General features: G+C 29.0%; 3 protein-coding genes across 11 annotated transcripts; 2 read left to right on the top strand and 1 right to left on the bottom strand.

Annotated features, from left to right (window-relative positions):
- The first annotated feature begins 17,862 nt into the window (after window positions 1-17,862).
- Window positions 17,863-99,246, top strand: wdb (serine/threonine-protein phosphatase regulatory subunit widerborst). Of its 3 annotated transcripts, none has more exons than XM_043046659.3 (12): window positions 17,863-18,641; window positions 68,695-68,891; window positions 71,076-71,177; window positions 72,648-72,740; window positions 74,573-74,703; window positions 76,942-77,001; window positions 80,641-80,749; window positions 82,984-83,037; window positions 84,103-84,153; window positions 87,624-87,743; window positions 89,871-90,100; window positions 91,481-91,518. In XM_043046659.3, the coding sequence occupies exons 1-12, from the start codon at window positions 18,476-18,478 to the stop codon at window positions 91,482-91,484; spliced, it is 1,317 nt and encodes a 438-aa protein (XP_042902593.1). In that variant the 5' UTR covers window positions 17,863-18,475; the 3' UTR covers window positions 91,485-91,518. The 3 variants fall into 3 exon arrangements, with proteins under 3 accessions (XP_042902593.1, XP_015909483.1, XP_015909491.1); XM_016053997.4 differs by lacking the exon at window positions 91,481-91,518 and adding an exon at window positions 94,823-99,246 and having other exon boundaries at window positions 17,864-18,641; XM_016054005.4 differs by lacking the exons at window positions 17,863-18,641; window positions 91,481-91,518 and adding exons at window positions 50,332-50,470; window positions 94,823-99,246.
- On the bottom strand, window positions 96,756-165,269 carry LOC122268301 (uncharacterized). 6 transcript variants are annotated; one of them, XM_087166236.1, is made up of 5 exons: window positions 165,130-165,269; window positions 160,012-160,078; window positions 111,903-112,019; window positions 106,521-106,676; window positions 96,756-103,906 (listed from the first exon to the last, which is right to left on the bottom strand). In XM_087166236.1, the coding sequence occupies exons 2-5, from the start codon at window positions 160,072-160,074 to the stop codon at window positions 103,847-103,849; spliced, it is 396 nt and encodes a 131-aa protein (XP_087022362.1). In that variant the 5' UTR covers window positions 160,075-160,078; window positions 165,130-165,269; the 3' UTR covers window positions 96,756-103,846. The 6 variants fall into 6 exon arrangements, with proteins under 6 accessions (XP_087022362.1, XP_087022360.1, XP_087022361.1 ...); XM_087166234.1 differs by having other exon boundaries at window positions 165,110-165,245; XM_087166235.1 differs by lacking the exon at window positions 165,130-165,269 and adding an exon at window positions 164,525-164,814.
- Window positions 164,959-178,674, top strand: tsr (Cofilin/actin-depolymerizing factor homolog tsr). Of its 2 annotated transcripts, none has more exons than XM_021148392.4 (3): window positions 164,959-165,696; window positions 172,326-172,606; window positions 177,738-178,674. In XM_021148392.4, the coding sequence occupies exons 1-3, from the start codon at window positions 165,685-165,687 to the stop codon at window positions 177,895-177,897; spliced, it is 453 nt and encodes a 150-aa protein (XP_021004051.1). In that variant the 5' UTR covers window positions 164,959-165,684; the 3' UTR covers window positions 177,898-178,674. The 2 variants fall into 2 exon arrangements, with proteins under 2 accessions (XP_021004051.1, XP_042902594.1); XM_043046660.3 differs by having other exon boundaries at window positions 164,959-165,034.
- The last annotated feature ends 109,684 nt before the right edge of the window (window positions 178,675-288,358 follow it).

Below are 288,358 nucleotides of genomic sequence, written 5' to 3' on the forward strand. Positions count from 1 at the left end.
CAATATGGCCTATTTCTGAATATTGAAGGTGAAAGCACTTTTTTTTATTATTATTTGTCTTATGATTTATGAATTTATTTTTTAAAATTATATTTAGATTTGATTCCCCTTTATTTCCTGTGGAAAATATGAGTTGTGTGAGCCTATTTGTATTTAAGTTCAACTTATTGAATCTCACTACAGAGTTGTGTATTTGATTGTAGTAATCTTTCTTATTAAGTGAATATCTCTCGCATTTCATTTTTCATAACATGCCTGTAATGAGAAAATAGTGCTAAACTCAAAAAGCATTTTCCCCATTTTTGTATTAAAACTTTTTTTTACTAATAGATTACGTAAAACTATAGCTACCAACTCTACTGTACTTTCCAGTATACTACTAGATTTTGCCAGTTTCTCCTGATCTACTGGTTTAATTAAAATTGTACATTTTTAAAAATTCCCTAAATTTGGTTAAATTTTCCTAAAGAAATCCCTATTGAAATAGAATTTTTGCACAGATTATTACTTGCTTGAATATTTAAATATGTGATGCACAATGATACTAATACATAATGAAGCAAGCCTCATTTATAAAAATCAGTTTAAAACTTTTTTGTTCTGAAATTTTGAGTTTATTTTTATTCAGAACTCCCTTTTTTAATTAATTAAAAATCTGTTAACTATCTTTGATAAATTAAATGTGTATTACTATTCAAAATTAAGAGTAAACATAATGCATAACATTTCAAGTTCCTTTAATCATGACAAGAAAATATTGCATTTTTTCTATTTTGATGACTATAAAAATTCCCCATGTGTAAAATATTCAATACATTTTGCAGCAATTATCATGAAATTTATATTTCTTTGTAAAATCTACTGGATTTTTTCCTATCCCTGTTGGTAGCTATGCATAATGAAGCAAGCCTCATTTATAAAAATCAGTTTAAAACTTTTTTGTTCTAAAATATTGAGTTTATTTTTATTCAGAACTCCCTTTTTTAATTAATTAAAAATCTGTTTAACTATCTTTGATAAATTAAATGCATATCACTATTCAGAATTAAGAGTAAACATAATGTATAACATTTCAAGTTCATTTAATCATGAGAAGAAAATATTGCAGTTTTTCTATTTTGATGACTTTAAGAATCCCTAAAATTCCCAATGTGTAAAATAATTTGTACATTTTGCAACAATTATCATGAAATTTATATTACTTTGTAAAATGTACTGGATTTTTTCCATCAATGTTAGCAGCTATGCAAAAAAATATTATTTCTTATATTTCTCAGTTTACCTTACATTTTGATGAAGTGTTTTATCAGTTCAAAAATATATGATGCCAGATTATAGAAAGAGGTGAGTTTTATTATAGCAAGCTTAATAATTAACAAACTAAATTTTTTCGTCTAAGGAAAATACTTCTATGAAAAAATCGAAATGGCAATCATTTTAAGTAGAGCCTGATCTGTTCCTTAGCAGCTGAACTCAAGGCCCATTCTTTGCAAAGGCTCAATAATCTCTGCAATGTTTCAAATTTTAAAAAAATTTACTTTTTCAAAATAATAATTTTTGGTTAGCTTTTATATTTTATTGTATAAACATTTTATCGCAAATGTCAATAGGGTGTACTTTGTGCTTATTATGAAAACAAAGATAGTTAACATGAATAAAGCAATAAATAGCATAAGCATAAATAAAATTCTTGAACTGATTCTGGGAGAAAAAAGTAAACCAAATAAAATTGTTTAAGTTCAAATTCAAGAGTTTATTGGATGGTGTGATTAATTTTGTCTAGATAGAACCAACACTATTCAAAGGTTGTGTGCCAGGGACTTCAGCCAAGGTTTTTTTCTTGGTCTCTGTTGAAGATTTGAAAACTGACCTGGTCAGTGTTCTATTCCATCCAAAAAAAAATTTTGTTTATTTGGGAAATGTTTATTTTTGTGTTTAATATCTTTTCTTAAAATATCTTATGCGCTAATGAATTAGTATATTTGAAATTAACCTTTTAATTATGGTAGTCCATGAAAATTTATTACTCGGTAAAAAAAAATTATGTAATTTTGTTTTTGTACTGTGGGTCTAATTTTTTAGAGTAAAGTCTTTTAGAGTTATTCTTCTCTTAAATAAAATAAATTATATTTATATAGAGTGTAAACTATCTGTTATTCATTTGTATATTAAACATATTAAAAAGTGTACTATATTAAAATATATGACTGTGATTAGTTTATTGTGATCTGAATAAAAAAGATTGTTTTAAGGTAAAAGTCGAAAATTTTAGGAAAAGTTAGAAATTTTAGTTCCTAAAATTTATTTATAAAAACACTATTATATATTTTTATTATTAAGTATATATATATATATATATATATCCCCTAAATGTTTGATGTTTAAATGACAAAACAATGAATGAGGAAAACTTTGTTATGTCTATATCCTACTTATTATTGAATTGCTTATTAATCAAATTATGTATAATTTTTGAGGAGGTTTTTTTTATCTCCCAAACCCTCCGTCTTTGCTGATTATTAATACAAAATGTAAAAAAAAATGGGAGAAGTGACACTTTGTAATGCTGCCTTACAGACTATTGTGATGTTCACTGAAACTGCACTTTTTGCACATTTATCAATAATTTTATGAAGAAATAATTATGATGTAACTTTGCAGATTATTAATACAAAGTGTAAAAAGTATTGAAAGAAGTGACACTTTGTAATATTCAGTCAGACTACACTTTTTGCACCAATAGTTTTATGGCAAATTATTATGAGGAAATGATTATGATATAACAACGAAATTGTATCCTAGAAATTTAACAAAAATTTTAAATATGTTTAATTTATTTATTTTTTCCGCAAATGAGCAATGCCAAAAATCAAATAAATTACGTTGTTTGAAATCTTTCTTTCACTGATTATTGAACACTTTGCATTGTTTTCTTCATCATTCAAGGTTTTCTGAAATCACCACCTTTAATATATATTTTTGTATTATGAAATATATTATTGTATATATCTTACTGGCATTGTATGAAACTGTGGTTTTGTGCATAATGCTAGATATTTTTCATCAAAGTATGACATGTGAGAATTATTACATACTTGACTTGTATATAGGCATTCTATAGATATCTATAAAGAAATGCTATTTAGTAAAAATATGAATAATGTTCCTGATAAGGTTATTATATAAATGTGGTGCCATCCTCAAAAGTTTTTGAAATAATAATGAGAATGCCATTCAAAATGCATAAAGAAAAAAAATTTGTATTAAACAAAATGTATGCCTTTCTTATTAAGGAAAACAAAATTTTCATATTAAAAGAACGAAATTAAAATTAACCAGCATGTTGCAACATGATTGGCTCCTGAATGACATTTTTAATTACATTTGTTTAATAATCTGTTGAATTTCATAATTTGTCGACTTTGTTCTCATATGGAATTCCTAACATTGGCATTTGAAATGTGTTGGAAATGTGTAAAGAATGAATCGTTTCATATATTTCCAGCTAAATTTAGGCATTATATACGATGCCTAAGTCATTCCATAGAACAACGGTTCCCAAATGGTGTTCTGCATTCCCTTAGGTTTGGTGGAAGGGTCACAGGGGCTCCGAGAGTTCAGACTTTTTTTTGCCAGTTATGAATTTGAATTGTAATTAAACTTATGTCTGATTAATTACCCATTTTATTCATTTAATATTTTCGTTATTTTTATGAAATTATTTAATTAAAATACTTGTGAAAAAAAGCAAAATTGAAAAAAAATTTTATAACAATATATTGAATAAATAAGAAAAAGGGACAAAGTTTTAAAAAATTGTATTTATATTTCGTATGGAATAAAAATAACCAAAATATGGAATTGTTATTAAACTTATATCTGATTAATCACATATTATTTATTTAATATTTTCATTATTTTTATGAAATTATTTAATTAAAATGCTTGTGAAAAAGAAACCCAAATTCTAATAATAATATATTGAATGAATAGTGAAAAGGACACATTTCTGAAAAATTGTATTAGTATTTTGTATGGAATAAAAATAACCGAATTCAATGATGGAGAAATATGTCTCTCTCATAACCATTCTCAAAATTTTTTTCTGTCCTTTTTTATCTTAATACTTTTGCGTTTTTAAAGGTGCTTATTTTCGATTTTCGTTATTTAAAAGCCCCTCAAGATGTTTTTTTCATAGGGGGCTTTTAAAAGGTGCTTAATTTTCCCTTTTCCAAAATAAGATTTATTTTTGCCACGTATTATGCAAAGGCGTGCTTTTCACATTGTTCTACTCAACGTTTTCACAATTCATTTCGGCGTACAGTCAGTCCATAGCGTACGAAAACGTCAATGATTTTACATGTTTAATGAAATACTTGCGAGTCCGTATGTGCGTCGACTGAGCTGGGTTCGGTGATGTTATTGCTTTCTCATGTGCAACTCAGCTGCATTTTGCAAGATATTCTCAATTTCAGACTTCATTTTCCACCCTCTGATATCGAAGTGAAAATTCTCTCGATCATTTTATAACGGCTAATATAATCAAGAAAAGAGTTCTTTGTCAGAAATTCTTTATTTTCACATGATCATCTAAAGTCTTTAAAAATTATTTTGCATTTTGTTAATGTATGTAGTGCTGAAAAATATTTTTGAGTACTTAAAAAGTGCTTATTTTTTGTTTAAAGATTTGACTTCGCACCCTGATCTATACTCTATCAGCATTGCGGTGTAACTACCATTATGATTATTAAACATCAATTCACCAATATATAGTACATGATAACTTAATTTCATGTAGAGATACTTTTAGATTGATGAAATTTGGCATTGACGAAAACTTTGGCATTGACGAAACCTGTGGACGAAATATGAACTCGCCTACATTGAAAGTAAAGTCTTCTAAGATAGATGATCCACATTAAACTGTTGATTTGTAAATTGGGACTGCGTCATCGTCCTCCTCGCGCTGTTGCTCCTCAGTGTCATTTTCACACAACGGGATCCTGCACATACTCGATTGCTAATAGTAACTCAGGAGAAACCAGATACAACCGTGAACATAATGCAACTCTCAAGAAAAATGCTTAATCTGTTTTTAAAACCGTGTGTTTGGCGCAGTATGTCCATTTTTGGACCTTGTGCCACTAAACCCCACATTCAATCAATCAATCAAACTCAAGAAAAATGCTTAAAACGCGGTGAACATAATACAGCTCTCAACACAAGCGTTCAAAATTCGGTGTGAATTTAATACAGCTCCCACGGTCTTTCGCAAATATGGCAACTAGTGGTATCCGTTCATCGAATTCTATCTCTGATAAAATTCAGGTTGGAGAGTATTGTAGTGTAACTACCACTATGATTATTAAACATCAATTCACTGGTATATAAGACATGCGAACTTGAGTTACCGTTTGACAGGCGAAGGTTGGTATTGTCGTTAACGCAGTCTCTCCACGAGCATCATGGTCTTAATATCATTTCTCACGAGAGATAGGGGAACGACACTACCTTTGTCCCTCACCCACTGCCCTTCAGGTCAGGGGTCATCCAGATGCGTGGGAGTGAAATCAGAGTCCTTACACTATTGATGAAACGATATGATAATTTTTTATTCATTCATTAAATATTTTCATTTATTAAATGTCAGGGTTCCGCCAAAAGGGGATCGATCATGTGGGGTTCCATAGCCGGAAAAAAAAGAATTTGGAACCACTGCCGTGGAATAGAATGCCGAGTTTCAAACCGGTAACATATACAATTATAAGTACAGTATTTATTATTTTGGGTATTAAAAAGAAATAGGTGTAATCGTTTTTAATTTACAATTAGCATAATTTTTCTTTTTGTTGATTATGGAGCACATTGAGCAAAGAATATTCACTTTGCACTTTAAGCAATGATTCCTTAGTAAATAGCTAAAAAACAAAACTTTTCAATTTAATAACTCCAAAACTATGATTATAAGCTTAAAAAAGTGAGGTCTTTCTTATCTTCAGATATACGCGTACCTAGGTGCTAAAGGAAACTTATTGTAAATCGTCGTGAGAGATAGAGCTAGTAAAAATGAATGCTGCAATGGTTGTCTAGTGATAACTTCACACATTCAAGTAAAATACACTGCTCAAAATTATTAGCTCATGGCTCCCCTAATTTTTTTGAGCAGTGTATAATGCTACCAAAATACATTAAATATGCACTGCTCAAAAAAATTAGAGGAGCACATGGCTCCCCTAATTTTTTTGAGCAGTGTATATATGAATATCAGTCTGTCTGACCATTGTAGACTCCTAAGTATCCAACCGAAAGTGATGAAATTTGGCAGTCAGATAGTTTGAAGCACGCTGAAGTTCAGTGTTGGCATTACACGACGAACTGTTCGTTCGAGCGGGATGAGCGAAAAACGAAAAAGAATTTTCTGATTGGTTAAGCGATAGGCATTGTTTCAAATTTAACTTTAGACAATTCAATTTTCAAGTATTTTAAAATTATTATCAGTGATATTTGCTTGCTTAAAGCTCTATTTGATTTTAAAAAAATTATTGCACCTACTTTAATATTTAATTATTTTTCATTCGCTAAGTCAAATAAATTCACGGATCAACATTAATGTGGTAGCATTCGTGGATTACGTCAACAAATTAATATTTCCAAAGTTGCCGAATACCGCGTGTAATTAAAATAGAAAAAAATTAGTTATGCATTTAAAGGCAAAATTAATGGGAAAGTAGTACTGGTTCACTTGAGATAGGGACGCAAAAAAAAAAAAAAAAAAACGAAATATTATTGACACCAATGATTCTTAATTAATTTAGGTAATTCATGCGTAATGATGTAATAAGCTATGTACTAAATGGCAAAATTAAAGGAGTAAAGATACTTATTCATTTAGAAGAACAGTAAAAAATTGCCCTACTATTAATTGAAGAAATTCAAATGAAAAAAACTGTCTGAAAACAAAGATAACGGAGTTAAATTACTTATACGTTGTGGGAATATTATTATTCGCCATATTATTTTACAATATCAACATCAATCAATATTGGAAATGTGTATTAATTGAAATAAAATAATAAGCTACGTGATAAAAAGCTAAATTTTTTACTGTTAAAAGGTTAATGGAAACCGTAGAAAATCGTAATACGAAGATTACGTTTAATTTTGGTAATATGTACTATGGTAATTGGTTCAGTTTTAATTAGTATTCTACAGCGGATTTTCCGTAGTTTCAAAAATATTTATTCCAGTAGTAGCAAATATAGTGCGTTAATATTTTTGAATTAAAAGAACGTTTTCCATTACTACATATAAGTATTTAAACAGTAAATATAGGTAAGATGAATGGTCACGGCCAGAGGCGTATCTATGGGAAGAAGCGCCTATGGCAAATCTCTTACTAGCGCCCTTCCTAAAATATTAATATTCTTCTTTTTTTTTTTTTTTATCCAATACAAAATAAAAGCATTGTTTGAAGTATTTAACTCTTTTGACAATATCACAAAAAGATTGAATTGAATTTTAAAAAAAAATAGAAAATTAAAAAAAATTATAAATAAATAAATATTAAATATGACAATAAAATTATCTCTTTTTAATTGTTATGCATTCACATGTATTCAAAATCGTCATCGGTAAAAAATTAAAATACCTTTTTTATCATATTTATAGAAGATTCTATTGCGTTTTTTCAATTGTCAATAAAATTCTAAGAAGTTGTTTAATTAAGCACAATTATATTTTAAAGTTTTGCAATTATAATTTGGTAATGGTAACAAAATTACGTACACACAACAAATGTAGCTCTGAGTTAAAGAAGAACTATAACATAACCGGATGATTACCCAACATTTTCAAAATTAAAACTGAAGGAAATTGATTTTTTTTAAATAATCACGCTTTGCTAACATCAAAACAATGAAATCATCGCGATATAATAAATTCATTAAAGATTACAGTGTAAATAATTACGATTTGTTATGATAATTACGAATAAAATAGCTACAATCAAAAGATATATTTTGATTAGTTTATTTACTGTTCAATAAAATAAAAAAACCGATGCTCTTAATATAATTACGTTTTACAATCATTATATAATAACAGATAATAAGAAAAAATATACACAATTACATACAAAACAAGATTTAATAGCGACAATAATACATTCTTTATTGAGAAATAAATTAGGGGAAGTTGACGATCAGTTTTAAGAATATCTAGAAATAATTCTTTTGCTGACAGTAAAAAAAAGGCAAAAAGTAAAGAAATAGATCAGAATACATTCTAGCATATTTAATTAAAAAAAAAACAAATTATGAAAAATTCTCTTCGCATCACAATGGAACAAATTAAAAATAAAGAAAAATATTAAACAAATTTGAATTAAAAATTTTTAGACGTTCAGTGCGCAAAAAAAAATAAATAAACGGATCATCCTGATAACATTTGATCTAATGATCAGATCTTCACTTTCTTCTCATCTCAATGGTTCAAGGGGTGACTTAAAATATGATAATTAATACGTGCAGGTATGATATTTTAAGTTACGAAATCAGATACTAAAACGTACTTTCTCTGAAGTTTCTGTTTATACATGCCATTTTTTCGACGGATTTGGATTTCTGAATCCCAAAATTTAGGGGGTAATCGCAATCTGAGAAGTACCTCTAGAGAGATTTTCAAGCAAAATGAAAAAAAATTTCTGCGCAATTATGAAGGTCGTTCATAATTATGTAAATTAAGTTGTTTTTAAGGAAAAAGAAATATATAAATCATTGAAATATTCGAGAAGACGACTTTTTGCATCTTTATGAAAATACATTATAAGAATGCTTAACCTTCATAACTAAACAGACTCTAGTTTTTCAATACATTAGATGCTTATTGTTTTTTTTTTTAAATATATTCTTAAAATGAAGATAATTATTCAATGAAAAAATATTGTGATTATCACTTTATTGATAACTTTTTTTTTCAAGTTACTAAACTGTTGTAATGATTGGGTTATAAACTACACATTATAACATTAATATTATTTTGCTACCATTTTACTTTGATTATAAGAAATAAATATAATATGTAAATGGACGACACTTCATAAACACATTTAAAAATAGTATAACAATTTTTTTCAAGCAATGTGATATGGGGTGATATAAATGTAATGCAAGTGATATATATTGTAAAACACTTAAAAATTAAAAGAATAGTATTTATATAAAATTAAAAAAGTAGTATTTATTTAATCTTTTTTCTTTTTAAGAAAAAAAGGAAGAAAATGGCAATCTGAAAAAAAAAGAAAAAATATTGGTGAAAGATTTGCAAAATTTTGTGGCCGAGAAATAAGGAAGAAGTTGATTCAATTTCAAAGTGAAAGACAGTTAGATAAATATTAACTGAATATAATTTAAAAATTCAAAACAAACATGTCTTTAAAAATTAGAAGAAAAAATTTCAATTTGTAAGTAGAAGGATTATTGCAATTCACATGTAAAGCATTAAAATATAATTAAAATTGTGAGTGAATATACTTCTGTAACTTAAAGTACAAAAAAAAAAAAAAAAAAAATACCAACAACTGACGATATGCTTCCTAACCATTCAAAGGAAAAAAACACACGTTTTACACGTGGTTAAATTCAAAATTTATCATTCTAATAAATAAATAAAAAAGTATGTTACTTTATGAATGTTACTTAGTTAATAAACACAAAATTATTTACCTATCGCAATAAATTTTCAGGAAATTTAAAAAATTATGTCCCCTGTAACATTTGAAATTTTAACATTTATCTTTTTTTTTTATTACATATTAATTTCAATAATAAAGCATTAACGAATATTCAATTATACAATATATAATTATTAATACCAAAATAAATCCTTGGGCATGTTAAATGTTTTTTCACATAAAACAGCAATAATAAAATCTAAAAAATATTATAAATTCTAATTTATAAAATTAAAAGAGGGGAGAGCCAAATGTCCCTCTCGATCTATATATAGAGAGATGCCAACTTGCTCTGTTTAATGGGAAACTTTTTTCTAGTGGTAGCAAAATTTATGTTTTGTTTCTTATTTTATGGAAATATACAATTATTTAATTATTAAATTTGATATAAAATAATTTTTTTACGCCACTACGTATGTATAGTTCGAAATTTCGTGTTAAACACAATTTAGTTCCAGTTATCTAGTGGTAAGCATTTTAAATTTAACCAAAATTATCCAAACGTTTGCAAATTTTGGTCTTAAACTTTCCACCATGTAATAAAATATTTCTGAGAAATCTTAGCAGTTGCCATCCCTTCACATAGACATCATTTCTAAAAAATATAACGAACGCCTATAACGTTAATTAATAATTTATGCATAATACATTTATTTAAATATTTGGGAAATGATTACTTACAATCAAGGAAAAAAATCTTACCACTTAAATAGTTGAATGAATTAAAACCTATCTGAAAAAGCTGTAACCTATCAAATTAGATTATAAAATTCCAAAATAGACTATAAATATTTATTTTCTTGAATTAAATTTTGAAATAACAACTAGAACGAGCAGAATTTTTCATAGGAGCGTGATAACCTAACAACTTATAATTACGTGTCTTTATTTTTCAAAATAGAGGGGTGTATTCATTGTTAAATCCCTTCATTGGTTCAAATAAGTTGATGAGCCAGACAGATGCACCTCTCATTTTTAGTATTTCACACTTTTGTAGAGGTGATTCCCACCATGGATGACAAATATTTCCTGTTTTGGAAGGATTTACGCTATTTTACAGCAGGGGTTCTTTTAGAAATCTATTCAACAGGTTCCGAAAACGTTTTTCAAAGAGATTTTAACCCCTGATGAAACTGAAGATTTACAAGCATGAGACACCCCATGGATTTTACATTTCTCTGTCCTCTGGTCATCACCAAAGATCTATCTCTGCCTGAAGGGGTTCCCTGGTTAATTGCCTTTTTAGAAGGACTACAATCTTGTAATGTGATACGAAGAGGAGGAACAAATTCTTTTCTCTTTGCTTGTGGTTATGGAAAAATAAAGAGAATAAAAATTTATTCAGGGATCATGGATTCTCTGCATTCTGATCTTTCTTTTAATCTTTTCTTGTTTAAGAATGGGGGACTTCTTCAAAAGAAAGAGTAAAGTTACAGTGGGATGCACTATGGGAGGTCTCACTTTCCTTTAGATAAAAAAAGTTTCTTTACATTTCTCACCCACTTTTGAACATCCTAAAATTCGTTCGCTCGCCTTTCATTTTCTTTTAGTCTCTTTTATATTTTTACTTAATTTTTTCATATAGATAAATATTTTAAATTTAAGGATTCAGCTTCTTTATTATAGTTTAGTTTTAACGTATGGTATTTTCAAACATACATGAATAATATCAAATAATCTAAGTCGAAAAGCATTTTTTTTAAGTAAATTATTTTAAACTGAAACGAATATCAAAGTAAACTATTCTAAATAAAAATCAATAAATATTTTTAGGATTTCTTTTCTGTTCTTATTATTGAAAAGTACATGGTTTTAAATAAATGCGTTATGCATTGTCGAGGAAGAAGAAATTTGATATATCGATATATTTACTACTCAAAAGCTATAACATCATACATAGCACAGGCTATATAAACCTTTGAAATATGGCATAACTTACATTAATACATAATAATAACATACATTCTTAATGCTAGTACATATTCTGTACTTTTGTAATAGAAAATATTTTATTTAGTTAATTATTTTATTTTTATATATAACCATGATTTTTTGAGGCTATTTCAGTGTTCTTTTCCTTATGCAATATTACAGTTTGACTCTGAGTTAGATTTTTCTCGTTAAGCTGTTTCATAGACTATTTGCGAATTTACCGCAAAATTAGTGTTCAATACAATTCAATATGATAGCATATTGTAAGTTCTAGAATAATGACACTATCACTTATATACAAAACTCACTTTCTGTTGTTAATTTTCACAAACATGAAATTAAAGTGAAGCAGTATGTAACGGTTTAATTATAAATTAAGTTTATTATTAATTCAGAACTTTAAATTGTTTTACATTAAATGTATAGAATATTTTTGATTGATTATTATGAATAAAATAATAATGTAAAATAAAATAAACACTACGTTTTTCAAAGGAGTGGAAACAAACCGATTTTGACACAAAAAGCGAAATAGTTGGATTAATAATAATAATAAATGCGGTAGATAATAAGAAATCTTTTATTAATTCATGGAGAACTGTCTCAGGTTTCTCAACATTCTAGGAGATAGAAAAAAAGAGTTGTTTGTTATTTTTAATTACTAATTTCGTTTATATACTGAATTAACCTTTTGTATTCTCCATAAAAATTGGTTAAAGTTCGATATTTTATTTTTTTTAACGTGAATATTAGCTTGACACCCACAGTGAAAATATTTTTAGTAGAAATTTAAAAAGCATATTCGAAAACATTACATAACACACGGAAAGTTTGAAAATAAAATTAGGTTATATTTTATAGAATTGAAAAGAGAAAAATAGCTTGTGGGTCAGGAAATTTTAAAAATGAAATACCAGGAATGTCGAAATTATTTTAATTTTCCTCTAAAATCTAAGAATACGTGATTAGTCTTAAAAAACATTCGCAGAGTTAATTGAAAAATTTTGATTTCCACCAGATTCTCTGCAAAAAGTGTTAAATTTGGCAGTTATATATATTTATTTATTTTTGTAAACTTTACTTTAGTTTCCTTTAAGAAAAATATTTTTTTTATTTATATTGATCTTCTTAATTATATTTAAGGAGCATCCAAAAATATAAGTACTTAGGGCCTCTGAGATTCTTAATCCGGCTCTGGTGATTACTTAAATTCTTTCTATTACAGCTTTGACTTGTTGTGAAGCAATGATAAGTTACATTTTCAAAAATTTTAAATGCATTTGAAATTATATATGCGGTTAACAGACTTTTAGTAAAAGGATTTTGATGAAAATTAAATGGGAATTATTTAGGAAATTTTCTAAAATTAAAAATATTTTAATTGGAATGTATCAAAAAGTTAGCAAAGAGAGTAATAATTATTAAAAATTAAGCATTGATTTTATAATTAAAATTTTGTTTTTGCCGAAATCGTCGTAAATATAAGAGCAGAAAGGACAAAGATATTTTTTTCAGTTATTTATTTTAGTATTTATAGTGAATGTATTCATGAACATTAACAAATTACATTCAACCTGAATTGTTTGACACTAGTCACCTACTTTGTTTTACGATATGCGGTTCCCTTTCATACTTCATTCCCCCAGTGACAAAAAGAGTCCCTCAAAAGACGATGTCTTCTTTTCGAGCCCACATGAAATGGATAAATGTTGTATATTTTATTTTAATTTCCCCTCTAACTAACTCTCTCTCTCTCTCTAGATATATATATATATATATAAATTTTAAAAAAAACACTTAATAAAATTTTTAAGTAAAAAAATCGTTGATGCTGATCGATTTTGCGCCTTTTTGAAATAATGCGCCCATGGCATTCGCCATACTTGCCATACCCTAGATACGCCACTGGTCACGGCCCAAAGTCCTTATCAGGGTTTTCAAATAATTCTATTTGTTTTTAAAATTTTAGCTTTAGGTTGCTACCACTGCTAAATATATTTCGAACACAACTCAAATGTTGAAGGGTTATGCAATCAGCACCAAATAGACTAATATAATGTATTATATCGTTATATTTGGTGATTATTTAAAACTACACCAATAATAAGCAATTTTAATTCCAATAATTTTGAAACCAGTGTGTTAACGCGCTTGTGAAAAGGATATGAACCGGAGAAAATTACATCATGCGATAAATTTTGACTATCATAAGTTGGCAGGGCAATATTATCACACCAAGTGATGCTAAATGCAGTTAATCTCTATTCTGATGGGGTAAACAACAAAAGCCGTATTTTGTTTAATATAATAACGTAAACCCACCAAGAGGGACAAAAAATTATAAAAAATAAATGATGTAAATGAACTTATATTAGCAATATTAATTGAAGATTGTAATGGAAAAACCAGATAAGTGACATTTTCAGAGAAGCTATAATCAGGTAAGAGGAAAAGAAAGTGGTCGCCGAACTATTTTATTACCTATTTATTAAAAGGCGAAATAATTCTTCGTTTTATTTTATTATAAAATCTGGCACACATACTGAAAACTTATATGAATTAGTTACGTTAAGATTAAAGTGTAAGCAAAAACAACTTAGCTACATTAAATATACGTAATAGTTATGCAACCACTTTCTGTGATTTTCACTGATTCGTAAATACCCCTAATATGTCACTTACCTGGTTCTTCCACTAAACTCTTCAATTGTGTCAGTATATGAATTTCTGCTCTGTGTATGATTTCGCACACTTGGTCAGTACAGATTAATTCCATTCTTTTTTTATTCATCCTATACGAAGAACGGGTATTCAGCTAGTATATATAAATAATGAATCTCTATCTGTTTGTGTTCCTTATAGACTCCTAAACTATCCGACCAAAATCGATGAAATTTGTCAAACAGATAAATCGAATCACGAGGAAGGTCACTGTCGAAATTAAAACATTCTACGACAAACCGTTGGAACGGAATGAGCGAGAAACGAAATATTTTCTGATTGGTTAAGTAGCCATTATTTTAAATTTAACTATAAAGGATTCAACTTTAAACATATTTGAACGATAACATCAGTAGTGATTGCTAGCTTTAGCTCTATTTAGTCAAAAAATAGTTTGTGGGGAGTGTAGAATTCAAATATGCCAACCATCTTCTATCAAATATCTCAAGATTGAGTCAAGTTAGCATGTCTTATGTACTAGTGGATTGATTTTTAATAATCGTAGTGGTAGTTACGCCACAATATTCCCCACGAGAATTTTATCAGGGATAGAATTCGATGAACGGATACCACTAGTTGCTGTATTTGTGAAAGACCGGGAGAGCTGGATTAAGGTCACTGGATTTTACGCTTTTAGCCATGAGAGCTGTATTAAGTTCATGGTTGTGTGTGTGATCTCTATTAGTATTAGCAGTCTAGCGTGTGCAGGGTGCCGTTATCTATAAATGGGACTGAGAAGCAACAGCGCGAGGAGGACGATGAGGCAGTCACAGGTATTATTCGTCTTGAGGAACCAAAAGAAATCGTCATACTATTATTGACGACAATGATGCTAAACTAATGCTGGTAATTTTCTCTTTCTTTATAACAGTTGTTGAACAATCGACCCAATTTTGAGTTTAAGACTCAATGTTCAACTCCGTAGCCTTGTAACTTGGAGCCCAATCCAGAAGACGAGGAACTTTTGGGTCAAGTATTAGAAGAAATTTGCTTTCGTGAAGGACTTTTTGATGGAACTAATCCGCATTTGAGTTACTTGGCGAGGAAAACCTCCCATTGTTAGCCTGACGGGGAAGGGACTATAATACATGATCCGTTTGAATCTGAGGTTTTTTGACGTCGGGACTGTGGTCGATGTGAGCCGGGTGCATAATTCGTATCGACCAGCCCATAGCTAGTATTCAAACCCGGGTCACCTCATTGGGAGGCGAGAGCTCAATACCCTGAGCCACCATTGCTTAATATGTATTAATTGAAATAAAAAAAGTAATTTATGTACTTGAAAGCAAAGTTAATGGAGAAAAAATATTTATTCGTTTTTGGGAACGGTAAAAATTCGGCATATTATTATTGACACTAATGCTTAATTAATATTGATAATCTGTATTAATAGAATTAAAGAAAAAAGCTACCTGCTAAAAATCAAAGTTAATAGAGAAAAAGTGAATGGAAAATTCATTTAGGAAAATCGCCATTCACAGATCATGCTTAATTAATATGTACTACTGACTGTAATACGTACTAATGGTATTGTGGTAAATGGTGCAATTGGTATGGTCATTGGTTGCAGAATTCTACAACAAATTTTTAATAGCCACGGAAAATAATTTTTTCCAGTGATAGCAAGGATAGTGAATTAATATTTTAAGGAATTAGAAATAAAAAGGAACTTTTTTCACCACTTCTTTCTGTTGTACGCCACCTGTAACCCGTTTCGATTGCTAATACGGTTATCCACCCATATATATAATTTTAGAATTTGCGACTCAGTTCGATTTTGAAGTTATTAAATTTTAAAATTTTATTTCTTACCTGTTTTGCAGTTTTGTTCTATTTTATTTATTTTTAATTTATTTTTTTGTTCTCCGCAAGATAATGTGGCCATTAGCGATCGAAATGGGCTACAGGTGAAATAGAGCAGAACTCTCTACCTATGGCGACACCTCGCATGCTTTCACCTGTAGCGTGTGGAGAGTCATAAGAGAAGGGAGTACATCAGTTTCTGTCTTGATTTTCAAATAGACTAAAAACTTTTAAGTTAGGAAACTGTATGAAACTGAAAACTACGTTGAATATAATTCTATAAGAAAGCAGCGTGGAAATTAAAAAAAATGCTTCTGATAGTTAAACACGAAAAATATAAGAAAGGACAAAATTTCATAATACATTCCTATACTGAGTAGAGGAGGAGAGGGAAGTAGGACGGTTAAGACATGGAACTGGTTTCCTCCCTAGATGGCGCATTCAAGTGTCGCGATCATTTGAAAAAAAGATCTTTTGGATAATTTTTAATTAGAGTATTCAAGATCATTATTTATTTTAATTACTTTAGAAATACTTCCTCGTGTCCGACTGTGGACTGATCGTAAAGACACGGTTCCCAGTAGAACACCGAAGTTAAGCATCGCTGGCTGCGGTCAGTAAGCGGGTATGTGACCACTTTGATTAGCCTGCGTAGGGACCCAGGGTGCACGGTATCGACCCTCGTTAAATTGTTCTACCGTAAAATGCTCGACTTCGAGCACAGGTCATCGGGCTATCAAAGCTGGGGAGTCATTTCCTCTGCAGAGAATCCAAATTGCAATGGCATGTCTTCGAATTATCCTCAAGGATGTTGTCCAGACCGTCGCCAATAACCAATTGTGCAGCACTAGTGCGACGTAAATAAAGTACCCATCTACCTACCTGGAAATATTTTAAAATTTTTGAGCACCGAGCTATTAAATAAAACTTCTGGTAATAAAATAAACTTAATCAAAATAATAAAATTAATTTAGTTAGAATTTGCAAAATACTTCTTTATTAAAAATTGAACAATATTGGAAATAAAAATCGTAATGTGTAGTGGAGGGAAGGGGTTAACGGGAGTACTTGAGCTGTACCCCAGGGGTGTTTCCACCTATTTCTCATTTTCCCCTCAATTTCAGTTATTTTTTATCAATTATGAAATTTCTACATTTTTTAAAAAATATATCTTTAAAATTTAAATGCAATAAAAATAAATTTAAATGTCCGTTTTCTCAACTGAAAAATTCTCCTGTTACAAATGTGGGCTGTTTGCTTGTGTGTAAATTTTCTTATGATTCGCAACTTAGAATATCGCAACGTTATATTTGAATGCAAAGTGTGATACGAACCTCCACTTATCACAACTTGTTAAAAAAATAGAACAAATTTTAATTGGCTCCAAATTCCGATTAATTAATAGGCACCAATCAACTTTTAGGCATTCCATTATCTCAAAAATGATTGGTTAACTTCTAAATGACGTCACTATGACAGGTAAGGTCATTGATTTCGAAAGTTTTTATTTTCAGCTTTGCCGCAAAAAAATATCTTAGATTTTTTTACGCTTTCCAATATAGTTGTTTTATTTTTCATGTATCTTTTGAGCTTTTTATTTTTGTTTGTTATTTTTGCATTTTAGTTTTGAAATAAATTTATGTTCGCTTTAATGGAAACACTAAATCTAATCTTCTGATTGGTCCAATCCCTGGCAATATCGAGATGACGGTTTGTCGGGGTTGTGGTGTGTCCTGATGGTGATCGAGAAATAATAGACTAACTGAATTTACATTCAATAAAAATATTAAGTTCTTACAATTTAAATTTTATTGTTATGTGTATATGTCATCACTGAAGTGTTGTGTATATTCCTGTACATATGGATGTCATTTGATACCACAATATTAGGCCTAGCATTGAAATCGCAACTCAAGTATTATGAAAATTTCCACTCGCGTTTTATGAATATCGTCTTATTTACGTTTAACAGATATGGTGATCTAAAAAAAATAGTGTGCAAATGTGGATTCATGTTAAGTTCTTGTGTTCAACCCTCATTTGGAAACAACATAAAATTAAAACATAATCGATATTAGCGGTTAAAATGCTTATAAGTTGTTCGGCATTAGATCGTTATATTAACTCCGAAAGTAACCCTTTGATTACAAGATCGTTTTCGTAGGCATGTCTTCCATGGATTCATTATATCCATATTTGTGATGTTTAGGAAACTGTGTTGTCATATATTGCCGAAAATAGCGAGATAAAACAGTTGTAAATCGGAGTCTCATATTATTTCCCTTAGTCATGACTTCTGCTCACCCGGGAGCCAATTTGACTGCTACTCCTTTTGTAGACAAAATTGATCCTTTTAAAAAGGGATCATTAAAACGTAAACCAAAGAAATCTCAAGGATCCTCTAGGTATAGGTCTACAAATGATGTAGAGCTCCAAGCTTTGCCCCTGCTGAAGGGTAAGTGATTATGATACATCAAGATTTTACCTATATTACCAAATTTGTACCTATATCCATGATATACATAGTTGCCAATTCTTCTTGATTTCGCTAGTTTCTCCTGGTCAACTGATTTAATAAAAATTCTGGTTTTTGTACATTATTAAAAAATTCCCTAAAATAGTTTCTTTAAAAAAAATCCCTATTGAAATAGAATTTTTGCACAGATTATTGCTTGAATAGTTAAATAAGTATCATTTATAGAAATCAGTTAAAAACTTTTTTTGTTCCAAAATGTTCAGTTTATTTTTATTCGGAACACCCTTTATAAATAAATATAAAATCTTAAATATTTTTTATGAATTAAATGCCTATTAGGATTCAAAATTATGAGTAAACATAATACACAACATTTCAAACATATTTAATATCAATCATGAGTGGAAAATATTGCAGTTTTTCTTCTTTGATGACTATAAAAATCCTTAAAATTTCCTATGTGAGAAATATTTGGTAGCACATTATACAACATTTATCATGGAACTTATCTTTCGTAAAATTTACTGTATTTTTTCCTATCTATGTTGGCAGCTATGGATATATATTTAAACCATGGTTTACTAATACATATTATTACTAACCTTTTCAAAAAATAAATAAATGGGTAAGATATTATAAATATCATTTCAAATTATATATAATTTTTTTTCTTAAAAAGAAATTACATTCTTTTTTCTTCCTTATGAGTTTATGTTAACATTAGTATTTTCAAAAGTTAATACTTATGCATGTGATTTGTGACATTTCTTATTTACAGCTACGGTTTAATTTTAATTGCTGTACCCATATGACAAAATTTAATTATACATGTTCATAATATAAATTTAAAATGCTGTTTAATATTGCATAAGTAGTAGTCATCCATTACGGAATTAAATGTGTAAACAAGTTATTTCAATTTAATTTCCTTAATAACAAATGACATTTTTTCTTCTTCAATTTTATAAATAATATTATTAGTATCCTATATTTTTGAAAAGTTAATTCACATATCTATGATTTGTGATGTGACATATTTAAACCATGGTTTATTGACGAAATTAAATCAGTTGGTTAGTCAGTTATTTTGAAGTATAAATATTTAAAAGCATCTAATATTTTACAAAAGTTAATTCTTACATGCATAGTTTAATAATAAAATAAATCTGAATACTGTGGTTAAAGTATGCAATTTGTTTTCCTGCATTCTTATAAATGTTTATTAACATCCAGTTTTTCAAAAGTTAATTCACATATATGATATGATTATATTGGGGGATATTTCCGTATTGTGATCTGTCACGCCAGCTGCAATCGCCAAGGTGCCAAATATATTTTAAACTTGCAAATTTTTAAAAAAAGTTTTAGTTGTTTGCCCAGGGGTGGCTATTTATACTTTTCGACTTAGTCCCTTTCTGTAATGTTTATAATAGTTCCTCGCGGGCTGCTGCCTGAAAGTTCCCAAGACTTGGTGATTATTCAGCCTCACATCATGATATGGAAATTTCCCCAAACTATTCACCCCACACCCTTAGTCAAAGTGTTTTACCCTCATAACCATAGCACCCACCACCATTGGAGAAGTATGTATGTCTGGAGAAGTTCACCTGTAAGCTACTCAATACTTATTTTAATAACTATTTTAAAAGATAATTATCCTATTTCATTAAGAAAAGCTGATTAACCAATGGCTTCAAAGGTTATCAATATTCATAATTGTTATACTATTTTAATTGCTCACATAACATAACCAATGACAAAAATATCAATTTTTATTATAAAAATCAGCTTAATTGAATTGTCAATATAAAATATGGAATTACAAAATCACAAAAAAACAGACTTTATTTTCAAGAATTCACAAATTTATGTGAGACAGACCGTATTTTCATGACACCTTAAAATCAAGATCTTTCACGAAAAGTCTGAGATAACCAGGGTTGGCAAGTTTCTGACAGTTGACGGTATTATCCGTGTCAAAAAATCCTTTTTGACAAATGTCAAAAACCCTAAATTTTAGTGTAAGTATAATTTTTAGCTATAATAAATAGGAAGTATTTATTAATAAGCGTATATATAAAATTACAAGTGATCAATCTATTATATTCTTGAACAGGGGTCTGTCCAGGCCGAATTTACTACCGTTTAATGGTACCTTCACAAATTCAACTTTAGGAAAAACGGTAGTTTCACAAATTCAATTTTAGGAAAAATGGTAGTTACACAAAATACTTTTTCTTGAAATTTTATTTTTGTACCCCTTAAAAAACGATAAATCCATATTTTTACCATATTTTTGTGTTGATTTTTAAATATAATTTTTACTTTTTCACAAATTATGTCTAAATTTTCACAAAATAGATACCTCTCAGAAAAATCTAGACAGACCCCTGTTGAATTATTTTGATATTAAACTATCTTTTTTGTGTTTTGACAGTTACTGACGAAAATTCAAATTTTGGTGTAGATATAAATAAAAATAGGTAAAATTGAAATTTATCTAGTCCGTTGGTATGTTACATTATAGAAAATAAAAATACAAAAACAATCAGCTTAATAAAAAAAAACTCAGCAATCATCTTGTTCATTATTTATCAGATTAACGTTCCTTTACTCCTATTTTAAGTCCTCCTTTCCCTAATGCATGCAATTACAGAAAACAAAAAAGCAAAAGTTTTGAAGCCTCTGTACTCTTAGTTCGATTTTCTATGAATAAGATCAAAATTCGAAACCGTTTCTTCGATTGGTGCAGAGCTGCATTGTCTAGAAAGTAGACGTACTAAAACTATTATAAAGTAGCATGTAACTAGGAAATTTGTTCTAATAAACGTACTAAATATTTATAATAATTTAAATAAATCCTTGAATTGATTGATTGAAAAAAATTATGAACTCATTTACACAACTACAAATACTTTTTTTATAAATTATAATTAGTTCACTGATATTGGACATATTCATATACTTACAATCGAGAGTGGTGAAAAATTCTAATAGTCTAATATTCCTTTTGAACAAAACTTATTTATAACACAAAATTTTCCCAAAGATTTTTTAAAAAAATTCAGTACAATAACTTTTTAAAAATATATTTCTAAAATAAAGTTAATGTAAGAAAACAATTCATTTGATTTTATCCAATTCTTGAAAAAATGAGCATATGTGTTATAAAATAAGAGATCAAAATATATTGAAATACAGTCAAACCCTGCTATAGTGAACATGGTTTATAGTGAACTCCCGATATAGTGAACGAATTGTTCGGTCCAGTGCCTTGCTATACGTGGATAATGTTATTTTTTGTGGATGTAGTGAACCAAAAAAGTTAGGAAGTTGGATATAATGAACTTTTTTCTGCCTTTAACTGATTTTTTTTTGTAATAATTTTGAAATTTCTACTTAAAAAAAAATACATATACCGATTTTCAAAACCATCTATAGAGGGGAATGTAGCGATAAGCATTTTTTCTTGTTTGCTTCTTTTATCTCACTTTCCCATTCCTAAACAAACAAAGCAGATGTTCCAACCCAGGGAGATGATGCCCCTGTAAGGTGTCAGTCAGATCAATATGCATTTTATTTCAGAGGGAATGAGCAATTATTCATTATTGGTCAAAGGGTTGGACACTAATATGTGTTCATAAGGCCCTCATTTCAACTCCTTTTTGCTCTCAGTTCAGTTTAAAAAATCCTGCAAACAAGTGTCTCAAATTTAACTATGGCGAGCAGGAGCAGTAAACGTAAAACGTTCTCAATTGATGATAAAATGGGCATAATCAGAAAAATTGAAAATGGATGCAATCTAGCTGATATTTGCAGGGAATATAAACTATCCAAATCTGCAGTTTGTAACATATGGAAAAATAGGCAATTAATAATTTCTGCTCATGAAAAAAATTTAGATGGCAGAAAAAAAGTTGAGAAAAGCAGATCACAAGGATGTTCAAGAAGCATTACTGAAATGGTTCACCAATCTAAGTATCTAAACAAATGTCGATGAATTTGCTAAGAGATTTTATGAGACTACTTTTATGTGCTCAAATGACAGGTTACACAGGTTTAAAAGGCGGAATAACAGAAATTCAGGAAAAATTATCTGAGAGTCGGGAAGTTTTTCCATATCTGATGTTGAGGATTGCTCATCAGCTAAAGATTAAAAAATTTTTTTTGTTCACAAGACAAAGAGTAATGGAAAATAACACATTTTTTGCTACTACATAATATTTTTCAGTCATTTATTTGAATAATGTGTAATAAAAGGGAGGAGTTTGGGAACCATTAGTTAAATTGCCTGCGTAACGGATATAGTGAACTCCCGGTTACAGTGAACAGAAATTTCGGTCCCTTGAAGGTGCACTATAGCGTGGTTTGACTGTAGTAATAATTTATTAAATTAAATTTTAAGATCCCACTTATTAACTTAAGGAATTCAAACTAATAAATATACAAATTGACACATGTTTTTTTTAACAAGAAGTATTGCAAAGCGAGACTTTTTTAATAAAAAATTTTATAGTAAATTTTTTTAGACCAAAAATTTCCCCATTGCTGCTTCCCTTTTCCTCAAAGCTTTGTTCGTGCGGGCAGACATATTCTGTTCCCCTGAATTCAATATGGAATTTAATAATAAATATTGAGAAAAAAAAATATATCTTAAGATCAAACAATTATTGGCAAACACTTAATTTTACTTAATCTAAAAAAATCTTCCCAAATTGTAACATAAAAGAGTTAAAATCAGTAGTTAGATTGGTAATAATTAACAACTCATAGTTATTACCTGTAATATAATTCGAATAGTTACTATATGGGTCTCTCTCTATGTATATAAATCATAATTATAGAAGTATATAATGCAAGTATTGTGCATGATTTAGTATCTGATAAAAGGTCTCCAAACTCAAAAAAGAAATTTTCCCCAGGTTTTTGATGTGTCATGTCACTCAAAAAACAGTTTTTGACATCAAAAACCCATCCCTAAAAGTAACCCCCACTAATTAATGTCAAATTTGGATACTTTTTGGTTTTCACCAAATAATTTAGACTAGCACCAAACTAAAAGGAGTTCAACTAACATTATATATTTTTTTAGTATATTGATGAGTGTTTTGAGTGATGCCCATTTTGATTTAGTTACTTGTGGAATCAGCCCTAAAAATTTGCCAAAAAGCACTCAGCTAACCAGAAAGTTACAATTTTGTTTTAAAGGTACCCATTTCTAACTTCATGCGTAATTAAGCATACTCATGCATGACTTATTTGAGTTCTTGTAATATTAACATTATTTCAGTGTTTCTGTAAGTGGGTGTACCCTATAATATTACTGGTAATATTGTCAAGAGTCTACTTAAGTTTTAAATTTCTAAGAACTAGGTCCAATTTTAAGAGCCAGTGTGAAGCATTGTAACAGTTTTTTGCTTTTATCAAATAATATATTGAAAACTATTTTTAGTTTAAAACAAGATATAATCAACTAATTTTTTTAGAAAATAAATATACAGATACTTAGCCTTTTGTGGTTTCTAAAAATTTTTATTAATTTTAGTAGTTTCAAAAGTTCTTGTAAATATATTGCTGTGTTAATAAGTTTTAAAAGAAAGATTACCCTTGTTTCATAAGTGTAATTTATTACACATCAAGATTTCAGTACAAGATGATTTACACTTATGATAAATAACACAATTGCATTGATTAATTACTCTTACAAAATAAGATTCATTTATCTTATTTTTTATGTGAGGAAATAATCTTTAAAAATGTGAAAAGTGCTTTAATATGAAATTATTTAAATTTTTCATTGAGTTTTATTGTTTTAAAATTTTTTGCAAGTAGGAAAATACATTGTGTAATTGGCAGTATCCCTTCTGAAATGACATTTTGAAAAATAATTTTTTATATTTTTCAGAATGCAAAAAAGAACAAAGGAAAAAGTAATGCATTACTGGATATAGATTTCTAAATTTGAAAAAAAAAAAAAAAAAAAATCCAGGAAATTTTTTGATTTGTTTTTTTAGTGTACTTTTTGTTTTCAATAATGATGTTCATTCCACTTTAAATGATTTTTAATACAGCAATATATTTCGAAATGTATTATTTTTATTTGTTTTTCAGTAATATTTCAATTGCAATTAATATTTATGAAATTTTTACTCATAAGCTTTCGTAGTATTTTTTTATAAAAAATCCATTCAATATTCTCAATTAAAAAAAATCTTTTTTAAATCTATATTTTAAAAAAATCACAATCCCTGTTGAATTTATATTTTTAAAATCTTATATTATATATCATTTGGATTTTTTTATTACACAAATCAAAAAACTATTCAAAATTAAGAAAAAAGTATTATTTTTTTTCCCACAGTGAAAATTTAATTGAAAGTACTTAAAGATCTTTTTAGACAAAAAAGAAATTCTATTTCTTTCACGTTAACCTATAGAGAACCTAGTGAACGTAATTTGTTTATTAAGGACTAATTAAAATTTTTGAATATTTTTTGCTCCATTTATGTATAAAAATGAGTTTTGTTGAAGTAGTTAGTTACCAATTTTTAAACTTCATGCTTTTAGTAATCCCGGTAGCAGAATTTACAGATAGTAAATCTGCAGCACTACCTTCATAGATCCAATGTTGTCTGCAACCTCAGTGCAGTCAGACAGATATTATTTGTAAAAATTCAGCTTAATGTTACATGCATGTAGCGAAATTTTCAATGATGAGGTTCTTAAGAATTATATATAAAAAATCTTTGTTATTTAAATTTAAGTTTATTTTTATAGGATGATACTAAGAAAATAGAATAAATCTCTATACAGTTAAACCTATAGTCTAATAAGTAACTAAATTTTTTTTCACTTTTTGTTCTTTGTGGTGTTCTCACAATTCAGCTTTTTGTTTTTCATTTGAAACAATTTTAGAGTTGTTTTTAAAAGAACTTACTGCAATTTTCTTCCTATTTGTTTGCTGTGTGTTTGATTTTTAAAATTAAAAAGAAAACTTTGAGAAATCTGCAGATGATGTAATTATCTGCAGTGTCTACTGCCATACTGGATTCTTAAAAATAAGGCACCCCTCTAATTTTAACCAAAATTGATGAGATGCTGAATGGGTTGAATAAAGGCACCGAAAGTGAAGATTCTATCTTATTTTTACGTAACTTAAATATTATTGAATTTAATCATGTAAATAAAATAAGATTGTTCTTTTTTTTTTGTTCAATTTGTCCTGTTCATGTTCATTTTTATTAAAAAAAAGTTTATCTCAATTGTTGTACATGAAAAAATTTAAAAAAAAAAATTATAAAAAAAATCCTAATATTATTGTAACTTAACACGTTGCTTGTATCTACTGATAATACTTTACCTGTTAAGCAGGGAATTTACTTTTCTTCAAAAGATTTCTCATTGAAGATTTTTTTTCTATTTGTGGGCAAAAAATGTTCTTATGCTTATATTTGTAGTATTTCTTTGTTTATTACAAAAATTTTGTTAATTCTTGTTAATGAATTTTGTTAAATGATGAAATTTGTTGATGAATGAAAAGACAGATTTGCATGACATTTGAAGCTTATTCTGTAAATCACTTTCTTTATCAGTAAGCTCTGTTTTATTATCAAAATATTTCGAAAGTGAGAATTCCTTCAAATTATAACTAGGATTTCTTCCAAAACTTCTAATTGTCCTCGTATCATGACTTAATATTTATATTTCATCTCTACAATCAAACTTATTCACAAATCTTTTCTGGTTCAGACAGAGCCATTTTATATGTTAAGTCCAGGCTTAGCTTTGGATAGCATGCAATGTGTGTGCCTCAAATGGCAGAGTTGCACACTGTGGCATAAGAGCTCGTCAATAAATGTTTACTATTATTATTAGTATTTTAATTACCAAAACTAGGAAACACTTCATTACATTTATTTTATTTTCTGGTTTTGTATGGCTATTCTGTTATTTCCCCTAAGAAATTTATTTTCATCCACATTAAGCTTATGTTGTTTGAATTTTACTATACCAAGTAGCTCATTTCTAAAATTGCTCAAAAGTGCAGTCAGTTGTGTCAGTTTGAATTTCTTTCAGGATTGGCTAGTTTTTGATCCATGACAGTTTTTACTATGGTTTTTTACCGTTATATCAAAAACCCAGATCTTTTGTTGACAGTGTTTTCTTTTCATTTCACCTTAACAAAAATATATAAGAAAAATTTTAAAAGAAGATAAATGATATCTAATAAAAAGTTATTTTAGACTATTGATAAAAAAAATAGGATAATGTACTTTTCCCTTATATCAGATTCTTTATTATTTCCCTTATATCCTTATACCAGAATTTCATCTACCTTTAGTAAAATAAATATGATATTTATAAAAATTGTCTATATTTATATATTTTATTTCATTATGCATGTTTCATTATAAATTTTTAATATCAAAGTAATTAAATCAAAACACTCTAAAAATTCTGATTAGAGGACTTAAATTTATATTTAAGAGGAAAAACGGCTACAATTTAACGGCTTTAAAAAATCCTTATTGAAATATAATTTTTACACAATTTATTGCTTGCTTGAATATTTAAATAAATATTACTTATACATAATGAAGCTGGTCTCCTTTATAGTAATCAGTTAAAATCTTAATTATTTTTTTTCCTTCTAAATTTTAATCTAAAATTTTCAGTTTATTTTTATTCAGAGCTCCCTTTTTAAACCAATTGGAAAAAAATAATCTTTCTACTATCAATAATAAATTACTTGTGTGGTTAGTGTTCAAAATTATGAGTTAACATAGTAAAAAACTTCATTTATTGTCAATCATAAATGGAAAATATTGCAGACCATTTAAAAAATTTTGTGTTTTAAAATTTTTGAATTTTGATGACAGTAAAAATCCCTAAAATTTCCTTTATGTAAAATATTTAATATATTATGCTACAGTTATCATAAAATTTATAGTATTTCTTAATATGTACTGAATTTTTTTCCTATCCATGTTGGCAGTTACATCAATAACACATGAATTAGAAATTTATTTATGCTGTAAATTAATTTATGTAATACAACTTGTGTCATCAGTTACAAGAATCAGGTAAATTTAATAAAATTAGTCTCAAAAAATCAAACTGGGAAGTTGGATTATTTTTTTTCCCCTGAGTGTTTGTGGCTATTGAGTTAATTTGGACTAAAAATATCACATAATGTCTCACTCAAAGTCTAGTTTAGTCTATTTAATTTTCGTGTCACCACATTACATAGACTTTCACCCTTTCTGCCCAACCGTTTTTTTATCACATTGCTTGATGACTGTAATTTCCTCACTTAAAAACTTCCGAGCTCTCAATTCTACTCCATCTTTACTTCAGGTCATGGATGGTGTAGTTCCCTGGAAGCTCTCCATGTTCACTTTTAAACAGTCATTCAACTATTTTTTTTTTTCTTTTCTAGTTCCCCTTCTTCTTCACATATGCATAAAATTTTTTTGTGTCTTTTATTTTCTTAATCCACAGACGTCATTTCTCTCCAACACCTTCAAGCTGGCCGATGGCCAAGTATTTTTGGGTGGCAGGCGACCTGCAGCAAAGGTCCAAAAACCCTGCCAGGAGTTTAAAAGAGAGAGAGAATCCCGGAAATTTTTTGTGTCAGTTGTACAAATCGCAATGGAGGTGGAACGAATTTCGATTTCGAAGGACATTAGTAACCTGAAGGTATTTCTCAATTTTCATTTGAGACAGTTTGCGACGAATTGTGGAGGCGAGATTTATTCGTTACACCCTTCCGGTCTCACATCTAATTCCTCTTGTCACATGCCAGAGCTTGGATTTCGATCTGCTGTTGCAAAGGCGTTTATCTTTATCACCTATAATTGTTAGCCGTAATTCATTTCTGATAGCTGTTTTAAAGAAGTATAATATAAAAAAAATTATTTTGAGTTGCTAATACTTTCTACTTTCCATGCTAATTGATGCTGATCAGGAACATTTATTAAGGTGTTTACCTTTTAACCTGATTGAGGGTAATTTACGTCACAGTATTGTAATTTTGTACAACTCATGAAAGTGTTCAATTTATAATACCAGGTAATGAAATTAAGGAAATTTAGTGACTGGTACAAAGGATCAGTAACGTAACTCTGTGCATATTTTCACTGACCTGATTCACTGATTTTTCTAAGAGTAATAAAATAGAATTCAAATTAAAAATTATTATGCAAAAAATGTGTTATGTTATTAATTCCGGCGAAGCATTGCTGTGGTGTGGTAATTTATTATTGATTTTTTAAAAATTCGAAGAAGCCGTTGACATTTTGTTTTGTCTTCTTCTTTTTTCTTCCTGTTGAAAGCCTTGTTTTGTTAATTTTTGAACAAAAATCTACTCTCGTAATTTCTCGAATTTTTTTAAAAAAAATCGTTGACAGGATCCTGTTTTCCTGATTATGTAATAATTAGGTCCTGTGTTTTCAAGAAACACAACCTTGTCTTTTAATGAGTAAAATAATGAATTAAGGAGTAAATTATTAATGAGTGAAATAATTAATTGTTGTCGTAATCACCGCCCTTTTTAAAGGAATCTTGTACAGTGTCTCTTTTTAAAATGAAATATCCCGCACCGAAAAACATGTTTTCAAGAAGGGACCGCTGCATGTGATAACCTAACGCTGAAAGAATCGAATCAAAATGTTGTTTTTCCTACATTATATTAGGTACTTATTATTATAAATCCCATTTTTTTTTTTTTTTTTTTTTTTTTTTTTTTTTTTTTTTTTAAATTTATTATTATGCCTGAGAGTGAAAGTCTACTTTGGGAGGGGGGTGCTATGATTTTCAATTTTTTTTTTTAGTGTTATTATTTCGAAGAGGAAAAAAGATATTCTATTTAAGCAGTTCGTGGGTCATGTCTCGTTTGTTGTTGCCTGTCTCTTCATTGTCACATTTTTGCTTTCCTGCAAGGATTACATGTTTTTCGTCTCCATATCGTTGGGAGAACGATGGAGTTTGGGGGAGAAAATAACTATCGAATTTTGCATGGAATTGATGCTATATTATAAATTTTTCTCTCCAGTTTATGTATAATCTCTAATGTTTCAACACATAAAATATTTTTTTTTTGTAAATTTAAAATTTAGCTTAATTGTACATTAACTAAACATTTTAGTTTAGTTTAGAAATAAGATTGTCATTCCATTGCCTTTTATAAACGGAATAGTTTTTATTAGGTGATTTTTCCACACGTTTCCACCGATATCCGTGTCATAATTACTATGTTAAATTTTTTTTTAAAGAAAGTAATAAATTTTCTATCAGAAATTTCATACCATCGGCGCAGATGAAGCACAGGTGTCCCTTTTATATTTATATATATAACTTATAAGTTTATTTATATAACTTATATACATATATATATATATAGCTTATATTATATTTTTACAGTACTTATGATATATATATATATATATATATATATATACATACAGGGGTCTGTTTAGAAGAAATTAGGGTCCGTTAACGGACCCTTCACAAAATATTTTAACTTAAAAACGGACCCTTCACAAAATAATTTTTCTTTTAATCGGAGCCTTCACAAATTTGTTTATCTTCATTATTATTTTGTTAATCGAATAAACCCTTTCCAGGACCGAAAACAAGAAAGATGGATGTAAACGAATTAAGTTTTGTCTTCGGCAGACGATTCTTCCATTATTCGTCCGAAATGAATATTCTGCGTTCAGCGTATAGGCTAAATATCAAATGTTGCATCTCTAATTTAGAAGCAGCAATTGTTTTATATTTTTTAAATTTTAATTTTTTTAATTATAATTTTACAGTGTTGAGCATAATCTTGTATGTCTTCTCAATTTAAAAACTCCTTGAAAAAAATTTTTTTTTTGCAATAACGGACCCTATTTGCACAAATTCATAAAAGCGGACCCTGGTTGAAAGAATGTGAGTAATTTTTTCACAATTTCACGAAAAACGGACCCTTCACAAGATGTCTGGACAGACCCCTGATATATATATATATATATTTCTGACGTAAAAATGTGTTTTGGTATTTTTTAATTATAAAAACATGGTTACTAAAAAATCTGTTAGATTGGGCGATTTATATTTGTTCTAAAATATAAAATTCAGCAATAGTTGTTTGAATTTTTTAACATCTATAATTATTTATAAATAATTGATTTTGTAAATTAAAGAAATTTCAATGGTGGATTACTGTTTTTCTTAGAACTAAATAAGTGCAAATTTGTAAAATTATTGTTTGTAAAGGGGCCAGCGATGGAAAATTTTATCTTAACGTGGAAAAGGACACCTGTGTTTCATGCTTCATTTTGTAACCATGAATTATTAAAATGGTAAATGTGTAATATCTTTCACTTATTTTGACCTAAATTAATACGGAAAAAAATGAAAATTACGTTTCTTTATTTCTTTTATAGCCTTACTGTTTTTTCCATATTTAAATTCCTCTTACTCATTACATAATCGTCTTAGCATTTTCTACGTTTGATTTGTTTAATGTCTTCAATTATTATGCTGTTTTAATTTTGCTTAATTCGTATTTCACTTTTTTTTCTCTACCTCTATCGCTTTTGGTAAAAACGTTTAACCCTGAAACGAACTGGTTGAAAATTGCACGGGGGCGAAGAAGGTTAAATTAACGATGTAGGCAATTATCCTTGACCTATAGTGCAAAGCGCCGTGAATGAAAAAAAAACTTCTTGAAGAATCTGAAGAGAGGATTGTAAATATAAAATATTGAAAAACATCTATTGAAAGGGAAATAAACAGAATTTCATTTTTTTGCAGTACAACTTCGATTCGCGTCGCTAAATATTTGAGGCCCTCGGGGATAAAAACACTTTTCTCCAAATCACAGAAATGCCCTCTGGCATAGAAGATACACCAAGCAGATGCGAAATTTGTATAAAACAAACTCTTACTCGTTTTTGTTTTCGGGTGGATTTTTTTATATTGTTTTACTTTTAGATAGTTGAATAACGCGATTTTTGTTTTTCTTTTTAATGCAGGGAGGGAGATACTTATATCGTATATCGAAATTGAGTTTCTTATGTGCATACATCTGTTCGAACTTCGCTATTTGTGTCTTTGCCCGAAGTGAAATGGTTTTGATTCAAAATTGAGGTGGAGAGAAAATTTTATTTTATTCAAAAAAAATTTTTTTTTGTAAATATTTAAAATAATATTGAAAGGTGTGTGGCCGTTTGTTGTTTTAATGGAACGTGACTTTTCTTGAAAAAATAGTCAATTGTAAAAATGTTTTATTCCAGAATTTATTTATATTGTCTAAATTCTGCCTTATGATGCATATATCTAAATCTTAGATTTGTCGATTTGTTTTATTTCAGGATTGTTGTATTATTATTATTGGATATCATTAAAGATATACAGGGTTGCTACAGGCGACTAAAATGCAACTATTTGCAACTGTTTTTGGCATGAGGCGACTATGGCAACTTTTTTTTTGCCTGAAAAGGCTAAAAAAGCAACTATTTTCAAGAAAAGGAGACTATTGGGAGACTTTTCTGTACTCCTACAGATGTTTTTTTTTTCAAGCATAAATTGGTGAAAAATCTGCGCCAAGCTCGATAGTTCCTGAACACACTGAACTTTTTTTTCTTAAAAAATAAAAAATTTTAAAAATTTTGAATTGCAAATTTGAGTCTTCACTTTTTAATTCGTTCTATCTGCACTAATTCCATTGTAAGTCTATTTCATTTCTCGATCACCTTTTCAATGATTATTGCAAAAAAATTCTGCGTAATTTTTTTTATTTTTAAAAGAAAAAAAATTTTTTTTTTAACGGTATTACAATGCATGAATTTCGAATTTTAGTAATCACTTTTCATATATATATATATATATATATATATATATATATATATATATATATATATATATATATATATATATATATATATATATATATATATATAATTTATATGAAAATTATCATATTTGCCACCAACTTGACTGAATGGATGATGATATATGACAATTAAGTCATTAACAAAATTTTAGTCATATTTTTGTTCTTATTAGGCAACTATTTTCCTAGTTTTTGGCTACTATTTTCATGCTTTAGGCTACTAAAAGCAACTATTTTGTTCATTTTTTTCTGTGGCAACCCTGGATATATAACACCCTTAATTGTATACTGAGGAAAAATATAATTTAGTTGTTGGGGTCGTGGTCGATTATGAATTCAGTGTTTATGCCTATTCACGATAGTTTAAATATTCCTTTAGTTTAATAATAACTATATCAATCTTTCTTAAAAGACAAAGTTTAGCAAATGTTATATATATGATTACAAATGTGAATAATATTTTCGAACTAAAAATGTACGTAGTTTTCAGCATATTGAATTCTTTACGCGTTATAAAATGAAGAACTTTGCTTTATAATGCAATTATAATTAATAGTAAGTTGTTTTATTGTATGTAAACTTCTTACACGTATAATTTTTATGTAGTTCTTTGAACTATATTAATTTTGAACATGATTTGATTTATAAGAAAAAATCAAAAATGGCAAAAAATTTAAAATATTTTTACAGTTGAATCGGTAACCCTCCATTCTTGAATTATATTATACTTTCTTTTTTTTAATTTTTTAAATGCATTTAAAGGAGAACATTGTGTTAATTTATAAACACTTTTCGTGAAAGTTGGCTGTAGTTGGAACCATATCTGCGACGCAAGTTGTGCAGTCTTCATATACAATACATCATTTCTTTCATTTAAAATCTGTTCTATTATCAAATCTTGGTGATGTAGCTTAGATCATTTTAAAACTCTTGTGCTAAAACTCAAAGAAGCCATCTATTTTCAATTGGGTTGAATACTGATGGCTTCTTGGGGAGCTACTAATTTCCGAGACACGCAAAGAAACTGATTTTATTCCAGATAGTTTACCGATGAGATAGTCCAGATAATTTTTAATCGAACCAGTCATATTTTAAGGTTATGAAGAGAAAAAAAAAATTGGTATGATTCAAGCTTCTTCTAAATTTTCTTCCTTTTTTATATTTATTTTATTTAATTTTTTTATTATCATCGAATATTTTTATTATTATTATTTTTTTTTTTAATTTTCTGACTCTCTTATTCTTAGCAAAAACCGATAAATTAAAAAATAGGTTCATAATTGCGGAATTGAGATAGTGCTTCACTCATAAATGTTCATACAATTCCTACTTTTAATTTATTTTTATATTATTAATGTATGTTTATGTTCAGTTTAAAATTACTTAATATGTGTTAAATCTTTTTTTAATTATTTTAAAATTTTAAAACTATTTGGTACTTAGCGTTTATAAGTACCATGGAGCCAAGCTCGACAAAGCATAGGCACAAAGCCAGATTATAGTTTATGTCGATCTCCGGCTAATTTATCATAGGTATATCAAATTCCTATTAATAATTATTCATATTGAATACGGTAATTATCGTTATCGGTGACATGACATGTCAAAACAATAATATACCTCGAATTATAACGATCATTATTGAATACAATATTATTGTGCGTGTTTGTAAATTTTTTCTGGATTACTGAAATATCCACTAATATAAAAATTTGAATATGTTAAATTGGAAAAATCGTGAGTTTCTTTTTTTTTTTTTTTTTTTTTTTTAAATCAATGTTTTTCGACAGTATATCGCATTCTATGATCTTCACTGTTATATTCTTCGCTGTTATGTACAGGGGTCTGTCTAGGTTTTACTGAGAGGTACCTATTTTGTGAAAATTTAAACATAATATGTGAAAAATTAAAAATGATATTAAAAAATCAACACAAAAACATATTAAAAATATAGATTTATCGTTTCTTAAGATAGAAAAATAAAATTTTAAGAAGATGTACTTTGTGAAACTAATGTTTTTCCTAAAGTTGAATTTGTGAAACTACCGTTTTTCCTAAAATTGAATTTGTGAAGGTACCGCTAAACGGTAGTAAATTCAACGTGGACAGACCCCTGATGTAGGTCATAGGACTAATGTTCATGTTGGTGACAACTCGGTAAAGCGGTTGCCAATACATTCCTATCATCGATAAATACCAATTTATTGATATTTGATTTTATAATTTCTTTTTAATAAAAAAAATGTCAAATAAAAAGTTTTAAATTCACTTTTATTGTTACCCCAGAAGGACTACGTGCTTATGTACGTCTACCGTGTTAATAATATAAAACCTCTGATAAAATAATGCGTATTCGAATAATTCCTATATAATTATCAAAATTAATTAGGTTTCATTGGCGTTAAATATAATAAGGCGAATTTTTGCTTCGTTCCTAAACGAATTACCATTCCTCCATTAATTTTGCTTTTTACTACATAGTTTCTTTTTTTTTTTTTTTTTTTTTTTTTTATTAGTTCGTTCCTATTACGAAATTTAATTAAGCATCATATTTATAGGTATTAATAATTGAGTGGTTATTTATCATGCTTAATTCAAATGAATTTAGTATCATTTCTCCATTTATTTTTCTCATTAGTAGCTTGTACAAAAATTAATTGGCGTCAATAATAGTAGGGCGTTTTTTTACCTTTCATCTAAACGTTTTTTATAACCATTCATCTATTACTTCTCCTCAGCACACAACTTTTTTTTTCCATCTGAAATACTGTGGATTTTAAAATATTTAGTTTTATAGAAATACGTTTCTAAAGCATAAGGAAAAGAATATCACGTGGTTTCAGATTGCTCAAGGAATACTAATTTAATGACGTAGTCCGCTTATGCTACCACACTTACAATGATCGTTGAGTTTATCTGACCTAAAGAATAAAAAAATAATTAAATGTGTGCCAGCAATAAACTCCTTTTTTGATTAATAAGAGCCTTTTTTGATTAATAAGAGCCTTTTTTGATTAATAAGAGCTATAAGCAAGCAAACATCACTGACGCTATCGTCTGCACTTTCATTTATATGAATGGCGCTTGCTCTTCTAAACCAAAGATAAATTCCATCATTTAAATATCTTTCCTGGACGATCTGATTGAAATTTTTGAAACGGTTTTGGGATCGTGGGCTAAAATTGCTCTTCGGTCCAAATTTCAGGACGGAAGTTATTCTTTAATATAAAAGGGACACACACTCTCAGACAAACTCTTCATTTTATTATTATAGATTAAGGAAGGTGAAAGGCAGTAGGTAAAGATTCATTCCTGATTCAATGGGTTTAATATTTTCTAAAAAGTATAAGCAAAAACGAATTTTACGATCAACGTTTTTACTTGAAGATTTATTTGTTTGCAAAAAAAAGTTAAAGTGCTTTTTCTCCTATGTTTCAACGGACCGTAGAGTGTTTAAAGAAAGGAAAAAAAAGAAAAAAAATACACGTAAATGCTTGACTGCTTTTACTCATTGGCGGTAATTGAAGAATTTTTTTTAAAGCCATTTTCTCTTTTCTTGTGTACTACAACTTAATTCTCCTGTTCCCCCCCCCCTCCCTGCTATCTCTTGGATTTCAATACCTTAGTTGCGCCATTTTAAAAAATTGCTTCGTTGATAATTTACCGTAAGAAAGGTCTAAATTAAATAGAAAGATAAGCTGTCTGTTAACTTTCTTTTTTTTTATTCCTTTGCATTTCGGTTTTAATTGATCTGTTTTACTACTATTAAATTTAATAAATGCAGTGATATATGTCGTAGGTCAATTGGAAAATCACACCAGGCTTCTGTATTTTTTATTCAGCTTGACTTTTTTTAAAATTCATAACGTTCACTTATTGTTATGAAGCAATTAGTAAATGTCTGAAAAATTAATTAACCTCAGCCCTGACTTTACTTAGGTATATTGCAACTGAATTTTGTAAGCATATGGAAAACAGCTCATAAGCCTAAAAGTTGTCAGAATGATTGGAAAATGCGGGTGTCTTTTCCATTTCCATGTTGTATGATGTATATCAGAGATGATTGTGCTTCAGCAAAAATTCAGAAAAAATCCGGATTCCGGATTTTTCGCTGATCCGAGATCCGGAAGTTTCCGAAAATCGTAGGTCTGGAAGTTTCCAGAAATCCTGGGTCTTTAAGTTTCCAGAAATCCTGGGTCTGGAAGTTTCCGAAAATCCAAGGTCCAGAAGTTTCAAGAAATCATCGATCACATTCTTGTACATTTTATTTAGAAATATTAGAACTAGAATTTATACTTGGCATCTCTTTCATTGTAAATATTTTTTCTGGTAGAGTGATAAATGTGATAAGAAGTAAAAGTAAACTTATACATAATTTATTCATTTAAATTGTGTTACATATAATTTATTTAGAATTTCATGTTTTGAAAATATCAATGATTGAAATTTATAAAGACATTGATTTTTTGAAATGCGTCGTTAATGATTTTACTCAAAAGATTTTCTGGATTTTTGAGTCGGGCTCACAATCACCCCTGAATATATGAACTCTTCGTTTTCAATTTTAAGGTTTCATTACTTTTATAATTATTTTTAGTATATTGACTGAATTGTGACTTAAAAGAAATTTTTTTTAAAAAATAGTCGTTTTTCTGACTTCATCCATGCAATGAAGCAAACTTATATGGTATGGTGAATAACTGAGCAAGCTAATGAATAGAGGTGTGCCGATATATCGAGAAATATCGATATTTTAAAAAAAGCATTGTTCACATTTATTGTGAATGTCTTATGGCAAAAATCGAATATACAATAATTACCCACAGCAATAAATATAGTATCTTTAACACTAGATTGCCTAAGGAAGTCATTTTGACTGCTTTTAATTTCAATTAGAAAAACAATGATGTATATAATGACACAATTTCTTAGAATTTTGTACAACTTGTAATTTTTTTATTGTTAATATTTACTATTAACTTGTTATATAACTGTAAAAAATATTAAAAATTAATTTTAAACAAATTTCTTTACACATTATTTATACTTTTACAATCCAGTCATTTTGACTGCTTTTGAGCAATATAGGTATATACTAAGTTTCAGTCTTTCTAGTGTTAAATATCCTGTCTCATCGTTACGCTTTTCACTTTTTTTTTTCCATTCTAATTATTAGACCACCTGTTTTTCAAGTTTTGATATAAAGTTCATTGGGATCCAAAATTTTATTGTAAATCGCGCTCAACCTCCTGAAATGTGTGAAGGAGGGGCAACGTATAATGAACTGTCGCATAACCGAGGTTAAACAGAATCTGAAGAGTATTCGAGTTACAAAAAACAATAACCTGTACCTGTTTGTGTAAAAAATGTACTGCCTTATTCCAGTGATTTACTGTTCTTTTTCCCAAACTCCATTTCAAATTGGGTAAAACGACGTACAATTGTTATCATATGTACTCTGCCGCGGACTGGAATTTATGAATTTATTCTATTAGAAAAGCAGAATGATAATTTACCTCGAATATCTATCTATTCCCCTCCCCCCTTGAAATTGCAAAAGTCTGCCATTTCACTCAAAGCGAAAAAAAAAAAAAGTTGAGCGCGATAATTCCGCTTGATGAACGTTCCTTTCTTTTTATTAAAGTACAATCTTTACATTATCTTCTTCAGGACGAGATAAGTCTTTTTTTTCTTAATATTTTTTTTTCTCTCGGCATCTTCATCCCTGCAGTTTGGGATGCTTTTGTTCTAAGTCTCATATCTTATCTCGCGTTGAAATCTTGTCCTGGCTCTCGAAGTCAAGACAATGGATGAAAAATGTGTCTAGAATGTTGCAGTGCAGTTCCAAATATTTTTCTTCTGGATTCTGAATGCTAATTTCGATTAATAAGTGTAAAGGGAAAATGATTAATGGCCGTTTATCATTGTTGCAGGATTTTTCTTTTTACCTGTTATTTATTAGGAGAAATTGCGGAAGAGTACGCCTGTCTTATTAACAAGACAAAATTGTTTTTAGACTCGGTTGAGACGTAGCTGTAGAGTTCTTTAGCATTTTAACAATTATAGGTGCACCTCTGCCTTCTAACAAAAAATAAACTGGAGAAACGTACTTAACTAGTTCAGCTTAACTTATTTTTAAAATTTATTTTAATAAGCTTGAAGAAGAAGAAAAAAAAACGCTGGAATTTTAAGATTTCAAATCGAAATGTACAAATCGTTCGACATTTTGATTTTTTAAATTTTTTTTTTCTTTCTGAAACATGCTTAACAGTAGAAAGACTGAAACTCAGTATATACCTATATTGCCCAAAAGCAGTCAGAATGAAAGGATTGTTAAAGAATAACTAATGTGTAAAAAAATTTGTTTAAAATTAATTTTTAATATTTTTTTTTAATATTATTTACAGTTATATAACAAGTTATTAGTGAATATTAACAATAAAAAAAAATTTATGTTGTACAAAAAGTCACAAGATTCTAAGAAATTGTGTCATTATATACATCATTGTTTTTTTTCTAATTGAAATTAAATAACAGTCAAAATGACTTCCTTGGGCAATCTAGTGTAAATACCGTATCGTGATCTGTGACATAATATCGCCAAGTCTTGGCAGCTTCCGGGTAGCTGCCCACGAGAATCTTTAAAAAAAAAAAAAAAAATTAAAAACAGCACAGAAAGGGACCAACTCAAAAGGTTATAACTCGTAGCCATCCCCGGGCAAACATCTACATGTTTTTTTCTTCTTCCCTAAATTGCAAGTTTAAAATCTATTTGGCACCTTGGCGATTTTAGTTGGCGTAACAGATCACGATAAGGAAATATCCCGCTTAATACTAATGCTAATTATTGAATGAATGAATTTTTTAATTTATGTGCAGTAAAAAACTGCAATGAAAACTTTTCCTGAGAAAAATTGAAAACTTGTTATTTGATTTTTCATATAGATGACGGTATTATTTTTTGCTCGAATTTTCAAAAAGAATTTGTGCATTTAAAATTATTTAAGAAATCGTAAGGTATCATTATAAATATTGCTAAAAAAAAAATTTCCTTCATATTTTCCCTGGCATACTTAGTTTATGTAATGCTGTTTAATCAGCCTACATCTAAATTCCGCGGGAACTAAATATTGCTGATTCCAACAGCCATGTGACTCATCATTTGATTCAGTTGAATAAATTTGTCTTAAAAACATTTGTATATCTAGTTAACATTATGTTCGTAGCAATTTTTTTTAAAATTTTATTTCTTTTATTTTTACCGTTTTTGCTTCCTATTGTCAAAGAAATGTCATTGGGTAGCAGAAACAATATTAGCTGCAAACTGTAATATAAAACGTCTACAATATTTTCATGCGCGCATTTTAATGTGTTAATGTCTAGATTTTTTTACTTCTCTATCCTTTGATGCGCAATTTTTATAACACAAAGCAAGAGGGTTCAACATAACTATGATATAACGATCCTTTGTTACTTGTTTTGAAATTACTTCGTAACTGCTGCATGTTCGCAGGCTGTAAATAAAAATAGTACTTTATTTTTTGAAATATGCCTCTCTTTTTTTTCTTATTCAAATATTTAACGATGTCTCGGAGTCCCCAATTTAAATAAGCGTGTGTTTGTTGTTACAGTACCATAGAGAAAATCGTCTTGATAAAGTTCGTGACACTGTTTCACATTTTTTTAAAATAAAAGAAAGAAATGATGAAAAAGAAAGAAAAGTTTACGAAACAAAGAAATTAGGTATTTGGAGAAGTTTTGTTTTCCAGTAGGTTTGCTTTATCTAATTTTGAGAAAGAAAAAAAAAATTTTTTTTAGCACCTTTGAAATAAGGGAGTTTCTTTAAGAAATGTGCGTATTTCTCAAGGACCTGATTTCCCTAACCTGAAAAAACCGTCTAAAAAACCCAAATAGGTTTTTTTATAACTGCATTAATAGCTTCCATAAGTATTATTAATACATAATGAAACATTTATAGAAATCAACTCAAAACTTTTTTGTTCTAAGTTTGTTTAATGTCAACCACACTTGGAAAATATTGCAGTTTTTCTATTTTGATGACTAAAAAAATCTCTAAAATGCCCTATGTGTAAAATATTTACTACATTATGCAACAATTATGAAATTTATATAATCTGCTGAATTTTTTCCTATCCATGTTGGCAGCTATGTGCATTTTATTATTAGGAAATCAGCTCTCGATATTAAAATCCCAACAACACATATTGGAATATTTATATTTCCACTACTTCTGTATTCTGTGCTCTAAAATTTTTAACTAACCTTTTTAAAAACGCATATTATTAGAAATTACAAATATTGTGAAGGTATTCTCTCAAACATTTGTGATACTAATTCTCAATACAATTGAAACCAATGTTATAACAAGATACAATATATAATATTTTTAGAATCACAATTCAATGAAATAAAAAAATTATTTTTAAAAATACATTTAAATACTATTTTCCTGACCTGTAAGTGTTATTACATTTAGTGATATTTTTAAAACAATCACCTTGCATGTTTTAACCGCTAAAATACTTGCTCTCGAATTTAAGATCTTATGTATTCCTTGTTGAAATACTAGAGCTTATTCTAGAAGCTCTCCGTCTCTGTATTTAGCATAGGACACAATTAAACAATTGGAAAAGTAATGCAGAGTTTTATTGCATAAATACATTTTCCTGTTAAAAAAATTAATTCGAAAATGTCTTTCATTTGAATTAAAATAAATAATTTATTTATTTGATTTAAAATTTAGTAGTTCTTCTAGTTTTTCATAATTCTATAACAGAATGATAAATCCTACAAAGATAATTGGTGCCCCAACTGTCTGTAAAAACATTATAGCTAATTTATCAATGCAATTTACATTGATAATAAAATCGTAATAATTATGGTTATTAATGGTTTAATTATTAACAAGGTTCCCACGGTCCTTAAAAGTCCTTAAAAACTGCTCAATTTTTATTTTGGAAAATAAGGGCCTTAAAAGTACCTAAGTTTGGTACAAGGGTTTTAAAAGTCCTTAATTTTTCAGTATCGCTATACTTGATAGGAATGAGTTTTTCAGTCTTACAAAAATATTTTTTTAAAAAGTCATTCTTTTATCACCTAGAATGAGACCATGCATTGAAGTACAGCATTTTAGAGAGACAAAATTTATGGCCTTTTCTTTTTGGCATAACAATATTTAGCATGATTGACCCATAACTGAATATGTGATGCATCTCTAGCAGCGAAATATAAAAACTTGTTTTATTAATGTTTTCCCAAATTTCTTTATTTATTACTCTCTCTCTCTCTCTTTTTTTTTTTTTTCTTTTTTTTTTTTAATGTATGAAAAAATTTGCTAATCTTAATTTCTGCACTTAATTTTGCTATTGAATTTCAATGAAATCATTGAAAATGGAATACGGATTAGTTTCGTAAATGTTAACATTTAACAATCTGAAAATATTTTTCAGAAAAACACAACCCGGGTTAGCAAAAAGTGTCTGGTCCTACTTTGGCGAACCCTGTTAATTAATACAATTATTATCATTAGTTACATTATAATATATAAAAAGAATTATTATTTTTTTTAAGAAAGGTAAATAATTGGCACTGTCACTGCTGGTATATTCGATGATAAACAATTCCACTATTTCTAAGGTCTTCAATTTTTTGAAAAAGCCCTTCATTTTTGCTTTGTTTTAAGACTGGGAACCCTGATTAATCAAATTAATGGTATTTATTATAGCAATAAGACTTACTCTAGGACTATAAAGAATTACGAAAAAAAAGAAGGAAAAAAAATGAAAAACTCAATTTAGTTTGAAAAAAACCCACTTAAACCCTGAAAAACCCTTATGGGTTGGTTTTTCCTGGATAACCTGGATTTTTTACAACCCTGGTATTTCTTAATTTTATTTTATAGAATTTCTTAAATTATTCCCAGAGATCTGTTTAGAAGAAATTTGGGTCCGTTAACGGACCCTTCACAAAATAATTTATCTTTTAATCGGACCCTTCACAAATTTGTTTATCTTCATTATTGTTTTGTTAATCGAATAAACCCTTTCCGGGGGGGGGGAGACAGGTGTAAACGAACTAAGGTTTGTCTTTCGCAGACGCTTCTTCCTTTATTCGTCCGAAATGAATATTCTGCATTCAGCAATACAGGCTAAATACCAAATATTTGTATATTGTATCTCTAATTTAGTAGCAGCAATTGCTGTTTATTTTTGAAAATTTAGTGGTTTTTTTTTTTTAATTGTAGTTTTACAGTGTTGAGAATAATCTTGTATCTATTTACAATTTAAAAACTCTTTTGAAATACTAGCAGGACCCTATTTGCACAAATTCACAAAAGCAGGACCCTGGTTCAAAGAATGTGACTTAACGTTTATTTTATATTCACAAATTACGAGTAATTTTTTCACAATTTTAGGAAACAGGACCTTTCACAAAATGTCTGGACAGACCCCTGATTCCATATTTAGATATCCCAGACATATTACCCAGGCTGTTTCTCATCCTTGTCATTAAATTTATGTTATGGTGGGTAACGTAATATAGTTTTAAGTGCAGCGTTGTATGGCTGATTTCGACTCTCATGCCATTAGACTTACATTCTATTGAAGTTCAATTCTATGCATCCCATTTTCTTCATTATGCTGGTAATGCATATATTATAGTGCCGTTACAAATCCCTTCGTTTATAATATTAATGTTTTAGGCTCGTCACAATGTTAGATGTTATGTAAATATTATGAGTCACATTGCTCTGGGCAGAATATGAATGTAGCGAATAGCTTCAATGACCTATTACGCAAAATATGTTGAAAATCTAGTCTAAAAGTTAAATTTTAATCAGGAGCCATTCTGAACTAATGTTACCATATTTGGTATTTTAATTTTATGAAAATGTGCTGGATCGTCAGATTTCTACCTGAATATTTATTTCGAACTGCAGATTTTATCGCGCTAGTATCCAATATAATAAATGATACACCTGTCGTAATATTTATTTAAAAAAAAAAATGTAAGAATTGGTTTTTCTTGACAGATGGTCCGTTACTGTTTAAACATTCTCTTTTCTTTTATTTAAAGTGTGTCATCCTCAGCAGTTCAATTTTTTTCATATTAATATTTATGAATTTGATTAAATAAAATAGATTATTTTTTCTATAAAATTATAAGCTTCATTTTTTAAGTAGGCTTAAGGATACACACGAAAAAAATATTAATTTCTGTTTCTCTCTTCCATTAGCATATTTTAATCATAATCAGGGGTCTGTCCAGACATTTTGTGAAAGGTCCGTTTTTCGTGAAATTGTGAAAAAATTACTCACATTCTTTCAACCAGGGTCCGCTTTTATGAATTTGTGCAAATAGGGTCCGGTTATTGCAAAAAACTTTTTCAAGGACTTTTTAAATTGTAAATAGATACAAGATTATGCTCGGCACTGTAAAATTATAATAAAAAAATTAAATTTTCAAAATAAACAGCAATTGCTGCTTCTAAATTAGAGATGCAACATTTGATATTTAGCCTATACTGCTGAATGCAGAATATTCATTTCGGACGAATAATGGAAGAATCGTCTGCCGAAGGCAAAACTTAATTCGTTTACATCCATCTTTCTTGTTTTCTGCCCTGGGAAGGGTTTATTCGATTAACAAAACAATAATGAAGATAAACAAATTTGTGAAGGGTCCAATTAAAAGAAAAATCATTTTGTGAAGGGTCCGTTTTTATGAAAAGATATTTTGTGAAGGGTCCGTTAACGGACCCAAATTTCCTCTAAACAGACCCCTGATAATGGATTATCGAATTTCTATTATAATAAAAGATATGGTTTCCAAGGCTACTTTATTAAATGTGAAAAGGAAGAAAAAAAGCATTCCCGCAAAAGTTCATTGTAGGCCGAAGAGGGGGAGGGAGATTAATATTCCATAATTTCGTGACCAACAGACCATGATGGTGGTAATGTGGTAAGCATTGCGCACCGACTACCTTTACTCCCCTAACGAGCTGGTATCCATCGGTCTGCAGCTGAGTGCGCTTCAAGGCGTCACCCTGAATCGAACGCCAGTACTTCACAATGACAGCTCTGTGCCTTAATTACTGAGATGGTGAACCATATCGGCAAGCAAACTGATTTTAGTTATGCCTAAATTATTTTTATAAATTTACTGCTTTTTTTTTTTTATTTGTAACTGTTACTCTGACGGAGATAAGACACAGGTGTACATTTTATCATAGCTGGCAACTGTTCCAATTTTTTAGCCTTGTTCCTAAAATACGATTTTAGGTCAATGTGTTCTGATTTTTCGGTATTCTAACGCCTTTTCACTCCTTATGCTGATTTTTTTTCCAACCCAGAGCAGGTCTAAAAGCTAGAAGCAGGGCATGCCATTTTTCCGCTTACGTTCGCGAATCAAAAACTTATAATTCTAATAAATTTTAAAACTTTCGCTAAATCCCGTTAAAAAGACATTTGCTTATGATTCTTCTGCCCATTTGATTATTTTGGTTTGGCAGATTTTCGCTATGGAATCTGTTAATATCGCGTTTCTTATTTCCGCAATTTTATTATCGATCATCGATTTTTTTTATTTACCTGCTTTAGAAGTTACGCGTTGTGATTTCTATTCACACAATTTAAAAATCCAATATTGCGATTCGTATTCACACGATCTGAAAATGATGATTCGCTATTTAATAATTCAATATCGCATGTCCGCAAATGAGAATTTTCTTGAATGAGTTAATATAAAAGTGTGATATTCTTCATTAGTAAGTAATTTAGTTGAAGATGCTTGCTCAAAAAATTATGTTAAATATGAAACATATATGGCTTATAAATTGATACCTTGATATCGATTTTTTGCGCAAATAATTTTCCGGATTTTTCACTTTCACAATTATCCCTGATTGGCTTATCATGCTTTGCGTTCCTATTTTTCTTTTTATCAAGTTATTTTTTTTTTAAATATTAAATCCAAAAAAAATTATTATTATTTTCTTCATTCATATTCAGGAAATTTCAGGGATGAAAAATAATTGTTTCGAAGTGCGCCGCGTTTAGAAGTTTTTACCTGTAACTCAGATTTCATGCTGTATTTCGTAATCATAAATTATTAAAAAGTTAATTATAAATAATATTTTTTTAACTTGCTTGGACCAGAATGAAAGCAAAATAATGAAAAAAGTATAAAAAAATATATTTAATAAAAATATTATGTCAAAAGGTTTTAAAAAAAAAAAATTCTAAATAAGGAGAGTAACTGGAGTAAATGATTTTTCTACAAATAACTATGAGATAACGAAAGTTTTAAAAATGTTTCTATTTCTTCTTAGATAATGTAAAAATACTGTTTCCAAAAATAAAATTTTGTACTAGGTATTAAATTATTATTTTTCAGAAATTTATTTTCCTCTCACACAGTCCATTAAATTTTATTACACAATTTTATTTTAATAAGTACAGAAATCTTAAACCTGTTGCCATTTTCTAATTACTTATTTCCCTCTTCCTATCTTCTAAATTAAAAATGTTTTTTTTTATTTATCTTATGATTTAAAAAAACAATCACAATTGGAAAATGTAATTAATTTTCAGAATGTTTTTTGGGGCGGCGGGTAGTAAATCCAGCCATTGTATACCTTCCTGACTTGTTTCAATTCTCGGAAACATTAATATATATTTTTATTTGGACTTGCCAATTGAGAAACTAAGTAAACTGAAGACATACGGCCGAATCCTTGTACTCCACCTTCTCTTGGTTACCATGGAGACCGATGTGATGCGTCATATGTGACGTCATACTATGAAATGTCTCCTCCTTTCATCTGCCTTGCTTTTCCATTTCTTAGTCATCTTTAAGCAACATATTTTTTTAAAATATAATTGACATAAAAAAGAATAAATGAATAAAAACGTATATCTTTTCTTTATATTAGAAACTTTTCGATACTCTGTTCAAACATTTTTTAAATCCTATAAACTTTATCTTATTAATTTGTAACATATTAAAACTTTATTTTAATTTTAATTTTTCTGATGCTTATTTGCTGAAATTAATTTTAATTTTAAATTGTACTAATATTTCTTTATAATTAATAATTGGTGAACGATTTTTTTTCTTCCATTTTCTTAGTTTGAAGAAATTTGTCAACTTGGAAAAATATTAAATTTTTTACTATCTCTTAATTTGATTTAGTAATTAAATGTTAAACATGCTTTTCTGTTTGTTAATAAATGAAATTTAGTGAACAAAAAATATTTTCTCTTAACTTTTTGTTTAATTTTTTTTCTTTAAATATAAAAATTAAGATGAGACCTATAGAACTGTTTCCAAAGGATTATTATTATTATTTTAAAAGCTATCAAACTAATCCTACTGGATTATTTTTCAAAATGTTTTCTAAGTGTTCCTGAAAAGTTTTCAAAACTATCAAATAATCAAGTTATTTTTCTTAAATTTTTTTTCCTCAGTGAATCGGATTAAAATCGATGGAAATATCGAGTCTGAGAATAGCAATGACTGTTTCAACCAAAAGTCATTTAAAATTTGCATAAGAGTCGTATTCCATTCATTTGAGCGTCTGCATAAAGACCACTATATCTTTGATATATATAAGCTTTAAATATAATCGATAAACAAAACTAAAAATCATAATAACATTAAGTATTGGTAAAATAATATATATATTTATATATATATACACACGCACAACTATTGAATGAATATGTCAAAAACTTGTGATGTTTTAAAATATGTAATCTGTAGTGTGGGACAATATCGGAATTTTAATACTACTTCAGGAAAAATCGATATTTTCTGATAAATCCATTAATTTTTGCATTATTAATTTACTTTATTTTTACATTGGTCAATATTTTTGTTCATCAATAAAGTATATCAAAGCTCTCTACAACATCGCGTTCGATAATACTTGACATTGTTTTTTTCGATATTTATCGCTGTTAAAAATTAACGCCATGCAACATTTGTTGTAACAGCGTTAACGTATACTGGGAAAATGATTTTTGAAATATTGTTATCGCTTTATTAAAAACATATCTATATTTTTTTATTCTTTATATTTCTTGATACATGATCATCTGTTGTAACAGTGTTCAAGTATATTTGGAAAAATAAGTTTTAAAATATTATCGCTACATTAAAAAAAATCTCTATTTCCTGATTTTTAATATAGGTCTATCTTTTTTATTTATATTAAAAAATTTCTCATATTTCTTGATATATCGCGCACCTTTAATTCTATGCGTTTTGATTAGATGTACATTAGATTTGAATTATATATTTCTGATTTAAACACACCTTTCTGAATTGAAACCTGATTCGCATGTTTAATTCCTTTTTAATAATCAAAGTTTGTTTAGGATTTCGTAAATTTCTGTGAAAGAAAAATGGTTGAAGTGTTAAAACTTATCGATTAGCCTTTTTCCTCCTCTGCAAAGCCGTTCTAAATGCTGTTAGATGATATTATCGTTTGTTTTCTTGCAAGCTTAGACCATTAACAGTCCATATTAAGTCTGGCGTTACATTTGCAGCCGCAGTTTCCGCTCATCATTAAGCGGTTACTTGCTGGATCCATTGATTTATCAAACATTCATATGAATCGATAATTACCACGTTTCTCTTTCAAATATTTCAACATTCATGTGTCATTGGATCGGCTATTCATCAAAGGAGATCCCTTCCCTTGGCGGCTAAATTTAGAGTCCGTAATCTCTTTTATTGCATTTTGTAGTCGATAATTATGTTTTGAAATGCCAATGGTCCAATTCTTTCCGATTCTTTATCTTTACCGACTGTTATTTTTTTTAATAACTTTTAAATTTTTACTGATTAAAATGCAATTTAGCAATAAAGCCTGTAAACAGGAGATAACTGTAGTGACGTACCACTTAACTGCCGAATTTCGATTTTTTTTCCCCGCCTGATTTCTTTTATAAAACTTAATTAACAATTCTGTAATTGCATAAATTTGGTGTATTGGACTGGGAGACTCTCCACAAATTGTACAAAGTGATTGAAGCATTAAATGTGTTTTTGAAAGATTTGTTTTGGAATATCCAGGATTTACTGAATTTAATAATGAAATAAAGAGTTTCTGTCTTTATGTGTGTGCCATTCTTATAACTCTATAAATATTAGCACTAGCGTCGTGAAATTTCAACTGAGAGAAAGTGGTATTTTTAGCCCATAATCCGAAATTTCGGTTAAAAATTTCAATTAGATCGTTCGAGAGAGACTTCTGAAAAAGAATTTTTGATTGGTTTAGCATTAGCCAATGTAATGTTTTAATTTTAACTATAGGTGGTTTTATACATTTTTTTCAAATTGAAGGTAACATTATTGATGTTCACTTGTTTATAGTTCCTATTATTTAAAAAAAGGGGGAAAAAATCTTCAAAAATTTATTTCTCACTGTGTCAAATAAAATAAGTGATCAATGTGAACGTGGTAGCATGGCGCGAACTACGTCATCAAATTAGTATTTCTTAAGCAATATAAAACCTCGTGCTTATTTTGTTTATTGTTTTTAATTTTTTTTTATAAAGCTGAATGAATTAAAATCAACGATAATTGAAATAAAAAGAAATATATTATGCACTGAAAAGAAAAATTAATAGAGAAATGGTACTAATTTGTTTAAAACAGTGTTTCCCAAAGTGTGGTACGCGTACCCCCAGGGGTACGGGAACAGTTTAGTGGGGGTACGCGTTCTTATGCGAATTATCTTGCAACAAACGAAAATTTAAATTTTTTTTATTTAAAATCAAAAGCAACCATGAAAATTTGCAATAAGGTATTTTTCTTTTGGCTATTTTTGCAGAGTTATCAGTTAATAATTAGTGGTGTCAACAGCCAATTTTGATTTTTAACTTTTGTGCAATTTTTTTATAGTAAATGTTTGTAATAAATTCTACTTATTTAGATTATTCTTTAAAATATAGTTTTTATCACTCTAACACAGAATTTTTTACAATAATTTGAGAATTTTTTACCGAAAATTTTGTAACAAAAATGAAAAGTAAACATTTTTTTTAAAAATACATTAATTTTTCTAATAGTGGTACATAGAGTTACGAAAAATTTAGAAAGGGTACGCAAACGTCGTAAGTTTGGGAAACACTGGTTTAAAAGAACTTCTAAAATTTGCCATTCTATAATTGACGCCAATGATGCTTAATTAATTTTACTAATATACACTAAACGAAAATTATGTAGTAAAGAGCAAAACTGATAGAGAAATGGTAGTAGTTTGTTTAAGAAAAACATTAAAAAGCTGCATCGATTTTCGATATCTGGCCTAAAGAAAATAATGCTAGCAAAATAAATGGATTAAAAATTAATTCTGTTAATTAAACTAGATTTTTATAGCAATTATGAACGGTTTTAAATAATTGACTTTATACATTCTTTTTGTTAAAAGAGTTTCAATCTGTTTTTTCTCCACTGTTGAAGAAACTTGCCATCATTGATTGATTTAATACCAATAATCAATTTTACTATTAGATTCCTTGTATGAGAGAAAAACTCGAGTGTCCTTACTTATTGATTACACTTAACAGCTGCCTTCTTGAGAGAGAAGTCATCCACCAAATAATCTTAGTTAACTTTATAAATAGAAATTGTTGCATTCAATTTAAAGATCTCAAAATAGTTGGCTCTCCAAACATTGGTTTACTTTTGGCTCCTGACCCACAACTTCTTGTTCCTGACCTCATTGTAGAACAACAAGAGTATTTGCTTCACTTTTCATTATCAATTGTTTCTTTGCCTTTCAAGTTTGTTGGTGAGTGAGAAGATTGTCAGAATGCGAACTATCATTCTGTCGGTCCTCTGCCAGAGTTTGGAACGCACATTTCTGATAAAGGAATACCATGCATTTTTAGAAGTACGTGTTTTAACATGTTCTATGTTTTTGGCATGTTTGAAAACCTCCCATTTATTGGATTCCCATGTGAAAATTATTTAAAATTTCTTTTCAACTTCATTGATCTCACTCCTTTGTCGAATTGTAAATGTTTCCTGAATTGTGTGTCGTTTTAATTTAAAACTTTTAAGTTTCTGGAATAATTTTTCGAAAATTATGGAAAACGTCTCTATATCCGCATTGCATAAATTCATGTTTTTTCCCCCCTTAACGTTGTTAACTCTTTTAAATGGGAATTTAGAAATTTTTAAAGCGAAGCTGCTTTTTTTTTTTTTTTTTTTTTTTTTTTGTGTGTGTGTGCATTGTATGCTTCCGCGATGAATATAATTTTTGCACGTTTGTAAGGCCTGAATAAAAAATTGGAAAAATAAGTAAGACGTCCCTAAAAGACGTCCTCCTGGTAAAGGTTTTTTAACTATACAATTGTAGATTGATTGTTTTTTCAAGCTCAGCTGGGCGAAATAGTGGTAGTTTTACTTTACGTAAATTTAAAAATTTACTCAATTACATTTTTAAACGTATGTGACGATTTTATAAAAATTGAGGTTAAAAAAAGATGTAACTGCGAAATACATACTGCTGCCTATCAGGGAATACAAAATCCTATAGTTAAAACACAATAATAAGAATTTAGACTATCAAATGAAGAAAAAAAATTTTAAGGCTAGCAATGTCAGAACTATTTGACGACGTTGGATAAAATCGCAACAAAAACTATGAAAAAAATAACCCAAGTAAGAAAAACAGAAGAAACTTTTTAATAAAGAAATATCAAGCATTAAGTTAAAATATTAAACAGTTTATAACTAAAATCTTGTTTAAATAAAAGTATAAAAAAAATTTTTTTAAGGTTCATTCAAAGGTCTAAAGTAAAAGTTTTTTTGATAATTAAAGAGCTTTTAAAATATCATGTTGAAATATGCAGATGGAACGAAGCTTCAACCTGGCTGTATAACCAAATATTGAGCGAGCTGTGATTCGGCCTGTAACAATTTATGTTGTAAATATATCTTTTAAAATTATTATTTTGTAAAATATTGTCTTTTAAGTTATGACTTCTCAATCCGAGCTCCCTTATTGGATACATTATTTCTGCCTAATACTGTATACTTTTTTTTAAACTGAAATTTAAAATCAATAGGTAATAAAACTTTTCTCTGCACTAAATTTTAAATATATGTATTTGTTTTTTTGAAATTGAAAACAGTGAACGGATTTTTCTTGAGTACACAGTTCTAAATTTCAGTGTTCAGAAGCACAACAGCTATATGTTCTTTATTTTATCAAAAAGTTGTAAACTGTTTAAAAACTAAAAAGGGCTCAAATTGGACATAGTTAGGCATAAAAAAAAATTAAAATAGTATTTGGTATTAGAAATGAAACTTTACATTGAATTCAATGTTAACAATTCAAATTTCTCTGAGTCAATTATCAAATACTTAACATCTAAATTTTATGTTTCCGATGTACACATTTTTAAATTTAATCATTCAGACACACAACAGCTTCAAGTCCTCGAGTTTAGCTTAAAATTGTAAAAGAAAAAAAGAAAATAATAATAATAAATTCAGAAACAAAACAAAATTAAACTTGAAATATGGAATAATGAAGCAAGCCAACGCTTGAAAAGAAATTCCATCGATTTTATAATCACGTATAAGCGTTTTATTTAATGTAGATAGTTATAGGTATAATATTTATTATTATTATTTTTTTTAATGTCTGTCAGCAGCATGTAACCAATTTCATAGTCATTGATCAAGATTCTCATCATTATTAAAGAATTATCAAAAAATAAATGAAGTCGGAATTTTTATTATTTATTTTTTATAGACCAAGATATCAAGAGAGTATCCATTACTTGCGAATCCACACTAGATCTAAATATTTATTCTAGGTTAATAATTAACATACTATTAAATACTTTTTATGGTTATTACCATCTCAATGGTTAATTAGATATAATGGATTTCTTAAGTAACTTATGTAATAAGTAGTAAGTGCTTTAATTAATAAATTATAAGATACTTTTTAATTGCTTAAAATAAGTACTAAAAGGAATAGAGTACATTATAATTTTTATTATGCAAAGTGAACATTAATATAATGCTATGAAAATAAAGGGAAGGATATAAAGTTTTGATTACATTTGTTATTTTAAAGGTAAAGCCAAATTTTTGATTTATTTATTTAATAAAAATACTAAATAATGCCAACCCAGCAATTAAACTTATAGTTTTGAAAAATATTGGTAAAATTGTTATTATAAAATAGTATAATAAACCCTTGAATTGATTAGTAGAATATTTATGTACTTATTACAGTGTGGATTATCAAATATGACGATGTAATTTTAATTTTATAAAATAACGATTATAAAATGTATCGATGTTAGTTCAACAGTTTTAATAAGTGTTTAAAACAGTTCCTGAGTTTTTTGTGAAGATTTTAAGATTAAGTGAAACCTACTGAAGCAGTAAAATAAAGAAGAGTCGCATGGATCTAATTCAGTAGCCACTATCTGTAAAGCATTTCATCGCAATAATTTTTTCGCAAGTTAGCAATCATCCTTTCAAGATGATATATTATCTGATAATCTTTTTGTTTGTTTTCCTTTTCTTTTCCTTATTTTCACATTTAAAGCTGAGATTATATCTTATCTATCTCTTGCAAATTATAAATAAAAAAATTTTATACTCTGAAAATAGAACCAATTTTAAACATCTCAAAATAATAAGTGATTAAGAAAACCAACATAATCGTTTATTATCAAATCTGCAATTATGTTTATTGGTGTCTATCACTATATTAGTGACCAGTAGTTTTTCTTCTTTTTTTTCCCGCTACGTTTTTCTGATTTAATTGTGAGATTTAGTGCTTTCACGCAGTACTTTACATGATTGTTTTCCGCAGCGCTGTTACTGCAGGAAAATTTCGGTTCGCTACACATTATGCGTAGAACATATGCGTGGAAGTATCGTGTGACAATGCTAAATCTCACTGACTTAGAATATAATTCAGAACTATTTTTCAAATCTCAGATAGGAATATTATATTTATATGGTCGCAAACGTGATTCAGAAGACTATGAAACGAAGGCGCTAGTGTCCTTAGAAAAGCTGGCCAGGATCTTGAAGACAGCTGACCACAGCTTCGAAGTCTCAATTTATGGAACAAAAGAAGTTACGTTAACCTGTTTTTTTGTATCAAATTATTATTATTTGTGACTTGTCTCGCATTCTTTATTCTACCTTTGTGGCCATGTAGCGTGTCTGCATTGCGTTTGCGACCATATATTCCTGAATGATTCTTGTTTATTATGTTCCTGAACTGCAAATAGATTTTTGAACAATAGTTCTGAATCACTCTGTAAAAGCCATCATTTCACAATGGCTCCGGGCTTTCCAGTGAGGGGAACCAGGTTCGAATCACAGCCATGGCTGAGTGATACGAATTTTGGATTTGAATTTCCTTGCCGGCGAGCTAACCGGAGGAGGTTTTCGTGGTTTTTCTTCCCGTGTAACGCAAATTAGGTTTGCTTCCATCAAAATGTCCACGAATGCTAGTTTGACTCAATACTTTATCAAAAATTTCTCTTGTCCTCTTGGTTAGGTTCAAAATTCAAGGCTACATTGATAGTCGTTAACGCAGAGTTGGATCGGCCGTTATAAAATAAAATAGGTATAATAATCTCTTTCCTTGTTAAAAATCACTTAATATATGAAAGGCTAGTGTTAAATATTTGATCTAGAATTTCCGATAGCCATGTTTTTGATTGCTTTGTGAAGGTATATGGGTTTATCCTGTTCAGGTTGTTCAAAACACTGGTTCCGCGACCTTAATTATAATCTGTAGCAATTGCTTGGTTTTCTATTGATTACAATTTTAAGCTCTTTGTGAAATTCGAGCAGTAGTGAAGTAAAATGATTTTATTTATGGACCCCATTTAACTTAAAATCCAAAGTCACTTTTGTTGGAAAAATATTATATTTATTTATTCTAATTATTAGGCCTTATAATGATTAAATTTATTATAACAATTATTTCATCTCTGCAATAAAAGTAATAAATGCAAAACAGTTTATTTTTCTTTTATGCAAACCCACATAGTCGAATTCTTCTGGTACCATACAAAAGTGTTTATGTGTTAGGCTTTAAGTTAATTTTTAAAAATATTATTTATGTAGATGGTGTTTTATCTTCATCATTATTATTAGATTTTGTATAATTTGTCGTAAAGGCTGTTATTTTGTTCCCTTTCCAATTCATTTAGATCAAATTTACTGCATTTATTGAAGTTTGTTTTGTTGTATTATAGATGAAGTTCGATCCTAAAATATTAAATTGATAAATTTCTTCTTTTTTTTTCTCCCGAAGACTGCATTAGTTTTTAAAGAATTGCAAAGCATTTAAAATTTATATTTGTGTGCGTTAACTGTTTTCATGACAATCCTGAAACAACACAAAAGTGGAACTAATGTTGAATTTTATTTGCAATTATTATTTTTTTACTATTCTAAACTTCTTGTCGACCTATTGTTTTAGTAATGATATTCATGCTATTTAATTTCTTAGAAATGTTCAGTAAGTCAAGGCAATGTGTACAAAAGGCATATATACATATCAAATCGAGTTTTCTCCTGCTTACTTTGATTCTTTATTGTGATACTCTTTGTTTCTTTTTTTTTAACTACCATGCCCCTTGAAAAATGAGATAGGTTAATAAAAACGTTTCGATCAAAGGAACGTGACACCGACACGCGTTTTTCAAGAAATGAAGTTCTTTTTTCTGATAGATTTCTAATGAAAATCTATTAGAAAAAAGAACTCAGAATTCATCTCATCTTTTGCCGTGCTTTGTCCAAATCTACTCTTGTGTACCGCTACTGGGAGGCCAGGGGACTTAAAGATTCTTAGATTCCAAATCAGGGGTGGCCAAGCTCCTTGATAGTCGAGCCATTTTTCAAAATTTGAAATTTTTCACGAGCCGCAATTAAATACGTATTTAAAAGGTATGAAGAAAGGTATTAAAATTTTTTTTTTACATAAACTAAATTCATTGAGAACATATATAAGTAAAAGTACAAAATATGTGTATTGAATGTAAGTATTAAAAATTAAACACATTTATTTGACTTCTCTTGACAATTCTTTAAAATTTGGTGAATAATTGGTGTCAGCACTTCTCAGTAATTCTTTGACATGCTGGTTAGTTAATACTGATTGGTTTTTGGATTTCACGAATTTTAAAGTGGAATAAAATGATTCACATAAGTACGTTATTCCAAATATTGAAATAATTCTGCAATCAGCCTTTTTTAATTCAGGATACTTCGATTCTGGTACAAATTTCCGAAATTGGGTAATCGACGTCGACTTATATTTTAATTGTAGAGCTTGATCTTCTGGCATCTCTATTAATTCTAATTCTCCAGATTCTTTTGTGCCATAATTATATATTGGAAATGAAAAACTCACCTTGAATTGAACAACGTTGCACTTAGTCTTTCATATTTGTTCTCAGTAATTTAAAAGACATTTTGAAACACACACGGAACGATACTAATTTTTTTTTAAATATAATAGCACAAAAATTAAAAGGGAACTCGGGTACATTTATCGAGAGCCACAAATAATCCTTCAAAGAGCCGCATGTGGCTCGCTAGCCGCAGGTTGGCCACCTCTACTCTAGATGGTTGACCGTGTAAAGCTAAGTGCAAATGGCGCTAGGGATTAAAATTCATCTTTCGGGTTACTACTACTTCTGACTGATTTTTACGCCTAAGCTTGAAAAAACGCACCATTCAATATTTTTATACCCGTAGTGCTTACAATATAACGCTTTTTTTCAATCTAACTTTCAACGAAACAAACAATACATGAATTAGGAAGACTCCGCAGACTTGCTATGACGTTACTCAAAAAATAACGAATGGCGCTATTTTACACAAATATGGCCGAATAAGGGATAACACTCAAAACATGGTAAACCTTACACTTTATTTATGCTGTGATATTAATTTTCTTAAAAAAAATTTTAGGCTCTCGACCAGTTGGAATTTATAAATTGCTGATAACTCTTATGAATGGTGAAATTACGTCTAAATTGGATTTTAAAAAAATCACAATAATAAAAATACCTAGAATATTAGGCCTGTTCACACATCGCTTGTAAGCATAGCATAAGCGGAGGGATACACCGGAAGTTTTCTAAATTTCTTCCTGTTTTAGGAAGCTTGTTATTGTTTACATTAAGTCAACCATCCATCGATACAAGACTATTAATTATTTTAAAATATTTGATGAATGTATGAAATTTTTTCATCGTATCTTTCAATCAATACTAATCTTGGAATTGGGTATTTTGTCAGATCTTATCTTGAATTTATAGGTCTGGAGCGGCATCTATTCTAGTTCATAATTTGATTTTAATTTATGTCTAAACTGAAAATGAATGAGCTGAAATCTGATTTTCGTTCAAATTAAAATAAAAATTGGTGAAAATAATTCTTGAAAATGGTTATTAGCAAAACATACATCTTCATTGTTATTTTTATTTGATGCGGTACTGATGGTATTTCTCTAAATGCATTCATTATTCATTCAATATATTGTTGCTAGAAAATACGTTATTTTATTTTTCTTTCTACAAGAGTATTTTACTGAAAAAAATTTTTATAAAAATAATAGAAATATAAGTTAATAATGGCTAATTAATTATATTTAAATTTAGTGTCAAGTTACGAAAATCGTTACTGATTAAAAATATTCCTAATTCCCGTTACCCTTTTACGAAACCCTAAAATACAGCGGAAATACCATTTTGGGAACCGCAGCCCTATATAGTTCCTTATATTTATTGGTACAGTTGTCTTTTAATCTTAATATTTGTTTATAAAAGAAAATGTGAAGTAGGAAATTTTATTGTTTAAAAACCTTCGAATTATGGTTCTAGTTTTGTTTGTAACAAAGTTCGAGGAATAATTTTGCACAATAAATCGAAATAAAATAGAATAGGAATAAAAATATTACCTTAAAAATTAAATAAATTTTTTTTCTATAAATTGCTAATCTCTTAATGTCTAAATTTAAGAACAACTTTGAAATGCAGTTCGAGTGTGTATTGTTTTATAATAGTTATCATTCATTAAATGATGGATTTACCCTTACAATTTTTATTCGTTTTATCCTTATTATTTCGTTCAGTTATTGCAAAGATCATTATTGGGTTGAACTATAAGTGGCCAAGAAACATATTTCTAATTGGGAGTATGTATTTTTTTCTTATTATTATTAATGATATAGTAGGATTAAGCCGGTGTTATCAATTTTCTGTTTGAGAACTACATACAGTGAGTTACAAAATTATAAGACCAACCCAAATATCACTCATTTTTATGGTACACTGTTTAAAATCATTAATTTTAAAATATTGCAGCAATTGAAATTAATTTTATTTTAGGAAATAAGTAAAAAAGTGGAAAGAATTAATTTAGTTACACACAGCTGACGAAAAGTGGGTGTTGCATAAGACCACCTATTTCTTTTTTTAAAATTGTTTTTGAGTTTTCCAAATCGTTTTTATTTTCTCTTTGGAAATCGTATGTAAAGTGTAACTTTGCATTGCAAAAAGCGCGAACGATAATATTATAAGGAAAATTAGAATTATATTTATTTGTTTTTTTAAAAAAAATTCGAAAAATTTGGTTTTTTAGAGGCTCTGGAAAGTCGGAACGTGAAATAAGTAGGTTAATTAAACGTTCCGAAACTGTTGCTCGTAATGTTTAAACCAAAAGAGGTTTTTATGGAAAATATATAAGATCTGGTAGGAAGCAAAAATTATCAGCTCGGAAAAATAGATACATTTTCAAACTTGCAACGAAACTGAACTTACTCGCAAGATAACTCAGCAAACAAGTGGAACGATCCCATACAACTATCTGGCGCACTTACAGATCAAATTCGAATGCTGTTCTTCGAAAATCACAAAAGAAAGCTAAGACTGTTAAAGCATCATGAAAAAGAGAGGCTGAAGTGGGCAAAAGAGATCATGTCCTAGGATGCTATGTGAAAAAATGTTCTTTTTTTCCGATGATACGAATTTTATTTTGGATTATTCTTATGATAATAATTACTGCTGGCATGATTTGCGAACAGAGCGTGATTTCTTCAATGGGAGATGGATGGTGGCTTGGTATATGATCTGTGGAGCTTTTGCATATGATGGTAAATGCAAACTGCGGCAAATTTCTGAAGAAATGGTCTCTAGTTATCAACAACTACTTTGCTTTACCAACACCTTATACTTTTTGGTCCACATTTTAACTTTCTAGGAGGGTTAGACTGTAAATTTCAGGAAGACAATCGGCTTTGCCATGCGTTTCAATAAACTAAAAATTGGTTTTAGAAAGAAAAAAATATCGAGGTCCTTAGCTGGTCAACCGAAGTACTGATCCTAATCCTACAAAAAACTTGTGGGGCTACTTAACTGGACATGGGTATGCAAATAATCGCCAATATAATTCAGTATACGACTTGGAAGAAGCTATCGTGGATGAATGGTAGAAAATTTCTACAACTTAGCTTGAAAATTTGATACGAGTCGATGAAAAATCGAGTATTTGAAGTTATCCAGAAAAATGCGTTATCAATTAACCTGTGATCTTATAATTTTGTATCAGATATTTTTGATGGAAAATTTTGATATTGTTTGACAGAAATTCATATTTAAATATATCTCTTAAAAACTAGGTGCATGTATTTTGTTTTTTTTATTCATTTTCATTAATTTAATTTAATTTTGAAAAAATTTTATTACTTATATTAAAAGTCACAAAAACCGCAGTAGTCTTATAATTTTGTTACACACTGTATACTTGAGCTCTAACCGAATTTTATTGGAGGATCAATTATTTCAGGGGACTGCTTACTCACTCCAATTTATAGTTTTTTCTATTTATTAATGGATTGTAGTGATGCATCTTCCCCATTTATATTGATTTATTATCTAAGATATAAAAGACGTTTTTGTACCTAATGGATTCAAAATGTATTGTCTTTTTCTCCGTGTAACGCAATCTTGATTTTTTTTTAAATAAATTAAATATGAAAGCATTTTAGTTTAAGAGGTGTACAAATTTTTTTAATTATTTAATTAATTAATTTTTTTATGAAATAAAGAATTTATTTCTACTGGGTTACTGCTCTCGTTTTATTATATTAATCATAGCTTTACTACCTTAAAAAGTTTCAGGCATCAAAGTTATGAGTTAAAAATAATAAATAATACACATCAGAAAATTTTGATGCTTAAAAAAAAAAAAAAAAAAAAGCATAAAAACAAGGAAAATAAGAAATCTGTTTTTATAAATGGTGTAATAAAATTAATTTTCAAATTTCTACAGTGTAAGGGTACATTTCATAAAAAGAAAATATTTCAAAATTATGGAATCAAAATGTTTCTGGAAAAGAAGAATTTGTAGTCATTGAACCCCGATTTTGAGGAATATTTGAATCTGAGAAATCTTAGAATTACGATGGAGTTCGATCATAATCTCCCCTCCTAATATGAAACATTCAAAAATACACGTTGCATGTATCGGGGTCCTTTTTTTTAATCACGTTCATTCACTTTGGGAGAATGGTTGGTCGCTTCTCTGTGACTTGAATTATTTTGTTACACTTGGATTCTCATCTCTGCAATTTGGAAACAGTGGCGTTGAATGTTGTTGCAATTCAGAGATGATTTACTTGGATAATTAACAAAAATCAATAAATATGCATGCCACCTTTTGTATTTTAGGCTAATTTCAGTGTTTTCTGTGTCTGAAGTGTTTGGAATAACCTCTTCGGTGGTCTATATTAACCTGTCAATGAATAGGTTCTTGTGAATTCGTGTAAAAATGTACTCATTTTAAATTAGCGTAGAAACTGGGGGGTTTTCTGACTGAATCCTGCTTTTGTTGGGGGATCAGTTTTTGTTTTCCGGGGTGATGGTTTTAAAATTTTGAGTAATGACAACGACTCCGTTTTTCAGAGAAAGAATTTTGTGAAAGGTTCACGTTTGCATGAACAACGTTATGCAGAACTCATTTTTTACGATAAAATAATTTATGAAGGATCAGTTTTACCGGTGAAAATGATTTGTGAAAGGTTCGCTTATACGGTAAACGTATTCTGGTTACCATAATCCTGTGACGCAGAATTTCCATTAAACTTATTTTTCATGCCTTTTTTTATTATTTTGTATTAATTTTGGTCAATATAAGTGCGAGATACTATATTTTTATTTTATTTTATAACCGTCGTTGAACAGCCGACCCAAATTTGGGTTTACGACTATTAGTGTTCAACACCTTAGCCTTGTAATTTTGAACCAATCCAGAAGACAAGGAAACTCCTGGATCAGTACCACCAGAGGCATGATTTGTTATGGGAACATGGAGGACTTTGTGACTCGACAGATTTAACGTGCGTCAGTTACCATTTACTACACGGGGAGTCTTAGGCCCACGGGGATCGAACCCACGACCTCTTGGACACGGGCCCAGTGAAATACTATATTTAGCATTTTAATAGTTTATGGTTATAAAAGACAGCATTAAACACCGGTGTCCTTTCTGCCGTAAAAATAAAATCTTAACAAACTTCAAAACAACATATATTTTTTTTTAATTGCGCTTATTTTCAGTTATTAAGATCTGAGAAAATAAGTAATTCATCACTGAAATTTCTTTAATTTACAAAATCAATTACTGATAAATTTTTGAGTATGAATAAAAAAAAGGGCTTTTTTTCTTTCAAGCCTATTATTTATTTAAATTTTTTTTTTTTTTTTGATATTATATATTTAATACAAATATAATTCCGATAATCTAACAATTTTTCGTTAGTGACTATTAGACTGTTTTTTATTACTAAAAAATACAAAAATATTATTTATTATTATTTATTTTGTTGTAATTGGAGCTCCAGAAAAAAAAAAGTATATTAAGGAGACACGGGTACCCTATATGCGTCAAAGGGATAAAAGGGCTCAAGTATTATTGTGTGCCATGCCACAGTGATATTTTTTTTTTCTTCATCACACTCATCATTAGTATTGTTTCCAGATAGATACTAAATTATTTTCCATGATTATTTCAATTTGATAGTTAGCATAATACTCAGAGCCTTATTGCCCTAGAAATAATCGTGTTTTTCCACACAAAAATGCTCTCAGGAACAGTTTTAAAATTTGACTTATTTTCTTGTAACAAGTCCTTCAATCAATGTTTTGGAGCACTTTAATTCAAATTTCCAAAAATTAAATTAGAAGTAACTTAATTAAAACTATTTTCCTCTTCAAAGCATCGCTTTTATTATTCTTACTTACTTGGATCAGATTTGCTTTTTTTCTCTCTTCGAACACTCTAGAATTCTCTTCATTTTTTATTCATTTTGCATGGTTTCTTTTTCCTTACTGTGACGGCCGTTTGTTTTACAATGAAAATTAAATAAAATGAAAAGATGATAAAAAAAACTGTAATCAGTGTTTTAACTGTTGGTTTTCTTTGTGACTTGTAAGAAAAAAAAATTTTTTAAACGAACTTTAAAAACTATCTTCAATATATTATGTGCATATCGTTAAGTATAACAATGTGAATTTATCTGTGAGGTGGTGTGAATTCAAATTTTTTCCTTTAGTTATTCTATAGCACAAGAACGTTGTGAATCTTTTTAGTTTTTCTTCGCTTCCTTTTTTCTGAATTTATATCACCTTTTCAAACATTATATAAATTTGCTTTATGATGTTTACTTGTTAAATATTTATAAGAGTGTTTTTTTCGTTATGTGTACGGAAAAAACTTGCATTTAAAGAATAGGTATCTTCTAAATTTATATACTTAATATTAGCATAATTTATTTACAATACCAGTGGGTGAAAAAAAAAAGACTCAAATTTTTTTCTGGTGAATATTTTAAGTACTCATGTGATCGTTATTTCTAGGAGGAGTTTGTGTGTATAGAGGGGAGGGATATTCTAAATCACAAAATAACTTCTTCAAAAGGGTTTCGATTTAAAGTGCTGCAATCGTAAAAAAGCGAGTTATTATTGTCACTTGTGGCATTCTAGAACAATGAATTTTATATGCTCGCGCTTTCTCACTTGTGTAAATGCGTGTCATTTTAGGCAATGCATTTGCTTGCCTGTTCTGACAAGCATAAATAATAAATACGTTTTCCACACTACTTAACTCCTTGCTTTTTTTTTTTTACGGGGGCTAAACAATGACACATCTGTTTTACGACTAGAAATCGGGTATTGTCGATGACGGAATTGGATTCAAAACATTTAAGTTGGTGATAGATGATCAAGGAAGGAAATGAATTATTGAAGTCTTGGAGCTTAAATTTAACAGCGTTTTTTTTTTCTTCGAATAAATAAGTCTCAGTTTTTTTTTAAGAAAGCCACACAGTTTAAATGCCTTACACTTAAAACAGAGGTATGATTTTAAACTATATATACCATTTTCCTTGTCTTGGCTTAAGAATGGACCAATAACATTATAGTTATCAATAAACTTTTTCAAAAATCGCCAATTTGGCGGGATTTTTTCTGCCGTGATGAAAATAATCAAAATCGTGCGAAAAATTTTTTTAATCCTAGGGTTATTCATCATTTTAGTATCTTTCTAAATAATAAACTATATCAAAATTCTTTAAATTTTCACAAAACTGTGACTTTTCTTCATATTGATCTTGTGTGACATTTTTAGCTTAGAAGACGCGGGCAATAGATAGCAGGGGTCTGTCCAGACATTTTGTGAAAGGTCCGTTTTTCGTGAAATTGTGAAAAAATTACTCACATTCCTTCAACCAGGGCCCACTTTTATGAATTTGTGCAAATAGGGTCCGTTATTGCAAAAAAAAAAAACTTTTTCAAGGAGTTTTTAAATTGTAAAGACATACAAAATTATGCTCAACACTGTAAAATTATAATTAAAAAAATAAAATTTTCAAAAATAAACAACAATTGCTGCTCCTAAATTAGAGATGCAACATACAAATATTTGGTATTTAGCCTATACTGCTGAACGCAGAATATTCATTTCGGACGAATAATGGAAGAATCGTCTGCCGAAGACAAAACTTAATTCGTTTACATCCATCTTTCTTGTTTTCTGCCCTGGAAAGGGTTTATTCGATTAACAAAATAATAATGAAGATAAACAAATTTGTGAAAGGTTCGATTAAAAGAAAAATCATTTTGTGAAGGGTCCGTTTTTAAGTTAAAATATTTTGTGAAGGGTCCGTTTTTAAGCTAAAATATTTTGTGAAGGGTCCGTTTTCATGAAAAGATATTTTGTGAAGGGTCCGTTAACGGACCCAAATTTCTTCTAAACAGACCCCTGGATAGGCTAAACTTAACCTAAAAGTCATGTGCCTACAGCGGATATAAAAAAAATAGCATATTATTCTCAAAAATCGCTTTTTCATATGGCTCCAGAGCCTTCGAGAAATAAATTGAATATGGTTTTTTTTAAAACTCCTTCGCCAAGGAAAATAAAAAAGCCACAGTTTAAGTGCCTTACATCTGAAGCGAAGCTATAATTCTAAAATATGTATACTATCTTGCACTAAAGAATTAATTGTCTTTGCTTTAGATCGCACAAATAACTTAAATGGCCGGGATAGCCTGGTTGGTAGGTCGCTGGGACCATGTCCAAGAGTTCGTGGGTTCGATTCCCGCCGGCCGAAGACTCACCGTGTAATAAATGGTGACTGATGCACGTTAAATCTGTCGAGTCGCGAAGTCCTTCATGTTCCCATAACAAATCAATACCTATGTTGGTACTGATCCAGGAGTTTCCTTGTCTTCTGAATTGGTTCAAAATTACAAGGCTACGGAGTTGTTGAACATTAGTAGTCGTAAACCCAAAAATTGGATCGGCTGTTCAACGACGGAAATAAAACAATAATAAAATAACTTAAATATTTTAAAAGTTATTAAGCTTTTTATAAAATCGCCAATTTGGCAACATTTTTCCATTTTGAAGAAAATTATCAAAATCAATGCCTCATTCTAATTTTTTACAGATTTTTATGGGCCCAGATAATGCAGCACTGGTAAAAAGTTTTTAAAAATTTAAATATTAGACCACAAACGCTTTTCATAAACTGTAGCTTTTCTCCATATTGACATTTAGCGCCATTTTGAGAATAAACATAGAGGACGCTGGCGGAAGATAGGTTGATCTTGACCTCTCAAACAGGAGTAACTGATTTCAAACTCACAGAAGAAGAATGTGAAAATAGCATATTCGCCACAAAGCATCATACCATGCGATGACAGATGCTTCGAAAAACAGCCTTAAAAGTCTCTGTAATAAGTACATTTCGAAACATTAGTAAAAAATTCGTAATGAGTTATGTAAAAGTAGTGTAATGTCATATACTTAAAATAAGCTTCTTTCTTTACTTAATTAAATATTGTATCAAACTTAGTTATGTCTTTCATAATAAATAATTAAGCTACTTCAGTACTTGCATTAAAATCTCATCAACGATAACAGTTTATGAACATTTGTATTTATTTTCCACATTTAATTTACCAAAAGTTCATTATTTCAAAATTCATTCATTCACAAGGAGATGCTTCTTGACTTTTACGATGAACGACCCATATGTCCCTTTATTGCTAATTAAGAGTTTCGAAGTGTTTCTATTATTCGAATAACCCTTTTGATTATTCTAGTCACCGAACAATCGTGTCGAAATTATTTCGTTGTTAAAAAAAAGGAATAACCACGCCAATTTCGATTGAATCGTAGCTTTCAAGTAGATTTTGTTTCAGAAAAAAAAAGGGATAGTAGTGATATTTTTATGGCAATAAGGGGGAAACAAATACACAGCACTGATTTAATTATTCTTTTGTTAAGAATTGGAATTTGTTACTCCTAGGTAACATGAAACTATCTTTCATATCAATAAAAAATTAACTTTATCTAGCCATATTTAATTAAAATATAATGACTAAAAGAGAGAAAAATTCGAACACTTTCAGAGCAAACGATTTTTCTAATTTGAATTCATTGCATTGCAAATCGATTTCAGAATTATTTGTATTAGTGGTTTTAAGCATTTTTTATCCCAGGGCGTTTGTGTAAATCTCTCCTGAAGGTTCGGAATTTTCCTTAGAAGTATTTCAATTCCTCGGGAACTCTTTGTGTTGCTGTTTTAATAACAGTTTAAATTCTAAACTGTTTACCCAAAAGGAAATATTAATGTTATTGAATCTCATCTGTCACATTCATTCATTATCTTTCTGTGTAAACTTATCTTGTTCAAAAGTCCATCCTCGTGCACGGTCTATTCAATTTACTGATAATGTGCTTATTATTACCTATCAATGATAAGTTATTGTAGTTAAGTTGCGTTCATTCTGGGCGTATCTAGATTACGCGATTGTTTATGTAACGCCAGTCATTTAAAGAAATTTGTGAGGAGAAAAAACTACAATGTTTGTTAAGTTTATGCTTAGCCTGAAACATTATATGAAACAATGATCTTTTGACAACCTTAGTCCTAGAAATTGACACTTAATATATTCAAGGGGGAATAATTTGTGTTATACAAATTAATTCTTTTGACCTGAAACCTTATTTCAGGCTAAATTTTTTAAAATTTTAAATTTGTTTTGTAATACTAATTTCAATTAATAATTTGCGTCAACCGTAAATGTGGCAGTCATTAGATTCTTAGCTTTATTTTTATTTAACTAATTAATTGATGTATATATTCTTGTAAGACGTTTATTTTCATCTCCCAAAATGTATTCCGAATTTTTTTTTTTTTTTTTTTTTTTTGTTTTTTTTTTTGATTTCTTGTGTTTTTAATATTTTTGCAGGAGATGGGAGAAAATTAAAGTACTTGTATATGTAAATTATTAAATTTTACTCATTTGAAGGGGGGGTGCTAATTTTTTTCTAAAATTACTGTCAAATTCCTTTTTTTCTCTCGTTTATTTCTTAACTTGCTTTTTGATGTTTTATATCGAATGTTTCATGAAAAAATTTATTTGCCTGAAGTAAATACCCACCCAATGAGACCACCTTTGAGCGACATTAATAATGATGCCGAATTTATATTAAACATATTTTTCATACTTTTTTTTTTCATTATTTTATATTGATTTAGGGTCAAAATAAGTTAAATATGTTATGTTTAGCATATTAATAATTAATGGTTATGAAATACAGCTTAAAACCACCAGTGTCTTTTTCTACATTGATCAAAACATGACTCGCTTCCAAACAATAATTTTTAAAATTTGCATTTATTTGCAGTTACTTAAACCCAAGAGAAACTGTTATTCTGCATTGAAATTTCAATACAATGTATGACTTTATGATAATTATGAATTATAAAATAAATCATACTTATAAATCGTAAAATAAATCTTATGAAATTTATAAAATATTCATATTGACAAAATCATTAATTGGTAATTTTTCGAAAGTGAATGGAGAAAAACTTTTGCTTGGAATTTTTATTTTAGTACAAATATGAATTCGATAGTCTAAAGGATTTTTTTAGTAAGTATTAGGCTTTTTTTTATAATTAAAAAATTACGAAAATATATTATTGCTTCTAAATAGAGAGTCTGAAAAAAAAAAGGATCAGAAGGCGTCAGATAAAAGGGACACCAGTTTCCCATCTGCGTCAAAGGGTTAAAGCTGTTTAGTTATTCCTTGCTGAAGTTTGAATATGAATATCCAAAATATGAATATCCAAATACACAAAATTAAATTTTTTTTCTTCTTTTTAATGAATTCTATTCATGTTTTTTTCTCCCCTGTTCATTTTCAAAAGGTACTTTTTGGTCTTGTCTAGATTTAATGTATCATTTATTTTGAATTAATAAAACTTTTAATTTGCTAACGATGCACTTTTCTTTCTGCAACATAATCGATTACAATAACTTAGGAATTGTTATTTCAATTGTTGTAAAATTAATAAAGAAACTATTGTTTAGCGTAACTAAAAACTTCGACATGCTCAGAATTCAGTATTGCATGAATGAGTTGGCTTTAGTTTTCCCATCGATAGATGAAAACGTGATGCTGACGTCATCTACCGTTATTGATTTGTATTCGTCAGTCTTAGAGTGAAACACAAGACATCTTTAGGGGTTTTTTTCTCCCTCCCTTTTTAATTTTTATTTTTTAATTTTTATATAATCCTAATATAATTTATTATTAATACGGAAAAATACTTTTAAAAGATTTACTGATATTATTAATGCTGAGGGATATCGTATTTTCAATATCGCGATATTTTTCTAATTTAACTCTTTTACTATATTTTTATATGCATCATTGTTACTTCAATGAATTTATCTAAACTCACTACAAAATCGTTAAATATCGGTTTTGATAATGCTCGCGATATTGTCGTTCACGATATTTATTGTTGTCGTTTATGAGCTCAATTATTATGAATGTTGCAATTGTTGTCTATAATTATCGTGAATGTTTTATATTTATTATAAGACGACATTCACGATATAGCGTGAGAAAGTGGTTTGAAATATCATTATCGTGTCGTGACATTTAAGAAATATCTATCTTTTACGATGTTGTCTTCCAATTATACTGTTTATGCTTTTCTTATGAAATATAAATACGTGTCATTGTGATAAAAACTTCTGAACATAGTAATTGTGCTTGTTTCCCCACATTATCAGCATAGAACAGACTTTTTGTGAAAAATCTTGCTTTGTTAAACTGATCTACAAGATTTTGTAAATTTATGATGATCGGGTCTTTTTTTTACGATCTACTTATTAAAAAAAAATGTAAGGGGTTTGCTTTTGTGATAAAATAATTTGTGAAGTTTCTGTTAACAGACCCAATTTTTTCCTATATTTGTGATCTATGAAAATAAGATCATGTTTGTGCAGGAAAAAAAACACAAAGTATGTCTTCCCAATTGTTATAATTTTAAAATTATTCGAAGAGCACCATTTTTGTTGAAATGGGAAATATTGTGGAGGGTCCATTAAATAGACTTGAAAAGTTTGATTCCTTTAAATTTTGCTTACTGAATGATAAAAAAAAAGTAAAACTATTTTTTGCAACTTTATTGTTCTGCAAACTCTAATCTTTAAAAAAATATATATAATATTGAATTTTTTTCTACAGATGTCCCTCCAACAGAACAAGAAGAATTGTTTATACGAAAATTATTACAGTGTGCTGTTGTGTTTGACTTTATGGATCCTGTGTCAGACTTAAAAGGCAAGGAAATAAAACGAGCCACACTAAATGAACTGGTAGATTTTATTACAGCAGGTAAAGGAGTCTTGACAGAACCAGTATATCCAGAAATCATTCGTATGGTAGGTTCTTTTCTGATTAATATGTGATGGTCACATAATATGTCTATTAAAGGTTACAGTGTAAATGAGAATTTTTTAAAAAACCCTTTTAAGTAAAGTTTTGATGGATACTCCTAAATTTCTTTTCTTTTTTGAAGGGAGAGTTTGTATAAATAACATAACCATCCCATTCTGTGGTACATAACTTTTCTAACATGGTCATTAAAAATTGTTAGAAAGGATAATTTTTTTAAAACCATATAGTAACTGGTATTATATAGTGAAACGCGTATAAGATCATCACTTTCAGTGTATTGCTTTAGAGTATATTTTGTATGATGCTTTTCATATATTTCTTTCATATTACCAATCAAAATAAATGTAATTAAATATTTTTAACATGATTTTGAAATTTTAATGAACGAAAACCTCATATCTTAAGAAGTGTTTGAAAACACTACATTAAACAGAAGAACTTTGACTTATTTTACACCCATGTTCAAAATGGATTTGAATAAGAAAAGTGGCTTTTTTAAACATGAGGAATATTTATTCATGAGCCAGTTTGTTAATCCTAAATTATTTTTTGCAAATTTGATTTATGAGTGTAATCTTTTTAATATTTGTGATTTTATTAAAGCTGTTTTTTTATTTTTTTTTATTTTCTCTAAGAAAAAAAGAACAGAGAAAATATGTTCCTTTCCATTGAGATAATATCAAGGATTCTTCTAGTGTTCTATGAATGTACATTCGAATTTGAGGATATGGCCAAAGTGATAAATTAATTATTAGTTTTAATGGTTAATTTGAATATTAGTCACTATTTAAATGGTTAGATTAAGGAAAAACACTTGCTGCTGTAGAACATCAGACCAATTTTTGTTAACACTCAGCCACAGGGGCATTTTCGTTGTGTCCTTTGACAGACCTGCAGATATTTTTGCCATTTTGATTTGAAAAATTAGTTGCTTTTGAAGTAGTTGACAAGAATTGCTGGAAACTCTTTTTTTTTTTATCTTACTTTTTTTTTAAAAGTAACATACTACAAAAAAGAAGTATTGTCTACTGTAGTTTCGCTATTTGTATTATGCTATGTACTTCTTACCACTGATCTTGAGAAATAATATTAATTACAAAAGGAATTAAAATTTGTTTCATACACCGGTATCACAATAGTGGCATGATGATGATATTTTGTGAACCGCTGAACCATAATTAGTAGTGCAAAATTTCTGGCTGATACTTGTTAAAAAAAGAGTGACCAATCAGTCTGTTTGCTGATTTATTAAATCCGTAATAATAAAACATTGTTCTAAGAGCACAAAATAGAGAACATGTTTGATGACTCAGCATTTGGATGGAGGATATTTTGTAAAATGCAGTTCCAAATATTTCAACTTACGTAGATGCTAAGAAAAATTTTATCAATGAAGCAAAAATAGTATTAAACTGCACATTAAAATTGATATTGAATTTCTACCGCTTGTAATGTACTGCAGTTAGTTTATCAGTATAATCTTATTTTGTTTGTTTTTTACAGTATTAAAAAATGCGTTATTTGAATTTATTCTGGTCTAATTTTATTAAAAATTTTGCGAAATGCCTCCATGTAAAAATTCATTATGTGCTAGGTAATCTATGCTTGTATTTGTAGAAGACAATGCTCATTTTTATAATTTTTTTTATTATGTTGTCTAACAGCGTGTGGCCTGTAGGACAACACAAATTCACTGATGTAGCCTTTGCTGCAAGAGGGGAGGGGGTAAAAACTCCTTACCTAAAAGTTTATTTTTTATTTTATTTTTTTTCAAAGAAACTCACAGTATTGTTTCACTTAGTTCAGTATTATATATAGCATGTATTAAAAGTAAATTTATTATATTGTTTAAATATTATATTAGAGTATGCATTAAAAGTGAGATTAGTCCAATAAAAGCATTCATATCCCCTCTTCTTGTAGTAATACTATACTTGATTTACTATTCTCAAAAATAATATAATTCTCTTTTATTTACGTAACTAATTGCAGTGTGGTGATTGCTGATATTGTTTTTCTGTAATTAATTCATAACAGTCGGGAATTTGGATTAATCTGATCAAAAGAAATTTTATTAACACATTATTTTTTGAAAATGTAAATTCAAACATAGTTCTTAAGTTGTTGTTCTTTAATGTATTTTTCAAATGACTCTATTTCCTTCTTAGATTGCTTGTAATTTATTTCGTACATTGCCACCCAGTGAAAATCCAGATTTTGATCCTGAAGAGGATGATCCAACTCTTGAAGCTTCTTGGCCACATTTACAGGTGACATTTAAATTTATTTCCAAAATTTGTTTTATTTCTGTATACAGGTAATTATGAAAATTTAGTCACTGCTTCAAAAGTATTTAAAGGGCTGAGATAACCTGGTTGGTAGGCAATGGGCCCATGTCCAAGAGGTCGTGGGTTCAATCCCCTCTGGCCAAAGACGCCCTGTGTAGTAAATGGTGACCGATGCACGTTAAATCTGTTTGGTCACAAAGTCCACCAAGTTCCCGTAATAAATCAATACCTCTGGGTGTACAGATCTAGGAGCTCCCTTGTCTTCTGGATTAGCGTCAAAATTAGAAGGATACAGAGTTGAACATTGGTAGTCGTAAACCCAGAATTGGGTCGGCTGTTCAACGACGGTTATAATATTTAAAATATATATATATATATTAAATGTCTCACTAGTTTGTTCACATTTACTACAGGAAAATATTTTAAAATTTAGGAAACGAAATAATACAATAGTAAAAAGTTAACTAAAAATGCAAGTTTAGCTTTATTATATAAATCTAACTTTTTTCATGCTTTGATTTTTAAAAAAAGTGTTTAATGTTCCATATTTACCATAAGTAAAGCATTTCATTTTATATTAAAAGTTAAAAAATAATAATTTAAAAAAAAATTAAACCATTTATATTTTTTAGGTAATTTTTCAAAAATGCGTTTTTAGATTTTTTAGATATTTTTGTGAAAAAATCTATAATGAAAATTATAGTCTTCCAATTAACTAAATTTGAATGCAAGTTTTTTTAAATATTTTATAAATAGTGTATTAATCAAGAAGTTTTAAATTAGATGTAAGTCTTGTTACTATATTATCAACTATATGTAAGGTAGAAATGTAAATAATTTATACACTGGTCTAGATGACGAGTAACTAAGAGATTTCACTAATCTACACATATTTATTGGTACATTCACAAGTCTTTTTTATATTGAAAAATAATATTAAAATAAAGCTTTCTTGACATAAATCAAAATGTATCATTATTATTCAATAATTAGGTATCACTTTAACAGCTTTAGAAAATGCAGAAAATGAAGCATTTAATTTCTGAAAAGCTTTAAGACTTAAATTAATTGATACCAAATTTTGAAAACCGTTGCATCAATATGTTTTTCACTAATCAATAAAGATTATCTTTTTCTTATTCACATAATTTTTTTATATGAGCAATTTTCTGTTTCCCAAGCTCTGCTAAATTCATTGAGCTCTATCATATAGCATTTTAATATCTCAATGAAAAATACTTATTTATTTTAAAATAATTAATAATTTTTTAAATCATCTCTCTTGGTTGGTATCTCTATCTGAAAAAAAAACTACCCTTTGTTTCAAGCATGTTCATTGTTTTTAAAATTTTTAGTTCAGTTTTTGCTCTTGAGTCTTATGCCAAATGTTTTTTTTTAATGTAAATGTCAGTAATATATTATATTAACGATATGTGTTTTGCTCATTTAAAGTTGGTCTACGAATTTTTCCTGAGGTTTTTGGAGAGTCCAGACTTCCAGCCTGTGATTGGTAAAAAAGTCATTGACCAGAAATTTGTCCTTCAGGTATAGGTTTTTTTTTTTTTTTTGAAAATCAAATCCTTAAATTAATATACTTGTCTATAATATTTTGTCTTTTTTTTATTATTGTACTGTGCAGTTGTATTTTCTTTATATTCTTATACTTTAATTTAGTTTCTCTAGTATTATTTGTGTTGTGTATAATCTGTGTACATTACTTTTATAATTAATCTTATTTGAAGCATACTGTTTTTTGAAAAAAGCAGAAAATAAGATCTGTCAATTTTTATTATTCGTTTGTTATAATGCTTGTTTCTAATATTTTAACTGTAGAGCTACTGTCTAACTAGATCAATAATTATTGTACATTGTGTTTTTAGACTCATTGTTTAGTTTATAAATTTGTGAATAAGTCATGGGTCATTCGAAATCGAAGCATAATTTGATTAATTATTTAAACTTTTGTAAGTGTGGTTAGTATGTTCCCCTCAACATTAGGAGTCTGGATTTTCTTGCTTTTTCAATACTTTATCATTTTTTTTTCACGCATTAAGAATTTCTTAAATATTTGCTAACCATCTTTTTGTTTTTCACTTATCTTTGTTTTCTATAACCCAATGTCAACATATATCTTTCTGTTGGGAACAAAATGTATTTCCGTCTCTATTAAATTTTTGTTCACTATCTATTAAATAATTATACAAAATGCTTTCTAAGTTCAAATCAAATTTTAAATTTAAAGATCAGTTTAGTTAAAAATTTTAACTTGTAAGTTATATTGTAGTTTTAATTTAATAAATTATTTAACTCTGTGATAAAATAGAAGTATATAAAAAAATGCAGGAAAATAAATATTATTAATGTATTGAAAATTACTTTCCTAAATAAAATCTTAGACACTAATTGTCTCCCAATTGCCAGTAATTGTTCAATCCTATAAAAAGAAACTTTTTTTAATATTTTTGTGTATCTGTTAAATTAATTTACCATTCAAAATTTAATAAAAATATCAAACTTTTATTAATTTTTTAATTAAGTATATATATATATATATCATTTTAACAAAGAAATACAAAATTTATGGCTTTTTAGTATTGCTGCTCCCATAAGATTGGCTCTCTAATTCTTTTTATGAATTGAATCATGCATCTATGTAAATTGTGCAAATACTATTTTTGTTATACAATAAACATCATTTTTGTAAAATTATGATGTGGTATGTGAACTTTATTTATTTAATAGCTTGGGATATATATTTTATTTCTTTCTAATAATAAAATATTAACTAATCTAAATAAATTTTTTGCTGATTTAGAACAGGATTTTGAACTATCATTTAATAGAGACAAATAATTTGTGTTTGAATAAAAAGATTTCATGAATAACTTTTTAAAAAAATTTAAGTCTAATGTTTAAATGTAGAAAGTAAAACTGATAAACCCTTTAAGCATTGAACAAAGGATTGGGTATACTTTGCTATGTAGACTAAAGCAAAAAACTACTTGAATAAAGCACAATGTCTGTTTTTTCATTTTTGCTTTATTTATGTCTTTTTTTTCTTTTCTTTTTTCTTTTTTTTTTTTTAAGTGTACATTTGATTATATAAGAATCTGTTTTAAAGCTTAATCGAGCAAATTTCATTAAATTTTAAATAGTTTCTCCACCAAAATGCTTTAAAGTAAAACATATTTTTTCATTTTTAAAAAAATTATTATTATTTATTATGTTTTAAAAGAATTTTTAGTCTGATCTTAGATTAATTATTATGAACGAGGTTCATAAGTATGAGGTCTAGAATTATTATTCAACATCTTATTCTGTGATTTTATGTTTTTCTTAAATTGGTATAGAAATTGATTTGAATTTTTATATTTTAGCTTTTGGAATTGTTCGATAGTGAAGATCCAAGAGAAAGAGAATTTTTAAAAACTGTACTACACAGGATATATGGAAAATTCTTGGGTTTGAGGGCTTTCATTAGGAAACAGATAAATAATATATTTCTTAGGTAAATAATTTTATGGTATTACTACTTGAGCAAGTCAATTAACATTAGTAGTTTAAAAATTCTAAGAATGTGTATTTAAAACTTATAAAAACATTTATTGTATACGACTACTCGTCATTCTAATAGAATTTACTTTTTTTGTCTCATTCTTGATTTTAAGTAAATGTTGATCAATTAAAAATACTTGTACTATATCATATTATGGATTGGTCAGGGATCTCATGAGTCTAAAAGAGAAAGAAAATAATAAAAGTGCCAAATCTTTAGTCTTGCTCATAATGCTCATGTCCCTCCTAAGCTCGAAAAAATGGCCTGATCTCTTAACTAGATGTTAGTTGGTGGTTTATTAATTATAAGATTAAGCTGCCAAAACATATTTATTTTTAAAAGCAATTATTTTTCCTTTGGTACGTGTCCCTGGTGCATTTTCCTGACCCTCGGTTGCTTAATTATCAGACTCCATTTGCAACACGTACATTTTCCCGACTGGTACGTTTGCTGACAGGTTTGTTTCCCTGACAACTCATTTGTTGAACAGTGCGTTTGGCTACAAAAATATTACAAAAATCCTAACTGATTGCTTATATTTGATCAGAATAATCTGCAATTTTTAAAAAATACTAATTATGCAGTCTACTCTCCTTAGTTCAACCCTCCATTATAGCCACCTTCCTATTGCATTGACCGATATATTAAGCATCGTTGCAATGGGCATGCTGCTTGGTATCGTTGGGATACGCATTCCACAGACGCAATGCTATTTTAACTCTTATTAAAGCATTCTCACCGAACCATTCATTTTTATATAGCAGTGTTTCCCAAAGTGTGGTACACATACCCCCAGGGGTACGGGAACAGTTTAGAGGGGGTACGCGTTCTTATGCTAAATATCTTGCAACAAACGAAAATGTCAAAATTTTTTATTTAAAAGCATGAAAATTTATGATTACGTATTTTTCTATTAGCTATTTTTTGCAGACTTAACAGTTAAAATTAGTGGTGTCAACAGCCAGTTGTGATTTTTAACTTTTGTACAATTTATTTATAGTAAAAAATACGTTCATTTCTTTATCAGGGGGTACACAGCGTTAAGAAAAATTTAGAAAGGGTACGGAAAAGTCGTAAGTTTGGGAAACACTGTTATAGAGCAATCAACATTTTGCGATTCGATTCAGCTAATCTTTTCCTCTTACCGCTCATTAAATGGTGAATCATCTTAAAATCCTGTTGAATGAAGCGGAAATTATGCGGCCCTTAGATTTTTATTTTAATGGAAGATCCCATTTCTCTTATGTTTTGCAATTTATCAAGTATAATTGTTATTAAATTTTAAAAAATATATATGTAGTAATAAGATAGTAGTAAAACTATTGTTGTTTTGTAATTAATATTATATTTAATATTACTTAATGCACACGTTATATTAATTACCTAGTTAATATTCGTGAGTTCCCATATCAAGATGTGTGGCATTTTCACATTTGGGTATCCCCTATGTATGATAGTGTTATCGAGGAAAAAGCAATTTCATTGATTGCCACTGATTTTTTTGGTTTTCATTTGTATCCTCACATTATCCCTTGGTAAAGGAAAAAAAAGTCTCCTAAAATGTAAAAAACATGTAAAGTGTAAAAGTTTCATTGATTGCCACTGATTTTTTTTGGTTTTCATTTTTATCCTCATATTATCCCTTGGTAAATGAAAAAAAGTCTCCTAAAATGTAAAAAGCGTGTAAAATGTAAAAGTTTCATTGATTGCCACTGATTTTTTTTGGTTTTCATTTGTATCCTCACATTATCCCCTGGTAAAGGAAAAAAAGTCTCCTAAAATGTAAAGAGTGTCCCTACGACCATAACATCCTGCCACTTGACTTTGACTATGTTTTGCTTAGTATTTCTGTTAAGTTTTTGCTGTCTTATTTTATGGCTCCTTTGATTCTGTTACATTATATTGAATATACAATAATGTTCATGTCTAGCACAATATAACCGTAGGATGTATAACCCGATAGTGCTACTTTTAAAATGTCTTTTAATGTAAAATTCATCCTTTGCTGTTCCCTGAAGGATGAAATTCCCATTTTCTTATAATCATTTCTTGGTGAACAATTTATGAACAATTGAACTTGGTGAACAATTTACCAGTTATGATCACTACTTCGAAACTTATGTATATTAATTTTTGCTTAAGTAATAAATTTTATAATGTTATGCATATATATTTTATTTTTACTTAAAGGTTCATTTATGAAACGGAACATTTCAATGGTATTGGTGAACTGTTAGAAATATTGGGCAGGTTTGTATACTTTCTTCTTATGATCTTTAGTAACTCAATTTGGTGACATTTTCTTTAAAAATAGGATTAAAAACTTGATTTTCTTTAATTTATTTTTCTTTAGTTTTAATATGTACATACATCTAACGGTCTACGAAATTTCTAAAGAAGAATGGCTCATGGCAAAAATAATAGCTTATCTTTTCGCCCAATATTTGAAAAACTTTTAGGCGCCAATCTATTATAGGCATACACACATTTATTTACTATCAAAAAATCTTATTTCTGTCTTTTAAAAAAAAATTTTTTTTTTTTTGCACGTTATAAATTACACCTATACATAAGATACTTTTTTACATCCTTTAATATGTTATATCCATTGCAGGGCTTCTAGCTAGTCCTCCTTTTCATTCAAAGTCCATATTTTAGTCCTTTTTTAATGTTTTGTTCTTTTACATGATTTGAAAGTGTTTCAAATACATTAAAGTTGCGATGCATGCCGACTTTGTGCATCAATCTTTCCTCATCATTCAGTTCATTTGAAATCCAATGATGTCAATATTAGCAGCTGTTGTATTTATTGATTAGTACCACAATCGTTGAATCAGTGGGTCATTCCTTAAGTAAGATTTTTAATGTGAGTTTAGTAAAGTCAGTGAGGGCAAAGCTTCATCTTTTAACAAGTTGCAGATATTTTATTGGTTGAACTTGGCAGACCGTCTATTAAATGTACATGAGTGATTGATGTATCGTATATATTTAACCCTATTTGTTGTTTCTATAATTCCCTACTAAAACATTTACGTGGACGAATTTGTGTAATATACTAAGAGACTACAACTACTATTCTCCTTAGTTTTCGAAAAAAAAATTCCTCTTAGCTGCAAGGGTATTATATTTATTAATAAATTAGAATTAAGAGAATTATGCCCATCACTAAACACAAGTAATTTAAACAGATTAAAGTCATATGAACAAATAGTTAAGTTCTAATGAATCTTTTAAAAAATTTTTGTTTTTGCTTAGAACAGAAAAAAATAGTTTGCAGTAGCTTCAAAGCGTTAAAAGTCTCTGTATATATTTTACTTTTTTTTTAGAGGAAGTTACTTATCTTGTTTGATTATTAGTTGTTTCAAAAATTTGAATTGGTATTTTCGTACTGTTCATTTAAAATGATTTTAATCGTGTTGTCAACTCGTTAAATACAAAAATTTAAAGTATGGGGGTTATTAACAAATTGATCTGTTAACTTCAGTTGAAATTTTAAGTTACAGATTAAATTCGAAATACTCCTTCAGTTGAAATTAAAATTATTAGGCTCCAATTGAAAAATATTAAACAAATTAAAAGTATAAAAAATATTCATTTATATTTTATTTCCAATAATATTAAATTCTTTTCAATAATAATTTTTATTATCGTTAGATCTCTAATTTGAAAAATATATTTATGTACATCTTAGTGGATGTGTGGTTTTAAGAATTTTCAGTGCTCTTGAATTATCTAATGAGAAAAAAAAAACACAATATCTTCCTAATCATGAGATTAAAAAAGAGAAGTATAATTATGATCTATTTGCTACAATCAATAATATTACTGTAAGGAAAAGAGATCTTAATAATGAGTATTATGAAAAGACAAAAGTTGTACAGATTTGACTTAGTAAAAAAAAAAAAAATAAGAAGAATTGTAAACATAAAACTGTGGATACTCTTTAAAAGGAATTTTGAAACAAAATGTTTTTTTAATGTCTACTTCTCCCTCTCTCTCTCTCTCAATCTCTCTCGTTTTTTGTTTATATAATAATTAATTTACAATTTCTGTTGCAAGTCTTGAATCTGTGCAATATTAACTAAGTTTTAGGAACTTAAGCAAGGACATCATTAAGCAGGAACTTCATTTAATTTTTATTCAATAAATCTATTTTGAAAATTTCTAACTTGTTTTGGTAAAACACCAGCAGTTTTAACTATTAGTGTTCTTTGAAAAGGAATTACTAAGTAAAGAAGCTTATTATTAAATTTCTAGGATTGTGTATCTAAAGAAATTCTGTTTGATTGACTTTTAATGTTTTTGTAAAGAAAACTATGAGTGGTTCTCTGAAGGTCTCTTTTAAATTTTAAATAGTCCTCATTAGTCCTCTATTCAACTACAAATGGTACTCATTAATCCCCTTTTCAACTACAGATGGTCCTTTTCAATGTTTGAAAGAAAGCGGCCGGTCATTTTTTCAAAAGTTTTGATTGTAAAATTATTCATTTAATGTTACTCAGTTAGCCCTTTAAACTTTAAACATCTTTGCAAGCTTCTGTTGAATTTTTACCTTTTACATACTGTGGGCTGAAACCAATGTATTCTGTAGCAGTTGTGTGTATCAGTTGTTGCCAACTCTACAACTGAATAAAATAACCAGAAATTCTTAATTAAATATTTATTGAGTAAGAGAAAAATAAAAGGGTTTATAATTAAGTGAATATTTTAAGATGTGTAGAAAAATATTTTACATGTCCAAAATTAATTTATTTTAACTCTTTTTTTTTTATTAATCAATATGAAGAACAAGACCTATTTTTATCAACTTTTGCTGAAAAAATTGCATTACAGAATGATCTTACACAGAAATTAGCATTTTAGCTATGAATTTGAATTATTAAGGGAAAAAATTCTTCACTAAATATAGTGTGTGTGTGTTTTTTTTTTTAATAATTTAAATTTGAAAAAAGGATAATCTTTTTATCTCTTTCAATTTATTAAATAATATACTGTGTGTAGTGTAAATTATTTAAATTGTTCAAAAATTGCTTTTTAAAATATCTATCGGTTGTGATATTGTTCTTACATAGTTGCCAACTCTACTGGACTTAACAGTAAACTGCTAGTTTTTGTAAATTTTAGAAAATCACCTAAAATTGAGTAACTTTAAAAATAAAAAAAAACGAAAAAAGTCCTATTGAAATAGAATTTATTGCTTGCTTAAATATTTAATTAAATATTGTTAATACATAATGAACCGAGCCTCATTTTTAATAATCAAGCTCTAAACTTTTTTTTGTTCTAAAATGTTCAGTTTAATTTTATTCAGAACTCTTTTTTTTTTTTAAATTTAACTATTAATAATAACTTGTTTATTACTATTTAAAATTATGAGTTAACATAATAAAAAAACCTTTCAAATTTAGTTAATGTCAATCAAAAACGGAAAATATTGCAGACCATTTATTGTTATTAGAGTGATAAGGTTTTTGTATTTTGATGACATGTAAAAAAAATCCTTTTAAATTCCCTATTTGTAAAATATACAGTTATAAAATTTATATTTCATAAAATCTACTGAATTTTTTCCTAACAATGTTTGCAGCTATGTACTTATTATGGTAGAAGGGAAAACATATTAGAAAGAATTGTTGCAGGCAACATTTTCTATTACTAATGTTTTAAGATTCTGCCTTGCATGTACGGTGGAATAATCATAGAGGGAATTATCCTTCCTTACTTCTCATTTTTAATTAATTTTTCTATGATAATTAATAAACTTTATTTACTTCCCTACTCATATATATAAATAAAATGAAAGTGCACATTATACTTTTTTATTTCCAAGTGCTTGATCCTTACTTTCGTTGGATATCAATTTATGTTTCTCATTCATTGTATTTGCAGCATAATCAATGGTTTTGCTTTGCCTTTAAAGGCTGAACATAAACAATTTCTGGTCAAAGTCCTCATTCCACTTCATACTCCAAAATCTTTAGGGCTTTACCATGCACAGGTAATGTATTTTTTTTTTTTTTTTTTTTGCCTTTTTTTTTACTGTTTTCAGATTATGTTATATACAGTGTTCTCCCTAAATGTTTTTTTAAGGGCAACCTGTCCTGACTGCCTTTTGAATCCAATAAATGCACCCTCTTAGCCCTTTTTGTAAAAATAAGCCGCCATCCCTTAAAAACACTCCTTTTTTTTTAACTCATATTCCATTTTGAAAAACATTAATTCACTGTTTAAATGATAATTACACTCTGGTAAAATTATCAGCATTTATAGTTTTAATTCTGATTACTATTACAAATATTTCTTTCGTTATGATTGTTCTCAACTGGTTAAATTTTTTAGCATATCTTTTTTCAGGGAAATAGTAATAATTTTTTTAAGTGATTTTAAAACTATTTTTTAAACAAACACCTTTTTTTAAAAAAAAAAATAATGCACCTTTGAATGTTCATTTTCTCTAACTTCCAGTTATCAGTTAATAATTTTTTGTTAGTTTACTTTTTTTGAAGGAAAAAAAAATATGCAGAGGGATTGTATTTTAGCGTGCCTTTAATTTTTTTTATTAACTACAAATTTTTGTCATATTTTAATAATGAGAGCGAATTACTTTTTGAAATATAAGAAGGTAATTTAAAAATTGTTGAGGATAAAATTCAGTTATTACATACATTTGTACAGTGTTGAGTGAGTGCCCTTTTCAGAGCGGAAGCACCGTGCCCTTTTTTTATTCTAATGAGAACTCTGGTTATATAACGAAAACCTATTGTTTGTTATGAATTTCTCTTATGCACTTCTTTTAGTTTTTATTGTCAGGGCTCCTCCTCACAGGTCAAGGAAAACCTAGAATCCTCAGAAAATTTTATTTTAACTCTTAAAACTCAGGGAAAGTTGCAATTTTCTACAAAAAAACTGGGAAATTCCTAGATTATACCTGGAAAATAACCAGTCTAAGAATTGTAACTAACAGTAATCAGTTATTGAGATTATAACATCTATAACAATTCCACTTTTTAGTGAGACTTTTCCATTCTCATTCTAATATATGTTTTTGATCACAAAATCTAATATTTGACATTACAAATTTTAAAAAAATCAAAGTTTTTTGATGAAAAATTACATGGTAAAGCTAAAATTTAGTATGGATTTTCATTGAAATTTACCTGATATGCCTGGAAAAGTCAGAGAATTTTTTTTCTTAAATGGATCAGTTGGGGATTGGCTGATTGCCTTTACTTTTAAGGTTTTTGCTGACACATAACTTGTCAACTTTATGCATACACAAATTTGAAAGCCACCTCCAATAAATTCACTGTACAAAGGCAGCATCCAGTACTCCAAGCCAGATATTTCTTTTAAAAAAACATTTATAAGATTGTACATCAAAACGTGCATTCTTCACAAACTGGCTTGAAACTTTCTCCCAACTAGATTTTTTGTTGCAAAATGTTTAATTTGCATCATTGCTACCTTAATTTGAAAGAGAAAATTTCCTTAAAAAATTATACAACAGTTGCTTACACTTAACAAAATGTTGCTTCAAAAGTGTAAAACTGCTGCTCTGAAAATATATAAATTTGCAATTTAATTACTAGAATGAAAAGATTTATGTAATAATATTTTAGCAAATAAGGATGTCTTTTCTTAAAAAAAGTAATATTGTATACTTAATTTTATTAATTTACAAATTTTGTTGAATACATTACAATTGCCGAATAATTATTACTTAACTTATTCTATTATTAACAAACTTTCGATTCAAACTTTTAGAAATTGTAAAAAAAAAGGGGGGAAACTGTTATTATATTTTCAAGATTAAGAATTTTTTTTCTCACTTAAGTAAAATAAAATAATCTTTGAACTAATTCTAACTTTACATATCTATAACTTGAATTAAACGCTACATTAAAAATTTACAAATAAGGAAAAAAATCTCCCTTCCTATTGAATGGGAAATACAAGGTTTAGTTAAAGTGATCCAAAAGCAAATTCAATTTCTTCGGGGATGAAGATCTTTAAGGTTTTATCTCTCACCAAAAGTTTGTTTTATTATGTAGCAATCCTATAAAGGTTTCTAGAATGTTAAAAAGTAATTTAAGATCTTTTTTTTCTATTCAACGTAATGTGTTTATTTAAGAATAAACATTGCATCAGTGTTATAACATGTTAAAGAATACAATCAATTAAATATGGATTTGAAATACAATTATTAATTGTTTTGTTTTTGCACTTTATTAGCTGGCTTATTGCGTGGTACAGTTCCTTGAAAAAGATGCTACGCTTACGGAGCAAGTAAGTTAGATATTAATTCATTATAAAAGTTTATATTTATTACTCATTTTAATGCTCAATTAATTAAGTTGGAATTTTTAGTCTGAATGTCGTCTATTCCTTATAATATTAATGATTTTTCTAAGAGTCTTATGATCATGAATGTCCATACCTTTCTATTTTATTGTGTTTATTAGCAATTTATTGTGTTTTCAAGCAAGATGTAAAAATAACACCAAGTTTTCTTAATTTTCAAATGTCTTTAGTTCTATTTTTACCTCTCATGCATCTTGTTTCACCCATCAGTGTTCACTATCCTTTGTTAGTGACAGATTTATAAATTCACTTGAATTTTTTGAGATATAAATTTTATATCAACTAATTCTTGTGATCAGGAAAATATTGGTTCTGGTTGGCTATTTCTATACACTTCTGCGTCAAAGATTTCTATTGATTGGTAGTGTAATAACAAATAAATTCTTTACAAAATTCATCACATTAGAGAGAACATTTTTTATACAAATGCATTTCATATTACAATATAAATACATTATAAATACATTTCATTTTTTAGCCGTTATTTTGTCTTACATTAGTTTATATGAAAGAGTTCTTAATTATTTTCTTTTACTTAAAGAAAAGTCTATTTTTGTTTTTATGTGTGTAATATGGTTTTTTAAAGCATGTCAAAATGTCTTAATCAGTGTTCTTTATCTTGCTTTCTTTTTTCACTTTAATAATTTACCTTCATCCATTATTTTATTTTTTTAAATTGTTGGGTTTTAATTGATTTAAAAGAGAGACACTGATTAACAGAGCTTGAAATTTTCAAAAAGAATGTTGCCTTTTAGTCTTAAAAATCAAGATTATTCACCAAAGTATCAAATTACAAACAATTAGTTATCAAACAAGTTGTTGTAATGAAATAAATTTTGCCCACACTCATATAATTGATAAATAATTTGTTTAAACAAATCAAATAATTACTTTTTCAAAGAAAAAAAAACTTTTTTTTTGTTTAATTGTTTTATGTTTTTTTTCTTCTCTCTAGTATATATTTTAATCTATCATCTTTTTATTCTATAGGTTATACGAGGCTTGCTGAAAATATGGCCTAAAACTTGTAGTCAAAAAGAAGTAGGTTCCTAAATTTCAGATTTTTCTTTATTTCTTCCCTATTACAATTTTATGTGTATTTAGAGATGTGTCACTTATTATATAATGAATTGTACTTGTTAAGTATTTACATAATGATATTTTATTTTAGTGATTTCGATCAGAGTGTTATTTCATGGGAACTTTACCTAGAGAATATATCTAATTATCTATAAAATTTTTAATTTTAATATTTAAAAAAAATTGAAACAGGCTGTCACAAAATTTTAAGTTTTTCTTTTTTAAACTGCTACAGATACTGTTTAAAGATGTATTTTTTTTTACGAATGCTGTGGATTTTAAAGGGAAGTGGAATAATATTTTTCAAAAATTATTTATGATCAAATTGAGTGTTCTTGCAACACGTATCATTATTTGAGAGGTACAAATATTAAATAATCTTAGAGCAATAATTATTATTTCATAAATTCTGAATACCCTTTTTTACCGGAAAGCCCCTGAAGTTACAAAATTGAAGTATTAAAAGTGGCTAAAATATGTATCTAAAATAAAATATGGTTAAGTAAAAGAAGTAGTTAGCCCTCTTTATATTGCCTTTGCCAGGGAAAAGGAAGGAAATAATATGTAACATATATTATTATATCTATTAAAATCAAATGCGGGTGTCTGTTTTACATTATTACATGTATATTTTTATTGGCCGAAAAATCATATAATAAACTCAAATTAAGGAAATTTTTTATATGATTTAAATCTTAACAGTACACTGTGATGCTTGCACAAGTTATATTTAATATATCAGCCTGTTTAGTAAGCAAAAATATTAAATTATCATTATGAACTCATAAAATTTTTTATAACAATGTACCTTTAATTTCAAAATGTCTACTAAATAGATCCAATGAAATTTGACTTGAAAGTAAACATTTAGTTTTAAAGAAGTGTTTGACCTGGTCAGTGGGGATACAACAAATAGAATTCTTAATAGTACATATATTTTATATAAAAAAAAAACTTTTGTGCTAAGAAAAAACAATTATTGTAAAGCAATCATCGAGGTTGATGAGCTGTAGCAATCAGGGGACTTAGCCTCCTAGTATTGTAAAAAAAAAAAAAAAAAAATTTAAGTACGCGAATTAAAATAAGAGAATTGCTTAATAAGTTTTGATTTATTAATCTAAATATCACATACTAACCTGCATTATTTATAACTTTTAAATATGCTGATTAATTACAGACTATATTTTATGTTATGATACTAGACAAAAAAAAATTTACTTCCCCTGAATAGATATTTGCCTCCTTTTTTTTCCAATAGATTCGGAATTTTTACTTTTAAATATATAGGCAGCCTGCCTTAATCTGAAAAATATGGATCCAATAATTTAAATAAAAGAATGATCAAAAAAAGTTGGCTGTCTAAGAGTTTTTTCACTTTTTGAATTTATTGCTCCATATCTACAGAACTATTTAACCAATTCAAAATAATTTTGAACATTAGAATGAAACTCATTAATTTAATGGCAATTTCACGCAAAATATGATTTTTTTTAAAGATAATCTATTATTTTTTATTTTGATAAAAAGCAAATAAAATTTTCAAACCATAAGGAATTTTAACATCATTTTTATCTATGCAATTTTAAATGACAAAATTTAAACAGAATTTGTTTTGAACGATTCTCTAAAATTATTAGGCTGATTCATCTCAAACTTCCACTTATGTCATATGCTTCAGTAACAGAAAATATTTAATAACAAGAAACTGTGATGTAAACAGTGCAATGGTTGAATCAAATCTGAACTAATTAATACAAAGCCTCATCTATGAGAATAATTATCCAGAATTTTTGCTAAACTCCTATATTATGAAAGTCAATTTGAATCTATTGGAAAAAGGTTGATAATTTCAAAAAACTTGTTTTTCTGTTTGATTCTTTTTGCTTAAAATATCTTATGAAGTAATTTAAATTTTACTCTTCAAAATATTTTGAATTCGTATCAGAAAATTGGATTATTAGATCAAAAGTCATTCAGCAGTTCCTTTTTCTTCAGTATTTTGTGCAGCGTACAACTTAAGACAAATTAGACATAAACATTTGCATGTACCCACTTTTATTGTGTCTATGCTCACAATAGATAGTCAATTGTTCTGACTCCTGAGAGGCAGTGAACTGTGAATTTGTATAACTTGTAGGAAATGGAACAGTAGCAATAAAAAATAAAATCCATTAAGTTTAAGGAAATACAGATAATCCGCCAACCACAAAAATATATTTATTTGCAATTCTAAGTTACAAAAAAAAAAAAATGGTAGTGGTTGTATTCATTAATTTTGTTGTGGAGATCTAAATATCTGTACAATAATATGAGGTGCTATTGAATTTTATCGACTGGAAATATTTTATTTGCAGTCAGACTATAGTCAGATAGTTCTATTTAACGAACTTCCATTTTGCAAATTTCTCTATGTTGCGATTTTTTTCAACCCAAAAATATTGTAGAAGTTTTTTCATGAAATAACTTCCAAATAGCGAAGTGAATTTTCTAAGTGAATTTTCTATTTAACGAACTTTTCATTGAGATCCACTTACCCTATTTCCCAAAATATTTCAGATCATTTCAAACTTGTTAATGTATTTTGTGTGTGAAATGACCTTGAATTGATTTTCGAAGCCACTTTTAGTGAAAGTGGTAAAATCCCCTTCCCTTTTTGTTTGCGTTTCAAATGAAAAACTCAGACAAAACGGATTTTATCAGTAGCAATTAAACTTAAGAACGCATGTGGCTATGTATGTCTTAAATTTCTTTTATAATAAATGCAGCTATAATTTTATACTTAAATTTAGCTTTTTTTAGTTGAAAGCATTTGTAGCATGATAGTGTAACACTAGATAATGTGTTGCTCTATTCTTGCTTTCCATGCAGATTTCTTTTATGACTAAGATTAATAAAATAAATAGCAGATACTAGTTTATAAGATAAAGGTGTATCAATTGCTATTTTAATTTTGTCTAGTGTTTATGAATTCAAGACCTGTTTTGTGTTGTTTAAGTATTTCAAAAGTTGATTTTCTGTTTAATGAATTTTCCATGTAGCAAACTTTTTATCAGGATTTAGCGACTTTGTTAAATAGAGGGCAAACTGTATTTCTTTATGAGAATACTAATTTGTTGTCTTGTATTAAAAAACTTATACTTACCTTTAAGGTTAAAAGATTACTATAATTTTTCATGTATTTGAAAATTATGTTTGTGTTGTATAAAAATCAAATTAGTTTTTTAAAGACCTAGGCGATGTTTTGGGAAGAATCATCATCTTTAATAATTGAACGTATAAATTATTCTATAAATATTATAATTATGCAATCGTTTATTATTTCACTCTTTAAAAATAAAAACTTTTTTTTTGTAAGAGAAGTTATGTAAATGTATTGTAAAAAAAAATTGGAATGGCTAAAGTAGTTCTTAATGCCAATTAACTTTTTTTAGGTGATGTTTCTGGGAGAAATTGAAGAAATATTAGATGTGATAGAACTTTCTCAGTTTGTAAAGATTCAAGAGCAATTATTTAGACAGATTTCTCGTTGTGTGTCCAGTCCTCATTTTCAGGTATTCAAAACTTTTATTTAGTGAATGTTCCCTGAAACGCAATCCAATTTTAATTAATTTTCTGCGCACTCTTTTGTCTTTGTTCATGCCTGTATTAATTTATTTTTTTAATTAAGAATATTAAATTAATTGAAAATAAATAGAAAAAAAATGCAGGCATAATAAATCTTTAAATGTATAATCCAATTTTATTTCATGTACAATTGTGAAAAGGACATACAGGGTATCTGCGCACCTGGAAAGTCATGAAAAATCATGGAAAGTCATGAATTTCAGTATTGAACAAAATTTGTCATGATTTTGACTATTTTTTTAAAAAAATCATGAAAAGTCGTGGATTTAGGTCTCCGAAAAATCTAATTTTTAAAATGCAATCCCCCCTCCCATTTCATCCTGTTCCAAATATCTGAATTCCTATCAAATCACCATTCAGTCATATTTTATTAGAATATAAAATGATTTTATCATGTTCTTTAAAAATTATGGTGTTCTTTCAAAAACTGAAAGAAAAAACATCATTTCTAGAGGGAATTATATTTTAAATTTCTGTGATTTAAGAACTTTTATTATTTATTATTTTTTTTTAATTTTATCAATTTAAAATTCTAGTTGAAGCAAACCAGTAATTGGCGAATTTTTTTTATTCCGAAATGAGGACAAAAAAACACAGGAATATTTCTTTCCTTTCTGATGAACAAGAAAAGTATCTTTAGAATATAATTCTGTAGAAAAAAAAGGGGGAGGGAATGTTTGCTTTTGTATTTTTTTCAGCTATTTTATTGTTTCAACTCTTTTTTTACTCTGTTTTTTAAATTTAAAATCCATAAATGTGAAGAGGCAGAGTATAACAGTTTTGGTTATACCTATCATATCAATTAATGTTATTATAATGCTTTTTTAAATTTATTGTTGTGTTTTTGTCGGAGAAAATAGTATCTTCGTTAAGTCATGAAAAATTCTTGGAATTAGTCATGAATTTGAAGATCTGAAATATAGCAGATACCCTGGACATACTTTTTCAAAATTAATGGTATGCATGTAGTGTTTGTCGTAAATGACCTAATAAATGGGCTCCTCCCTAATATTTATAGATGAAATCAAAGAATTTTCAAAAAAATCACTGTAAAACTGTAAGAGCATATTTTGACATTCAGATAATTTATAAATCAAGTTAATTTTGAGAGCTTAAAAAGTTAAACTTTATGAACTTTAAATTAGTTTTCTAAGCACTTATTATGGTTACATGATAAATATAATTTTGGTAAATGTTTAGTACTCACTCCTTTTCTATAAATCTCATTTGCAGAATGAATTTTTTTTAAAAATGGAATAACATTGGATGTTAGTAATAAAAAAAGGCAATATTCAGTTTTTTTTAGATTTAAAAAAAATTTTAAGGCAAAATTTCCTTCATTGGAAGGTGCAGTGTATTGTGAGGTAAGTATTTTGTATATAATAAATTATAGATTTTTCAAAGTACATTAATGTTTATTTAATCTTGACATTCAATTAGACTCTTCTTGATTGTGAACTATTCTTTTCATCAAAGATCTGTAGTTTTTATTAATCTTTGATGATTTAACGGACATTTATTTTTCAGTTCCTACTATTAGTTCCCACTCTCCCTATATCTTGTTCAAATTTTCAATCGTTTATAAAATACTTTTTATTCATTCACTTAAGTTTAAATACATTTTTTTGAACTTGTAGTGGATGATACTTGATGTTAAAACAGTTTTTTCAAATATTAATTCAGTAATTAAATAGCGATGAGCGATAAACATTATATTACTTATTATTATCTTATAAATCTTACGTTATTACTACTGGCAGTTATTAATTTGACAGTTTATTAAATTATCATATGACCTATTTCGTGTCGTTTTAAGAGTTATTTCAAAATCTAAACATCATTAAAGAAATAATAAGAAAGGGGTAAAACAAAAATGAATAATTTTTTCACAACTATAATACTATTTCCTGCAATGCTGTGCATATATGTTGCAGAATTTTTAATTTTTCTCATCCATTGTGTTTTTCTGAATGTATTATACATAGCTCACATATAAACAAGGCATTCTGCTAAGTTCCAATGATATTCAAACTAAAATAAAATGTTGGTTTTAGGTTGCTGAAAGAGCACTCTATTTTTGGAACAATGAATATATCCTGAGCCTGATAGAGGAAAATAATCAAGTCATAATGCCTATTATGTTCCCGGCCTTGTACCGTATATCAAAGGAACATTGGAATCAAACAATTGTAGCTTTGGTTTATAATGTCCTAAAAACTTTCATGGAGATGAACTCCAAATTGTTTGATGAACTCACAGCTTCTTACAAATCAGAAAGGCAAAAGTAAGTCTCAATTATAATCCCACAATGATGTTTGATATATTGCCTCTGTGTACTTAATGCAGTTCTGTTTTCTACATCCATTTACTTGATGATAATTATAAAATTATGTCATTGGTGTTTAGTTAGCCACGTATTATAAATGGTTAGTGGTAAATATCGGTGTTTTCCGATCTTCTACTTTGTCTGCCAACTTTTTATCTTACTCAGAGTTGCCACTCTGCTTGGAAAATTCAGGAAATTTAAAAATCACCAAAATTAGTAGGGAAAATGTGGGAAATTTTGAGTTTTTCTTTACAAACAGGAAAAATGCAGGGAATTTTTCTAATTTTCGTCCTCTGAAGCGTAATCTATTGGATATTTAAGGATGATATTTCAGCTACACTACACTATTTCATTTACTATAGCATTAAAGTATGTTAAGCTATTCCTTTTTTTTTTTCTCTAAGTTTTTCCAGCAATTAAAACTAATAAATACAGTTAGCCCAATATAGCTCACACAAGATCACAGTAATTGTTGTCTTCTTAATATATTGTGCATAATATGCGTAGGGAAAAAAAACAGGGAATTTTTTCCAGATTTGAGTGGCAACCCTGCTAAGTCAAATGAAATGAATTTATTTGTGTTTGATATGTCTAAAGGGCAGATATTTTTTTCTGAAAAAGATTTGTCCTATTTTATTTTATTTTTCTTCTAATTATTTATTTTTTACTTTAATGGCATGTTTTGTTTTCAACTCTTATGTGATATTTTGTAGTAAATTTTTTCTTTAAGAATATGTCGTAACTGAAATATTAATTATAAATTTTCTGCCATCATTGTTCACCAAAATTGGTGTGAAGTTCGATAAAATCAGTCCGGATTTTTGACCACCTTGTAATTGTATCAAAATTATTTTAAAAAATTTCTCCAGAAAACTTTAAATTTTGCAACTATCCAATCTTTTTAAGTTAGCTTTAGTAAATGCATCAAACTTCTAAAAGAATTCTTTATATCTTCTTGCTTTTCATTTTTGGACAAACCATCAAAATTTGAATGTACTGTTTACATTTTTCTGTCGTTCCATTTGTTATATTAACATTTTTCATATTTTAACTTAATAAAACTTGAAACAAAAAATTATGCCTGTTGGAACTTTATAGAATATGTGGATTAAGGTCTGGAAACCTTATTTTATCCTGGAAATCTATCTTATTTTATCCTAAAACTGCATTTAATCAACATCTGTAAAAAGATGCTCTAATTACAACCAGTTAAGTTGGAATGTAATTGGGTTTAGGAAATTTTCTTTCTTAACCAATTTACTTAGTATTAAAAAATTTTAAAAATAACCTACATTATTGATTTCGTAATGTAGGTTAGATAATTTTTATTTCTTTTAGTTGATTTCTAGGCTAATAGCACCTGAAACATGTCATAGGTATGTAACTACGTATAAATATTACTTTTTTTTATTTAAACTTTATTTTTCCAAAAAGCATTTTTGTTTAAATTTAATTTTTGGGTCTGTCAAACAAGTCATAAAAATTTCGTTTAATCATTGTGTGGAATTTGCTTTAAGGAAGAAATATTTTTTTTTCCGCATGTTACATATTAGTGTTGATTGTATTTTATTATTATAATGAACACATAAGTATTATTTATAATCATTTACTTTTGGTCACAAATATCATTTATTGGTCAACTCATGTAGTATAGTGAGATTGTTTGCTGTTCTTTGTGCTGTTTTTTTCTCTTTGAACTTATGAGAATATTTAGCCTTTTCAAAGTGGTAATTTTCATTAAATGGTGAAAATAATTTTTCCTATTGCATAAAAATCTCAATTTCCAAGAATTTTAACAGAAAATTTTGCTAAATCCAAATCATGCTTTAACAAAATTTGAAATGACATAATTAAGATTAAACCAACAATTTATTAAATCTTTTCTCCATCATTAAGCCTTTTCTCACAGGGTGCATAGCATTTTTTAAAAGGGCTTAATTTCCATTTAAATTTTTTTTTAAATCAGTCTTTTTCCTTGCCATGTTGATTTTGGCCTCAAACTGTACAAAGAGGTGATTTTTTATATTGTTCCTTTCAACATTTTCACTATTCGTTCAACCATAATTCATTTTGGCTTACCGTATGAGAACGCCTATAATTTTACATACTTCATGAAATACTTGCGGATACGCGTGAGCTTACACTGAGCTGAATCTTGCCTTCTCGTGTGAACCTGCTACATTTTGCAAGAGATTCTCGATTTCAAGCTTACTTTTTCTGTCTTTAGAAATCAAACCGAAAAATTTCTTGTAATTTTGCTGATCATAGGGACCAACTAAACATGCCATTTTTTTTTCCAGCAAAATAAAATTTTATTCCTCTAGTTAATTTCATCATAAGAATTAATTGAGATTTTTAATTCTAAGATTTTTTTACCTGAGGAACCTTCCACTAATTGCATTAAAAATTTATTGTATATAATTAGTTATGAAGTTTTCAGTGCTCTTTAGCTATTTTATGCAAAAACTCAATAATATTTAAGCTCAAGATTTTTTTTAAAAAAAAAGTGTAAAATGAAGGGCTATTCACTATTTTAAAATTTAGCAAATGCAGAAAAAAATCTTGTGTTAATTCTGATTTGTCATTTAAAAAAAAAAAAAATTCGTTTCTTAATGATTTGGCTCAAACTCAATTGAAATAAAAAATTACACAATCTCATATTTGTTAAATATTATAAATCTAGGGACCATATAATTTATTCCTGACAAAAATGTTTAGCTTCTACTCTTATTGTATTTACATTCCAAAACTATTGAAACATTTTTTAATCATTTTATTAAAGAAATACTGAACTAAGTAACAAATATTAAATAAAAATTTACTAGGGCTGTTCACTAATTTACGTTAGTTATATGAATTAAGTTTTCTTTGTTTGCTTAATTTCTTACATATCTTTATAAATTCAGTATCATTGAAAATATTATACTAGTTAATGTTTTGTTAAATATATACTTTTATGGATAATAAATCTGAAAAAATTAGCTTTTTTAAATTTTAATGTTGAATTAAAATTTTCCTTTTTATATAATCAATTATTAATTTAAAAAATAGAATGCTTGACTCAATATTGAATTCGGCATAAATTGTTTTTATGGTGGCTATTATAATCAAGAAAAGAGTTCTTTGTCGGAAATTAGTTAATCTATCCTGATCATGTAAAGTTTTTGAATTTTGTTTATTTATATTTGTATAAGGAACTTTCAAAATAGGAAGATTTGTTTTATTAGTGTGCATATCCCAATTATGATTTTCTTTAAATTAAAGAAAAAACAGTGCTTAAAAATATTTTTTGAGCTCTTTTGTTGAAAAATTTGGCTATGCTCTCTCAGGGTGCATAGCATTTTAAAAAAGTGCTGAGATATACTTATTTTTGATTTTTATGTTTTTTGAAAGCCCTTAAAGATGCTTTTTTTTATTCAGGGTTTGTAAAAAGTGCTTAATTTTCTGTCTTTTTGAAAAAGATTTTTTCTTTGCCGTGTCGATTGTCGTTCTAAATTACAAAAAATGCATGATTTCCACAATTTTCCTGCGATATTTATCAGAAACTAGTTATTTTATCATGATTATGTAAAGTTTTTGGAAATATTTTTGAATTTTATTGATTTTATGTTTATAAATTAAGAACTTAAAAATATAACGAAAAAAAAAAATTATTGCTGCACTGATCCTAATTATGAATTTGTTTTTTTTGGAAAGTGATTAAAAATATTTTTGAGTGCTTAAAAGGTGCTTATTTTTTGTTGAAAAATCTGGCTAAGTACCCTGTCTATGTCTGAGAGCCCACAATATACAATTTCAACAGTTGCATGTCTTGATTTTAAACCACAAAACTGTCTTTATGTCAAAGGCTAATTGGGAATTTCAGCTCTTTATATAGTGCCAACATCATTTGTTAGCATATTGTATTGAACCTTGTAGGTGCATTGCAAAAAAAGATCAACAGTTTACTAAGAGACCAAGGCCTATATTTTATATATTTTTTTATGTTTTGTCTTGGGATAATGTAATGGTAAGCCAAACTTTTTTCTGACAGGGACTATTGTATATCGAATTATTTCTTTATATTGCTTCCAGATTGGAGCTTAAACTTTGGAGTTTTCACTAGATAACAGTTCAATACACAAGAACAGTCTGTTTAGAATATTATGTTCATATGGAAATGTGATCTTGGGGCTCTCTCGAGCCATTGTGGCTCAGTAGATCGAGTGCTCCTTTCCCAATGTGGTGACAAATAGGAGACATATGCTATGAGATATAGCTGGACAAATTTAACTTGTGGCCTACGCCACCAACAGTGCTGATGTAAAATATTGTCAGTGGTATGTAGTGATTAAGGATTAGAATCTTATAGCCATTGGACTAACCATAGCAGATTTTCGTGGTTTTCCTCTCCATATAACCCAAATGGGTGTTATTTCCATCAAAAAGACTATTTTGTCTCTAGAAGTCTTGTCTTTTTGGTTGGGTTTTTAAATTACATGTCTGTACTGATAAACATTGGTAATCTTAAACTTAAAAGTGAATTGGCTGTTCAATACTAGTTATAAAATAAAATAAGTACTCCACTGAACATTTGAAAATGCGGCTTATCATTGTATTGCCATGAGCTTTTTATTTAATGTATTTATTTTTTTCCCTCTCTGTGAAATCATTAATAACATGATTTTTTTCTGAATGTAGAGAAAAGAAAAAAGAGAAAGAAAGAGATGAGTTATGGAAGAAACTTTCCCAGCTAGAGTTGAACCACAAAGCAAAGATCAACTCCATCCCCCATCACTCTCCGTAGTGGCTCTTTTTTCGAACACCCTTTCTTTTTGTAGAATTTTTTGGGCCTCCACCTGTAATGTATAAATTGACAATTGTGTTTGAATGTGGTCAATACATTTGGCCCCAAAAAGATAAAAGTATAGGTATATATAAAAAAATAAATAAACAAATGTGGCCCATCCCCAAATTCAGTTCTTCTAATTGCTGTGGGAGACTTTTTACATCACGGAAAACAACTCCTCCAGTCAATGAAGAGGCGATAAAATAAAAAATAATAAACTTCCTATTCAGTGTTCTTCGACATGTAATGGAAGTTTGCTGGGACATTCGATGTACCATGCTGTTGGAAAAACAAAAACAAATTTTCTAATCTATATATACATATATATATATACTGCTTGGAAGTAAAATCAACACTTGCTAAAACTCCAGAATACATTTTTTGGAAGAAAAAAAAAACAATTTTTGTAAGATTTAAGATGTTTAGACAATTAATGTTTGTTTTTTCTCTTTCTCTTATTGATTTTTAATAAAAAAAAATTTAATAATGCATGAATCATGATGAGTAGCAGCTGTGAATGATGAATGGTTGTTGGAAGATCCACCCTCCCCCCTTCCTTTTTATGTTTTTCTGCTTATTTATTAGTTAAGTCTATTAGATTGATATGAGATTTAAGTTATTTGCTCTTTTTTATGTTTTATTGCAACAAAAATCTTAAAAATGACTCAGCTTTTATTCAAGATTACCATAAATCGTAGCAAAAAAATTTGGAAGGAAAAAGGAACTTTGGCTTCATCAAAAATTCATCACAAATTTAGTTTCCCTAATTTTCTTTTTTTTTATTTCTAATATATATTATCGAGCAAGAAAATGGGTAGTACTTTTTCATCTTTGAATATTTATTCTCGCAAGAGTATATATTAGCACTTTACGAGGTGCTTTGTAGTTGTGCTGATAGTTTGTACTGATCACTCATCATCATGATTTTACTCATTGTAAGTTTTCAAATTTTTCACCCTCCCTTTTCATCGACTACCTCATTTTCTGCTGAGGAGTATTCACTATGTCATGAAATATAAATGATTTTTATCTGCCATACCATAAATTAACTTTTCTTTTTTTTTAAAACTAACTTTAGACTTTTAATTCAACATTACAGGGATTTAATTATTTTTCCTCGACAAAATGCTTGGTTTTGTTCTTACTTGAGGTTCTACAAAAACTCAAAATTCGTTGCAGCCAATATAGTATGAAATATATAGTATCATAACAGCATTTTGCGTTAAATTTGTGAGCCCTGGGTCCGATTTTTAGGCTGGTATTTGTAAATCCCTAGACGCCCGGATAAAACAAAGAGTGCGAATCCTAATGATTATTTTTAGTTATACGAGAAAGTGCTGTACGAAAAGCGATTTATTTATTAGTTTTACTCCTTTTGTTCTTCTCTACTGCATATAAATTTGTATTATTTTTGAATAAATAAGTTTTCAGCTTCCTCATCAATCCATTCAAATCATAAAATTTTTAAGGAGTCTGCTGCTTGCGTCATAGAAATATAGGAACTGTCATGTGATTCTAATTTGCCACACACATTTCTTTTTGTACTACTACATCACTTACACAATCTAATTAGTTTCATTATCAATTAGCTGAATCATCCAAAAAGCTTATAAAGAAGCTACCATGGTTGGCCAAAGCTTTTTAATGAGTTCTAAGCAACTCGTGAACCAAGAGTTTCTTCCGATGGGTGAAATTTCGGACACGTTTAAGATTGCTTTGACTGTCAAGATGCAGTTTTTATATAAGTTTGCTTTTGTTTTTTAACGACTAGCTAATTTCTTTAGATTTCTTTTTTTTTTGTCACCATTTTTGACAATAGGCACATAGTTATAGAAATGAACTATGTAACGAGGTACTTTTCTATAAAGAAATACTTTTTTTTTTTTTTGTTTCCTCTAACAGTCAGGCAGGCTTACAAATATTTCATCATGGTCCCTCCATTGTCAGGTCACATGGAATTGTATTTTGCATGTTGTGATCTTGTCATGTAAATAAGGAACGAAACAAAAATAATTCATTTTCAATTGCATGATAATTATTTTTTTTTATTTGCTCAATGCCATGAAAGCATTATTTTTAGTTTTTTCACATTATTGCTCTCATTCTTTATGAAGAATTGTTCTCAACCTCATGTCCAGGGAGTCGTTGAATTTTAATCAAAATGTAACTATAGTTTTCTGCTAAATTTAGTAAAGTTTTATTTCTACTTAAAGTACAGTGTTCAACCAAACGAATGAACCGCTTTCTATTGACTCTCGAAATTCTTTTAAAAACATTTTATACAGTGGCTAATAGGAGAGAGTATTTCTTTGTTGCCAATCATACGAAAGATTGCTCACAAACTTAAGAGTCTGGCGGATTTTGAAATCTCCATCTGCTTTTCTATCTCAAGATAATAAAATAAAAGGTAATGCCTACTGTACTTGACGCATAACTACTTTCAGAAGAAAATTTTATGATTAAATGTCTTAACTCTATTAAAGGTTTTTAATTCACAACTCTGTTTTTAAATATATTTTTTTTTGTATAGACTTTCGAGTTCTTAAAAAAGTATTAAAACCACTTTTTATCTGCTTTAAAAAATGCTGATAAGATTGCGGTTAAAAATTCTTTTTGTTCTTTCTTATTATGCGAATAAACCGAATGTCTCAAAAGCGTTGAGACCGCCAAGTCCAAGTTATTCAGGCTATATTTCAAAACTAGCATTTTAAGCCTTAAATTTAGTAGGCCTGAAAAGAAGTAATTATGAGAATGCGTAAATAAAATTTTACATTTTTGTTGTAAATTAAACATTTCATATTTTGTAAAAACCTTATTTAAATATAAATAATGCATGACAAACTTTTACATTTGCATAATATTTAAAGGAAGTCTTGTCTACAACAACTAAGGTGGCGCGAATCTCGGGCATGTCTTAAAACATTCTCTTTTTATAACTCAGAATTATATGCAGAACTTCAATCGTTACCTGCTACAGGAACAATTTTGTCCAGTTACATAATCTAGTGTAAAAGTGCCATTCTCTCTACCTGGAAGCTTTTCTTTGAAAGAGGAAAAAATTTTAATTTAAATAAAATGCAGCACTGAATTTTTTCCAAGATAAATTATAAAGTTTTTAATTTGTGTTTAAAATTAGATTTTAAGTATACAAGTCACGCTTTCATCGATAAACATTATCAGAAAAACCCAGTGTTTCTTATTTTATTTAAGATTACTAATTTTCGTGTTTTTCTGCGGATGGTTGACTGAATGTAAGCAATAACAAGCTTCCTAAAACTAGAAGGAATTTAGAAAACGTCCGGTTTATCCCCCCGCTTAAGTTTCGCTTGCAAGGCGATGTGGAAACAGACTTAATATTCCAGGTAGTTTTATTGTGGTTTGTGTTTAAATTTGCCCTTAATTTTACCATTCATAAAACTTTTCTGCAATTTATAAATTCCAACAGGTCTCGAGCCTAAAACAAATTTAACAAAATTAATATCTCGCCATAAATAAAGTGTAAGGTTTGCTATGTTTTTTGTGTTATCCCTTAGTTGGCTATATTTGTGTAAAATAGCCCCGTTTTTTAATTTTTGGGTAGCATCATAGCAAGCTTTCGGGGTCTTCCTAATTCATTTGCTGTTTGTTTTGTTGAAAGTTAAATTTAAAAAGCGTGTTATATTGAATACATTTGGATGACTGATTTTTGCAAGCTTGGGCGTAAAAATCAGTCGGAAATAGTAACCCAGAATTCGAATTTCTACCCCCCAGCGCCATCTGTGCTTAGCTTCACATGGTCAACCATCCATTTGATAACATTCTCTGCAGGGGGTTGAGAACTTCACATCACACTGATCTGTAATTATTTAAATATTGAAGACTATAAATCAAAAATAATTCCAATAAACAAAGTGTCTAACACAATTGTGTAATGTTTAAATGTATTGATTTTTCTGTCAATAGGTTTTTTCTTTCTGCTGTTTTTATGTGCAATTGATGTTCAATAAAACTAATAATAGTAGAAAATTCATAGAAATAATTTATTTAATGCAACTTTATTTAGTCTCTTATCTTTTTCATTTAAAAATTGTTTATAATTTTTGAATAATTAAATTTAAAAAAATGTTTTAGCTCATGCTTTATTCTTTTGACTTACACCGGTATAATAGTATGTGAGCATTGAAAGTAGCATTAAGTTTAATTCTGTAAACATCAATTTCTGAAAATCTTATACAGAAAGTTAATGTGAATATAATTTGTATGATATTGTGAAAATAAATTGCTCCTGAAAAAAAAAGATACAATTTTTTGTATTGTGTTTTATTTCTTTCAACAAACATATATATAATGATTAATTTGTTAATATTTTTGACCTCTTCCTTTCTATGACATTAAACAATGTAGTTTTCCCCATCTAATGATATTGTTATCAAATTTCATGCTGTCTAGTAAAATTACTCGCACATTTTAACTATGGTTAAATTATTAAAATTTATCCTTATATACTCTCGATATATCAAAAGTTGAGATGCTAAAAAAGTTTCGAGATAAAAGTTCAGGACTAAATAAATTCTAAAAAGTAGATGAATATGTTCTAAGATAGTCTCTAGAAAGTAGAGTCATTAAAAACATAAAAATGACATCTAATAAATATGTATGTAATGATAGTTGACTAAAAGTCTAAATACAGTAATGATAATTTCATTTTTAACCTCTTAACGGACAGATTTTTCGAAGAAAAAAAAACGGCCAAAAAAAATCAGTCAATTCTTGATTATATTCGAGTATGAAAAATTATAGCGTAAAATAAAACGCTGCTCGAATTATCTCGAGAATGCACAGTTCGGCCTGTTTAGCGCTCTTGAATTAACTCGAGCACACAAGTTAAGGGGTTAAAAGTAAGACAAATATAATTATGCATTAAATAGAAAATAATTATTTTTTTGAAAAAAATTCATTTCCCATTTTGTAAAATATCCGACATAACAAGATTTTGAGAAGAAACTCTTTGACATAGGAATTTAAATTAACATTATGTGAATATGCAATGCCAAGAGAAGTTTTTTTTTTTTTTTTTTTTTTTTTTTTTGGACGTAACATGGTTTTTGAGGTATCGAGAGTATACTATAGTTTAACTTTTAAATGACTATCTTTAATGATGTTATCTCATAGCTTACAATTAAAAAAAATTTTATTTATTTCTAAATTTGTATAAACGTAAAGAGTCGTGGTCTCCAAAACATTTCATCATAGTAAGATGTTACCAAACTTTTAAATTGTGATGTGGCACCCAGACATATATTTGTCAGATTTTTGAATTATATATGTATATATTTCTGTGTAATCGTTATAGAAACTAACTCACATCCTTCGCCTAAGACTCTCCTCACGCGAATGGTGAAAGTATGTGAAGTGTTGCCATAGGCAAACTATTATCTTTCTCACTTAAAACTGGATTTACAGTCTTGCATTACAGTGTCTGATTTATCATAAGGCCTAGGGCCCCACGTTTCCTGTTAAAAATAATTCTTTTTTGTGTTTTTTCCTTAAGAATTATCTATTAGAGTGAGCAAAATTTAAAATAAATATAAGCTCAAATTTATTAATATATTCTAATTTACTTGTTTTTTAAATAGTTTAAAAACCCTTCATTATTAAACAACATATAAATTTAGTTCAAAATAACGACCAGGGGTCCTGCATTTCTAGATCAGGCCCTGCTCAAAACACTCCTTTGAAACCCCTTTTTTTTTTATTATCCTTTTGAATAGTATCCTTCTTTGGAAGGCCGCTGTTCACAGTTTGGGAACACTTGACCTTACGACTCGACTACTCACTAAGTCAAAGTGTTTATAATGTGGTAAGGGGTCATCTCCCCTCTAATTTCTTAAGTAATTTAAGAATGACCTGCAATTTTTAAGGTTTTTGGGATAAATATTTCCTAAGACACTTGTTAAGCTTTTTTTCTTAAATAACTAGCTAGGCGTTTTTTTTTTTTTATCTTTTCTTCCCTCGTGAAATACTTTGATTATCAGTAGTATTATGTAGGAATAAACAGTTATGTTTTCAATCACTGAAAATGTTTTTATCAAAACAAGAGGCGAATGCATTTTAGTTGGATTCGACATCGGTTTGTGATCATTTCAGTCCAGCCATTGTTCTGATCGACTTGTATAATGATTCTTCAACGTTTGATATAGTTTTGTTAATTTTTTTTTCAATAGCAAATTTATTCCTAATATTTTCTCTCTTCATTTCTTACAAAGATTCTTAATATGAATGTTTAATAAGAATAGTGATTATGAAAAATCTTGTTTGTATTTTCATAAATTGTTGAATCTATTTTCACAGTCTCGCAAAAAAAAAAATTTTTTTTTTGGTTGTATTTTTTTTAAATGGAATTCCACTTTATTTTGGTGCGGTAATTTCAAATGATATAACAAATTCTTAATTATGGCTCTCTGAAATTCGGTAACTTTTTTCTTTTAAATATAATCGAAATCAATAAAAAAAACATGAATAAAAACAATAATTTAATTATGAATGAAATCAGCAATAATTTCAAATCAATTTAAAAAATTGGAGTACCGAAAAAGAAGAGAAGCTCTAAATCAGTTTAAAAAATCATCATAAGATGGCGCTCTCGGATATCTTATGCATTTTTTTTTTTTTTTATATGAACCGATATGAATAAAAGTAATAACGAATTTATAATTTTCTAAATATTTCGGTTTTGTTCTCGCAATGTAAAATATTTTTTAATGCAAAATTTATTACAAAATGGTTTATCGAGAACAAACAAAATTCAAAGAATGAAAATTATAATACATTTTTACAAATTCTCTTTATTTATTTTCTAAAGTGGACATCAAAAATTAATTATCCAACATTAGCATTAAATATCCATGCCACAATGCATACTGAATTATTTGATTCAATATCAAAATTTATATCATTTAGAAATATTTAAAAATATTACTGTAAAATAAATCTACAACAAATATATATTTGATGCACAATAAAAATAAGCAGATAATTTATTTTATACACAAATAAATTTAGAAAAATTAAATGTAAATAACATATGACTTAAAATAATTTCTAAGTTAGATTTTTTTTGCAATTATAATGATCGCAATCCTGATTACTTTGATTTTTAATTTTATTGTTTTTGAAATTTAACTTATAATTTAATTATTTTGGTTCTAAACTTTTAATATCCTTATTTTTATTTCTAACTTTTAATTTTCATCCGAAATTAGAGGGTATTCCTTAATCACCGGCCTTTATATAGTTTTAGAATCTTAAAAAAATTCTGAAAGGAAAGAGATCGCAAATCATGAAAAAGCATTAACTTCATAAGTCTGACGAAACACAATTATTGAAAACTTATTGATTAAATTTTTATGCTTAATTGTTGATTTCACATCAAAATCGCTGCAATTAGTAGTATTTTTTTTTTTCTTATATTGCTATTTTTATCCGTGTGATTTTTTTTTTTTTAAATCGCATATTTTCTACAGGCTAAATAAAAAAGTATAACATTTACTGGTTGCCCATGGCAAAATTTTATCTTTCTTATAACTACAAATATCCTCACTTATACGTTCTTATTCAACTCATTATATTTAAGCCTATTTTAAAATATAATTTCATAGTTATGACATAAATCTTCTATCATAGTTTGTTCCAAATGTTGAGTTCCTTTTTGAGAAAGAAAAAGAATAAATGATCTATTCCAATTCCAAAAAGGCAGGCGACTTTCTAAAAACAGGAACCGGAGTAGAGGGGTGGATCGTTTTGAAAGACAGCCAGAAAGATCATATGATTTTCTTCTGAAACTGCTTGCCTGTCAAAATTTTATTCTGAAAACTCGTCTAAAATATCAGAGAAAGTCGATTGAATATTGTGAAATTGTTCATCTCTTGCCACAGGTTATTACTATCGAACACATTCTTATTTTTGTTGCAGAATTCATTTTAAATACCACAATTCAAATAATTGTTGAGAGATTATGGTACTGTTTTCAATTTTATTAGAAAGAAACAAAAAAGCTGAGCCGTATTATAAATGAAATCGATTTAAAGTGCTAATAAGAAACCGATTGAAAAAATTGAATTTTCTATTAAGTGCTTGAGGTTGGAGCAATTAATAATAAGTATTAAAATATTGATAAATGTTGATATTGTTTTTAAAAGGGACTACTATTTAAAAATGTCTCTTCGTTTTTGAAAATGTTTAACGATTAAAAAAGTTGATGCTAATAATGTCATTTCTCAAAATATGGTAAACGTTAGAAGGTTTTTTTATAAAATGAAGACAAAAATGGGAGAAATCAGCGTGATATTTTCAGTAGTTTTCAGAACATGATAAATATTCATTATTATTCGATATTTATTAAAGAATAATCATAATAAAATGCACATGGGTACATTTTCGACGAAAAAAGTGGCAATTAGGAAAAAAAATTTAATCAACAATTTATTCACTCTGTGACGACCGTTAATTTTGTCTTATAAATAATAAATGGCATTTTTTTTTTAAATATCATTTTTTAACATCAAACTATTCTTTTGTGTAGTTACAGATAGCAACTACAATTTTTGGGAATTTCCACTCGAATTCTCACAGCTCAATGCACATAAACATCTTACGCTTCACTTTTTTTTCTATTTTCGAAAAAAAAAAAATTATGTGAACAATTTGAAAAGGAGGTTTATAAATATTTGCCCCAAGCCCTTTTTTAAAAAATTCTCTTGTGAAAAAATGCCTTAGAAAATGAAAACTATGTTTAAAACTGTGTTTTTCAGTCTATACTCAAAATGAATTCGATGAAAATGATAAATTTATTTCCAATCAACAAGCGTTTATAATTCGTAGTGATGCTATTCGTTTTTTTACAAAATTGATGGCAGAAAAAGTATTCCAGCAGCTACTGTCGATCTAGGCCGCGAAACCTGGAAATAAAATAAAAATATTTATATTTCACATAAATATAGTATTAATGTGTTTTCATTACATCATAACACGTTTAGCATTTTACAGTCATTAAAATTTTAGCAATTCTGCTTTACTTAAAACAAATTTAATATTTTTTTAGCTATTTATTCTTTTAAAATGTACGTTTTAGTTTGATACAAAAACCTTTTCCCTCCTATACTAAGGTTTCGGAGACTCTCACGAATTTTTTTTTTTTCTAAATTACAAACAGTAAAAATAACTTTTAATTACTGCTGTTATGGCAACCATCTAAAAAATAAGCTAAACTGAAACTGATGAGTTTCATGTATTTATCGTTTTCATTGTATTTCTATGTAAATTAGAACTCAAAGTTATCGTAATGTGAAAATTTAATTTGTTTGTTCTATAAATTTCAAAACTACTGTTTATTCAAAGAAACTGAAAAAAAATTTAATTCCAAAATTTTTTTTTTTCATAGACGAAAAAAGCCAATGCTAAACGTATGTCATCACACAATATCAGCATGAATTTTGGTTTAAGGTATATTTTTTTCTGTATTTATGTTTAAATAAGTTTCTGTTCTGGCAAGAAGACTGTAATCAACATCTCAAGGAAACAATTTTTTTTAATTGGGTATAATATGAAAAAAACACAACTACTTCGATTTAGTAGGAACAACATATGACGCAATGCTAAACGAATGGAATTTAGTTGTTGTTTATTTAGTTATTGTTATTAGTAGTTGTTGTTATTTGTTTTAGTTGTTGTTGTTTATTTAGTTGCAATAACTTTTCTTTATAATGCAATAAAATCTGGCGAGCAGCTATTTAAACGATCGAACACTTCGTTTGTTTATTTGTGGCTTGACGTTAGGCTCGCAGAAAATGCCGTTCATGGGTTAAATTTAGTAGGAACAACACAACCTGTGACGTAGGCTATATTATACCCAATGTTCCCTAATTTTTCTTTATTTGCAAACGACTAGAAATATAGTTCTGTAAATTTAATAGTTCTTAATTATTGTTAAATTTTTGATTTTAATAATATATACAACGTAGAAAGAAAAAAAATTGCGATCTACGCAAATAATATTATTGCTAATATATTGATAGTATTGCAACTTTGAGCAAAAAGTTATTGATTTAAGAAAGAACTAAACGATTTCAGGAAGAAAAAAAAAATTTTAATTTAAAGTATGGGGAATAAAACTAGATTGGATGATCTTAAAATTTTAAAATCGTGATAATCATGTTAAAAACGTCGATATTTCACGGTATACTCCAATATTTTTTTTTACTTCGTTGCCCAGGGGAAATTTATCATTCATGATAATAAGGTATACCGTAAATTACCATTCTTGATAAAAATCGAGATATTATCGAATTCTATATTTATCGTAACACCTGGATTCACGATATATCAAATATACAAATTTCGATAATTAAAAAAATTGACGCTACATCGATCTTCTCTATTTGTGAATAGTTTTCCTATTATGACGCAAATAAAATAAAAATTTTAGCGATTGCGATTAGTCGATCAGCATAATAAATGAATGACGTACTTTAATATAAAATTAATGGCTCAATTTCCCTGGGTTTCCCGCAAATGACAGATGATCTAAAGAAAAGCGGATGAAGATAAAAAATACACGGTTTGCTGCTTTTTGCCTAGGAAACCAATAATATTCTGATCCGATTCAAATGAAGCTATTTACTGAAAAGTTATTAAGCAGTGTTTTCTGATGTATGTCAAACCATTCCAATTTTATTTTATTTTATTTTATAACTGGCTTTGAACAGTCGACCCAATTTTACGCTTACGTTTATCTATGTTTAACTCTCTGGCGTTGTAATTCTTTACCCACTCTAGAAGACAAAGGAACTTCTCGATCAAGCATTTGCACAATAAACCTTCTTGGAGAACTTTTTGGTGGAACTAACCCGCATTTGCTCTACATGGAGAGGGAAATCACGAAAGCGTCCCATGTTTAGCTCGACAGTAAGGGGAATTTAACCCGTGATCCGTCTACCATTCTGAGGATTATTTACGTCAGCACTGAGGTCGATGCTAGCCGGAAACAGAATTCGTATCGACCAGCGGCCATCGCTGGGATTCGAACCAGCACCTCATTGGAAGGCGAAGCGCCTCTGACCTATTGCGGCTTTAGACTGTTCCAATTCTGTATCGTTCTAATTTTAGTATATGTACTGCTGAAGCAAGTACGAAGACCATTCCAGAGCATTATGTCTCAGGGGATACTTCCGGTGAACTAGGTTCGAATCCAAGCGATAGCTGGTCGATACGAATTTCGCATCCGGCTTGCACCGACCAAAATGCTGACGTGAAATATCCTCAGTGGTAGACGGATTATGGGTTAGAATCCCCTTGCCGTCAAGCTAACCGTGGGAGGTTCTCGTGGTCTTCCTCTCCATGTAACGCAAATGCTGGTTAGTTCCATGACTTTTAAAATCATAGTTTTACAGTTTTTCTTAGCAAAATCATTTGTATTATCTTATTCCATTTTTCTTTAATTGATTTTCCAAATCTTTTTCATTTGAGAACGCTCAAAAAAATTTCTTACAAAAATAATATTGAAAAAAAAATTACCTTATCTTGTGCGGGTATGAAAAGAGTAGGGAACCGTACAGGACTATGTTGACGATTTTCGACAGTGTAGGATTTTGTAAGGACATCAGGTGTTGGGGTTCCAGGTAACAATGGTAGACTTACGTTAGATTCCTTCTCTTTTGTATCAATTGTTTCCTATGAAATAATGTAAAAAATTGAAGTGTGAGTCTTAATTGTATTAGAGTGCTTAAAACGACACAATTTGAGTGCTTTAAACAATAAACAAAACTTTAATTTTAGACTATTTATTAACTTTAATTTCAGGACTTAGTACAAATAACTGTCTCAACTTTCAAAGGGATTATATATTTTAAAAATTTATTAATCAATTTTCAAGAAGTCATTAAATTTACACTTGAAGTAAAACTTTAATTTTTGACTATTTATTGACTTTAAGACTTTGGGTTTTGGTGCAAACAACTGTCTCAACTTTAAAACGGATAATTTTTTTTAATGTTTAAAAATTTGTTAAGTTTTTTTTTTAAATTATCTCTAAATTTACACTTAAAGTAAAACTTTAATTTTAGACTATTTATTAACTTTAATATTAGATCATGGTGAATAAAACTGTCTCAACTTTAAAATGTATAATCTTTTTTTTTTCAAAAAAAATATTTAAAAATTTATTAAACATTTTTTAAAAAATTGCTAAATTTGTACTTTATGCAAAGCTTTCATTTTAAACTATACTAACCAGCCATAAAAAATGATCTGACCATTAGTACGGAAAATCATTTTAATATTTTAAAAGTTATTAAAAAATCGCCGATTTGGCGAGATTTTTCCACATAGATTGAAATTCGCAAATTTCTACGAGACCAGATAGTGCAGCGTTTAAGTAATTTTTAAAATATTAAAGAATTGATATCAAGCGCTTTTTATTTTCGCAATACAGTGGCTCTTTTCATTTTGGAATTTTTGCTCCATTTTCAGAATTGACATTGAGAACGCTGGTTAAAGGTAATATTTTTTTATTACATATTATTATTATTTTGCAAGATTATTTTTATTTGTAATATATTCAGAAGTGTAAACATAAGTATGTACAGTCGGCAAAAAAAAAAAGATATCACCCTGAATAATTTTCGTTCTAATGATCGGATTTTCACGAACTAAGTGTGAATCTTAATGGTTCCCGGGGGTGACCTCAAATATGCTAATTAATTAGTGCTAACTATTAATTAAGTTACGAAATCAGACACAAAAACGTACTTTCTCTGAATAAACATACATTTTTTCTTACATATTTGGATTTTTAACCTTCAAAATATAGGGGGTAGCCGCAATCTGGGAAATATGGTCCCCATAGTTTGGTCAGGAACGCGATTCAAAGTTCGTACCCCTTAATGTTAATTTCACTTTTTACGTTTTTAGTCATATTTTAAAAACTAATAAAGCAATTCGAAGAAAATTTCACCCAGTCATAAAACTCATTTACCCAAAGATAATTTCACGAAAAAAATAATTTTTAATAATTGTTAATTATTTTTTATTATTTAATTAAATTAAGGATGAAAAATTTTTGAATTATAAGGTATGAATTTTTTTATACCATATTAATCTACATATTTTTCAATTGAAAAATCTAAAGTTTCAACTGTTTTTATTTATTAGAAGCTGAGAAAAATTAAAATTAATTATTTTTAAAAAAATAATTTGGCGACAATGAAGAAATGATTAAATGGAGCGATTAATATTAAAATGTGATAAACTTGCGAGGAACTTGACTTCGCGCGCTTAGCATAAAATTTCATTCATATTTTTTTCGCTAATAATCGTTTGCTTATCTTTTCATTTTTATTTTTTTAAGCTATAAAATACGATGTTTCTTCTTTAGTCGTCTAAAATTCTATTTGCAATTTAGTAAAGAAATTTGAATAAAACATTTTATTGAATAAAATACATTTTATTCAGAGAATGTGGAGTTTTATAAAAGCATGCTTCTGATAGAATATGATTATACAACAGATTGTGCTCCTTTAATGTGATTTTTTTTAATTTTTATTTTCTCAATAACTGATAAAATTTCAATAATATACATACGAATGAATAAATTTGGAATAAAATATTCATCAATTTCTTGAATATATATTTTATAAATATTAATAAAAATACGTAGTCAATATTTTTAAGCATCTCTCACAACATCGCAAATTTCTCAAAATCTTATAGGGTAAACTAACCAGTGAAGGAATACTTAAGCTTAGCTTGTCTTTAAAAAAAAATCATAAAAATTTCAAAATTTGTAATTTTAGCTAAATGACGTATTTGTTATTAAATGCATGTCGACATATTTGTTATTAAATGCAAATTATGTAAAAAAAAATTAGATAACTTACATAATATTGTTTTAAGCTTTTGGTGGTTTAAATAATAAGTAGTAAGATAACCAAGTGAAGGAACAGGAAGGTAAATTTTCCAGTGAATGAACACTTAATTTTGAGAATGTTTGATGCTCGTTAGGAATCCTTAGGCCACACAGATGTAGGTGCCTGAATTGACTGATGTTAACACAGGCGGGCATTAGGAAAAAAAAAATCTTTTAAGTTTTCGTGCCCCCATTTCAGTATCTTAAGGGCCTTACGAGCTCTGTTTAAAAAGAGAGTATCATATCAGATATATATATATATATATATATATATATATATATATATATATATATATATATATATATATATATATATATATATATATATATATATATATATATATATATATATATATATATATATATATATATATATATATATATATATATATATATATATATATATAACATAAAAAGCTTCAATTAATCTTTTTATGTTAGTTTCTTTGCTATAAAACTTCATCCTAATTAATTATTCTAAACGAAATACTTTCTCACACTTTTAAAAACCACATCCTGTTCTTAAATCTATTTTTGGCTCAAGTATGCATTTAATTAAGAGCAGGACATTTTTCCCTTTGCTCTTGTGTGGGAAACGTTCGATCTATTTCATAAACCAATAGCAACTACTAAGAGTTCCCTCTTTCCCTAAATTAAGACATATTACGGATTTTACTTTGCAAGATTTTCCCTAACATATAACCAAGGAGCGCAACTTTTCATGTGCACTTTCACTCATTCTCATGACTGCTCTTGTCTAATAATTAATAAATAAATTTTGTACCCTCCTTCCCGACCTATGACCTGTTTTAATCCTTCCACTCGGCAACGACGTTATATATATATATATATATATATATATATATATATATATATATATATATATATATATATATATATATATATATATATATATATATATATATATATATATATCTCTGATATATATATATATCTGATATATATATATATCTGATATATATATAACAAAAATAATCATAGTAGCAGTATTTGGTGGTAAATGTCGCTTATCGTAATTGAAGAATATGCTGTGCGACATTTTATGGTGAATTTGCGAACGTAAGTTTCAGAATGTATCGAAACATGTGGATGCTATTTGCTAATCATCTTTATCCAAAGAAAACCATGTAACGTAAATATCTAGCAAAATGAAGCAAGTTTTTAAACAATGAATCATACAATATGCAACATATTATTTCTATATCTTATTCTTAAACATAACATATTTCAATGTTTTTAAAATGCCACTAAACATTCAGCAATTCATTGAGTTATAGAAAAGAGAAATCGTAAATTACAGAAAACCTTGTGAATGTGCATTAGAATTACTATACAATCTACATTTTATTTTTCATGCACTTTTTTTTCCTTCAAACTTTCATGCCTAGAAGACTCGATTAAAGCTGTAAAAATCATTATCCCTAAAATTTTGTATATAGCTATTATAAGTTATGTTAATTTGATTTTAGTATGAAATCCTCGAATAAACATAGCAAAAATAGCATAATCTAAATAATATCAGATAAAAAGTTCATGTATTTAAATTCTGAAAACTTATAAATCGATTCAAATTTTCTTTTCAAAAGAGATTAAAATAATTTTTTATTTTATTTATTTATTTAGCTTTTTGGACATAAATGAACTTAAAAATTGTCTATTGCCTAGAAACTTCGAGGTGTTTTCTATTAACTATTAATTAAACCTCTCAGAGCAATCACAAAACATTATTTCAATTTTTTTACAGTCAGAAATTGGTTGCCTAGCAACCTAGTAAAATTAAGCGTTTCTCTTTTGAATCAGTCAAGGGTTATCTTAAAATATTTATTTGCGCAGGCGACTTTTTTTGGCGGTTTTCTGGACTATCGCCAAATATATAAACCTTTATTGCAACCCAATTTACGACCCAATTGTTTTAAAATTTTGTCTACCCCCCCTAATTCAAGTGTCTAGATTCCAAATATGAAAAAAAAAATATATGTTTATTCAGAGAAAGTACGTTTTTGTGTCTGATTTCGTAACTTAATTAATAGTTAGCACTAATTAATTAGCATATTTGAGGTCACCCCCAGGAACCATTAAGATTGACACTTAGTTCGTGAAAATCGGATCATTAGAACGAAAGTTATTCAGGGTGATATCTTTTTTTTTTTGCGGACTGTACTCAGAGAATGTATGGTTAGTGATAAAATCTAATTTATCTCTCGGTTAAAAAGATCTTTTATCATAAGCTTTATCACGTTTTGGAGCTACAAATAAAGAACAATTAAATGAATTTTGAAAACTAAACGAACTTTTTACAATCCAAATGAATGATTAACACCCTAAAATGGCGTGTCCCCCCTATCGCAAATTTTAAATGCAAAATTCTGCTTTCAGGAATTAAATTATACCGAATTACTCAATATGATTTAGTTTTTTTGAATCTTTACAGTTATGTATGGTTTAAAAAATGCGTTTATCTAATGTTTAGTTCATAAAAATAAAAAATAAAAACTCTTATTAGCATTCATGTTCGATGTTAAGCAGATAATAGTTTTTAACGAATAAAACTTTAACATCATGAAAATTTGTGTGAGCTCAGATAATGCAGTATTGGAATAAGTTTTTAAACATTAAAGAATTAAACCTCAAACGTTTTGCATTCTCTCAAAACTGTGGCTTCCACATAGGCATTTCGCGTCATTATTAGAATTAGCATAGAAGCACTGATAAGTCACTTAACCTAACAGTCATGAATAATTGGTACAAACTCACAACAGTTATGAAAATAGCCTATTATTCTCAAAAAAGTATCGTTTCAGTATTTCATGAGGCGAGGTTTAAATGGGATAAACAGAAATGAAATGCACATCTTCATGAAGAGCAGGGTATTACGCAAACCCAGTGTCATTCTTTAAAAAGTACAATTAACAAAGTATAATTCTAGATTTAACATCCTTATGTAGATAGTTAAATAATGTATGGATACTTACTTCTGTTGAAATGGAGTGTTTGATTTCATCTTTAGGATTCATCTCTGGATTGCTTGGAGTTTTATTTTCTTTGCCTTTTCTCTTGTCTTCATTCTCTTCCATAACTTTTTCTTTTTTCTATAAGAAATGTGCGAAAAAATAAAAATGTAGTTTAATGTCATCAAGAGGGAGCTATATCACGGGAGAACCTTTTCATCTCAAATTACTATTCATGACGTAAGTTAGAATAATAATTAACGATAAGTCAGCTAAATACAGCGCCATATCACACATTGAATTCGTTGAAATATAATTCTTTCTCGTCTGCTTCTTTTACTTAACATAGATTTATTATTTTATGATAGCACGCGATTTATTTTTGAATTTTGTACCTGGCAACTTCGATGGATAATTAGTTTGTTTATGTTCCACATGGCTTCGTGCCTGTCTTTGTAATAAATCTCTGTTTAAATATATAGTGAAAGAATTGAAAATTTGAGAAAGAATCTTTGTTAAAGAATTTAGAATGTGCCACTTAAGAGAATTGATACCTTCGCGCTTAGCTTACTCGAAATAGAATGGAAAGAACAATTGCTAACGTTAATAAATGCCACGTTTCAACAACCAATCAGGATCTACATACCCAAACTACGTCACTTGCAGGTATCCCAATGAAATTTAAATTCTAATTTAGTTATGGAGGTGAAACCGAATGTGCGATGAAAAGTTTCTCTCGTTTTATACCTTCCTTCTAAAAGAGTTATTGCTTGTTATTAATGGAAAGCGGGTTTATACTTATGTAAGCTAATTAATTTATACAGATGTTACGAAGTCGCGAAATTAAAAGCGTGTGTTACCTATTTTGCTTCACATTTGGAATTTGATATTTAAAACATGCCTTCCCTTAGTCCCATGAGAAATTGTGGGCGACAATTTGTCGCCTCGATGAATTGTGAACGGCGAACTAACGCAGAACCCAAAATAACTACATCTTAGTACATGAGAACACAATCATTAGATCAAAAGTTATAAAGCTATTTTTTTATTGAACACAGAACAAATATTCCTAATCTTTCCTTATAAAAATTTGTTCGCTGTATTATCATACTGTATGGAAAAAAATAATCACTCTAATATATCACAAGAACAATAACAAAAAAAAGGCCTTTAAGGACAAAGTCGTCTCTCAGACGAACATTTTGTTTATTTCCGAGGACAATTTCGGGAAACACCAAAGAGAAATTTCTAAGAAAAAGTAAAGTAAAATGACAAAAGAAGATATAAATTATTCCAATGGGATTAGGAAATGTGACCTATTATGGGCATATAAGACAATCTGGTTTCTTTTCATTTGAAATATGAATTAAATCTGACATCTATTTCAAAAAATCACGTCATCGTTTTAAAATAGATCCTTACAAAAAAAATATATCTATATTAGAATCATAAGATTTTTTTTAGTTTCAATTTAACATAATTTTAGTTTATTTTTCTTCCGTTTCGTCCTGTCCTTAATTCATGATTTTAATTTTTATATTTATTAAAAAACGCATTTAGTAAATATGTATCTATCCTTGAAATATCTTAGTACCAAATGAGAATAAATACAAATAATTTTATTCATATTAAAGAAAATGTGTTTAATTAAGTTTTCTAATTTTCCTTTCGTCGTAGTAATATTAATTAAAAGAGTATGAACTTAATTAAACCATGTTGGGATAGGCATGGAAGACAATAGTTCAATTCTCAAGTTGTTAACGAATAAATCGATTCCGAACATTTCCTACTACGTTTCCTAAATCGTCCGCTTTAGAAAGCAGTAGATTAGAAAAAAATACCAGTTAAATAATCCTTGTTAATATACAAAATATTAATAAATATTTGCTACAATTTTTTATTATTTTACAGCTCTTTTTTAAACCTTTTTCATGTCATGCCCTTATTTCTCGTTACTAAATTGTTCTTTTTTTTCTCAGGAACTATTTGACTGATTTGTTTTTACATAAAACTATTTTTGCAACATTCATAGGAAGTTTGTTTTTGTTACCGATTTCGAGAATTAATTTAAGTTAAAAATTGATTAATTAATACACCTGGAATGTTCTCTTAAAAATTATCGTAAAAATTGTGATCATGCCCTCTGTATAAAAAATCCGATCGAATCATTCTCTTTATTTCAAGAAAAAAAAAGAACATTTAAAAAAGGAAAAGCAAGAAAAAATTTAAATTGTAAGATAAATAAATAAGTACCACTAATAAGTAGTAATAATAGTAAGTTATTATTCCTATTTCAGTAAAACTTATTTAAAAGATTATGAAATCAACGAAGATTTTCTGAAAAATCATTAGGGTGTTCAACATACCACAGAGCCCTGTGCGCACAGATATGCAAACAAAATATATTTCTCACCCATAGTTTTGCTCAACTTTGCCAGTTTTTATCGTTGTGATTTGTGTTTATGTACCTCGAACTTACTGAACATAAACAATGCATGTTTTTCTCCCTGTTTCATTAATCCTTTGAAACAAGGGTGAAGGCAGAATTTTTATTAAACATATCTTAACAAACAGCATTTTAATAATTTATAGTTATTATGAAACACCGGTGTCTTAAGGTCAAGCCTTCCAAACACGACTCACTTCCAAAGAATAATATTTCAGATTTGCAGTTATTTAGATCGAAGAGAAGCAGTTATTCATCAATGAAATTTCTTTCATATACAAAATAGATTGTTGATAAACTTTTGAATATGAGTGCAAAAATTAATTTTTTTTTTCAAACTAATTTGTTTGAATTTTATAAATGAGCAAAATTCCCGATAATCTTAATGTTTTTTTTTGTTTGTTTGTTATTGTTAGACCACTTAAATACTAAAATATATATTTGTTTGTAATTAAATTAAAGCGTCAGAAAAAAATATATAAATGGGACACTGGTGTCCCATGTGCGTCAAAAAAAACAAAAAAAACTTTACGAACTTAAAAAACTTAAAAAAACGAAACGAACAACAAACAAAATTATTTTAAAAACCTGAACTGAGGTACATTGGATTTTATCTATACAATTTAAAGTGAAATATGCACGTAACACAAGAATTGTAAATACTTAATTAGCACAAATAAAACACTGTTTTTAAAATTGCCCATGCATAAAACATTTGACTACAAAGCTGGCAAATCCTGTTTATAAACACTAAACTTCACAAGCATAGACAACAGGGAGCTTAACTATTTGAAGGCGTTTCTTTTATTGAAATTCTGTCTGTTTCACAGAAGGCGTCTTCTTAGAATTTTTCTGTTGTTTCTTTTATCGAATAAAGAATATGAAAGAAAGAGCTCAAACGATAAACAATGCGTATTGTTTTGTACATCCAAACGACGTTAAAGAAAACAAAGGATGCCAGACCCATGATAAAAATTGCAGGTCTTTACATTATATCAGATAAAAATAAAGAAAAAATCAATAATCATAGAAAATTACTATCAGACTTTTACACAAGTTTAGTCAATCTTTAAACAACATGAAAAGATAAAATTCGCTTGCTCGATATAATCTATTTTATTAGTGAATTGGACAAAACTAGTCAAAAGTTGGGTTTATTTTCTGGCAGACCTTGGGTCAATATGAAGATTTAAAAAATATATATTATTTCCATACTATTTATTTAAATCTAGGAAAGAAGTGTTTAAAATTGGTCAAAAACAAGTTAAAGGTTACGTTTTATTTATTTATTTTTCCAAGCATTGTAAAACAAGGGCCTTGTGTCAATATGGTGATAAGCCCCATGTAATAGATAAAGTTAATTCATTCGATAATTTTTATTTTATAGAGGAAAGAATCGTATTAAATTGGTCAAAAACTTGACAAAAGTGCGTTTATTTCCTGCCATTTTAAATTGTGGGCCAATTTTACGATAGGCCCCATTTTCGAACTGTTTTTTTTTTTTTTTCTTCTTCTGTGCATTGTACCGTTATTATGATGAAATTCCCGAAACATGCGAAGCATGTGTATCAGGAAACAGAACTAAGGAACAGTTTTATGTAATAACAATACTTGTTGGATAAGATTTGTTTTCAAATTTATTTACATCTCAGCCTAGAAAAGCTCTATTAACAAACATAGATTATCTGATTTGGATGAAAATCATAAATTGAAGCAAAAATTTGTAGCAATTTTTGCCCGTTATTGCAATTATGTTACAAAAGTATATTAAACAATTTAGAGGGGGGGGGGATTACTACTTAGAAAAAAAATATCTTTGAAAAAAACTGAAAACATTCCATTAATTTTTGAATGCCTACTAAGGGCGTATAATGATCAACATTCAATTTCGTGAGGCATTGATACTTTCCAAATGAGGTAGCAAATCAAATTTTTTTGTGATTTTTTAATCACTCAGTAATAAGTTATTAAAAAGTTAAGTTATTTTTCCAAAATTATTTTTTAATACTTGTTCTTTTTTAAGGCAGAAAAAAAATCTCACGAGTTGTTTTACATCTTTTCAATGACAGTGGTTTAAATAATAAACTGATGTTGCAGATGCCAAAATTAAATATCAAAATTATACGTCAAAATAATATAATATTGAGTCAAAATTGTATTGACTTATTAAGTTCATTGTATTTATAACCTTTTTTTATTTTTTTAAATCTTAATCATCATTTAACTTTTTTTTTAGTAGCAGCGCCTCGCTATGGTAATTGTAATTATAACTGATTCTTAACACATTGAAAGAATAAAAAAATTTTAAAAAAAAATTCGAGAAGTGAGGAAAAAAATCAGGATTTCGGAAAATATCAGAAGATCGGAGAATTTTTGTTTATAATCGATTAGAGAATCTGTATTCCGTAGATTAGAACTGTAGCAATAAAATATTGAAAAAACTCTAAAAAGGGTAGAGAAACAAAAAATTCGTTATATATTAGTAGATCAGCGAATCGGTGTTTAGAGATTCAGTGAATCAGTTTCTTAGAGAATTAGTGAATTGGTGTTTTAGTAAATTCAAGAGTCACTAAATGAGAATGAAATTATAGGTGAATAAAACAAGAAAAAAATTCGAAAAAAAGGGAAGAGAATCAGTAATTCAGCATATATTGGAAGATCAGTAAATCATTGTTTTATTGAATTAGAGAATCAGTAAATGAGGACTTTTGTAAAAAATATTCAGAGAATGTTAAAATTTATTAATTAATTTCTTACCTGTAACTTTACCCATTAATAGTTTTCAAAGTTAAATTAAATTTTCTGCATTCTAATAACAGCATAGAAGAAAAGACTGCATGGTTAATGTTCTTAGAACTAGTTAACATAATTGTTCCACACTATATACTAAAAGAATTACCAGGAAATAAATTATCATAGAAGCCCTTTTTTACGAGCAAAATTGTGACCAACTCTCATTAGCATTAAAGTAAACAGCCCACCCCATGTACTTTCTCCCCTTTTATGGATTAATTAGCGCTCTGTCCCTCATGTATACATTAATGGATTGCGTCTGAATGGTTCCTGGTCCCCAAACTGATATTACATATGTGTCACCCGCTTTAATTTTTGCTTCTTTGAGAAAAATTGTTTACCCGACGTTGCCATGTGTACCCTACTCTTAATGCACAGGAATGTGACATCAACTAAATTGTCTTTTTTCAAACAATTTTCCATTTAACGGTTAATGGCCCCTTTCTGTAATACTATTCATAAAGTGACACAAATTGTGTATGATGTCATTTAATGTTCATAAATGAGAAGGGAGTTATAAGCCTCTTTCCCCCCACTCGTTTACTTAGTTGAGTAAACAGAAATAAGAATAATTTTATCGCTGAATGAATCACGCTTTAAACTTTAATTTTTTATTTTCATTTTCAGGAAGTGAGAATTATTTCTTATCATAATTTTTAGTAGGAATAAAATATTTTATTGCAGAAAAATAATCTGATAGCAATTTATATATGACTAAAAAAATTTTAGATATTTTTTTTTTTTTTTTTTTTTTTTTTTTTTTTTGCTCTTATTGAAAGGTTTTTTATGATGATTGTTTTCGATAAAAGAAAATTTTAATAAATAAAACATTTCTGCAATAGCCTGGGGAAAATCACGGAGATTAAAGGTTCTGCAGTTTCATGACCTACGACTTTTGCTTGCCAGACAAGCATGTATCCATCGATCTGAAGTTGAGAAAGCTTCATACCACCGCCGAGGATCGAACCACAGTCCTTCACAATTACAGCTCAGTGCTTTAGCCACTTAGACAAGTGGCTCACAATAATCTTAGTAAGAGTAAAATATTTTATTACTGTACCCATTAAATATTTATTTATGTGATTGAAACATTTCTTATGAGAATTGCCGTCCATAAAAATCTTAGCGAGAATAAATAATTTCATGGCTATAAAAATATCTATCGTAGTTTTATCGTCTAATTTGCAGGGCTATTTTTTACTTATAAGAGTCAACTTTCAATAATAATTTTAGTTCCACTAAAATTTTTCGTTGCAGTAAAATAGCTCTATGAATTAAGTTTTTGTAAGACTAAAAATTTGTTTTTTTTTTTTTTTTTAAAAAAAACTTTTCAATGAAAAATATTTACTGTTGGTAACAGTAAAATATTTCATGACAGTAAAACAATTACGTAATTAAAAATTTATTACAAATATATCATCTATAGATAGATAGATGGATAAATAAATACAAAAAGGATAAAAAGAAAGAAAAAACGAAGAAAATTAAGAAAAACAATATGTTTTATTTACTGCTCATAAGTAAATAGAACTCATAAAATAAGTTTAAAATGTAGAGAAAACATGAAAAAATTACCAAACAATGAAAAAAGGGGAAAAGAAAAATAATAGTAATAAAAATAATAAACATTCGGAAAGAAAAAAATATTTATAAAAATCCGGAAAATAAAAGATATAATCTTTGAAGTAAAAGCTTAAAAACCCCTCTTTTGTAATCTGGCAATCTTGTTACGAAAGTATTTTAAATCATTTTTGAAAAATTTCCAGTTCAGGTAAGTTCATTTGAATTCTTTACTCGCGTTATAGATTTAGTTTTATGTTTTTTTCTGTTTTTAAGTAATATTTTTACTCAATGTGTTCTATTTTATTTGTTGTAAATTTCTGTAAAAATGTTTTTGAGTGCTCCTCTCACTAGTGTATTGATATATTTTGCTTTGGCTATATTGATACAATATTAGAAAGCACTCTTTTGGGCGGATATAATCGTGTGAGCTGATGAAAAGTTTATATCTTTTATTTTCCGGATTTTTATAAATTTTTTCCGGATTTTTTTCTCTTTCCGGATTTTTATTATTATTATTTTTCTTTTTCCCCTTTTTCATTGTTCTGTAATTTTTCCATGTTTTCTTAAAACGAAATATTTTTAAAAATGTCTTTAAAAAATTACTAAAAAAATAATTGAAAAGCTGGAAAACAAAATATTGAAAAGATATAATCTCATCATTAGTTCACACGATTTTATCCGCGAAAAGAAATAATGAGATGATATCTTTTCAATGTTTTGTTTTCCGGCGTTTTAATATTTTTTAAAAAAATAAATTCTGTTTTTAAATATTTTTTAAAAATATTTTATTTTAATAATTTTTCCTCTTCTCTTTTCATTAATCTTTATTTTACCCCAGTAACCCACAATTTTGTTGTTTAAATAGGGTAAATAGGCCGAATAGAAATTTATTAGAATAAGTTACAAAAAATAAAATATTTAACTAAATAATTAAAGTAAGTTACCTCATCATTCGCAGTCGAAGTAATATTACTGAATATCATGAAGTAGTATATTAAGTAATATTATTGAATAATACAGGTGAAACATTGCAACAAAGTAACGTTTCCATTTCTAGCTAATAGACAGAAGTTGGAATTTTTAATCAGAATAACTAAACAATAACGTAATTGATTTTCGTTTAAGTTTCATTCTATTGAGGGGAATATTTTTTCACCCATTAATGATGGAGACCTTATGAGTAATGGATCTTCGAATTAGACCGGTGCGTGCTATCATTTAATGTCCCCATTTAAATTGTCTGAATATGTGTGTGCAACGCCCTATACTATTTTTTATATAGTACTTATACATGATTACTTATAATATCAGAAACAATTAATAACGTAGGTAAATTTTCACATCGCCGTCAACGAAAAAAAAAAAAAAATTAATACAATTGGGTACTTGTAACTCGAGAAGAAGTGAAGTGATTATGCCTAACCAGGTGATTTAATTGGATATCTGTAAACAACGTCACGCGTATGTGTTGAACCTGATTGGCTTCTAAATTAACAAATGCCGCGATTCACATGCAATGACATCAGTTTCAGGTATCTACTTGTAGTTATAATGTTTTTCTCAATGTCTTTTTTTCTCTCCTTCGCTAGTACTGTAAATATTTTAAAAGCATTTTTTGTATCACTTGTTTTGAAATTTTTCGAGAAACTTTGGTTGTGAAGCTTATAAAAAATTAGCGTGAGAAACATATTTAATTACACGAATTAAAATTAAAAAATTGCAAATCATAATTATTGCTTTCATCCATTTTTATTTTTATTTTTTTTTTGCCGAACATCTTTTCTTTTTTTTTTCTTCTTAATTATGAAGTGCCGTAATGTACATTCATAAATTAACCGTAATTAATTTAAATAACCAAACAAAAAATTTACTTTAGAAGTTGTATTAATCTTTTCAAGTCTATAGGACAGAGATAGTTTTATTAACTTTCAAAATCGAAAATTATAAAAAAAAAATCGAAAATTAATTCAATAAAACTGTTCACTCAGTTTAAGCGTTCTACAAGGGTAATCAGAGTCTTATTTTCTGTAAATTTAGAATTTTGATTAAAAGTCGTCAGTCTATTCCATTCTTTTTTTTACTTCAAAAATACGTTTTTTTTTTTTTTTTTTTTTAACGATAGTATATGTATTTTTTGATGTAAAGGAAACTGTTTCAAGTTTTCTACAAAAATTTTACCATTGCAAATGATGTAAGCATCCAACAAAAGAATACACAAACGAAATATAATTCGTGTATGTGTCTCTATATTAATATTGAAGGTTAGTTCGTGTATATATAGCACAATAAAGACAAAAAGGATAAAAAGAAAAAAAACGTAGAAAATTAACAAGTTTTATTTACTGCGCATAAGTTGCAAGTATATAGAACTCATAAAATAAGTTAAAAATATAGAGAAAACATGGAAAATAATGAATATTAATGAAAAGAGAAGAAAAAAATATCAAAATAAAATATTTTTAAAAAATATTTTACTTTAATAATTTTTCTTCTTATCTTTTCATTACTCTTTATTATTTTCCATGTTTTCTCTATATTTTTAATAATTATATGTGTATACATTTAATTTTGTATTAAAATGTCTAATTTAATTAAGTTAAATCTTAAAAGTGTAAGAAAATTAAATAAATTTTAAGATATATTAGAGCAATTATTAAAAAAAATTGCATTGCATTTGAAATTATTTATTCCTTATCATCAATATAAAAGAAGTTTGCATATAAATGCATATTTTTGGAGAAACATTTCAATTTAACTTGCAACAATAATGCAATATGCTTAAAAAGGAAATTCTTATTTTGTAATGATTGTACATAAAAATCTATCTTTATTTAGCGCATTGCAGTTTGCAGTATATGCCTGCAAAGAAAATATATCTTTTTTTTAGTGCATATAAAATTACGAAATCATTACATAGCTTTAAAAAAAAATTAAGCCACTAGTTGAGATAGCAAAATATTTTTTTTCAGCGCATGCTCAGTCTTCGAAATCAATGGCTACCGCTGATACTTGTTCCTGTCTATATGCGCCCGGCATTTGAGGTGAAGAACCTCTGACGTCATCCCTCTTGTCGGTTAACAAGAAGACAAACTGAGTTCGTGACAGCTTTTCCTTCGTTAAAAGAAGCATATATTTTTAACTCTTTTATTTAATACGTCCGTTTATTTCATTCTGACAACTTTTTACAGCTTTTAACACTTGCGGGGGAAGTGATATATATTTCCGGCGAATTGTTCGTTAACTAACTTCATTTTCGTTCATTAGCGCATTTTTTTAAGAATTATTTTAACGAGGTTCACGAATCTCTGCAGAAACAATGAGATCAACGATTCAAGAGAGATTTACGACTATTCGTATTTGTCCAAAACGAATTTCATAACAAAATTGTTGTTGTTTTATTTTGTACTGGATTTGAAAGAAAAAAGATCATAGGGTTTAACCGTAACCATAGGAAAAAGTTATGAATAATTCCAAAATCTGTTCATCTGTGTTTATCTGCTTAAAACACGAACTAAACACAGATTTTAAGCTCTTAGTATACTTTCTTTGATTAACAAATATATATATATATTTATACATTAAAAATTGGTGTTTGAACATTATATTTTAAATTTTTTTTTTTTTTTTTTAGATTAACTGTTGTTTTTTGGGGGAGATTAAATTTGATCAACCTGTGAGGTTGAAAACTGTTTAGATATAACCACCAAAAAGCTTCAGAAAAGGGTTTTTGAATTGCTGTGTTTTTTCAAAAATTTACATAAGAAACTACCAAAAATAAGGGTATTTTATCGTAACTTTTTCGCCAAAAGGAAAAAAAAAAGAAGAAAAAACACACACACACAATTTGAGCATTTTTCACTCCAAGCGAAGCCTTGATCAATTACATATGTTACTTACTGCTAAGAATTGACAGAGCTTTAGAACGTACATGGATTTTAAATCTTTAAAAGATAATGAAATTTTCTTTCAAAAAGTTTCCATTTTGGAGAAATTTCCTCACAACCCAGATGAAACTCATTAAAATCTGAGAAGAATTTTAAATTTATGCATATTTTTATACCCTCAAGCAACGCACTTAGCTTACTTTTAAAATATTTAAAAAAAAAATCTCAAACGCTTTTTATTTTTACAAAATGGTGACTTTTCTTCAATTTGACATTTAGCGCCATTTTCATAATTGCTTCACGCTGACGTATACAAACAATTATGTGTCCAGAATTTCCTTATTTATTTCATAACTATTTAATAGTTTTGGATAATTTTTGTTACATTTTATTCATTGAAGTGATCATTTTATCCATTGATTCATTTTATCCATTGAAATTGAAATTTTTCAACTATTTTCAAAACTTAACTTTGAAAAAGTTTTAAAAATACAACTTAAAACTTTAAAATTCGGTAACTGAGATATAATAATTGTAATGAGAATTTTCGCAAGCTAGGAAATGTAGGATCGCAAAAGCATTCACTGATAGGGATCGACGACATTTATTATTTTGGAACGTGAGACTGTTCTTTACTTTTATAAAACTGAGAAATACGTTTTTGTATATATACATTGTGACATACTTTATGTTTAATAAATGAACAGTGTTGTGTCAGCTGTCCCTTCTAAATTTAGTATCACGCATCGCAGCATTTCTGGCGTTGAAAACTCTTTTACTAATCAGGACAAATTTAGACGACTGTTGAAATGAATTACAAGATTTCGCTACTCAAACAGAAAACTTTCAGAGGTAATATTACTCGCTTTTCAACTGACATTAATAATTTAAAAGATGATTCTTCAATTGAAGATATTGAATACAATTGTAACTGCCTTAAACGAAATGAATTTAACAGATAACAATAACAGATAGCCACAATGTGAAGTTAAAAGTAAATATGGCGAAAAAATCAACACTTTATAAAAATAAAAAATATTGAGCAAAATATTCTGTTTAAAATATTCTAATCCCCATTTTAATCAGACGAGATTAAAACGCACTGCCACCGAGCAAGTTTATTTTTAAATCCCCCTACTTCGTGTTCGAATTCAATGTTGTTTTTTCGCTATTGTCCACATTGATGTCGCATAGTGTACCGTAGTTTTAAAAATGGCAAATTGCCTTGAAATCGATCACATTGCATGACTGTTGAATCATTAGCGTAAATATTGTCTAGACCACTTGAAGAGTAAAGAGTGAAATTAAAATTGTTGCGATCGATAGCCTTTATTAATAATGCTCACGATCTAATTAAAATGCCACTTTAAAGACTGATAAAAAAATCTAGAGAGAAAAAAAAATAATTAAGGTAAAAGGTCACATGATTGAATGTCATCTGGAGTAGAGAGGTTTTTAAGTTTTTCAACTTCTAGCTCCCTTTCTCCTTTTCTGTCAATATTTCACGCTCATTCTTTTCTAATCGATATTATAAATATTGATTGAGCTTTCAAGAATGAGTAAAATATGGCTCGATATTGCATTTTAATTTTTTGTCCGATGTTGGCATATCTCCGCTGACCCCTTGGTTTGAGGGGAGCGCTGGAGTTTTAAAGAGTGACTAAGTTATTAAAAAAAGGTGCACATAATAAATCTTGCAAGCGAAATTGCCGCTTATAGTGTGACATTAGAACACCCTAGATACGCAGCTGTAATGTGGCTCTGGGGCAAGCTACTACGCTTTTAGTAAAATATTTTATAAGTGAACATTTAAAGGTCAAAACATGCAGAATTTTGCCCAAATTCCCAAACAGCTGAAAATTTACTATTTCCTATCATTTAAGATAAAAAAAAATTTTTTTTTTTTTTTTTTAATCAAACACTTTTTTTAAAAAAAAATTTGGTACTTTTGTATAAATATCTCTGATTAAAACGTACATATCATGAGCAAAATGTCTGATAAACTTTCTTTTGATTATAACTGTTTTGGCGGTTAAAGGGTTCACAACTTTTATTAACTTAAAAATGTATTTGTAAAATTAATATTGTTAAAAATAATAAATAAATAAGAAATCAATGCGATTAATCGTTTCACATTTTACAATTAAAATATATCTTTACCTCGAATGTATTTACCACATGGATATTTTTTTTAAAAAAGCAAACTAACATTAAAAGTGCGTAAAATTTCATTATGTTATTAAGTTAAAAGTTATAAATTACTTGCTCCATTATCCAATTTTGAGCAGTACATTATGTCTGCAAATACCAACAAACTATCGCTATTCTCAGTTAGATTTGACAAAAACCTCGAACTTCGAAATATGGCGACATAATGTCGATAGAGAAAAATGGTGAACTTTCAAAATCGTTTTCAAATCTTAAATTATAAAACTTTTCTTCTACTTTTTCTTTGTGAGCTACAACAATATATTTAAGTTGGGCTTTTTTTATTATATTATTAAAATATTAATTATAAATTTTTATATTAAAGTTTTCAGAAACTTAATATTTCTGCACACTTAAAAACGATTATGTCAAAATTCTTAAAACATTTTATTTAATATTTATTTTTAAGAGAGAGAAGATACAAGATTTTACAAACGCATTTAATAATTTAATTTTCTAGTAAGAATGGTTGAAAAAAGTTAGCAGACGATCTTTTTTTTTAAAAAGAAATATCCCAATTAATTATCGTTTTCTTTCGAGAATGAGCGACCTTGCAAAACTTTACCTGCTGATATTTTATGGCAATGGTCGCTGTCAACAGCCGCAGACAGGAAACCCGTTCTTACGCTTCTGTAGTTCCCAAATCAGGAAACGTGATAGTTTACGTACTTGGAATGTTTCTTCTCTGACACTTTCACGGGTTGATTGCAAACAATCATGTCGATCCTTTACTTTCTCGGCTTAGATAATTCTTAGCATTGAGTAAATTAATTTAAAACAAAGAGAAAGTCTAGCGCAGATGACAGCTTTTCAACTTCTATTACGCAATTTAAAAGTCAGTTTACTCGAAAAAACTCATTTGAGCATTAAAACTCAATATTTATATTTAAAGTATAAAAAAGTGATCCCTTCTAACGAACAGTTAGTTGATCCATTAGAAATATTTTATTTTACGCAATATTTTCTCCAGAAAACTTAGCCATAATTAACAATTAAAGAATCAGTTAAAGATTTTTTAAATGAAAAAAAGGAACCATAATTTATGGTTAACTTTTATTAATGATGGCAATAGCAACACGCGACATAAATTATTTACATAAACTCTTTCTTTTCTTTTTGACTATTTCAGTAGCGTGACAGCATTTTTCCTAACTCAATTTAGAGGGAATTGTTGTTCAAATAAAATTTTAGTCTAGAAAGCAAACAAAATATAAGTCTAATTTGCTATTCTTGCTATTCAAAAAATACGTAGAAAAGATCCTTATCAGTGAAGAATGTTAAACATTAATACATTTAACTAAATACGAAGTGCCCTTTTTCGTACTAGAACAACAAACACGTTTAAGCAAATTTCAATAATTGCCAATTTTTGAATAAATATCATGCTATTAGTGGTACACAAATGTCTGTTGTATGACGAAATGTCTGTTGTCTGTTGTATTGTCAAATTTACATTCATTTTTTTATATATGTAAAAGTTAGCCTTATTATTTTGACTGATAAAAATTTGCTACTGAATAATTGCCATGGGGTATCTTATTTTTATTTAAATCTAAATTTTAAAACTTGGAACTAAAAACTGCATTAATTATGTTATGGAATCTTTTGACAAAATAATAAATTGCTGATTAAAAATTGATATTGAACTGCGAGGCTGTGATTTCGTGCAGGTGGATGATTATGTGGAACAGCGAAATGGTCCTAAGTTTGTGCAGGCTGTCCAATTGGCTAACGCTTGCCCATCAGAATAAGAAGGAATGAATCTTTGTTTCCATAAGGCCAACGTAACGCAGGGCTAAAGAGAATAGAAGGGCTGGTTCACTCCTTTGAAGTATCTCTTGCCGCGCCGATCCTCCGACGTCACTCTAGTGACGTCACTTTGGCGCAAAGCTCGCACTTTTACTTCAAGAACGGAGCGTTTGGCCTTACTAGCTCTAACTAATATTGGATCATTTCTTTTTGCGAGATATTCTAAGACATTTGTTATTTTCTATAATGACTTTCCTCAGTTTTTGCAGTGAATTTACAAGAATTTAAAACTATTATCGAAATGCCAGTTTGCGCGATTGCAACTTGCAAAAATTCTGATATAAAAACAAAAGGAAAAAGTATAATTTTTCGCGTGTTCCCTGAAGTAAATGAACAACTATGTAAAGAATGGATTCTGAAATGACACAGTTAATATAAAACAGCAATACTTTTATTCTGTCGTAAAGAACTTTTATAAAAATTCATTATCTAAATAGAAACCGCCTCGCTACTTCATAAAGAAAGGCAGGTGAAAAGAATTAAAAAATAGATAAAGTCAAAGAAAATTAAAATGTAAGTAAAAAGTATAAATAAAATATATAGTAGGGGAGAGTTGGATAAAACGGGATGGTCGGACTAAACGGGATACGTCGCCTAGGGATCAGACTATTACAGTTATCTAGTGGACAACGACAGAAACGTGTTATTCGACCGTGATTATATCATTCTCGGTGCGTCCCGCCTCGAGATCACTATTTGATAGAAAGTTGTAGGTCTCAGAATTTTTTTACTCTATTTTTTTGCCATTTTCTACATTTACGTGCGTTGTTTTTTACATTGTACTGCCTACATATATGGGAATAAAATTCCGGTGAGTATTAAATTTAATTAACCATTAATTTAAAAATATTTTTATGTGCAGTCTATCTAATTTTCTTTTTACATTTACGCAGCAACCATGTTTGTTTCAAAAAGTGACGGAGTCGGACAAAACGGGGCACTTGTGAGTTGGATAAAACGGGATAGAGTTTTTCATGTCCCGTTTTATCCACCCATTTATTTATTGGATTATTACATTTTAAAATAGCCATATATTAATGTCGGCCTAGGCTTTTTAAACAACTTATTTATATTAACTATATATATTTTTTGAATAATTTAGTCTCTTTATATAGTAATGAAAAATTTGTTTATTAACGTTCATTATTAAGCATTTTATTTTCGACTCTAGGATTTCACATCTTTCTTTAGAACTAATTGTAATGTATTTCTCTGATGAAGACTTTTTTATACATAAACAATTATTATACATAAACAATTATTCATATATTTGCATTATTTATTATTTTATCTTTATATATATGCAAAAAATTAAACATTGTAAACCCTATCCCGTTTTATCCAACCCAGGTATGCTAAAACGGGATATGTAAGAGTTTGGAAATGAATTTTTTTTTCTATTTAGCTGTCATTAAAATTAGTTGAAAATATGTTTTTTGTGTGCTTCAATAAATGTTGCAGCTACAAAAAAAATAATGTATTGTTTTCCTAAACAGATATTCCGTAGTAAATAAAAACAATAATGGTATCCCGTTTTATCCAACTCTCCCCTATATAGTAGAAATTCGCCTAATTTCATAATATGTTTTTTAATGTAGTTATTCTAAATATTTATGATTTTTTTTAAAAATTATATTCTCTTCAATTTAAATATCTATATATTATATCATCGTAAATTTAAATGTCTATAAACAATTGTAAAATTTCTGATGTCATTATGAACCTAAATTATTATTTTGTTTCAGTAATTAGCGTTTAAGGTTGATGTTTCCTAATGATTAAGTATGAACAAATTGCTATTAACGACATATTTTAAAATCAGGGATTCTAAATTTAACTTATCTTTATAAAAGAATATGTAGATAAAAAAAGTGTCGATATATGCCTTCATTTTTCTTAATAGTTAAAGTTAAAACTGAGCTTTTTAAAATAAAGTATTTATCGTGTCATTTTCACCAACTAGCAAAACATTTTTATAAATTTAAAATGGTATTTTTTTAATATAATAACCAAGAAAGTTTTTTTTTAACTATGTTTATGAACGGAAATAATGTGTTAATTACGTAAAGTTTGAAGGCTAATAACCAGAAAAAGTCTAACTTATTTTTACAAGAGAAAGATGCAAAGTTATCATATCTTTGCTTGCGATCTCCGAGATCTGTAGACACAGTGACGTCATGAGGAGGGAAATCGTAGCTTCAGCTCTAAGAGCGGAGTGAACTAGCCCTTGTATTCTCTTTAGCCCTGAGTTCGAGAACGATTTCTTCCACAGATTTACACTTAAAATACTTCTGTCAAAGATTCAGAGCAATGCTGCTAAAGGCAGCAGGAAAGAACGTGATGCGGTGACCATTTAGGCTGATCTCCTCAGGAAACTAGTACATAATATAGTACACTCTCGATATATCGAACTTCTATAGATCAAAAACCTTATTATATCAAAAAAGTATTTTTTTCCCCGTGACATTATATATTCACCTAACGTTAATTTGAATTCCTATGTCAGAGAGTTTATTCTCAAAACCTTGTAGCTATACATCAAATTTTTGTCTAAATCGAAATTGAATTTGTTCGGAAAAATCATAAAGTTTATTGTAAACCAATTCTTTTCTGTTTAAGGCATAATTGTTTTTGTCTTACTTTTTAAAATAAAATTATCATTGTTGTATTTGCACTTACAGTCAACTATCTTTGCATACATATTTAATAGTAGTTATTCGTATGTTCCATGACTCTACATTTTTAAAAAATATCTTAGAATATATTTTATTTACTTTTTAGAGCATATTTAGTTGTGAACTCGCAAACTCAATTTTTTTTAGCGTCCCTTCAACTTTGAGATATCGAGAGTATACTGTACATAGGCTAGACTGTACATAGGCTAGACATAGAGAGTGTACTGTACTAGGAAAGATGTCAACAATTTTAAAGACTATTATCACATTTTTCGGATAGAGAAGACGTCTGCAACGTTTTATTAGTTAATAAGACTGGAAGACAAAAATTAAAGTAAAATGATTAAATCTAATAATAGGGTGATTTCAAACATAGAAAAATAGTTGAAACTATTAATATTTTTGAAACTAATGAAAATTTAAATTTTTTTTCATTCCTTTATTATTGCCGTACAGGCTTTTTACAAAATTTGGCGCTAATTTCAAGTTTTAAAGCATGCATATTAAATTAAAGTACAAGGAAAGAAAACCTCAATTAATTTAATAGTAAAAAGCTTTTCCTGTTCTAATTTTAATGTAGAAAGAAAAGAAATTGAACTTTCCGTTCGATCTGTAATTAATAAATTGCCCTATAGCGGACAGATTTACTGAAATATTTCTGTGAATAAGAGGTACTATTCCTAAAACTATGGTTTTAAACATTTTATAAAGAAAAGAATGAAGAGATGTACACATTTTTGGCAGAGTCAATCTTTCAAAATAAATTTTTTCTGGGCTGAAAATGGTCAACACGGTACTTTTATTGAAAAAAAAAAATTCTTAATAAGCTCTTAAGATTCATTTTTAAGTTTTATATTTTCACAGTTTAAGTAAACTTCAACAAGTTTGACGTTAAATAATTTTTGATAAAACGTTACTTCGAAGATTTTTAAAAAAAATAAAGCGATGTAAGATGCAATCGACGGAGAAACAGGTTTTCAGGTCCCCCCCCCCTCTATTCACAGTACAGGAATTGATTTGACGAATTTTGTAGTGTGGGAGTTGTTTTTTGACGAAAATTTCTATTTTCCTTTTTTAAAAGAAAATAAATACACATTTTTAAATTTATTTTAAAGAAAAAAAAATTTGAAAAAAAAAATACAAATTTGTTGTTAGAAGCATAATACTGACTTTATATTTTGTTGAAAATTGAACGCATGATCACCTTTTTCTTTAAAAAAAAAACTAATTAATTTAAATTTATAGCATCCAAGGATGCCAGATAAATACTGTTTAGTATTTTTTTCCATAAGTCGATTTACCACAGTCGATTGACTAGAAGGTGAATTTTAAACACGTCTACGTAACATTATATTAAAACTTAGCATCACGATCGAGGTGGATATAAGGTTGAGCGATTGAGGATGAGAGGAAAGGTCTAAAGTTGATATGAGGCGAATTTATGTGGTCAAACGACAGGTCAGAGGACAGGTTAATTAGTGTAATTCGACGAGTCCATCACAGTAGTTTGACATTTATCATAATTTTTTTTAAATCAAAATGTTAAAATCACTACAGAACAAAAATATGTATTTCTAATATACAGTCCCAAATCCGTGAATTTTTTCGGTTAAAACAAAATTTGATGACATTACCAACTAAAATTGAATAAATAATGCAAAAAAAAAAAAAAGAAAAGAAAAACTATTTTCAGAGTGAAAACTTCCGGAAAGACCACCTCAGTGTAATGACCTCTTCTATTTCCGACCACTTTTAGGGGGCACGGTATTTTTTTAACATAGACTTAATGTTGAAGGAAACCTTTAAGAGAGACCATCAGAACCTCTCTCAGAGACCGGGCATACCTCCGCACCAAATGCGGATTAGATCAACTAAAGAAACACGAAAAACAAATAAGTAGATTCAAATTACTTGTGAGCAGGGCCGTTTTATCCATTAGGCACTGTAGGCAACTGCCTAGGGGCCCTGCCACGTTCAGGGGCCCTGTGCTACAGAGAAAAAAAAGTGACAATGCTTCTTAAACAGTAAAAATTTAATTCGAAATTTCAATGACGATTGTCTTGCTCTGTACATTACATCGACGCTATTTTAGTAGCGTCGATGCGTAGTTTGGAAAAGGTTAAATTTCAGGATGTCTTGAACGATTTTGTAACAAAAAAAGTTAGAAGAGTTAATATTTAAGCTTAATGTATGATTTTTTTTAAATGCATATATTAATTACTTATATTCTTTTCGTTTGATTCAATATTTTTATTGAATAATGTTATAATATACTATATATAATATACTGTGATATATAATAATTAGAAGTTAGAAGACGGTAGGGGAGGGGGCCCGAGACGAGCATTGCCTAGGGGCCGCGACATGCATAAGCCGGCCCTGCTTGTGAGAGGCTCTTATTTAGAGAGCTCTTTTTGACGATTGCTGAAAGAGATTGACAACCTCATGTTACAGTCAGAGTAGACTAAAGACGATGCTATCGATGATTTTGTTTTCGAGTTAAAAGTTTAAAAAAGTTTTTTTTAGGAAAAACTAAGTATCTCAAACAAGCAAACCTCTCACTTTTTAAACTAAACTAATTTTTATGATATAAAATTAAATGCAAACTTAAACAAAAGGCATAATTGTTTATTTATTTAAAATAGTGCTATCATTCATAATTGACAAATTTGTTTTTGCACATAATTATATGAGATGGGGCTATTCTAATTGACGCTAAATTTTATTCCTCGATCCGGTTTTCATGTCTCCAACACAAGTGGCATTTCTGCACCAAAAAAAAAAAGAACACCGAGTAAAATTAAAATAGCATGCGAAAAATCATCTACCTTCAATAACATTTTAAATTCAATGGAAGTAAGAACGATCATTTTACTGTGAAACAGAGAGTGGTCGCTCCTGAGTGGTTTTACTAAATGGAACACAGAAGCCTACATCTTACACAAAGACTTACATTTTAATATTAACTATAAGCTATTGTTACTTGCTTCAAAAAATATGCAAAATAGAATTAACAGTCGACATGTTATTTCCAATTTGCATATTTTAGAGACTAATGAAGTTTTTAATCCAATAATATCTAATACCGCTTCACTATCTTCGAATTACTTATTTAATATAAACCATTCTTTCATTTTGAGATGAAACCGTATAGAAAATATGAATTAATCCTTGGTGTGAATAATGAATAATGGGTGAAGTTACAATAAAATATCAAATGGAGAGATACTTAGAACTATTAAATAGCTAACCGCAGAACCATAATTTTATCAAATTCACTGTTGAAACCACGCGTCCAAGGTTGTCATGATTCATGATCGATTGATTAACAATTCAACTCACTGAGAAGAACAATTCTGGTTTGATTGTTCTGTAGGTTAGGTATATAAATTATAGTTCTTTTTATATTAATTTCTAAATAGGTGGCAATGCATTGAGTCATGACATAGCGTGTCTTATGGGCAATGATCTCTCAAAGATGTGTCAAACTTGCTCTTGATCTTATTTCTGTGGAAAAATGCCCATGAAACTTCAAATTCTAAGGAAGGTCATTGGATCTCTGCCAGAACCCAGAGTGGGCGTTGGCCTGTTCTTTTGTCACGATATAAGACAATTAGAAGAAAAATAAAAGAGTTTTGATGTCACCTGAGTTGATGCGAAAAATATTCCTGTATGTTATGGTTTATTTGCTTCTGTTCCATTGTTGAAATTGAATTTTGATAGTGAAATGGATATGGAATTTTGATTCTATTTCTTTCTTTTTTTTTGTTGAGATACATCCTTCCTTATTAAAGAACAGCAATTCGTGCACATTCTTAATGTATTTTAATAAAAATTATCCTCATTTTTTATGCAGGTATTCGTAAAATAAATTATATACTAATTAGAAAAACAATTTTCAATTTCTCACATATAAAAGCGTTTTAAAATCTGTCGTACTGTTGATACATCAAATTTAATTAACTTCCTTACGGAATTACTTTATGGTTACACTAATCAAAAGTATAATCTTATTCTCATTTCATTATATTTAGCATATATTCATATATATATATTCATAGTCTTATATATATATTCATATTAATATAAATATTACATATTATATGTATATATATTAATTATATTTTGAAACTTTCTCGGAAGAACTTTGTTTTTCAAGACTTTTTCTCACTGAATGGATTTAAACGTTAGAGCTATAATCAGGAGGGCGAGATACGATATTCGAATGCTCCGAAATCAATTCAAAAAAGTAATAAATATGTAATTATGATATTTAAAGCTGAATATTTTTCACAAAAACTCATCACATTTGCTTTTGCTGGTCTTAGATTAATATTAAGGTTCTTCTGAAAAATGTAAAAGAAATTTAAGGTTGATACGTCTTAGATTTAGAACTTGAAAAATATTTAGAGCAATAATTCTTTATAGTTTCTTTCGAGTTCTCAATCAGGAAAACAAATTTTTTGTTGATAGTTCAAGACAATGCTTATTAACTCGAAAGATATTTTGTGACAAAGAGACTCTTAATTAATTAATTTTAATGCTGAAATTGTAATGAGTAATTTTATTACCGCCGTTGAACAACCGACCCAATTATGAGTGTACGACCAACAATGCTCAACGCCGTAGCCTTATAATTTTGAACACAAAAGACTTCTTTGCCTTCGCGGAGGACTTTTTGATGGAACTAACCCGTATTTGCGTTACTTGGAGAGGAAAACCACGGAATCCTCCCCAGGGCTGGATTACCCATTAAGCCAGACTAGGCCATCCCCTGAGGCGTCCAATGATTAGGGGCCCCCTTAAAATAGTTTTTTTTGAAAATAAATTTTAAAAAATTAAAAAAAGCACTGATTAAAAAAAAAAAATCAGTTTCAAATATATATTAATAAAATAAGATAATTTGTTTACATAATGCTAATAATATTTATTTATTACTTACTTTAGCTATTATTTATAAGTATTATTATAGTTTATGTATATAAATACTTTTATATTTGAATAAATAAAAAATATACAAGAAATTTCTTTTTATCTAAGGGCCCCCAAAATTTTAATGACCTAGGGCCCCGCGTACGCTTAATCCGACTCTGATCCTTCCATGGTTAGCCTGACTCAAACTCACAATCTGCCTACCACTGAGGATATTTTACGTCAGCATGACGTAAAATATCCTCAGTGGTCGGTGTGAGCCGGGTGGGTGCAGAATTCGTATCGATCAGCCATCGCTGGGATTCGAATCCGTTCACCTCATTTACGCTCCATTCCTTGAGCCACCGTGACTCACAATAATTAATTAAACAAATTGGTAATAACCTCTGCACTAGACAAAAATTACAATATTTGCTTCAGAAAAATCTAATAATAGCAGCAAACCGCATTGACTAAAGTTCTGGACAGAAGAATCTAGACACATTCTAGTTAGCATATTCCGTAACTGAATATTTGAGATATAATAATGTGATCAGTTTGATCAGGAATCAGTTTTATCTCAGATTAGTAGTATTCAATCTTAAATTTGTGGCATCAGTTGTTTCAAATTGAATCTAGCTGGAAAATAAATTGTTATTTCATGCAATAAAAGTGTGTATCTCGATTTCGAAAAATTATAAATAATAAGTTTAAAATACTTATTACAGCTAAAAATATAAAAAAATATTTATCTTTATTTTTAAAACTGAACTTTTTTTACTCGCAGAAGCTGATGGTGAAAATAATAACAACCAGAGAGTGTAAAATAAGATTATTTTGAGTAATCGACATTGAAGAAAAACTCATTATTTGCTCTACCTGCTTATGTGTACCCACCATCAGAAAATAAACAATGAATAAATAAGTAGGAGGAGAAGGTCTAATCTGTTTATATTAAACAAAAATAATTGTTGAAATTTTTTCTGGCAAACTGTAAGATACTTGCGTTGCAATCACAGAACTTGTTATTTTAACAACGTCAACTGATGGCATAAAAATAAAGGCAACACTCCAAATAGTTAATTCACAAAACACGACTGTGTATTTGTGATTTGAACTCTGAAACTTGAACTTTTAAGACAATATCTTTAAACTTCAACTTAAGTGATTTATTTAAAAATTGGGGGCATTTATAGCTAAGGTGGATTGCCTCATTTAATTTTTAGCTGAAAATGTGTAGATTGTTTTGCAATTTAAAAGTTTTTGTTTGTTTTTATTCCTTCTTTAACTCCTTTGTTCTTATACCAAAGTAGTTTCTCACAGCAAGTTAATTGGAAGCAATTTTAAATAACAAACATTTCTCTTAAAAATATACATTTTAAATTATATTTTCAATCAACTTAAACCCCAAATACTGTTTTTCAACCTAAAATTTAACGCTAGCGTTTCTTTATATATCATGAAAATTTAGGAATTTTTTTTCCTTCTATTAAAGTTTCCTAAAGCAGTGATAAAGTAAACAATCAAAAATTATGTTCTTTTCATGGCTCAAAGCACTTTAAATAATAATTGAATAACTTTTAAAGTACAGTGCTAAAAAAAAAAAAAAAAAAAAAAAAAAAAATGGAACACTTTAAATTATACTTATAATCTTCCCGTTCTTAGACTCATTCTTAAAGGTTCGAGGGGGTGACATCAAATTTGCTAATTAAGTAGTGCAGACGATATTTTAAGTTACGAAATCAGGCACAAAAACGTACTTTCTCTGAATAAACACACATTTTTTTCAACGGATTTGGATTTCTGACCACCAAAATATAGGGGGTAGCCGCAATCTGGGAAATATTTGTCCCCATAGTTTGGTCAGGAGAGCTGTTAGAAGTTTGAATCCCTTTGCGTATTTCGCGATATTTCTAGAACTTTTTAAGCGAATTAAAAAAAATTTACACGCTCTTATAAAATTCGTTTACCCAAAGATAATTCCATGCAAAATATTTTTATATTTATAATTTTTAACTATTGTATTTAATGATAGTCCAAAAAATTTGAATTGTAAGGTATACAACTTTTTACATCGTTTCAAAATATGTAATTTTACATGGTGAAATATAAAATTTAAGGGAAAATGGTTGAATTTCCAGAGGAATCAAACTTTAAATGTACGACTTCTTTACAATTCTATTTCTCAGGCAGGAACTATTCAACCGATTTCGCTCAAATTTTAAGATAAGCAGAAGTTGTTGTTGTAGTTCATTTACGTCGCACTTGAGCTGCACAATGGGCTATTGGCGACTGTCTGGGCAACATCCCGGAGGATGATCCGAAGACATGCCATCGCAATTTTGACCCTCTGCAGAGGGGATGGCATCCCCGTTTCGGTAGCCCAACGACCTGCACGCGAAGTCGAGCACTTTACGGTAGAACAGTTTAACGAGAAACAATACCGCACACCCTCAGTCCCTACACAGACTGATCCAAGTGGTCACCCACCCGCACACTGACTGCAGCCAGTGATGCTTGACTTCGGTGATCTGCTGGGAACCGTGTCTTAACGATCAGTCCACTGCGGGATGAAATGTGCAGATGAAGAAATATGTACTAAAAGAAGAATGGTACTAAATCTAGAAATATGTACCAAAATATATCTCCCAGAAAAGATTTAAGAAATGTTTCTTCTAGAAATATTTTCTTAGAAGTCGTTAATATTCTAAGAAGTCTCTTCTAGAAAGTTCTAAAAATGTATTTTTAGAAGTCTCACCTGGGAACTAAGATCACTGTTTTCACATAAAAGTTTCTACAGATCTGAAATTTAATGAAGTAACACAATGTGATAATTATTTCTTACTACCTTTAGATTTTTCATAAAAACGTCGATTGCAATTATCTCATAACCTCTTAGTATGGACCTGACTGAGTTTGAAAGCGTACTGTCTTACATACAGAAACTAATATTCAAAAAGCCTTTTTGTATTGCGTGTAATTTTCATCTTTACATCCCGACGTTTAAATTATATACATTAACAATCAATCCATCATTTTGAATGGCCCGTATGATGGGAGGGTGTGTCGTATCGAACAAATTTCAATTGTTTGTTGAGCCATGATGGACATATATTGTGAAATCAATAACTGTAACTGGGATAAGATCAGGGGGGGGGGGGATTGAAGTATCATAAAGTATCATTGCCTTTGTAAAATCATTTCTGTGTATGGATCTAATTATTTTTCTCTCATACTACTTTTTTTTTGTTCAACTGTCGTTGAAGAGCTGACCCAATTTTGGGTTTACGACTACTAATGTTCCCTTGTAATTTTGAGCCAATCCAGAAGACAAGGAAACTACTGGATCAAGGATACTACTCCAAGAGTTATGATTTGCTATGGGAACATGGAGTACTTTGTGACGCGTCAGATTTAACGTGCATCAATCACCATTTACTACAAACGGAGTCTTTCGGCTGGCAGGAATCGAACCCATGACCTCTTGAACATGGATTCAACGCCCTACCAACCAAGCTATTCCGGCTTTTCTCTCAAACTATTTTTAAAAATCAGAAAAAATTGATTTAAATAAATACTAAACAAATATTAAAAATTCTAGAACTTATTTCATACCTTTTCCTTTTTTACAGAATATTTTTTCGTGCATAATTAAAATATATGCCTTATTGCTTACTTCTTTATTTAATAGTTGTGATTTTAGATTGTTTTGTCTACTACGATTTAGAAATAGTTGTTGGAGTTATACAATAAATTATACTTTCATATTATTTAGGTGAGCGCTTTCTGATGACTGATGATATTGCGATTACCACGAAGAAATTTAAGATGTAGCTTGCTATTATCTAGTGGAAATTTGGGAAACTTGTTAAGTACTTATTTAGAAATAATAGTAAGAAAAATTTTAATATTAAAATGTGGCTTTTATCACTGTATTACCTCAAATTCTGCAACTTAAACTTAAATATTAAGTACTTGATAAAAATAAGTGTTGGCTACTTTAAACAAGCTTCTGAGAAGTTAAACAAATTTCTTTATCGCTAGAAGAAACCTTCTCAAGAAGCAGAAAAATTGCCAGCTTTGTGATTTTATATGGATTATTTTTTCATAGCTGTTGTCTTTGAATACTAATTCTATATTTAAATGTTTTTGAGGTCATGATACATATTTGACATCTCGAGTCTATTGTTTATTCGATTTAAATTCACAAGACCCAAAATGGAAATCTTTTACTTTTTTGTCCAATTACGGAATTCAGTAGCTTTTCACAGAAGATAATTTTTATTCGATGATAAGAGTTTTTTTACTTTTTTCCGCTCCAATTGTTTTGAGTTCAAAGCTTATCTGTAATTATTTATAATTTCCTTCGAAGCGTGATTACATGAAATTTATTATTTTTTTTAATCTGATAACGAGAGTTACTAAATGTTTTATTTATTTCACTTTCAGTCATGACAACTTTTTTTCACTTTCGATTAAAAAAATTTAAGCAGTTAATAAATATAACATTAATTGAACCTGCTTTTTTCTGTATTATTTTAATCAAATATTAGAATTAAAAATTTTCTTCAATTATATTAGTTTTAATGAAATATTTAAATTAAAATTATATATATAAATTACATTTTGTCAAGTTTGAAGGAAATATTTAAACTGAAATTTCGCATCAATTGTTTAGTTTTAGTGAAATGTTTCTATTGGAATTTTATATAACTAATGTTTAAAGTTAGCAAATTATATAACTAAACATAACTTTTTAATGCAATTAAAATGCATCATAATTTTGCAGTTTTTCCTACTAAAATAAACGCAAGATAAAAATTGCGGAAGCAAAAGATTAAGGAACTGTAATTAAAAACTTCAAAAATAATTTGAACTTTCCCATAGCTTACAGGAAATTTTCAAAATTTGTTTTTAAAGTTGAAGGGGTTGTGGTAATGTAATAATAAGCCACACATTAAATTGTTCATGAGTGTTTTGATGATAATAATAATAATGAAAATAATAATAATAATGATAATAAATAATATTGATAATAAATAGTAATACTAATAATACTACTGATATAATAATAATAATAATAATAGAATAATAATAAAATAACCTTTAGCAAATAATAACAATAATAATAATAAAACAATTATAACAATAATAATTAAAAAAATAATGAAATAACCATAAAATAATAATATTAATAATTATAATAATTAAATAATAAACATCATGATTTCCTTGTTGGTAATAAGATGTTTCGATGTATTGTGCTGTTATTTAGTGTAAATTCTAGAAATTTATGAAGTATTTACACTGTTATTAAAATACTAAATAAATGCTAAATTTGCTTGATGTAAAAATGACACTTTAGAAAATCTGGTTTATCTTATATTGCCCTACGTCCTACAATTTTATCAACATTATGGAAGAATTTCGATTTTATGGATATTATTTTAAATACTTATAATTTTTTAAACGATATTATATTTCAACTAGTACTATTACGTTAATAACTCCCTGTTATTTTTATAATAATTACTCTATTTCACCACTGTTGAATTTTTTTTTTATGAAGCTAAGGGGCTGAATAACGATAAGTTGGTATTAAATTTATTTAAATTGCTATTCAAAGTGCTTTAAATTGTGATAACAAGATTGAATGAATATATAAAGATCTTTAAAACTATTTGTCATTCGTCAAATTTAAAAAAATTAGGAATAGATGCAAAAAAAAAAAAAATGTTAATATTTAAAAAAAAAAAAAAAAAACTAAGAAATTTCAAAAAATTTAAATTATATAAACTGAGACTTACGTTAAACTGACTACATGCTGCTTCGATAACAAAAAAGCTGTTTTTGTCGACAAAACACTTAAAACGTCTTTTGCAACCACACTCCAACAAATTCTAACCAGTATTTCAAAAACAATTCGTTTTATTTTATGCAAGCCTTTGGAAATAAAAAAAATAAGTGTCGAGTAACTATAGCAACGGGTGCCTTAGATTCACGAAAACTTCGTCGGCAAAATTGTTGACCGGCCTAGGAAAAACTGCCCAGAATTTGTCTGGCACGCCCTTGCCGTTTGATTAGAACAATTACTAGGTATGAAATAAATGTAAATGAAGTCCAGAGAGAAACGCTCCGTTTCCTTTATTGTTCTCCATATTTAATTTTTTTCGGGTCCTGTCTCGTGGGTGCTTTAATAAGTGTTCGGGAAAGTGTGTTAATATGTGAGGAGAGATGAAAATTTTTGGGTCAGGTACTTTTATGACTGAATTTATCATTTGTGGATATGTGACGACTAGGAAGTGCAGTTCGCTCCTCGTTAAATTAACTAGAAATGCACTGTTTGGCTAATTAATATTTGTTTTAAGAGTTAAAGATATATTTTTATTTTAAAAACATCAGTTCTTAATTTCATTTAAATTGCGAAAAATGATGAGCGTGTGTTATGAAATATTCACTTTTTTCTTTAGTAAGCTGATAGCAGTGGCTTCAAAATACCGGTTCTGCAACGATATAATAATCCAAATTTTGCTCCCCGTGGAGTTCGAAAACTTAATGCAACAAAAGTAATGATCGGTCTTTGAGAAAAACGATGTTTGCTACATAGAAAGTTATTTTAGGAGAAATCTTAGATAATATTACCTGATTAAAATGTATAAATAATATATAATATATGTAAAAAAATATATAAATAGCAATGACTTCAAAAATATATAAATAGCACATGACAGTTGATATGTTTCAAGCTCTTTAAACATAGGCGTCCATTTTCAAAACTTGCCAGACGTGAATGACAAGTAACAAAAGTGATTTTAAATTTTTTAAAAAAAAAGCGTAAAGTTGCCAATGGAAAATGGAAAAATATAGGTGAGAAACAAAACTAAAAAAACCGCAGTAGCCGAGAGGGGCAAATCAGGATAAAGTGCATGTTTTTTTCATGCTTGTTATAGACGCAGTTTATTAAAACTTTTAAGGGAAGCAAGACGTTTTCGATGTCGAAAAAATGATTTTTTCAACCATATCGACAAGCCATTTTTTCTTAATATTAAATAGATTTTAAAACTTTAAACTTTACATTTATGAAAACTACATATCAATATCATTCAATAACATTAAAAAGAAATTTAAAATGTTTATAAATTTAATTTTTATAAATATTTGAAAATTTAATGTATATATAATTTTTTTTTAACCAGACATAGCTTTCGGTACGCTCAAAAAATTTTCTACCTGAAAGATCAACAAAAAATTGGCATACACTCAAGTAAATATGTTTGAAAAAGCAGGTGAAATAGTTTGTTTCATAATATGTACAGAATATATTATATATAAGCAAAATAAATGTAGTATTTCTGAAAAAAATGCAAAATTTCGTTCAAATTTTGAAAAAATTCCCATGTATAACAAAATTATAATGAAAAAAATAAACTTTATATAGTTAATTAAATGTAAATAAGGTATGTGTACAAGCATAGAAATTTTCATAACTTTACAATGATTAGTTTTTTGTACGAGCGTACCGAAAGTTATGCCTGGTAAAAAAAATATATATTTACATTAAATTTTAAAATACTTATAAAAATTAAATTTATAAACATTTTAAATTCCTTTTTATTGTTATTGAATTATATTAATATGTAGTTGTCATAAATGTAAAGTTTAAAGTTTTAAAATGTATTTAATATTAAGAAAAAATGGCTTGTCAATAAGGTTGAAAAAATCATTTTTTCGACATCGAAAACGTCTTGCTTCCCTTAATTTCAGTGCAAAATAAATAAAATGAGTCATCAACTGCGAAAGTAAAGATGAATTTATTTTTTAACACAATAATAATTATTTATCGTGATAGATTTTAATACTCGAATAATTAAATTTTTTTATTAACTATAGTGTATATAAATAAGAAAAAGAACTTTTTTTTTTATTTTACCTATAACCTAACTAAACCTAACCTTCAACCTAAATATGAAATAAAAACTAATAGTTAATGCTAGGAGAATAAAATAAAAAAATCAATTCAGTGTTTATTCCGAGAAAACCTCTATCATAACTTAGTTCGAAACTATGGTAACAAACATGAATAAAATTTCATTATATTCGTATAACTTCTCTTTAACTATCGGGAATATTTCTGTGTTAATGTAAGTGGAGTTTGGATTACGTCATAGTATTCTAGAATGTGATTCAACGTTTACAATATAGCAGGGAGGGAAAGTTTCTTTCAAAGAAATCACGAAAAAAACCGCCAAGGAAGAAATAGGTTTCTTCCATCTCAAGAGGAAGACATATGCTCTCTTTAATAAAGAAATATAAAATATCAATTTAAAATTTTAAACAGTTTATAACTGCAATCTATTTTAATAATCATTTCCAATTTTAAATAAGTAAAATTGAAAAGGGCAAAAAATGGAGAGAAAAATAAATTTAATGAATTTTGAAAGAAATTCAAACAATTGTAAATTTTTTCAATGTTTTGCATGAAAGAGAGTACAATAATACTTTATTTTAGTAAGGAGTACTTTTTTTTACTATTACATAAAGAACTTTTAAAATGCAATTAGACACAAAAACGTACTTTATCTGAATCGACACACTTTTTTTTTTGATAGATTTGGATTTCTGACCCTCATATTATAGGAGGTAGCCGCTGTCTGGGAAATATGGTCCCAATAATTTGGTCAAGAGAGCTGGCCAAAATTTGAACTCATTAATCTTAATTTTACTTTTTGCGTATTTCGCTATATCTCGAGAACTTCTTAAGCGAATTGAAAAATTTTTGCACACAATTATAAAATTCATTTATTCAAAGATAATTCCATGCAAAAAATAAATTTTAGTAAATATTTACCATTTCTTATTATTTTATTTAATATTAGCCGAAAAACTTTTGAATAGTAAGGTATATAATTTTTTACATCATTTTAAAAAATATAATTTTGTATGGCAAAATGCAAAATTTGAGTAAAATCGGTCAGATAGTTCCTGAGAAATCGAATTTCAAAAACATAAATTTGAAAACTTTTTCCCTCAAAAGAATAAAAAAAAAAATATTTTGACATCTCTCTCTTTATCTATCTATATCTATCTATATCTATATATATATATATATATATATATATATATATATATATATATATATATATATATATATATATATATATATATATATATATATATAATAAATAAATAAATACAAGAAAACACAAAGAAAGTTAAGAAAAACAATAAGTAACATTTATTGCGCTTAAGCTGCAAGTAAACAGCACTCATTAGATAAGTTCAAAATGAAGAATAAAACAAAGAAAAATTATAGACATATGAAAAAAAGGGTTGGGAAATAATAAGTTAAAAAAAACAACAAACAACATTTTATTAAAAAAAAAAAAAAGTGAAATGTTAATTAAAAAACCGGAAAAAAAGCCGGAAAAAAAAGATATAATCTTTTCTTCAGCCCACACGATTATGTCCGCAAAACAGAGTGCTTTCTGATATTGTATCAATAAAGCCAAAGCAAAATATATTAATACAATAGTGTGAGTATTGCTCCTCACACTATTGTATTAATATATTTTGCTTTGGCTTTATTGATACAATATCAGAAAGCACTCTGTTTTGCGGACATAATCGTGTGGGCTGAAGAAAAGATTATATCTTTTTTTCCGGTTTTTTAATTAACATTTCACTTTTTTTTTTTTTTTTAATAAAATGTTGTTTGTTGTTTTTTTTAACTTATTATTTCCCAACCCTTTTTTTCATATGTCTATAATTTTTCTTTGTTTTATTCTTCATTTTGAACTTATATATATATATATATATATATATATATATATATATATATATATATATATATATATATATATATTTATATAATTATAATTTTTTTTTTTTTTTTTTTTTAATCTTAGGATGTATAACATTAACTAATTTATAAAATTGACGCATACAACTGATATATTATTTTAAAATTTTTCCAGTTTTTAAATTTGGAAAAAAAAATTATCGAAGCATTTATTTATTATTTGTTTCATATAAATATCGATACATTGTTGATTATCGATTGTTGTTAAAATTCAAACTTGGTCTATCCTTTCCCAGCAATTGAAAAATTTTGAACTGCAGGCGATCTTAATATCAAAACAAATTATAGTTTTTCTATTGCTATTTGTCATTTTTTCCCTGCAATTTACAACCTTACTGAAAAAAAGATCTAAAAATGTAACCTTCATTAAAATCAATTTATCTAAAAATATCTTCAAACGAGCCTTATTTACATCCCGCCCTTGAGCAATTGAATAGTGACAATGTTTGTTTTCTTTTCTTCTCATAGATTTGAATGTAAATGTCTGAATTCAAAAACAATGTATTTCCCAGAAAAGCTAAAATTCTCTGCTGGCGGTACAACATCCCGTTTCCGCATCGTGACACTTTTTTTTTGCTTTCCGCTCCACTTGATGGCTGAGGTCTGTCGTTATTTTTTATGCCATGTTCCCGCTGATAAATAGTTAAAAATACATGGACAAGATTCCACCATATTTATCATCTCGATCCGGAAATTATGCTTTATAATTAATGTAATTCATTTGATAAACCCTATTAGGCTACAGAGTTTAGTAATAATTGAACAGACGAAACGAGCAATAATTAGAACTTACTTTATAACCGTCGTTGAGCAGCCGACCCAATTTTGAGTCTACGACTACTAACCATCAACTCCGTAGCTTTGCAATTTTGAGCCCAATCCAGAAGACAAGGGAACTCCTGGATCAAGTATTGGGAGAAATTTACTGTCGCGGAGGATTTTTTGAGGGAACTAAGCAGCATTTGCTTTACATAGTGAGAAAAACCACGGAAACCTCACACATACAGCCTGACTCTAACTCACCATGTGTCTACAACTGACGATATTTTACATCAGCATGACCATGACGTAAAATATCCTCAGTGGTCAGTGTGAACCTGGTGGGTGCAGAATATGTATCGATCAGCTGAATTCGTATCGACCTTCGTGGAGGTTTTTTAAGTGGAACTAACCAGCATTTGCGTTACATGGAGAGAGAAACCATGGAAACTTCCCATGGTTAGCCAGACGTCAAGGGGATTCTAACCCAAGATCCGTCTACCACTAAAGATATTTTAAGCCAGCATTGTGGTCGGGACAAGTTGGATGCGGAATTCGTATCGACCAGCCATTGCTGGGATTCGAACCCGGTTCATCTCATTGAAAGGCGAACGCTCTATCCCTTGAGCCGTCACGGCTCCATTCAGAACTTATTGCTGAAATTCATGTGGGAACATGCAATAAAATTTTTAAAAAGAGGGGGAATAATATTTATGACTTATTAGAATTTATAGCTAAATTATAAATTCAGCTGAGGGCATGCAAATTAATTTAAGAAAGAACATTTATTCGTGAATTATTTATAAGTTTGGGTAAGGACGTGCAACAGAATAATATAAGATGAGCAAAACTCTATAATTCCTTGAGTTATTGTCTCTCAATTTATTATTCCTGAGTTATAAGTTCGAGTGAAAGCATGCAACGAAATAATATAAGAGAAGCATTATTACAGTATTATTCGCGAATTATAAGTTAACTTATAATTCAGGGATAATAATTCAGATCCTCATCCAAGCTTGGATGATGTCCTGAAGTAAAATGATTTAAGAGGATAATTATTAGGACATTATTATTGAATTTTAATTCATGTCAGGACATGCAATAAAATATGAGAAGTGCATATATTTGGGTCTTTCTCCTGAATAAATTTGGATGGAAGCATGCAACTGGAGTAAAAGTGAATGGTTCAAAATGGATGACAAAATAATATAAGAGGAGCATTATTACAGTATTATTCCTGAATTATAAGTTAATTTAAAATTCAGGGATAACAATTCAGATCCTCATCCAAACGCTTGGATGAGGCCATAAAGAGGAGAATCATTAGGATATTATTTCCTAATTCCATAATTTAAGAGAAGAATCATTAGGATATTATTTCCGAATTCCATAATTTAAGAGGAGAATCATTAGGATATTATTTCCGAATTCCATAATTTAAGAGGAGAATCATTAGGATATTATTTCCGAATTCCATAATTTAAGAGGAGAATTATTAGGGTATTATTTCTGAATTTTAATTCGTGTGAGGGCATATAATAGATTAGCATAAGAATAAGTGCATATACATTTGGGTCTTCCTCCTGAATAAATTTGGAGGGACGCATGCAACTGGAGTATTAGTGAATGATTCTAAATTATTAAATGGAATCGGAGAGTTATAGTCCGTAGAACTGTATTAACTGTTCAGAAATACACGATCAACTGTTTTCTATCATTTAAATAATTCGAATCATAGATTTGAATCATTGGTTTTAATTTATACATTAAATTGACTGATTTGAATCACTGTTAAAATGCATCAACGGGTTGATGATTCTAATCAATGAGTGATTGAATCATTTATTCATAATAATTTTTCATTTGAATCATTGTTCATATAGGCTGGTACAGTATGCAGCTCTATTATAATGTAATACCGTAAACTGTAATTCACGATTTTTTTAAGAAACCTACTATACTTCTTTTTTCCTTTTATTTTTATTGGATTTCCTAACAAATAAGAGTAAATTAGTTTCATTGGTATACTTTTTCCGATACTAACCTCATTTGTTAGTGTATGACGTATTTATACATTTTCAGTATCTGTTAGCTGTCTATTTTTTCAATGAGCTGAAAATAAATTAGGTACAGCACATGCAGATAACGTTTTGCTTTTAAGATCTACATTTTTACAATTCATTTAACCTTAAAAAGATCAATATTCCATCTCGATAAGTGCTTTGCTATTGATTTCTTTTCATTTAAAGGCAATATCACATGTAATAGATACACGAAATCTGTAATGAGCCTATACTTATTAACTTAATTAAATAAGATATCGCGTGTTACGTAGCAGCAACGGAGTCTTCGTATATCTACTAGGGATGCATTAGTTTTACGAAAACTTGTACCAGAAAGGCTTTTTTTACATTCTATTCAATTTTGTCTTAAGAATTTTTCCTCGTGGATGTTTCTCTTCATGCATTCTTTATGAATGGAAGTATAATTGTCGAGTTTTTATATTGGATAGAGTTAGTTTTTTTTTTCTTCGGTATTCATCTATTTGCATCATTCTATTACATTTCTATTTCATTCTATTGTATCAATCATTCATTTGTATTATTTATTTATTTGTATTGTAGATTGAAGATCTACATTGACTGGCAGATAATATTTTAAAGTTTGTAGTTAAAATAGGCCTGTAAAAATACATTTTTCAAAAAAAGTATTATTAAAAGTATTATTTATGAGGATATAAAATTGGTTAATATAAGAACGAGACTTCTAAAAGTTGGATGATTTATACCTGTCATATTAAATATTATATCACTGTTGACTCTGCAGGCTACTTAAGGAAAAAGATTTAAAAAAAAAAAAATCCTTTATATACGTTTTGTAAAACCTTACCAAAAATCGAGTATTCTCTTTAGGGAACTCAAATAATTATTTAAATTAGGGAGGGAAGAAACGCTATCGAAATCCGAGAAATCACTATTAAGAAAAGCAATTGTGCAAAACACCAAAACCTGTTTGATTACCTGATGAAACAGATCTGAATTGAAAATCATTTGTTATAAACACCTTCAAGTTTCAACTGGCAACTAAGCAGGTTTTGATTTTTAGAAATTATCATCCACTAAACACCAAAACCTGTTTGGTTGCCATAGGAAATAGAGAGGGAAAGAAAGACGGTCTTTAGAAACACCTTGAAGCTTCAACCGATAATCAAATAAGTTTTTATTTTTCGTTCACCAGTCTTTCTTAATTGTGATTTGTCTTATTTTCTGCTTAAATATTAATTTGAGCAATTCTAGTAACAAGAGCACAATTATGTTACAATGAAAATGTACTTTTAAGAAAATTAGCTCAACAACCATTAAGTAATTAATAATTGTTTTTTTACTCAATCAAGTATTTTATTTAAGGGCTATAATATGAGGATGATGATACATAAACTTATCACTGGAAGCAAACTGGTGTGCATTAGTTTCTGACAGAAAATTTTTAAAAAAATGTAAACCATTATATAAAAAGTTTCAACTTTACATTAGATTCTGTATCGAGATATAAAGAAAATATTGCGTAAAACTTGAAAAAATAAATAGTATCTCAGTAACAAATAAAAAGATAAATGAAATCAAGCTTGTTTATTTATTTTCATTGGATATTATTTTTATAACCGGATATATTTACACCTTTCTCTTACCGGTATTTAACCAGTAATATTTATTTATCATCCCTTCATGATATTATTCTCTATCATGATTGATTTTTTTTTTAAATTTTGATTATAATTCCTAATTAAAAGCTTAAAAGTAAAAGTGCTGCTACTTTATTACGTTATTGCCTTCTTACACAGCATTTGTTGGTATAGTAACCGTTTTACAATTATTAAAATGTGAATAATTTATATAATATTTACTTTTTAATGAGTTATATTTGTATTTATAATAATTTTAACATAAAACTGGTTTTTTTTCTTCAATGTATTCAATTGAAATTATGAACATGTAATAAAAAGTTAAAATTACAAAGCATTACTAAGATTACTCGCACTATTGCTACATAATAATCTCTTAAACGAAAATTATTTAAATAAAGATAAGTTTTTATAGTACCTAAAAAATAAAATAAGAATAAATAAAAACAGGCTTGTGGATAAAGTTGGAATGGTAATTGAGCAAAATGATTAGGTTTAAATGTTACCCCACGCTGACAGAAATTTCTTGCAAAAAATGCTTAAACAACAATTTATTTAATTGTTATTTTACCATATGCAAATAAAACAGCCAAATAACTACCAATAAAATGGAATTCAAACTGCTCACTGTGAGAAAAACTGTTTATACTTAACTTAACTTACTTAATACGATTAACTTAATTACGCTTTTACTTAATGCGATTAAACAACCAGAATTTAATCGAGCCAACTAAGCCCATTTAGTGAAGCTACAACAGGGTACATAGTATAGACGAGAAGGCTAATTTGTTAATCTCCTGACAGACAGAACGAAAGTTTGAGTCCTAGCGTTGACACCACAATATTTTCTCCATTCCCTTCAACACATGAAGAGTTACCAGTGTCCTGCACTCCCTAATTTGAGATCCTGGGCAATTAATATACGATACTCTTATTTACGCAATGATGGCAGCATCATAAAGCTGCTAAAATATCTCCAGAGTCCTGATAACTTTCTTTTTTTACTGTTTGAAAACCGTGGTGGTTGTAACTGGTTATAAACCCGTATGGTTTTGTATTCATGCTTTTAACCATACTAGTTATAAACGTTTTCAAAATCGTAAAGGTAAAAAATTTTGGATGGGCAGACGGCTGCTGGTTACTTTGCCATAATTTTAGAATGAAAATTCTAACAGAGCAATGCAATCGGCAACTACCTATAAATCAGTGTAAAGTCGACCCGTTGTAATCAACCCCCTATTTTAGATTATGAGACGTATATTTCTGATATATCGGATAGGGTGTCTATGTCGACGGCAGAAAAAAAAAACAATTATGAAAATTTCTAAAGTTGAAAAAAAAAATCCCTTGAGAATAATATTTAATTGTTTTGAAATGAAAGATTGATGGAAAGAGTAAGAAAAAAAAACTATTACAAAAATGGAAAATACTCGCCCTGCTAGTGAGATTTTTAATTCTTTGGATGGGGTGAATACGATTTTTTGCAGAACTCAGCAGAATCCCTTGCATTGCATAGATTGCATCTGTATGACAGCACTGCTAACGTTATCCGACACTGATGATGTTTTAGAATCCTTAAATTCATAACTTTTTGGGAATTTCTCAAAAGCTTTTATTGTATTATATTTTCAGAAATAATTTTGAAGAAATTATCTCAACTTTTATTATTCTTAATTTTTACCGGACGTATTTTGAAGTATTGTTTTTTTTTCCTTGATAAAAAACTGTACATGTAAAGAAAATACGAGAGAGTAAATGCAGTGGCGTACCTAGAACTTTTGCCGCCCGGGGCGATCTCCAGTTTGCCGCCCTTTCTATTATAAGTCAATCAAATAGTGGTTTTTAAAAATTAATACACATAAATAAATTATTAATTTATTTAATCAATATTAATTAATACACAGAGTAAATTTTTTTAGACATATTTGTATGCACTCGTAAACATATTTATATAATATCTACTCTTATAGCTTTCATACTAGAAAAATCGTGTATAATGCTCTCAAAATTTATATTATTTGTAATTTCTTGTTCTATTGACAATATTGCAAGATTTTGCAGTCTTAATTGACTCATTGTAGAACGAAGATAATTTTTTATCAACTTCAATTTTGAGAAGCTTCTTTCGCAACTAGCGACACTGATTGAAATTGTTAAAAAAATTCTTAACAAAATTACAATGTTGGGAACAGAATTTTCCAACCTATACTGCTGAATAAATTTTAGCAGATCAAGAGGGCCCTTCTCCCCGTTTTTCCAATGTTTTGCCTCTTCTTTTAGTGTAGGTACAGCCATAAAAATCTGGATCCTTTTTCTTTTAGTATGGAACTGTTCTTTATCAATGTCAATCAAGTCATTTATTTGACATTCAAATTCTTCATTTAGTAGGTTACACGGTATTATACACGAATATTTTCTTACAAGGCCATGCAACTGATCGAAGCGTTCTTTTATTTCCTTTATAATTCTGTCCATAGATGAAAACATTTCTCTTCGTACTTCTTCTTCTAAGGATAGCCCCACGTCTCGCGAATTTTCCCCACTCATATTTTTTCTCCTTCTAACTCGACGCTCAGTCGATATCTCCAACTCTTCACAAATTATTTTGGCTGCTATAACAGCGTTTTGTACTAGCGTATCTCTTTGTTCCATGAAATGTGTTTGCAAAGAATTTAGTTTTATATGGCATTGGTGGACATTTAACCCTTTTATTTGCAGGTATTTTTGAGCTTCATTAATTTCCAAAAGGACGGGTTCCCATAAATGAAGGTAACATAGAAAAGAAAAAGATTGCATAGAATTGAGTAATACTCCAGCATCTGATCTCGTTTTACTATTTTCTTCTTCAGATGTCAATTTTTCCAAAGCGCTTAAAATGTAAAAAAAATGTTTTTTTTGAAACGAGTTTGAACACCGCTGTGCTTTCCTGCCATGACGGCAGCATTATCGTAAGCCTATCCTCTTCAATTTTTTATATCTAAACCGTCATTTTCTAATTTCGTTAAAATCATATCTGGGATTTCACCAGCAGTTTTTCCTTTAGTTTCTACAAAGTCAATAAACGATTCTACAACTTTAACTTCGCTACCATCAATAACTACATATCTAATAATTTGACTGGTTTGATCTTTGTGTGAAATGTCAGGTCAAATATAATACAAAAGTATTTAGCCTGCTTTATTTGATCCATAATTGTTTTTCTGACTGCGCCTCCCAATAGCTCTATGAATTCGTTCTGGATCTTCGGCGACAAATAAGAGATACTATATTTACTACCCATCTTAATTTTTACTACGTGTTCTCGTAATACTGGATCGTACTTAGCCAATAAGTCAACAAGCTCAAGAAAATTTCCTCTATTTTCCATTGAATCGATGTTTTCCTGATGAACACTTTCACGATGTCCTCGAAACGCCAAATTTTGTTTTGGTAAGAATCTAATTATATCAAGTATTCTTGTTAAAATTTCCTTCCATTTTTTTATTTCTTTATCAATATTCTGTTGTTGTAGTTTGTCAATAGTTGCGCCACGTCCAAGTCTTATTTCTAATTCCTTCCATTTGGAATATGATCGAATGTGCAGTGGACTCACCTCATGTTGACTAATTTTGGGATTAAGTTTCCACCATTCGTTAAAACCATTTTCCGTATTAAAACCTGCTTGACAAAGATTATCAAACAGTTTGCAGCAGAAACAATAAATACTTTTCTTCGATGGTGAATATACCATCCACGATCTTAAAAGCTTTTCGCCATTAGGCAAAATTTGAAAAAACCAGTCCTGACTCAGTTTTCTTGTTTCACCTTTGGCTTTGATTGTATTATTAGGACGTTTTACTCCATCGCTGAAGTCGGCGTCCAAATTTTGAATTGCAAAGGGACCTTGACGTACCAGAAATACTCTTGTATTGTCGTCAATTTTGTTAGGCCATAATCCAATATCTTTCATAGAAATAGACGGAATAATTTGTGCAGCAGATTCTTCATCAGAACTTGATGAACTTTCTACTTCTTCGCCAGTGTGTGAAGCAGGTCTTTCCTCTTGAACAACATTGGAAAATGTTTTTTAGCCTTCGAGGGATGCTTCTTCGCCCGTATTTGAGGCAACAATACTAAAAGAACTAGAAGTTGACTTATGGGAGATATATTTGAGTAGTGCTCCAGTATTTTTAGTCTGTATTTCCTCCCTTCTCTTCCTTTTCTTTCTAAATAAGGCACCACTTTCTTTTACTCGTTTCATCCTAGGGATATATAATAAAAATATAACTTGGCGAAATAAATAGTATATTATGTATAGAAAAAGGCAAAGTCATTTTACTACTCTGAATAGCATTTAGAATAACATCTATATCTATAATACGTAATATAATATACTTACCTATAATAAACTCTCCAAATGCACTGACACCCTAATAATTTGTTTCACTCTTCACTGTTAAAAGATTGAATCGCGAATGAACAGAATGGTTTATAAGCAATTTATCATTCCAAATACAAAATTTTTGTTTTGTCTCGTTTAGATTTTGTTGTTTGAAAAAGATAGTTCTTATGCCGGCGCCCTAATGCTTTGCAGACCTAGCAGACCGGCGGTCTGCTAGGTCTTCCGTCTTCCCGCCTAGACCGCCTTCCGCCGGCCCTGCTTTTCAAAAGAAAAATCGATGATTTAAAAAAATACTGATATATCACTTCAAAGTAATCATATAAACTTTTCAAAAGAAATGACATTTATAAACTGATATCAAAAAATTTTAGTTAGGAAAAATTGCCGAACAAAATCGTAAAGATCCTTTTAAGAATTCAACGAATTTTAATGAATACAATAAAATAAAATTATTATCTTGTTCTTGAATTAGAATTCAAAATTTACACTAAAATGCATTTATATACACCGAGGAATAATATTCGAAATCATATAGTTAATCATAATTTATATAAACCAAATATTAAACTTATAATAATCATTTATTATTCAAGAAAGAAAATAAATATGAAATGAATAAGTTGCTTTTTACAACTATAAGTAAATATAAAAAATGCCGCCCCAAGGTAAGTGCCGCCCGGTGCGGACCGCACCCACCGCCCCCCCCCCTAGGTACGCCACTGAGTAAATGCAAAATTAAATATAAATAACATTTCAAAAATAGTTTTTGAATAGGATAAATTGATACAAAGATATTCCTCCCTCTCTTCTTCAATATTACATGATCAACGAATGTCCGACTTTATTACCAGTGTATTAGTCCACCCACTGATTTTTGTAAAATTTTGGGGGTTCGAAAAGTCGATTGATGCACCGTGATGTACTGTAAATCGTTTGAACCCAATATGTGCGAATTCGATAAAAAATGCCAGGATATTTTAATAAAAAAGTTTTTAATTTTAACGAAACAATCTGTTTTGATGAAACAATCTGTTATTTCAAAATATCGATAATTGCAAGGATTGATAAGCGAAACGAGCAGAAGGCAAACTCCATATACAGTTAAGATATAATTATAAAAATTTAGTAAAAATTTGAAAATAATAAGTAATTATAAACATTTTGGCATTATAAATGTTTTTCTGTTTTATATATCCAAAAAAGGTAAAATAATTTATTTTCCCTAAAGCCTTATACAGTAGTGGATACTGATATCAGCTAAACATAGAAATATTCAAAGTTATCATTCACTTTTTTCTTTTCCATTTACAGTATGCATAATGGTTGTAAAACGGAAGAAAAAAAAAAGCTTTATCGAAAAACGTTAAAAGTGGGCGTTTTTTTTCTTTCTACATTGCAATCGTCATGAACAAGTGATCTTATTATCGCATTACATCTGCTATTTAGATAAATAAGTTAAAAAAGAAAAGAACGGTCACATTGAATTAATGTCCATAAGTGGAGCGGAAAAAAAAAGAGTTCTTATCGTAATTGATTAGAAAAGAGCGATAGTCAAGGTAAAAATATAATATGCTCGTTAATTTAAACCCCTTTGTTTCAAAACAAAAAAAGTGAGAAAAAAATTTGCTTTGAAGATGTATATCTCCAAATATGACTTTTTAAATAAAACAGATCCAAATTTTTCTGTATAATAAATTTTCAATCAATTGTTAATTTGAAGTATTTATTTTTAAAACACATTTTAAAGTTTGAAGTATAACAAATACGGAATCAACTGTTATCAATATTTCTTTAAATCAATATTTCTTTATCAGTCAATATTTCTTTCAATCAATATTCAATATTTCTCAACAGAATCAATATTTCTTTAATTTTTTTTTTAATTAATAAATTACACTAAACGTTCTAACTGAGAAACGCATGAAATACTTGAAGAAAAAATAAAATAATAAACTATTGTTAACTTATTTTTATAAAGAAACAAGTTGAAAAAGAGCTTTTCAGTTAAAAACAATATTGCTTTAAAAAATCTTTTTTAAAATACTAGTTCAAAAATCAAGGCAAAATGAAATTGTTACAAATATTTCAATCACTTATTTTAAATCACTATTATAAACGAAATAAAACAAAATAAAAATAATAATAAATATAGAAAATTAATAATAAATACAGTAAAAATAAGTAAAATGAATGCAAATGAAGTAAAATATGAAAACAAATAAAGTAAAATGAAAAAATGAACGCGTCAACTGCTGCGATTATGTAGTTATAGATTTATTATAAATGCTATTATTTATAAACTAGCTAATTCTCTGACTTTTCACTGTGACTGATCCACCGATTCACTGATTAACGCATTCGCGGATTCGCTGATTTGGCAACATGCCGATAAAAATTCTTCTATTTTGCATTCTTTTCTCTTATTATTAACACGTTATTAAAAGATCTAGAATAATTTGCTAACCCTTTATAATATAAACACAAAAATAACCTTTTAAAAACAAACGTGAATAATCTAACAATTGGGTACTTGCACATCAAGAAGATCACAGATACTCACTCATGTGACCTGTGACGTCAGTGCCAGCTGATCGACTGAAATATAATTCTACCTCTTCTACATCTTTTACTCAGATTTATTATTTGTTTTAGTATTTAATTGTAACCGTGATATATTTTCGTTTTGTGTACCTGGCAACGTCGATGCATAATTAGTTTGTTTATGTTCCACATGGCTTCGTGTCTGTCTGTGTGTTAAGTCTCTGTGTAAAGTGAAAGAATTGAAATACTTGTGAAAGAATATAGAATACGTCACTTAAGAGAATTGATGCTTGACAGGCTTAGTTTACTCGAAATGGAATGGAAAGAACAGTTGCTGACGTAAACAAATTCCACGTTTCAACAACCGATCAGGATCGAGATACCTACACAACGTCACTTGCAGGCATGCCATTAATCAAGCTTTAAAAAATAATAAATAAAATAAAAAATGAAAAATAAAACTCGGGATGAAATCTGAAAGAATGATTTCATAAAAATATTAAAGTTATAATTAAATGTCTTGAATGGTGCTTGCAATTCGTCTAGGATCAAAACTTTTTCTCTTCAGACTAATAAAGGTTTTTTTTTTAAACAAAAAGCGAAATTAAATTTAAAAAAAAAAATAAATAAATGTAACTCCGTAATAGCAAAAAATATTATTTAACGTTATTCGCTACGCTTATGTAGCTCGAACATGCACTATTAAATGCCATGAATTTGCAATTTGATAAAACCAAAAAACTTTTTCTCTTTAGACTAATAAAGGTTTTTTTTAAACAAAAAGCGAAATTAAATTTTAAAAAAATAAATAAATGTAACTTCGTAATAGCAAAAAATATTAGTTAACGTTATTCGCTACGCTTATGTAGCTCGAACATGCACTATTAAATGCCATGAGTTTGCAATTTGATAAAACCAAAAAACTTTTGCTCTTTAGACTAATAAAGGCTTTTTTTAAACAAAAAAACTTAATTAATTTAAAAAAAATAAAATACGAATAACAGCAAACTCGTTCTGTCTCGTTTACAAAAATCTTCATTCCTTTCCCTTTTCTAGAAAAATCACCGCCAAATGTTCGTTTTTGGCATTCATTAACACTTACTTATATCACCATTCTTTATTATTGTTCATGACCTGAAAAGTTTGAATGTCAACTTAGTGTCCTCTCATGACAGGCATTAATGATTATCTCTACCATTCACGCAATCATGTGCCCACTACCTTAAAGGTACAAAAACGTCATCATTTTCTCCATAAAAACACGAAAGATTCATAAATCATACAAGGTCGATATGTTTATTCATAAATCTAAGATCAATAAAAATACACTTTAATCACTGAGGAATCTCAGAGAAAAATGATGGGTAAAAAAAAAAATTCCATATTTTGTATTTTTTTATATGGGACATTTATAACATTTATTTTCAGAACTTTATTTATATGGGATTGATAGTCTTTTATTTTTATTTAGCACTACTTTAGTTAAACATTATATTACTTTTGTTATTGTGAATAGCTTCATTTATACATATTCAATTTAGATTTAAATAGTTAGCATAGTAAAATAAAACTTTAAAATCAAGTATCGCGACTTGATATTTCATGGATTTTCTTGTATGATTTCAAGTTTAAAATTACATTCAACTCGCTTTATCTTCGTTTTATTGGATTTAACAGATCTGCAAAACAGTTTGTTCGTCAATAATAGTTAAGATTATAAGAAAATGACAACAAAATAAACATGTATTTTTCGAGAAAATTTTAAAAAATTATGATTTTTAACATTAAAATTTTATATAAATTTAATATTAAAAAAAAGTTTTTATCCGTCTTCAATTTAGCTTTTAAGTCAAAAAAATCGAATCAAATAAAAATATAGAACCCAGTCGCGTTTTTTTTTCTTTTTCTTTTAGGGCTGAACGACTTCAAATAATGGATTATTAAATAACGAAAAATGGATTATTAAATAACAACAAAACAAACAAAGTTGTTTGTTTTGTTGTTGGTAACAAAGTTGATATTTAGAGTTATAATTATATTTTTTATGTATCATATTTAAGAGACAAAAAAGCAATAAATAAGTAAACAAAAATAAATAAATAAAATGAATTAGAAAATTATGCGCATACCGGTTATAAACATTTGAAGTAAAAAGAAAAAAAAAAACGACAGCGAATCATGGAGAAAAAAAAATGGTGAAACAGAGAAATTCAATTTAAATATTATTGATATTTAATGTTAATAGTACAATTCCATTAAATATATTGAACAAAAAAGAGTTTCGACAAAAATTGGTGAAATGAAAAGAAAAATAAGTGTCAAATAAAAATAACAAAAATAGAGTGAAAGTTCCTGAAGTAAAAATAATCAAAATATTAATTCTAAAAATAGTTCTTGCCGTTTTACTCAATCACTTCTACTTTTCCCCTTAGGTTGAAATGAGAAGTACTTATTCTCAAACAGAAGAAAATATTAGAAAGGAAAATTTGGTTAAATTCAAGAGTTATTTTAAATAATAATAAAAAAAAAACTGTTTCGATTATAGTTTTTTTATCCCTTGGAAATTCGCAGCATATGTGTGAGAAAAATTCTATATATCCAGCTTAAAAATTATAGACGTGTTACCGATATTTAGAATCATAATATGATTCAAACTTGATAAACCGCTTTTGGATTATTCTAAATTCCTTTTTTTAAAGGTGGATTTCTTTTTTTCACTTTTTACGCTTTGTGGTCTGAGAGTTCTCCCTCTTTCTTGTGAATAAATTAAAAAACTCATTTCAGCTAAAGTAATAGAAAATGAAATTTGTTATTTATAAAAAATTGCAGCGGCATGAAGAATGAATACAAAACCATAGAATAAAATTTTTTTAAAAAGAAGTTTTGATTTTTTTTTCGCGTTTAAAGAAGTTTTTTCCCTCTAAATAAAATCGAATTATGGTCATTTTACTTGAACATATTATCGTGATTATAGAGTAAAATTAGCGATCGCCACCGGCCACAAAGGAACTAAATATAAAAAATGGCGGTTAAATAATTGTCTTCAAATCTCCGCTTTGTATTTACTTATGGCATGCATTTTGTCTGAAATGCGCCCTACGTGCATTTTATTGTTATTATTTTTAATAAATATGAATTATTATGAATATTCTATAATATTCTGAAAATTACCTAAATAAACGTTTGTTTCTTAATTTCCCCCTCTTTTTTTTTTTTTTTTTTTTCAATTTCAGAAATCAATCTTGTGGTGTTTACCGTATTTTGAAAATTTTCTCAAAAAATATATTACTTTAAAATTATAATCAACTTTTTTCAATTGTTTAAAATTTTCAGTTTTTGAAAAAGTGGCTACCATGAAAGTTCTACAACTGACTAGTAGCGAAATTTCCTAGTTCTGTTCTATAATCGGGAAATGAATAATATGGCATAACTTACCCTATAATTTGGTTCATCATCAACATAACAATTGTACCAATGCCGCTTGAATTTCAACAGTTTTCTAGTCCAGCGTGCACCAAATTTCTAAAGTTGGTTTGTAGAACACTAGCCAGTGAAACAACAAGCGCCATTTTTACAAAAATTGCCTCACTGCTCAACTTAAAACGTTTTCTTATTCGGTTGGTTTGGATTTCATTCAGAAACTCCATGAAAAAGATCATCAATAATCCTATTCCGATTAAAGAAGTTGAATTACTATAACAAGATGTTATTCATTATGAATACTTAGAAAGCGACGATTCATGCAATATCATTTTAAAGAGTAACTCATCCATGAAGGATGAAATTAGAAAAGATTTCACTTTAATGTATTATTTCTAAAAAAAAATAATAATAATAAAATAATAAGTACCGTTCTAGACAGGAAAAAGCGTATTATTAGTTCTCCACTATCATGAACTTAGACGTATTCCACTAAGAATAAATCAAGCCTCTTTTTTCAAAATGGATTCCGGAAGTTATGCATGCAGGTAGTCATTTCCGCGCATTTAATTCATATATCGTGATATGAATATACAAGTATATTCAGCTACCATATAATTCTTTATACTTGTTTATTAAATGAAAAAATGGCCATAGTAGTATATAGTTCTATTCTTCTCATTTTTGATGTGTTTTTTTAATATTAACGAAATTAATCGGGAATGAGATTTGCTACTATTTTTGAAATTTGTACAAATTGATTGAGTGTTTTTTGTGGTAAAAATTTGCTTTTTAACTCATTAATACAAGTGTAACATATTTTCAAAAATATTTTGTAAATTGATTTAAAAAAATGTGAAATCCACCGAGAATTAAGAGAAAATAATGCTAATGCATTTTTTGTTTTAATAGAAAAAGTAAAAAAAAATTGCGAAAATTGGACGCACAATAAAAATTTGCGAAAAAACACCGAAATTATTTAAGAAGCAAAGAAGAAAAAAAAAAAGGTATTCGTACTATCATAGCTATTAAAATATTTGCTGAATAAAAAATTATACGATATTTATACCTTTTGGATATTGCAAAGATCAGATTTTATAATTTGAGAAAAAAAAAAAAAAAACGAGCGTCTAATAAGTGTTGCCACTGATGAAACTTGAAAAAAAATTATATTTAAAAGAAGGGTATGGTACAGTATTTACGTTGCACAATAGGCTGTGGCGAGGGTCTGGAAAACATCCCTGAGGATGATCCGGAAACAGCATGCACCTGAAAAAGAAGGCAGAAAGGGATTATTGCAAGCAATTTTCTTCAAATTTATGCCAAAAATAATTACAATTCCTTATTGTTACCTACAGTTCTATAAATATAAATTGCGGGAGCTGATTTTAAAGATATATGCATTTTTTTTCTTTCAAAATTCACTGAAATTGTTTACCAACTATGCTTGTACTAATCCTAACTATCTAATTTATTCTTGGCTTGTATTTTAATTGAACTTTATAAGCGATTTTTTAACTTTAAAACTTTAAGTTTAATTTAATTAAAGCCAGTTTTTTTTTATTTAATTTTTATTCTAACATATATTGGAACATGATTATGAGTTTAGCATGCATAAATATATATATTTTAATTTCTGTAATTTTTTCAATCAAATTTGAAAACAAATTGCTCTATTTCACCTCATATTTCATACAGGAATAGAAAGGAAGAATAAAATAATTTTTTTTTCAGTACAACTATGTTTAATGTGACTTTTTAATACAACTTTGTTTAACGGAACTCTTTATTCCAACTTTGTTTAATGTGCCTTTTTAGCTAAATTTCAGTTCAATGCTAACGTTTGCTACTTAAGTAGAAAGAACTTCAGAACATTGGAGAATTGAACTTTCAAATTTAACATGCAAAAAGTAAATAAAAGAGTTGGCAACAGTTAGAGAGAAAAAATCACAAAAACGTTTTGTAAGTAAATAAAATGGTACTCTATTTAAAAACAGCGCATTTTGTATATAGGTACTTCGTTAGCGTGCATTACACAAGCGGTCATAGGTTTGGTAATTTATTCCTCTTGTTAATCACATGCTTAACAAAGGAAGGGCATCTTTTACGTGTCCTATTAATGTCCCTCTTTATTCACCAACAAAAAAAAGTACACCAACGAATGTTCGAATTAACTCTTGGAATCATTAGCAGAAGATCTAGGTGGATAATGAAGAAAACTATTTCGGTCGCCATGTTCTGAAAATAGCAAAGATTTCCTTGATTCCATCGCCTTAGAAAGAAAAGCATGGTGCAGTGCCAAGAATAGTACATCACCTGCCTTCCAGTCGTATGGTTCAAAAAGTGCCTCCCTCATCATAATACAAGACTCCCACATTTGCACTGCAGACAGTCAGCTTTCAGAATCCTCACGAAACTGCACGTCACAGAACTGGCATTTATTCAAATTGGTTTTTGATTCGTTTTTCTCCTCAGACTTACGCTGCGTATGACTTAAAAAAAAAAAGAGCATAACTAAGCATTTGCTTAACAGTTAAAAGCAAGAGAGGAAAACGTATAGGGTTTAGATAAAGCTTAATTTTGAAGTTCAACAAGTTATTAAACTGACAGTACCTTGATAATGTTACCTTAAGCCTTACTATTATGGTCTTGTGTACTGCTTCATATTTTAATAATCGTGTACAGGAAATGATGTTGCAACCATATCAGAAGATTAGAATAACAATAATCACTTTTTATCTAAGCTTGCATTGTTGTCTGCCATTACCTTGTTCTATCGTTGCCAAAGCAACTCATCTTAAAACTGGATCGCTAGATTTTAGCGCTGCAAGATACCACAGAATAAGCGCAAATCTTAGTTGCTGCAAACTTAAAAAGATTCTAAATTGAAGCCGTAATGGCTCAGGGGATAGAGCGCTCACCTTCCAATGAGGCAAACCGGGTTCGAATCCCAGTCGATACGAATTCCGCATCCAGCGTGCAACCGACACAGTGCAGACTTAAAATATCCTCAGTGGTAAACGGATAATGGGTTAGAATCCCCTTCCCGTCAGGCTGATCGTGGAAGGTTTTCCTCACTATGGAACACAAATGCGGGTTAGTTCCTTCAAAAAGTCCTCCACGAATGCAAATTTCTCCCAATACTAGCTCCAGGAGTTTCCTTGTCTTCTGGATTGGATTCAAAATTACAAAGCTACGGAGTTGAATATTAGCAGTCGTAAACCCAAAAATTGGGTCGGTTGTTCAACGAAGGTTATAAAAAGGTTCTAAAGGTTATACGAAGGTTCTAAATTAAATCATGTTTCTGTTCTGGTTGAAACATACCATCGTGTAATCAAGTTCAATAGGGATTAATTAGTACCATAATAGGACTAATTTTATCCCTTAATTAAAGAGGGCAACAAATTTAAACCATATTACGGTTAAATCTGACATGGTTCAAAGTTTTTAATACGATAGTTGTAAAGATTGCCCATAAATAGAATGATAAGATTTACTAGTAAATTCTATAATGTAAACATTATATTTTGTTTCTGAATGTGCATATTTTTTTAGCTTAATTAATTGTAATTTTTTCTTTCACGATAACGTCACATTACGTCATATTAAATTTATAATTAGCCAATAACTAGTACAAAAGCTTTTAAGTTTTGTGCTATTATGAATTAATGTGTTTGCTTCGCGTATCTCACTAAAAAATAAATAAATATATGAATGAATAAATAAATAAATGTAAATAAATAAATAAAATTAAAATGATTTTAATAAATATTTAAAGCAATAATAATAAAATACTGGAACTCTTAATAAATCATGGCATTTGTCGATTCAGAAATCAATCAGGTTCGACAAACACGCGTGACGTTGATCGCAGTTATCCAATTAAATCTGATTTAAATTGCACAGCATTATCACTTCACTTCTTCTCGAGTTGCAAGTACCCTATTTACGTAAAAAATAAATAAATAAAAAAAAAATCACGAGGACCATCTAAATAATGACCATCCATGATAATATGATGTAAATAATAAGTTTTTACTTTTATATTAGCATTTTTTAGCCTTGGTTATGCAGTATGCAAAATTATATGTTAAAATCATTTTTTGAACTTTCGTATAAATCACAGTGATCGACACAGGGTCTTGTTACATGCAACTAAAGCGAATTTTCTATGTATAACATCGTTTTATACAAGACCTCTGAACCAATAATCCGATTTTCCTTTTGTTGCATAAGGTTAATATACATGTGAATTCTTCATTTACATAGTGCATGTTTTTAAACTCTAATTTCGAAGATTTTTTTAAAATAAAAATGCGTTGAAAAAAGGAATTTTTTTTTGATTATTAACGTAATTGGTTTTCGATATGAAGTTATTACCGTAACAAAATTCAGTTCTGGCCCCTTCATCAAAAACACAAAAAGTACTTCTTTGATATTTTGTTAGATATTTGGAAAAATCTTTTCTCTTTGATTCTTGAATTAGATTTTTATAAATATACTAAAATACTAATTTCTACTTGTTTTAATCGAACTAAAACTAAACGTATCCCTCTGGTTTGTATCATTATTTATATTTTGTATAAAAATTCTCTACAGAACTTTTTAAAAATTAAATGAAATGAAAAACTAAAATAACATAAATAATTAAAAATTTAAGAGGAATTTTAAATGGGCCTTCAACAATCCTAGGCCCTTAAACAATTGCCCCTCCCCTTCTTGAGTACGTCCTTGAACAGAAGAAGTTCAATGACACGAAAAAGTAAAAATTTTGTAAAGTGCGGATTTTAAAAAATACTTAGAATTTGTTATTTATCACAAATATTTACTTAAATGAATAGAAAATAGTTACTGTTAACTATTAATTAAAATTTTCTTAAAATATTATTAATTGCTGAAATACTTTGTTAATTAGCGATCTTAAAACATAATTCATGTTTCTATCAAATTTTTTTTAAATAATTAATACTTTGAAATATCACTAGGAAATCGCATTCTTTATTTCAGATTAAAAAAAATTATAACAATACATTACAAATTAAATAATTTTATAAAAGTAGATATTTAAAATCACTATTTTTGTTGGAAATTTCTGATTTAATTAAAAATTTTAAATATCGTAATGTTGTTCCACATTTTATAAAATAATTATTGTATTAAAAAAAAATAAAAAAGAATATTTGTAATTTTTTTTAAAGTTTATATTGTTCCGATATATATAAAACCATCATTATTAAAGATGTATTTTTTTTTCATGAAAAAAAAGCACTTTTATTTTTATTGACTATTTTCATATTTGTCTTTTTTATTAAAAATTGAAATTTATCTTTAAATCTAATCATATCACTGTAAAAAAAAAAGAAGAAAAAAAACTTAATGCTAGATGTATGAAAAAAAAAATACATAATTCCTTTGAAATACTTTTTTTTTCAAAATTTTTGTTAATAACATATAGGTTAAAACGAACCTGTATTGCCCTGTGAAAAAAACAATACCTCACAAATGAAAATTTATTTGTTTTTATGACGAAAAAAAGAATGTCTATTATTGCAAAATGAAAAAAAAAAAATCCAACAAATAAGCAATTTAAAAAGTTGACTCACAATGTTAATTAAAAAAATAAGTTTGGGGGTTAAGCTGCAGCCCGCCCTCATTTCATACATTCACGTTCGATACGCGATTTCTTACTACACATACCCAAAAAAGGATATATACCTCATAGTAATATCTGATTGGGTCTCATTCCTAAAACAACCGTAGCATGAAACGAAAAAGCGTTGTTCGGTCTGCGCTGACTCACCTCTAACAAGAGATACTCATAGGCAGATAGCACGAGCTACGTATAATAAATAGTCCATGTTATAATTTTTATTATAAATAATAAAGTCACTCTCGTCACTTCTAACAATTCATTTTTCTCCTTAAAAAAAGAAAAATTATTTAATAAGAACGATAAATTTGCATAAAGTCAAAAAGGAAGCATTTAAGTGCAAATACAGAGCTGGTGAGTTTGTAAAGCCGCGTCTTATTGGGTGAAATTAAGTGCTCCCTAGTTTTAAAGCATTTGATCTCACAAATGACAGCGTAGCTGACACTGGTGTGGAGACTATACGCGGAAGAATACAAGAGCGAACCCTCCCGAAATTTTCTGAACTGAAAGAAGCCGGTGTTATATTAGTCTACCAAATATTAAATAGCTTTTGGGATATTTAAATAAACACCATGGTGAGTTTTATTTTACTATTTATGGATAGCATAAGAATTTTTATGTAGATTTAATGTATTAGTACTAATAATTACTGTAAATTGTGTGAATATACCATGAAGTTTCTTCTGTGCCGGTGTCGATTAAGCCTAAAAATTCGTCAAGTGCTTATCTTTCATTGCGATTTCATGCACAAAACTAAATGCTTGTTCGTTTGTCAGCTAAGGAAAGACACCTCCTTACCTTGGAACAACAAAGAGTGAAGTAAATAAGAATAGCTATTTAATTCTTGTTTTGTCCGCTGAGCTATTTTTAGTTTCAATGCGACTGAATTTTCAGGGCTTGGTCTGCAAATATTTTTTTGGCAAGCACAAAGCTATCTGCTTGGTGAAATTTGTTAGCATAGTTAACGAAAGTTCTCAACTTGAGTTCTATTGTGGTCCTGTTACCTAAAACGTTGATAGAGAATAAAAAATGCATTGGTCAATTTTCCTAGAAAGTTTCGTTTTCGACTTCTACAAATAACAAGTGATTTGATGTGTCTAAAATGTGAATCAATGATGTGCAGTTTAACGTGACATCTAATTTGTGGATATAATACACGAAGGATTACTTTCACATAAAATTTACATTTAATTTAATTAATGTTTTGGTAAAAAAAAAATTAAATATGCCTGGCCCGGTAGGTTATGTTCTTAAATTCATAGTACTAAATTTTATGAACTTAAAAATTACCTATTAGTTATTTTTCTAATTGTGATTGGCACTCTTTTAATTTTATTTTCTATGGTTGTCAAGCTTTTGGGAGTAATTTCCGTATCGTGATCTGTGGCAGAATAATCGCAGTCTTGGCAACTTTCGAGCAGCAGCCCACTAGAAACTTTAAAAAGAAGTCACTCGTTGCCCCCCCCCTCCGGAAAATCTGTATTTTTTTTAAACCTCGTTTTATTGGCTAAATATTTATTTGCAATGTAATTTTTTTATCCATAAAAAAGTTAAAAGAAAAAAAATGTTTCTTTAATTGTCAGGCAGTTAACAGGTAGGTAATTCATTTAGATATCTAGAAATGCTTTAAGGCAAGGGAAATTCATAATAGGCAGGACATTTTCTATGTATTTATTTTTCTGAGCGAAAAAAATGTTTACCTGAAAAATAACCAATGTCCATTGGTTCGCATTTTTGATAAGTTTTCTGCATTTTTGTTAATTCTCAAATTTTCTTAATTTTGGTAATCTATTCATTAAAATTTCTCTTCTCATTGTAAGATTACTCAAATATGAGAGTAAGATTACTCATCTTTAGAGAAATTTGTATTAAACTGATTTTTGAAATTGTTCAATTCTAATATCACTATTAAAGAAACTGACTTGGGATTTATTTTGCAGTCTGCGTGAAATGAGCGAATAAATAAGCCCTCATAGATACAAAATAGACGCATCGCAATGCATAAATTGAAAGTCTTATTTAAGCATTATGGGATTTTTAAAATCATTCTGAAAGGTTGGTAATAACTGCTGAGTGCTATATAACTACATGGAATAAGTTAATCAATGTGGTTTAATTATATAAATATTATATAATTATTAGGTTGAAACTAGGGTTTTGAAAATAACATAATTTGTAGTGATCATTACTGTAAAAATGAATGCATTTTTTACTTTTAAAATTAGAACTATGTAGCCTGATCACTTTATTAGACAATGTTTTGAAGTAAACTATAACATAGATAGTAAGAATTAGTAATTTTTAATTTTAGAGTAATTTTTTCTAAATGCTAGAACTAAGAGCTTAAGTCCCTTGAAATGTTAGAATATTTTAATGTAATCTTCATAAGCAATGCATCTTATCAAAATTTTAACACTATTAAATTTAATATCAGAAGTATTTCTATGTTGAATATCCTATTTCAATGTTTTTGAAAAATTATTTTTCTGTAATTGTATGTCATTATCTAAAAAATGGTTATTTCAATCTTCAAAACAGATTTTCTAACCTTCAAATAAAAAATATGTTAACATATTATCAAAAACCACTTTGCCTGTCCTAGGTAGACCTATTGCTAAAACATGTAGGTGCAAAGTACAAAATTTCATTTGATATGATGGATCAACTTTGTTGAGGTGAATAAACAGTGGAAACTGTTGAAAAAATGGTCACTAGAAAATGTAGTAAATGCAAAAAAGTTTCAGAAATTCGTATGAAATCACTACAATTTAGTGTTTCTGAAAAAATTAATTCGTTAGTTGAAATGAACTTGATTTTACCAGTTTTTAAAAGTATTTCTTGTTATAACTTGCATTTATCTCTAAATGAGAGAAAAGCCTAGTGCCAATTCGACATATTTAAATTTTTATAAAATATTTTTTAGTTTAATTTTCACGTTCATTTGACACAATTTGCTATAATCAAACAGAATATTAAGTAGGAAAAAAATCCAGGAATTAATGGGTTAATATTGAGTCCTGAAACAGATTTTATTGTTACCAGGGATGAGATTCTTCCGCGGATTCGCGGATTTCCGCTTTTTTTCAGATTTTTCCATTTTTCCCGCTAATTTCCGCTGAAATTTTTTTTTGCCCAAGTTAAAATGTTTTATGAGGAATTTAATTTTCCGCGAAGGGAAATTGTTGAAGTCCCTTTTCCTCCCTCTGAAGTTTCTCTAAAAATCATTTCCTTGGGATAAAACTGGTTGACCTTTATACAGGGATGAGATTTTTTTTTTGTCTCTTGAATTCCAGCCTTTTTATCAAAAACTCCGATTCTCTAAAAGTTTCGTTTTTTTAAAATAAATATCCCGTTTTTTTTAAATTCAGTCATTGAAGTAAAATAATTCTATTTATTTACGATTTTCAAAGATAAACAGAAAACTCAATCTACGCCCTAGCTGCTAACCCTTCCGCATTTTTACTTATTTTAGCTATTTTCTCCGATTTCACGCACAGAAAATAAGATTTTCCGTATTTTTTATCCGTCGGCTGGATAGCTCGTATTTTCGTTATTCAGATCTCGATTTTTATTCACGCGATTTTAATATCAATCATCGATTTTCGTATTTACCTGATTTAAAAGTTGCACATTGCGATTCTTATTTACGCTATTTAAATATCGTGTATTATGATTCTTATTTACGACATTTAAAAATCCAATATCGTGTTTCGTATTTATGCATTTTTAAAATCTCGATTTTATTATCAAATCTCGATTTTCGTATTTACCTGATTTAAAAGTTGAACGTTGCGATTCTTATTCAGGCGATTTAAATATTGTACAGTGCGATTCTTACTTACGAGATTTAAAAAATCAATATCGCGATTTGTAATTACGAGCTTTTAAAGCCCTATGTAGCAATTCGTATTCACGTGAGCTTAAAATCCAATATCATGATTCGTTTTTGTGGTTGTAATATCGCGCGATTTAAAAATTATGCATCGTGATCAAAAAATTAAAAAATCATGATTTGTATTTTCGCATTTTTTTAAATTCGATGTAGAGTTTCATATTTACGTGATTTAAAAGTCTCATATCGGAATTTATGTTCACATGGTTTACAAATTTAAAAATCGCACTTTTTTGTCAAATTTTTGTTTATATATATATATATATATATTTCCTTTTTTTCTTCTTTTTTTTTGTTTTTTGGATTTCCTCTTTTATACTTTCTGACTACTCTCATCCCTGTGTTACATATTGAATCATAAAATTGAAGTTTTTTGTAAAATAAACTAAGGAATTTTTATTTTCAAATTACTGACTTCTCGAAATCTATGAATACATGTCTATTATGTGGTAAGGTGAGTAACTTTTTAATTTTTAAACTGAAAATCTTGAGAAAAATTCTTTTAAGTTTTAATGTGCATTTTTAATTAGTTTTTTTATTAACTCTGAATTTGTTTTTAAACATAAATGCTGATGAAATGAAATTTTTTCCACTTTTGTACTTCTTAATAAATATTATACTATGTATTTTTTTTTTTTTTTTTTTTTTTTTTTAGATCTGTCCTTAAAGAACACTTAATTTTTCTAGATAAGTGAGCATTTTTGTTTGGAAAAAAAAAATAGTTCAAAAATTATAATTGGCTTTGTAAATTCAAAATTCTGGAAAAACTAAATGAGAAAATTTGTATTCTTCATTTAATTTTTTAAAAAATATAAACGTCTTTAGCTATATTAAATTTCATGTTTGAAATTTACTTTTCATTTAATTGTTTAACATCTTTGACTTGCAGGCTAAGTGGGGGGCTTTCTGTATCATGATCTGCGAGTAGAATAATCGTAGCCACCACTGGACAAGCATTCATATGTTTTTTGTTTCTAAAAAATTGCAAGTTATCTGTTTGGCGATTGTAGTTTGTGCGCCAGGTCAAGATACAGAAATATCTCTCATGGAAGAGCTAAATTTGAATTGAAACTAAATTATTTTATATCCAATAATTTCTGCCCTGCTAAATTTTTTGTTTTAAAATTATATACAGGCCAGACAATTTCATTTTTTTTTTTCAACACTTAGCTTTAAAATTTTTTAAAGCCTCCATTTTTGGTTTTTCTATTTTCATTAAAGAAAAGCATGTTGATGGAACGTTTCTCATAGACTTGATTATTTTATTGTCCCTTTTTTTTCTAGCATGGTTTACCAGATAACTAGCAATATAGGAAAATGATTCTCAGCATTTAAGCAATATTTTAGAAAGAATTTTTTCTGTTTCGCTTTAGATTTTTCTTATTGACTTTTTTATTTTAGTTTTCTTCTCATGGCAGCATTTTTTAAAAGCGCTTCTAATGAACGTTATTCTTTTATGGTCACTTTTTCTAAAAATATGGCAGTGTGAAAAGGTTTAAATATTGAACAGTTTTTGTTTTGCTTTCTAGATAGCTTTTTCAAATGTTATTTTTTATACTCTAGTTAAGACATGATAAAAGTGTTTCTGTCGGATTAACCTTTTCTTAAACATAGTCCTTGGAAAACTGATATGTTAAGCTTTAAAAAGAATTAAGATTGATTTTCATTTTCTGTTTTGCTTTTGTGTATTATCTTTTTTATAGAAGTTTTTATGATAGCACTGCTGCGTTTCTGATACATTCTCTTTTATTCAATTCTTTAAAGGGTAAAATATTATTTCTAGTAATTAAGTTTTGTTTTAAGAATTAAGGGATATATATTATCTTAAGCATAATGAGGGGTCTGTTAAGAAGAAATTTGGGTACGACAATGGACCCTTCACGTAATTTATCTTTTAATCCGGCCCTTCACAAATTTATCTCCATTATTGCTTTTTTAATCAAATAAACCCTTCCCAGGGAAGGGGAGGAAATAATTGCTGTTTATTTTTTAAAATGTAATTTTTATTAAAATTATAATTTTATTGTTGAATATTGTTCTTTTTTTGCAATAACCGGAACCCTATTTCCACAAATTCACAAAAGCAGGACCCTGGTTGAAAGAATATGACTTAACATTTATTTTTATTCACAAATTACGAGTAATTTTTTTCACAATTTTACAAAAACGTACCTTTCACAAAATGTCTGGACAGACCTCTTGATAGTTTTTTCCCATTTACCCCGTACCAATAATTCAACTAAGTTAAGATTATTTTTCAATAATGACATTTTTTTAAAATTTATTTCTATATAAAATATATTTGTATATATATATATATATTTTTAAAATATTGTTCAATCCTCAAAATCAAAGCTGATAAGTTTGCTATTTCAGCAAAAGCAGTAATAAATCTTGTAGAGAAAATAGTTTTTCAGTTTCACAAGTCAACTAACTGTAGAGTAATGTTATGAAATTTTGAAATGGTGAATTGAGAGATCCACTGATTCGTATAATAAATACAAAAATGTTAAGTCAGGGGTCTGTCCAGACCGAATTTACTACAGTTTAGCGGTACCTTCACAAATTCAACTTTAGGAAAAATGGTAGTTTCACAATACTTTTTCTTAAAATTTCATTTTTGTATTCCTTAAGAAATGATAAATCCATATTCTTGCCATATTTTTGTGTTGGATTTTTAAATATAATTTTTAATTTTTCACAAATTATGTCTAAATTTTCACTAAGTAACTCTCAGATAAACCTGGACAGATTGTAGTAGTCTATATTTCAAGTTCTTTTTGCTGTAAAGAGGAATATTTAAGATTGAATAACCACACAGACAGTGTAATTTTTTAGATTTTTGAAGCAGTGTTTTTGATAATGTCCACATCAAATACTTGCTAATCCTAATTACTGTTGTCTTATTGCTTTAAGCATCCACATGCTGAATTGAAGAGGTGCTAACAAGAGGTCATCGAACCTCTAAGTGCTGCTACTGAATTTTACTACCTGTATTTTTGATTTCTACGTTTTACTGTGCACTTTTTATATGGATATTACTTTATTTATAATGCAATATAATATTCATAAGTCATTTCTTTGAGTTTTAAATCTTGTCATTTTGTTTATCTTAAAGACAGTTTGAAGTACCAAGTACATTTATATTAAGTTAAATATTTTGTCTGTGACTCTTATTTTAAATCATATTCTTATCACTGTATGCATTAAGATGTTAATTTATTGGTTCTTTTTAAAAACATTGGTAAATGTTTTTAATTGCGTATGGATATATGTCACGATAAATGTTTTGCTTTTCTCTTAGAGATACTGTTCTCTTCTATTAAAATATCCAAATTCAAGTTTCTTATTGAAATAATAGAGAAATTTATTTCTGAGAATATTACGTGAATAAACTTTTCATAAATTAATATTAGATAAAAATTTAATATACAAAATTTTAACATGAACATAATTAAAAGGTACTTTTTATGTTTTAAGACTTTTCATGTGATAATATTCAATAGATACTTTTCTATGTAAAATATTGGTTATTCACTTTATTATACTTATTAGTTTGTCTAAAGTGAGAACTCCCCTAGCCATTCTTCTGGACCTGTGGAGGTGACCATGGTAACGAAGTATAACTATTTCAAGTAGAGGTGTGGGGCCCATAGTTTAAGAAGGTTTTGTTAGGCTCTGGTCCCGAAAGAAAGGGAATCTTTTTCTTCATTCTGTGTTAGCCCTAGAGAGAAGAGAAGCTACCCTCCCTGAAATGTTGCTATTCTTGTTTCCATAGCAGCAGACAACACCAGACTTAGTGGCGGAGGAGTTCTTACCATAGACAAACTATAGGTCTTGTCACTCATTATAAATAAACATAATTTTACAAAAATTTGGAGGCTACTGAATCAACAGTAGTAGGTTTGTCAAATTCAAATTTGTTTATTAATATTCTCTAAATTATATTTAATGTTCTTTTTTTCTCCCCATAGTCATCTGGAGTAACAGTATCAACAGCAGCAAAGACTACTTATGAAGAAGTTAAGAAAGACAAAAAATACAGATACATTATTTATCATATTAAAGATGAAAAAGTAATTGATGTGGAAGTAACTGGTTCCCGAGAAGCAACCTATCCTGAATTCCTTGAGCAGTTGCAGACTTACAAAGATGACTGCAGATATTGTGTATTTGATTTCCCTGCTAACATTCCCGTTGAAAGTGGTCAGGAAAAGTCCTCTATGTCAGTTGATAGGCTAATTCTTATGACATGGTATGTAATTTGTACTTTATTTTTTTAAATTTTATATTCGGACTTAACTTTCTACAGTTTTGACATACATTAGTTTCGACATTTGACGTACTGTGAATTTAATTGTATCACTATATTAAAGTTTCTAGTTCATATGCAAAATACTGTTTATTTAAATACTTTTATATTGTGTAGATAAATTCTAATTTTTTGGAGTTTTCTTTTTATTGTCTTGGATATATTTTCACGAAGGAAAATTTGTGAATATTCATTTAGCCAGATTTTCAAATATTTAAATGGCATATGAATTAATAATTAAGTTTGAGATTAAATTTGTGCATAATTTGTAAGTTAATGTTTTCTTATAAGATTTCTTTTACAAGAAAAAATATATCTACTATAATTAAAATCAGAATTGTTATTAAAAATAAAAACTTTTATTTGAATTAATATTTAAAACTTAAATATTTAGAAGTACACATATAATCAAGTAATGAATTCATATTTTAAAAAACTAAAGTATTTCTTACAGTATTGAGCTTAAGTAGCTATATTTATAGTTTTGTCTAGTTTAATAATTAAATTTTCCAAGAACATTTCTTTTTCTTAACAATTTTGAGTGACTTTAATTAAATTATCAAATTATTTATAAAACTAATCTTTTTTATAAAAAATTCAATTTAAATAGATTTTTATAATTCATGAACCTTTTTAAAATTTTCCATTAAATGTATATAGAATAATTTATGTGCAAAAAACATAATTATATCTCAGGGGTCTGTCCAGGCCGAATTTACTACCGTTTAGCGGTACCTTCACAAATTCAATTTTAGGTGAAACGGTAGTTTCACAAAATACTTTTTCTTAAAATTTTATTTTTGTATCCCTTAAGAAATGATAAATCTATATTTTTACCATGTTTTTGTATTGATTTTGTAATATAATTTTTAATTTTTCACAAATTATGTCTAAATTTTCACAAAATAGGTACCTTTCAGAAAAACCTAGACAGACCCCTGTATCTATTGCTTATAAAAATTTTATGCTTTTTCAAATATTTTTTATTTTATTTTTTTCAGTATGTGTTTTTAATCTAAACTAATTTACTTTTCTAGGTATCTAATTTTCTAATCTTTTATGTTCATTATTGGGTTGAGCTATGATTTTATTTGTTCAATTAGTTTTTAATAATTAAAGGATTTTCACTATTTAGTAAAAAATGTTAAATATTTTATCTTATATATTTTTTTAAATAAAATATTTTGCATTTATGTTATCAGTTGTTTTTGTTAGTAAATGGGAAAATCATGCAAATCATCAATTCATATTTTTGCAAAGAATTTTAATTTAAGAATTCAAGTAGATAATCATTGAAGTGCACTATATAAAGACAGATGATATGTGAGATCATGATACATGAGATGCAAAAATATGTAGAATCTTGCAAGTTTTGATTTTTACAATAGGTCTTAAGGTTCTTAGCGGTTTTAGGTCTGACCCCAAAATGCTTAATTGCACTGAGCAATCTTAATTTGAGCTTAAACTAAAATTTTCTACTTAGAGCAAGATTTTTATAGCTCATTGGTATATTCTAGTAATATTTCGTAAATAAATTCTCTATGTGTGGCATAGACCTGACATCGTATCTTTTAATATTTTAATTTTTCCATTTACCTCATATTTTTCTTTTTACTTACAAAATGAAGTGAAATCTGTTAAAAAGAAATTAAATAAACCTTTACATTAAAAATGGCATATTTTACCACAATAAGCTAAATTTCATGTTCAATTTACTATGCTATTCTGATTTTTTTATAATGTACTTCAGTTTGCTGTTCATTTTTCATTTTGCAATTTGTTGCAATTTTTCTTAAATTTTTCACCTTTATAATTTAAAGCTGGAAATATTACATTTAATAGATTTGAAATTGTGTATATTTCCTTTTCAAATTTTGAGATTCAGTTGTCATTTCATCATTTAGATATTTTAAATTAGTTAGACAATTACTACTTTTTAATCTGAAGGGATAATTTTTGAAAATATATTAAAAAATGATAGTTCATAGAAATATTCCTAGATTAAATTTAACATAACCAAGCAGATGGGAATGGAGATACAGTACAAAACCAAAAAACCGGAACGAAATTAGATATTTCCCCCCAACTTTTAAAAAATAACTTTTTTTTCCTCATAAGATTTTAGGATTTTTCTTTCTTTTTTGAAGGATGTTTACCTTACCATCATTTCAGAAATAATCATTAGTGTATTACCTCATCGTTTTTTCCTATTTTTAAGATTATTTCCAAATATATATTTTTTTTTAGTTGGGTTTAACACTAAAAAAACGGCTTTTTGTAGCGATTCAGAAAACCGGAAAAATCAGTTATCCGGAACAGCGATAGTCCCGATCGTTCCGGATAATCTGTTCTCTACTGTACTATAAAAATTGCTTGATGGGAAAATTATTACATTTTGCTGAATTTGCAATCCATCTATCTAAACCTAGCATACAAAATATTAAGTGTTTGTATTATGTGATCATATATATTCACCAGTAGAATATAGCAAAATTTATCTGAAGTCTTACTGAAAAAGTAGTTTCAATTCGTTTTCTCGTACAATAAAAAATTCTTGTGAAATTTAACATTTACCTCAATAACATTTACTACAATAAAAAGGTTTTGTAAAATTTAACATTCTTAATGTTGGAAGATAAACATCGTAACCATTTTGATATTAACACATTGATACACATCATATTCTAATCAAGAAAGAGTGGTTTAAAGGCTTTTAATTGAAAAATTACTTAAAATATTAACCAGAATAAAAATGAGTTTTTCAGTCTTAATTCATTAACTTACGTTTATATCTAATGTGAACAATTCATGTTAAGCACCAAGATAAAGTACTTTCAAATTAATTATATATTTAGATATTTTAAACTGTATAATGCTTTATTCAAATATAAACTTCAAAGTTTAAGTGGGTTTAAAATTATAAATTCTCAGAAATTTGATGTGTAACGAGGCAAGTTTTTTGCTTTTGTGCAATTTATGTTCCATACAGTAATTCATTTAATTTGAACATATCAGATTTTATAAAGTACTTTTTCATAGAATATGATGTACTAAGTATTTTAATACAAGTTTAATAACTTTGACTTTAACTTATAATTTATCAATGTAATTGTTTTAAGAAAATTAAGTTAATTTTTTTATGTCCAATGCCATGGAATTGCCCTTTAGTTATGCAACATTAAGTTTATATTTTAATAACTAAATTGAATATTAAAAATGTTCATAATTATAAATTTAAGTTCGACTCTTATATACCTTTGTATAAAACATTCATTTAAGAAATTAAATTTTTCCAAATTTTAATTTAGTTTTAATGAATTTTTTTAATATTAGATATATATTTTATGAAAAGACTTCTTCAGGGTTTGGTTTTTGATTGTAAAAACTGGTTTTTGGCATGTCGTGTCAAACACCTGTCAGTGTCAAGAACTAGCATAAACTGTAGATCTGACAAAAACTTTTTAAAATATGGTACAAGTTGCTTTTTTGGCATTAGGGCATTTTATTTAATGTTAAATCATGCACAATGCTTGTCTCTCTACTACTACTATAATTGATTTATATTATATATAACATATAAATAATAAAGCTAAAATTATTGAAACTAATAATAGGTTTTTCTAAAATTTTTTAACTTAATTCTTTTAGTTCATTATTTACAGTATTATAACTATTCAATTTATATTACAGGTAGTTTTTTATTAATCTAAATATTTCAATTATTTTATGGTACAGTTTTTAGAATGAGTAAAACTAAAGCTTTTCCCAATACTCAACTGATCCCAACTTATAATTTTTTTTCATTTTTGATTCTCTATATTTGTTATTGCTTATATGAATATATCTGATTTCACAAACAAGGTTTGGGAGAATTCAAACAGTCATGGAAAATTTTTGTCTAAAAAAAATTTCAACGAAATTTTTGATTTAAAAATTTTTTGCTTTCCAAAATTTTTTTTAAAAGAATGTTAATTTATTGTTTAGTTGGAATTCCTAAAGTTTAATGTTAAAAATTAATTTATTTTCCCTATATAAACTGTGCTTTCCAAAAATATTTTTAACCTGTTATAATACAAAATGCTGTAATTGTGGGGGAAATTTCTATTCAAAAACTTAGTTCTAAGGAAATATTACCCTCTGATAATTTTCTGTACTCCTGCTTGTATGTGCATGAATATTTCCAGTCAGTTCACGTTTCAATCAATATTTACAACAGTTATTGAAATTTTTCTAATTACATTATATGTTATAATATTTACAGTACGTTTACATTCTAGTCTATGCAGCTCAGCACCAATCAAAAGAATAGTTTGGAATTCGTCTTATTCTGACAGCACTAAAAAATTTAGTACAAAAGGGACTCATAATTTTTTTTATTGTGTGCTTCATGAAAAGGAGCTAAAATGTTAGTTAATGAAAATTGAATTATATATAAGATTGACATATTATATATAAGATACATCTAATAAGATTGACGATTTTTTGTTGTTGGCACAATTGTTTTTGTATTTATACTTTCAATGATTAAATAAATTAACATAAATCTCCATTTTGGAAATTTGTATTTATAATTTTATATTCTACTACAAAATCTAAGTTTTGACCGTAAATGTCAAAACAGTTAAATGCCAAAATTATTCAAGAACATAATTGATCACTTCTAATTTTATATGTATGATTAAAGTAACCAATTAAAGTAACACTGTACCAAAAAGTACCAATTAAAGTAACACTGAATATATACATGCATCATATTTAAATATGTCTGAAACAGTTATTTATATATTCAATTAAATGTGATTTACACCTGTTTATGAACAACCTTGCCATGGGAATTATATTGATTTCATAAATGCATGAAGAATCTCTTTGGTTAAAATAGCTGAGAAATTTGATATGAGATTGTCAAATAACCTTTGATCGCCAAAAATTACAGAATTTCACCTAGCTTTAGTTAAGGTGAAAGATCAGTATTTCTGTAATTTTTCTGCACTAGTCATTGTCTTGTTATAAAATTAAAAATTTTATTACTTTACCTAACATCTTTTACTAAATTGTGACAACTTTGTTTTAGGTGTCCTGAAAGCGCCAAGATCAAACAAAAGATGTTATACTCTAGTAGTTATGATGCCTTGAAGAAAGCTCTAGTTGGTGTATACAAATATGTCCAAGCTTGTGACTTTGAAGAGGCCAGTCAAGAAGCAATTGAGGATCATTTCAGAAAAGGCAAATAGGACACTTGCTTGTGTATCAGCGGTCTTTATGGTACCGGAGGAGCGACTTATGAAGTGTCTTCTCGGCACTTTAAAACGATCCCTCTTCCATTGCTTCTGTTTATTTTTTTCAAAAAAAGATGCCAGACTGGGATGCTCAGTGTAAACATCTTAAAATTACAGAAATATCTGGGAAGTGCTTGTAGAGCATCTTTATATTTACTTTTTATGCTGATTAATATTTAAATGTGAAACATGTAGAGAAGTTCCTTTTTTTATATACCTATATATCATTTTCTTAATTGTAATTGGCAGTCATAAGGAAATCGCATGATTCTACAACTGTTTTGAAAAGGAAAAATTATTTAAATGTTTGTATCGCTCAACATGTGATTTTTTTTTTTTAATTCTATGATTGAAAGGGATTAGTCAATCTGTTATTTCACTTGGTACCATTGCTGTGCAAACACTTCCAGTGTCTCTTAAATAATTTATGTCATATCGTTTCCTTGTGTTTTTCATATGACTGTATTTGTATGTAAGCACCAAAAAACAAAATAAAATAATTTGATTTTTTTTCAATGAAATTATGTGGTCATAAATTGTGAAATTATATATCTGTAAGCATCTGATAACTTTTCTCTTATACTACAATATCTTTATAAATTGTAACGAACCTAGCCAAATTAATCTTTACTTTTTTTTCATACCATCTGAAAATTTTGTAATTTCTTGCTAGAATGACTAGATTCTTTCATAATTTTGTTAAAAGTAAAATAAAAATTTTTTTCATTAACATTTCTGCCTCTTTAACTTGGTTTTTTATTTTGTTGGAAAGTTCATTTGCATTTATTGACTAGAATGCTAGATGTAAGTTGTAGTTTAAGTTATTCCTGTTCTTTAGTAAAATTAAAACACTTGAAATTAACTAAAAGTTTAAATAAGTAAAGGACTATTTAAATCTTGTTTAAAAATTAACCTGATTTTTATAGTTATTTGATAGAAGTTTAAATTAAAAAAAAACTAACACTTGTTTTAGAAACTAAATTTTTCTTCTAACATTTTTGGAAGTACAGTGGACTGCTGATTAGATTTTTTAATGAAATCAGAAATTTTTAATTTTGAAAATCAACTCTACTGCATGACTTAACTTGAAATAATTATTATCTGAATTATTGCATTTATTTGTCAAAGTGGTCAAATTTATTTCCTTTTTTAAAAACTAAAAGTATTAATAGCATATTAATCTTCTATAATCTGTTCCTCAATTTAGGTAAATCAATTTTCAAAATACAATACAAACTTTTTTTTTGTAACAAAAAGTTATTACTTCTGAAAAAAGGTAAGATTTTTGTAGCACATAAAAATTAAAAAGAAAAAATTGTTTTTTTCTCTTCTTTACAATACTCGTAAAACTAACAAAATTGGAAAATGATATTTCATTGAAATAAAAGTGGGTACACTTTAACCAGATACTTCCTTCCTCCACTACATACATAGCTTTGTAATGCTAAATTTGTTAATACTTATTTACAGACGAAAAATAATTTCATACAGAGTTGTTGGTAAAACTATTTTTAATGCAAACTGATGGCACAGCAGGGGATTTTTATCTATTATTTGTAAATGGATTTATGTTAACTGTTCAACTTAATTCCTGATATTTTCCTGTTGCCTCTTTTTTTTTTTCTTCTCCCAATATGGCCACTCTGAATGAATACATTTTCATTGGTTGAATGGCTAATGAAAACTACAAAACAGTGCTTCGTAGACTTAGTGTCAAACTTTTTGCATTTGAGTAAATTAGGCTCCGCCCATGCCATGCTTCGGAACCCCATGATTGCTTCATAATTTGTTTCTTCAAGCAGACTCTTTCATCAAGAATAAAAATATTTATGTATTATTAATTCATAATTGGTTCCTCAGATTTATTTTTTGATTCTATGTTGGGTAAAAAGAAAAGCCCTATTTAAACTACATCATTAGTACTCTGATAAAGTTTCTGGTACATACTACAAATGTGTGCGCCCTTGGTCACCCGGCTCCATTATCATTAACTTGTCCGTCACACAATGTGGAATGTGTTCATCCTGCCTTGAGATTAGTTGTGCTAATACTTGTGAAGGATCAGCAGGGTGGCCACCCACCTTTAAAACCTGGAATTATCAGGGAATTTTTTTATTGTGGAAAAGTCAGGGAAATTAAGAGAAAAATCGGGGGAATTTTAAAGAAAAGCTGGAAATTTTTTCTTAGATATTTTTTTAAATTTCACTAATTAAAATTATTTACTAATTTTCTTAATTTAAATTATTTCATTCATTATACCCATGTTTTTTAGACGGAAATGTATCTCCAAACAGTTAAAATGTCATCAACTAGCTATACTTTGCTTGCATCTAAATTTGCTCCATTATAACCATGTTTAAATAGAATAACAAATGAAATTCTCCTATATTTGCTAAACAAATGAAGAAACCTTTGATCTCTATGGGACTGCACAATTTAGGAAAGGCAAAGATTGTGCTGGATGTAGAAGGGGTTAGGATATTTGCTTCTGTTTTAAGATTCTGTACGTAGGCAGAATCCATTTGTGACTCAAGTTTGTTCCGATGCTTTGGCGGTAATTTTTTTCTATTTTGACAAAATGAGTCCAAATGTTTTTGTATTTTTAACTTTATAAAAATTCTCCAAAAATTTTTTGGTTGTAATATAATAATAGATTTTATATTGCACTCTTTTTCTGAAAGCTTTTGTACTCCCATTGAAAGAAATTTGTAAATTATTTTTTCTCAGCAAACTAATCAATCGTACATTTTTTTACAAACGCTAACAGCAATGTTTGTCGACAAATTGTTGCATTAATGCTAATTTTTTCTATTTCATTTTAATCTTTTATGACATATTTTAATATTAAAAAAGATTTTTTAGAGCTAACTGTATATTAATATCAAATTTTACTGTTACGTTTCTAAATATATGATTTATAATTCAAAATTCCACTTGTATTGTTTTATCAAAATATCGAAAGTTCGTAAATGTTGCTTGCATTCCAGAGATATTTCCAAAACTATCCCATCTTTTACCCTAAAAAGCTGACAAAGACTAAGGAATATATAGGAATCATAAAAAATGATGTATAAACATAGAATATAAATTTTTTTTATTCATATGTGTTTAGTCGGAAAAATGGTAACGAAGCTTAGTGTTTTAGTTGTGTGCTGTACAATATTCTAGTTGTTAAAACAAAAACAATTAACTATGCTAAACTAAAAAAATGTGCCTGTAGATTGGAATTCTTTAAATGTTTTTATTTCAAATAAATTCTAAAAAGTATAAAATGTAAGGAATTTTATCTTTTTTATTCTATAGAGTATAGAACAAAAAATTAGACAATTTTACGTTTGTGATATTTATTTTTGTATACTGAATCTCTTAAAATAATAATGCTAATTCAAAACAACAACATTTAAAGAATTGACTTGAGATATTGGCTTAAAAAAAGTATAAACAATGAATTTTATAAAATGCACTGGTAAGATAAAATACAGTATAATGCAGTATACAGTATAGTTTTATATTGAAATGTAATTACAGTGACTAAGTTAGTCACTGTAATTACTTTTGTTAGACTAACAAAAGTGTTGGTACACTTATGACTTTCAATGAAATAAGACTGTCCATTAATTAAAATGGATATTTAATAATAAAAAAAGTATTCTAATCTTAAAAAAACTGTATGGAATATTTTAAAAACAAAGGAAAAGTTAATTTTTAAGAAATCAATCATCAAAATGTGACAAGAACTTTTAACCCACAAAAGTCATCGTGCACTTTCAAAAAAAATCTATTGGTAAATTATTAACATTTAGTTGAGTTTTCTTTCGCATCTGCAATAGCTTTTATAAGTTTAAGTAAATTTGTGAAAAAATTCATGAATGAATTTTTCCACAAATTTTATAATTTTAATCTCTGATATGAAGTCCTTCTTTTAAGCATTTTCTCACATATTGTCCAGTGCAATAAGACACAATAAACTAATTTAACATATTCATTACTGATTTACTTCTTATGATGACAAATAATCAAATTTGGTCTTGTTTTATAACGACCACGAGTCTTTCAAAATGATAAAATAAAATTTTACGGAGTTACCAAGCAAAAATTAAAATATAATTTTGCTATCATAAGTTTAATACTAAATAGCAAATAAATAAATGAAAAATACTTAAATATAAAAATTAAAGCAATTAACGGTAATTTTAATTCTGAAATCCGAAAACATTTAACTGTACAATGACTTCCTTGGGGTAAAATATTTGTTACTATTTGATTATTGATATCTTAAAAATTAACTTTTGCTTTGTTTTTAAAATATTCCATGCAGTTTTGTTAAAAATAGATAAAACATCTTATCAAATACCCATTGTGAATATTCATTTCAATTAATGAATTTTTATTTCCTATTTCAATAAAAGTTATGAGAGAACGAACACTTTTGGGAGCCACTGTAATTATAAAAATTTATTAATCTATAATTACCTGAAACAGTTTTCCTTTTTGCTTAATGAAAATATATTAAACAATACCTATCCAAGGTTTTATTCTGTTTTTGCCATTTTGTAGGTACACTTTGAGCAAACACAACTTAAAGTAACACATTAAAAAAATTTTATTCAATGAAAACAATTATTCTACAATCTAAACATATTTTTTCCACATGTCTTAATTTTTTTAAAATTAATGTTGTACCAAAACATTAAAAAGTAAAAAAACAAAATCTTGTCAAATAATTTTTTTTTCAAGATGATATGTTTAAAAAAAAATGACATTTTGAATAAAATATTTTATAATATAGACACTTTCCTTGTACACATCCTACACTTTATGAGAAAAGAAACTCGGACCTGGAAATTTTAAGATTTTTACCTGGAAAAAATCAGGGAAATTTGAAATCTGATTTGAGTGGCCACCCTGAGTTTATATACTCCTGATGCCTACAACACGAGAGGAACGCATTACTGTCGCTTTATTCTGAATTTTAGACAGTTAGGACAACTGATATTTATGCGCATTAGATTCAAATTATTTAAAAAATTGTCAAATACTTTTAACACAAGGCACTAAATGTGTGCTTTTGGATTATGTAACTATAAATTAAAATTTTTTTTAAATATAAAAAGCATTACTAGCGAAATAAAAAATTATAATGTAATAAATTCTTATTTAGATAATTAAATTCAATAATATTTAGGTCCTATGTAATAGAATCGATTTTATTGTTTAATTTCCTTCGAAGCTCTTGATTTGAAGTTTCCAGGGATTTCTTCAAAATTTGAGGGAAGAACAATCTGAATTTTACGATATCACTGAATATTTACATTTTTGGTCGGGTATATACGGGTAAAAAATGCATGTCACGCTTACGTCGGACAATTTAATTTTTGAGCCTTGCTCATAGCACTATTTTCAGGGTGCGTAGCGTTTTTAAAAAGTGCTTAAAGGTGCTTATTTTCGTTTTTTAAAAGCCCTTAAGGGTGCTTTTTTCAGTGGGTGTTTTTAAAAAAGTGCTTAATTTTCCCCTTTTCAAAATGAGATTTTTCCTTTATATGCTGATTTTCACTTCGAATTATGAAAAAAGACATTTCACATTGTTCTATTAAACGTTTTCACAATTAATTCAACCCCAATCTATTTCGGCACATTGTCAGTCCGTAGCGTATGAAAACGCCATTCGTTTTACACGATTCAAAATTTCATGATTTTTTACAATAGTTAAAAACAATGCCAAAACGTTTTTTTTTTTTTTTTTTTTTTTTTTTTTTTTGTTGTTGACATGGCAGTGAAAACTAGATAAAACCGTCAATTGTCAAAAATTTTCCAACCATGCCTAATTAATGATATTTTTTTAAAGTGCTTAAAAATATTTTTTGAGTGCTTGAAAAGTACTTAAAAGGTGCTTATTGTTTGTTGAATAATTTGGCTACGCACCCTGTATTTTGCAAACACAATTTTAGTCTTCTTTCATATTTAAGGTGTGTACTACAGTAATAAATAAAAATTTTGAAGACTAAAAATAAACAACTTTAGGGGAAAAATTGTCGAATAAACAAAACCCTTATCACTAAAAAAAAGAAAAAAAATATTCGAAATTGAAATTACGAAGAACAAGACATTTTTCATTCCATTCTTTATTTTAATTCTAACATTTGGCTTGATAAGGAATAGTTTAGAATGAATTATGAATGTTCATACCCTTTTAATTTTCCGTATCAATGATAGTATGGCAATGAATTTCTCTCATAAAAGCATCAACTTTTAAAGAGTTTTAATATGAAAAAAAATATTTTTTATGCCGATATTTATTATATTAAAATGGGAAGGATTTTATTTCTTTCTTTATCATCTGCAGAGTTATTCCTTCTGCAATTATGTATTATTATTCATTCCCTGTTTAGTGTTGATTTAACACGTTGAGCGCCACGCTAATTTTACCTGTCTTGCCCGTCAGGCCACAACGGTTAATAAATACAAACTAAATTTGCAAATATTAGACAGATTTTGCTAGTTTTTAAAAGGTTTAGCATGACATATCTGAAAAAAGTGGTGAATTATGTAAGCCTACGAATTGTTTAGAAATAGTGGCGGATAAAAAACTAGTAAATTGAATTTATTAAACCAAGAATCACAATAACTAAATTTTGAATAAATTTTCTGCAATTCCATAAAATAGTGTAAATTTTATAGTTCTATATCATGTTATACGCTGACAGCCAGCTGTTTTTCGCGGCCTATGTGAAAGGCCAGAGTCAGGCACCGGTGGTTGAAGCAGCCTAAATGTAATTTCAGTGTCAGCCACACGTGGTTGACGCGACGTAAATGTAATTTCAGTGTCAGCCACCGGTGGTTGACGCTGCCTAAATGGAAAGTCCAGTGTCAGCCACCGATGGCTGAAGTGGAGCTCAACGTGTTAACTTCTGAATTCAAAACATCTATTTACTAATATTTTATCTAGATAGTAAGTATACTGGTAAAAATGGCTGTTTAAAAAGAGTAACTATAAATTTGTAAATTAAGATTATGTTTTATTACTAGACATTAATGTAGTTAATGCAACTTAAATAAATTATTTTTCTGTAATCTTAAAATAAAAATATTTCAACTTAAAGAGAAATGCATTTTTTTTTAAAATAAAAGGAGCAAATTTTTAAAGTCACTTTTTTTTCTTACGAGTGTCAAAATTCAAATTTTAAATTAAACAAATGTTCTTGTTTTCAAAAACCAAACTTCGCATTCCAGAAAAAGGGTGCATTACCTAAGTATGCGTAATCCGATCCCTAATATCCTTTTAAAAAAATAGAACAAAATTTATTTCACCTGCTTTTTCCAAACAGCTGCTTTTACCAGCATCCACGAGTTAGTACACGGAACAAAAATACCCCAAAAGCTTCTTGAAGCAGACGATTATCAAGTCAATAATTAAAAATATCTTTCGCTTTTTATAAGTGACTTTTTAGCTTTGATGAATCTATATTGATGGCAAATTAGGTAAAAAAAAAAAAAATTATAAATAATAATAAGCGGGAGAAGATTTAAATAGAAATAATTGGATAGTGGATGTAATAATCTAAAGTTTTGGTGAGCTATTAAAAATTATATATATATATATATTTTTAATAATGCAAATAATTCAGGAAAAGTTTGTATTTGCGCAAAATATTGAGGGGGCACATGCTCCTCCCCACTCGCTACGCCTATGCTAATAATTATGGAACTAATTGTTAAATGCAATTTTTCTTTTGTTCCATCGTATTTCTTGTAAATTTTTTGCGCAATTTCGTAATTTAAAGTTTCTACGTCTTATAGTTTTTGAAACAAAATGTAACTCTTAAGTTGAACGCCTAAAACAACAGCGGTGACACTTTATGATTTATCCATCTAGAGCAGGGGTTTCCAACTTTCATGAGGCCGGGGGCCGTAATTAAAAATACCAGTCAAATGGCGAGTCGCAACTTTATCAAAAATATAGGACTCTTTTATGTTTGAAGGAACATTAAATATTACTGTCAGATTTTTAACAAGTTGTACGAAGCAAAAATATTGAATTACAAATCAAAATATGAAGTAGATTTTTACCTGAGAAAAAAATTTTTTTGCCCTCTTGGTATGTTAAATTTCACAGAAACGAAGAAATTAGGCTTTCTTTAACGAAGGAAAAGTATTTTAAACCCATAAGGATTTTTTACAAAAATTGTCCGCAAGAAAATAACAACTTCTATATTTTAATTCCGCAAGAAAATAACAACTTCTATATTTTTTTTTAGTCGCGGGCCACAAAATAAGGCTTCTCGGGCCGGACGTGGGCCGCGGACCTCCAGTTGGTAACCACTAATCTAGAGAGTTTAAAATTGGAAATGAGGATAGCATTCCAAACAAGGAAAGAACTTTCGCTCTGAAATCACTGCTTCATATATTTGTGGAATAGAACTAATCAAATCACTTCTATTATCTAATTGTATTCATAGCAATGTTTAGTAAGTTATATAGATTGCAAGATAGGTTTATATCTATAATTAAGAAGTACCATTTTTTTTTAAATTCAAAAAATCTATTAAGTTAATCCTCTCGCTTAACAATCCAAATTGCTGATGAGGGGGATTAGAAAATGGTAACCTTTTAAGTAGACGAATTCAATAAATAAAAAAAATATTATTTTTCAAATCGGGAGCCAATCACGCCGCCAATTGGCGAGCTCATACAGTTCATAATACTAATTATTTGAATTTGACATAAGCGTTTTCATGACGCAAAAATCTAATACATTCTTTCAACTCTTCTTCAAGTTTAAGTGTTAACTTTTCGAAATTCCATTGGTTGTCTTTATTAAAGATAAGGTTCGTTAACTTTTTAATATTTCCTTTTTTTTCGATTTTAATGTTTTGTTTAAGTGTCTTAGATTTTAAATACTTTCGAATTCGTCACTTTATAAATCTAGACACAACTACGCAGTGTTAAAGGTTTAGCATTCTTCGTAAGATGAGGTAAATTAACTGATTTTAAATATTGTATTTATTGCATGGATTTGTTTTTAAAGCTAAAAATCAATTTATACAGATTCGGTTTTTACATCGTTAACATTTACCATATTTATTTAACTTTAAATTAAATTTAATTTGTTTACAAATTTTGAATTTCAAAATTCAGCATTCAGTCGTTGTATCTTGTGTTAAGGTTCGAATTTCGGAAAGTCATTTTTATTTGTAATTTCACAAATGCCATTGTTTGAAAATTCCGGTAGTGTTTGTATAATTTACTTTTTAGGTAAATTGAAGTTTTTCAAAAATATTTTTTTCGCATTTTTGAGTTTACTTTGAAATATGTAGCTTAGAAAAAAGTAAAAATCGCATTTTTTGCTATTCTTGAAATTCTATTTCTTTTTGGTCATTTTTCTGCAAATACAATATATTTTTTGTCGTATTAAACCACATTTTGTTAACAAAAGTAAATATTCGAAATTTTCATATAAAATGTGTTAATTCAATTTTTGCATTGATTTTAATCAAAATGAAAAAAAAAAAAACTTTAAATGTAGTTTTTAAAAATAGTTGCCGTCAGATAACTAATTTATGTTTCCTTTGCAGTATTTTTGTTTCTTTCACATTTCTTATTTTAGTATCGATTAAAAAATTTTTTTTTTTCATATTTGGGAGAAAAAATCTTTAATTATTTTACTGTACTTGGATAAAAACTTTTGACTTTATGACAGACATGTAAAACTCAATGTGTCAAATTGAAAGTTTTAAATGTTACCACAGGCTGAATTTCCAAAATAAATAAAATGGAATAAAGCCAAATATAATTTTTTTTTTCTTTCTAAATGTTTGGGCTGTTGGTAAAGTAGTATGGAGTAGAGTTAGGGAAAATGAAGCATCTAGGTGATTCGAATCAGTAGAATCAGTTCACCTTGGTGATTTAAATTACTGATTCGAATCAGTGAATAATTCGAATCATCGAATCAGTACCAAACTCCACTGTGGTGATTACTACTACCATCTGCCTTTGGATATAAATCGTGGTAGTCAATCTGAATGTCCTCAAATCATTAAATATGAATCCTAGTCCGTCGCCAATAACCCATTGGTATAGCTCTTTTGAGGCATTTATTTTCAAGCCAAATGATGTCCAATTTGTGCTTAAAATATAAGAGCTCTGAATTTATGATGCAATTTTAGGACTGTAAATAAAATCAGTATAAATTTTGGAACCTGTTCAAAATGAGTTTTGTATTAAAATAATAATTGTAATACCTAAAAAACAAAATATTTAATTAGTTAAATAGTGAAATTATATGTTTCAGATGAAGTTTGAGCTCTCTAGTCTATCGAAAAGTGGTTAAAATTTCTAATAACGATATTTGGGAATAAAATGGCGACACAATTTGTGTGTAGCCATCATGAAACGATTAGAACTTGCATTGTCGTCATGCACAAAATTTTGGGAACTCTAGCTAGTATAAAAGTGATGGAAATTTCGATCGCAAGATTCCAACATTACATGCTGGAAAGCGAGTTAATAAATACGTAGGAAAAAGTGATCAAGGCAAGAAACAAATCGTAAAATAAACAAATAAATAAAAAGTTACAATAAATGTCGAGTTTAGTGCTACGAGAACCGTAAAATACTACATTCAAAGAGAAATCAAACTACATACTGTATATTAGTAATAATTTTTTTTAAAAATGATACGCGGACTGGACCGATTTTATATCTATGTTCTTGAAATTTTAATTTTAGACCTTCAAAATACTCTTATAAACTATATGCCAAATTTGTTGAAATTATCTTCATGTAATCCCTTTGCTGTAAAAAATGGTTAATCAAAATATGTAGGTAACAGGTTCGACTTTCTTAAAAAAAAGATCTAATAAAAGTTAGGCTAACGATTAGGTACGTCGCATATAAATCTTTAATTTTGAATTTATATTCTTAAATGTAGTATAATAGATTTACATTGGGTTATAAATTGCAGAGATTTATTGTTTGAAATTGGAAAGTTAATTTTAGTCCCCGTGGTGGATTTATTATTTTACGGTCTGACATAATTAAAATTTTGCCGAGTACCAAAGTTCCAGTTTCTTTAAATTTGTCAAATGAAAGTTTCTAAGACCACGTGGTTTAAATAATAAAAATAAAAAAAAAATCTCGATCCATTGAATTATGCTCATTCGGAAAAAGAAAACAAAATTTTTTTTAATGCTAGTTAATCATTCGTTGTGACGTCAATGCTATTTTAACCAATGACAACAAAAATCTTATACATACACACGCATTTTCTGGCGTATTTTCCCTCTCATCGCGTTGATTTTTCATTTTAGAAAATCGAAGTTTCGATATTTAAGATTTTACAGTTTAACGCTCTTTAATAAAGAACTTTGGTGAGTTCTATGTTTCTTTAATTATTTGATAGATTTAACGATGTTAAATTTAAAATAAAAATCTGGTAACAAATCTTACGCGTGTTTCGATGAAATTGAGGTTTTGTAAACTTGAACATTTGATTTTCTAAGTTTAAAAAGAAATAAGATTTTTATTTATGACGATTAAGTTAAATTTAGGATTTATTCCATTGAATTAGTTTTTGCACTGTTTTGCTCTAAAAAATATTTATAGATATAATGATTTTAAATAAATGTTAAACTCATTTTTATCAAAATCAAAAATGCAACTCAAATATTACACCTTTGTTTTAGTGCTCTGTTTTAACGTTGAAGTTTATTAAATGCAGTTGTTTAAGCACGCAATTAATGAATATAGCAGTTTCTCATTGAAGAAATGAAATTTAATTTGAAATTGTTAGGTTTTACGACAATGCGATAGTTGTTTTAAAAATTTCAATTTTGCGTTTCAGCAATTATAAGCTGACTCCGTTTGGTATATGCATGTCATATTCGAAATCTGTTTTCTCAAAACGTAGTTATAGAAATCGGAGACTGAAATAAGTTAAGAACTAATCAGCCAATTTAGTTACTTCTCTCTCCATATTAATGTATTCACATTTTTAGGTTTCAAGAATACAAAGCAATACTTTTTTTTAATAAGTTATTAAAGGTTTTGATTCTCTGAAATTGTAATTGCATTTGTGACATTAAAGTGTTTTTTTTGCTGATCGAAGGCCGTTTTCTAATCCAGTAGTTCCCAATTTTTTCGACTGTGGAACCCTAAATAATCGACCTTCATTTGGCGGAACCCCGAGACTAAATGAATAAATTTATTTGGCATTTTTAAGAACATATAAATTAACGAAAGACTTTTAAATATTTAAAAAATATTTAGTGAATAAAATCTTTTCTCTATATCGTTTTATCAGAATTAGTCTTAAAATAGAGTTTTTAACGTCTGATAGTTGAATTCACCGTTCTAGAGTTGCATCTAGTATAAGTTCTTAATTTGATTTTAATGCATGCATAAACTGAAAATGAAAAAGCTGGAATATGGTTTCCATTAAAATGAAAATGGAGAAATAAAAAGAAATAAACGTTGAGGTACTAGCTTACCCCGTCTTAGACTTGGGTTCAATTCCTCGTGTTAAAGACCAGTTGTCTGGTCGTACTGCCCCATCTCTGATCTTGTCTTAGTTTTTTGGAATATACTTCCCATATGTTTTGTCCCCGGGGGTTTAAAAAATTTAAAAGAAGTTAACACAAATTTGGGCGGTTTGTAAGTAGTATGGAGTAGAGTTTAGCAAAACGAAACATCTAAGTGATTCGAATCAACGGTATTAGTTCACCTTGGTGATTCAAATTACTGAATCGAATCACTTATTGACTCGAATCAATTGCAAGTTGGTGATTCGAATCACCGAATCAATACAGTGAATCAGTACCCAACTCGAGTATGGTGATTACTACTACCATCTGTCTTTGAATATAAATTGTGGTAGTTAAGCTGAATTGTCCTCAGATCATTCATAAATATGACCGTCGCCAATAACCCATTAGTGTAACTGTTTTGAGGCATCAATTTCCAAGCCAAATGATGCCCAATTTGTGCTTAAAATATAAGAGCTGTGACTTTACGATGCAATTTTAGGACCGTAAATAAAATAAGTATAAATTTTGGAACTTGTGTAAAATGAGCTTTGCATTAAAAAATAACTGCAATATCTAAAAAGCAAATATTAGTTTAGTAATGAAATTGTAAACTGCTGTTTGTAGAAAATGCAACACCATGAAAGAATCATCAGAATCAAATGAAATTTAATGCAGAAACGACTTGTACTGATACAAATAAATGATGAAATTTTCAAAACAAAAGAAACAAATTAAGCGTCCGAAATCAGTATTTGGTGCAGCCACCACGCGCTGCAATAAGTGCTGCCATACGACGTGGCATGGAGTCAAACAGATGTTGAATATCTGCTTGAGGAAGAGAATTCCATATCGCTTGTATGCGCAACCAAAGTTCGTCTTTGGAAACTGCAGGACGCGGATCACGAGTGAGACGCCGACCAACCATATCCCACACGTGCTCAATAGGCGACATATCCGGCGAATAAGCAGGCCAAGGAAGAAGTTGCATGCGTTGTGCTGAACAGAAGTCTCTAACAGTCCGCGCAACATGTGGGCGTGCATTATCCTGCTGAAAGATAGCTCCAGGGATGCCTTGAAGGAAAGGAACGACTTCGGGCTGTAGCACTTCACGGACGTATCTGTTGCTATTGAGATTACCCTCAATTCGTATCAAATTGGATCGTCCATGATACGAAATCGCACCCCAGACCATAACTCCGGGTGTTCGACCACTATGTCGTTCAATAATACACTCAGGAAGGCAGCGTTGACCGGCATAACGTCTAACACGAACACGGCCATCATGGGTCCACAAATTGAAGCGTGATTCATCTGAAAAGACAACTTGGTGCCAATCAGCTCGCCAGTCTCTGTGCTCAAGAGCCCACTGCCGACGCAGCCGTCGATGATCCGCCGTGAGGGGAATCCTGTATAATGGCACCCTTGCACGCAATCCACGGCGCAGCAGACGACGACGAATTGACGAAGCCGACAATTGTACACCTGTAGCAGTAGACCAATGTGCTGCCAGCTGCCTGGAGGAAGCTGTGCGATCATTCACCGCCATGCGGAGCAGGTGTCGATCATCGCGCTCTGACGTCACCTTCTGTCGTCCAGTGCCTGTTTTTCGAGTTGTTCGGTGCTCGTCGGTCCACTGCTTCCAAACTCGCATCACTGTGGAACTGTTCCGCTGCATACGAGCTGCTATTGCGCGATAGGAAAATCCTCCTTCTCGAAGGCCGATTATCCTCCCTCGTTCAAACTCCGTAAGTTGCTTGAATTTCTTATTCTTCCGTCGTGGAGGCATACTCAGGTCTCACTAAACGTTTGCCACTAACAAATAATCATAGACTATTTTCAACGTCCCGCTACAGCACTTTATTTATACGCTTTCAGCATCAATTCAGAGGGCGCTGCGCGCGCCACGCACGCGCGATGGCTCTGAAACTTTATTAATTTGCATAATATCCTATAATTGACATTTGCTGCGAATTTCATTTGATTCTGATGATTCCTTCATGGTGTTGCATTTTCTACAAACAGCAGTTTATGTTCCAGATGAGCTCTCAAGTCTATCGAAAAGTGGTCTGAATATCAAATAACGATCGATATTCTGGAATAAAATGGTGATACATTTTGTCTGTTGTCATGCACAAAGTTTTGAGAACTCTATCTAGTATTAAAGTGATGGCCTCCGAGATGTTTCCCAGACCGTCGCCAATAGCCCATTGTGCAGCTCTAGTGCGACGTAAATGAACAACAACAACAACAACAATAAAAGTGATGGAAATTTCGATTGCAAGATTCCAACATTACATGCAGGTAAGCGAGTTAATAAATACGTAGGAAAAAGTGATCAAGGCAACAAACAAATATAAAAATAAACAAATAAATTAGAAGTTACGATAAATATTATGTTTAGTGCTACAAGAACCGGAAAATACTACTTTAATTCAAACAAAAATCAAACTACATACTCTATATAAGTAATAATTTTTTTTAAAAATGATACGAGGACTGGACCGATTTTATATCTATGTTCTTGAAATTTTAATTTTAGACCTTCAAAATACTCTTATAACTATGGGCCAAATTTGTTGAAATCATCTTTACCTAATCCCTTTGCTGTAAAAAATGTTTAATCAAAATATATATGTAACAGGTTCGACTTTCTTTAAAGAAAAAAAGATCTAATAAAAGTTGAGCTAACGATTAGGTACGTCGCATATAAATCTTTAATTTTAAATTTATATACTTGAATGTGTAGTATAAAAGATTTACATTGGGTTATAAATTGCAGAGATTTATTGTTTGAAATTTGCAAGTTAATTTCAGTCCCATTGGCGGATCAAATTTCCAGTTTCTTTAAATTTGACAAACGCAAGTTTCTGAGACCACGTGGTTTAAATAATAATAAAAGAAAAAAAATCTCGATCACTTGAATTGTTATGCTCATTCGGAAAAAAAAGAAAAAAAAAAGTTTTTAATGCTAGTTAATCTTTTGTCGTGACGCCAATGCTATTTTAACCAATCACAGCAAAAATCTTATACATACACATGCATTTTCTGGCGTATTTTCCCTCTCATCGCGTTGTTTTTGCATTTTAGAAAATCGAAGTTTTGATATTTAAGATTTTACAGTTTAACGCTCTTTAATAAGGAAATTTTGTGAGTTCTATGTTTCGTTAATTATTTGAAAGATTTAGCGATGTCAAATTTGAAATAAAAAAATCTGGTAACAAATCTTGTTTAGATGAAATTGAAGTTTTGTAAAATTGAACATTTAATTTTCGAAGTTGGAAAAGAAATAAGTTTTTTATTTATGGTGATAACGTTAAATTTAGGATTTATTCAATTTAATTAGTTTCTGCACTGCTTCGCTATTAGAAATATTAAGATATAATGATTTTAAATAAATGTTAAACTCGTTTTTATCAAAATCTAAAATGCAAGTCAAATATTACGTCTTTGATTTAGTGCTCTGCTTTAAGTTTTAACATTGAAATTTTTTAAATGCAGTTGTTAACACATGTAATGAATTAATATAGCAGCTTTTCATATTGAAGAAATGAAATTTTATTTGGAATTTTTAGGTTTTAGGACAATGCGATAATTGTATTAAAAATTTAAATTTTAGGTTTTAGCAATTGCAAGCATACTCAGCATTACAAGCATACTCCATATTATTATGTATTCACATTTTTAGGATTTAAGAATAAAAAGCAAAAATGTTTTTTTTTCCTTTTTTTTTAAAACTGAGTTATGAGTTTTGACAGTCTGAAATTGTAATTGCATTTGTTACATTAAAGTTTTTTCTTTATTTTTTTTTGTTGCTCGAAATCGAAGGCGGTTTTCAAATGCAGCAATTCCCAATTTTTTCGATTGTGGAACCCTAAATAATCGACCTTCTTTTGGCGGAACCCCGAGACTAAATGAATAAAATTAATTTAGCAATTTTAAAAACATATAAATTAGCGAAAGACTTTTAAATATTTAAAAAAATATTTAGTGAATGAAATCTTTTCTCTATATCGTTTTATCAGAATTAGTCTTAAAATGGAGTTTTTGACGTCTGATAATTAAAATCACCTTTCTGGAGTAGCATCTAGTATAAATTCTTAATTTGATTTTAATGCATGCATAGAGTGAAAATGAAAAAGCTGGGATATGGTTTCCATTAAAATGAAAACTGAAAAATGAAAAGAAATAAACGTTGAGGCTGGTTATCAGGGAAACAGACTTCTTTATTGTGGAATCTGGTTAATTTTAATCGATGCGAAATAGTAAAATAATTTTTTAAAAATACATATTCTTTTCAAAAGCATTATAATTTTATTAAAAAAATATTTAATCGTTTTCTCCACGAGCAATTTGATTAAATAATTTCATAAAATAGAAATATTAAATAAATAATGGATTATTAATTGGATATAAATTTAATTGCAGGTTTCGAAAATCGTAACTGATTAAAAAAAAAATCTCAACTCTCGGAACCCTAGTGACCTTTCCACGGAACCATAGGGTTCCTCGGAACACCACTTGGGAACCGGTGTTCTAATCGATTTAGATAATGGTTAAACAACAAGTAATTCATTGATCTTTTTCTTTCCGCTTGCCCTTCCTATGTCAGAATATAATATGATCTTTTTTTTTCCATCACCTGCTTCATTCCACTTAAAATTTTTTTTTTAAAGTTTTGCGTTTATAATTCCATATCTAATTTTAGTCTTTTTTTTTAATGGAAAAACTGTACCGTCCTGTTAAATGTTCAGATATTTAAAGTTTTATACTGTATGCGTTCTATTGTATTTTATTCGATATGAGTAATTAGTAAGCTCCACGCTTTTCATGGGGGATTTATCTGCTGGTAAACACAGGCTTGAAATTTCTTCAGTATTTTAATATATTCTCCCACTGTTTTCTTTTATCTTATTCATTAAGTAAAGTTTAAAACTCAGCTAAGTAGGGGAGAGTGGTGTCAATTGTAACATTTTTTACTTAACTATTTTTAACTAACAAAAAATCCAATATATTATTAGTATTAATTGACAGACGAGTAAAGTAGACTCTACTAGAAAAAAAATACCTTATTTTAAATGTTATTATATTATTAATTAACAATTTTTGACAGTCGTGCACTTGTTACAATTGTCCCCACTTACGGGGTCAATTGTAACAGTTCATAAATTCAACTAAAACATAGTTAATTATACATATTATCATAGTTGTGATATATTTTTTTATTGATCAAAATAGTAGTGATATTTTAGGAGTAAAAATAATAATGAGCAGAGACCTAAAGGGTTAAACTTTTAACTTTAAGGGGTTGAAAATTTTAATTTATGCTGTGAAGGGTGACAAATAAAATAATGCACATGCAACATAATATAAATGCTATAGGAAACTATTGGTGGTTCTTAAAGAGTTAAGTAATGGTTTGTAAACATAAGATTATTTACTTTCAGCTGTTACAATCGTCCCTTTACTTATTGTTACAATTGTCCCCAAGACGCCATTTCAGCTTCATTTGTTAAAAACAATGCTAGTTAATTAGCAAAACTAATCTTTTTTTTATTGAAATGTTAATTAAGGTGTCCACTTACATATTCGGTTACTAATTTTTATTTGTTTAAGCAAAATTACTTTGTTACAATAAAATATTCTAATACCAAAAAAAGTACTTGCGTGACGTGAAAATATCTTTTGTGATGTAACTCTTTCAAAAGTACATAAAAATGGTTGGCATCAGGGGTGTACATGTAGATTTGTTAAATACACCTTGTGCACCACCTAGGAACCAAATCTAGAACCCGACACTCGAAATTTTCGCTCTGTTACAATCGTACCCTGTTACAATTGACCCCACTCTCCCCTACTAAATAATGATTTAACCCATTAATATCTAGCCACAAATAGTGGTCTATATATGAAAACTAGTTGGGTGCAGACGTCGGCTTCGGTGGTCATAATTTTATTTTTATTTCCATTGTTTTCTTTATTGCTTCGATTGGGTGAAAAAAGTTATAGTGCACATTTATCTACACTACATCAAGTGGATATTTCATTCTGTTGCCAACCACTTTAAGCTTAAGAAAAGAACTATTCGATGAACTGAGATCGAAACATAAATATTTATACATAATTAATGTATAGAACTATCTACAAAATAATTCGTAAAATAGAGATGCTTGTGCTACCACTTTTTTCTTTTTTGAATACTTTCAGAAGGATGCCAAGCACAAATGAGTTAAATCGCTTGATATTTTTTAAAAAAAATCTTTGATTTTAATTTTACTGTTGCAGGAGTAATAGGAATTTTTCTTAATAAGTTTTACGTTATTTCGTGAGCAATTATTTTTAGTATAATAAGGGTTCTTACCTTACCTCAAGGATTATTCTAAGGAGTAACGTTTTTCTCATGATGTTACAGATCAATTCAGAGGTTTCTGTTACCTGCATCGGTATGAAAAAATATATATAAGTAACAAACTTAAGTACTGTTACTAGAAACATACGTGAATGCATACAAAACATGCATATACTTACAAAAAATTTAATCATAAAAGAAATCGCACAAAAAAAATCCTAGTTATAAACTAAAATTCAGAAATATACTTGCAGTATTAATATAAAATGTGTTTTTGAACATTGTGTTTTTATATAGGGAATTGGTATGGAATTTTAATTATTACGAAACATTCCATACTATTTACTGAAGTATAAAACAAAATTGCTTGAAAATATTCCTTTTTTCTTATACTGCAAAATTCGAATAATTGTAAGATTTTTAAAATGCAGCTTTATGAGTGATGTAATTTTAATTTATTGCATTTCGAAAGAAGTAGAAATATGATTTTGCTCCCTCAAACTTATTAACACAGCAATATATTTACTAAGAATTTTAAAACTGTAAAAATATAAACATGACTTAATTAATCTCATATTAATGTAACATGTAATTTTTTATCTTGATTTCTCTTTAAAAACATTGAACAACTCTTAAAAATGAAGGAAAAATTTTATGAAAACTTCTTGAAATAAAGTAATTTTTAGAATATTATAGAATATTCACAATAATTTCATACTTAATAAAGTGCACATGGGATGCAATTTTTTTTAAAAATCCCATTTGTCATATTTAGTTGCCCAGTGGTAGATTTCGACTATTAATTTTTTCCCTTTAAGACTAAAGTTATTTTAAAGTTACTAAGGTTACTTACAATATTTTCGCTGGAGTAATGAGATATCTATAATTGAAAATTTTATATGCCTTGTCCTTAATGAGTTTTGTTATGAAGTTCTAATTACAAAGTAAAAAATTGAACGTTTTCCTTTTTGAAATTTTATTTTACTTTGGCATATTTTAGATTCGTCTTGTCTCAACTTGTTTTGAAAGCTGGTCTACACAACCTGATTCTCGAGAAAGTGAATCCCATACTCTGATGTTAATGGAATATTATGGATAAGTACCTTTTGCATTAATTTTTATTAATTGTATTTAAATGTCACAGGGCTGCTAGGGGTCACTAAAATCTGGTTAAATTATGTGAACAATGCTTATTTAGATTTTACTTTATAACCGGTTTTGAGAAGCCGACCCATTTTTGACCTTACGACTATCTAAGTTAACTCCGTCGTACCTAACCCAGAAGACAAGGATTCTTTAACCCTTTGGTTTTTGATTTTGACATTAGTGATTGGGACTGATATGTATATAAATTTTTTTTTCAATTAAAGCGTTCTCAAGTATAATAGTAGATAAGATTTTACTTTTTCACTTCTTTACATTTGATGTTTTGTTGTGTAAAAATTTTATTATGTAAGTTTTTTTTGTTTTTCTTTTTTGTTCACCTTTTTAAGGAATATTAAGATTTGATGTAACTTTTATTTAATGCATAACATCGGATTGATTTTTTAAACTGAATATTCTTTAGGGGAAAAATATTTGAAGTGAGGCATTATTACAAAATGATAAATCTGTACATCTATTAATTTTTAACTTGGTTCCATATTAGAATTAAGTAAATAAAAACTTTGAAGACATCAAATAGGTTTTTTAAGCCACATATTAATTTTAATAGCAACATAGTTAATTTGGTATTCTTATAACAAATTTTTGCATAAGAAATTACTCTAAAATTTGTATTTGCTTACAGAAAAAAATACACTTTGCTTTTTTCATTTAAGATTGTATAAAAGAAAAAAAATAGTATAGATATTAAAATATTTAAACATCTTTTTCATTAATTATAGTTTTTTTTAAAGCAACTTCACATTTATTCTGCTTTTTTGTAAGCACAAAGTGGTTTATAGCTTAAGTTTGTTTAGATAAACTGGTAATTTTAGAATTATATCAACTTTTTTTTTAGGTATCCGATTGGGTGAAAATCAGAAATTACGATAAAGAAAATTTTGATTTCTTTTTGTTATTCATATTTAAACTTTTGTTCATTAGCTTTCCTAAACCCTTAAAATTTTCATCTCCGATTTTTAGAAATGAAGTTATTTTTTCGTATGTGACATGAAAAATTTGTAGTTTTTAAGCTTAAACTTGCCCTTATTTTGAAAAATTATTTTACAAATTTTTAAACTTAAAATTTAAAATTTTAGGACTCCTGCTTGGTTACCAAACATAAAATTAAAATTTTAATCGAGTCTTTTTTTTTAAAAAATTTTTTCTTGCAGAAACCGGCCGGATACCTTACATTTGAATTCTAATAGTTATAAAAAGTTTTTTTCTTACTCAATGTAAAAAACAAGTATATTTAAAATTCGACTTATAACACTACATACAATGTGCTATTTAAAATACCTAGAATAATGTTAATACAAAAAATAAATTTTGAGGTAGTTTACAGGGGTGTAGACGTTGTCCTTTCAAAAGTATGAAAATGAAGTAATAGTTTTTAAAGATAAAAATAATAGTTTAATTTTTCACAGGAATTAAACCTCTGAGCAAGGTTTGATTCCAATTCATTTATTTAAATTCAATGCTAAAAATTCTGTTTTCTTCATCAATATTTTTGAAATTCCTTTTTCAAATTCTCCCTTCGTTATTTTGTTTGTACTATTGAACTTGTTCTTTTCTTTGAAAAAAAGATATTTGCAATAAATTTATTGCTGTTTTACTATAAAAAGATATAGTTGGGTTAATTAACAGAAGTAGAATTATCGTTAGAACGTTATTGATCCTCTTCAAGATGCGTACGCAATCATCTTTCTATTTTCTTTTAAAATTTTTTAACACTTGTTTTATTAGTATTTTTGTAATAAAGGGTAAATATTTTTCAAGATGAACTAGTTACTACTTTTATTCTGCGTCAAAAATCGATCCACAATTTTCGCATTTTAAAAGGTAAAATTTAATTTTTCTATTTAAGTTAATGATACCTCATTCATTTAAATTAATGATACCTCACTAGCAGCCCTGTTAATCTTTGTTCTTTGTAATTGTTTTAATGGAATGCATACCATTGTGAAATGTTCAGAAACCGGTTTCGTTATTGATACATGTAGGGTTCTGCCTCAAAAGTAATGAGACTAATATTCTATGGTCACCCATTGCATGGAAAACGTACATAAGTTGTACGCTTTCTAAGTACAAAGCGCATGTTGGGTTGGGATTGATGAAAGAACTGGATAGATTTGATGCTGGGTTTCAGTTTAAGAAGACACTATAATGCGGAAAAAACATTTTATGGTAATTTCTATTTTACCTGCATTATTGATTATAAACATAGAAAGTACAGATAAATTAAGAGTAAAATTTGGAGTTTCAAATGCGGAAATGTTTTTTTCAAACTATCAAAATACAAATTATGGCAGGATTAATCGCCTTCTGCTTAATCCTGACTGCATTTGTTTGTATTTTGATATTTTGAAAAAAAGAATTTCAGCATTTGATACTTTGTTTGACTCATAGTTTATCTGAACTCTAAATTTTAAATTACCAACGTAAATAAAACAGAATTTTTCATACAACGTTTCTCCAGCAGTAGAGCGCACTGTAACGAATAAAATGTGATTTGGCTACAGCTTTGGAATGATCAAGATATCGCAATTTGCTGAAGATTTTTAGTTCGTCTCGACACGATTCAAGACAGAAAGAAAAATTGGAGCTACGTTACGCCAACGAATTCTGAAACTAAGTTTCGACAACTTCTGTGTGAACGCGTTCAGAATTTTGCAGAGATGATATCCTGTCTCGTCCTTTAGTTTTAAGTGGCATATTGCTACCAAATATGGTTTGAACACATGGAAAAAAGGAACACTCCAGTATTCCAGTATACATTAAACAGATGAAAATTTGAAGCAAGTACATTTTACTTAGGGCTTATAACATTGGCATTGCTTATGTTATAAGCAATAATTCAGAAGAAGTCCTAATTTAGTAGAAGTAGGGCATGAGGAGAACTCATCGAATCATTCTTGGCATCAAGTATCATTTCTCGCTGTTGTTGGAAAAAAAATATAGTAAAGCGTCTGCCTCATATGTACCGCCCGATTTTTTTTTAAATATCTGACCTGTATTATTACTTTTGCGATAGTATGCTATGAGGAAAAAAGGCCTAAATGTATAAACTGAGTTTTAAAGAAATGAAAGATACACCACTTTATTTTACTGTACTCGCAAATAAGAAAGATACAGCAAAAATATGAAAAATACTATGTTTGACTAATATCAGAACTTGCGTTGTAGAAAAAAATTATTATTTATAATAAATATGAAGTGATTATAAAAGTCAGGGGTCAGTCCAGATATTTTGTGAAAGGTCCGTTTTTTGTAAAATTGTGAAAAAATGACTCGTAAAATGTGAATATAAAATAAACGTTAAGTCACATTCTTTCAACCAGGGTCCGCTTTTGTGAATTTGTGCAAATAGGGTCCGTTATTGCAAAAAAACTTTTTCAAGAAGTTTTTAAATTGTAAAGACATACAAAATTATGCTCAACACTGTAAAATTATAATTAAAGAAATTAAATTTTGAAAACTAAACAGCAATTGCAACTACTAAATCAGCGATGCAACAAATAAATATTTGGTATTTAGCCTATACTGCTGAACGCAGAATATCCATTTCGGAAGAATAAAGGAAGAAGCGTCTGCCGAAGACAAAATTTTAGTTAGTTTACATGTCTTTCTTCCCCCCCCCCCCTTCCTGGGAAGGGTTTATTCGATTAACAAAATAATGAAGATAAACAAATTTGTGAAGGGTCCGATTAAAAAATAAATTATTTTGTGAAGGGTCCGTTTTTAAGTTAAAATATTTTGTGAAGGGTCCGTTTTTATGAAAAGATATTTTGTGAAGGGTCCGTTAACGGACCCAAATTTCTTCTAAACAGTCCCCTGAAAGTACATAAAAATTACATGCGGTCACACTTTGCTATTGGTTTTCGATATCCTGTCTAAAATTCTACCTTGCTCATAAATTACCTTCAAATAACAAAGCATTAAATTCTATTTTTTTTTTGGAAGATAATAGCGTTTATCTCTATGTTGAATCTCTAGACAGCTATTTGCTAAATAGACAGTCATTTGCTTAAATAGAATGTAGGACTTAATTATTACTTCTTTAGTTTGCCAAACGGAAACGTAACTTAATTCTTCAATTGATTCCCAATGCCCTGGAAGCCAGGGCTTCAAATTCTCTCTAACTGTGTAGACATGAATGCTTTAAAAAAATCACGTTCACTGTTTACTGCGATAACGGAGACAGAGATTACTTAAGTACTAATACTGTTACTAAAGCAAAATGGCAGTATAATGTTTTTGTATTGTAAGATTGGCGGTATAACTTTTGTATAATAAAAGGTTTTCTGTTATTCGTTTCATGACAAGCATAAGAATATGCATAAGCAGGTTTGTTAAGGTTGTTTACTCTCTGGACTGCCGTATCTTTCCTCTGAGCTTCAGTTTATACTTTAAAAAAATGGTTCTATGTATGCATGCTGGGGAAATATGTTAAGTCGGTTATTTGTAAACATTGCACAATGGTTGGCATGTTCTTATTAGGTTGTCTTTAAAGTATTGAGCCTTTTCCGAACACAGTTTTTAATATCGCCAATCTCCGACTGTGTGAAAAGCGAAATCTCATGTTTAACATTGTTTAATAATTGACGGTTAATGAATGCGTCCGAAATAATGCCTATTTTTATCACAAGACGCAAACATGGAAGAATTTTACTCATAATAACGCCAAATTTTACAATTTTATTTTTAAAATGGCAGCTAATGCTGTGTAAAACTGGCGTTATTTGTTGAAGTGGTGTGTTACTGTCGGTCCACCATCATAAAAAAGCGATTTTGGATCAAAGAATGAATGGTATGAATCAATTTTATTTTACAACCGTTGTTGATACACAGACTCAATTTTGGGTTTAAACTATCAATGTTCAAGTCTGTAGCCTTTTAATTTTTAACCCAATCCCGAAGGCAAAAGAAATCCTGGACAAATACTGGGAGAAATGTACTTTCGTGTAGGAATTTTTGATGAAGCTAACCCTCAATTGCGTTACTTGGAGTGGAAAACCTCCCATGGTGTGCTCGACGGCTAAGAAACTCTAAACCATGATCCGCCTACCACTATAGATATTTTGCATCAGTATGCTGGTCGGCGCGAGCTGGGTGCGAAATTCGAATCGATCAGTCATCGCTGGGATTAAAACCCAGTTCACCTCATTGGACGGAAAGCGCTCTATTCCCAGCGCCACCACGATTCTGATATATTTAAAATCAAGGTTACATAAAAACTGGAATTGAAGGAGCGTTGGCAGATCAAAGCTTCGGACTAAATAAGATTCTTCAGCCACGCTAAAGTGGCTCGGACATCTGTCAACTTTTATGATTCGGTCTTGTTAGAGCAAGGAAAGGTTTCTATTTTTCAGAATGAGTTAGAAAGTCATTTCCTGAGAAACAATATTTTTTACTGTTTTTGCTATGTTGTGTATCCATTAGAATTTAGTAGAAACATTGAAGTTGTTTCACGTTACTGTGTTAAAGAGTGATTGTAATTAATAATTTTCTGTATCGAGATGGAACTGGTAAACTTTGATCTTTTAAGGCTTCGTCTTCAATCATGTGATTTGACTATTCACTTTTACTGATCATCTAGCCCAGGGGGCGAAATTTCTACAGCTCGCCATTGATGATAATTTTAAGAGCAAATGAATAAGTGTTGTCTTGTTAAATATTGTTTTTCAAACCACCATGGTTTCCCCAGAGTTTGCTGTTGACAAATATGGTGAGCAAGAGTTTTAAAAAAGATTATTAAAACATGCGCAAATATTTACATCTCAAAAAGACTGAAATCTATGTTATGAGATGTGACGAACATGTTTTTTAACATCTTGGATTTTCCTCATAAAGAAAAATAATTCTTTAATTTGGGATGGAAAACATGAAGCTGTGGAAATTGAATCCAAATCTGTTAGATGATTAAGTGAAGATAGTGTTGTCAGAGTGGGCAGAATCCTAGTTCACTTCACGAACGTAGACTCAGAATCTGGAGAAGTTTGACAATTGTTAATTTGATGGATCTTAATTTGAGATTTTGAAGGACAAAAAAATGAAGTTGTTTCATTTTGTTGCAAGTGTAATTCATTTTCACGAAATGGCCAAAAGGAGTGTAGCATCACTCGAGATTCGACAGCTCTCCGATCTCGAGAGCTTAAATTCTTCATGAGCTATGTGTCTAACAACAATAAGTTTCAATTGCTTGGCTACAATAGCAGAACTCTAATTGCTAATGGTAATTCATCTTTCGCAGTTTCAACAACTTTCCGACAAGCTAGAGGACGGTCTGCTGTATAGTATGACAAGTGTCCATAGTTTTCCTGATTGCTCCAAAGAAGATTCATCGCCTGTCAAATCAATTGCTATTTAACATATTGACCATTTTTTTGGACATAAACTGACAGACACATCTAAAAAATATTTACACTAGCAAGCTTAGTAATTAAATCAAGGATAAATGTCTGGATTTTCCAACTTTAGGAGCGAAGATTTAAGAATTTTTCATACAGAACCTATATGACTTTAGCCACCCACTCGTCACAGCCTGTCTTACAGGTAGAACCCAATCATACTCCATTCATTCATCCACACAGCGTAATTTTGACCTGAACCAGAAAACGATCAATCTCTAATTCAGTACCCCCAGAGGTATTGATTTGTTGTGAGCACTTGAGGGACATTGTGACCCCGACAGATTTAGCCTGCACCAGTCACTGCTTAATACACGGGGATTTTTTGGTCGGCGGGATTTGAACTCTTATTATCGTGAACACGTGCCCGACGTCCTACCAACCAGGCTATTCCGCCATGAAAGAATGATTAATAACGACCATTACAAGGAAGTAATGTCAAAAAGCATGAAAGCCAGAGTTAAAAAGTTTACCATTCAAGGATGTAATTTTTAAAAAGAATAATTTCACCATAATTTCAAAAAATGAAATGCTTTGTCAAAAATGTGGTTGACTAAGAACGACCTTAAACCTCCTCGGATCTTAATAGATGGAAAATCTAAGGCTATCCCAGGAGAAAACACTCAAAAACACGGGTTGCAGAACAAGAAATAACATTCTTCGATTCAAGAGATTCATATTTGAGTTTCGAAAACTGTAAAAGTCCCCTAGAATCTAGTACAAAACGTGAAAATTTGGTTCTGCAGTCTAAGGGAAGACGTTAACTACTAAGAACAAAATGTATTTATATTTCCAATAAATTGCTATTTTTCAAAATGTGTTTGATTCAATTCGTAAGCTCGCTACTTAAATAAAAAAATAACAATCATGTTTCTCAAGTGAATTTGAAGGTAGAAGAGAGTTTTATTTTTGTTCCACCTGCAATTAAAAATGTAGAGAGTATCACTTCTATCACCATTAAAACTTCATGCCTCACAAGAGTGTTGCAACCTACATTTTGCTTTTATAGGTGTGTCAAAAATAAACTTTTTTAACTCTAGTTGAGAAACAAGTGTTTAAAACTTTTATATTCTTTTTAATATAATAAGCGTCACTAGGTTACGTGATTTTTCCACTCTCCATACCTTTCCACCTTCTGGTACCAGGGTTACGGAAAATTTTGTATTCTCCCTATGATTTCAGTAACAAGTGGGACAAAGCAAGATTTGCCTATACCATGGGAACGGAAAGTAACCAAGTGCGGGTGGATGGTGAAGTCGCATAACCTTGACTGTTGCTTTTAAAGTTTTTTCCTTACATAACTTTCAAGGACTCAATACTTTAAAGACAACCCAATATCTTTGTATTCTTATATTTATTGCAAAACTTTTAAAATGTTTAAGTAGACTAATATATTTTATATAATTTTGATTAAAATTATTTTTAAATTGTATAAATGAATATTGAAGAAAATGATTGAAATTTGTATGTGTTTATACATTTTAAGTTCAAGTGGTTTTTTTAATTTTCCTTCTTTCACATTCTTGTTATGTTTTTTAGTGTTTGAATTGCAATTATGAAATTTAAAAGATTGCCTATTTCAAAGCACGCGGGAATGTTCATGTGTACCTTAGTATTCAAAGTATATTCTTAGAAATATTGTTCCTATCAAATAACTATACATCGTCATGTATGGGGAAGAGCGTTTTTTTAAGGTTGTAACAAGGTTTTTTAAAGGTTCTTAATCCCTTTTGCGGTGCGTATTAAACTCTCAAGTCCAAAAAAGAAAAAATAATAATTTGATATACACGTAGAATATATATAAAAAATTGCGCCCCCTCATTGGTTTTTATTTAAAATTTTATTAGTGTTCTTAAACCTTTTTAAAGGTTTTAAAATTTTTTTTTATGGAAACGTTTTTAAAATAACCTCAAAACTAATTTACCAATTTACCACAATTTTTAAAACATTTTGTCAAAGCATAATACAGTTTGATACGCACCGATTCTAAAATACTTATTATATTACGCAAATAAAGGAAAGAAATTGATAATTATTATCAGCAGTAATTGGAGATGTCTTAATATTTAAATAAGCTTTCATATTAACATTATCTAGTTTTTTTCCAATCATTCCATAATTTGATAGCGTTAAATATTTTAACTGGTTGATGATGGTGAAATGGTAATAATAGAGAAAAGATAAGATTTGTTCAAATTCACTGGGCAACTAACTTAATAAAAATTTTCGCTTCCAAGTGAAATAGAGTAAATTACTAATATAAATGTGCCATATTGGCTACTTTTTGTATTTTATATACTAATACATACATAATATTATTTATGCATTATTACATAGTTATGATATGCACATTTGTAACACGAAAAACGTTAATAGATCTGCACCAATCATTTTTTTTTTAATTGTTCAGCATTTTAAGTTAATTCGTTCGGCGTTATTGTGTGTGTTTGGAAAAAAACAAGTTCGCTTTAACTAATAAGAAATTTTAAATTTATTAATGTTTGATTTTTTACACTTAATATTTTTAGAAATTTTACTGTTGTAAAAAGTTGAAAAAGTAAGAAGGGGTTAAGAATCAATGAAGTGTTTGAAGTTTTGAGTAAAATGGAAGGGTTTACTATGAAACAATGGCAAGCCATGGAAAATATAGAAATCAAGTTTCAAAAATATTAAAAAAAAGTTATCCGTAAAACCCCTCTACATCTAGATTTTTAAATTAATATTTTCGTATTTATAACTACACTCAGTAAAAATAAGTTTAAAAAAATTCAATGAAATTGCTTTGCCTTTTAAAAATATTTTTTATATTGATTGTGCAAGTTTAAAAATTGAAGAGCAAACATTTGTGGCTTGTAATAAAATTTTGAAATTAGCTCTACAAATATTATCTATCACGCTGACGCAACTCGTAAGTTAATTTTCTGAAAGACTGAACCTTATAAGTTGCATTGCAAATACATGACATGGCATAACTTTTACCATGTAGTGGATAACGTTGTTTGAAGTTTGCCTTCTGTGAGTGCTACTTCCTATTTCGTTTTTTTCCGAAATAAGCTAAAGTTTTCTTTTGACTTCTGTTAATTATAATACGAATTAAATAAAGTAACTTATCCTTTGCATCCCTTGAGTCTGGTAGTAGAAACTCTGCATCACTGCAGGTCATTTTTTCTTCCTCCAGAGTTTTTAAAAGGCTAAAAAATTGTTGAGAGGAGATGGAGAAAAAAATTATTTTCGATTCCAGAACTTATTCAATTACTTATTTTTTTTGATAATCTAGATTTATATAAACTGAAGAAATTCAATGATTTTCTAAAATTTCAAACAAATTTTCTTTAAAATTTTGGAAAACAATGATTATTTAAATGGAAAGAATAATTTTAAAAAAAAATCCATTTCTCAAAACTTTTCTTTGGTTACCGACCATGTACAATTAATTTTTAACATAAAATTTGTATCTTCTTTATAGATGCAAATTTTGCTGCTATACACTTGTTAGATTACTTATACACAGTTGCAAATTTTGCTGCTATACACTTATTAGATTACTTATACACAGTTGCAAATTTTGCTGCCATACACTTGTCAGACTAAGCATAGTTTTTACGATATTAGTCTCCGTCTAAGTCTTGTAGGATAACAGAAATTTGAATTTATAAAGATAGTGATGCAGATTGGCTTCGCAATTTCTGCTACCAGGTCTTTGAGTGTATTATCACTAATTAAGTGTTCTAAAACGGTTGATGGCTCAAGTTTATTATCAACAAATTGTGTTCGCAACAATTCCAGAGCTTTAGTTGGGAGTGCATAGGGTAACTGAAGTGAAGCTGTAGAGAATCTGTACTAAAGCTGAATGGTTGAGGCGATTTCAGTAATTCTTATGGCTTTGGAATTAAATTTAAATGTATTCCAAGAAATGCAATCATTTTATTATTGTTATTCAGATATTCAAGATTGTTTCCTCGATGTCACTGTTGTAGTGGGCAATTACTCCTTTTAGCAAATAATATACTGTTTTTATAACTGTCGTGACAGTCATTCCTGATTGTTAGGTTAAATTTTGCAATTCAGCCAGTGTCATTTATGCTAATTATGAAAAGGGCGTGATGTGACGGTATTAAAAACATATTTTGCCAACATGAAAAGCTTTTTTGGTCTTAATTTTTTCATATTTGAAAAGGTACACAAATTCTGTGTTGTTTGAACTCTTAAACCTATGCTGAATTTGAAAACTATTCAGCATTAGGAGAAAAAGTCTCGCCAATTTTTTTTTAAAATAATAACTTTCTACATAAAAACTAAGTTTTTGTTCTTTTTAAAGTACAGATAATTTTTTTACGGTTAGTGAGCATGGATAGTTTAAAATTATAGCTTTGTGTCAAACTTAAAGCATATGAACTATGGCTCTTTGTTTTCTTGGCGAAACAGTGTCGAACAATCATAATACTTACAATTTTCAAATTGAAATTATTGTCGTCTTCCCATTTCTTCTATTCGCATTCTCTGGTAGGGATGCTTCTTGGCACCATTATTATGCATAATTCTGTAAGCTTAAATCAAAACTTAATATTTCTTTCAATGGCAATTTTGAGGTAAGAATGAAAGTGGTAGTTACGGACGAGTCTTTAAATACAATTTATGAAAACGGTGCCATATCCTAAGTAATGCTGTTTAACTCCTTAACAATCGGTTAATTTTCAAGAAAAAGGTCATGAAAGTGCCATTTTTTATTAGTGCTATTTGATTAGGGCTGACATCTAGTTTAAAATAAACTATCTACAATTACCTTAAAAATATCCTGGTACTGCCATCTGGTGTGTAAGATGAGAAATAAAATGTTTTCCGGGGCAAAAGAAATGAATTAGTTTTATTCTTATTGGCACGTTGCTACTGAACACTCCAGCCCGGAAATATCACGGGAGTGAGAAATAGAGGGCGAAACCTCACCCCGTCATTTTCACGAGAGCGAGAAGGACGGGGTTAAGGTAAGAAGGAAAGTGGTAGTTACGGAGGAGTCTTTAAATAAAATCTATGAAAACAGTGCAATATCCTAAGTAATGTTCTTTAACTGAGTTTCTTCGTTAGATAATTAGCAAAAAAAAAAAAAAAAAAAAAAAAAAAAAAAAAAAAAACAACTTTTTATTAGAATTCAAGTGAATCCCAGTAAATTAGTTGAATTTGTTCTGTGTATACAAATGCCTTATCTATAGTAATCAAAATTAAACTTAACTAGATGAATGACGTAAAAGTTTCCTTAGAGAAAAAAAAAAAGACTTAATATAAAGATGTTCGTTTTGTAAATTAGTTGAATTTGTTCTGTGTGTTAGACATGCCTTATCTATAATAATCAAATTAAACTTAACTAGATGAGTGATGTAAAAGGTTCCTAGAGAAAAAAAATAGATTTAATATAAAGATGTTTCGTTTTGTAGTTCTGTTAATTTTAAAATTTGCACAAAGTATTAAAACTGTGAGACTGGGGAACGGCGCAGCCATCTGTGCTTTTGTATTTCGGTATTAGAACAAATGAAGTTCTCTCTCCTCCACATAAAATGTAGCTATTTATTTCGTTGTAAAATTCTAAAGTCATCGTCGGCAAATTGCAACGATCAGGTGTTTTTAAAAAAATAATTCTGAATGCTATTTATCAACAAATATATATATATTTTTAAATCAGAGGTCATATCTTAGTTTTCTACTTGCTATAATGTTTGTAATTAAAAGCATAAAAGCTGATAAGTTTGCTATGATAAATGAGTATACTTTGTGACAACATACATTGGGAATAGCAAAACTTTAATATTTTAATTTATTTTATATTCCAAATGTGCCAATGTACTAATGTACTAATTTGTTTTAATATTTATTTTAGACAAGCGTTCTCATTTTTGAAAAAGAAATTTAGTAAATATTTATATCAGGGTTGGTAAGGTTTAACCATGGTTTTATCCGTCATGTCAAAATCAATTTTTGCCTCAGTTTTCGACAAGTCTCAAAGCCCCGAAATTTTGGCGTAAGGCTAATTATTAGCTATTATTTGGAACTATTTATAAATAAACATGCATAATACTGCAATTTTGTTCTATGATGCCAGTTGTTAACTTCTGAAGTTTTTATTAAAATATTTTTATTCTAAGATGATTGCAGGTGATAAGAACATTGTTGTGAGGGAATGGCGCGAAACACTGGGGACAAAGTTTAAAATAGTGCTGTGTTAATATTTTTATCAGAAATTAAATTTAAAATTGATTTCCTGAATTCTATATTTCAGTATTCTGAAATAAAAAACACGAATTTGTAAAAAATTTTTTTTTATTTCAGAAACAATTTTTTTCTTTTTTTAAATCAGCAGTGGGGACAAGTGAGGGAATGACATATTGGTATATTTTAATTACCTAAAATAAATAAAAAATAAAAATTGATAATTTTATTTTTATTCTTTTGTTAGCTTGCATTCTGAAGGACACTTTCCCTGAATTTTTTTTCTTCGTAAGCTGTAAAACAAACATAAAATATACTGGGGACATGAAAATGACTGTTTTTGTGAGAATGACTCATATGTATAATCAATTTTCATTTACTACCATTTTAAATCCTTTTCCTGAAGTATTCGATTACAAAAATAGAGTTTTTAAGCCCTCTATATTCTAAGTTCAATTTTCAGTCTAGTATGAATAAGACCGAAATTAGAAACAATTTTTTGGCTGCCTAGAGTGGTAAATAGAACTATTATAACAAAATAAAATAGCATGTAACTAGGAAATTTATTCTAATAACTGTACTAAATATTAGTAGTAATTTAATTTAATCCTTGAATTGTTTAATTGGAAAAATTATTAACTCATTTAAACAAACATTTATATTTTTTGTTAATTATAATTAAATAATCGGAGAAAATGCAGTTTGGCTCTGAGAATTCTTGGAAGAAATTGGATCAAAACTTCTCCAAAAAGTTTAGCTTTTTTTGGTACAATAACTTTTTCAAAATGGTTTTAGAAAATAAAGTGTATATGAAATAGTTTTGTATAGAAAGTTTATATAGAAAAAGTTTGATTTTATACAATTTTTGAATAAACGAGGATATGTATTATAAAATAATAGAAATGAAAGCATATTGAAATAGTAGTAATTTATCAAATTAAAAAAGGCACCACTTTTATTAACTTAAGGAATTCAAACTAATAAATACACAAATTAACATATGTTCTTTCTTTTTTAACACGAAAAAGTTTTGCGAAGCGACGCATTTTTTCAACTAAAATCTATGTAGGAATTTTTGAGACCAAAAATTTCTCCCTAGCTGCCTAATTTTTCTCTAAAATCTCATTAATCGGTCAGCCAAATTCTGCTCCCCTAAATATAATTAATAATAAATATTGAGAATCAATAAAAAATTTTAAGTTGATCGATCAGATTATTGTCGGAACACTGAATTGGCGAACACTTTAATTTGTTAATCTAAGAAATATGCGTAAATTGTAACATAAAAAAATTTAAATCACCTATCAAGATTAATGATAAATAACAACTCATATTTATTACCAGTAATATAAACTGAATAGTTATAATATGGGTCTTAAAGTATTAAGAGTACCATTAGAAAAACCAACTAATACTTATAATAAATTTGGCTAAATTTTTTACATGAGATATATATATACTAAAAATCATAATTATTGTTGTATATAATGCAAGTATTGTACATGATTTGGTATCTATCAAATTGTCTCCAATTCCAAAAAAGAGACATAGGCTTTTGACAGATTTCGTCAGTTTTTGACGCGTCTTGTCAAAAACTTGTGTTTGAAGTTTTACACCCAACTTTGATTTGTATATACAGAAATAGATTGTATCCTGTTTACTGGATAAATGTTGAATTTGATGTGCTGAAATAATTTGTTCATTGAATACTAATAGATTTTTAAAATATCACTGGATCATCGTATCATTGTTTCTGTCAATGGAAACTAATAATTCTGTAGCACATACCATTTTGACGCAGGAAAATTATATAACTATATTTTCCTATCTAAAATGCATTTTATAAAAATGTTAAATGGATATAAAACGATGAGCAACTCTTTTAACGTTACTAACATTATTTTTTATTTAAAAAGAAAGCCGTTTCGTCAAAACATATTTTCCAACGCAACTTTTTTTTTTTGTGCTTAAAAGTTACATTTTTCTTCGACTCGTCAACTAATTCTGTAAAAGTGACGATAAGTTCAATTCCTTTATGGCAATTAGTTGTGCATTTTTATTTAGTTCATATTATTTTTAATTTTACACAATGGTTTGAATTCTCAATTAGCCAATTTTGTAAAACTTCTTCAAAACATAAACCTGATTGTTTGGTTTTATTTTTACTAGGAAAAGATGCTTAAAATAGGATCAGAATATCTTTCTTGGCTTATTAGGGAGGGGCATGACTTGAAAAAAATCCCTTTGGGATGAAGCGACCGTGGATGTGCTCACCCCTTTAGATAATAAAGCGCACTAGCTAGCGAGGTCAGTGAAAACAGCCCTGAGGTCTGCGTCCAAACTGACAGAATAGTCTAATTAAAAATGCAATTTATTGCAATTTGAAAACAGATAAGATAATTAAAAAAAATTTCATTTATTAGACTACATTTTTTAACTATGTTCAAAACAAATTTAATCTTCCTGAAATCAAAATCCTTCTGTTTTAATGTTATAAAACGATAAAATTCACGCGTGTTGTTTGATAATATAATGTTTTCATTATTTAGCTTTGGGCAGACTCGCTAAATATTTTTTAAAATTCCTGACATGCAGTCTCCGAGAGGAGAATTTGCTTCAGCAAATTTTTCTCCCTTAATAATATGAAGTAAACTCTTTTTCCATCTATCTTGTCAAACAATGAAGCCCTATCAAAGATCCTCTGGTTTGTAAAAAAAATCGCATTACAAAATAAGAGAATAAAATAAACTATAATAAATATCAAAAACGAAACCATGTAAAGATATTCCGTTTTGTCCTGGCGAGTTCATAAAGGTGCAATTTTTTATTTATTTTTATAATGGATGTAATTTTGAATGAGAGCCATTTTGGATGTATTTTTAGAGCTACTAAAAGTCTCATTCTGTTCTAAAATAATATTGAAATTAAATGAAATTCACACGCGGTGTTTTTTGATATGAGAGATACATACTATATTGTTTACTTCATTGCTTTTGCCAGACTCACGAAATTTTATTCTTAAAAATCCAAACATCATTCTTATAAGTCCTGACAAAGACATTTGATAATTCAATGAATCAGACGCGACTTTAGTTTCCCCGCCAACCTTAAAAATCAGAAACTGCTGGACAACTCAGCACAACTTCCCATGTTAAAGTCGAAATTTACCACAGGGAAATATCGACAATATCTTTAAACAAAAAAAAAAAATGTGTCTTGAATTAAACACAAAAGTATTAAAAAATTTTCGAAAACGAAACGGTCGGTTGAGTTAAAATCCGGTTAACTTAAATTTTGACTGGACATTGAAATCAGAAGCGTATTAGAGTGTCTGATTTAGAATGTCCTTACTTAAAATAATCTTTTATTGGTTTAAACTTATATACACGACCCCATTTTCAAATTATTTAAAATTATTTCTATCCTTTCATAATTTGATTATTAAGAGAGGCGATTTTCTTGTTATTCTGGTTCAGAAACATTCGCTTAATGGGTTTGTCATCATTTTGCTATCTGGGTCGTTTTTCACCGACATGTTAGGCTTAGCAAAGTCTGGCAGCAGTCCAAAACTATAGGTTTATGGATTGTCCTTGGTTAAAATTAACTCTCTACATCCTTAATAAAGTTTTTGTTTGTTTGTAGTACATATAATAACTTTATTTCATTTATTGTCTTTTTAAGTTATTTAATGTTTCTTGAGTTACAGCAATAAGCTTACTTGAGAGAACAAAAAATTTAAAAGGTTCATTTCTCCTGAGAGAATCAATCGAAAATTAGTTTTATTGCAGAAAATTATATTGTTTTAGTGATCTAGTTTGGTAAAGTTTTTAACCATAGCTTTTATTTCCATGACTCATTAGCTATTTACGACAGTTTACATTTGATCTTAGCATAACCTTAAGTGTTTTCCTAAAAAATGTATTAACTTTATACAGTGCTTGTTAATTGTATAGTAATAAAATAAGCTAATTATAATTAAAATTGTAGTAAATTAATGTCATCATAATATACGTCGTTTTTAAAATCTGATTTTTTTTCGCTTGCTAAATGCAGTATTATGGCAACAATACTCTTGCAGGAAAAAGTATAGATTGTGATTAACTAAATCGTTCTTTTATCCTAGTGAATCAAATCTTAAATTATTTGAAAAGTGTTTAAAGGTGCTTTTTTTCATTGTGAATTGTGAAGTGCTTAATTTTCTTGAGATTTTTCTTTGCCGTGTTGATTGTCGTCATTAAAAAAAAAAACATGATTTTCGCAATTTTCCCTTTTATATTTATCAGAAACTAGTTATTGTATGCTTATGTATAGTCAGTGAAAATGTTTATTTCATGCTTATAAGTAAAGAATATGCATAAAGAGTATGCAATATTAAGAAAAATCTCTATTACGAATATGCTTATCCTAATTCTGAGTTTTTTTTTTTATTTTTTTAAATTTTTTTTTTTATTTTTTTTTTAAAGAAGTGATAAAAATTTTAGAGTGCTTAAAAGGTTCTTTTTTTTGTTGAAAAACTTGGTTACGCACCCTAGATTTAAAAAATCATACTATCAAGATACATTAATTTTAGAAAAACTTACAAAGTTAAAGAGAGAAAAAATTTTCTCTTGTTTTTCAATTGTTAAAAGTAATATTAACTCTTATTGTTGGTTTCCTTTTGGAGTACAAGTAAGAACATGAAAAGTAGTAAGGTTTTGTTTAACTTAATTTTTCCATAAAGGCTATTGATTAAATCATTAATTATGTAAACAAGATTTTTCATTACTTAAAAATATTTTTTTGTGATCTGTGCTACATTTAATATTTTTGCTCTTTGAAAAAAAAATATATTTTCCCAACTTTGTAGTCGTTTTTCAATGTTTAACGAATTTAAATAAATCCTATCATTGTTCTCCTTTTGGATTTTCCTCTTTCATGTTTAGGTCTGGAAAAGTTATGTATTAAATAAATTTTTTCTAGCAGCGATTTTTTTATAGTATAATATTAAATGTTTTTTCTATAAGTGATCAATTGTTTAAAATTAATTTGAAATAAATAATGTTGCCTAGTTTGAATTGTGTGTTTTGAAAACATCTGTTCGTAAATCTTAAAATATGATTGAAACAATAAAATTTTTCTAAATTTTGAAAGTAAGAAAAACATTTAACAGTAACATCCCGACTTTGCAAAACTTGTAAAATTTTATAATCCAATGAACGAATACTTAGTTATTTCCGGTTAAAATCGACCAAACAAATTTCAAGATTACCAAATAATAGAAAATTTAGATACAGTTTCATAAAATGGCTAACATGTCTAAAAGATATCAAAGTTTTAATATTTTTAAAAGAGTGATTTTAAAGATGTGGACGATGTGGAAATTGGAATATAACATTTTTTTAAGAGTTTTAAGAGTCCATTTATTTGAAATCATTGATGATTCATTACAAAAAACAAAAAAATCGTCCCTACCACATAACACTGATTTTTTTTCTCCAAATTAATACAACAATGGCTTTTTAGCTTATATTTGAAAATTCTGAATAGAAACAGGGATTATTTTAGGAGCAGTTTAGGTTCGTTAACATACTCGTCACAAAATTCTTAAAAATTGTTCACAAAGTAATTTTTTGCGAAAATAGACTCTTCGCAATTTTTTTTTTAAAAAGCAGAATTAATGTCTTCAACTCATAATTTTTAAAACTAAATCTTAAGACATGGTTTTTATTTTTTCTCTCTCATAAAAACAGGACTTTTGAAAAAATCTGAAAAATCCCTGATGAACAACCCACTTTGAAATGTTTCTTTTTTTTCTTTTATTTTATGTTTATGTATCATTACAACATCAAAGTAATCTAGAAATATTTTCCCTCTTTTTTTGTTGTTGATGGATTTCCCCTATTTTAGAGTGAAACTCTCATTTGTTATATACCATTTGACTTCCCTAACTTCAATACGTTGTTTAAATACCGTTAAATTTGGCGTTGTGCAGCCACTTTCGGCTCTCGTGATAAACTGTACAGTAACTTGTACAGTCAATTAGTACACGATTTGTCTCAGATTTTCCTTTAAAAAAACATATTTAGAGAAAAAAATTGAATCTTAGTTTTTTTAAAATTTTTTTTTTTAAAGAAATCTTTCGCAGGTGCATGCTAAACACCAGGGCCGTCCAGTGTATAATAATAACTTTAGATGAAATAAAATCTAATAAAAAAAACTTCTTACTAAGCAGGAATTAATGAAATTAAACTTTGTGAATTTCTGAAAAAAATTTAGAGTCAGTGCGTGCAAGTGTTTTTATAGCGCAGAACATAAATATCAGATCTTGTTTGTTCCGATTACAAAATGTCATTATTTGATTCTATTTGAAGTAGTAATCTGTAACTCAGCCATTCGATTATAAAAACGTACTGCTGCTTTTTTTTAAAATTAATTGCACGACAATTTCAAAGCTATTTTGAGTGAAGTTAAAAATTGAATCCAGTAATAAAGGTTTTCTTATCTTGTGCATAAATTTGAATTGTTTTATTAATTATTAAAGGAAATATTAATGTATTTGAATTAATTTTCTGAAGCTATTCCTGTTCATCCTACTATTAAAATTTCAATGTATGTCTATAAAACTGATTTTAAATATTTGTATATGCTTAAAATTAATATCAATTGTAAAATTTCAGAATTTTATTTAATTTTTTTTTAAAAATTATTTATTTTTTGCTATTTTAAAATGCTGTAAAATCCTAGTAATATCCATCGCCGAAAAATTGCTTTATGCTTGTCGCCAAACTGTTGCCAACGCCGAAATGACTTATTTACATTGAAGTCAAAAATTGGCTTAGATAAAAGCATATACAATTGTTACTTGAATTCGGAAAATACATAAACTTACAACGAAAGAAAGGCAGTAGCCTATTAAAACTCACCAAACACCATTTAATTAAATTGCAAACTTTAACATCGCCAATTCTACCATGCGAAGTTTACTAGGATTAAGCCTTAAGTGAAATTAATTTACTTAAAATATAGAAAACTCTTTTATTCCCTATTTGTTTTTACTAAGATGTGTTATTAAGTAAAAATGAACTGTAGGGAAATCATTGCATGTGATTAAAATTAAAATTTTAAATTTAGTTTCATGTTTATATATTTCCATTCTTAAGAGCCGTTAAGTTTTACATTTAGTTTTTTTATTGTTGATGATTTAAGGGTATATTGCTCAAAATGGCATAAAAATGCAGTATAAAAATTTTTTCAATTTGTTTAAGAATACGTAATTAAGACTATTAAAATGAATGAATAATCTAATAAAACGTTGCTTCACACTTGCTCAAAAACAATAAATCGAATGAAATTTCTAAATTGAAATTAATTTCAAAAAGTCGTGAAAGAATAAAGGGAAATTTTTTTTTTTGATTCTATATTTAAAAATTATTAATTTCAAAGCAAAGTTATAACCAAAAAATATTAAGCGTTAGAATTGAGTTATTAATATGCTCATTAGTTTGCATGGAACTTATTAAACACAGTAAAACAATATAAATACTAAAATTTGTAAAAAATAATAATAAAAAAAACGTATCCAATTTTCCATTATAAATGCGCATTAAAAGTTCGAGGGTTAATTTGCTTGTGCCATGTAAAACGTTTGGTTTATTCCATTTAAAAATTATATATACTATTATAAAATTATTACTTATTTATTAAATGCTTTAGAACACATCAATTTGTTTAAAAAATTTTACTCACACCGATTTTTTTTAAAACTTTTGGGTACATAAAATTCAACCGCTCTAAATAAAATTGTATTAAAAATTATGGGAAGAAGCTAACAATTTATTTTGGAAACTTATCGACGACAACTACTTTTCTGAAATCTTAAAGAATTATAAATTTTAATATTAGTAATTATTTCTTGTTTAGTGATATTTTTTTATCACCAAAATTTGGTGATATTTTAAAAATTAAAAAGGCTCAATAAGAAAACTCGCTATACAACATACATAGCATGTTGAAAATATTTATTTGTTATCAGATAATAATAAGATTAAGTCACTAATAATTTTTTTAAAAAAAAAATCGAGTTTTAAAAAGTAAAAAATTCTATCAACAAGACTTTTCAACGTAACGTATACATATAGAAAAGGATATCGCCTTGATAATTTCTTTTACCTATGAAGAAAAAAAAATGGAAAGAATGCACAATTGGGTATACTATAGCCTACGTCACAGGTTGTGTTATTCCTACTAAATTTAACCCATGAACGGCATTTTCTGCGAGCCTAACTTCAAGCCACAAATAAACAAACGAAGTGTTTGATCGTTTAAATAGCTGCTCGCCAGATTTTATTGCCTTATAAAGAAAAGTAATTGATATTCGATTTTTGATTAATAATTGATTTATGTGGATAGTGGCATAGAATTTAGCATTGCGTCATGGTAAATGTTATTCCTACTAAGTGGAAGTAGTTGTGTTTTTTTTATATTATACCCAATTAAATTTGAAAACGTAAAAACGACTTTTCAGTATGAAAGAAAACAAAAAATTCAGCTTCTAGCTAATTTGTTTAAATTCTTGTAAAGAAGAAGAGAAAATACACTATAAAACGCAAAATGTAATAATTCAAATAGTTTCGAATGCAAAATCACTCTCATATAATTTTAAAATCACAATATGAACACTTGAATTACAAGATTTCAGAAATTGGCGTTTTTCTTTGGGTTCTCGTCACGCAAGGTTACATTTGGCGATAAAAATGTCAACTTTTTATATCTTTACTGTTGTAATTTAGCAGCCAATTTTCAGGCTATGGGTTTTCTATCAGAATATCTGCAAAATTCTAAGATTTTAGCTTGGGAGCTTTTCCTTGTGAGTTGAATAACAAAAAACGCAAATGTTTCTGGAAAACAAATTTTCTATAGTGGTTGAAACAAAGAAAAAAAAAATATATTAGTTCTCAAGAGTGCATGAATATTTTAGTAAGCTTTTCTCAAAAATCATTTTCTGCCACAGTGTTGTTTATTCATGGATGGAATAAGGTAGCGCGGTTTTTATTGCGGTATATATTTAGTAAGAAAAATACCAAAATTAAAACGTGAAGAAATAACTTTTTTTTTTGGAGAAAAAATCTCTCAGCTTCAATCTCAGACACAAAAAATCAAACTCAGAAAGTGTACAAAAATTCCCTTTAGATAATAAAAGCGTAAATGATATGTTCCAGGCTGTAAAAAGTTTTTAAGCACCAATTTATTTGCTTTTATTTAGATTTAAATTATAGGGTTTGATTACAGGTAGAATGATTTAAAAAATTCCTCTTAGATAATAAAAGCTTAAATGATATGTTCCAGGCTGTAAAAAGTTTTTAAACACCAATTTATTTGCTTTTATTTAGATTTAAATCGTATGATTTGATTACAGGTAGAATGATTAAAAAAACTGATAATTTACAGAACCCATTAGTGATTCGAACAATACACTCTTTTATTTTAAAATTAATAGATGAATGTGATAAAATGTATAAAAGTTCCTCTTAGAAAATTAAAGCGTAAATTATATGTTCCAGGCTGTTAAAAGTTTTTAAATACCAATTTATTTGCTTTTATTTAGATATAAATTATAGGGTTTGATTACAGGGATAAATTATAGGGTTTGATTAAAAAAAACTGATAATTTACAGAACCCATTGGTGTTTCGAACAATACTCTTTTATTTTAAAAATAATAGATGAATGAACGAAATTCTTTCCTTCTCATTGTAAATTATAAGTTTGGAAAAATTTATTAGGCATTATTTTCTTTATAGTAGCTAAAAACTTAGTTATCAAGTGTTATCTTGTGGTTGAACACACAAAAAAGTTTTCTTATGCTTTTAATGAGAAAACTTTACATTTTAGAGGTTCTATCTCATTTTGTTTCTATGAATTTGTCCTTGGGTTTCCATGAGCAAACACCTAAGGGAAAATGTGTACTTTCATTATTAATTATTCTTAATTGTTATTAACTTAATTTTACTAATCTTAATACAATAATTGTTTATTTTGGTTAGTAATTTGTTTTAAATTAAAATATTTATAATCAATGTTTGAATAACATTGAGAAATTTTCAAATTTTTTTAATTGATTCAGAATTATTATCTTCTTTCAAATTGCCTTTAAAACTTTCTTTCGGGGATATAGCATTTTCAAGAAGCATTCGAAATAAATTATAAGTTTTTTAATATGCAAATATTGTTATTGTTTTCTTTTGATATAACAAATAGTGTTGAATAAAAAAAATTCGAAAAAAATTTGCAAAAAATACAATAATATAGTAATAATAACATAATAGCATTCTTTTATTTTTTATTTCAAAGTAGCAACGTACAACAAAAAAATTTAAACAATTATAGTTAAATTAAAATATAGTTCTCCCTCAATTATTCACTCGTGTAGACAAGTGATAAAAAATTTAACAGTTTTACAAATAATTAAAAAAATTTTTTTTAGTGTTGGTGACTTGAGTGTGTTCAAATTGTTTCGGCTTAACACGTGACCTTTTGTGTAACAATATTCTAATTGTTAAGAAACGCAAAAAAAATTTTTTTTTTAACAAATTGAATTGCACTTGTTTAAAGCGGGTTTCAAATATCGTTAATACACTTTAAATTTATTATATATTTATGTAAACTATTAATGATTGTTTCTAATTAAATATTGCAATGGTTTTTTGACTTCCTTGATCATTAGTTTCTATAACGCTCATATGTTTGGAAAGCTTTTGCGTTATTAGTTTTTAAAGTAAATATTTACAAACAATTTAAAAAAGATTTAAATCAATTTATTTTTTAATGGATAAACATGTTTTCGTCACTGTTCTTTTCCTAAAATTTTTAAGTGGCTAAGTTGGTTTTGTTAATTGACTTGACACATTGCTATAATGCAAAACAATCAAAATACAGTATTATTTTAAGAAGCTTTTATATTTAATCGATTTTCGTATTCAATATTTTTCAAGACTATGAATTAGCAGCCATGAGTTTAAAACAAGAATATAAAAAATAAATCCTATACTGTTGAACAGTGTTTGCAAGATTTCTTGCGTATTTTTATTATCTCATTAAAAAAGTCATTTCAAGCTTAAAGCAAATGTCTCCCCATATTTAAACTGGTCGTAATGTGTATTTCTGCGATTTGATTTATAAAACAAAGGGGAATTTACTTTATACACATTGATTTTAGCTCGTCCTTAGCCGTGATTTAGTTAATACCTCTACTGCATTCACATTTTTAAATTAATTATAAAACTCAACTTTTTTGTTTTGTTTGAATGAGTTTGGAACTAATCATTAGTAAAGATTACTAGTACAATTACCGATAGCACTAGTATATGTTTCATATATTCTATATTATAAATTTTAAAAACTCGTCAAATTGAATATTTTTATCAGTAACGTAATGCATATTGCATTGTTCATATTATGCATATTGTTTAGTTTATTTAATGCAAGTAACTGCTACTCTTGATCAAAGGTGACATTCTTACTATCTGGCTTATATGGGCTGTTACAACTCAATTATTATTTTTTTACTGTAACAATTTCAATGTACCAGAACATTGTAAAAGTATGTTTACTATAACATCCGAATATGTTATGTAATATTTAATACATATCCGTGTATAGTAATTAGATATGCACTAAAATTTAAATTTTTTAAGTTACTGTTATTGCTTTGCTTAGCACATTCCAAAATTATATCTGTAAATTACTAGGCGTTGACTTCGAAAATTGCAATTTATTTATTTTGAAACATTTAAGCCAAAAGCAAACGATAATTATTATTTTTATATTATAAATCTTACATCATCAAACAAACGTTGCAGTCAATATTAAAATAAAAAATTTTGTAAATATATTAAGAATTTGTAAACTTCAGAAAATTTTAATTAAGTCGTGCAGATTTCAACTTGATTACTAGAATGGTCCCCTTCTTGAATTAAAACATTAAGTTTTTAATAGTTTTTCAGTAATCCTCTTAATTTCTTTAATTGTATTTTAGATATTTAATGAATTTCTGAGTAATTGAAATTTATTTTACTTGTGAAATCATAAACTTTATTTTACAAAATAGGTAGTCATTTCTTTTCCTATTCCATTAAAGAACTTCTATCTATAAACAAATGTTTAAGAATTTTTATCGAAACTAATGCAAAAGCAAATAAATTTAAATTAAATATCATTTATAATGTAATATTACACATACCTGTATTAGGTATGTGTACCTGTATGTGTTTTATACACATACCTGTATTAGGTATGTGTATAAAAATGTTTTACAAAATTCATATTTCAGTACAAATGTTTGAAAATTATTTTTTTTCCCACTAAAAGTTAAAAGATTAACGCATTCGTCGCGTGTGTTTAAATGAAAGCTTAAACACAACCCATCAAATAGTACTTAAAAAACATATTCAAACAAATTAAAATACTTTAATTCAAGCATAAAACTTACTGATTTTATAAACGATTCACATCATAGTACGTGTTTACTAAAATAAATCTTGTTTGCAATCACATTGTGAATGAGATCTCTCGTATTAATTTAATTATGAAAATTTCTGGGAGACGATATAAATCGTTCTTAGCGATGAATGCGTTAATTTCAAACATTTTTTTAGTTTCCTTTATGTAATTTTTTCCTAGATAATATTTTTTTTATTATCTTGTTTTAATGCGTTAAGTGCCACGCCAGTCTAAGGTGACTTACAACTGAACTTTTTTTTTTCTAGTCAGGTCACCGTAGACTGGCAGTGTAAAATATAATATAGAACAAAAAAATGAACATTGTTTTAACCGATTATTAAAAAATTTATTTCAAAATTACTTAATTTTTATGTATTACAAGTCAATTTTTTATTAGTTTCATTCTGTTAGTAGTCCACTTGTAAGTAAGCGCTTGGTCGGACGGAGATTTCCGTTAAAAAAGAATCTAGCTTTTATTTGCAAAAAAAAAACTTAAATGTCTGATTTGTAGATGTAGCAATACTTTACTCATAATATAAAGATCGAAATTTATAAATGCGATAGATGTATATACAGTACCTTCATGAGATGCTTAATATTTGTCTACATTTTTTATGAACTCTCTTTATGGGTGAATGAATTTTCAAGTAATTCATCTTTATCAATTAATGTAAACTTATTTTGGTGAATTACTAAAATAAGGAATGTGTATTCTTGTGCTCAAAAATCGACAGCTTATTGGAGCTTTGATATTCTCTAAAAGTAAACTGTTTCGAAAATGTTAATAAATACGAAGAAGTTTCTTAAATTATAATACCCAAGCTGACGAAGAATGCTGAGAGTTCCAAAATTTTAAAGGTAATGAAATACTAAGGTATGAAAGATTAAAATTTTTTATGTGAATTAAATCAATTATTCTAAATTAAGTCTTTGTCTTCTATCTAGTCGTAAAATGTATAAATACTAAAAAGAAATTATTTGAAAACAAGTAAATAAAAAATAAAGATATAAAAAGAAAGAAAATGAAGGAAGATTAAACAAATGAATAAATAAATAAAAAAAATAATTTTAATATCTGGAACTAGTGAAGGACATTAGTTTATCTTCCTATACTTTATATTCATCTTCAAGTATATATATATTTTAATTAGATTATGCTTTCTCATATTTTATTTGAAATTTTTTTAAAAAGTAAATTAGATTATTTTACTTTTTATCTCATTAAACGATCAATTCTATCAAAAAATTATTGAACTTGCATTTTACTTAGATTCTTGAGCACAAATATCTGATGTATTACTGTGTACTAACTCAACTCTGGTTGTCTGAAATATATATTTGAGTTTTTATGGTTTAAATCATTAAAAATATTGATCCTGTTCTCTCATATTATGATTGGAATACACTTGTGATTTTCTTTGCAAGATTGAGAGCCCCCATCCTTTTATGAACATAACGTCAAAGACTTCAAATTAGTACTATAAGTTTTCGTGGCAAAAGAAAATCTTCGCCGTTAATAAAAGAAAGAAATAGAAGTATAAATGTGTTGAAATGAAAAAAAACCCCAATAGTTTATAATTTGATGACAAGTTAGTGCGAGATATAAGAGATAGTGCACGCGACACTTGCTACAAGACTGACTGTGGATGTAGCATTGTCTTGAATTAGTGAATAAAAACAAAAATTCACAAAAACTGTAACTGAATCTGGATATTGATATAGGAGTAAGTGCACACAACACTTCTTCTAAGTCTGACTGTGGAAGAATCTCTCTAAATCTGGTTAATTAAAAAAAAAAAAAAAAAAAAAAAAAAAAAAAAAAAAAAAAAAACAGAACCTAAACTAGATTTTTGAGCTATTGATGTTAATAAGTGCACGCAAAACTTCCTACGACACTTGGATGAAGCATCCTCCTGAATGTGGTGAATGGAAAAAAAAAAAGGCTGACTGTGGAAGAAGAATCGCTCTAAACCTGGTTAATAAAAAAAAAGTAGGACCCAAACTAGATTTTTGAGCTATTGATGCTAATAAGTGCACGCAAAACTTCCTACGAGACTTGGATGAAGCATCCTCCTGAATGTGGTGAATGAAAAAAAAAAAAGGCTGACTGTGGAAGAAGAATTGCTCTAAATCTGGTTAATTAAAAAAAAAAAAAAAAAAAACAGGACCCAAACTAGATTTTTGAGCTATTGATGCTAATAAGTGCACGCAAAACTTCCTACGAGACTTGGATGAAGCATCCTCCTGAATGTGGTGAATGAAAAAAAAAAGGCTGACTTTGGAAGAAGAATTGCTCTAAATCTGGTTAATTAAAAAAAAAAAACAGGACCCAAACTAGATTTTTGAGCTATTGATGCTAATAAGTGCACGCAAAACTTCCTACGAGACTTGGATGAAGCATCCTCCTGAATGTGGTGAATGAAAAAAAAAAAAAAAAAAGGCTGACTGTGGAAGAAGAATTGCTCTAAATCTGGTTAATTAAAAAAAAAAACAGGACCCAAACTAGATTTTTGAGCTATTGATGCTAATAAGTGCACGCAAAACTTCCTACGAGACTTGGATGAAGCATCCTCCTGAATGTGGTGAATGAAAAAGAAAAAGGCTGACTGTGGAAGAAGAATTGCTCTAAATCTGGTTAATTAAAAAAAAAAAAAAAAAAAAAACAGGACCCAAACTAGATTTTTGAGCTATTGATGCTAATAAGTGCACGCAAAACTTCCTACGAGACTTGGATGAAGCATCCTCCTGAATGTGGTGAATGGAAAAAAAAAAAAGGCTGACTTTGGAAGAATTGCCCTAAATCTGGTTAATTAAAAAAAAAAAACAGGACCCAAACTAGATTTTTGAGCTATTGATGCTAATAAGTGCACGCAAAACTTCATACGAGACTTGGATGAAGCATCCTCCTGAATGTGGTGAATGAAAAAAAAAAAAAAAAAAAAGGCTGACTGTGGAAGAAGAATTGCTCTAAATCTGGTTAATTAAAAAAAAAAAAAAAAACAGAACCCAAACTAGATTTTTGAACTATTGATGTTAATAAGTGCACGCAAAACTTCCTACGAGACTTGGATGAAGCATCCTCCTGAATGTGGTGAATGAAAAAAAAAAAAAAAAAGGCTGACTGTGGAAGAAGAATCGCTCTAAATCTGGTTAATTAAAAAAAAAAAGGACCCAAACTAGATTTTTGAGCTATTGATGCTAATAAGTGCACGCAAAACTTCCTACGAGACTTGGATGAAGCATCCTCCTGAATGTGGTGAATGGAAAAAAAAAAGGCTGACTGTGGAAGAAGAATCGCTCTAAACCTGGTTAATAAAAAAAAAAGTAGGACCCAAACAAGATTTTTGAGCTATTGATGCTAATAAGTGCACGCAAAACTTCCTACGAGACTTGGATGAAGCATCCTCCTGAATGTGGTGAATGAAAAAAAAAAAGGCTGACTGTGGAAGAAGAATTGCTCTAAATCTGGTTAATTAAAAAAAAAAAAAAAAAACAGGACCCAAACTAGATTTTTGAGCTATTGATGCTAATAAGTGCACGCAAAACTTCCTACGAGACTTGGATGAAGCATCCTCCTGAATGTGGTGAATGAAAAAAAAAAAAAAAAAGGCTGACTGTGGAAGAAGAATTGCTCTAAATCTGGTTAATTAAAAAAAAAACAGGACCCAAACTAGATTTTTGAGCTATTGATGCTAATAAGTGCACGCAAAACTTCCTACGAGACTTGGATGAAGCATCCTCCTGAATGTGGTGAATGAAAAAAAAAAGAAAAAAGGCTGACTGTGGAAGAAGAATCGCTCTAAATCTGGTTAATAAAAAAAAAAAGTAGGACCCAAACTAGATTTTTGAGCTATTGATGCTAATAAGTGCACGCAAAACTTCCTACGAGACTTGGATGAAGCATCCTCCTGAATGTGGTGAATGAAAAAAAAAAAAGGCTGACTGTGGAAGAAGAATTGCTCTAAATCTGGTTAATTAAAAAAAAAAAAAAAAACAGGACCCAAACTAGATTTTTGAGCTATTGATGCTAATAAGTGCACGCAAAACTTCCTACGAGACTTGGATGAAGCATCCTCCTGAATGTGGTGAATGAAAAAAAAAAGGCTGACTTTGGAAGAAGAATTGCTCTAAATCTGGTTAATTAAAAAAAAAAAACAGGACCCAAACTAGATTTTTGAGCTATTGATGCTAATAAGTGCACGCAAAACTTCCTACGAGACTTGGATGAAGCATCCTCCTGAATGTGGTGAATGAAAAAAAAAAAAAAAAAAGGCTGACTGTGGAAGAAGAATTGCTCTAAATCTGGTTAATTAAAAAAAAAAAACAGGACCCAAACTAGATTTTTGAGCTATTGATGCTAATAAGTGCACGCAAAACTTCCTACGAGACTTGGATGAAGCATCCTCCTGAATGTGGTGAATGAAAAAGAAAAAGGCTGACTGTGGAAGAAGAATTGCTCTAAATCTGGTTAATTAAAAAAAAAAAAAAAAAAACAGGACCCAAACTAGATTTTTGAGCTATTGATGCTAATAAGTGCACGCAAAACTTCCTACGAGACTTGGATGAAGCATCCTCCTGAATGTGGTGAATGGAAAAAAAAAAAGGCTGACTTTGGAAGAATTGCCCTAAATATGGTTAATTAAAAAAAAAACAGGACCCAAACTAGATTTTTGAGCTATTGATGCTAATAAGTGCACGCAAAACTTCATACGAGACTTGGATGAAGCATCCTCCTGAATGTGGTGAATGAAAAAAAAAAAAAAAAAAAGGCTGACTGTGGAAGAAGAATTGCTCTAAATCTGGTTAATTAAAAAAAAAAAAAAACAGAACCCAAACTAGATTTTTGAACTATTGATGTTAATAAGTGCACGCAAAACTTCCTACGAGACTTGGATGAAGCATCCTCCTGAATGTGGTGAATGAAAAAAAAAAAAAAAAAGGCTGACTGTGGAAGAAGAATCGCTCTAAATCTGGTTAATTAAAAAAAAAAAGGACCCAAACTAGATTTTTGAGCTATTGATGCTAATAAGTGCACGCAAAACTTCCTACGAGACTTGGATGAAGCATCCTCCTGAATGTGGTGAATGGAAAAAAAAAAGGCTGACTGTGGAAGAAGAATCGCTCTAAACCTGGTTAATAAAAAAAAAAAGTAGGACCCAAACAAGATTTTTGAGCTATTGATGCTAATAAGTGCACGCAAAACTTCCTACGAGACTTGGATGAAGCATCCTCCTGAATGTGGTGAATGAAAAAAAAAAAGGCTGCCTGTGGAAGAAGAATTGCTCTAAATCTGGTTAATTAAAAAAAAAAAAAAAAAAAACAGGACCCAAACTAGATTTTTGAGCTATTGATGCTAATAAGTGCACGCAAAACTTCCTACGAGACTTGGATGAAGCATCCTCCTGAATGTGGTGAATGAAAAAAAAAAAAAAAAAGGCTGACTGTGGAAGAAGAATTGCTCTAAATCTGGTTAATTAAAAAAAAAACAGGACCCAAACTAGATTTTTGAGCTATTGATGCTAATAAGTGCACGCAAAACTTCCTACGAGACTTGGATGAAGCATCCTCCTGAATGTGGTGAATGGAAAAAAAAAAGGCTGACTTTGGAAGAATTGCCCTAAATCTGGTTAATTAAAAAAAAAAACAGGACCCAAACTAGATTTTTGAGCTATTGATGCTAATAAGTGCACGCAAAACTTCCTACGAGATTTGGATGAAGCATCCTCCTGAATGTGGTGAATGAAAAAAAAAAGAAAAAAGGCTGACTGTGGAAGAAGAATCGCTCTAAATCTGGTTAATTAAAAAAAAAAAAAAAAAACAGGACCCAAACTAGATTTTTGAGCTATTGAAGTTAATAAGTGCACGCAAAACTTCCTACGAGACTTGGATGAAGCATCCTCCTGAATGTGGTGAATGAAAAAAAAAAAAAAAAAAAGGCTGACTGTGGAGGAAGAATCGCTCTAAATCTGGTGAATAAAAAAAATCAGAACCCAAACTAGATTTTTGAGCTATTGATATGAATTAGTGCACGCAACACTTCCTATAAGACTGCTTGTAGATGAAGCGTCGCTCGGAATATGGTGAATAAAAGAAAATAATAAGTAATAAAAAAAAAGAATCAGTACCCAAGTTAGATTTTCGAGCTATGAATATAAGAGTTAGCGCGAGCAACACATTCTACAAGTCTGAGTGTGAATTTAACATCTTCCTAAATGTGGCGAATTAGGAAAAATAGAATAAAATTAAAGCACTCTTAATTAATTTGTCGAGACATTGATAAATTGCATGTTAAATGAAAAAAAAAATCAACAACTCACAAACTTGATTTTGGAGGCATTGATGAAGAAGGTATTACACGCAACATTTCCTATGGAATTGACTGCGAATGTTACTTAATCTTGAACATGGTGAATGAAAAAAAAATGCTACCCTTTGTTGACTTTCGGGGCAGTAATAAAGGAAGCTGCTGAGACTTGGATGAAGCATCCTCCTGAATGTGGTGAATGAAAAAAAAAAAAAAAAAGGCTGACTGTGGAGGAAGAATCGCTCTAAATCTGGTTAATTAAAAAAAAAAAGGACCCAAACTAGATTTTTGAGCTATTGATGCTAATAAGTGCACGCAAAACTTCCTACGAGACTTGGATGAAGCATCCTCCTGAATGTGGTGAATGAAAAAAAAAAAGGCTGACTGTGGAGGAAGAATCGCTCTAAATCTGGTTAATTAAAAAAAAAAAACAGGACCCAAACTAGATTTTTGAGCTATTGATGCTAATAAGTGCACGCAAAACTTCCTACGAGACTTGGATGAAGCATCCTCTTGAATGTGGTGAATGAAAAAAAAAAAAAGGCTGACCGTGGAAGAAGAATCGCTCTAAATCTGGTTAATTAAAAAAAAAAAAAAAAAAAACAGGACCCAAACTAGATTTTTGAGCTATTGATGCTAATAAGTGCACGCAAAACTTCCTACGAGATTTGGATGAAACATCCTCCTGAATGTGGTGAATGAAAAAAAAAAGAAAAAAGGCTGACTGTGGAAGAAGAATCGCTCTAAATCTGGTTAATTAAAAAAAAAAAAAAAACAGGACCCAAACTAGATTTTTGAGCTATTGAAGTTAATAAGTGCACGCAAAACTTCCTACGAGACTTGGATGAAGCATCCTCCTGAATGTGGTGAATGAAAAAAAAAAAAAAAAGGCTGACTGTGGAGGAAGAATCGCTCTAAATCTGGTGAATAAAAAAAATCAGAACCCAAACTAGATTTTTGAGCTATTGATATGAATTAGTGCACGCAACACTTCCTATAAGACTGCTTGTAGATGAAGCGTCGCTCGGAATATGGTGAATAAAAGAAAATAATAAGTAATAAAAAAAAAGAATCAGTACCCAAGTTAGATTTTCGAGCTATGAATATAAGAGTTAGCGCGAGCAACACATTCTACAAGTCTGAGTGTGAATTTAACATCTTCCTAAATGTGGCGAATTAGGAAAAATAGAATAAAATTAAAGCACTCTTAATTAATTTGTCGAGACATTGATAAATTGCATGTTAAATGAAAAAAAAAAATCAACAACTCACAAACTTGATTTTGGAGGCATTGATGAAGAAGGTATTACACGCAACATTTCCTATGGAATTGACTGCGAATGTTACTTAATCTTGAACATGGTGAATGAAAAAAAAATGCTACCCTTTGTTGACTTTCGGGGCAGTAATAAAGGAAGCTGCTGTTCAAGAAAATGTGATGGAAACACGTCAATTTGGCGTTATCAATTTGGCGAATAAAGAAAAATGGTCACCACCTGATGTTGTGATAAAAATGTATCTTCAAGAAAATTTTGTAGTGAAACTGACTGAGGTCAGACCTAGCTAGAAATTTAGGATTGTCAAAATCACTAAATAATTAAAATAGCATGAGCCCATGCTATTGCCTGGAAATCATAATAATTTCTGAGTAACATAATAACTTCTGACTGAGAAGTCATAATAACTTCTGATAAATATAAAAGGAAACAAGTTTTGTTGGGGGCTCTATATTTACAAAGGCATATACTGTTGAAAAGAAATCCTATTGCTTCCTTTGTTCTTGCGTTGTTTCACTAATTACGCAAATATTGAATTAAGAAAATGTATCTTTATTAATTTCTTTTTCTCAAAGTTCTTACGTTAATTTTTTGGTTCTAAGGTTTAAATGTTACAACTGTATGCATGCAATAAAGATTTAAAATTGCAAAGTTTCAAAAATTTATGTATATATAAAAAAAATTTTTCTTTTTATATTATATTTTAATTGTTTTAAATTAGCTGTTCAGAAAATACTAGTTACATTTAAATACTTATTACATTTTACTTAATTTACTTTTTAATCATAAAAATTATGTTAGCTTATGCACTTTTTTAATTTCTCGAGTAGTTTTATTATTAGATAATAATAACTGTATGTTATAACGAATAGCTCTTTCGAAATTGTCATTTTGACGTAAATTTTCTGAGTTAATTTAAATGTGCTAAAAACTAATTATATTTTTTATAATGTTATTTTTGTGCACTTTGCATAAGATTTCATTTGGACGCACTGACCACTTAACCACAATCGTGTCGTTGGTCACGATGTTGTGGGGCCTTAATCTCAATGATTTTCCTGATTCATAAAGGAGTGTCGTAAGATTACTTTATTTCATTTATTAAGCAAAAAATTTTAAGTGCTGAATTTTTTTTTTTTTTTTAGCTATTGATAATTCGTTCTTGTTGTAACTCTGGTATTGTCTTTGATATAATTGATTATGTATTTGTGTAAAATTATCTCATGTTTTAAACCTGACTGCAGTTTGCAAAAAAAAAAAAAAAAAAAAAAAAAAAAAAAAAAAAAAAAAAAAAAAAAATGAAGAAAAAAAAACAGTATAAGAAATAATTAAAAAAAAAAATTTAAAAAAAAATTAAAAAAAAAAAAAAAAAAAAAAAAAACTGTATATGAAATAAAAAAAAAGAAAAAAAAAACATGACACAAAATAAAACGAAAAATATTTAAAAAAAAAATAGAAGAAAAAAATAGAAAAATATTGAAAAAAAAAGATTTAAAGAAAAAGTAAAAGCAAACTGTTTGGTCAGTGTTTTTATTGCTACATATCTTTTGCTTGTATTTTATATTTAAAAATGTTGCAAAATAACTTGGTGCTTGATTTCATTTTGAAGGTACTGTATTAAGTTAAAACGCGTAGAGAATAGAATTTTATTTTCAATCACTTATATATTCATAAAATTAATGTATGTTAATCTTATTAAATTTCTTTTAATTGAGCTCGCATATAAATTTTTTTATTTTTAATAATATCACTTTTTGTACTGAAATATATTTCGCATAAGAAAAAACGAACATATTTTTCAAGATATCAAACTATGTAGCTTAAAACATAGTTATGCTCTTGCATTAGGTTTGTGCATAAAATTTTTCAACTTTGATAAATAGATAGATCTCTTAGAAATGAAAGTAAAATTCTTAACTTTTAAATAAAAAAAAGTATCTAAACTACTTTTCAAGATATTAAGAGGATACTTTTAAAAAAAGTTAATTTAAAATGTGTCATTTGCACTACCCAATCATTTAAAAAAAATAATGCATACTCATTTAACTAAATTTTATAAATATTAGTATTTTAATTAGTATTTTTTGCAGGCATTCGTGGCTTTCAAAGTCAGCACCAATTCAGACTTCTTATAGGCTTGTTTTTCGAATATATAAGCATTAAGATTCATTTGACTATCGTTGATTAAAATTCATAATCTTGTGAGATCTACTTTTATTGTGAATTTTTTTTCTTGAATTTAATTTGAATCTGCTGAAAAGTCAGTTATAACATCACTAATTCTGATATGTCTCTTTAGATTTTCATTCTATTCTATTCGATTATTCTAATTTGTTTATTCTAGTTTGTTAATTGAATTTTGGGATACGAATCGATTGATTGTATTATAATCTTTTTATCAATTTTTAGTACTTCATTCAATCCGTAATTCTTAAACTGTTCAGTTTAAAGAGTAGATTCGAATTATTTTATTCAAAAATAATAACCTGATTCAGTTCTTGATTTAAATTCACTTAATAAGCGTATTTATCTGATTTGAAATTTCTTATAAAGGTTCATTTTACCTAATTTTTAACTCAAGACCAAATAAATTGCGAGTGGTGATGAATGTTAAAATTGATCATGAGTAGTGGATATTTTGTAGATAATGCATTTTTGTTCTATTTCAGTACGTTAAGAAAATGATATTTACAATTTTATTTTAAGTTAAGAGTATTTTCCGTAATCTAACATTAAAAAGTTTAATTAGCACCATTATTTAGAATTTTTTATAGTTTGAAATTATTTCGAATCCTTTTTCTAACTCAAAAATATGCACGATTCATTATACGATTCATTTTTGTATGCGTGATAAAAACAGTTGAAATTTTTAGCACCGTTGTTCTAATTGGTGAAAAATTTTTAAATTTTGACAACTAATTGTTTGGTATCATCGAAAAAATAAATAAATAAGGGAAAATTAATTAGAATCATATTTTGGTGAAAAAAGTAGTTTGAAAGCATGTTTTGTCCACTAAAAATATTTTAAAAATACCTTCTAAGAGTAAATTTCTTCGTTTTATATTAAAAATTTGGGTGATTTAATAGAATTTATTGCTTAAGAATTTTGTAAAATGTTTTGACGGAATGTAACGTTAATAACTAATTTAGTGAACAAGGGAGTCAAAAAGCGTACATTCTCTCTCTCTAAAAAAATAATTCAATAAAAAAAAACTGTTAACCCCTTAATATCGCATAATTTTGAAAATGGTCATAAGTGACTATTTTGTATTCAAGAAAATCATATGAAGACTTTCGGGTAAATTTTTTGAAATAAGTGCAAAAATCTAGTTTATAATAAACTATTTCAAACGCACTACAAATATGTACAATACAATAGATTACATTCTATATAACTTCTATATAAGTAACAGTTTCCTAAATTTGTCTAAAGCAACAGATGAAATTAATTGCATAATTTAGTTGAGTTTAAATTGCACTACTAAAAGATATATCAAAAGATAAACCATGAAAACTGATGTTCCGCACGCTACTGTAATTTGTGATTGTTCAAAATTTTAATAAATTAAAATTCGAAATATCTAAAATGTATCAGTGTCTGCATGGCTAATATATATTTATCATGTGTGTACAGTCACCAATGCTAAAAAATGCCGCAAATTTTAAAATTTTTTTTTTCTGCAAATGACTTGATGTAAAAATAATACGAAAAAAAACAATAAATAAATAAAATAAATCAATAGATAAGAAAAATGTAACGTTATGGTTTATAACTAATAATAACGTCTAAGCTAAATACTGCTAAAAATATATATTTTTTACTAATGATTTGATATAAACATAATTGCACACAAAAAAATAAATAAAATAAATAGATAAATAAGAAAATTTTAATATTATGTTTTATTCACTAAACTAATTGCTTATTAAAATTATTACCACTGAAGCACAAAAGGAAATTGGAAAAAAGAAATTTTATCCAAATGAAAGTAATTTTCAATAGTGAAATAATGACGTCATATATCCAACATACAATCTTTGCAATCAGATAATTAAACCCTCTAAAAATGCGAAACATCTTGGAATAATTATTACCTCTTATCTCCTTTGGAATAAGGATATTTCAAACGTCACCAACAAAGCTGCTAATGGTGAATACTATAGATCTTAAACTACATTTTTCGCATGAAGGCATAATACTTGCGCATTCAAATGGATCAGCATTCACAATTTCTGCACATCGAAAATGTAAACATCTTTATCTACAAACGTTGCGAAAAATTTCATGATAAGGCTTAAGACTGTACAACCAGCAATTTTAGCCACTTACTTGACGTGATATATATTTTATAACTAATTTAGTCCTCCTACCGCTCATTTTCTATCGGCGAGCCTGCCTTATAACCAATTTTTATTTCATTTATATTGTACATTCACAGATTTTACAATTCAATGATCTTTCTGTATGCGAGAAACCCTTAGGTTAGGTAACAAGGGACCAATTTATTGATCCTTCGGTCTGCTAGAAACCCTTAGGGTAGGTATCGGGAGACCAATTTATTGATTACTTTACAGTTACGAATAACGTTGAAACGAGTGGTACTATCGAAACACCTGGGTTCATTTTACTTAACTTTAATTAAGTTCTATTTCAATTTACATAACTATAAATGACTTTTAATTTTTATTTTTAAATTTAATTCAAATTTTATTTTGTTTTATATTAAAAAAGTATTTATCAATTTTTTTAATATTTTTTATCAGATTTATAGACTTATTTTTACTAGGTGGGTAGAAGTAAAACAATCAATAAGGAGTTAAAATCTGGAAAAAAAAATTTACTGAAAATGTTAGAAGGTGATTTTTAAGGGCTATAAGTCAGTTTATTTTACTCTCTTTCAGAGATTGCTCTATTTAAAATATAATAATTTTCGCTTTTTTTAATGTTTATCGTCTATTTGTGGAACAAAAGGTTGAAGTAAGTAGCCTAATCAGGTGGTGATCAATAATTATTAATATTTTATTTCATTAAAAGTAATAATAAGGGGATTTTTTATTTTCAATAATAGATTGTAAAGTTAATATTTCTAAATAATTGTTAGTTTTGAAATAGCATTACTTTTGATATAGTTATAACTCTTTGTTTCGTAGCAGTTTGAAATCTCGAAAAAAAAAATATTGTAAAAATTTGCTTATCATTTATAGAAGAGTTAATTGTTAGTATTAGACATTTAATTTTCAAAATGTTTAACCTCGCGCTGAAATTACTTCCCGATTTTGCAATGTTCTTTGCGAGAAATAGGGCTTTGTGGCAGAAAATGTTTTTTAGATTTTAAGCATTAAAATGGAGATTTAACATTTTTCACACACTTTCACACATGTTCTCCGGACAGCGCTGTTAACACATAATAATGTCGGTTCTCTACAGAGCATGCGCAGAACCTACGTCTGTGATCTTGCTAAATGTTACAAGGAAGCTCAAAATCTCTAAAGTAAAAACTATCCCAGTTTAAAAGGTAAAGAAATATTCATTAGTAATTATTATGTTTCTTCTTATTATGAGGATCACATTCGTAACTAAAAACCTAAAATTTTAATTAAATACATTCGTAAAATCTAAAAGCAAAAATATAGTTTTCAGTAGTTACCATACGAAGTTTTAAATTTATTAAATATTTCGTTATAGCATTTTTATAATGAGAAGACTTTTCGTAGTTTTGTCATAGAACAGTTAATATAGGTATTGACCTAGAACTTACAGGTTCTATTGCTTGAAATTTTATATAGAACCAACTAAGAAGTTTTGGTACAAATGGTTATATTTATTAATCCAACCATTATCATCCATTACATTTAGCATTGCAAGGCGAGAAATTTCAAAAAAGAATGATTTTAACTGAGTTTTAAGCAATGATTAATTTATAACTAGACACAAATTTATGTTCAATGTCTAATCAGGACTCTTAGCTGTCTAAATAAGATTACAGAAGTGGTGCCAACGAATAAGATTACTTTTGAATATTTATTTTTAATTACAAATTAACTATTTACTTAAATTTATAAGGATTCTTGCTAAACTTTAAGCATTTTAAAAGTTGTAATTAGTATGTAAATATGCATTTTATAATTGTTTGATAATAACTCCATAAAATTACGATGAACAGGAATATCTTGATTAAATATAAATTTTAAAACGTTACTTATTACCACTTATTTTATTTTAATTCTAAAGAGCGTTCATATTGTTTTAGTTTAGTTAAATGTATAGTAGCGAAAAATTTTACAAAAATTAAGAAAAAAAAGTTTATTGTTAATAAAAAATGAGTTTTCTCATTGTTAATTCATATATTTTTGCTGCTGGTGTCGAGGCATGACTCCTTGAAACTTAGAAGCGGAAAATGGATTTAATAAAAATACTATTAACATTTAACAATGCTTAAAAATAAAATTCTTCAGAAAAACTTTCGCAAAAATCATACTAGTGTTTTTTTAAAAATACGTAAAGCTCTTTCATCCATTCCACCATTTATTATCGTATTGTTTTTTTAAATAAATACTTTAAAACCCCCCATTTTTTTTTGCTTTGTCTAATATATCTGTACCAACTTTTAATACATAAATTAGTTTAATTCAAATTTACGAAAACCTTAAGTTTTATAACAAATTATAATTTTTATCGCACCGTATGTTATTAGGAAGCGCAGAATCTTTTCAGCATAAGCAAATAGGGCACGGAACAAACCACGTTTGCCACTTTTTTTTATTTTTTAATGTTATTGATGTGATTGATTTGACAGTATTGTAGAATTAATCTGCAATTTTGTAATTATATACAGGTTAGGTTCTTTTTTTAAATATTAATCACGATTAAAAAAATAATTGTTATAAATTGTCCCTGTCAAAGCTAGTTCACAATACTATATTTTTAGCACTTTTGCAAACTGAAACATTAACTTTTATACACTTTTCAACACACAAACCCTTTTTAATAATTCTTATATTTGAAAGACGGCTCGCTACTGTTAGATGGAACATGTAATAATTATTTTTTATATTGGTCATATTACATAGACTATTATGTTACATATATTTTCAATTAAATGTGATGCCATTTTATTATATAGTTCAATATTGTATTTTTTTAAACTGAACTAAAATAATTTTTTTTAGTATTAAAAAGCTTATGTTTCATTTAAGCTATTGGAAACTATTATTCCAAATACAGCTAATGTTTATTGTAATTTAAGTTATTTACACAAATTGATTTCCTTAAATTGAGAACTTAAACGTCATTCGCTTTTGTAACTGTATTATCAATCTAATTTTAGCTTATGGTACTGTCAGTGTTACGTATTTATTTCTTAAATAACTTCTTTTCTTCAAAAAAGAAATAATTATTATGATGATGCTTGTTTTATTTAAAAAATAAATTAGCTGAGTTTATTTGGGTTTGTAACTAAGAAATATTTAGGAACCCTAGCTATGGTCTGTCGGTATTTCAATAAACTTTTCAGCATTTTAAGCCATTTATCGACTAATCACATCGCCAAAAAGGAAACCAATATCCCGAATACAAGTTTACTTAAGTTAAATCAGTGGATTTTGATATTTAAATCCATAAAAACTGAAATATTAATGAAAACTATTAAGTTCTATTTGAAGTCACTTATTCTCAAGAAAATACTAACATGTAATTTCTAATTCTCTGTAGCCCAATCTTTAACTAGCACTCAGTTTGCTCACTTATGAAAATGGTAAAATTCAAAACTTTTGTACTGACATTTCAAAATAATAAATTGCAGCCTTTTTCATGTTTTTTTTTTTTGAAAAAAAAAAAAGACTTCTCTTACTGCTAAAGGGAACCAATACCGTGAATATAAATGTTTCTGTAAATGTTAATTCAATTCATGTGTATACATGATATAAATTGTTTAAATTGAAATAAGACTTCAAATAAGAATCTTCATTGTATTATGTATTTCCGTTTCCGTAAATTTAATTTCAAAAACTGAATGTATGAAGGAATGGTGTATAATTGTTTATTGTGAATGAGGAATTAATGAGCTGTCTATATTAAATGCATTTAGCTGCGGATTACATCTTTTGATTCCATTTTTTTCTTACAAGTTTTAATTTTTTGTACGATATTTTTATGTAAATATTTCCCTACTGAAGTCAAATATACATTTGTATTAGAAAAGAAGGCTAGTCACAAATAGATATTATATTGAGTCTTTTGTATGTTGCCAGTATTGTTTTTAGTACTTTTAAAATCGTTAAAACTAACGGTACTTGGGAATTATGCCGTCGGCCATTTTCGCCAAACCAGATGTTATCCCCAAAGGTATCATCTGCGCCAATAACCGCAAATTTTATCATATGGTTACATTTAAGAATAATTATATGTGTAATTATTAAAAAAATAGAGGTTTTTACTTTGTTTTGATTCTTTTTATTACCCATTTTTACACTGACATTTTTTATTATTGTTATTCTAATTTGATAGATTTATTGTGATTAAGGTCAACGGAGTATACCAAGTTAACTAATATTATAATTTTATTTGCGGTTTAAAAAAATTCCTTTTGTGAATTCGTGAATTGTATTTTCGTGAATTTTAAAAGTTTTTTTAACTGTGCAATTTATAATTAAAATTTGATGGCAACTTGTAAATGCAAGAATTTTAAAAGAATTCCCACGGTATAAACTTTAGTATTAAAGTAAAACTTTTGTATTAAAGTAAATACAAAATTCATTAAATAGCCAATGAGTTTTAAATTGTTTTTTCCCAGAATGCATTGCAAAAATATCCTATCTACGACTTGGAATGATGCGCTATTTGTCTATTCCGATCAGATGGTATTCCGAAATTCGATAATTTTCTTAAGCAGGAAGATCCGTGTTGCAAATCTAAAAAAAAATGTCATGTTCTTATTATTTAAAAAACTCGTAATATTAATTCTTTTTCTAAGCATGTCATAGCTAATCATAGCATCTCCCCGTTTATTTTGAATCTTTCGCTACAGCTACAGGATAGTTTAATTTTCAGGTATTTCTACTCTTAAAATATTTAACTATCTTTCAAACTATAAAAAAAAATGTTAACTGTTTTTCAATATTTATTATTTTTAAAATATTTATAATGTATATGTTATTAATTAAATTGTAAATTAATAAATGCATTTTTTTTATTTTGAGAAAGTACTTAAAAGGTTAATTTAGGAAAAAAAAATACAGTTTTAAATTAAGAATTGTTTTAAAAAGTAATCACAAATAAAATGGTATGGACAATTGTATTCCAATTAAAATGTATTTGGTTTTAAAGAATACCTTTTCGATGCTAACTTTTTGTCGCCGATCACACGATATCGCGTGATAAATTGTCTACCTCCCCCCTCCCATGTTTTTTGTCAATGAATCAGTTCAAGATGCATATAATCACCCAACTATTTTTTGCAGAAAATGTTTTCTCAGGATAATAACGTATTGTTTATGAAAATTAATGTATTATAAAATTTAATAGCTAAAATTGTTGCTGAAATTGGGAAATATATCTGACTTTATCTCTATGTTTTAAAACTCTTCAATGATATAGTGATATAGTATAACCACCTGCACTCGGCTGACAGCGATCGTGTAAGTTACACACATACATTTTTTACGAATTTGTTTTATTTTATTTATTTTTTAAAAAAAATCTTTTATATAAGATTTAAGACATTTACTTTTTTTTTAACGCTACGGAAAAATTTAAATAAATCTAAATTTAAATAAATCTATTTAAAAAAGTAATAATGTAAATAATAATTCTTATATTTTAATCTATAAATAGCTCTATATTTAAAAGAGTAATATGACTGCCAAATCTATATTTAAATCAATCAATAAATAAATTCATTTTAAATTGTGAAAACAGCGTTTTTGAAAGTAATCAGAAAAAAGAGTTTGTTTGACATTGTGGAAACTTAGGGGCAGGAATGGAAGCTGTTAAGCATTCTTGCGTTAACAGAGAGTTTTATAAAAGTTTTTGTTTAAAATTCATGTTTTGTTAATTTTTTTACACTAATTAATTATTGTGGTAGTTGTATATTCTCATGAATTTTTCGAAATCTTTAGATTATTAACAGCAGAAAACCATCTTTTTTTTAAACATTTATTCAAGCTTTGCCTAAATAAATTTAAATATCAGGTTTTCTTAATTCGCTAAAAGATATTTTAAATAAAAATCAACTGTAGCTTAACTAAACGCTTTTTCTGTACAATGAAATATAACATCATTAAAACAAGATTTGAAAATAATTATTAATTATGAATTGCAATGAGAGAGAAATAAGCATAAGTTTTCTTGATTTAAAAAAATGCTAGAGTAATCCACATTTGATTTGTTTTTAGTTTTATATTTATTTTTAAAGAATAGTATGTAAACATCTTGACATTTTCAGAATATTTCTGCTAACTACTGACCTCGGTTTCTTTTAAAAGATTGCAACTTTTGTACCGTTCATAATTTTTTTTTAAAAATTGTTTAATGAGTAATTTTTTTAAATAAAATATTCAAACAATATAACTTTTTCAAAATTTTTTTGTAAAGCTTATTAAGGGTTGTTCATTGTTTAAAATAATGAAAGATGTTCGTGCAAAGTGGAACACATTTTTCAACATAGACCAATTCATTCGTGACACTTGCCAATTTTATCTGGCTTTCGAGATGATGGTATTTTTTTTAAAAAAAATTGTTTGAAAAGTAATTTTTTTAAAAAGCTATTCAAACAATATCTCTCGGTCAAAAATGTTTTGTAAAGATTATTAAGGGGTTGCTCATTGTTTAAAATAATGAAAGGTTTTTCGAGAAAATGAAAAAAATTTTGATTTTCAACTTTGACCAATTCATTCGTGACAATTTTTTCTGTCTTTGTAGTTAGATGGTGGTGCTCATAGTTTAAGAATAAAATGTATGTCAAATGTTAGTGTTAATATCCATTTCTTTTCTTTTTTTTAAAAAGAGTACATTTTATCGATAACTCATATTGTTTAAGAAAAGTTTAATGTTAAAAATTATGTGAATTAAAGGTTTTTAATGGAATAAGCGCATTTTCATGAAATAGTAAGTAAAAAAAAATAGAAATACTTAAAAGTAGCACCTAGAAATGTAACACCTAGACTTCTTAAACTCAGACTCAGATTCTGCAGTTCTACGGAATATTTGCTTTTTTCTTATGTTTTTTGATGGACTTCGTTTATAGCACTAGATATCGTATGTTTGCGTAGGTAAGTTCATTTCTATGTGGAGTTGGAATATAATATTTTGGTTTTTGGCTACCATATGCTTTACATTCAATCCAATCAAATCAGATCCCTCAATACTTTTGACAAATCGGTGAACAAACAAGAAAAATTAAACTTTGCTTTCCCACTGATCTCTGTTGAATCCAGTGATCGCCAAACAGTTTCGCCAAAAGTTTGAGCTACTGTGCCATACTATGAACTATTAAGCAAGAGAACTACACACTATTTTTTTAAAAATCTTACATTTGTATTTGGCAGCTAGGTAAAGGAATAAAGGTTAGCCAACCGGAGTGTTAACGCGATCTAGCAAAAATAATCCCGCGAGCCACTATTAGAAATCGACATTTTAGCGATCGCTGATTTAATCAAACTAAACTCATTTAATTGTACAGTGTACTCTCGATATCTCAAAATTGAAGGGATGCTAAAAAATTTTGAGTTTTCGAGATAACAAGTTGAGGACCAAATTTGTTCTAAAATGTAAAAAAAAAAAAAAATATCCTAAATAGCATTCTAAAGCGTAGAAGCATGGGGTATCAGAATAAGTACTAATAAAGATAATTGTATAATAGTTGACAATAAGTCTAAATACAACAAAGATAACTATATTTTTAAAAGCAATACAAAAATAACCATGCATTAAATTTAAAAGAATTTGTTTACAATAAACTTACATTAATAGAGTTAATTAAAAAAAAAACTCTATCATCCTGGCTTGTCGACATCGTTTTCGAAATTGTTCATAAATTTTTTTATTCGAAAAATAGGTGCTAGTCATCGCTTTTCATGTTCTCGGAGCATTCATGAAACGTTTTAATGTGTTAGAAGTATTTAAGTATTTTTTCTTGGAGCGCTGTGAGTTGTTCGAAAAAATTCATTTTTTACTTCGAAAAATATTTGACATAACAAGATTTTGATAAGAAACTCTTCAACATAGGAATTCAAATTGATATTAGATGGATATCAGCCTTTCATCCCTTCAGTGGGTCGATAAATGAGTACCAAGCATGCTTGGGAACTAAACACTGGGGGTTCCGCTTTAGGCTGACCACCTAACCGGAACATCTGCTCCTGCATCCCAGAGCCCAAGGGTAAGAAAACTAAGATGGGCACAGTAGGCCTGGCCCTGTATGGGCTGTAGCTCCACTGAGTTTAGTAGTAGTTTAGTATTAGATGGATATGTAAGGCTAAGGAGAAAAATATTTTTTTTGCCATAACAAGGGTTTCGAGATATCGTTCGATAGTTAACTGTATAAAGAAAAAATCTTCAGTATTTTAGTAAAATTATGAAAATTGAACTGATTTATAAAATAAGAAATGGAACTTAAATGCAAGTAACGTGCTTTGATATAACCTCTTTTTAAAAGTATTCGCTTTTATTAAAAAAATTTCTTTATTAATAATAACAATATTGTTAGGATTCGATTGTAATGGTTCCAGAAGCGTATACCGTTGGGTCAAGCACGAATGCAGCGTGTACATTTTTGGGTAATTTAAATTGTTACAAAGCAAAATGAAATTTGCTTGCTTTAAAAAAGTGTTTGGAATAACCCTTTTAAATTGTTATAAAGCCATATTACTTATTTTAAAATTTGTTTTATCATTTAAAATCATATGTATTTTTTTAGTGCTTTAGATCTAAACCCTGAAAGACACGCATTTTATCAGATAAGTTAAAAAATCATGGTTTCATCTCTAATTGTTGTTTACTACTTAAATTATATATTCTAATATACTTTAGTTAGTTATTATATACTAAATACTCAGCCTGCAATATTAAAAATGTCTTGGATAATTTGAAAACGTATAATAAAAATGAATGAAATGTATATCTTGAAGTTGCTGGGATTATTAAATATCAGGCATGTCTAACTTTTTTTCTGTTTAAGTTAATCATTGATGATCACACCAAAGATCAAAGAGCAAACGTAATAGGCTTTTAATTTAAATTACATTGAGATATCATTTCAACATACACAATGAATGCATCTTATTATAAAATAGTTGTAAGTCATTAGCTATTAACTTTGTAATAGTTTCGTGCCTTAAAACTAAAAAAGAAATAAATTTTTAATTAAAAAATTGGATGAAGCTAGTCGTTTAAAACATAATTGAAAATAAAATTCATCGGACTGTCAAAAAACGAATTAAATTTTTCTTTAAAAAATTTCTATTTAATAACATTTTCTCAAGCTCATTTACATGTTTTATAATTATCATTCCATATAAATTCTACACTATCTATAATTACTATCCCTTATAAATTTTTTAAAGAAAGTCTATTTTTATGGGGCACCATTAACAACTAATCGTCAGTCCTTAATTCGATCTGGTAACTGGGATTCACTTGTCTTTTTGAAATTAAACGGGCTGTTAGATTTTGAACTACCTCAATTCAGAATGTTTAGAACTTTTTACTTTTTTTAATTGTAATTAACTGAAAAGTGCCAGATAACTCATTTGCGAAAATTAATAAGCAAAATGTATACGAAAATAACTGATAGTATATAAAAATATTTTTCTCTCTCTCTATATATGAATGAACTAATTATATTCCTGGTGTAGTTTTTCATTTAAATATTTGTATTTTTGAAAATATTTGGCTTATTGCTTCTAAACAACTGAAGTAAATAGTTTATGCAATAATTATTTTAATTTATTATAGTTTGACTTATTAGGCGTGCTCGTCACTGATATCGAAACTACCATTTTCAATTCTGAAGTTTTTAAAGATATGAATTAAATAGTTTGTAAAATATAGACATTTTTTTCAATATTTTTCCGTGGATTGGAGTACCCAGAAGACCATTAACATATCAAAGTACACATAAGAAGTGATGAAGTTGACCTTCAGTGGCCCTTTTCTTAAGAATAAGATGAAACTCTTACAAAGCGAAAAGCAAGATTTAACAGAAGTTTCGTCAGTGGTTGGAACAACTTTATTTTAGTTAACAGCAACTAATTTATTAGAAATGTTAACTTAAACTGTAATTGTTAAAATGCGATACCTAACTACTTCCGAAATGTATTCACTTCTTTTCTACTTTTGGGAGATGAATTTTGATGGAGTTATTCTATTTACACTTGTGTTCAAAATTAATTAGAAAAAATTAGTTGCGTTTGAACCCTGCTTCTTTACTAAACAAACGCTAAAAGTAGTTTAAAGGAATCACTACGAACTACTATTTTTATTTTATTGTTTATTTTTGTATTCCACTACTGATCAGCTACTTTTTTTCAAAAAGTTTCACATTAAATTTACCAACTACTTGAGCAAGTATTGATTACAGTAGTTTAGGCTCACCTGGTGTACATTAGTTCCGACCACTGAGTTGCGGCGATGCAGGAAACATCCCTAGCAGCAAAATAATTTGGGCCTTCATTGGGTCAATATTCATGAATCTTGGCTCAATAAGGGTTCAAAGGGCCATTATTTTTCCGATATTGGACCTATGTAGAATTTTCCCATTCACCCGATATTTTACAGCCACTTTACGACCGATATCGGTCCTATATAGAATTGTCAGATTGACCCGATATTTTATAGCTAATATTTAGCCAATGTAGGTTCTATCTCAGCCAATGTAGGTTCTATCTTAGCCAATGTAGGTTCTACCTTAACCGATGTAGGTTCTATATAGGCCATTCTAGGACCAGTACTAAAAAATTTAGACATCCCAATAGTGGTCCCTCGGTGCATGTTCTTATAGAACCCAAATCGAGCCAATTTTGAACCAAACTTAAACCAAGGTTAAATTGTTGCTAGGGTTCTTGAAATTCGTATTGTTGAATGTTACCAAGTGTTAAAAATCAGAACGTCTTACGCAGAATTTTAGCTTATTTCGAATGTCCACGAAAAAAAGGAGAGAATTTTACTCAAGATTTCGAACATAATGTGAAAGAGTGCCCTTGAATAAATTCGCTTCTCCTACAATGAATGACGTTGTATAGTACCTCGATGCTTTCCAATTATCTAAGGTAGAATATAATTTGATTTCAAAGTACACATGGACTTTTTTTCTTCCTTTTCAGGCAATTTAGTTTTTAAAATTCATGGTTTTCGTTTTCCAAATTAAGTAAATAAAATTAAATCAAGAAGTAATGACAATTTCGTGTTTTCGCAAAAATAAACGAAGATTGAGTGTATCAGCTACCAGGTGTATGCTTGAAGTAAGGTGAAAGTTGGACTATCCACTATTGCCTCTCATTAAGTAGATTTTAGAAGAAAAAAACCCCGTCTAAACATACTATTTTAAGAGGGCATCATTAAGGTACAGTGCAATTTTTGCTGTCAAAGGAATCGTTCACCTTAAAGTAATGAAGTGGTGGGGTCAGTGTGAATCCCTTTGACAACAGTCCCGCAGTGGACTGATCGTACAGACACGGTTCATAGTAGAACACCAAGTCAAGTATCAGCGGCTGCGGTCAGAAAGCGGGTGGGTGACCGCTTTGATCAGTTTACGTAGGGACCCATGGTTAAATTGTTCTATCGTAAAGTGCGAGCTACCAAAGCAGGGAAGCTATTCCCTCTGCAGAGGATCAAAGGTGCGGTGGCATGTCTTCGGATCATCCTCAGAAATGTTTCCCAGACTGTTGCCAATAGCCCATTGGTGCGACGTAAATAAAGTACCTATCTATCCACCCTTCGACAACAAATAAAGCCATACTGCTCCTTGATGGGATGGGATATTTGAAGTAGTATTCATGCGTATCATTTTCGTCACTGTATTCAATGGGACTTGATATATAACCCCATTTTATTGCCACTCCAAATCGGTACATAGGAAACACACACCCAGTCTTTGTTTTCACTGGCGAAAACACTAAACTGTTATACTTCTTGATTAGCAATCGTAATAATATGATTTTTTTTATTGGGGAGGTTAATTTTTTAATGTTTATATTTCCGATATTAAAGTAATTACTTCCTCTTGTATGTGTTTTTTTCTTTACCTTTATTAACATTGCCTGTTTTTTTTTTCTTCCTTCCTTGGTATGTTTTTTTTCTTTCAATTTTTGTTTTTGTTATTGTATACTAACTTTGTTTTTTACTATGCTTGAACTTTCATGAAAATGTATAATTAGTGTGGTGCCTTTTCTTAAAATTTGATTTAAAAACTCATTTTGTTGAATTGATTGTAAATGTTTGTTAATTTTAATGAATTTTTGATATTTTGAGCATGAATTCGAAAATTCGAATATTTTTAAGTAATATCACGATTTTTTATTATTAACGAAATGTGAGCTTGTGATAAAATCCATGCTCATTGAGTTTCTATTATTTCTGTTACTATTTTAAGCCAAACTTAAGTCATAAAATGAACCCGAGTTGTTTTAGACCAAATCAAAAGTACTTCGCTATTTCGCCTCCGTAATAGCTATTGAATAGAATCAGTCTAATCAAATATTATTATCCCCCAGGGGGTTTGCTATAGCTCTACAATGCAGTTAATTTCTACTAAAATCTATTTTTGGAATACTTTTTTAGAATTTCCTACCAAATTAGAGGCTGCATTTTTAGAGATTAGAAAGAGATTAAATAAAATTAAAAAAAAATTCTAAAATTAAACTTTAAAAAAATTACCAATTTCTTAGTAGCTTTTTACATAAAATAAAACTGATAATGTCCACCAAATATGCATTGTATAGTTTAGCAAATACGGGTCTCACGCACCCGGGTGCCCCAGTGACGCCCATCTTGGATTGTGTTCGTAAATAGCGTTAGTAATTTTAAAATTCCGACTTACTAAATTTCACGTATCTTCAAGTTTTTAATTTGTAACAACTGAACAAAATTTTGCAGTGGAATAAAATTTGGCAGAATTTTGCTATTAAAACTTCTTTTTTTTTTTTTATACGGTAGGGGGAAGTATATTTCCCACCTACTTTAATGCTCTTTCAATATCTATAGGAAGCTATTTCTCCATATTTGGCCATTTTTCTGATAACTTCAAAAATAAAAAGAATACCAATGCAGAGTTTTGTACCACATAATTGTGGTTAACAGTAAAGGTTTGCGTAGGGTCAAGAAGAGAGGCCAACACTGGAGAGCTTTTTTCTCTTGTGCGTTATGCGCTCGTTCATTTCATCGTTTCTCATTTAATTCAGTTGCAAGCGCAAAATTTATAAATTCGGTTATTAATAAGCACAAAAATCGAGTTAATAGGCAAATCTGTATAGCACCATCCACCAAAAAAAATTAAAAAAAAAAAGATCTTAAAAACCGATTGATTTTAGCTAAAGGAATTTCTTTTCATAAATAAATCTTAATCCCAAAAATATTTTAACATAATATTATTATAAAAAAATTGCGCTATAAAGGATTAAATAAACTTTTCAATATTTCGGGGTGGTGTAAAAACTCAACCAATTTAAAACATATTCTCAATTTTCCGAAATTCTTACCTGAAATTTCCATTTTCCAGTAAATCTGAGCAATAACACAAGAATCAAGATGGGCGGTATGCCGTTTCCTAACGCGATATTTAAGAATTGATTTTAGTTTTTTTAACATCTACTCGGAGTTCGCTATGTCTTCATTATTGTATTATAATGTAAATGTTATTGGATTAAAAAAATGTGGAAAAAGCATCTTGATTTCTCTACGAGAAGAACATATGCATTCTGGATATCCGATAGGGTGAATATTTCGATTACCCAATTTTAGGTACTTTAACACAGAATAAAACAATTACTTTGTTTTGTCATTTTTCGAATAGATATTTAAATAATAAAAATAAAGGTATGTGTAATATTTTTAGCACACTTTTGGTTGCTTTATATCCTGGAACTTTCTATTTTATAACTGTTATATTTAAATGATTAATGTATGGAAAAACAAATGCACTGTTCGGAAAAACTTTCCTCAAAAATTTGTTTAGTAATTCATTGTTTTTACATTTAACATTCAGTTTCTTTAATAGTAAAAATATTCTTTTGATGAATGTAAAGAGTTTTTAATTGTAATGACCATATTATTCAGTTTGAGCTCTGTTTTTTTTTGTTTTAGTTTAAAAAATATATCTTTCTAAGCTATTTAGAATCAAAATAATTTGTTTTTCCTATTGTTTTATTTGCATTTACGATTTTAATTATCTATTTATACTTTACAAAAAATTGTAGAAATTTACTAAAATTAAAGAAAATAATGTGGAATGTTTCCAAAATTTGCATTCTAATACATTTGTTTTTCCAAAGTTTTTAGTTTACTAATCTAAAAAATTTGGAAGTGGCATTTTAATGAAGTTGTTGCTATTAATTTCATTGGAAGGAATCAAAATACACTTCTACATATTGCTATTTCTACATATTACTACTTCTACATATACACAAAACATATTAGATTCAGTTATAAATAGCTTCCTATTGGTTAAATCATAATGCTTACTATTGAATTGAGGCATAAATGTTAACTCTTATGAGTCAAATTCATAGTTAATTATGAAATTAAGTCTGTTGACCATTAAATTGTTCCTTAACTGTTAATTTTTAAATTTTGCCATAATTGTTAACTATTAAATAGTGTCATAACTGCTAACCATTTGATTGAATTACAAATAACTTCTGATGCTTCGTTTAGCTCACTATTAGGCTTGTAGAGAACTGTTGACTTAAATCTATTCAAAAGACTCAAAACTTGTTTATAGAAAGAAAGTTAGAAATTTTTGTGTTTTATTAACCAATGGAATTGATGTTAGACTATTTAAATCGATTCTAATCAGGGTTGGAGTTTTTGCCGGCAAAAAGGGTTTTTTGCCAGGACAGTGGCAAAAACCTGGTAAAAACCGGCAAAAACTGGTAAAAACCGGCAAAAACTAAATTATCAAAATTGCTGATTAAATATTATTACAAAATACTTGAAACAAATTTAAACAATCATAAGGAATAATAATTTTGATACATTACATGAAAAAATTATTTTTAACATATTAATAATTAATATAAAGGCAATAATTTTTAAAACATTGAAAGCTTTTGACCTCTTTTCATTTTAGAATCCTTAAATAAATGTTTCTTCACAAATAAATAAATATTATTATTTGTATAATATTATTATTATTATTATATTATAAAAAATTATTATTTGTACAATAATTAACTACACATCTTGATAGATATTTTATGCTTTAAATTATAGTTATATTAATTTAAAATAAGTTCATTTCACTGGAAAAAAGAGAATAATCGCAAATTTTCCAATCAATAATGTTTTAAACTACTAAAATGATATATTATTAAATTATGATTTAATCATGGAAAATTAATTTTGTTAATTTTTTTGTAATTATTTATATTTATAGTATATATTTCAATTTTAGGCATAATTTTGTACCAAAAATGTGTTTTTGTCCTCTCATCTTGGAAAATATAGGTTTTTTGCCACTTTTTGCCAATTTGCTTGGCAAAAACCTGTTTTTACCAGGACGGTTTTTACCGGTATTTACCATGGTTTTTTCCACCTGCGGCAAAATCTTGCCAACCCTGATTCTAATATGTTTTTCTGACAATGACAATCCTCTCATAATTTAGGATATAAATTATGTTAATAGTTTTATATAATTTGCATGTTTCAGTGCATTTTAATGCTTTTCTAATGCGTTTATTTAGTGTATTTTTAATGTATTTTCAATGTCGAAGTTAGCAGATTATTTGAAATTTGAAGCAATATTTATTCATAAGCTAAGCACAAGCTTTGCTTATTTTTTATAGTCATAACTTGTTGCATTTTTTCTAAGGCATAATGTTATGTCTTATCTGTTTTTTTCAAACATTTTCACTCTAAAATATCTAGTTCCATTTTTTTATGATCCTTAAGGCAGAGGGTTGTCATAACAGTCAGCCAAATATTGCAAATTTCATTGTGAATAAATTTTTATTCTTTGGTTTTTTTCAAGGAATACTGATTTATAATAAAGAGAATGTAAAAAATTGTAATTAAGTAATGAATAGAAAACTATCATTTTATTTGTGGGCTGAGATATTTACTCACCATTTTATAATATTTAGCGTAGGTTTCTTGGTTCTTGGGGCTTTTGTTGCTTAGGACGTTAGTAACTTCCTCAGAAAGCATAACCATCTTACCAAATTATAAGATGATCGACTTAATATTAAGCACAAAATTCGGACATATCAAAATAACCTTTGAAATAGGAAGACATTAAAGCTTCTTAAATTTCCCTTTTCTATTCAATTTATTTTCTATTAATACTATTCTATTCTCTAAGACTATTTTATTCTTTCCATATTATTGTATCTATTATATTCTATCTAATGTTTTAAAATATAAAAAATTGACAAATAAATTTTGAAAGAATAAAGTAATGCTTGTTGCTTTCTAAGAGTCAAACAATACTCCCATGAAAACAAGACTAAGGGAACTAACGTTCATTATAACATGAAACTTTCTATATTTAGTATTCTTAAAGTTATGGTTTATAATATTTAATATGTGTTTATAATTGGGGAAATTAAAGCTAGTGCTATTTCTTCTTTACTCATTTTGCAATATCTGCTTTTCAAAAATAGAATGTTTCAATTATACATTAATTTCCTGAAGAGTTGAGGGAGCAAGGCAGTAAGAGTAGTTTAAAAGTATTAATATTTTTAATGCATAGCCTTGTTTCCTTCAATAAATTTAGCTCTATTTTATAACTCAATAATAAATAAACTAAATAAACTCAAAAATAAATTTAGCATCATGTATAAAGCGAGAAAATGTTTCCAAAATTTGTAAAAGGGGTTGTTTTTCGGATGTTTATCTAATCATGCTGTTTGCTTCGAAAGTCAGAAAGTTGAGCCAATTTTTATCATTTAATTTACAATTATTTAAGATATCTTCTAAAAAATAAGTAAATATAGCAAACTTTTTTTTCAAAATAGAATATTGAAACAGTAAAAGTGCGTAATGGTGCTAATAAGAAATTTCGAAACATTCTATTTTCTATGTATTTATATATATTTTTTTACAATTTTAGTTAATTTTCTTTATTGAAAGGAAAAGTTCAATTTGCTCTTGAACTGTTATTTATTATAGATAAAAAATTGTGTGTTCTTAATAGTGTCATCATAGTGTGGTTCTTGGTTTGTGATTTCAATGTATAAGCTAAGATTCTGTCCATTCCTGGATTTAAAACTATTATTTCTCTGGAAGTTTGGATTGCAAAGTGAATTTTTTTTAATGTTCAGAAAATTTCCATTGATATTGTGGACATCTATTACATGTTTACATTCCGACATTTAAAATTCTGCTTCAATGTGCAATTTAGATTTAAGAAGTGTGAAACTGAATATTTTACCTGGAGATATATTATAATACTTATGTGTTTTCATAAATAGAAAGTGTCCAGGAAACTTCATAGTTAGCAAAGCATTCAACTGAAAGGTTTTAAATCAGCCATGGACTAATAAAATAGGAAAAGGCAGCAGCAATCCCCCCCCACCACTTTTCAAATATCTCTTAAAAAGTTGCATTGCTCTTAAGGAAAGAATCGTGTGTAATGTTAGTATACATACGGTACAATTTGTATACCTTACAATTCAAAATTTCTTCGACTATTGATAAATAAAATATTAAAAAGTAAGTAATTGTTATAAAAAATTACTATTTATCTTTTGCACACAAATATAAAATTCGTTTATCCAAAGTTTTTTCAATTCTCTTAAAGATCTCTTGAGATGTGGCGAAATAAGCAAAAAGTAAAATTATCATTAGGGAATTCGAGCTTACTACAGCTCTCCTGACCAAACTATAGGGATCTTGTCCCAGATCGCTGGTAAACCCTTTCATTTTGAGGATCAGGAATCCAAATCTGGCGAAATAAGAAGTATCTTTATTCAGATAAAGTACGTTTTATGACAGATTTCGTAACTTAAAATAGCGTACTAACTAATCAACAGATTTGAGGTCGCCACTTCGAATCATTAAGATTGAGTCCTAGTATGTGAAAATCTGATCATTAAGGATTAAAAGTTATTCATACATATTCTTCTTCACTCCGAATTGGAGCATAGGGCTTCTATCACAGCTTTCCATCTCACTCTATTTGTGGCCAAATATTTTTCCTATCTTCATGTCTTTCCTATTGTTTTCCATTCGTTTAAAATCGTCCTACGCCAAGTACTTCTAGGTTTTCCTCTTTTTCTATTGCCTTGAGGGTTCCAAACAAAAACTTGTTTTATTTTAAAATTTTCAGGTTTACATAGAACATGACAAATCCATTCTCATTTACGTTTTTCAATTTGCAGATCAATCGGTTTCTGGATTGCTTTTCTAAAAGTTTCTGCATTGCAAATTTTATGAGACCACTTGATGCGCAAGATTCTTCATAAACAGTTGTTAATAAATACTTGCAATTTTTTCACGTTATTTTTATTGCAGTGCTATGTCTTAGATCCATATAATAGAGGACTTTCATCCACTTCAGAGAGATGGATGAAAGTTATTCAGGGTGTTTCGTTTTTTTTTCTATCGTACTGGATATTCTGTAATAACCGCTCTTAATACATAATTATGAAATCCTTGTCAAAAATGAAATAAAAAGTAAGTACATACGTGAATTAATATTTAAGCGAGTAATCATTAAAAATGTTATCGAAGTGTAAAAAATCAGTAGTGTTCATCCATGATGACGTGATAAAACTTAAAAGTCGGTTTGATTGCCTGATGAAACTTATTTCATCGTCTTTTAACTTCTGTTTCTTCCAATATTGAACCAAACTTTTATTTTCAAACCCACCTTCGTGAGTAGTGATATTGTTTTTTTTTCTTTCTTTTTCCTGCTTTAAATAACAGATTTTAACCTTAATCGGCTACTGTGAAAATATGAACTTTGTTGAAACATGCAAGCACTAGCAATTTTTTTTCTTCGACGAACGCATTTTTTGTATGAACGCAAATGGCAGAATACGGGCATTAATGGTTTAAGTAATCTATTAAAAACATTTGCTTCCTTCAATTGTGAAAGAAGTATTCAGTTGTTTTTACCATCTTATTATTCCTTGCACACAATTTAACAAATTTTGTTAAGACTGAATAGTAATTCAATAAAGTAATGTAAACATTAAAAAAAATATGTATTAAAAAACAGCACATTGAGGAAATTTTTTTTCAATAATTGAGAAGCAAAATAACCATGTAGTTTCTAAATATTTTCAGTTATGTTTCAGCTTTCACATGCCTGCATAAACATTTTTCAATAAAATAATCGTCTATCATATTAAAGTGGTGATTGAATTTTTTTTGTGAAATTTACTACTAAATTTTAGTGTCCATAAACAATTGTATAAGTAGCGTAATTAATGTACAAGAAATAAATTTACGGTTTGACCTTTTCAATTTATTTTTACTATTTTTAAATCCAATATATTGTCCAAATCCATGAAAAAGAAATTCGTCCATGTCAAATATGGAGGTAATTATCTGTCACGTGACGAGTTAATGGCTACTATTACCACTCCCCATAAAGCAGTCTCCCTATGTTATTAGTTTATGAAAAAACCCAGGTGAATGCATTGCTAACTTAATATATATTCGATAAATTCTCTTCTATGGATATCCTGAATGTATATGAATTACGAATGTGAGCTACTCCAAAGTTTGGGCGTTGGATTTGTTAACTTCGAATTTTCAATTCATGCTCTAAAAGAACACGCATTAAGTTGAGAATGCTTTTTATGATTTCAACATGGAAACGTTTAATTTCTAATCAGCTAAGTTCACTTTTTTCAAAACTTTCTTTTTTTGTCTCTTTTGTCACAAATTTTTTTAATTGATCTAGTTTTAAAGTACATGTTTTAATGGTCAAATTTTAAAGAAAGGCTGTAATTTTTTTTAAAAGAATGAGTGAATGAAGAATGTGTGATTAATGCATAATTGTTGTTAGAATTTTTAACTGTTTTAGTTTCTCTAAATTTCAAAACTAATTTTTTTTAATAAATTTTTTTTTATAATAAAATTTTTATTACAATTAAAATTCAAATTTTTTAATTGCTAAATTTATGATAAATTTTTGCTGACTATCACAAGCTATAGCGGTGATAGTCATGTGTCTACTTACACAGAAAAGGTTTTGCAATAAATATTTTTATAAATACTTTTTTGCTTAATTGTTAATATCAACGTACGACTAATGGTTTTTTTTCCAGGTGAAATTAATAAATATCTTAGAATTTTTTAGTTCAGTTTATGGAAGTGCTGTTAACCTCGTGTTGTGTGTATTGCTTAATGATTGGTTTAAAGAGGAGCGCAACCAATCATTCTTTAGAAAATTCACCAACTTAACCTTTGCTGAATCAATATCAAATGTTCTTGGAATTTATTGGGTAAGTTTGATAATCATATTCCAACATACTATCATGTATTAATCGAATTGTGTTTACCGTAATATTATGTCTTTTTTTCAATTAATCGGTTACCGTAGCAAAACAAAATTGTTATTTTAAAATAATTCTGTTATTAATTTTCATTTCTGCCTTCACAGACACAAAATTGCAACAGAAAAACGAATTTTTACGAAAAAAAGGTCACTTAACCTTTTATTGCATATTCTTTTTAACCAAGATATGAGTATTTAAAATTCCAAATACAGATAGCTACTTAGTTTAAAGTTATTGGCGCAAGAGCCAGTTGTGGCCGTATCGAGTCTAAAACTAGCCTTGTAAATAGCAATTTAAATGCGGTTTAAAAACTACCAGATAGAGTTCAGGTAAACTTAAAACAAAACATTAAGCTTTTCCAAATGCTGAAAATTTTTGCATCCAAATCACGATAGGATTTTTTAGTTATAACGCAGTATTTAATTTTGTAATCATTTCTTTTTTTAATTTTTTTGATATCTTGAAAATATTTAAGCATTACCTACTCTAAGTCAGTGTTTCCCAAACTTATGACTTTTGTGTACCCTTTCTAAATTTTTCGTAACGCTGAGTACTCCTATTAAAAAAATGAATTAATTTTTTACTATGAAAAATCGCACAAAAAGTAAAAATCACAACTGGCTGTTGACGCCACTAACTGTTAACTCTGCAAAAAATATCCAATAGAAAAATACGTAATCGTAAATTTTCATGGCTAGCTTTGTTTTTAAATAAAATTTTTTGTAATTTTCGTTTGTTGCAAGGTATTTCGCATAAGAACGCGTACCCCTGCTAAACTGTTCCCGTACCCCTGGGGGTACGCGTACCACACTTTGGGAAATACTGCTCTAAGTTATCTGAATTGACTAACATAATATTCACAGCAGATGAACTTAAACGAAAATTTCCGAAAACAATAGATCATTTAAACTTTTATTGCATACTAGTGGGCTGCGCGCACTGCTTGCTAACGCTTGCCAACCCCCGAAAATTGCTACGCAATCTTATATGGTTTGCTTCGTAAACCAAGCTCGCTTCGCTCTCTACTAACTTAGGTACATTGCAAATGCACAAAATTCTAAGAATTCAAAACAATCATTCAAATCCAAAAAAAAACTTTTTTTTAAAAAAAATTACATCTTTTTAGTAAATACTAAGTCATTAAAATAAATTTGAATTGAAATAAATGACATGTAATTCGTTAAACCTATTAGAAATGTGTTATAGTATAATTCGTAATATTCGTCAAATAAATTCGTAACATATAAATTCGTGAAAAAAAGCTCTTTCGACAAAATACTAAAATAGACAAAATACTATCGACAAAGAGTACTCACTTCTGCCTAGCTTAATAGTATGAGATTGCCGCAGCTGATGCTCTCTGGTTATTTCAGTTTCCGTTTTTAAAAGCGCTATATGTTGAGCCACCTTAGCTAGATTTGGCATGTGTCATTGTTAGCGGCAATCATTGGTCGATTCGCCGTGTAAGAGAAATAGTAGCGTAAACAAATACTGAATTATATAATATTTCTGAATTCTGAACTGAAATTATATAATATTTCTTTAATAAAGTGACAGTGAAAAAGCAATGTGATTTAATATTGTTTTTTATTTAGCTAGCACCTAACGCATGAATATGTAACTAATAGTTATTTATATCTGTCTATGCTGCGGAGAGAATAATTTGGTGCCACTGGAAAACAAGAAGAATCGCACCTCCTCTGCCTAAGCAGGCATGCGTCAACAACAGAAATTTTTTTTAAATAATATTTATAGTTGTTAAATTAAACAAAGCATAAGTATTAATGAACGCATTTTACTATTGCTAGAAAAAATTCTCCGGCAACAACGATAAGATTGGCAAAAATGCATAAGTAAAAAATATATGATTTGCTACAATATTGTGAATTTACGTTTACATTAGGAAGAATATTTTAATGGTGGTTTCAAATGTGTGTTGCAGAGTTGAGAATTTATAAGGAATTTGCTTCAGTAATTGTAACAACATGAAATGATTACATTAGGGAAAGATATTTTTGCAATGATCTCTTATATGGAAAATTGTTTTATAGTAGAAAAAAATGCATGTAAATTTATTCTAATTTTTTAAAATTAAATGAAAAAATTCAATTACAGGCTGAAATAAATAGCAAAAAAACTAATTTCGCCGATTTTTCGATCGATTTTTTTTTTCTTAGGAAAAAATAAATTTAAAAAGACGCAATAAATTTTTTTCAAAAATGCTTACATTATATACGAAGTACTAATGTAATTTTGCTTTAACTATTTAACGTACGTAGCAAAATGTTTATATTAAATTTGCAACTTTATAGCTATAATCGAAGTGTTTTTAAATTGAATGTATTCTTCTAGAGGGACGAAATATAAAAATATATTTTCCATCTCATTAAAATTAATTATTTTCTTTAAGTTTTGAGTTATCTCTTCTACTAGTTGCATATACAGGATGGAATATCCAATCATAACAAAATCTTATTTTTTTTTCAGGACATGAACCGTATTGCAGTGATGGACAAGTAAGATTTTTATATTCTAACAAGAAAAGTTGATATCTAAACATTTTTATCGTTGTTAATGGTGGATTATTATCTATAAAAGGTGAGTTTATATAATCGATGCATGGTAAGCATTCTCTCCCAAATATAGGGAATACGAAGCTCGATGAAAGATTGTATTTAATAACATCTTGGAATAAGTATTTCTTTGGTGCTCGTTTTCCATCATTCCCATGATGTCCGTTTTCCATTGTTTCATTGTTGCTTGTTTTCTATTGTTTCTTTGCTGCTTGTTTTCCATTTTTTCCTTGGTGCTTTTTTCCATCAATTTCTTGGTCCTCGTTTTCCATCATTTTTATGGTGCTCGTTTTTCATCGTTTCCTTGGTACCCGTTTTCCATCGTTTCCTTGGTGCTCATTTTCCATCGTTTTTATGCTACTCGTTTTTCATAATTTTTTCGCTTGATTTCCATTGTTTCCATGGTGCTTGTTTTCTGTTGCTTCCTTGGTGCTTGTGTTCTGTTGTTTCCATGGTGCATGTTTTCCATCGTTTCCTTGGTGCTTGATTTCCATTCTTTCCTTGCTGTTTGTTTCCATTGTTTCATTGGTGCTCATTTTTCATAATTCCTGTGCTGTCCGTTTTCCATTGTTTTGTTGATGCTTGTTTTCCATTGTTTCCTTTGGTGCTTTTTTCCATCGTTTCCTTGGTGCTTGTTTTCCATCATTTCCATGGTTCCTGTTTGCCATTGTTTCCGTCATGCTCGTTTTTATTTGTTTTCGTGGCTGCTGCTTGTTTTTTTATTGTATATTTGGTGATTGATGCTCGTTTTCTGTTACCATGGTGCATGTTTTCCATCGTTTCCTTGCTGTTCATTTTCCATTGCTTCATTCGTGCTCGTTTTTCATAATTCCTGTGCTGTTCGTTTTCCATCGTTTTATTGATTCTTGTTTTCCATTGTTTCCTTTGGTGCTTTTTTTCCATCGTTTCCTTGCTGCTTTTTTCCCATCGTTTCCTTGCTGCTTGTTTTTCATCGTTTCCTTGCTGTTCATTTTCCATTGTTTCATTAATGCTTGTTTTCCATTGTTTCCATGGTGCTTGTTTTCTATTGTTTCCATGGTGCTTGTGTTCCATCGTTTCCTTGGTTCCCGTTTTCCATCGTTTCCTTGATGCTTGATTTCCATTCTTTCCTTGCTGTTTGTTTCCATTGTTTCATTGGTGCTCGTTTTTCATAATTCCTGTGCTGTCCGTTTTCCATTGTTTTGTTGATGCTTGTTTTCCATTGTTTCCTTTGGTGCTTTTTTTCCATCGTTTCCTTGCTGCTTGTTTTCCATCGTTTCCTTGCTGTACATTTTCCATTGTTTCATTAATGCTTGTTTTCCATTGTTTCCATGGTGCTTGTTTTCCATTGTTTCCATGGTGCTTGTTTTTCATCGTTTACTCGCTGTTTGTTTTCCATTGTTTCATTGGTGCTCGTTTTTCATAATTCCCGTGCTGTCCATTTTCTATTGTTTCATTAATGCTTGTTTTCTGTTGTTTCCATGGAGCTTGTTTTCCATTGTTTCCATCGTTTCCATGCTGCTTGTTTTCCATTGTTTCCATCGTTTCCATGCAGCTTGTTTTTCATCGTTTCCTAGCTGTTTGTTTTCCATTGTTTCATTGGTGCTCGTTTTTCATAATTCCCGTGCTGCCCATTTTCCATTGTTTCATTGATGCTTGTTTTCCATTGTTTCCTTTAGTGCTTTTCCATCGATTTCTTGGTCCTCGTATATCTATATCGTTATCTATAAAAGGAGAGTTTATATAATCGATGTATGGTAAGCATTCTCTCCCAAATATAGGGAATACGAAGCTCGATGAAAGATTGTATTTAATAACATCATGGAATAAGTATTTCTTTGGTGCTCGTTTTCCATCATTTCCATGATGTCCGTTTTCCATTGTTTCATTGTTGCTTGTTTTCTATTGTTTCTTTGCTGCTTGTTTTCCATTTTTTCCTTGGTGCTTTTTTCCATCAATTTCTTGGTCCTCGTTTTCCATTATTTTTATGGTGCTCGTTTTTCATCGTTTCCTTGGTCCCCGTTTTCCATCGTTTCCTTGGTCCCCGTTTTCCATCGTTTCCTTGGTGCTCATTTTCCATCGTTTTTATGTTACTCGTTTTTCATAATTTTTTCGCTTGATTTCCATTGTTTCCATGGTGCTTGTTTTCTGTTTCCTTGGTGCTTGTGTTCTGTTGTTTCCATGGTGCATGTTTTCCATCGTTTCCTTGGTGCTTGATTTCCATTCTTTCCTTGCTGTTTGTTTCCATTGTGTCATTGGTGCTCGTTTTTCATAATTCCCGTGCTGCCCTTTTTCCCTTGTTTCATTGATGCTTGTTTTCCAATATTTCCTTTAGTGCTTTACTATCGATTTCTTGATCCTCATTTTCCATCGTTTTCTTGGTGCTCATTTTCTATCGTTTTTATGGTACTCGTTTTCCATCATTTTTCTGGTGCTCGTTTTTCATCGTTTCCTTGGTTCCCGTTTTCCATCGTTTCCTTGATGCTTGACTTCCATTCTTTCCTTGCTGTTTGTTTCCATTGTTTCATTGGTGCTCGTTTTTCATAATTCCTGTGCTGTCCGGTTTCCATTGTTTTGTTGATGCTTGTTTTCCATTGCTTCCTTTGGTGCTTTTTTTCATCGTTTCCTTGCTGCTTGTTTTCCATCGTTTCCTTGCTGTTCATTTTCCATTGTTTCATTAATGCTTGTTTTCCATTGTTTCCATGGTGCTTGTTTTCCATTGTTTCCATGGTGCTTGTGTTCCATTGTTTCCATGGTGCTTGTTTTCCATTGTTTCCATGGTGCTTGTTTTCCATTGTTTCCATGGTGCTTGTTTTTCATCGTTTCCTCGCTGTTTGTTTTCCATTGTTTCATTGGTGCTCGTTTTTCATAATTCCTGTGCTGTCCGTTTTCTGTTGTTTCATTAATGCCTGTTTTCTGTTGTTTCCATGGTGCTTGTTTTCCATTGTTTCCATCGTTTCCATGCTGCTTGTTTTCCATTGTTTCCATCGTTTCCATGCTGCTTGTTTTTCATCGTTTCCTCGCTGTTTGTTTTCCATTGTTTCATTGGTGCTCGTTTTTCATAATTCCCGTGCTGCCCATTTTCCGTTGTTTCATTGATGCTTGTTTTCCATTGTTTCCTTTGGTGCTTTTCCATCGATTTCTTGATCCTCATTTTCCATCGTTTTCTTTGCTCATTTTCTATCGTTTTTATGGTTCTCGTTTTCCATCATTTTTCTGGTGCTCGTTTTTCATCGTTTCCTTGGTTACCGTTTTCCATCGTTTCCTTGATGCTTGATTTCCATTCTTTCCTTGCTGTTTGTTTCCATTGTTTCATTGGTGCTCGTTTTTCATAATTCCTGTGCTGTCCGTTTTCCATTGTTTTGTTGATGCCTGTTTTCCATTGTTTCCTTTGGTGCTTTTTTTCCATCGTTTCCTTGCTGCTTGTTTTCCATCGTTTCCTTGCTGTTCATTTTCCATTGTTTCATTAATGCTTGTTTTCCATTGTTTCCATGGTGCTTGTTTTCCATTGTTTCCATGGTGCTTGTTTTTCATCGTTTCCTCGCTGTTTGTTTTCCATTGTTTCATTGGTGCTCGTTTTTCATAATTCCCGTGTTGTCCATTTTCTATTGTTTCATTAATGCTTGTTTTCTGTTGTTTCCATGGTGCTTGTTTTCCATTGTTTCCATCGTTTCCATGGTGCTTGTTTTCCATTGTTTCCATCATTTCCATGCTGCTTGTTTTTCATCGTTTCCTCGCTGTTTGTTTTCCATTGTTTCCTTTAGTGCTTTTCCATCGATTTCTTGGTCCTCGTATATCTATATCGTTATCTATAAAAGGAGAGTTTATATAATCGATGTATGGTAAGCATTCTCTCCCAAATATAGGGAATACGAAGCTCGATGAAAGATTGTATTTAATAACATCTTGGAATAAGTATTTCTTTGGTGCTCGTTTTCCATCATTTCCATGATGTCCGTATTCCATTGTTTCATTGTTGCTTGTTTTCTATTGTTTCTTTGCTGCTTGTTTTCCATTTTTTCCTTGGTGCTTTTTTCCATCAATTTCTTGGTGCTCGTTTTCTATTATTTTTATGGTGCTCGTTTTCCATCGTTTCCTTGGTCCCCGTTTTCCATCGTTTCCTTGGTGCTCATTTTCCATCGTTTTTATGCTACTCGTTTTTCATAATTTTTTCGCTTGATTTCCATTGTTTCCATGGTGCTTGTTTTCTGTTGTTTCCTTGGTGCTTGTGTTCTGTTGTTTCCTTGGTGCTTGTGTTCTGTTGTTTCCATGGTGCATGTTTTCCATCGTTTCCTTGGTGCTTGATTTCCATTCTTCCCTTGCTGTTTGTTTCCATTGTTTCATTGGTGCTCGTTTTTCATAATTCCCGTGTTGCCCATTTTCCGTTGTTTCATTGATGCTTGTTTTCCATTGTTTCCTTTAGTGCTTTTCCATCGATTTCTTGATCCTCATTTTCCATCGTTTTCTTGGTGCTCATTTTCTATCTGTTTTATGGTACTCGTTTTCCATCATTTTTCTGGTGATCGTTTTTCATCGTTTCCTTGGGTCCCGTTTTCCATCGTTTCCTTGATGCTTGATTTCCATTCTTTCCTTGCTGTTTGTTTCCATTGTTTCATTGGTGCTCGTTTTTCATAATTCCTGTGCTATCTGTTTTCCATTGTTTTGTTGATGCTTGTTTTCCATTGTTTCCTTTGGTGCTTTTTTCCATCGTTTCCTTGCTGCTTGTTTTCCATCGTTTCCTTGCTGTTCATTTTCCATTGTTTCATTAATGCTTGTTTTCCATTGTTTCCATGGTGCTTGTTTTTCATTGTTTCCTCGCTGTTTGTTTTCCATTGTTTCATTGGTGCTCGTTTTTCATAATTCCCGTGCTGCCCATTTTCCATTGTTTCATTGATGCTTGGTTTCCATTGTTTCCATGGTGCTTATTTTCCATTGTTTCCATGGTGCTTGTTTTCCATCGTTTCCTTGCTGTTTGTTTTCCATTGTATCCTTGATGCTCGTTTTCCATCGTTTCCTTGCTGCTTGATTTCCATAATTTCCCTGCTGCTTGTTTTTATTGTACATTTGGTGTTTGTTTTCCAACATTTCCTTAATATTTTTCATCGTTTCCTTGGTGCCCGTTTTAATTTTTGTTACCTTATTTTTCATCGTTTTTTTTTAAGATTTTTTTTTCATTTATTTTATTTCAGCTTCTTATTGGGTTTCACCTCCATATCTTTGTGATATATTTTGACGTACCTCATCGAATTTCGTTCCTGTCATCGTTTTGACTTATTCTACTCTCTTTTCCTTTGCTTATGGTTTATTCCCTTAGAACGTAACTTTACAGATTTTGCTTAATTATTAATTTTTACTGCAATTGAGTTTTATAGGAAGAACTGGGGGCTCAATAGCTATGCCGAACCTGGGATGGATACATTTAATAACTTAAGCAACTTCATGCTGAAGATTTCGATAATTCTGAAGAATTAAAACTTCAGCTGCACGTGTAAGTAATCCTCTAATTTTAATTTTTATAAAACTATTAATTTTTAAAGTTAAATTTAATTTAGTTTAATTGTTAATTTAATTTTATTTACATACATTTATTTGACGATTATATTTGACATTTTCTTTTCACGGATAATTTTAATAGAAATTTGGGTCCGTGAACGAACCCTGCTCAAATTATTTTATCTCAAAAACGAAACTTTAACAATATTTTTCATCTGAAAATCGACGCTCTATAAAATATTATGAAAACTAAAACGATGTTGACTTTAAATCATAACTTTAAAGATACAACTCTTAAAAAGACTCTTTTGTGTTTTTATTTACTCGCAAAATCAGTCTTATTTCTCAGTTATATTAAAAAGCTAGAACCGGCGTCTAAAATAGTTTTAGATTCAGAGAAATTTAAGTAGATGTTTCTTAAAAAAAGAAAAAAATATTCTTATTTTTTTCTCGAAATAATGCGTACTTTTTTCTTAATTTCATAAAAGCCTGATTTGTAGCTATAGAACTCGAATAAACTCTACCGTTTCGAAATTAGCATTTGTAAGTTATAGATAAATTGTAGCAATGTTAAGAAAATTAAATTCGGTAGAGTTTAATTTGAATTTATAAATTATACAATGCAGCATTTTAGCAATAGAAAATTCCATAATCAAACTTTATGTATTAAAAAATATTACAAACAGTCAAACGCCTATTACTGCCTTAATATAAATTCAAGATCGGCTGCAATCCTAATAACATGACATATCCATAAAATTCCTTAATTTATTTTTGTTAAATAAATTCTAGTTTTACTTAACCTATTATAAGTAGTAAATAAACTAAAACTAAATTGTAGTTTTACTTAAACTATTCTACGAAGTAAATGAATTAAAACTGTCTTAAACGATAACATTTCTGTTTTATGAAACTTTGCACGAATGATGCTATATAATATATTTTTATTAACATATATTATTTTTATTAGCAAAATTGAATTAATGAAGTCAGAGAATGTCTGCAAATTTCCAGCATATAGATTTTAAAAGGTAAGTAATGCAAACTGGTGAAGTCAGTTTTTAATCGTTTCATTAAAATAAATTATATCTATCTATATAAAATATATATGTATTATATATATATCCCCTCCCCCGAAAAATGCATAGTCTAAAAATTTAGTTAAAACCAGATATTATTTTGACCAGACGCTTCAAGATCTTTGTCAGAAATGATTAGCGTTCCAATAAGCTTTTACCCTTGATCCCTCTTAAACTGCTATAAAATAATTAGTTTATAATTAGTTAACGTTAGAAACTCTAATAGCCAAACGCAAATTAGATTCAAAGCGTTTTCCCCAATAGTCGGCCAAAACTGTGTACTTATTTTCAAAAACTTTCAAAGCGTTTTCCTCTAAACCATTCAATAAGATCGCCATACAAAAATTGTGCCCCCCCGGAAAAAAAACTTTTTTGCTCTGCAAGAAATTGATACTCTGAATTCAAATTTTATCGTTTCAAACTCTTTGTCAAAAATCGTTAGCGTTCCTTTACCCTTTATCCCTCTTAAGCAATTACGGCTATAAAATGAAAATTATTTAACGTTAGCCATTCTAATAGCCTAACGCAAATTAGATTCAAAGCGTTTTCCTCTAAGCCATTCAATATGATCGCCATACAAAAATTGTGCCCCCCCCCCCGAAAATTTTTTTTTGCGCTGCAAGAAATTGATACTCTGAATTCAAATTTTATCGTTTCAAACTCTTTGTCAGAAATCGTTAGCGCTCCATTACCCTTGATCCCTCTTAAACAGTAACTGTAAAATAAGAATTAGTTTACCATTAGTTAACGTTAGCCATTCTAATAGCCTAACGCAAATTAGAATCAAAGCGTTTTCCTCCAATAGTCGGCCAAAAGTGCGAACTTATTTTCAAAAGCTTTCGCCAATTTAAGATCTTCAGCAATCCTCAAAAACTGCCCCCCCCCCGAAAAAAAAGGTATTTATCGCTGCAGGAAATTGATACTCTAAACTCAAATTTAAACGCCTCATGATCTTTGTCTGAAATTGTTAGCGTTCCAATACCCTTGATCCCTCTTAAACAGTTAAGGCTATAAAATAGGAATTAGTTAACGTTAGCCATTCTAATAGCCTAACGCAAATGAAATTCAAAGCGTCTTCCTCCAATAGTCGGCCAAAAGTGTGAACTTATTTTCAAAAATTTTCGCCAATTGAAGATCTTCAGCCATCCTTAAAAACTTTTACCCCCCCCCCCCAAAAAAAAACACATTTTTATCGCTGCAGAAAATTGATACTATGAATTCAAATTTTAACGTTACGTGATCTTTGTCAGAAATTGTTAGCGTTCCAATACCCTTGATCCCTCTTAAACAGTTACAGCTATAAAATAAGAATAACTTAACGTTAGTCATTCTAATAGCCTAACGATTCACAGCGTCTTTCTCCAATAGTCGGCCAAAAGTGTGAACTTATTCTCAAAAACTTTCGCCAATTTAAGATCTTCAGCCTTGCTAACCCCCCCCCCCCCCGAAAAAAAAGGTTCTTAGCACTGCAAGAAATGGATACTCTGAATTTAATTTTTAATGCTTCAAGATCTTTGTTAGAAATCGTTAGCGTTCCATTACCCTTTTATCCTTGTTCCCTCTTAAACAGTTACAGCTATAAAATAAGAATTAGTTAACGTTAGCCATTCTAATAGCCTAACGCAAATTAGATTCAAAGCGTTTTCCTCCAATAGTCGGCTAAAAGTGCGAACTAATTTTCAAAAACTTTTGCCAATTTAAGATCTTCAGCCATTCTTAAAAGCTGTCCGCCCCCCCCCCCCCCGCAAAAAAGCACGTTTGTAGCACTTCAAGAAACGATACTCTGAATTCATATTTTAACGCTTTAAGATATTTGTCAGAACTCGTTAGCGTTCCAATACCTTTTTACCCTTGACCATTCATAAACCGTTACACCTATAAAATAAGAATTAGTTTACCATTAATTAACGGTAGCCATACTATTAGCCTAACGCAAATTAGATTCAAAGCGTTTTCCTCCAATAGTCTCCCAAAAGTGTGACCTTATTTTCAAAAACTTTCGCGAATTTAAGATCTTCAGTCTGCCTCAAATGCTGTGTCCCCCCCAAAAAAAAAACGTTTTTAGCGCTGCAAGAAATTGATACTCTGAATTCAAATTTTATCGTTTCAAACTCTTTGTCAAAAATCGTTAGCGTTCCATTACCCTTTATCCCTCTTAAGCAATTACGGCTACAAAATAAGAATTAGTTAACGTTAGCCATTCTAATAGCCTAACGCAAATGAAATTCAAAGCGTTTTCACCAATAGTCGGACAAAAGTTTGAACTTATTTTCAAAAACTTTCGCCAATATAAGATCTTCAACCAACCTTAAAAACTATTACCCCCCCCTCCAAAAAAAACAGATTTTTATCGCTGCAGGAAATTGATACTCTGAATTCAAATTTTAACGCTTCATGATCTTTGTCTGAAATCATTATCGTTCCAATAACCTTTTTCCCTTGATCTCTCCTAAACAGCTATAAAATAATTAGTTTACTATTAGTTAATGTTAGCTATTCTGATAGACTAACGCAAATTAGATTCAAAGCATTTTCCTCCAATAGTCGGCGAAAAATGTGAACCTATTTTCAGAAACTTTCGCCAATTTAAGATATTCAGTCATCCTTAAAACCCCCCCAAAAAATACATTTTTATCTCTGCAGGAAATTGATTCTCTGAATTAAAATTTTAACGCTTCATGATCTTTGTCAGAAATCGTTAGCGTTCCATCATCCTTTTACCCTTGACCATTCATAAACAGTTAACAGCTATAAAATAAGAATTAGTTTACCATTAGTTAACGGTAGCCATACTAATAGCCAAACGCAAATTAGATTCAAAGCGTTTTCCCCCAACAGTCGACCAAAAGTGTGAATTTATTTTCAAAAACTTTCACAAATTGAAGATCTTCAGCCTTCCTCAAAAACTGTGTCCCCCCCCCCCAAGAAAACACGTTTTTAGCGCTGCAAGAAATTGATACTCTGAATTCAATTTTTAACGCTTCAAGATCTTTGTCAGAAATCGTTAGCGCTCCAATACTCTTGATCCTTCTTAAGCAATTACGGCTAAAAAGTAAGAATTAGTTAACGTTAGCCATTCTAATAGCCTAACGCAAATGAGATTCGAAGAGTTTTCCTCCAGCAGTCGGCCAAAAGTGTGAACTTATCTTCAAAAACTTTCACAAATTTAAGATCTTCAGCCTTCCTCAAAAACTGTGTCCCCCCCCCCCCTAATAAAACACGTTTTTAGCGCTGCAAGAAATTGATACTCTGAATTCAATTTTTAACGCTTCAAGATCTTTGTCAGAAATCGTTAGCGCTCCAATACCCTTTTACCCTTGATCCCTCTTAAACTGCTGTAAAATAATTGATTTGCCATTAGTTAACATTAACCACTGTAAAAGCCTAACGCAAATTAGATTCAAAGTGTTTTCCCCCAATTATCGATCAAAAAAGTGAACTTATTTTCAAAAACTTTCGCTAATTTAAGATCTTTAGCCTTCCTCAAAAACTGCCCCCCCCCCCAAAAAAAAAGACGTTTTTAGCGCTGCTTGAAATTGATACTCTGAATTCAAATTTTCTCGTTTCAAGATCTTTGTTAGAAATACTTAGCGTTCCAATACTCTTGAGCCCTCTTAAACAGTTACGGCTATAGAATAAGAACAAGTTAACGTTCTAATAGCCAAACGCAAATAAGAGTCGAAGCGTTTTCCCCCAATAGTCGGCTAAGAATGTGAATTTATTTTCAAAAACTTTCGCCAAATTAAGATATTCAGTCATCCTTAAAAACTGTTACCTCCCCCCCCAAAAAAAACACATTTTTATCTCTGCAGGAAATTGATTCTCTGCATTAAAATTTTAACGCTTAATGATCTTTGTCAGAAATCGTTAGCGTTCCAATACTCTTGAGCCCTCTTAAACAGTTACGGCTATAGAATAAGAACAAGTTAACGTTCTAATAGCCAAACGCAAATAAGAGTCGAAGCGTTTTACCCCAATAGTCGGCCAAAAGTGTGAACTTAATTTCTAAAACTTTCGCAAATTTAAGATCTTCTGCCTTCCTCAAAAACTGTTACCGACCCCCCCCCCAAAAAAAAAAAATGTCTTTAGCACTGTAAGAAATTGATACTCTGAATTCAAATTTTAACGCTTCAAGATCTTTGTTAGAAATCGTTAGTGTTCCAATAACCTTTTGCCCATGATCCCTCTTAAACTGCTATAAAATAATTGGCTTTAGTTAACGGTAGCCTTTCTATTAGCCTAACGCAAATAAGATTCAAAGCGTTTTCCTCTAAGCCATTCAATAAGATCGCCATACAAAAATTGTGCCCCCCAGAAAAAAAAACTTTTTTGCGCTGCAAGAAATTGATACTCTGAATTCAAATTTTAACGTTTCAAACTCTTTGTCAGAAATCGTTAGTGTTCCAATACTCTTGATCCTTCTTAAGCAATTACGGCTAAAAAGTAAGAATTAGTTAACGTTAGCCATTCTAATAGCCTAACGCAAATGAGATTCGAAGAGTTTTCCTCCAGCAGTCGGCCTAAAGTGCGAACTTATCTTCAAAAACTTTCACAAATTTAAGATCTTCAGTCTGCCTCAAAAACTGTTACCCTCCCCCGAAAAAAAACACACATTTTTATCTCTGCAAGAAATTGATACTCTGAATTAAAATTTTAACGCTTAATGATCTTTGTCAGAAATCGTTAGCGTTCCAATACTCTTGAGCCCTCTCAAGCAGTTACAGCTATAAAATATGAATAAGTTAACGTTAGCCATTCTAATAGCCAAACGCAAATTAGATTCAATGCTTTTTCCCCCAATAGTTTCCCAAAAGTGTGACCTTATTTTCAAAAACTTTCGCCAATTTAAGATCTTCAGTCTGCCTCAAAAACTGTGTCCCCCCAAAAAAAAACGTTTTTAGCGCTGCAAGAAATTAATACTCTGAATTCAAATTTTAACTCAAGACCTTTGTAAGAAATCGTTAGCGTTCCAATACCTTTAATTCCTCTTAAGATTACGGCGATAAAATAAGAATTAGTTAACGTTATGCATTCTAATAGCCAAACGCAAATTAGATTCAATGCTTTTTCCCCCAATAGTCGGTTCAGGATCCTTGTCAGAAATCGTTAGCGTTCAAATATCCTTTTACCCTTGATCTCTCTTAAACAGTTACAGCTATAAAATAAGAATTAGTTAACGTTAGCCATTCTAATAGCCAAACGCAAATTGGATTCATAGTGTTTCTTCAATAGTCGGCCAAAAGTGTGAACTTATTTTCAAATATTTTCGCCAATTTAAGATCTTCAGCTCTCTTTAACAACTCCCCCCCAAAAAAAGTTTTTAGCACTGCAAGATATTTATACTCTAAATAAAATTTTAAAACTTCAAGGTCTTTGTCAGAAATCGTTATCGTTCCAATACCGTTTTTCCCTTGATCCCTCTTTAACAGTTACGGCTACAAAGTAATTAGTTTACCATTTGGTAACGTTAGCAATTCTAATTGCCTTGCGCAAATTAGATTTCGTTTTCTTCCAAAAGTCTCCCAAAAATGCAAACTTATTTTCAAAAACTTACGCTTCTTAAAATCTTCTTCCATCCTCAAAAACTGTTCCCCCCCCCAAAAAAAAACATGTTTTTAGCACTGCCAGAAAATTATACTCTGAATTTAATTTTTAACTTTTCAAGATCTTTGTCAGAAATCGTTAGCGTTCCAATACCCTTTTAACCATGATCCCTTTTAAACAGTTACGGCGACAAAATAATTAGTTTACCATTTGTTAACGTTAGCGCATCTAATAGCCTAACGCAAATCAGATTACGTTTTTCTCAATTTTGCGACCAAAATTGTGATATTTTCAAAAACTTCCGCCAATTTAAGATATTCAGGCGACCTCAAAAACTGTTCCCCCCCCCCCAATTTTTTTTTAGCATTGCAAGATATTGATACTCTGAATTTAAATTTTAACGCTTCAAGATCTTTGTCAGAAATCGTTAGCATTCCAATACACTTTTCCGTTGATCCCTCTTAAACAGTTACGGCTCTAAAATAAGTATTAGTTTACCGTTAGTTAAAGTTAGCCATTCTAATAGACTATCGCAAATTGGATTCAAAGCGTTTTACTCCAACAGTCGGCCAAAAGAGTGAACTTATTTTCAAAAACTTTCGCCAATTTAAGATCTTTCTCCATCCTCTGAAACTACCCCCCCCCGCTCCCAAAAAAGCACGTTTTTTGCACAGGAAAAAATTGATACTCTGATTTCAAATATTAACGCTTCAAGATCTTTGTCTGAAATCGTTAGCGTTCCAATACCCTTTTCCCTTGATCCCTCTTAAGCAGTTACAGCTTTAAAAAAAGAATTTGTTTACCGTTAGTTAACCTTACCCATTCTAATAGCCTAACGCAAATTGGATTCAAAGCGTTTTCATCCAATAGTCGGCCAAATGTGTGAGCTTATTTTGAAAAACTTTCTCCAATTTAAGATTTTCAGCCATCCTTAAAAACTGGTCCCCCCCCCCGAAAAAAAAACACGTTTTTAGCACTGGTAGAAAATGATACCCCGAATTTAAATTTTAACTTTTCAAGATCTTTGTCAGAAATCGTTATCGTTCCAATGCCCTTTTATCCTTGACCCATCTTAAACAGCTACTGCTATAAAGTAATTAGTTTACCATTAGTTAACCTTAGCCATATGGCCTAACGCAAATTAAATTCAAAGCGTTTTCTACAATAGTCTGCCAAAAGTGTGCACTTATTTTCGAAAACTTTCGCCACTTAAATATCTTCTTCCATCTTCAAAAACTGTTTCCCCTCCCCCCCAAAAAGTTTTTAGCACTGCAAGAAATTGATGCTCTGAATTCAAATTTTAACTCTTTGTCTGAAATTGTTATTGTTCCTATACCCTTTTACTCCTGATCCCTCTTTAACAATTACGGCTATAAAGTAATTAGTTTACCATTTGTTAACGTCAGCCATTCTAATAGCCTTCCGCAAATTAGAATTCGTTTTCTTCCTATAGTCGCCGAAAAGTGTAAACTTATTTTAAAAAACTTACGCTTTTTAAGATCTTCTTCCATCCTCAAAAGCTGTTCCCCCCCCCAAAAAAAAACGCGTTTTTAGCACTGCCAGAAAATGGCACTCTGAATTTAAATTTTAACTTTTCAAGATCTTTGTCAGAAATCTTTAGCAATCAAAAACCCTTTTCACCTTGATCCCTCGTAAACAATTTCGGCTATAAAATAATTAGTGCACCATTTTTTAATGTTAGCCATTCGAATAGCTTAACGCAATCCAGATTCAAAGCGTTTTTATCCCATATTTAGCCAAAAGTGTTAACTTATTTTCTAAAACTTTCGCCAATTTAAGATCTTTCTCCATCCTCTGAAACAGCCCCCCCCCGCTCCCAAAAAAGCACGTTTTTTGCACAGGAAAAAATTGATACTCTGAATTCAAATATTAACGCTTCAAGATCTTTGTCTGAAATCGTTAGCGTTCCAATACCCCTTTCCCTTGATCCCTCTTAAGCAGTTACAGCTATAAAAAAAGAATTTGTTTACCGTTAGTTAACCATATCCATTCTAATAGCCTAAGACAAATTGGATTTAAAGCGTTTTCCTCCCATTGTCGGACGAAAGTGTGAACTTATTTTCAAAAACTTACGCTTTTTAAGATCTTCCAACCTCAAACACTGTCCCCCCCCCAAAAAAACCCCCCCACACATTTTTAGCATGCAAGAAATTGGTACTCTGAATTAAAATTTTAAAGTTTCAATATCTTTGACAGAAATCGCTAGCGTTCCAATATCCTTTAACCCTTGATACCTCTTAAACAGTTACGGCTATAAAAAAGAATTTGTTTACCGTTAGTTAACCTTGTCCATTCTAATAGCCTAACGCAAACTGGATTCAAAGCGTTTTCCTCCAATAGTCGGCCAAAAGTGTGAACTTATATTAAGAAACTTTCACAAATTTAAGATTTTCAGTCATCCTTAAAAACTGGTTCCCTCCCCCCCCAAAAAAACACGTTTTATCACTGCCAGAAATTGATATTCTGAATTCAAATTTTAACGCTTCCAGATCTTATTCAGAAATCGTTAGCCTTCCTTTTCCCTTGATCCCTCTTAAACAGTTACGGCTATAAAATGAGAATTAGTTTACCAATAGTTACGTTGGCCATTCTAATAGCCTAACGCAAATCAGATTACATTTTCCTCCATTAAGTGGCCAAAATTGTGAACTTATTTTCAAAAACTTCGGCCAATTTAAGATCTTTTTCCGTCCTCTAAAACTGTCCCCCCCCCAAAAAAAAAACACGTATTTAGCACTGCAAGAAATTGATATTCTGAATTCAAATTTTAACTCTTAAAGATCTTTGTCAGAAATTTTAAACGTTCCAATACCCGTTTTTCCTTAGTCCCTCTTAAACAATTACGGCTATAAAATAATTAGTTTACCATTTGTTAACGTTAGCCATTCTAATAGACAAACGCAAATTAGATTCCGTTTTCCTACAATAGCCGTCCAAAAGTGTGAACTTATTTTCAAAAACTTTCGCCAATTTAAGATTTTCTGCTATCCTCAAAAACTCCCCCCCCCCAAAAAAAACACGTTTTTTGCACTGCTAGAAATTGATATTCTGAATTCAAATTTTAACGCTTCAAGATATTTGTCAGAAATCGTTAGCGTTCCAATACCCTTTTAACCATGATCCCTTTTAAACAGTTACGGCTACAAAATAAGAATTAGTTTACCGTTAGTTAACATTAGCCTAACTCAAATTAAATTCAAAGCGTTTTCCTACAATAATCGGCCAAAAGTGTGAACTTAAATTGGGAAATATTTTTCAAAATAAAATTTTCTGCCATTCTTAAAAACTGGTCCCCCCCCCCTACAAAAAATACGTTTTTAGCACTGCCAGAAATTGATGCCCTGAATTCAAGCTTTAACGCTTCAAGATCTTTGTTAGAAATCGTTAGCGTTCCAATACCCTTTTAACCTTCATCCCTCTTAAAGAGTTATGGCTATTAAGTAATTAGTTTACCATTTGTTAACGTTAGCCATTCTAATAGCATAACGCAAATTAGATTTCGTTTTCCTTCAATAGTCAGCCAAAAGTTTGAACTTATTTTCAAAAACTTTCGCCAATTTAATATTTTCAGCTATCCTCTAAAACTATTCCCCCCCCCCAAAAAAAACACGTGTCTTGCACTGCTAGAACTTGATACTCTGAATTCAAATTTTAACGCTTCAAGATATTTGTCAGAAATCGTTAGCATTCCAATACCCGTTTTTCCTTGATCCCTCTTAAACACTTATGGCTATAAAATAATTAGTTCACCATTTTTTGACGTTAGCCATTCTAATAGCCTAACGAGAATTAGATTCGAAGTGTTTTCCTCGAATAGTCGGCCAAAAGTGATATCTTATTTTCAAAAATTTTGCCAATTCAACTTTTTTTGCCGTCCTCTAAAACTGTGTCCCCCCAAAAAAAACATGTTTTTTGCCTGCAAGAAATTGATACACTAAATTTAAATTTTAACGCTCAAGATCTTTGTCAGAAATCGTTAGCGTTCCAATAACCTTTACCCTTGATCCCTCTTAAACAGTTACGGCTATAAAGTAAGTATTAGATTACCGTTAGTTAACGTTAGCCATTCTAATAGCCTATCGCAAATTGGAGTCAACGCGTTTTCCTGCATTATTTGGCCAAAAGTGAGAACTTATTTTCAAAAACTTTCGTCAATTTAAGATCTTTTGCCATCCTTTAAAACTGTTCCCCCCCCCCAAAAAAAAACACGTTTTTAGCACTGCCAGAAATTTATACCCTGAATTCAAATTGTAACGCTTCAAGATCTTTGTCTGAAATTGTTAGCGTTCCAATACCCTTTTATCCTTGACCCATCTTAAACAGTTACGGCTATAGAATAAGAATTTGTTTACCGTTAGTTAACGTTAGCGTAACGCAAATTAAATTCAAAGCAATTTCTACAATAGTCGGCCAAAAGTGTGCACTTATTGTCAAAATTTTTCGCCAATTAAATATCTTCTTCCATCCTCAAAAACTGTTCCCTCCCACAAAAACAAAAACCACGTTTTTAGCACTGCAAGAAATTGGTACTCTGAATTAAAGTTTTAAAGCTTCAATATATTTGACAGAAATCGTTAGCGTTTCAATACCCTTTTACCCTTGATACCTCTTAAACAGTTACGGCTATAGAATAAGAATTTGTTTACCGTTAGTTGACGTTAGCGTAACGCAAATTAAAATCAAAGCGTTTTCCTTCAATAGTCTGCCAAAAGTGTGAACTTATTTTCAAAAACTTTCGCCAATTTAAGATTTTCAGCTATCCTCTAAAACTGCCCCCCCCCCTAAAAAAACACGTATTTAGCACTGCAAGAAATTAATATTCTGAATTCAAATTTAAACACTTAAAGATCTTTGTCAAAAATCGCTAGCGTTCCTATACCCTTTTTCCCTTGATCCCTCTTAAGCAGTTACAGCTATAAAATAAGAATTAGTTTACCATTAGTTAATCTTAGCCATATAGACTAACGCAAATTGGTATTAAAGCGCCGGCCAAAAGTGTGAACTTATTTCCATAAACTTTCGCCAATTTAAGATCTTCAGCTATCCTTAAAAACTGTTTCCCCTCCCCCCCCCCCAAAAAATTTTTTCGCTCTGCAATTAATTGATACTCTGAATTCAAATTTTAACTCTTAAAGATCTTTGTCAGAAATTTTAAACGTTCCAATACCCGTTTTTCCTTAGTCCTTCTTAAATAATTACGGCTATAAAATAATTAGTTTACCATTTGTTAACGTTAGCCATTCTAATAGACAAACGCAAATTAGATTCCGTTTTCCTACAATAGCCGTCCAAAAGTGTGAACTTATTTTCAAAAACTTTCGCCAATTTAAGATTTTCTGCTATCCTCAAAAACTCCCCCCCAAAAAAAACACGTTTTTTGCACTGCTAGAAATTGATATTCTGAATTCAAATTTTAACGCTTCAAGATATTTGTCAGAAATCGTTAGCGTTCCAATACCCTTTTAACCATGATTCCTTTTAAACAGTTACGGCTACAAAATAAGAATTAGTTTACCGTTAGTTAACGTTAGCCTAACGCAAATTAAATTCAAAGCGTTTTCCTCCAATAGTCGGCCGAAAGTGTGAACCTATTTTCAAAAACTTTCGCCAATTTATGATCTTTTTCCCTCCTCTAAATCTGTTCCCCCCAAAAAAATAATTCGTTTATCTTTTGATAACGTTAGCCATTCTTATAGTATAACGCAAATTAGATTCAGAGCGTTTTCCTACAATAATCGGCCAAAAGTGTGAACTTAAATTGGGAAATATTTTTCAAAATAAAATTTTCTGCCATTCTTAAAAACTGGTCCCCCCCCCCTACAAAAAATACGTTTTTAGCACTGCCAGAAATTGATGCCCTGAATTCAAGCTTTAACGCTTCAAGATCTTTGTTAGAAATCGTTAGCGTTCCAATACCCTTTTAACCTTCATCCCTCTTAAAGAGTTATGGCTATTAAGTAATTAGTTTACCATTTGTTAACGTTAGCCATTCTAATAGCATAACGCAAATTAGATTTCGTTTTCCTTCAATAGTCAGCCAAAAGTTTGAACTTATTTTCAAAAACTTTCGCCAATTTAATATTTTCAGCTATCCTCTAAAACTATTCCCCCCCCCAAAAAAAAAAACACGTGTCTTGCACTGCTAGAACTTGATACTCTGAATTCAAATTTTAACGCTTCAAGATATTTGTCAGAAATCGTTAGCATTCCAATACCCGTTTTTCCTTGATCCCTCTTAAACAGTTACGGCTATAAAATAATTAGTTCACCATTTTTTGACGTTAGCCATTCTAATAGCCTAACGAGAATTAGATTCGAAGTGTTTTCCTCGAATAGTCGGCCAAAAGTGATATCTTATTTTCAAAAATTTTGCCAATTCAACTTTTTTTGCCGTCCTCTAAAACTGTGTCCCCCCAAAAAAAACATGTTTTTAGCCTGCAAGAAATTGATACACTAAATTTAAATTTTAACGCTCAAGATCTTTGTCAGAAATCGTTAGCGTTCCAATAACCTTTACCCTTGATCCCTCTTAAACAGTTACGGCTATAAAGTAAGTATTAGATTACCGTTAGTTAACGTTAGCCATTCTAATAGCCTATCGCAAATTGGAGTCAACGCGTTTTCCTCCATTATTTGGCCAAAAGTGAGAACTTATTTTCAAAAACTTTCGTCAATTTAAGATCTTTTGCCATCCTTTAAAACTGTTCCCCCCCAAAAAAAACACGTTTTTAGCACTGCCAGAAATTTATACCCTGAATTCAAATTGTAACGCTTCAAGATCTTTGTCTGAAATTGTTAGCGTTCCAATACCCTTTTATCCTTGACCCATCTTAAACAGTTACGGCTATAGAATAAGAATTTGTTTACCGTTAGTTAACGTTAGCGTAACGCAAATTAAATTCAAAGCAATTTCTACAATAGTCGGCCAAAAGTGTGCACTTATTGTCAAAATTTTTCGCCAATTAAATATCTTCTTCCATCCTCAAAAACTGTTCCCTCCCACAAAAACAAAAACCACGTTTTTAGCACTGCAAGAAATTGGTACTCTGAATTAAAGTTTTAAAGCTTCAATATATTTGACAGAAATCGTTAGCGTTTCAATACCCTTTTACCCTTGATACCTCTTAAACAGTTACGGCTATAGAAGAAGAATTTGTTTACCGTTAGTTGACGTTAGCGTAACGCAAATTAAAATCAAAGCGTTTTCCTTCAATAGTCTGCCAAAAGTGTGAACTTATTTTCAAAAACTTTCGCCAATTTAAGATTTTCAGCTATCCTCTAAAACTGTCCCCCCCCCCTAAAAAAACACGTATTTAGCACTGCAAGAAATTAATATTCTGAATTCAAATTTAAACACTTGAAGATCTTTGTCAAAAATCGCTAGCGTTCCTATACCCTTTTTCCCTTGATCCCTCTTAAGCAGTTACAGCTATAAAATAAGAATTAGTTTACCATTAGTTAATCTTAGCCATATAGACTAACGCAAATTGGTATTAAAGCGCCGGCCAAAAGTGTGAACTTATTTTCATAAACTTTCGCCAATTTAAGATCTTCAGCTATCCTTAAAAACTGTTTCCCCTCCCCCCCCCAAAATTTTTTCGCTCTGCAAGAAATTGATACTCTGAATTCAAATTTTAACTCTTAAAGATCTTTGTCAGAAATTTTAAACGTTCCAATACCCGTTTTTCCTTGATCCCTCTAAGGGCTATAAAATAATTAGTTCACCATTTTTTGACGTTAGCCATTCTAATCGCCTAACACAAATTAGATTCAAAGTGTTTTCCTCGAATACTCGGTCAAAAGTGACAACTTATTTTCAAAAACTTTTACGGAATTTAAGATCTTCAGCCGTCCTCAAAAACTGCCTCCCCCCCCCAAAAAAAACACGTTTTGCACTGCTAAAACTTGATACTCTGAATTCAAATTTTAACGCTTCAAGATATTTGTCAGAAATCGTTAGCATTCCAATACCCGTTTTTCCTTGATCCCTCTTAAACAGTTACGGCTATAAAATAATTAGTTCACCATTTTTTGACGTTAGCCATTCTAATAGCCTAACGCAAATTAGATTCGAAGTGTTTTCCTCGAATAGTCGGCCAAAAGTGAGATCTTATTTTCAAAAATTTTGCCAATTCAAGATCTTTTGCCGTCCTCTAAAACTGTGCCCCCCCCCCAAAAAAAACATGTTTTTTGCACAGGAAGAAATTGATACTCTGAATTCAAATTTTAACGCTTCAAGATCTATGTCAGAAATCGTTATCGTTCCAATACCCTTTTTCCCTTGATCCCTCTTTAACAGTTACGGCTACAAAGTAATTAGTTTACCATTTGGTAACGTTAGCCATTCTAATAGCCTTACGCAAATTAGATTTCGTTTTCCGCCAATAGTCGGCCAAAAGTGTGAACTTATTTTAAAAAAATTTCGCCAATTTATGATCTTTTTCCGTCCTCTAAAACTGTTCCCCCCCAAAGTAATTAGTTTATCATTTGATAACGTTAGCCATTCTAATTGCCTTGCGCAAATTAGATTTCGTTTTCTTCCAAAAGTCGCCCAAAAGTGCAAACTTATTTTCAAAAACTTACGCTTCTTAAAATCTTCTTTCATCCTCAAAAAATGTTCCCCCCCCCAAAAAAAACACGTTTTTAGCACTGCCAGAAAATTATACTCTGAATTTAAATTTTAACTTTTCAAGATCTTTGTCAGAAATCGTTAGCGTTCCAATACCCTTTTAACCATGATCCCTTTTAAACAGTTACGGCTACAAAATAATTAATTACCATTTGTTAACGTTAGCCATTCTCATAGCATAACGCAAATTAGATTCCGTTTTCCTTCAATAGTCGGCCAAAAGTTTGAACTTATTTTCAAAAACTTTCGTCAATTTAAGATCTTTTGCCATCCTTTAAAACAGTTCCTGCCCCCCCCAAAAAAAACACGTTTTTTGCACTGCCAGAAATTTATACCCTAAATTCAAATTTTATCGCTTCAAGATCTTTGTCTGAAATTGATAACGTTCCAATACCCTTTTATCCTTGACCCATCTTAAACAGCTACTGCTATAAAGTAATTAGTTTACCATTAGTTAACCTTAGCCATTTGGCCTAACGCAAATTATATTTAAAGCGTTTTCTTCAATAGTCGGCCAAAAGTGTGCACTTATTTTCGAAAATTTTCGCCTCTTAAATATCTTCTTCCATCCTCAAAAACTGTTCCCCCCCCCCAAAAAAAACCCACGTTTTTAGCACTGCCAGAAATTGATACTCTGAATTAAAATTTTAAAGCTTCAAGATCTTTGACAGAAATCGTTAGCGTTCCAATACCCTTTTACACTTGATCCCTCTTAAACAGTTACGGCTATAGAATAAGAATTCGTTTACCGTTAGTTAACGTTAGCCTAACGCAAATTAAATTCAAAGCGTTTTCCTTCAATAGTCGGCCGAAAGTGTGAACCTATTTTCAAAAACTTTCGCCAATTTATGATCTTTTTCCGTCCTCTAAAACTGTTCCCCCCAAGAAAATAATTAGTTTATCTTTTGATAACGTTAGCCATTCTAATAGCCTAACGCAAATTAGATATCGTTTTCCTACAATAGACGGATAAAAGTGTGAACATATTTTCAAAAACTTTCGCCAATTTAAAACCTTTTTCCATCCTCTAAAACTGCCCCCCCTCCCAAAAAAACACATTTTTTGCACTTTAAGAAATTGATACTCTGAATTCAAATTTTAACGCTTTAAGATCTTTGTCAGAAATCGTTAGCGTTCCAATACCCTTTTACCCTTAATCCCTCTTAAACAGTTACGACTATAGAATAAGAATTAGTTTACCGTTAGTTAACGTTAGCCTAACGCAAATTAAATTCAAAGCGTTTTCCTCCAATAGTCGGCCGAAAGTGTGAACTTATTTTCAAAAACTTTCGTCAATTTAAGATCTTTTGCCATCCTTTAAAACTTTTCACCCCCCTCCCAAAAAAACACATTTTTTGCACTTTAAGAAATTTATACCATGAATTCAAATTTTAACGCTTCAAGATCTTTGTCTGAAATTGTTAGCGTTCCAATACCCTTTTTCCTTTGATCCCTCTTTAACAGTTACGGCTACAAAGTAATTAGTTTACAATTTGGTAACGTTAGCCATTCTAATAGCCTTACGCAAATTAGATTCCGTTTTCCGCCAATAGTCGGCCAAAAGTGTGAACTTATTTTAAAAAAATTTCGTCAATTTAAGATCTTTTTCCATCCTCCAAAACTGCCCCCCCCCTTCCCCGCAAAAAAGCACGTATTTCGTACCGCAGGAAATTGATACTCTGAATTCAATTTTTAACGCTTTAAGATCTTTGTCAGAAATCGTTAGCGTTCCAATTCCCTATTTCCTTACATTAATTCTTCAAATCACTGTTTTTCAGTGTCGTGATCTAAGGCCAAGAGCATAAATTCAGCCACTAATACAGGTCACAGTCAGTTTTACAGGGCGGACCCATTCATCTATCCTGAGATCGTGATTTGTCATGACCTTAAACAGAGTGCGATCTATCTCATTATTCAGCAACCCCCAGAGATATTGATTTGTTATGGGGTTTTATGTAACTTCTCACGAATGATGCTATATAATATTTTTTAACTAACATATATTATTTTTTAGCAGCAAAATTGAATTACTGAAGTCAGAGAATGCCTGCAAATTTCCACCGTTTTTAATTTTTAATGGTAAGTAATGTAAACTGAAAAACTCAGTTTTTAATCGTTTCATTAAAATAAATTATATGTATCTATATATATATATATAATATCCCCTCCCCCGAAAAATGCAAATTCAAAATTAAATATAATTGGTTAAAATCAGATATATAATCACGAACTCAGAAAATAATTGCATTTGATAATTTGAAGTGAAAGAATTTTAAGTTGTGTCCCATGTATATTTAATACTTTCAGCGAAGAAAAAATGCAGCCCATTTATAAATACTGCACAACGTTAAATAGAGAAAAAATTATTATAAATAAAATAACGTTAGCCATTCTTATAGTATAACGCAAATTAGATTCAAAGCGTTTTCCTACAATAATCGGCCAAAAGTGTGAACTTATTTTGAAAAATATTTCCCAATTTAAGATATTCTGCCGTCCTTAAAACTGGACCCCCCCCCCAACAAAAAATACGTTTTTAGCACTGCCAGAAATTGATGCCCTGAATTCAAGCTTTAACGCTGCAAGATCTTTGTTAGAAATCGTTAGCGTTCCAATACCCTTTTAACCTTCATCCCTCTTAAAGAGTTATGGCTATTAAGTAATTAGTTTACCATTTGTTAACGTTAGCCATTCTAATAGCATAACGCAAATTAGATTTCGTTTTCCTTCAATAGTCAGCCAAAAGTGTGAACTTATTTTCAAAAACTTTCGCCAATTTAATATTTTCAGCTATCCTCTAAAACAATTCCCCCCCCCCCCCCGAAAAAAAAAAACGTATTGAGCACTGCAAGAAATTGATACTCTGAATTTAAATATTAACGCTTCAAGATCTTTGTCAGAAATTCTTAGCGTACCTTTACCCTTGATCCCTCTTAAACAGTTACGGCTATAGTATAAGAATTAGTTTACCGTTAGTTAAAGTTAGCCATTCTAATAGCCTATCGCAATTTGGATTCATAGCGTTTTCCTCCAATATTCGGCCAAAAGTGTAAACATATTTTCAAAAATTTTCGCCAATTTAAGATTTTCATCTATCCTCTAAAGCTGCACCCCCCCCCTCCAAAAAAAAAACACGTGTCTTGCACTGCTAGAACTTGATACTCTGAATTCAAATTTTAACGCTTCAAGATATTTGTCAGAAATCGATAGCGTTCCATTACCCTTTTTCCCTTCATCCCTCTTATACAGTTACGGCTATAAAATAAGAATTAGTTTACCATTAGTTAATCTTAGCCATATAGACTAACGCAAATTGGTATTACAGCGTTTTCCTCCAATCGCCGGCCAAAAGTGTGAACTTATTTTCATAAACTTTCGCCAATTTAAGATCTTCGGCTATCCTTTAAAACTGTTTCCCCTCCCCCACCCCCAAAAAGATTTTTTTTAGCTCTGGAAGAAATTGATACTCTGAATTCAAATTTTCACTCTTAAAGATCTTTGTCAGAAATTTTAAACTTTCCAATACCCGTTTTTCCTTGATCCCTCTTGCGGCTATAAAATAATTAGTTCACCATTTTTTGACATTAGCCATTCTAATCGCCTAACGCAAATTAGATTCAAAGTGTTTTCCTCGAATACTCGGCCAAAAGTGACAACTTATTTTCAAAAACTTTTACGGAATTTAAAATCTTCAGCCGTCCTCAAAAACTGCCTCCCCCCCCAAAAAAAACACGTGTTTTGCACTGCTAGAACTTGATACTCTGAATTCAAATTTTAACGCTTCAAGATATTTGTCAGAAATCGTTAGCATTCCAATACCCGTTTTTCCTTGATCCCTCTTAAACAGTTACGGCTGTAGAATAAGAATTAGTTTACCGTTAGTTAACGTTAGCCAACGCAAATTAAATTCAAAGCGTTTTCCTCCAATAGTCGGCCAAAAGTGTGAACATATTTTCAAAAACTTTCGTCAATTTAAGATCTTTTTCCATCCTCTAAAACTGCCCCCCCTCTCCCAAAAAAACACGTTTTTTGCACAGGAAGAAATTGATACTCTGAATTCAAATTTTTACGCTTCAAGATCTATGTCAGAAATCGTTATCGTTCCAATACCATTTTTCCCTTGATCCCTCTTTAACAGTTACGGCTACAAAGTAATTAGTTTACCATTTGGTAACGTTAGCCATTCTAATAGCCTTACGCAAATTAGATTTCGTTTTCCGCCAATAGTCGGCCAAAAGTGTGAACTTATTTTAAAAAAATTTCGCCAATTTATAATCTTTTTCCGTCCTCTAAAACTGTTCCCCCTCAAAGTAATTAGTTTACCATTTGATAACGTTAGCCATTCTAATTGCCTTGCGCAAATTAGATTTCGTTTTCTTCCAAAAGTCGCCCAAAAGTGCAAACTTATTTTCAAAAACTTACGCTTCTTAAAATCTTCTTTCATCCTCAAAAACTGTTCCCCCCCCAAAAAAAAAACACGTTTTTAGCACTGCCAGAAAATTATACTCTGAATTTAAATTTTAACTTTTCAAGATCTTAGTCAGAAATCGTTAGCGTTCCAATACCCTTTTAACCATGATCCCTTTTAAACAGTTACGGCTACAAAATAATTAATTACCATTTGTTAACGTTAGCCACTCTCATAGCATAACGCAAATTAGATGCAGTTTTCCTTCAATAGTCGGCCAAAAGTGTGAACTTATTTTCAAAAACTTTTGTCAATTTAAGATCTTTTGCCATCCTTTAAAACAGTTCCTAGCCCCCCCCCCAAAAAAAACACGTTTTTTGCACTGCCAGAAATTTATACCCTAAATTCATATTTTATCGCTTCAAGATCTTTGTCTGAAATTGATAACGTTCCAATACCCTTTTATCCTTGACCCATCTTAAACAGCTACTGCTATAAAGTAATTAGTTTACCATTAGTTAACCTTAGCCATTTGGCCTAACGCAAATTATATTTAAAGCGTTTTCTTCAATAGTCGGCCAAAAGTGTGCACTTATTTTCGAAAATTTTCGCCACTTAAATATCTTCTTCCATCCTCAAAAACTGTTCCCCCCCCCCAAAAAAAAAACCACGTTTTTAGCACTGCCAGAAATTGATACTCTGAATTAAAATTTTAAAGCTTCAAGATCTTTGACAGAAATCGTTAGCGTTCCAATACCCTTTTACCCTTAATCCCTCTTAAACAGTTACGACTATAGAATAAGAATTAGTTTACCGTTAGTTAACGTTAGCTTAACGCAAATTAAATTCAAAGCGTTTTCCTCCAATAGTCGGCCGAAAGTGTGAACTTATTTTCAAAAACTTTCGCCAATTTAAGATCTTTTTCCGTCCTCTAAAATTGTTCCCCCCCAAAAAAATAATTAGTTTACCTTTTGATAACGTTAGCCATTCTAATAGCCTAACGCAAAATAGATATCGTTTTCCTACAATAGACGGCTAAAAGTGTGAACTTATTTTCAAAAACTTTCGTCAATTTAAGATCTTTTGCCATCCATTAAAACTTTTCACCCCCCCCCCCAAAAAAAAACAAGTTTTTAACACTGCCAGAAATTTATACCCTGAATTCAAATTTTAACGCTTCAAGATCTTTGTCTGAAATTGTTAGCGTTCCAATACCCTTTTTCCTTTGATCCCTTTTAAACTGTTACGGTTATAGAATAAGAATTAGTTAACGTTAGCCTAACGCAATCTAGATTCAAAGCGCTTTCATCCAATAGTCGGCCAAAAGTGTAAACTTATTTTCAGAAACTTTCGCCAATTTAAGATCTTTTTCCATACTCTAAAACTGCCCCCCCCTCCCCAAAAAACACGTTTTTTGCACAGAAAGAAATTGATACTTTGAATTCAAATTTTAACGCTTCAAGATCTTTGCCAGAAATCGTTAGCGTTCCAATACCCTTGATCCCTCTGAAACAGTTACGGCGATAAAAAAATTAGTTTACAATTTGTTAGCGTTAGCCATTTTAATAGCCTAGCGCAGATACAGTATTCTTCCAATAGTCGGCCAAAAGTGTGAACTTATTTTCAAAAACTTTCGCCAATTTAAGATCTTTTTCCATCCTCCAAAACTGCCCCCCCCCCCTTCCCCGCAAAAAAGCACGTATTTCGTACCGCAGGAAATTGATACTCTGAATTCAATTTTTAACGCTTCAAGATCTTTGTAAGAAATCGTTAGCTTTCCAATTCCCTATTTCCTAACATTAATTCTTCAAATCACTGTTTTCAGTGTCGTGATCTAAGGCCAAGAGCATAAATTCAGCCACTAATACAGGTCACAGTCAGTTTTACAGGGCGGACCCATTCATCTATCCTGAGATCGTGATTTGTCATGACCTTAAACAGAGTGCGATCTATCTCATTATTCAGCACCCCCCAGAGATATTGATTTGTTATGGGGTTTTATGTAACTTCTCACGAATGATGCTATATAATATTTTTTAACTAACATATATTATTTTTTAGCAGCAAAATTGAATTACTGAAGTCAGAGAATGCCTGCAAATTTCCACCGTTTTTAATTTTTAATGGTAAGTAATGTAAACTGAAAAACTCAGTTTTTAATCGTTTCATCAAAATAAATTATATGTATCTATATATATATATATATAATATCCTCTCCCCCGAAAAATGCAAATTCAAAATTAAATATAATTGGTTAAAATCAGATATATAATCACGAACTCAGAAAATAATTGCATTTGATAATTTGAAGTGAAAGAATTTAAAGTTGTGTCCCATGTATATTTAATACTTTCAGCGAAGAAAAAATGCAGCCCATTTATAAATACTGCACAACGTTAAATAGAGAAAAAATTATTATAAATAAAATAACGTTAGCCATTCTTATAGTATAACGCAAATTAGATTCAAAGCGTTTTCCTACAATAATCGGCCAAAAGTGTGAACTTATTTTGAAAAATATTTCCCAATTTAAGATTTTCTGCCATCCTTAAAACTGGACCCCCCCCCCTCAACAAAAAATACGTTTTTAGCACTGCCAGAAATTGATGCTCTGAATTCAAGCTTTAACGCTTCAAGATCTTTGTTAGAAATCGTTAGCGTTCCAATACCTTTTTAACCTTCATCCCTCTTAAAGAGTTACGGCTATTAAGTAATTAGTTTACCATTTGTTAACGTTAGCCATTCTAATAGCATAACGCAAATTAGATTTCGTTTTCCTTCAATAGTCAGCCAAAAGTGTGAACTTATTTTCAAAAACTTTCGCCAATTTAATATTTTCAGCTATCCTCTAAAACAATTCCCCCCCCCCCCCTCAAAAAAAAACGTATTGAGCACTGCAAGAAATTGATACTCTGAATTTAAATATTAACGCTTCAAGATCTTTGTCAGAAATTCTTAGCGTACCTTTACCCTTGATCCCTCTTAAACAGTTACGGCTATAGTATAAGAATTAGTTTACCGTTAGTTAAAGTTTGCCATTCTAATAGCCTATCGCAATTTGGATTCATAGCGTTTTCCTCCAATATTCGGCCAAAAGTGTAAACATATTTTCAAAAATTTTCGCCAATTTAAGATTTTCATCTATCCTCTAAAGCTGCACCCCCCCCCTCCAAAAAAAAAAACACGTGTCTTGCACTGCTAGAACTTTATACTCTGAATTCAAATTTTAACGCTTCAAGATATTTGTCAGAAATCGATAGCGTTCCATTACCCTTTTTCCCTTGATCCCTCTTATACAGTTACGGCTATAAAGTAATTAGTTCATATTTTAACGTTAGCCATTCTAATAGCCTAACGCAAATTAGATTCGAAGTGTTTTCCTCGAATAGTCGGCCAAAAGTGAGATCTTATTTTCAAAAATTTTGCCAATTCAAGTTTTTTTGCCGTCCTCTAAAACTGTGCCCCCCCAAAAAAAACATGTTTTTAGCACTGCAAGAAATTGATACCCTGAATTCAAATTGTAACGCTTCAAGATCTTTGTCTGAAATTGTAAGCGTTCCAATACCCTTTTATCATTGACCCATCTTAAACAGTTACGGCTATAGAATAAGAATTTGTTTACCGTTAGTTAACGTTAGCGTAACGCAAATTAAATTCAAAGCGTTTTCTACAATAGTCGGCCAAAAGTGTGCACTTATTGTCAAAAACTTTCGCCAATTAAATATCTTCTTCCATCCTCAAAAACTGTTCCCTCCCACAAAAACCACGTTTTTAGCACTGCAAGAAATTGGTACTCTGAATTAAAGTTTTAAAGCTTCAATATATTTGACAGAAATCGTTAGCGTTCCAATACCCTTTTACCCTTGATACCTCTTAAACAGTTACGGCTATAGAATAAGAATTTGTTTACCGTTAGTTGACGTTAGCGTAACGCAAATTAAATTCAAAGCGTTTTCCTTCAATAGTCTGCCAAAAGTGTGAACTTATTTTCATAAACTTTCGCCAATTTAAGATCTTCGGCTATCCTTTAAAACTGTTTCCCCTCCCCCACCCCCAAAAAGATTTTTTTAGCTCTGGAAGAAATTGATACTCTGAATTCAAATTTTCACTCTTAAAGATCTTTGTCAGAAATTTTAAACGTTCCAATACCCGTTTTTCCTTGATCCCTCTTACGGCTATAAAATAATTAGTTCACCATTTTTTGACGTTAGCCATTCTAATCGCCTAACGCAAATTAGATTCAAAGTGTTTTCCTCGAATACTCGGCCAAAAGTGACAACTTATTTTCAAAAACTTTTACGGAATTTAAGATCTTCAGCCGTCCTCAAAAACTGCCTCCCCCCCCCCCCAAAAAAAACACGTGTTTTACACTGCTAGAACTTGATACTCTGAATTCAAATTTTAACGCTTCAAGATATTTGTCAGAAATCTTTAGTTATCGTTTTTCCTTGATCCCTCTTAAACAGTTACGGCTATAAAATAATTAGTTCACCATTTTTTGACGTTAGCCTTTCTAATAGCCTAACGCAAATTAGATTCGAAGTGTTTTCCTCGAATAGTCGGCCAAAAATGAAATCTTATTTTCAAAAATTTTGCCAATTCAAGATCTTTTGCCGTCCTCTAAAACTGTGTCCCCCCAAAAAAAACATGTTTTTAGCACTGCAAGAAATTGATACACTAAATTTAAATTTTAACGCTCAAGATCTTTGTCAGAAATCGTTAGCATTCCTATAACCTTGATCCCTTTTAAACAGTTACGGTTATAGAATAAGAATTAGTTAACGTTAGCCTAACGCAATCTAGATTCAAAGCGCTTTCATCCAATAGTCGGCCAAAAGTGTAAACTTATTTTCAGAAACTTTCGCCAATTTATGATCTTTTTCCATCCTCTAAAACTGACCCCCCCCCCTCTCCCAAAAAAACACGTTTTTTGCACAGGAAGAAATTGATACTCTGAATTCAAATTTTAACGCTTTAAGATCTTTGTCAGAAATCGTTAGCGTTCCAATACCCTTTTACCCTTAATCCCTCTTAAACAGTTACGGCTATAGAATAAGAATTCGTTTACCGTTAGTTAACGTTAGCCTAACGCAAATTAAATTCAAAGCGTTTTCCTCCAATAGTCGGCCGAAAGTGTGAACCTATTTTCAAAAACTTTCGCCAATTTATGATCTTTTTCCGTCCTCTAAAACTGTTCCCCCCCCAAAAATAATTAGTTTATCTTTTGATAACGTTAGCCATTCTAATAGCCTAACGCAAATTAGATATCGTTTTCCTACAATAGACGGATAAAAGTGTGAACATATTTTCAAAAACTTTCGCCAATTTAAAATCTTTTTCCATCCTCTAAAA

Source organism: Parasteatoda tepidariorum, chromosome 6 (genome assembly GCF_982258835.1).
Source record: "Parasteatoda tepidariorum strain Cologne lab strain chromosome 6, Ptep-v5.0, whole genome shotgun sequence".
Classification (NCBI taxonomy): Eukaryota; Metazoa; Arthropoda; class Arachnida; order Araneae; family Theridiidae; genus Parasteatoda; species Parasteatoda tepidariorum.

What these genes read in the sequence shown, in the direction of transcription:
- wdb (XM_016053997.4), top strand. Translation starts at nt 18,476, where the DNA reads ATGACTTCTGCTCACCCGGGAGCCAATTTGACTGCTACTCCTTTTGTA. An exon ending in TAGGGCTTTACCATGCACAG is followed by an intron (nt 80,750 to 82,983) that starts GTAATGTATTTT and finishes GCACTTTATTAG; the next exon opens with CTGGCTTATTGCGTGGTACA. An exon ending in TACAAATCAGAAAGGCAAAA is followed by an intron (nt 90,101 to 94,822) that starts GTAAGTCTCAAT and finishes TTCTGAATGTAG; the next exon opens with AGAAAAGAAAAAAGAGAAAG.
- LOC122268301 (XM_087166234.1), bottom strand. Translation starts at nt 165,132, where the DNA reads ATGGTATATTCACACAATTTACA. An exon ending in AACACTCCATTTCAACAGAA is followed by an intron (nt 106,677 to 111,902) that starts GTAAGTATCCAT and finishes ATTATTTCATAG; the next exon opens with GAAACAATTGATACAAAAGA. An exon ending in TCATACCCGCACAAGATAAG is followed by an intron (nt 103,907 to 106,520) that starts GTAATTTTTTTT and finishes TTTTATTTCCAG; the next exon opens with GTTTCGCGGCCTAGATCGAC.
- tsr (XM_021148392.4), top strand. An exon ending in AGGCTAATTCTTATGACATG is followed by an intron (nt 172,607 to 177,737) that starts GTATGTAATTTG and finishes ACTTTGTTTTAG; the next exon opens with GTGTCCTGAAAGCGCCAAGA.